This window comes from Hemiscyllium ocellatum, chromosome 21, assembly GCF_020745735.1.
Source record: "Hemiscyllium ocellatum isolate sHemOce1 chromosome 21, sHemOce1.pat.X.cur, whole genome shotgun sequence".
Taxonomy (NCBI): domain Eukaryota; kingdom Metazoa; phylum Chordata; class Chondrichthyes; order Orectolobiformes; family Hemiscylliidae; genus Hemiscyllium; species Hemiscyllium ocellatum.
The window spans coordinates 56,670,599-56,958,956 of NC_083421.1; the positions used below are offsets into that span (position 1 = coordinate 56,670,599).

General features: G+C 46.1%; 2 protein-coding genes across 3 annotated transcripts; both read right to left on the bottom strand.

The window, feature by feature from the left end:
* Positions 1–6,419: 6,419 nt before the first annotated feature.
* Positions 6,420–42,287, bottom strand: LOC132825712 (cilia- and flagella-associated protein 157-like). Its single transcript, XM_060841122.1, has 9 exons — positions 42,047–42,287; positions 32,588–32,859; positions 28,515–28,668; positions 25,688–25,955; positions 24,318–24,448; positions 21,468–21,618; positions 15,747–15,961; positions 13,379–13,580; positions 6,420–6,588 (listed from the first exon to the last, which is right to left on the bottom strand). The coding sequence occupies exons 1-9, from the start codon at positions 42,172–42,174 to the stop codon at positions 6,490–6,492; spliced, it is 1,620 nt and encodes a 539-aa protein (XP_060697105.1). The 5' UTR covers positions 42,175–42,287; the 3' UTR covers positions 6,420–6,489.
* Positions 42,288–47,192: 4,905 nt separating this feature from the next.
* Positions 47,193–163,779, bottom strand: cercam (cerebral endothelial cell adhesion molecule). Of its 2 annotated transcripts, none has more exons than XM_060841525.1 (13): positions 163,455–163,779; positions 159,213–159,323; positions 140,326–140,443; positions 124,615–124,749; positions 122,099–122,303; positions 117,718–117,837; positions 98,891–98,967; positions 96,820–96,926; positions 91,654–91,786; positions 89,575–89,702; positions 86,780–86,983; positions 60,281–60,534; positions 47,193–47,870 (listed from the first exon to the last, which is right to left on the bottom strand). In XM_060841525.1, the coding sequence occupies exons 1-12, from the start codon at positions 163,697–163,699 to the stop codon at positions 60,294–60,296; spliced, it is 1,824 nt and encodes a 607-aa protein (XP_060697508.1). In that variant the 5' UTR covers positions 163,700–163,779; the 3' UTR covers positions 47,193–47,870; positions 60,281–60,293. The 2 variants fall into 2 exon arrangements, with proteins under 2 accessions (XP_060697508.1, XP_060697509.1); XM_060841526.1 differs by lacking the exon at positions 47,193–47,870 and adding an exon at positions 83,094–83,194 and having other exon boundaries at positions 60,396–60,534.
* Positions 163,780–288,358: the final 124,579 nt, after the last annotated feature.

Sequence of the window (288,358 nt, forward strand, 5' to 3'; positions counted from 1 at the left end):
TGCCACCGTGCGGCCCACAATACGCAGGTCTCTGGCGCTGTGAGGCAGTAGTGCTAACCACTGCGCTGCCCCTTGTAGCCTATGCTGTGACTTTTTACAATTTATATCAATGACACAGATGAGGGAATGTAAAGGGGCAAAGGAGAAATACTGCTGTATGAAAAGAGAATGCTGATTGGTTTGCATGTGGACCGCAACTTCCCACCAATCAGCATTCTCTTATCGCATAGAATGGTCCCCTTTCCTCCTGATGGGAGCAAGATGGAAAATTTCCACAAATGTATCTTTTTTTTAGCAATCTTCAAGTTCTGTACTACCAAACTAGTATTTAATCTTACCTATTCCCCAAATTCTTTTCAATGATGCTCACTGCACAAAAAAATTAAACTAAAAAAAATGCTTCACTTATAATTCACCCAGACACTAGCAACAAGCACCTGCAGGTCAAACCCCCTTTGGCCTGGTGCAAGATAAATCGCCTCCTTTCCCTTCGCTTACTACAGCAGACCGCATTTCTGAACTCAGAAGGACAGCACTGTGTCAACGTGTTCTCTTTTACATAGGTATTTTCTGGGTCGGCTATCTTGAATTACACGCAGCCTTCAACTCATGTCTTTCCTGTACAATTGTACCAATGGACAGGAGCACTCATCAATTTAGTTTAATTATGAATCCAGGCTATGGAACTGTAAAGCTATTGCTGCCCACAATAATTATGATGTGGAGGAGCTGGTGTTGGACTGGGGTGGACAAAGTTAAAAATCACACAACAAGGTTTATTTGGAAGCACTAGCTTTCGGAGCACTGCTCCTTTGTCAGGTAGCTGTCTATCTGATGAAGGAGCAGCGCTCTGAAAGCTAGTGCTTCCAAATAAACTTTGTTGGACTATAAACTGGTGTTGTGTGATTTTTAACTTTGTCCACAATAATTAGTCATTTCTTAACCAATAGCCACCTTAGTTGGGTGCCAGTTCAAGCCCAACTTACTTGGAGTTAATTTCAAAAAACCTTCTATTGCGTAATAATCTCCTTGTATCTTTTAAGATTATGCCACATTTGATGAGTGGCATTGGCCCTGCCCCCCACATTTCAAAGCGTGGGATACTCCATCATAAACTGGGACATTACAGCCAAGTCCAACAATGCAAAGTGATGCAAGCACTGCAGCAGTGCACTAATTATTTGATGGATAATTTGGATAGAAGGTTTAGAAGCTGGAATAGTCGGGGGAGATAGTCAGCGACGTATCAAATGAGGAAAGCTGTCAACTGATAGAGAAAGCAGTTGTTTAAAATATTAAACATCATTGAGTCTGGCAGTAAGGAAGAGAAAATAATTTTTTTGGGGTGCCTACGTTCCTAAAGATACCTCCATTTTCTGTGACATTTCAATTTAATTTTCTTATCTGGAAATGGCCAAAACCACCTTCAAAATTTAATCTGCTAAATTAGTTTGTGAATTTACAATAATCTTTCTTTGCCTGCATGTAGTAGAGTAGGTGCTTTCTATATGTTACTACGTTTTGTACATGAATGGAGTTGTTGAAAGACTATTCACCTTGTTATCACTGAGACACAGAGTGCAATGTCTCCCTCCAGTCCCACAACTCCACTGTTCATGATATAAATTTAGTCAATTATCTATGGTTGGCTTAGAAAACAAAACATATTCAATGAAAATGCAAACTAGTTAACACATACAGCTCATAAAAAGAAAGCATAAATAATTATCCCTTTTAAATATTTTAACATACATTCTAAGTAAAGGAAAACAAGAAAACAGATTTCTCTACAGAGATTAAGATTGAAAAAAAGGTTTGATAACTGTTTTTACGACATGGGGTAAACTCTCCTGCTTAATGTAAACCAGCAACACAGAAAGGATTTATCCCATACAGCAATCTGTGAATATTCGAGAGGTCAAGAACTATTTAAGAAATAAGGTTGTTAATTTTTACTTTAAAGTATAACAGAGAATAAATTAACTAATAACTTTTTATAACTCCTTCCTCTAACCTATCTTTTATCTTCCATTCTATAACACTAGTCAGATAAAACACCTGATTAAAATTTACAAAACAAAATGTCTTATCTCAAAACCAGGCAACTTGCAGTTTTCTCTGAATTCCGGTCTTCTTTTCTTCTTCTTGGGGGATTCTGCTTCACAGGTTACTGATCGATAAAGGTACCTTTAAGAGAGCTATTTTCTGGGCAGTCTCTACATGCTGGCTTGGCAGCTCCCCTCCCAACTGCTCAATTTTCCCAGGTTTTATACCCCCAAAGCATCAGATTGTGTCATTGGCAATTCAAAGATGGTCAATATACTAAATTCAAACTGGATTGGAATTTGGTAGTTTTTGGGGTATAATTTAAATTGATTGGCCTAATTTGAGTCTGCTTTGTCATTTCCAGGCAACCAGTTACCCCTAGCTACCCCAGTAGCTGGAGCACATGTTACATTGTATCTTATTGAGAACACTTGGTGCCGTCACTAGTAGTTTTTAACTCTCTTAAAGGTACAATATACCCCACATCTTCATAACACTGTTAGTTCTTAATGGCAAAATAGGATAAGAGTTAGGTGTTCAGATCCTGTCAGTATGGCACTCTGGCACTCACTAGAAGGTCCCTTTTTTGTCTGGAGCACTGAGGACTTAGAAAGGTTTATAACATCACAAGGGGTATAGATTGGGTGAATAGCCAAGATCATTTTCCCATGGTAGGGAAGTTCAAAATGGGTTTAAAATGAGAGGGCAAAGAATTAGAAGGCGTCGAAGGAGCAATTTTCTCATACAGAGGGTGTGTGCATGGAACAAGCGGCAGAGGTGGGTACAATTACAATATTCTGGATGGGTACATGAATAGGAAGGGTTTAGAGGGATATGGGCCCAATGCAGGCAAATGGGACAAGAGCAGCTTAGGATATCTGGTCGGCACAAATGAGTTGGACCAAAGAGTCTGTTTCCGTGCTGTATGACTCATATGACTGCTAGAAAACTAGAGTCATAAACCTAGGGAAGTGACCTCCTGTAAATAAATCTAGCAATGGGCTGAAACTATGTGGTTGCCAATATATGCCATGTTAAAAAATGTTCCAATGTTCAAAGTGACATTTTTAAAAATTGCACAGAACTTGAAATTAAGCATTTTTGTATAAACCCTCAAAATTCAAAGGTAGTAATATGGGAAACCTTCATAATAAATTACAAGGCAACAAAATTGACCCAGATCCTAGTGTAGTCCAATATCCATACATGAATGCTTCTATAAAATAGAGCTACCAGATACATCTCAACATAGAGAAGTGATTGATTGAAAAAAAGCTCTAGATCTATCTAATTTGCCTTCTATCAGCGATAATCACTGACACAACAGAAATGGAATTGACTAACAATGGCAGTTATTTTCTATGAACTAATATAACACGAGAAAACTTCTAGCTATGGAAATGCTTTGAGAAACATAGGTCTAGTGCTATATTAAACAAAATGCTGCCAGATCTACATTTAAAACGCTTTCTGGTTTTATTTGATAGATCTGAAGTTATCTGTTCTCAAATTGCTACAGTTTCTACATCATGTTTAAAACTATTCATGTACTATACTCCAAAATATTACTGCCTGAAATAAATCTGTGTAATTTTCATTTCAATGAATGAACACAAAGTGTCTCCACCATCTTCCATAGGTTTCTCAATGAAATATGCTTTCCACTGATTAATAGACTAGTTAAATTCAAAACTAATCAGGCTGTGTCCTCCTGCTCAGGTTCTAAATGATCTAATCCTATTACCAACATAATAGCAGCCAACGAGAAGATTTATATCTCAGGTTGAGGTTCTGGATGTTGGTTTGCTCACTGAGCTGGAAGGTTCATTTTCAGACATTTCGTCACCATACTAGGTAACATCATCAGTGGGCCTCCAGTGAAGAGCTGGTGTTATGTCCTGCTTTCTATTTATGTGTCTTGGCTTCTTAAGGTGGTTGATGTAATTTCCTGTTCTTTTTCTTACAGGGTGGTAGATGGGGTTGATAAGAATTCCAGTTGGAATGCCATGCTTCTAGGAATTCCCATGTGTATCTCTGTTTAGCATGTCCTAGGATAGATGTGTTGACCCAGTCAAAGTGATGTCCTTCTTCATCTGTACGTAAGGATATTAGTGATAGAGGGTCATGTCTTTTTATGGCTAGTTGATGTTCATGTATCCTGCTGGCTAGTTTTCTGCCTGTTTGCCCAATTTAGTGTTTGTTACAGTTCTTGCAAGGTATTTTGTAAATGACGTTCAATTTGCTTGTTGTCTGTATAGGGTCTTTTAAGTTTGTTAGCTGCTGTTTTAGTGTGTTGGTGGGTTTGTGGGCTACCATGATGTCAAGGGGTCTGAGTAGTCTGGCTGTCATTTTCAAGATGTCTTTGATGTAGGGGAGAGTGGCTAGGGTTTCTGGGCGCATTTTGTCTGCTTGTTTGGGTTTGTTGCTGAGAAATTGGCAGACTGTGTTCATTGGGTACCTGTTCTTATTGAATACTTTGAAAAGGTGATTTTTCCTCTGCTCTTTGTATTCCCTCTGTGCTGCAGTGTGTGTGGAGGCACGTTGAAATAGTGTTCTGTTAAAGAAATATAAGCCGCCATTATGCTACCTTTCTACCCATCTCCTTTCCTTTCAGAACATACCTCATGTTAGTGGGTTTTGAGAAGATTTGTAACTCCGATTGAGGTTCTAGATTTAAGTTTGTTTGCTGAGGTGGAAGCTTTGTTTTCAGACATTTCGTCACCATACCAGGTAAGTATGGTGATGAAACATCTGAAAACAAATCTTCCAGCTCAGCGAGCAAACTTACATCCAAATGCCTAATGTATACAATTGTTCATTAAAGCCAACTTCCCAATTCACTCCTTAAAAATCATGGCTAACCTCTTCTGAATTGATAGCTGGAATATCTTGATTTTATTTATCTTCAGCTTGGAAATCCTGAGTTCAGTTCCAGCAGCACCCTTACCACTATGTATAGAGATTGAAAAAAGAATTGAGTTTAGCTTGCGATTCCTGTACATTCAGTTTTGAGTTGGCAAGTAAACAGTGGATTCCTGAATGTGGAACTGTATGCAGCTGGTAGCAACACATTCAGGATAGGGGTAAAATTAGTGGGAATTAAAAGGACAGATGCTGGTGTTTTCTAAACTGATGATGCAGACCTCTCTGTGCTATCAGCTTACGTCTTTCTGAAACAACTTTGGACATTTCACTATTTTAGAAATGCTGAATAAATTTAGGAGGTTATGACAGGAAGGAATGGCTCCTGACATTAAGTAGGCTGGAGGGAGTGCAGAAAGAACAGATGAAATGGCAAGCTCAGTAAAAGAACTGTATGGAGCCCATGTGGGATCTAAAGAAGCACTCTGCTATCAGCCGGTCCAACCAGGATATTAAAATAAAACACATTCCTCTTTTGACCATGGTCTCTCTTGCTGCTAGGTTAGATTGTACAATGCAAGTCTCCAATTAAAATGGCAGTCAGGGATGAACAATATCAGAGCATGAACTTGTATATTAAAAGAGGCATCCATTGGCTTCCAATAGGTGACTCCCGATTTGGCTCAGAAAAGGTTTAGATTAGATTAGATTAGATTGGATTACTTACAGTGTGGAAACAGGCCCTTCGGCCCAACAAGTCCACACCGACCCGCCGAAGCGCAACCCACCCATACCCCTACATTTACCCTTACCTAACACTATGGGCAATTTAGCATGGCCAATTCACCTGACCCTCACATCTTAGGACTGTGGAAGGAAACCGGAGCACCCGGAGGAAACCCACGCAGACACGGGGAGTCGGGAATTGAACCCGGGTCTCAGGCGCTGTGAGGCAGCAGTGCTAACCACTGTGCCACCGTGCCGCCAATTGGAAATGAGGCGGGATTAATGTATTCTAAATCAATTTCTCATATAGTAACAGAGTGTGGACAGACTTCTACATTAGTCAGTCTCTCAGTCAGAGTGTGAATCTGGACAAAGTGAGTTTTTTTTGAGAGATGTTGGTGTCAGCAGCAAGGTAGCATTGGTTCCCCACCCTTAATTACTCTCAAGATTGGAAATGTTGCCACAGCAGAATCACACCATCACTGAGACATCTTAAACACCCATCTTCCAAGATTCTGCAAGGCAGGGAGGTTTAACTTTGACTTCAAAAGGCACTTCTACAATCTAGCGTAGGGTCGATGATGGGTTGCTTGTAGAAAAGGCAATGTACAATGAAATAAGAGACCCCAAAAGAATGAATGGCTGACTTCTAGCTTACAATTTGAATAAATTCCTTAAAGTCAATCACTGTAACTATTGCCTCAAAGATCACAAGAGTGAACAATTCTTTTAGTTATAAAGTGCAATTTTATTAATTATTTTCAATGATCTAAATCATGGACAAATAACAAATTCAGTAAGATCACTATTTAATAATTGAGTTTAGCTGTAAAAAGTACCGATGATCACAGATGTCTAAGTAGTTTGGTCGCAAACTTGGTCTTGAAGGCAGCACGCCACAGCAATTTTGGGCAGAATCGAGGCCTGCACTCCCTGATCTGCAGGAGCTGGATCCTAGAAATAACAGGGTGGGGGGGTGGGGGGGTGGGGGGTGGGGGGGGGGGGGGGGTCGAGGAGAAGAAATATTATGTTGAAAAATCATGATGAAAAGCAAAGTCCCTCAGTCCAGGACATCACTGTCGCCGAGGCTGAGGACTGAAAATCACCCCAACCCATCCCATCACTATCTGTAACTTCTCAAGCTTAAAGGCTTCTTGGTCAGCTATTAGGGCTAGCTCTCATGGTAGTGAGTGAGATGTCTCATTGTGTTTCTGATTCTGCATGCCACAATGTGGTATTCTTTAATGAGGTGGGATTAATGTATTCTAAATCAATTTCTCATATAGTAACAGAGTGTGGACAGGCTTCTGCATTAGTCAGTCTCTCAGTCAGAGTGTGAATCTGGATAAAGTGAGTTTTGTTTTGAGATGTGGGTGTCAGCAGCAAGGTAGCATTGGTTCCCCACCCTTAATTGCCTGAATTAACTCTAGCAAACCACTCATTCAAGAGTAATTAAGAGTCAACCATGTGGGCTTCACCACTGCGTCTTAAAAGAGGTGTCTAATGAGGAAATGTTGGTGTTAATTTTCTAAAATTCCTTAGATTCAGGAAAGGTTCCATCAGAATAAGAAGTAACAATATAATCCCTCTATTCAAGTAGGGAGGAAGGCAAAAACCAAGAAACTATAGGCCAATTAGCTTGATATTTGTTGTGGCAAAATTGTTAGAATCGATCATTGAAAAGGTTGTGGCTGCCTAATTAGAAAAGCTTGAAGTAACTGATAAGAGCATGTTTTTGCAAAGGAGAATATCATGCTTAACCAATGTATTAGATTTATCTGAAGGAGTAACGTATGCCATGGATCAAGGAGAGCCTGTAGATTTACCATGTTTAACCTTTGATTTGGCACCTTATCAAATCTATTGTGACAAATGAAAGCTCAAGGGTATAAGGAGTAGCATATTAACATGGCTAGATGGCTGGATGGCAGAAACAAAAGTGTGTGCATGAATGGGTCTTTGTCTGACTGGCAGGATGTGACAAGTGCAGTCCAAAAGGTGTCTGTACTTTTTAATGTCAATAACTTAGATGATGGGATTGAAGGCATGGTAGCTAAATTTGCAGATGACACAAAGATAGGTAGAAAGGTTTGTTGTGAAGAAATGAGCTTGCAGAGAATATTGACTGGTTGAACAAATGGGCAAAAATCTGGTAATGAAGTCTAATGTGAGAAAATGTGAGGTCGTTCACTTTGGCAGGAAGCATGAAAAACAGAGTATTACTTGAACAGAGAATGGAAATCCAAGGTGCAGAGCGATGAAGGTATTCTAGCTCTTAAGTTAAAAAATATTAGCATGCAGGGACAGCATGTAATCAAGAAGGTTGACAGGATGGTAGCCTTTATTTTGAGAAGAATTGAACAGTACTTTAAATGTTGTACTTCAGTTATACAGGGCTGTGGTGAAACCACATATCGACTAATGGGTGTAAGCTTTGGTCTCTATGTACTGAAGTATGTAAATGCACCGGAGACAGTTCACAGAATGTTTATTCAGTTGTCCTTGAGAAGAGATTTGACAGGTTGGGCATTTCCACTAGAGTTTAGAAGGGAGAGGGACGATTTGGTTAAAAGATTCAAGATCCTGAATGATCTTGACAAGGTGGATGTGAAAAAGATGTTTCCTCTTGTGGCCAAGTCCAGAACAATAGGAGACTGTATTGAAATTAGGGCTTAGCTTTTTAGGACTGAGATACGAGAATTTTCTTTCCTCCTAGACAGTTGTATGAATCTGGAACCTTGTGCCTCAGAAGTAGTGGAAACTATATTTTAAAAATATTTTAATAAACTGGAGGTGGAGACATTCTTGTTAGACAAGGGAATTGAAAATTATTGGAGGCAGATGATAATATGGAATTCAAAACACAAACATTAGATGATGGAGCTGTCCTAAAGGCTGAATAGCCTGTTCTGGGTTCATATGTTCATGTTACTGTCAGACTCCTATGTGGACCAGACCAGGTATGGACAGCAGATTTCCTTCCCTACTGGGCATTAAATGGGTTTTTACATTAATCACTGGTAGTTGCATGGCACCATTATGGAGATTTGCTTCATATTTCAGATTTAGTATTCATTGCATTTACTCTGGTTGGATTTGATCCAGGCTCTCTCAGACCAATAGTCCAGGCCTCTCAAATACAAGGCGAAAGTGAGGACTGCAGATGCTGGAGATCAGAGCTGAAAATGTGTTGCTGGAAAAGCGCAGCAGGTCAGGCAGCATCCAAGGAGCAGGAGAATCGACATTTCGGGCTTGAGCCCGACGTTTCCTGAAGAAGGGCTCATGCCCGAAACGTCGATTCTCCTGCTCCTTGGATGCTGCCTGACCTGCTGCGCTCTCAAATCCAAGTCCAGTGACAATATCACAACACTACTGCCTATCCTATTAAAGAGACAATGGCTCAACAAGAGAAAGAGAGAGGACAGAAAATTGGCAATGAAGGGAGGATAAAAGACTTGGAGAGAATGAGATGAATCAGGAAGATGTAGTGATTAAATGATGCAAAGTACAGCATTTGGAAGACTAAAGGTTACAATGAACAATTTTTAAAATCAAATCATTGCAACAAATTCCAGGTTATTTTAAGTTCGTACAGAGTTCTAGAAAAGCTTTTAGCTTAATGAATTATGGTGCTGGAGGACGCACCTTTTTCCATTTCAGACTTCCTTTGTCTGAATAAAGCACCAAGGTAAGGTTTAACACAGTCAAATGCAGAGTATAGTTAAATATTGCAGTTTAATTCCAAGCACATTCGACTGCACCAGTATGATATCTTTATATTTCCCATAATAGCCACTCGGCACTGTCACTTACTGAGATTGAGAGGCAGTGTTGTGCTGTAGACCCACATGTTCTTTAGAGCTATACAATGATACAGCACCAAGAAAGAGACCATAAACCTAAATCTGCTATCTAAATATTCTCCTCTCCAACCACGTTCTTCTCTTATAGCATTGTAAATAAATGTTTTTATTTTAAGTATGTATCTAATTCCCTTTAGAGAGTTAGACCATTCTTCCAGATCATGGCATGCAGAGTGTTTCCTCATGCCCCTTTTTTCTCACATGAGACATTTTCAATCTGCATTCTCAGGTTCTGACCTATCCGGCACTGGAAACAGCTTATTTTCTCCATCAAAACTATTTGTGATTTTGAACAGCTCTATCAAATCTCTCTTTATCCTAGCTTGATTCAGGTCACCTACCTGAAATAATAACGCTGTTCCTCTCCACAGATGCTGCCTGACCTGCTAAGTATTTCCAGCATCTTTTTAGCTTTTACTCTTCCTAACCCTCTCCTCTCTAAGGAAAACAACTCAGCTTCTCCAATCACAGTACCTAACTGCCCTTTGTTGTATTTGTAACAAGGTCAGCCACCTGGACTATAGATTATGAGTTCCCTGATTGGATCAAATTAACAGCCACTGTTCAAAATGTCATTTATGGATGTAGGTTTGCTTGCTGAGCTGGAAGCTTTGTTTTCAGATGTTTCGCCATCATACGCGGTAACATCTTCAGTGAGCCTCCAAATGAAGCACTGGTGGTGTAGCCCGCTTTCTACTTATATGTTTGAGTTTCTGTGGGCTGGTGAAGTCATTTCCTGTGGTGCATCATTTTCTATGGTGATGTCATTTCCTGTTATTTTTCTCAGGTAAATGGGATCCAAGTCAATGTGTTTGATGATGGAGTTCCGGCTGGAATGCCATGCTTCTAGGAATTCTGGTGCATGTCACTGTTTGGCCTGTCCTAAGATGGATGTGTTGTCCCAGTCGAAGTGGTGTCCTTCCTCGTCCGTATGTAAGGATACTAGTGAGATGTCATTTATTCCAGATTTTATTTATTTAAATGTTGACAATTGTCAAAGTGAGAATTGAACTTGTACTGCCAGATTTAGTCCAGGTCACTGATTTGCTGGTCCAATAATGTTATTATTACCTTACTATTTCCATAAAAAATTCCACAATTACGCTTATGATGGCAGCATCTTTGCTTGTCTCACAATTTAGTGATTCCTGAAGAAGGGCTCATGCCCGAAACATCGACTCTCCTGCTCCTTGGATGCTGCCTGATCTGCTGCGCTTTTCCAGCAACACATTTTCAGCTCACAATTTAGTGTTTAAACAGAGATCCAGTCATGGATAAGATGATAACAAAGGTCTTTTCCCTAGGGTGGGGGAGTTCAAACTAAGAGAGCTTGTTTTTAAGGTAAGAGGAAAAGGATTTAAAAAGGACTTGAGGGGCAAGTTTTTCACATACAGGGTGGTGTGTATGTGGAATGAACTGCCAAAAGAAGTGCTAGATGCAGGTATGGTTGCAACATTCTATAAATATTTGGACACATACATGAATAGGAAATGTTCAGAGGGATATGGGCCAAACACAAGCAAGTGGGACTAGTTTAGTTTGGGAAACTTGGTTGGCATGGATGAGTTGGACTGAAGGCTCTGTCTCTGTGCTGTATGACTCTAAAAACACGGAGTATCAGGTATACTGACACTCTCTGGATTAGTGGTGCTGGAAGAGCACAGCAGTTCAGGCAGCATCCAAAGTGCAGCGAAATCGACATTTCGGGCAAAAGTCCTTCATCAGGAATCATGGTACCTGACTCTGTATGTGGCAGTACTATAGTCGAGGACTGTTCATTTGTAAATAAAGGATGACTTGGTGACAGGATACCAATCTTTGTAGAATTGTTCCATCCCTCACCCTGGTAGCATTTCAGTAAATCTCTCCTGCACCTTCCCCATTCATCCTTCCTAAAGGATGGTAGCAAGAATTGAATGCAATATTTGGTGAAGGTCTGAAGAGTGTTTTAAACAGGTTTAACGCGATTTCCTTGGTTTTGTTTTCTAATCCTTTTAATTAATAAAGCCAAGAATCCCATTTCCCAAAACAGCCTTAACTTCAATACATTCAAAGTATGGTGAACATGCACCCACAGCTTCTCCTCTCCCTCTAACATTGTCTCATTCATTTCGTATTGCTGCTCCTCATTCTTTCCTCATGCATCATTTCCCTGCTTTGAATTTAATCCATCATTTTAACAGTCTGTGTCCTCCTGAAATCTGTTATTATTCATCTTACCATTTACTACTTTTGGGTTTTGCATTATCTACAAACATTAGTATTACACCCTGTATACCCAAAACTTCCTCCACCACTGGTTTGTTGGTCTATTTCACTCCAGGTCCCACTCTTGGCATCCTGCTTAAAAGTGCTTCACTGAGTTTTCTTTGGCCGACCCCATCTTCTCTTCCCAACTGATGGTGTCCATTCAACAAATACTGTGGCTGGATGTACATCTAGGAGGCAAAATAATTGCCCTGCCAGTCCAGTCATCTCTCTGTCACAATGTCCTGTAAATGCCCATGACCAGTCCCATGTAGCATTTCTTCATTGGGGACATTGTTGCTCCAGTGATGCCCTGAACCTTACATAGGCAGTGCTGGTAAAAGACATCCACTTTGTTATTCCCTTGCATGTCTTGCTTCACAGATTCAATTGGTACTGCAATGGACATCAAGAGTTGTGTTGATGGATTTGAATACCCAGACCATGTGAAAGACTGTTGTGGCCATCAAACACCTCATCACTTCCCCTGTGGATGTTGTTTCCTGGTAAGGGGTAGTGACTGACATCATCAATGTTCTGGATTAGTGGTGCTGGAAGAGCACAGCAGTTCAGGCAGCATCCAAGGAGCAGCGAAATCAACGTTTCGGGCTTTATTCCTGATGAAGGGCTTTTGCCTGAAACGTCGATTTCGCTGCTCCTTGGATGCTGCCTGAACTGCTGTGCTCTTCCAGCACCACTGATCCAGAATCTGGTTTCCAGCATCTGCAGTCATTGTTTTTACATCATCAATGTTCTGTTGCCCATGATAATGGAAGAACCATTATGTCATCCGGTCTTCATTGCCTTGATCCTCTCAAGCTGTTGCATAGACCAACTGTGGCACCACAACCTTCAAGATTGGAGGTCATATCTTGGAGCAATCTGTGAAATTCAGGCCTGTTGCCAGGGGATGCCAAATTCTGGATGCACCACTGCATTCCCCATGCTGAGATCAATGACTGAATATACTCAAATACCAACAACTAGGGAACACTACTATATTCTTTCCTCCAATCAGGAAAGTAACTGTTTACTACTACTCTGTTTACTGTTCCTCAGCAAATTTTGTTTCCATGTTACCACGGTCCTTTAAACAAATGGGCCTCAAGTTTACTAATGTGGCTGTCATCTGGTACTTAATATGTCTTTTGAAAGTCTACACAAACAGAATCTACTGTAGTACCTCATTAACCTTGTGTTATTGTATTGGAAAGCTCAATCAAGTTAATCAATTTTGCCTTTACGAAATCTATGTTGTCAACCATTAATCAGCTCATACTTTTCACAATGTCAATTAATTTTACCCTGGATCACTATCAAGCTTTTGCACCACCCACTGAGCCTGAGGCTGCTGGTTTTATATCGCTCCCCATTCTCAAACAGAGGGGTAGCATGTGTAATCCTTCAATCCTTTGACACCAAGTCTATAATCACAGAGAATTGGAAGACTGTAACTACAAAATCGGCAATTTCATCCTTATTTCCCAAAACATTATTTCATGCTCAGCCCTTGGAGCTGCAAGACACAATTATTCTGCCATTGATACAGGCTGAAACTGAACCTGTACCGCAAATGTGAAAGGTTACTGTCATATGAATCTAGAAAACATGGCACATCTATTTTGGAGATTTACCGTCGGTAAATAAGTCACTTCAGTCGGTGCTGAATTGGCAAATGGTCTGAGCAAACCCAAACGCGTTGTCTTTGACAGCTGGCCCACTTTGTCAGCGACACTGGAAGACATTTGCTTGGGCCTTGGCACGAGACCCAGATCACCTACTTTATAATGCGGCAGAATGCCTGGTCCTTTGATGGCATCAGAAGCTAAAGCATGCCTGTAGAAAGAAGGGGATTGGTGGGTTAAGGGAAAAGGAATTGTTACTGGCAGTGTCATGATCATATATATATAATTTGCTGCCAGCCACAAACAAGATGCCTGACAGAGCTACAAAGCTGTCACTAATATCAGGTCGATACAGGAAACATTTGATAATACACTGAGTCAAAAAAGCCAGAACACCTTGGATTTGATTCCCATTCAGTGCTGAGTTAGCTAATCTAAGCTGGGACAGTACTTTATATAAGACCCTTGGGCTCAGCCCTCTTTGGTAAGTGGGTGAGACAGGATTTCAAATTCTGGGATTCCTTGGCTAACGAACCTCCTAACACAGGAGTAAATTCAACCCAACACATACCTAACACTCAGTTTAAAAAAAAGTGACCAGGCTGATTCAGTGCTTGTTTGTGTGACATGGATTTTAAATGGATAAAATAAGGGGGGGGTGGTGAAATGGCAGTGTTTCACTTGGTCCTATGGGTTTCCTGTCCAGCTATTTAAGTTATATCTCCCCATCACTCACTCGGGTCTAGAATGACTTAAGCAGAGGACAGATCCCTTTATCCATAGAACAGTAACCCAATATATATCATCGACTTCAAGAAGGGAAACAGAAAATTGACAATGATAAACAAACTTTATCAAGTCAAAGACTCCAATGACCAGCAATAATTAACTCAGATAGGTCTTCAACTGCTGAGCTGGAAGGCTAACACAGTGGAGGATGAAGTTCACAGTCAGCAGCCAAACAACAGTGCTTACCTCTGAAGAAACTGGCACACAAAGATGTATCAATCTCTGTAGCAAGAGTCTCTCTTTCCTGATGTCAGTTTGAATCTGGCATCAAGTCAAGGGGATCTCCGGGCATTTATGAGCAGTAATGACATCATCCTGGTTATGCACCTAACCACAACTAAGTATTCTCATCGACACCAAAACAGAAAGATCAAAATTCTTTTTACACAAAATCTTAAATTTTAGAAATATAAATTAAATGATTAGAGTTAATAAATAAGATTAAGATAAAAGTTAACACGCAAACAAATATTTTTTCAAAATAGCTAATTTCTCATCAATATAAAGAAATGGAATATTCAACTAATATACAGTTACTCTTCCAGGGACAATGAGGATATTTAGCAGGAGTTATGAAATTAGCACATCTTTAAGAATCCAGTTATCCTATGAGCTGCAACTTTTTCAAGGTTTTTTTTTACAATGAGACCAAGAAAATAACAGCAGATGTTCTCATCAATTCAGTGATTTCCAGTTGATTGCATTCAGAGGGATCTGTAATAGTGCACTTTATAAGAGTATAGTCACTGAGTGCAACCTCTGGATTTTTGTCTTTAACAGAGTGTGTGTGTGTGTGTCTGTGTGTGTGCGCATTCCATGTTTGCTGCAAGTTTCAAAGGAATAATTCAGAGGAATAATTTTTAATTTTATATGCTTGAATAATAAAATCTCATTGTAAACTGGAAGACTGTACTTGTTCCTTAAATCAGCAATCAGCAATTAAAATATACAAAGTTGATTTTGTTTTTAAATGATTGCACTTGTGTATTCTCTAATATCTCATCTGGCATAGTTACTACCCAAAGTGAAATCAAATGTCTTAATTCCTGTGTTAAACCAGCCGATTAAAACTGAAGTAGGGCTAGACTGCTACAACTACTGTCAGTAACTCTGAGTTCAGAAGCTTTCAAATACTGTAACATCATCCAAAGTTTCAGTTCATAACAAACTGATAATTCTTGCTAAAAACTATGTGAAAAGGCAAGTGAGGCCAGTTTGCTTTTCCAGATCAAGGTAAGACTGCTGAAACTCAGTGTGTATCATGGTCAAACCCAGCATGATCTGGGAGATTCAAGGCAAGAAGGAAAATGAGAAGGAACTACATTTTAAAAATCAAAAACAGAAATTGCTGAAAAGGTTCTGAGGAAGAGTCACTCAACCCAAAACGTTAACTCTGATCTCTCTCCACAGGTGCTGCCAGACCTGCTGAGCTTTTCCAGTTATTTTTACAGCATCCATAGTTCTTTTGGTTAACAGTTTTAAAATGATAATTCAACATGGAAATTACATTTGTTTATAAGAACAAAAATGTGGGCAGCAAATTCTAGCGAGTAAATGCTATCACTCATTTACTCGTCATTTGACATACCTCACTTGAAGACTTGGAGGTTTCTCTTCCAGGGGAGGTAGCTTGTCTTTAATGAACTCCCCCAGTGAAGGCCCAAGTCCAAGTATGGCTGCACTGTTTAGTAAAAGCAGCAATTTCTGCATCATTTGGCTCCGCTGAGCATATAGCAGCAGCTCAGAATCTGTCTTCTCTTGACTGGTCGTGGAGAAGGATTCTTCCGCACATTCTGTTTTGTCCTGCAGAGAAACAATATTAAAGGGTCAGAAAATGCTAAAGAATAAAGCAATTCCCAACGCTAGAAATGTTCTTATGAGAACATCTGTGGTTTCAAAGTCAGAATAGTGGGATAAATGCCCTGACTAGAATATTCGCCAGAAGTACCAAGTAAATCTTTCACCGAGTAACAAAGACATCAGACAACAGTTATCTATGGATCTTTAAATTATTTAAAACATTGAGATTGCAAATAAAATTAACTGACAAAATATATAACAAAGATTCATCATTAAAATACGGTAATTCAGGGTTACCTTCTCGTTGAATGTGTATTCCCTGGAGATAAGTGTCACATGATAGAAATTTGGTGAAATTAATTTAGAATTTTAGACAGTTTGCAAGTTAACGCAATTATGTCAGTGGTCTACTGAAGAAATTAAAGCATTATATATTTGTAATTCGCAGTGTTTTCAGAATGCATACAAATTGCTTCTTCTAAACTAGTATGGATGAACCAGTTGTATCACCATTCTCTGGAGGGATGGGATTAACCTTATGAGTTATCAGAATGATTGTGACAGGAATAGAGACCAGGAAAGAAGGGCAAGGTGCCAGATCACTAGGTTCAGAACAGAAAATCCTATGTGTAAAATGATATAGCAAGTCGTAGCTCACCTAATTGCACCTGAATGTGCAAGAACTTGGCTTTGTGCCCACAGTTATCAACAAGCAGGATAAGCAGTGGAACAAATCAGATTTGGAAAATAATTATGAATCACTCTTATGCCCCGATCAGTTGCAACAATGAGCCTCTCAGCGACTTGGAGCAGGTTCAATCACTAAACCAAGATAAAGGCACATTAGAGATTAGAGTGAAAGAGGAAAAATCTTTCTTTCGGAAAGCCTTTGACAAGGTTCTGCATTGTAGACTAATTAATAAAGTTAGATCACATGGGATTCAGGGAGAGCTTGCCAATTACATAAGAAACATTTGGCTTGATGGTAGTATACAGAGAGTGGAGGGCTGTTTTTTGGACTGAGGCCTGTGACCAGTGGTGGTCCACAGGAATTGGTGCTGGGGTCAACTGTTGTTTGTCAATTATACAATCAATTTATCAATTTGGATGAGAATTTAGGAGACATGGTTAGCAAGATTGGGGATTTCACCGGGTGGTACAGGGAGCAGTGAAGAAGGTAATCTAAGATTACAAAGGAACCTTGATCATTGGCAGATGGAGTTTAACTTGGATAAATGCAAGGTATTGCATTTTGGAAAATGAACAAGGGCAGGACTTATAGTTAGTAGTAGGGCCCTGGGTAGTGTTGTAGAAGAGACAGTCCTAGGGGTGCAGGTACATAATTTTTTGGAAGTTGCTTCACAAATAGACAGCGTGGTTAAGAGGTGTTTAGCATGCTTGCCTTCACTGCTCAGATCATTGAGCATAGGAGTTAGGACGTCATGTTGAGGTTGTACAGGATGTTGGTGAGACCACTTTTATAGTCCTATGCACAGTTCTGGATGCCCTTCTACAGGAAAGATATTATTAAATTGGAGAGGGTTTATAAACATTTACAAGGATGTTGCTGGGATTGAAGCGTTTGAGTTCTGAAGAGAGGCTGGATAGGCTGTTACCTTTTTCATTGGAGTGTAGGAGGCTGAGTGGTGTCCTTATAGAGATTCACAATATCATGAAGGTCACAGACAAGATGAATACAAAAGATTTTTTTCCCTAAGGTGAGGGATTTCAAAACTAGGGGGCATATTTTTAAGGTGAGAGGAGAAAGATTTGAAAAGGACCTAAGGATCAATATTTCAAAAGAGGGTGCCTCATGTGTGGACTGAAAACACATTTGGACAGGTACATGAATAGAAATGGTTTAGCGGGATATAGGCCAAGCAATGGCAGGTGGGACTAGTTTAATTTGGAAAATTTGATTGGCATGGACCAGTTGGACCAAAGGATCTGTTCCGTGCTGTATGAATGTGTGTCTCTACTCCTCTTTGAAAAATATCCAGAGAACAATTTCACCAGGGTGTAAAGGATTAAATGATAAGGACAAGACGCAAGAAGAATGCTTCTTGGGTACAGAAGTTGGCGGGGCGGGGGAATAAAAAAACATTCAATTAAATTCTGGATTTGAAAGAGTAGATCCAGAGAAGGTGTTCATATTTTCGGAGAACCCAGAACCAGAGAGCTGAATCTTAAAAGTTTACGGTTAACATTATTTCTGATTGAACTATCACAGTCAAGAAAACAGGGAAAATGTGAAATAGCTAAGCTTACACATACTGTTTTAAAATGAAAAAGCAAACATAAAGGTGGCATAGTACCTTTTTTATAAACTGTAGAATGTGGGCCTCTGATGAAGCTTATCAGAGAGAATACTCTCAGAAAACCCCTTATAACTCTTCACATAAACAGTCAGAGTGAAGCAAAGAACTGAAAACCAGTCAGGATTGTTTGGGCTAAAACAATATATCAAAAAAAATTTTTTGAAGAAGGTCCTCAACAAACGCACCTCATGATATATCTGCTACTAGCTCAGAAAATAAAGGTATCTGTCTGTTAGCATTTACCTGCCCAGTAATGGTTCCTTGCCACTCAATAAGGAAGACAGCTCGCACAAAAGGAACTCAATAGAGAACTGTAACACCAGTGTGAAGACAACAAACTGGATTCTGCATACAGTGATATGAAATAGCAGAGAAAGCTCATTTCACAAAATTTATCGCTGAATACACCTATTAGGTATCAAGCTTTGTAGCTCAACGGCAATGACCCTACCTCTGGGCCAGGAGGTTCAGATCCCATTTGCTACAGAGGTATGTCAAAACACAACTGAAACACGATATCTACAACTACTAGGGTTTCATTGTCTATGGACAGGAAAAACGTTTTCACCCTCAAAGCATGAGCTTCTTTTAAGTTCCGTCTAAGACACTAAGAATAATGAGAGAAAGTTTATTCTTTGTCATTAAGAAATTCTGGGCACAGCATCCAGGGTTTTATGAATAGTAGAAGAGAGTACAAATTATACTAAACACATATAAAATGTTGCTTCAGCCTCAATTAGATTACTGCATCCAGTTCCAGGCACCACACTAGAAGGAAGAATGTGAAAGCATTACAGAAGGTGTAGATAATTATTATTGGGAATGGTTCAAGGATGAAGAACTTCAGTTACAGAGAACGGAGCGGTTGTGGCTGTTCTCCTTGGACAAGGTGAGGTTGAGAGGAGATGTGTGTAAAATTGAGAGGTCTAGACAGTATAGATAGACAGAAACATCTCATTGGGAGAAGAACCAAGAGCCTTGAAGGTGAATGGCAAAGGTAGCAATGGCAACTTGAGGAAAATCTTTGTGTGGGAAGTGGTTAGGATCTAGAATGCACTGTCTTGCTGTGTGATGCCAAAAGTATTGCACAGAGGCTGGTATCGCATCACCAAGTCACCCTTTATTTATCTTTGCACTGTACATGGGCTGTAACCAGCCTACTCAAAGTTAGTCCCTAGACTGAGGAGACTGTCTGAATGTCCTTTTTATATGTGTCGCCCAGGGCTCCCTGATTGACCCAGGTTAATGACCCCAATCAAGAATCTCATTGTCAATGAGATCCACCTGGCCTTGGTTCCAATAATTACAGATGGAGACAGGCGCAATTAATGCATTCAAAGGGGAATTGGATTATTATCTGTTAAAGGATGAATGTGCAGACTGGCAAAAAGAAAGCAGGGGATAGCACAAGAGAAATGGCTCCTTCAGAGGGTCAAGATAGACACAATGGGCCAAATAGCCCTTTTCTATAATGCAGCTCTTTGGTAATATTGTGCGCAATAACATAGCTTTTTATTTCAGATATGTTTAATTGTATCTAACTTCTGTTCACTGTGGCTTAGTTAATCACATTCCTGGCTCCAAGTTATCAGATTCTGGGTCCAAATTTCACTCCATGACTTGAGCAAGGCTGGCACTGCCAGTGTAGTACTGAGGGAATGCTGTCTTTCAGGTGAGATGTTCAAACTGAGGCCCTACCTGCCCTGAGAGGTAACCGAAGGTGATTTCAAAGCACTACTCTGAATAAGAGCAGGGAAGTTACCCACAAATCCATGGCAAATATTTATCCCTCAATCAACACACTTGTGCATGTTTGAGCTTGGTGCACTCAAAGTAGCTGCCACATTTCCTATAATAACAACAGTAAAATGCTGGAGTTCAAAACTTCTTTGTTGCCTTATAAAGTGCTCTGGTTGAGAAAGACAAGATACACTGAAAGTATCCCTTGGTTTCTGAATTCCTGAGTTGTCATGCTTGGATTTAAACTTGCATCTCTAGACCATCAACTCAAACTGCTGGGTCATTAGTCTAGTGACACAACCATCACGTTACCAACACCTCTTAAGGGTTAATGAATGAAAATCCTGTTAACTTGGATGGACATAGCATGCAGGAAGACAGGAACAAACTAAACATCGACATCTCTTCATCTATCTCCCAAATATTTATTTATTGAGGGCTCCAATGGGACCTTCCAAACAGCTGCAAACCATTTCAGTCAAATAAGAAGCACAGGGCTGGATTCCAGTTGTGCACAATAACAGCTGAAACCTGCTATTAGCTGCATCCTTGTGGAAGATATTAAATTTGCCTGTCTCAGCAAGCAGAAACTGACCTCAGGGTGGGGACACAAAGGAAAATGAGTTTGAAGTGGTGAGGTTCGGGTGAGTAAGTGGTGCATGTTGAGAAGTATTTTACACATATTAATGTAAATTGCATTGTGGGTTGATGCAGTCTTGGGAGTACAAGCATCATGCTGCAGATGTGCTTGTCCTTAACCTTGTAAAAGCCCTTCACAGTTAACAATTCACAGATGGGTGCCATTATAAATTAATTTGGGAAAGATTTTGAGTTGAAGAATTCAAGTTCTAAATCCAACAGGAAGAAAACTGTAATTAATCTTTCCTTTTATTTCTGTAGTCACGTGTCATGCAACCATATGGTTCGTTGAACCCTGGCAGCTGTTTGGTACTGAGTCCAAGTTGGACTGAGAGCAGTGAGCATTGGAAGTCTATTCCTTCATGTTAAATGCAACCACTTTATCCTCAAGGAGCCATGCAAATATTTCAGCAGGGATTGCTGGATAGCACCCAGGAGCAGAAACCTTTCCAACGTTAGGGAAGCAGAGGCCACTTGATGTATCATGACTGAGGCCAACTTCACTCAGGACACCAATCAAATGCAACACTGTCCTGTTTGATTAAATGGTTTCCACTTTAACCTTGACTCTCTGAGGCTGCCAAGATCAGAAGGCTGTAACACGAACAAAACAGATCACAGATACATAAACAGTAGTAGCAATCCATGGTGCAGCTTGTTAGTGTTGGATTGATTCATGCCACTGAATAAGTAATAGAACATTTCAAAGGTTATCAGGAATCTCACAGTGGCACATAATACCTGTCACATTCCCGGCTTCAAAGTGGACCGCAATAATGAATCTGTTCTGTAAACAGAAGTGGCTATCTTACCTGCAGAGTCTCTTTCAGAGCATAGGCAGCTTCAGACAGAACTTTTTCCACTTGTTTCCTATGTTTTTCCTGTTGTTCCATGAGGCTTCTCTGATTGTCCAGTTGAGATTGCTTTGTCTCCAGTTGCTTCTGAACAGAGATCACTTCTTTCCTGAAAATTACATGAGAGGGGTTTAGAACAAGTAACATTGAAACTTTAAAAGAATAGATTTCAATGAACAAGGGCTTAATATTTGGAATTCTCTTGCAACATTCCAAAATCTGAGGAAGATTGAAAGATTATGGTCAGTGCCTCTGCAATTTCCACCCTCACTTCTTTCAATATCCTGTTGCATCTCATTCAGTTCCAGTGCCATATCAACTTTAAAATGAAGGTAAAGGTATTGGATAAACTACCTGTATTTAAACCCTTCAAATAATTGTGTTTCCTCCTCTGTCACTGTGGCCTGGGCAACATCTACCTCATAAATAAATACAGATGTAACTTTTTCATTTAACATCTCGGCTATGCCTCCTACAACTAAGTGTAAATTCTCTTTTGGTCCCTAATCACCCCTAATCCTCCTTTTACTATAGGTGTGCTTATAAAGGATTTTGGGATTTCCTTTTCTGTTAGTTGCCTGTCTTTTCTCATAATTCTTCTTTGCTTCTTGTATTTACTTTATCACCTTCCTTCTGAATCTTCCACATTCAGCTTGGTTCTCAAATGCATTAACTAGCCTGTGTCTGGTCTTCCCCTGAATTAATCTCCTTTGCCAGCCAGGGATCTCAGGATTTGTTTGTCCTGTCTTTCCCTTTTGAGGGACTGTAACTCGACTTGAGACCAAACCATCTTTGTAGCCCAATGCTTTTCTTGCCTTTGTTTCCAATCTATTCAGCCAAGCTCTGTTCTTGCCCCATTGAAGTCTGCTCTCTGCCAGTTGATTATTGTGACTGTGTGTTGATAATGTTAGTTTCTACTGTAATGGTAAACCTTATGACACAATCATCACTTTCCCAAAATATTCCCCATTATTACTTGATCTATTTGGACCATCTCAATCCCACAGACTTTGGTCTACCAGTCTGTTCTTTGTGCACATGTACTGATGTGGGAAATTCTCCTGAATACAATCTAAGAGCACTGGCCCTTACATTAGTAGTATTTCAGCTGATGTACAGGTAATTAAAGTACCCCATTACTATTGCACATTGTGGATTGCTAGCTTGCTGCAGTGGGGATGCCTGAATGTTCTGATGAGCAATGCCATCAGGAGTTCTCAAATCTTGGCAGGGCTATCCACGAATGGTAACATTAGAGGGGAAGAACCAGAAAGTGCAAATTAAAACAAGTCCTCCGTGGTAAATCAAGTGGAAGATATCCATTTGACATCGTGGCTGTAATGGCGGATGAAGGCTGCAGAGCTAGGGAGATCCCCACTTGTCAAAGTTTCTTTGCCACTGGAACTCAATCTACCTTCAGTCAAGGAATATGTGTCGGAAGTACAACAGCATTCCCACGTTAAAAGATTTAATAGCTGTGCAAGGTATCTATCTAGAGGAATTCAACTTGCCCACCCCTCTCCCCCACCCCCACTCCACACATACGTGCACGTACGTGTACACACACACACACACACACACACACACACACACACACACACACACACACACACACACACACCAGCTCCTGGCAAGAGATGACAGGGACAGCATTGAGAGATCTGGAAGTCCCTGGCTTCAGACCAGCATGTAGGCGGTGGAATTTGACTCAGTCATTTCACTCTTGGAATAGGATCAGCAGAGTATCTTGACAGCTTTCTTCATGGCGGAACAGTTTTCTTCAGGATCCGCTCTGCTGACTTTGCACAGGGATGGGGGTTAGAAAAGGTTCTGTCAGCAATCCAGCAGGAAAACTACGTCCAGCAGGCTCATCTACCTGCAGCCTGAAAACCAAAGTCAAACTCAATCTCAGAACCCAGAGTGTACAAACCCTTAGGGGTAATGTTCAGAATGAAGAACTGTTCATGTTGCCTGAGAACTCAGTCACTCCACTGAGCTGGCCACATGGTTAAGATGACTGAGTTCTAATTACCAAAGCAAATCTTCACCCAGCCCGAGGAAGGCACTTGAAGATGAGGAAGACAAAGGTACAGTTTCAAAGACTCTCTGAAGGATTTCCTCAAGAAATGCAACATAGGTGTCAACATATGGGAGACCCTTGTTCATAAGAAACCAGTTTGGAAGAACCTCCTGGATGAAGGGACACAATTGTTTGAAAACACCCGTCAGCAAGAGGGTGTACGGAAAGGGAAGAGGAGAATAGAACATCATCAATTTCAAGGCTACGTACCAATTCCACCTCCTGGAAACACCACCAAACGTGTGGTTGGAAATGGGGTTCTAGGATCAGGCTCAGCAACCACACAATTTCCGAGGTGGACAACCATACTCATTAATGATAACAATATAACTACTCTATGATGTTTACATCTCTCTGTAATTTCTTTGTAGACTTGTTTCTCTAAATCCTTTCCATTAGCTTGTAGTCCATAGACTACACCAAAACATGTATCTGCACTCTTCTTAATCCTTAGCTTCCTGAACCCTCTGAAGTATTATCTTTCCCTGGCACTGCAATGTTCCCTCACCCATGCATTCATCTGTCTTATCTTTCTACTTCACACACTATGTCTGTGGGAACATTCCTTATGCATTAACTTGTTGGGATTAAACCAAATAAGACATGTAAAGAAAAAGGTTAAAATTGCACCAAGGAGTTCCTAGGGTGACACTGCGCTGTCAAAAAGTAAAATGTTTTGATGCTCAGTCAGCAGAACCCATGTAAACACAATATTGCACTGGACATACCTTAAAGATTCATCTTGTTCCTCTAGTTTTTTGATGGACATCTCAAGTTTCGGGATCACCTTCTCTCTCTGCCTACAATTTTCTAATGAGTCCTGCTGCTGTTTGCATTTCTCAGTCAACATTTGGATAACCTGAAATTTAAGCAGCAAGTTACCCCAGTTGTTTGGAGGAAGAGAACTTATTTTAATGGTCAGACCATTAAAATTGAGAAACAGATCTTCCTCAAAATATCCTAGTTACATGCATTCCATAGTGCTGTATTCAACCAAATTTGTACATGGGTAAAATTTCAAAGTCTGCATTTGACACAAAACTTGAAATAGTAGTAAACAGATACACAAACAGTTGTAGATACCTGAAAGATGTGAATAGAAAATTGAAATGGAAGATTAAATTTAGCTCAAAGATTGCAACTGCTGTCTTTAGACTAAATAAAGCTAAGAGGAGTTACATGTGTTCAAAATCATGACAGGTTTTGAGACATTAACCCTTCAGAATACAGTTTCTACTTATTTAATGATAAAAAGCAAGTAGCCATTTATGGAAGCTGTGTACAGGCCTCTAACAGTAACCAAGCAGTGGAGTGGACCATAAAGATCAACGTAATGAGAGCTTGTCATAGATGCAACACGATAATCACGGGAGATTTATCCACATAGTGACTAGAAATCAGTAAAAGTAGCTTAAATGGACTGATGGGCTTTAAACTAATTCTTAAAGGAAGAGGCAAATGAGGTAGTTGCTGCACTGGTTTTGATTTTCTAAAATACCCTTGATTCAGGGACAGTCCTAATAGATTGGAAGGTAACAAGTGTAACTCCTTTATTCAAAAAAGGAGTCAGAAAGCAGGAAACTACAGGCTAGTTAGCTTAATATGTGTCCTAGGGAAAATGTTAGATGAAAGCTCATCGTGGTGGGTGGGAATGCAGTTCAGATTACAATCAAATCAGCCATGACCTTATTGAATGAAAGACCAGGCTCAAGGAGCTAAATGGCCTACATGATCATGTTTGCAGTAATGACAGGGCACAATTAAAATAATGTGCAAAAGAGCCAGAGCTGAGAGGAGAATTTTGTTTTATATTATGAATTATTATAATCTGGAATATACCATCTGAAAGAGTGGGAAGTGGAGAATGATTTTTCAAAAGGGAATGAGACAAGTAGTAGGCAGAAAGACATGCTGGGATCTGGGACCAGCTCTTTCAAAAAGCTGGCACAAGCATGATAGGCCAAATGGCCTTTTCACTACACTTCTTTAAGAACCCCATCCCTTTGACCAAACTTCGGGGTCAAACCATCTTTCACTATGTTGAAGGAGCTGCACGAATGCATGATATTGTCAATGTGAACTAGGAGATATATCAAACCTTAAGGTTGCTGAGATTTTTTCTGGCCAGTTCCTTCTGACTCTCCTCCAAGATGTGAATGGTTCGCCACTGCTTCTTTGCTTCTGATTTCAAATCGTCATTCTCCTTGATTATTTTTATGCTTTTGTCCGATATCTTTCCCAGCTTGTTAGTGATGGATGCATTCTCACGGATTGCCCTTTTTGTTGTCTCTGCCACCTGTTTTTTTGAGATACGACGGAACTCTGCAGCTACAGCATTCACTCGGGAAACCAATTCCTTCTTTAACCTACAGGAATAAGGTAATGGTTTAATAGTTACAGGTTTGGCCCTTACTTGTTGCTGATAAAGTTGTTGTCCCTTCACTGGTTGGCCTAATGAATTCTCGTAGAATCAAGGGTCCTGGGCTAAGGAAAAGAAAAAAAATCAAATAAGTTTTCTGCTTTCTGATCACAGTCCAAGGATGCATGCTACAAAATAGACGTGGATATTAGATGAGGACAGCGTTAGCCATTTTGTTCTTCCCACTTACCACTGTCAAATCATATTTTGAGACTTATCATCAAGGCTCACATAATACAAATGGCCAAGAAATGGTAGTGTTAATCAAACTGTTCCTCACCGAGGGTCAGGATCGTACTGCACTGGTGTTACATGCAGTTATGAGCCAACTAAAGACACATTGGGCCAGATGGAGATGCATGTTCAATCTCTGTTAAGATGTGTGATTTGTCATTTTGATTAAATTATCTCCAAGGTGTGCATCCAAAACCAGCATCAGGCATTTCTCATACACCTACATGGGCTCGATACAATTTTGAAGCACCCTTTCCAAATTGTGCCTCAACTGACCACTGCCTCATGCTGCAATTATTTCTTTTTCAAGTTATAATGGAACAACCAGTGTTCCTTGGAGACTAGGGTGGGTGCAGTGCTGCAAGGGATCAAACTATCTGATCTTTTCATACAGGCTAATAGACCTGCTCTATTTCCACAATACACAGGGTTTTTTTGTTTTCAGTAAAATTTTGCATTTTATGTAGCGTGCTTAACACAACTTCTTTTGAAAACAACCTTCTTATGACAGTGATTTTAAGACACCTGTAGGCAGTGGAGAATCTTGGATATGCATAAATAGTTTATTTTAGATTTGGCTCAAACCAGCCAGTCTCTGTTCAGATACAATATGTCACCCCACCAGCTATTCTTGCAATCTTCTCAACTGGTAATTTACTGTCGATTCATGAGTGATGTAAGTGTGGTATATTGTCTGTGCATCATTGAGATTGGGGACAATGAAAAACATTGTATTGGATTCTCATTCCTAAGCACACTGTACATGGAGTGACAGATGGAATTTAATTTAGTTAAATGTAAGTTGCTCCATTTTGGAAAGGCAATTAAGGTCAGGACTTAAGGGCCTGGGGAGTGTCGCTGAACAAAGAACCTTGGAGTGCAGGTTCATAGTTCACTGAAAGTGGGAGTCTCAGGTGGATAGGATAATGAAGAAGGCATTTAGCATGTTTTCCTTTATTTGTCAGTGCATTGACTTAAGGAGTTAGGAGATCATGTTGCAGCTGTATAGGACATTCGTTAGGCCACTTTTAGAATATTGTGTGCAGTTCTGGCGTTGATCCTATAGGAAGGATGTTGTGAAACTTGAAAGGGTTCAGAAAAGATTTACAAGGATGTTGCCAGGGTTGGAGGGTTTGAGCTATAGGGAGAGGTTGAATAGGCTGAGGCTGTTTTCCCTGGAGCAAAGGCTGAGGGGTGACCTTATAGAGGTACATAAAATCATGAGGGACACGGATAGGGTAAATAGAAAAGGTATTTTCTTTGGGTCGGGGAGTCCAGAACTAGACAGCATAGGTTTAGGGTAAGAAGGGAAAGGTATACAAGAGACCAAAGGTGCAACCTTTTCACGCAGAGGGTGGTACGTGTGTGGAATGAACTGCCAGAGGAAGTAGTGGAGGCTGATACAATTCTAACATTTAAAATGCATCTGGATGGGTATATGAATAGGAAGGGTTTAGAGGGAAATGGGCTAAGTGCTGGCAAATGGGACGAGATTAATTGAGGATCTCTGATCAGCATGGATGAGTTGGACTGAAGGGTCTGTTTCTGTGTTGTACATCTCTATGACTCCATAACAGATGAAGACACAATCTGACGGATATATTTTTTCTGAATTCACTTATAGGACATGGGTGTCGCTGGCATTAGTTGCTCTTGATAAGGTGGTAAAGAACTGCCTTCTTAAATCACTGCAGTCCATGTGCTGGATGGACAAAAGTCAGAGATTTACCGAATCACGTTGAAGGCATGATGGTGATATATTTCCAAGTCTCACAGTTAAGTGACCTGTGAACACGGACTCTCTGTTCTCATAGTTGTGAAGTGATACACTTTGAGATGGAAAGAGGGAAGACAATACAAGATAAGCAATACAATTCTATAGGGGGTTCAAGAACAGACAGATCTTGGGGCATGGGCACGGACTGTTGAATGAAGGAGGCCAGGTTGAGAAAATTGTTAAACAGCATACTTAATAAATGGAGGTGTATGGTACAAAATCAAGTAAATTATGATGGACCTTTACAAACTACAGGTTCAGCTACAACTGAAGTACTATATCCAATTCCAGGCATCTTAAGGCCAGATAGATGGAATTAGCTATTGCACGATTCAACGAGTCAAACGGCCTCCCTGTATACTGTAACCATTCTGAAAGTCAAGTAAAGTGATGATGAAAGTAAACAATTTGTAGGCTGCTAAGGACTGCTAATATCTTTCCAACAGCCCCCTAACAAAACTCAACACCTTTAAGTCAGAAAATAAAAAATCTTACCTATCTTTATCTACCACTGCCTTCCGTTCCAAGTCATAAATAATCTCATTGTGCTCTTCGTCCTGATGCTTTAACTGTTCTTCAAGTGAAGCAAACTTTGCCATCAATTCCTCCTTGTGAACTCGAAACTCTTCAAGTGCATCCAGCTTCCCAGCTGTAAAACAGAAGTGGAAAAGATCGTACAGTATAGGATATTCCAGAAGCTCAGATAGCAGCATTGTGAAGTCTTGCCTTAGCAGACTTGGACATTAACCTGCCATAATTAGTTATTGTTTATCCTTTCAGTATTCTTGTTGAGCATCATGGCTTGCCAGACTTCCTTTTAGAGAGAAAAGTAACAACACTGGTCACTCCTATTTGCTCTTCGACACCAGGATATAATGGAGTCTCCTCCTCTGGCTGGACTCTCTGGCCCAACTCATCCATGTCAACCAGGTTTCCTAAACTGAACTAGTCCCATGCGCCTGTACTTGCCCCTATCCCTCCAAACGTTTCCAGTCTATGTTCCTTACCAAATATCTTTTAAATGCTTTAATTATACTCACTTCTACAACTTCCTCTGGCAGCTTCTTCTAAATACACACCATCCACTGTGTGAAAATGTTGCCCTCAGGTCCCTTTTAAATCTTTCCCTATGGTAGGGGAGTCCAAAACTAGATGGCATAGGTTTAAGGTGAGAGGGGAAAAGACCTTGGCTGTTCACCTTATCTACGCCCCTTGTGATTTTATAAAGTCACCGCATAGCCTCCCACATTCCAGGGAAATAAGTCCCAGCCTCTCCTTATAACTCAAACCCTCTAGTCTCAGCAACATCCTTGTAAATTTCTTTTGCACCGTCTCAGTTCAATAACATCCTTCCTCTTGCAGGACGACCAGAATTGTACACAATACTCCAGGTGTGGCCTTAACAATGCATTTCCTTGTAAAGTATATTTGCACTTTCATTGTAATACAATTATTTACATTGTAACATGTGGACCAGAAGGAATAGGCCATTCAGCCCTTCAAGCCCTCTCTGCCATTCACATGCTAAGTTCCCTGCCTGTAACTGGGTTGATGATAGTAAGCAACAGTATGAAGCTGTTCAGTGAACATTAGTTGTCTACATAACAGCCTCAACTGAGAGTGAGGTGCAAGTGGAAAGGCAGTAGAGTCTCCAACCCACTTAGTTAATATCTCTCAGCACCAACGCTGCCTCAGGAGAAGTGGCAAGGTTCCATCCAGTGCCCCAGGTCAACATAATTTCTTCAGTAGTGTAAAATGTAACAGGTTTAAAGCACAGAGAGAGAGACAGGGAAAGGGAACTGGGGTGCAAAGGAGGAAAAGAAAGGTCAGAATGCAAGGGACATTGAATAAGTAAAGAGTCGGTGATGTAAGTCAAAAGAGGATGATGGTAATGAGGCAACTAATGTAATAAAAGACGAGATGCAGTTGGTAATTACAGAATCATTAAACCAACAGCTGCTGTTGAAAAAGAAATGGAAGCAGTGGTTATAATTAGAAATTGCTGGACTCAGAGTTCATGATTGAAATATAAGATACGGTTCCTTGAGCTTTAGTCAAGCTTTATTAGAACAGCCCAGGAGAGTGAAGACTGAAATGTTAGAGTGGAAAGTGATTGGCACTAAAGCTTGTTATCTATACAGATTGAATGAAGATACTTCGCAAAGCAATCACCAAATTTGTAACTAGATTCCTAGTGGCTAGAGATCGCATTATGAGCAGTGGATACTACATTCTAAGATGAAGGAATAACTAGGCCTATATCCTCTGGATCTGAGAAAAACGAAAGGCGTTCTCATTCAAACATAAATGTTCTAAAGGAGCTTTGTTAGGATTGATGCAAGGAGGATATTTTCCCCTGACTTGGGAGAGTCAGAGGATTTGAATCTCAGAATAAGAGGCTGGCCATTTAGGATTGTGATTGAATGAAGAAATTTCTCTCAAAGGCTGGTCACTCTTTAGAATTCCCTGCCCCACAAGGCTGTGGAGGCTCAATTGTTGAGTATATTCAAGACTGAGATTTCTACATATTAAAAAAAAGGATTGAGCAGGAAAATGGTGTTGAATTAGGAGATCAACCATTCCTTTATTGAATGGCAGGACAGGTTTGAGGGGCTGAAGAGCCTACTCCAGCTCCGATTTTTGTACAGTTTATGTTATGTAAAGTACAATTAAATTGCTGTTTCATATTGAAAGAGTGAATGGATACCTGGACTTTGAAAAAAGATGAGGGAGGTGGTGAAAGGCCAGCTGATGAGGTGGGAAGGGGAGGGGTTGCTAGGTTGAGTGATGAGGTCATTGTTTACGGAGGTCATTTGGAATGCTGAAAGGGAGCAGACAATGTTTTTTTGGTGGTGTCGCACTGAAGGTAGCAGAAATGATGGACTACATGGAGTTGAAGAAAAGGGAAACTTTTTCATGGTTCTGGGAAAAGAGGGAAGGGATAAGAGCAGGTTAAGGAAAAAAGATCCTCAATGATGTTTGTCTTGTCAACCTGGGGACCGTGTGAGTGTCCTTGGTTGAGGAAATAGGAAAAGATACTGGAAATGTTGAGATGGAAGTGACATGGCCCGAATAAATGCAATAGAGATGAAGAAAATGAGAGAATGGAATACAGTCCACTTTCAGTAATAAACACTGCAGAGGGATTATTTATTGGTCAAGTATTGTTCCAAAAACAGAAATAAAATAGTTGAAGGAGGCAAAGAGGATTATATGAAAGTGATTGAAAAATGGAAACTGGAGGCAAAATTGTTGAAATTTTCTAGGTTGGGACATAAGTAAGAAATTACACACATATAGTTACCTTAATAGCTGAAAAAGTGTTGAGGAAGAGAACCAGATTAAAACTGAAACAAAGAACACGCAAATTATCGAACAAAATGATAGGTATAGCTCGGACCCATAAGGGTTCCTGCATCAGCACAGTTTGCATGTCTACTGTCAAATGTGATTCTGTGAGTGGGCAACATTTTCCAAACAATCCAAACGTATGCTAATTGCGACACTAATAATCAGTGTAAGATAATTGGTTAAACTCATAACATGCCTCATTTACACCAAATTGTCATATACATTCCAATATACATTCATATGTTGGAAACCATTCTCTGCAAAGGCAGAGACTGATAGATTCTTGATAAGCAACAACATGAAAGGTTATTAGGGAAGGGGAAGGGAGAATGAGGAACTGAGACTACAATCAGATTGTTAAATGATGGAGCAAGCTCAAGTAGCCTACTCCTGCTCTTAGTTCATAGATTCATAAACAAAGGAATGACATTCAAGTCTTAAACCTTTTTTAAAATATTACTTTTCATCATAAGAACAAGTTTAACCAGGCACAGAAGGTAGTGGATGAGACTGGTTGATGTTGTACTCAAAGCAACAGCAGAAATAGAAGACGAAGCTTTGCAACAATTATGTATATGCAAAGGGGAAGACAATTAGGGCTAGGACATTGTTAAAAAATAGTAGATCATGTTGGATGAGGTGCAGGTCTAGGAGGAAACCTGACAAAGGGAGAAAAAGGAAAACCGAAACAAGAAGAAATCAGTTGTCAGGGCAGAAGCAGGCAGAAAGAATGGATTTAATAAGGCAGTCCTATTAGAGGATTCTGGGAATAAGTTGCAATTGCAACTATAATTATGTCTGAAAAGTTACATAAAAGACATTACTTTTTATGAGGAGAAAGTGAGGACCGCAGATGCTGGAGATCAGAGCTGAAAATGTGTTCCTGGAAAAGCGCAGCAGGTCAGGCAGCATCCAAGGAGCAGGAGAATCGACGTTCGGGCATAAGCCCTTCTTCAGGAATGAGGAGGGTGTGCCAAGCAGGCTAAGATAAAAGGTAGGGAGGAGGGACTTGGGAGAGGGGCGTTGGGAATGCGATAGGTGGAAGGAGGTTAAGGTGAGGGTCATAGGCTGGAGAGGGGGTGGGGGTGGAGAGGTCGGGAAGAAGATTGCAGGTCAAGAAGGCGGTGCCGAGTCCAAGGCTTTTCCAGCAACACATTTTTCATTACTTTTTATTATAAAAGGTAAATAAAATAGATACAATCCCTCAATGTCTGTACCTAAAATCATATTCTCAGATGTGAGCTGATCCTTAGTTTCCTGAAACTCTTGATGTAAGTGTGACAGCTGGATTTCGTAGGCATCCTTCTCATTGTCTTTGGCTTGTTTCAAGGCAATTAACTTGTCGTTTAAATCAGCAATCTCATCAATTTTCTGATTCAGACCCTTCTTTAGGTAGGCAATGACATCATGTAGGTCTTTGCCAAGCTGCTCATGCTTCTCAGCTGCATCACTTTTTGATACTTCCAGTTCATCTAACCTCCGTTGGTACCTTAACAGCATCACAACATTATGCATTAATTAGAATCAACGCAAACATCTGACAATATTTTCTGAAACCCTTACAGGATTTGGTATTATAGAATATTTGAAAGCTGCAATTGTTTTGATGTTCAACTGTGGACTATTAGCAAAGGATTTCATGGCAATTACTTCACAGCTCTTTAGCAAGTAAGTTAGGTGTTACCAGAAGTAATTACCATTAATCTCTCTTTAATCTTTCCTCTTTTCTTTCGAGATTCATACATACACTCAGAGACACTTGGAGTCAGATCCTTTCTTCTACTTTGGCCCAGCAGTCACTGAGTTTAGATAATAAGTGACAGCAGACAATTGGCAGCATTACATCCACATATTCTATTCAAATTTAAGGCGATTTTCCAATCCAAAATTCTCTTTGTCACAAAGACCAGCTACTACCTCATTACATCACCACTTGTAACCTACCTTAGTCTTTCTTCATCTGGAATATTTCACTGCTTTTCAGGCTACTCTTCCATTCCCAAATTTCTTTGATCTTCAGCTGATCCACAACTCTGCTGTCTTCAGTGCTTTCCCACACCAGGTTGTACTCAACCAAATTTAAGTATTATATTGTATAATTAATATATTGCATCAAAGCCTCAAATTTAAAATAGCCAGCCTCATGTTCAAATGCTTCCAATGGCCTCACATATGTATCTGTGTCAGTTACCATGGCATTTCTCTGACTCCCTTTCCTATCAAATGCCCTTCGCCTTCATTCCATAACTGAGGGTCGTGATGCGGAATTCTTCCTCAAACCTCTCCACTTTCTTTTCCTCCTTGATCTCTTCAACCAGGCTTTTTATTATCCTTCTCTGGTTCAACAGCCTTTATCACCCTTATATCTTCTGTGAAACATTTTTCAAAATTAAAGAAATTATAGATATCCAAGCTGTTATGGTTTGTAACAGAACATAATTTTGCTGTTCTCCAGAAGAATAATTGCACTTTTGGTCCAACTACTTACACACATATCTTAACATATTATTTATGCAAAGTAACAATTATTGTAATATTCATTGCTCATAGACAATTTCCTTTTTTTAATTTTACAAATCTTTACAGTTCCTATAATACATATATCATTTTACTATTATTCCATATTCATTGAAGAATAGTTTCTGGGGCACTTTCAGTACATGATAAAACAAACAAAAACTAAAGAACTGCACATGCTGGAAGTCAGAATCAAAAACAGAAATTGCTGGAAAAACTCAGCAGGGCTGGCAGCATCTTGCAGAGAAACCAGAGTTAACATTTCAGGTTTAGTGACCCATCTTTAGAACTGGTTGTAGCTAGAAGGCTGGTAATATGTACTGAAGGAGGAGGGGAGCTGTTTTTCTAGCTTGCACTGAGCTTCACAGGAGCATTGCTGCAAACTCAAGTCAGAGATGTCGGGCCAGGGAACATCAAGCTGTATTGAAGTAGCAAACAACAGGAAGCTCAGATTCATTTTTGTGGACAAAATGTCGGTGTTAGACCAGAAGACCATAAGACATGGGAGGAGAAATTAGGCCATTCTGCCCATTGAGTCTGCTCCCCCACTCAGTCATAGCTGATAAGTTTCTCAACTTCATTCTCCCACTTTCTCCACATAACCTTTGATCCCCTTGATACTTATGAATCTATGTTCTGCAACATGGTCACCCAATCTACATTTTGTCTCCCCAGTGTACAGCAGATCACATTGTGAGCAGTGAATACAGTAGATTAGATTGAATGAAATGCAGGTAAATCTCTGCTTCACCCAGGAGGTGTGTCTGGGGCCTTGGATAGTGAGGAGGAAGGAAATAAATGGACAGGTGTTACACTGTCTGCAATTGTGTGGCAAGGTGTTGTGAGGGTGTGAGAGGTGTTGGGAGTAGAGAAGAAGTGGACCAAGATGTCCCAAAGGGAATAATCTCTGCTGAAGACTGACAAAGTAGGGAGATGAATATTAGATTAGATTACTTACAGTGTGGAAACAGGCCCTTCGGCCCAACAAGCCCACACCGACCCGCCGAAGCGCAACCCACCCATACCGCTACATTTACCCCTACCTAACACTACGGGCAATTTAGCATAGCCAATATGTGTCTGGTAGTGGCCTCCTGCTGGAGATCGTGGAAATGGTGGCTAATGATTCTTTGAATGTGGATGCTGGTGGGGTATTAAGTGAGGACTGGAGGACCCTACCACTGTTGTGGAAGGGAAGAGGGGAGGGCCAAAATGCAGGAGATGAGTTGGACACAGCTGAGGGCCCTGTAAACTACAGTGGCGGGAATTCTCAGTTGAAGAAGAAAATTGTAAGCTGGCATAATCAGAACAGATGCAATGGACAGAGAAACTGGGTGGATGGAATTCGAGTATTTACAGGAAGCAGGGTATGAGGATGTACAGTCAAGATAACTGTGGGAGTTGTTGGGTTTGTGTGGATATTCGTAGCCAGCCTATGCCCAGAAAGCAGAGGCAACGACTTTGTGGTATTATTGCTGAGTTGTTAGTCCAGAAACCCACATAATGTTTTGTGGACCTGGTTTTGAATCCCACCACCGCAAATAGTGGAATTTGAATTCAATTTAAAAACAGATCTGGATTTAAGAGTCTAATGATGACCATGAATTGATTGTTGGAAAAACCCTTCTGATTCACTGATGCCCTTTGGGGAAGGAAACTGCCATCTTTACCTGGTCTGGCCTACATGTGATTATAGACCCACAGCAATGTGGTTGACTCTTAACTGTCACATGGGTAGTAAGTGCTACCGAGCCAGCAATGCCCTCATCCTGTCAATGAATAAGTTTAAAAAATGGAAATAGAGATGTTGAGAAAAGGAATGGAGGAATCGGCAATGGTCCGCATGTAGGTGCGAGCAGGGTGGAAATCGGAAGTAAAATAGATACACCTTTCCAATTCCAGACAAGAGGGAGAGGCGGCACTGATGATGTCATCGACGTAGTGGAGAGAGTGTTGTGGATGGGAGGTTGAGTAGAACTGGAACAAGGAATGTTCCATGTACTTCACAAAAAGAGACAGGAATAATCGGGGCACCTGCGAGTACTCACGGCCACATCTTTGACCCAAAGAAAGTAAAAAGAGTTAAAAGGAGAAGTTGTTCAGAATGAGGGTAAGCTCAGCCAAAAGCATGATAATGAATGGGGACAGTTCAAGCCCTTTGTTACTCCCAAGAGGAAGCAACTGAAGCCCGGGAACTGGAAATTCTGAAATGGACATTCAACTTCAGAAGAATCGGGGTGTAAGTGTGAAAAGAAAATAATTGAGTTGAGGTTGGAAGAGATGAGTTCTGTGGGGCAGGTGCAGGCAGAAACAATAGGCAGGACCCACAACAGTCCTGGTTGTGGGTCTTGGGAACAGGGTAGAAATGGATTGTGGTGGTTTGGGGGCCTGAGAGCTTGGAAACAGTGGAGGGGAGGTGAAGCAGCAATTTACCTGGGAGATAACTCCAGAGAGACTATCCCATCACTAAGTCACCCTATATTTACACATGAACAGTCCTTGACTATAGTATTGCCTCATACAGAATCAAGCACCAAAATGTCAGCATCCCGAAAACGCAAGCTTTTTATGTCAACCAGGGCTCCCAGAACGGAGCAGGTTAACAGTTGCAATCGGGGAATTTGTAGTGTATGAGGTCCAGTTGGCTGACCTTTCTACAATCACAACCTCACTCCTCCCACTGAGTCTGAGGAGATCAGACCTTTTTCTTGGAGAGCCTCCTGAGATATTTTAGCACCAGGTCAGGTTCCTCCGACTTGCTGTCTGACATGGGAGGGGGGGGGGTGTAATGTATAGAAGGTCACCTCTTACACCAGGGATACCTTGGTACTTTCACTCTCTTCTTCTGGTCACAAAGATGTCAAGGCAGCTACTTCTGTCATGTCCATCTCTGATTCAGAGGACTCAACAATATTTGACAGAGAGGGTACACCGACAGGGCTCCAGCAGCATTTCCAAAGGCTGTAAGGGGCTGGGCACCTTTTGTTTCCAGAGTGTTTGCAAATTTATGATTTTTATATGATCCACATGCTTATTTAGGACCGTCATACTTAACCAAACTTTATACATCACTGGTCCTGACCTTCTGTTAACCATCCCTCTTGCCCATATGGGGCCAGTTTCATGATTCTTACACTAAACTTTGTCCCCGTATCAAAGAGTCCCTACCTCTTGAGTCTGGCATTGAGGTTCCTGATAACATTTCACCCTCCTTCCCAGACCTGGGGGTATCAGACTTAACATGGTGCAGAGTCTTCTACCCATTAGCAACTCTAACTATAGTTATCCCTATAGTTGCATGTGGGGTGGTCTTATAATCAAACATGATAGCTTAGTATCTATAGCAAGGCTGGAGGTCATTTCTTCAATCCAGCCTTCCAAGGTTTGGACTGCTCCTTCATAAAATGTAGAAGCTATCAACTTCTGTACAGAATATATTCAGTAGCCTTCTGGGTCAGAGAATTTTGAAGATTCACTGCCCTGTGCATGAAGTAATTCTGGAATGTAAGTTTCCTCGCTGAACTGGAAGGTTGTTTTCAGATGTTTCATCACCATACTAGGCAACATCATCAGCAAGTATCTGCTGAAGTATTGGTGGTATAGACTGTTTTTAATTTTTTTGTGTTTAGGTTTCCTTGGGTTGGTGATGCCATTTCCTGTGGTGATGTCATTTCCTGTCCTTTTTCTCAAGGGGTAGAAAATGGGTTCCAAGTCAATGTGTTTGTTGATAGAATTCCGGTTGGAATGCCATACTTCTAGGACAAACATGTGGCTGAGCAAGAGAGGACAGTCCAAGGATACTTCCAGGAGGGGACAGTAATAGTAACAGTGCAGGAGGGGCATGAGAAATCATTTCAGGCAATTCTCTGACGATGACTAGATAAGAACAGAATCTCTAGCTAGTGTCACCCCCGCCAGCCAGCCAGCCAGATGATGGTGAGAGAGGCATTGGAGGGCAACGGGACAGTCAATCTCATCAATGTGGCAGATGGATCAAAGAGATTTTGTTTACCTCATTCACACAGGATACCATTTGTGACCTCAATAAGAGTTGTTTGGGGAATGAGGTGGGGTGGGGCTGAGGTACCCCAATGTATTCATGCAGGGGAATAAAAAGAGTCACGGATTTAGCAAGTGACAAGGTCTTTCAGGAGGAAAGTCTGGATACCACACCTGAGAAGTAAACACCAATAAAACATGTCAATCACACATTGTGGTCAGACAAAAAAAACCTCAGAATGGAGAACCAACATGATCAATAAGTTCATTTCCAAGTATGACTTTTTTTTGTTCTGGTTTTATCCTTTGGGATGGGGGGGTTGACTGTAGTATTGATCAAAAACAGAAATTGCTGGAGAAACTCAGCAAGTCTGGCAGCAAACATGGAGACATGAGTGTTAATGCTTCAAGACCAGTGATCTTCAGGGAGGTGCCAGACCTGCTGAGTTTCTCCAGTAATTTTTGTTTGTATTTTATATTAGAGTTAGCCATGTTATAAAGTTGAAGGCGTATACTATACTTTTAACAGATAGAGAATACTGTTCTGAACTGAGAGATTACAAGCACCAGTGTATATGACTAGATAGCAGTCCCAGAGTGTGCTGGAAAAGTGAAAATATTAAACATTTGGCTGTGAAAGCGATACCTGAATTTTGGTTGCTGTTTTGACAACAATTCAAATTTAAGCAATCAGTTTAAATCATGCTCCAGGATACTAAAACCCAATTGAGTTAGAATTCATTGTTTGGCCAACATCAAACCAAAGAGATGATCCGATGTTGGGGATATAAAAATGCAGATGTTTTGAAAACCGGAGACAGAGCAACTGCCATCAAAACAGATCCAAGAAATTAGGAAACACACGTGATCAAAGGTACCTTTTCAGATGAAGCATTCTCACAATAAAAAGAAAGAAGACGATGCAGGGAATTCAGCAGTCGGAAAAGTGAAATCACAGAGGACGACAGCGGCTGTGTGGTTTTGAAATTAAGTTAATATAATTTTAATTAGTATCGTATTGGAATAGCATAATTTTATAGAGTTGGAGGCAAGTAATAAGCAGTTAAGAGAAGGAGGCGCTCAGAGTTGTGAATAGCTGTACAGTTAAAAAATAAATTGGCTTTATTTTCTTTAAATAATGGAATTTGGGAGTTCTCTATCACTCATATTTTAACAGATTATGAGGCGGGTTGAGCTGTTCTGGGTATTTGGTTTAATTAACAAAGGGGTTCACCTCTGTTGTAACAATCAGTACTGTTTATGGAAGAGATAGATGATAGTTTGAAGAATAGAGAATTAGAGTTGTAAACTCCATGGCGAGGGGTAAGAAAGAACATTTGACCCAGCATCAGTAGGGAGGAGGGGGTTTAGAATATGAATGGTGAGCAATGGGAGGTGGCACAATGGCTCAGTGGTTAACACTGCTGCCTCACAGCACCAGGGAACTGGATTCGATTCCACCCTTGGGCAAGTGCCTGCGTAGAATGTGAACATTCTCTGTGTGTGTGTGTGGGTTTCCTCCAGGTGTTTTGGTTTCCTCCCACAGTCAAAAGGTGTGCAGACCAGGTGGATTGGCCATATAAATTGCTCTGTAGTGTCCAAGAATGTGCAGGTTAGGGTGGATTAGCCATACTAAGTTGCCCTGTAGTGTCCAGGGATGAGCAGGCTAAGTGGATTGGCCATACTAAATTGCCAATAGTGTTAGGTGCATTAGTCAGGGGTAAACATAGGGAAATGAGTCGAGGTGGGTTACTATTCAGAGGGTCGGTGTAGTCTTGGACTGATAGACCTGTAGGGTGTAGGCTTGCTCGCTGAGCTGTAGGTTTGATATCCAGATTTCATTACCTGGCTAAGTAACATCATCAGTGGCGACCTCCAAGTGAAGCGAAGCTGTTGTCTCCTGCTTTCTATTTATATCTTTCTCCTGGATGGGGTTCCTGGGGTTCGTGGTGATGTCATTTCCTGTTTGTTTTCTGAGGGGTTGATAGATGGCATCTAGATTTATGTGCTTCCTTATGGCACTGTGGTTGGAGTGCCAGGTCTCTAGGAATTCTCTGACATGTCTTTGCTTAGCCTGTCACAGGATAGATGTGTTGTCCCAGTCAAAATGGTGGGTTTTTTTCATCCGTGATTAGGACTATGAAGGAGAGGGGGTCGTGTCTTTTTGTGGCTAGCTGGTGTTCATGTATCCTGGAGGCTAACTTTCTTCCTGTTTGTCCTATGTAGTGTTTGTGGCAGTCCTTGCTTGGAATTTTATAGATGACGCTGGTTTTGTCCATGGGTTGTACTGGGTCTTTTAAGTTCGTTAGTTTTTGTTTGAGAGTATCGGTGGGTTTGTGTGCTATTAGGATTCCGAGGGGTCTCAGTAGTCTGGCTGTCATTTCTGAAACTTCTTTGATATATGGTAAGATGGTTAGGGTTTATGGCTGTGTTTTGTCTGTTTGTCGTGATTTGTTCTTGAAGAATCTGCGCACTGTGTTTTTTGAGTATCCGTTCTTCTTGAATACGTCGTATAGGTGGTTCTCCTCTGTTTCGAAGTTCGTCTGTGCTGCAGTGTGTGGTGGCTCATTGGAATAGTGTTCTGGTACAGCTCCGTTTATGTGTTGGGATGGTTGCTCGTGTAGTTGAGTATTTGGTCAGTGTTTGCCGGTTTTCTGTATATGCAGGTTTGTAATTCTCCCTTGTCCATTCTTTCTACTGTGATGTCCAGAAATGCGAGTTTGTTGTCAGTTTCTTCCTCCTTGGTGAACTTTATGAGGGTGTTGTTGATGATGTTAAATGTCTCTTCTGTCTTGTTTCGTTTTATGATGACAAAGGTGGCATCTACACAGCGAACCCAGATTTTTGGTTTGATGATTGGTAGGGCTATTTGTTCTAGTCTTTGCATTACTTTGATAGACCTGTTTCCACACTGTAGAGAATCTAATCTAATATAATCATACTAAAGTGCTCCATAGTACCCATGGATGTGCAAGTTAGGGTGGATCAACCTTACTAAATTGCCCTGTTGTGCCCGGGGATTTGCAGGTTAGGGTGGATTGGCCATACTAAATTACCCTGTAATGCCCGGGGATTTGCATGTTAGGGTGGACTGGCCATACTAAATTGCCCTGTAGTGACCGGGGGGTTTGCAGGTTAGGGTGGAATGGCCATACTAAATTGCCCTGTAGTGCCCGGGGATTTGCAGGTTAGGGTGGATTGGCCATACTGAATAGTCCCATAGAATCCAGGGATGTGTAGGTGAGATGAGTTAGCCAGGGGAAATACAGGGTTAGAAGGAGGGGTGGGTGCAGACCCGGATGGGTAGAATGGCCTGCTCCCACCCCATAGGGAATTCTGTGAGTGTAGGGAGTAGCCTATTTTTGGTGGTACAGACTGGTTGTGTGACTGCATGAATTGGGACAAAAAGGGGAAAGTGCAGGTTTGGCCAGCCTGTGTGGCGAGAGTGAATGGGGAGGTCGGGTTGTGCATTACTTGCAGACGGTCTGAGTGTAGGACCCACCCGGCTGGATGGTGCTCCAAGGTCCACCACCACCCCACCCACCCCCCCACCCCCACCCATACCCCCACACCCCCACCCACATACCACCACCCATACCCACACCCCTACCATACCCCCACACCCCTACCCATACCCCCACACCACCACCCACCCCCCACACCCCCACCCCTGTACCACCACCCCCACCCACATACCACCACCCATACCCACACCCCCAACCCCACCCATACCCCACCCCCACTCCCCTACACCCCTACCCACATACCACCACCCATCCCACCACCCCACCACCCATACCCCCACTCCCACCCACCCCCTACACCACCCCCCCATCCATACCCCCACCCCACCACCCCCACCCACACCCAACCCCACCCCCCTACACCCCCACCCATACCCCCACACCCACCCATAGCCCCACCCCCACCCATACCCCCACACACACCCCTACCCATAGCCCCACCCCCACCCCCTACACCCCCACCCATACCCCCACACCCACCCATACCCTCACCCCCACCCATACCACCACACACACCCCCACCCACACCCAACCCCACCCGCACCCCCTACACCCCCACCCATACCCTCACCCCCACCCATACCCTCACCCACACCCATAGCCCCACCCCACCGCCCACACTCCCCACCCACTCACTTGGTCACCGTGCTCTCCAGGTCCTTGATCTGGATCATGTACAGCTCCCTCTCGCTGGCGCTGAGCGCCTCCGGCTGCTCATCCGCCAGGTTCCGGAGGCCGCTCTTCTCTTTCTTCTTGGGCGCCATGCCTTCGGCCCCACTGCCGCCGGTGCCGCTCTGCCACGCTCTCGCCGGTTGCCAGGAGACGCCGGCCCATAGCAACCGGATAATCCCGGGGGCGCTTGCGCACGAGGCTCGCCTCCCACTGAGGGGCGGGGCCACAGAACTCTCGCGAGACCGCGTCTATCGCCCAGTGGACACGTGACCGTGAAGGTCCCAGACCATGTGTCACTCATGTCAAAAGGATACATTTCACTGGAACTGCATTCCACGCCAAGAAATTCAACATCAGGGCTTTTAAATAGTCATCTTGTTAAGAAAGGTGTTAAAAGGTTACCTTCCCTGGCCAATTTGGAATTTTTTTCCCCATAAAGAGTGAGGAACTTTATGTTTGACTGACCCTTGCTAGTCCTACACACCTCAATTCATTTGGATTATTGTCCACTTCAGCATTAAGGGCAAAAACAAAAACATTGGAATTAGATTAGATTACTTACAGCATGGAAACAGACCCTTCAGTCCAACAAGTCCACACCGACCCACAACCCACCCATACCCCTACACCCAACACTATGGGTGGCACAGTGGTTAGCACTGCTGCCTCACAGCGCCAGAGACCCGGGTTCAATTCCTGACTCAGGCGACTGACTGTGTGGAGTTTGCATGTTCTCCCCGTGTCTGCGTGGGTTTCCTCCGGGTGCTCCAGTTTCCTCCCACAGTCCAAAGATGTGCGGGTTAGGTGCCATGCTAAATTGCCCGTAGTGTTAGGTAAGGGGTAAATGTAGGGGTATGGGTGGGTTGCGCTTCGGCGGGTCGGTGTGGACTTGTTGGGCCGAAGGGCCTGTTTCCACACTGTAAGTAATTAATCTAATCTAATCTAAACTATGGACAATTTAGCATAGTCAATTCACCTGACCCGCACATCTTTGGAGTGTGGGAGGAAACCAGAGCACCCGGAGGAAACCCACGCAGACGGAGGGAGAATGTGCAAACTCCACACAGACAGTCACCTGAGTCAGGAACTGAACCCAGGTCTCTGGTACTGTGAGTTGGCAGTGCTAACTGCTGTGCCACGGTGCCACCCACCAATTATCCATGATCAACTTTAGGGTTAGGTCAGAATGTGGATTACAGATTAGAAAAATAGAATTCATACAGTGTGGTAGGAGGCCACTCAGCCCATGGAATCCACACCAACCCTCAGAAGAGCATCCCATCCAGACCTTGCCCCCTCCCCCCTCCAATAACCCTGCATTTCCCATGGCTAACCCACCTATCTTTAGACTTTGGGAGGAAATCAGAATACCTAGAGCAAACCCACTCAGATAAGGGGAGAATGTATGAACTCCACGCACAGTTACCCAAGGCTGGAATCAAACCCAGGTCCCTGGTGCTGTGAGGTAGCAGCTCAGCCACCGTGCTGCCCCAAAAAAATTTAAATAAACAGACCAGCCATGATCTTATTAAAGAGGCTTGAGGTGTTGAATGGCCAACTCCTGGTCTGGATTTGAATGTGTTACTGTTACATAGCTGTCAGTACGTCTTTCTGAGAAATCACTATTCCTTTAAATGGGGGAGTACCTGTATTCTTCCAAAGGCATTCAGTACTAATTATCCAGAGGTAATTCATGCAAGTTGGGGTTTACAACTGGCTTCGGTGCCCAAGTTTGATGTCAGGTAGTCTTTGTATATCAAGTGATCTCAGCTTCTAAATATTTCAGTGCTCCTGGGGCCATATTTCAACAGTCATCTTTTGTGGAAAAAAATAGATATCAAGGTCTTTATCTTGGAAATCGAGGACCAAATAAGCAGATATGTGGGATCACCACCAGCTGCAAGTGCCCCTCCAAGCCACCCACCATCCTGACTGTGGTGCTGGAAAGCCTGATGATGCACTTATGCCCAAAATGTCGACTCTCCTGCTCCTCGGATGCTGCCTGACCTGCTGTGCTTTACCAGCACCACACTCTCGACTCTGATCTCCAGCATCTGCAGTCCTCACTTTCTCCTACCATCCTGACTTGGAAATATATTGCCTTTCCTTCACTGTAACTGGGTGAAAACTCTTGAACTCCCTCATTAAAATACCATGATGTAATCCTACACCAAGTGAACTGCAACGATTGAAGAAGGCAGCTCACCACCATCTTCTCAAGGGCAATTAGGATGGGCAATAAATGCTGGCCCACTAAGTGAAGCCCAAATCCCAATTTGTCTAATTTCTTCACTGAATTCAGCACATATTTTAAAATCCAGACTCTTGATGTCAACTTATACTTAATAAATCTCTGCAACCCCAGTACACGATGGTCATTTTTACAGCTTCTGTCATTTCAATAAAAGAGTTATATCCTGTCATTTCAATAAAAGAGTTTCACCAGACTGACTGTATTTTCAGAAGAATTAGTGAGTCTGCATGTTGATGAAACCATACCTGTTTTGCTTAACCTGGTTTTTGGATTTATTGAATCTTAGTTTGAAATGTTAGAAATCACATGCACATACGCTCAAGAGGTGTGTAATAATATCTCTGAACAGTTGATTAAAACCATCTAGAATTTTTATAAGTACAGAGGCTATTTAGTTGATGCACAATTTATCCTCCACACAGCTGTGATTTGTAAATCTCTCTTTAACTATTGACATACTGTTAAGATGTGTTCCAGCAGGTTTTTGATAGATTGCTCTCAGACATCTTGACATTATGAATGGTATTCTATAAATTGTTTCCTTTCTCTTGAGCTTTTGAACACCCAGTTAAACATCTGCTTTAGTTCAATGTTAAATTTCTAACTGGTAATGCACCAGTGATTAATTGTGCTATATAAATGCAAAATGTTGTTTTAGTCCAATACAATAATGGAAATATACTTAACCATCTTTGGAATTCCTCAGGAACTTGACTTCATGATCAGCGAGAATAAAATGCAACTATCTTGAGGATATAGGGAAGGAGTGAAAATGGAGGGGTTGAAAAAAGACACACAGATCTATTGGATTTATGAGACTTTTATAAAACTCAGACCAGCTGAACAGTGAAAAGGTACGGCGAAGAAGATATTACTCCTTAAACCCAGTTTCAAAGAAATGCTCCACATGCATGTCAGACATTTTCACAGGTTCATGGTGAAATTCAGTACACACAGAACTGTAGCTCCAATACAAAACTGAGTGCACCAACATCTCCATAACGGTAGCACCTCTGAACCTCCCGTTAAGCACTGTGAACAGAGTTAGCAGCTGACGATTGTCTATTTATCAACAGATCTCAATGATTCACTGAGACCACATTCCAATGTGTGCTCCTGGTGGTAAGGACTCCACACTAGGAGGAGAAACATTTACTTGATAATCCAGGTTCAAAAAGGCAGAGTTGAGACTGAGAGCACAACACGTGTGTTAGATCTTGATAAGGGAAGCCACTTTGAGACCTTTCTAGTTCATGCAGCCAGAAAAGCACTACAGGCTTCCCGTGCACCTCCCTATCCCCCAGCAATTCCTTCAATGATTCTGGTCACCACTCCATGTGTTTCCCAACTTCCGACAAAAGTGAGCTTCTTGCCATCAGTCCCTAACATATCTAAAATCAATGTTACTTTGGGCTAACATTTCAAATACAACCCATTTTTCTTATTACATACCTTGCACAGATGCCCCTTCCTAAGTGTTTCTGTTGGCTTTGAATTCAACCCTTTACTCCCCAAAATTTAACAGGGGGAGAGATAAGAATGTTGAATTTAAACAAATCACAGAATCCCTACAGTACAGAAAGAATTTGTATGACCCTCTGAACAGCATCCCACCCAAACCCTGCCCAATCCACCTCACCTGCACATCTTTGGATTGTGGGATGAAACCCATGCAGATACAAGGAGAACATGCAAACTCCACACAAACAGTCACCTAAGGCTGGAATCAAACCCAGTTCCCTCACACTGTGAGGCAGCAGTGCTAATCGCTGAGCCACCATGCCCACCCACATATGGTTGGCTTTAGAATGCAAAATGGCTGTGGAAAGTGAAAAATGGGAGTTTGAAAAGCTCTGTTGGAAAGTGGCCAGTAAAATGTTTCTTCTTCTTTCTGTTAATGTAAGCCAGGCATGAGTTCATTATTTTACCGAAATATTGTAACATTATTCTTGAGTTGTTCACTGTCCAGTTCCAGACCAATCAACCAACAGAGATAAATGGCAACAATCTAAAGTTAGTGTGTGTTTGAAATGAGTTCCTCCTTATTATCGAATTTTATTTCCTGCACTGACAGGAAATCTGGGGTAGAGTGGGCATGAACCCTCTGTTACCTTGGCCATGGATTATTGCAGAAGGCAAAATAGCCAAGTGTACATGCAGTGGGTTATTAGTTCATACGAACCCAATCTGCGCAGTTGTGGGAAAATCATACCTGCTCCCTAACAAGACAAGAGGTAACATAGTGGTAACATGTAGCTGGACTTGTATGCCACATGTAATGGTCTGCTCACCAATGGCCTTTAGGGGAATTTAAATTCATAGCTACATCTGGAATAAGTTCTAGTCATTAATAATAACCATAATTTGGGGTCAGAATCCTATAGCTCCCTCCTAACAGCACTGTGGGTGTAGCCTTCCTCCATCATGTGTGTTTAAAAAAAAGGCCATAAATGATAGTGATACCCACATCCCATGAATGATTAAACAAAAGAAATCAGAGAACTGATGGATTGTCATGGTGGTCACCGGTGGCCTTCAGGGAAGGAATTATGGATGGGCAATCAAGGTCACCCAGATAGTGATGCTCACATCCCAAAACTGAACTTTTAAAAAGATTCTCTGAGCTGGATGAACTGGCCTTGATCACACTCAGTGAATTCTGAATGCCTGAAGGAGCTCTGCCTTAAGTTTTTCTCTTCCCTTTACCTGTGGGCCTCTGTCCTAGCTCAGTTTTGCACTGTAACCAACTCAGCTGAGATCAGCCAACACAACAAAGACTGGCTGTCAGACATGGGATCTCCAATGAGTAGGGCCTTACAGGAGATAGCTACACACATCAGGCTGCTGAGAATCATGGAATGTGTGGACACATTTATTCAAAAGGAATGGTCTCCATTACGTTTCAACATCGTTTCCCCTTGTGTTACTCATGAGTTTTCACTTCCACAGCATCACACAGTGCAAAAAACAAGGTCATTCAATCTATGGTGATGTGCTCAAATTTTAGTTTCCCCCTTTCTCTCAGCATCCAGTCTCACCTCATCCACCTCAGCGGTGAATGGCCACCTCAGCAATGCTGCCTGATGGAAATATCCTTCAGGGCAGCTGAAGCTTGGGGTCGAAAGAAAGACCAGCTGGAGATCCTGAAAAAAGGCTCACTCAAGAGTTGTCCTTCATCCTAAACTACGACATTGGGGGTGGGTTAGCAGGTGGATCAGTGGGGGAGATGGCCCTGAAAATTTGGCTTGCGAGACACACATCTTTCTTCCTTTTGTTGGTGAGTTGGGTTCAAGATTCGGCTGCACCTTTCTTCAGAGCTGGGTAACAATTCCACGTTTCACACACATATGTCTGCAAGGGGCTTGAACAACTTTGCTTGTCGTCCGGGTTCATCTCTTCAGCTGTACGGCCTTTGTCTGACGGATGAGCTTCAATTAAAGTTTGCAACATTGCAGCTGAAAAATCTTCATTCAAGCTTCGACAGGTCTGTCCATCCAAATCATCTGCTTCTGCAGAAAGTCAGCTTTCTGAAAACTGAAAAAGTAAAATGAAATTAAAAGTAAATTATTGGAGCTACTGGCTGACAAGTGTTGAGGTCCTGATCAATGTTCTTTCTAATTTTCTTTCTGGTCTCTGAAGTGTGTAACATGGCAGCAATTTCTGGAACTGGAAATCAATGCCATGATTGTCAGGCCAACTCTGATCTTCAAACGAGAAACCTTGGAGCATGTGCAGCTCAGGGGATCATTGGTCCTGATGGACTCCTACATAGGATCTTAAAGGAAGGGGCTATGAGATAATTGATCCATTGGTTTTGATTTTCCAAAACTCCCTTGATTCAGAGACAATCCCATTTGGTTGGAAGATAATGAACATAACTCTATATTATTCAGAAAGGAAGGAAGGCAGGAAGCAGGAATGTGCAGCCAATTTGCTTAACATCTATCATAGGGAAAATGTTAGAAGCTAATTTTAAAGCGTTCAGAAAAGAAGGAAGGCAGGAAGCAGGGAAGTGCAGCCAGATGGAGGATGGGAAAAATTTCTGGCTGTAAGAGCTGCTTTTTTTTTGAGGTATTTTAGGTGTTGGAGGTGATTTCCTCGAATTGCAGGAGCAGCAATTACTGTTTTATATGCTGGTGCATTGTTTTGGAACTTTGGGGAAAAAAAGTCAAAGCCACAGCAGTTTTAGAGAGAGAGAGAGAGAGAGAGAGAGAGAGAGAGAGAGAACCTGCACAGTTACCGCCTTTGCTGTTTGAATTCATGTATTGCTGGACATCGGAGTGCGTCTGGGAAAATTAACAAACAGTGAAATTCACAACTAATCTTGGAGGACCTGTTGGGCAAAGTTCACAGCACAGAATCAGATACGTTCATTGCTGTTTTAAGTCCGTCCAAGAGAAAGGCTGTATTAGTGAGTACAGTGGGTTCTTTCTTGATTATATGTTTTTGGAGATAAGTCTCTTGATTAAACTTAAAATATAAGCCATAGCTATTAATTTAACCTGGGGCAGTGTTTGTAGAGGAATAAAACGGTGTTATTTTCTGGGTCTGTAGATTGTGAAGGAGCAAAAATGGCTTTGCAGTGATATGTACTTCTTGTCAGATGTGGGAGTTCAGAGTTTAAGGGTTACTGCGGGTTATATCTGCCAAAATGCTGTTGGATGCGAATCTTATCAGATTGAGTGGATCGGTTGGAGAGACAGATAGAAGCGATGAGGAATTTGCAACAGCAACAGTATGTGATAGATGACAGTTATAGGAAGGGCGGACAGTCTCAGATTCAGTCACATAGATGGGTTAACTCCAGGAAGAGTAAGAGAGGTAGGCAGCTAGTGCAGGAGTCGTTTGTGGATATTTCAAACAGGTATGCCGTTTGGAAAATGTAGGGGGTGATGGATTCTCAGGGGAACGTAGCATGAACAGCCAAGTTTCCGGTATTGAGACTGGCTCTAATGCAACGAGGGGTACGTCGGCTTCCAAGAGATCAATTGTGTTAGGAGATTCTGTACAGACAGACGTTTCTGTGGCCATCAGAGAAAAAGCAGAATGATGCCAGGATCAAGGAAGTCTCAGAGAGGGTGCAGAATGTTCTCACGGTGGAAAGGGGCCAGCAAGAGGTCATTGTACACATTGGAACCAATGACATAGGAAGGGAAAAGGTTGAGATTCTGAAGGGAGATTACAGAGAGTTAGGCAGAAATTTAAAAAGGAGGTCCTCAAGGGTAGTAATATCTGGGTTACTCCCAGTGCTACGAGCTAGTGAGGGCAGGAATAGGAGGATAGAGCAGATGAATGCATGGCTGAGGAACTGGTGTATGGGAGAAGGATTCACATTTTTGGATCATTGGAATCTCTTTTGGGGTAGAAGTGACCTGTACAAGAAGGACAGATTTCACCTAAATTGGAAGGGGACAAATAAACTGGCAGGAAAATTTGCTATAACTGCTTGGGAGGATTTAAAATAGTAAGGTTAGTGGGTGGGTGGGACCCAGGGAGATAGTGAGGAAAGAGATCAATCTGAGATGGGTACAGCTGAGTCAGGGCAGGCAGGGACAAGGTAGGACTAATAAATTAAACTGCATTTATTTCAATGCAAGGGGCCTAACAGGGAAGGCATGGTTAGGAAGATGGGACTGGGATATCATAGCAATTACAGAAACATGGCTCAGGGATGGGCAGGACTGGCAGCTGAATGTTCCAGGATACAAATGCTACAGGAAGGATAGAAAGGGAGACAAAAGAGGAGGGGAAGTGGCATTTTTGATAAGGGATAGCATTACAGCTGTGCTGAGGGAGGATATTCCCGGCATTACATCCAGGGAAGTTATTTGGGTGGAACTGAGAAATAAGAAAGGGATGATCACCTTATTGGGATTATATTATAGACCCTCTAATAGTCAGAGGGAAATTGAGAAACAAACTTGTAAGGAGATCTCAGCTATCTGTAAGAATAATAGGGTGGTTACAGTAGGGGATTTTAACTTTCCAAACATTGACTGGGACTGCCATAGTGATAAAGGTTTATATGGAGAGGAATTTCTTAAGTGTGTACAAGACAATTTTCTGATTCAGTATGTGGATGTACTTACTAGAGAAGGTGCAAAACTTGGTAAAAACAATGACTGCAGATGCTGGAAACCAGATTCTGGATCAGTGGTGCTGGAAGAGCACAGCAGTTCAGGCAGCATCCAACGAGCAGCGAAATCGACGTTTTGGGAAAAGCCCTTCATCAGGAATTTTGCCCAAAACGTCGATTTCGCTGCTCGTTGGATGCTGCCTGAACTGCTGTGCTCTTCCAGCACCACTGATCCAGAAGATGCAAAACTTGACCTACTCTTGGGAACTAAGGCAGAGCAGGTGACTGAGGTGTTAGTGGGGGAGCACTTTGGGGCCAGCGACCATAATTCTATTCGTTTTAAAATAGTGATGGAAAAGGATAGACCAGATCTAAAAGTTGAAGTTCTAAACTGGAGAAAGGCCAATTGTGACAGTATTAGGCAAGAACTTTCAAAAGCTGTTTGGAGGCAGATGTTCGCAGGTAAAGGGACAGCTGGAAAATGGGAAGCCTTCAGAAATGAGATAACAAGAATCCAGGGAAAGTATATTCCTGTCAGGGTGAAAGGAAAGGCTGGTAGGTATAGGGAATGCTGGATGACTAAAGAAATTGAGGGTTTGGTTAAGAAAAAGAAGGAAACATATGTCAGGTATAGACAGGATAGATCGAGAGAATCCTTAGAATAGTATAAAGAAAGTAGGAGTATACTTAAGAGGGAAATCAGGAGGGCAAAACAGGGACATGAGATAGCTTTGGCAAATAGAATTAAGGAGAATCCAAAGGGTTTTTACAAATATACTAAGGACAAAAGGGCAACCAGGGAGAGAATAGGGCCCCTCAAAGATCAGCAAGACAGCCTTTGTTTGGAGCCACAGAAAATGGGGGAGATACTAAATAAATATTTTGCATCAGTATTTACTGTGCGAAAGGATATGGAAGATATAGACTGTAGGGAATTAGATGGTGACATCCTGCAAAATGTCCAGATTACAGAGGAGGAAGTGCTGGATGTCGTGAAATGGTTAAAGGTGGATAAATCCCCAGGACCTGATCAGGTGTACCCGAGAACAATCTGGAGAAGTGATTGCTGGGCCTCTTGCTGAGATATTTGAATCATCGATAATCACAGGTGAGGTGCTGGAAGACTGAAGGTTGGCAAACGTGGAGCCACTGTTTAAGAAGGGCGGTAAAGACAAGCCAGGGAACTATAGACTGGTGAGCCTGAACTCAGTGGTGGGCAAGTTGTTGGAGGGAAAGACTGATTAGCAAGGTTAGATCTTATTGGAATACAGTGAGAACTAGCCATTTGGATGCAGAACTGGCTCAAAGGTAGAAGACAGAGGGTGGTGGTGGAGGGTTGTTTTTCAGACTGGAGGCCTGTGACCAGTGGAATGCCACAAGGTTTGGTGCTCGGACCTCTACTTTTTGTCATTTACATAAATGATTTGGATGCGAGCATAAGAGGTATAGTTAGTAAGTTTGCAGATGACACCAAAATTGGAGGTGTAGTGGACAGCAAGGAGGGTTACCTCAGATTACAACAGGATCTGGACCAGATGGGCCAATGGGCTGAGAAGTGATAGGTGAAGTTTAATTCAGATAAATGCGAGGTGCTGCATTTTGGGAAAGCAAATCTTAGCAGGATTTATACACTTAATGGTAAGGTCCTCGGGAGTGTTGCTGAACAAAGAGACCTTGGAGTGCAGATTCATAGCTCCTTGAAAGTGGAGTCGCAGGTAGATAGGATAGTGAAGAAGACATTTGGTATGCTTTCCTTTATTGGTCAGAGTATTGAGTACAGGAGTTGGGAGGTCATGTTGCGGCTATACAGGACATTGGTTAGGCCACTGTTGGAATATTGCATGCAATTCTGGTCTCCTTCCTATCGGAAAGATGTTATGAACCTTGAAAGGGTTCAGAAAAGATTTACAAGGATGTTGCCAGGGTTGGAGGATCTGAGCTACAGAGAGAGGCTGAACAGGCTGGGGCTGTTTTCCCTGGAGCGTCGGAAGCTGAGGGGTGACCTTATAGAGATTTACAGAGACCTAAGGGGCAACCTTTTCACACAGAGGGTGGCATGTATATGGAATGAGCTGCCAGAGGAAGTGGTGAAGGCTGGTACAGTTACAACATTTAAGAGGCATTTGAATAGGAAAGGTTTGGAGGGATATGGGCCAGGCACTGGCAGGTGGGACTAGATTGGGTTGGGATATTTGGTTGGCATGGACAGGTTGGACCGAAGGGTCTGTTTCCATGCTGTACATCTCTATGACTCTATCTATTGTAGGGAAAATGTTAGAAGCTAATGTTAAAGGGTTTATAGCAAGGGCATTTGGATAAGTTCAAGTGCCCTTATGAGAAGAGACTGCGTAGACTAGAATTATATTCATTGGAATTCAGAATGAGGGGAGATCATTCCCTCGTGAAAGGGAAATCACATTTGTCCAATCTATTGGAGTTCTTTAAGAAGGCAACATTTGTTGTGGGGAAGAGGGAATTGATGGATGTACTCTAATTAGGTTTCCAGAAGGGATTTGATAAGGTGCTACATCAAAAATTATTGCAGAAAACTAAGGGTTATGGTGTAGGGAATAGCACACTGGCTTAGATAGAAGATTGGCTGGCTATCAGGAAATTGATTGTAGGTATTACCTGGCTGTTTTCAAGTTGGCACAATGTTAACTTGAATGTGCTACAGGGCTCTGCGCTGAATCCTCAATTGTTTACAATCGAGGTAAATAACTTGGATGAAGGGACAGAACGTATAGTTGCCAAATTTGCTGATGACAGTAAGATAGATGGGAAAATAAGTTGCGAAGAAGACATAAGGAAGCTACAAATAGATCTTAACAGGCTAACTGAGGGGACAAATATGTGCCAAAGGGTATATAATGTGAGAAAATGTGAAACTGCCCATTTTGGCAGGAAAAATGAAATAAGAACATAAGAACTAGGAGCAGGAGTAGGCCATTCAGCCCTTCCAGCCTGCTCCCCCATTCAATAAGATCATGGCTGATCTTTTCATGGTTTCAGCTCCACTTACCCGCCGTCTCACTGTATCCTTTAATTCCTTTATTTTTCAAATAAAAACCTCTACCTTAGCTTTAAAAACATCTACTGAAGTAGCAGCATCAACTCCTTCACTGGGCAGGGAATTCCAGAGACTCACAACCCTCTGGGTGAAGAAGTTCCTTCACAATTCAGTCCTAAATCTGCTCCCTCTAATCCTGAGGCTATGCCCTCTTGTCCTAGTCTCACCTGCCAGTGGAAACATCCTCTCCACTTCTCTCATAAAATTACAAAGGGGATAGATAAATGTTTCTATAAGATCTCCCCTCATTGTTCTGAATTCCAACGAATATAATCCCAGTCTACTCAGTCTCTCCTCAGAAGCCAATCCCCTCAACTCCAGAATCAACCTGGTGAACCTCCTCTGCACCCCCTCCAGTGCCAGTACGTCCTTTTTCAAGTAAGGAGAGCAAAACTGCACACAGTACTCCAGGTGTGGCCTCACCAGCATCTTGTACTGCTGTAACATAACCTCTCTGCTGTTAAATTCAATCTCTGTAACAATGAAGGACAACATTCCATTTGCCTTCCTAATTGCCTGTTGTATCTACAGACCAACCCTCTGGGATTCATGCACAAGGACACCGAGGACCTCCTGCATAGCAGCGTGCTGCAATGTTTTACCATTCAAGTAATAATCCTTTTTACTGTTACTCCTACCAAAATGGATGACTTCACATTTATTAACATTGTATTCCATCTGCCAGAACTTTGCTCACTCAATGTGTCCTCTGCACCCTTTGTTCGGTCACTCATCTTACTGTCATCTGCCAAACTTTGACACTATACATTTGGTCCCCAACTCCAAATCATCTATATAAATTGTAAATAATCGCAGTCCTAACACCGATCCCTGAGGCGCACCATGCATCACTGATTGCCAGCCAGAATTGCACTCATTTCTCCCCACTCTTTGCTACCTGTTAATCAACCAATCCTTGATCCATGCTAATTAATACTTTACCCCTAATGCCATGCATTCTTTTGTTATGCAGCATCCTCTTGTGCAACACCTTGTCAAACGCCTTTTGTAAATCTAGGTACACCACATCCACTGGGTCCCTGTTGTCCACCTTGCTCGTAATGTCTTCATAGAATTCCAAAATATTAGTTAAGCATGACCTGCCCTTCATGAACCCATACTGCATCTGTACAATGGGACAATTTCTATCCAGAAGCCTTCCTATTTTTCCTTGATAATAGACTCAAGTATCTTCCCCACTACAGAGATTAAGCTAATTGGCTATAATTCCCTATCTTACGTCTTCCTCTCTTTTTCAACAGTGGTGTCACACTTCCTGTATTCCAATCTGCTGGAACTGTGCCAGAGTCTAGTGAATTTTGGAAAATTACCGCCAGTGCACCTGCTATTTCTCCCACCATCTCTTTTAGTACCCTGGGATGCATTCCATCAGGGCCGGGAGACTTATCTATCCTTAGCTTCATTAGTTTGCCCAACACTAGCTCTTCCATAATAATGATTGTTCCCAGGTCCTCACGTACCTTCGTCTCTTTGTCAATTACTAGTATGTTATTGGTGTCTTTCACTGTGATGACTGATACAAAATACCTGTTTAATTCCTCGGCCATTTCATCATATCCCATAACTAACTGCCCCTTCTCATCCTCTGCAGGACCAATGTTTACCTTAGCCATTCTTTTTCATTTTATCTATTTTATAGAAACTTTTGCTATCTGTCTTTATATCCTGTGCTAGCTTTTCCTCATGTTCTACCTTACTTTTCTTTTAACTCTTTTTGTGGCTTTCTGTTGACCTTTAACAGAAACATATGATATAAAAAGGAAATGATCTAAATGGTGAGAAACTGCAGAGTTTGGGGATGCAGAGACATCTGTTTGTCCTTGTGTATGGAGTTTAACAGGTTGGTATGCAGGTACAGCGAGTAATTAGGAAAAGGTCACCACATATCCCAAAGGGAACTGAAGGCAGAAGTAGCGAGGTTATGCTTAATATATGCAGGTCATAGGTGAGACAGCATCTCCAGCATTAGTCACATATTTAAGGGAGAATATAAATGCATTGGAGGTATTTCATTGAAGGTTTGTTTGACTGATACTTTCATGAGTGGGCTGGGGAGGGGTTTGTTTGGACAAATTAGGCTTGTATTGACTGGAATTTAGGAGAGGTAACTTCATGGAAACATATTAGATCCTCAGGAATATTGACAGGGTGGATTTTGAGACTGTTTTTTATAATGGGAGAATATAGAACTAGGGGTCACTGTTTAAGAATCAGAGGTCACCCATTTAAACCAGAGATCAGACAAACTTTTTAGACGTGATTTCAACATGGGGTTGGAAGGTCATCAGCATTAGGTAGGAATATAGATTTGAGGTTACAATCAGATCAGCCACAAAGGACAGTGCAGGCTTGAAGGGCAAAATGGCCAGCTCCTCATTCACATGTACGTAAATACCCTATCCACTTCACTGTCTCCTTACTCCTGATGTGGAGATGCCGGTGTTGGACTGGGGTGTACAAGGTTAAAAATCACACAACACCAGGTTATAGTCCAGCAGGTTTAATTGGAAGCACTTGTTGGACTATAATCTGGTGTTGTGCGAGTTTTAACTCCTTACTCCTGGGCATCAAAAATCTATTGATCTTAGCTTTAAAAGTATTAATTGAGCTAGTAGCTCCTGCTTTGTTGTCAGATTGTACAGAGCGTCAATTGGCTGGGAATGCAAAGCAGCTGATAGGAATGTGGTGCAGAAGGGTTGTTGATACTACCAAAGTGTGATCTGAAGTGGGAAGGTGTGTCTCAGCATGCCGTATGGAAACTGGATACTGTGTTGTCTACTATACCAGGCACTATGTTATAACACAGAGCCAACTCTGACAAGTAGCTACATCATTTGGATACTGAGGTATTGCATTTTGGTAAAACCACCAAGGGCCATTTACAATTAATGGCAGGACCTTGGGTAGTTTTGCTGAACAGAGACACCTAGGGGTTAAGATACATAATTCTTTGAAATTTGAGTCACAGGTAGACAGGGTGGTTAAGGAGGTGTTTAGCTTTCATTGCTCAGATCGTTGAGAATAGGAGTTGGGACATCATGTTGTTCAGGACATTGGTGAGGCCTGTTCTGGAGTCAGGTGTCCGGATCTGGCCGCCCTGCTCTAGGAAGGATGTTATTAATTGGAGAGGGTTCAGAAAAGATTTACCAGGGTATTGCCAGGAATGGAGACTTCGAATTTTATAAATAGGCCGGGACATTTTTCACTGGAATGTAGGAGGTTGAGGAGTGACCTTATTGAGGTTTATAAAATCATGAAGGGCATAGATACAGTGAATAGCAAAAGTATTTATTAGCATGAATTAGGATTTGCTAATCAACAGGATGCAAGTCCTGAAGAAGGGTTCCACCTGAAACGTTGACTTCTCCACTTCCTGATGCTGCCTGGCTTGCTGTGTTCTTCCAGCCTCCTGCCTGTTTACCAGTTAACAGGATGCAGCAAGTGGACATAGACAAGGGATTTTCAGGCTGGCAGGGTGTGACTAGTACAGCTTCATAAGGATCAGTGCCAAGGCCTGAGTCATTTACAATATCATAAGTGACTTGGATGAAGAGTTAATGGGTAAGTGAGGACCACAGATGTTGGAGATCAGAGCCAAAAAGAGTGGCGCTAGAAAAGCACTGCAGGGCAGGCAGCATTCGAGGAGCAGGAGCGTTAACAATTTGTGCATAAGCCCTTCATCAGGATGAGGGCCTTATCCTCAAATCGTCGACTCTCCTGCTCCTCCGATGCTCCTGTCCTGCTGTGCTTTTCCAGCACCACACTTTCTGACTTGGATGAAGCGACAAGCAACCAGCACTCAAAATTAACATGAGCAGTGGTCACAATCACCGCTGAAAGAAACCAAATGGCCAGGAAAATTAAATCGCTGACAGCTAAGTAGAATGGACAGAACTGGTGAGGCCATCAGCAGAGAAGGCAGGAGAGAACCAACCTGCAATTGAAGCATGTGAACATGGCAGTGAGGAAAGCTGGAGAAAGCTGGGTCACTGAGGCAGGATGTAGTGGGGGAATGGGAACCATGGCTGGTGGGGCCAGGGTTCAGGAAGCAAAGCTGGGTTCTAGGGTGGGGAGTGTGTATGGAGCTGCAAAGGGGAAATCACAGTCTGCGGTGGACAGTGAGCAAATTCAAAGAGGGAGAGAGGCTGTCAAAGGGAGATAGGGATTGCAACGTTGAGAGAGAAAAACAAAGGAACATTCAGCTAACCGAGAACCAGGAACATTAAAGTAATGAATATCTTGCAAATGAATGTGGAATCTCTAGCTTAAGGGGTTCAGAAGATGGCCGCGGTTGTGTGTGTGTGTGTGTGTGTGTGTGTGTGTGTGTGTGTGTGTGTGTGTGTGTGTGTGTGTGTGTGTGTGTGTGTGTGTGTGTGTGTGTAGTGGATAATTAAACATTGGACAGTTTTACTTCAAAATATTTGCATTCATGTTTTAAAACATCTTAAAGTGCCTCTTGTACTGTAAGCACATACAGTGATGATGATAGAGACAAAAATACATTGGTTTATCTGTGAGCTAACCAGTCCACAGGAAGCATGTTTAGGCTGATGGCTTTTTGTGTAAAGACGTGGGTATCACTTAGTTTTAGGGTGGAGCAGACTTAGTCAGCCAAATAATCCACTCCTGCTCTTACTTCTTCCGTTCTGAGACTGCAGGGTTTTTTTGTAGGAGACTGCTAGATGTTAAGATACATGTTGCCAGGGAGTTTAGGATGATGCAAAGAGCTGGGCTCCACGCCCGGAACTTCCTGGCAATCCAGGATGTCAGCTGCCTGCAATGCGTGGTAGGATAAGGCAAGATTGTCAGCCTTCCTGATTACAGCTGGGACCCCCTCATTATGGTTCAAAATAATATAGCTCGGCAATTCACTTTCTGAGAATAGACATAGATCCACCTATTATGGGAATAGATCATTTAATTTGACTTTAGAAATATGGGCATGTTCCATGCTTCCAAAATCATGGTAAACATTTGAGCTCACTCACCATAAAGGAACAAAACACAAACTTTGCCAGGTTGGCAGTGCCAGTGGTAAGAATCTATTGGTCATCGGCCTTCACTCTGTTTTTACAGGTTAGCAGATTTCTGTAGGTTACTGTGACCTGACTGATATCAATTGTCTGGGTTTAACATAGGGACCAAGGTTTTGGTAAAAGGCTGGGCTGTACAAGGACTGTCCCATCCTCTGGAACACTGGTGGAGTGGAATGCTGAGCTGGTCAGCGGGTTAGGGCTGAATGCTGAGTGGAGGAAAGGAAGGGTCCTGGGCACTCTCAAGTGAACAGAGTTTGGGGGAAAATGTTTGATCCTCACGGTCCAAATGGGAGAAGCCGTGGTGAGTAAGATCCACTGGCGACTTTAAATGCCCGCACACTAGACTCCTGTCAGATGGGCAGGATTTACCCCAGTCCCGTTATTTCTGTTACTGAGTCCAATACATGTGAGTAAAAAATGAGGTCTGCAGATGCTGGAGATCACAGCTGCAAATGTGTTGCTGGTCAAAGCACAGCAGGCCAGGCAGCATCTCAGGAATAGAGAATTCGACGTTTCGAGCATAAGCCCTTCATCAGGAATGTGATGACAATACATGTGATCCCTACTTCTGAGGTCAGGGTTGGATTTATTCATGGAACTACATCCATAGAAAACATTGGCATGTATAGGAGACAGGTGAGTGGGAGGGAGGGGGATAAATCCTTGTTTAGCCTCATTCCCTACCATCCCTGCCCCCAAACCCCACCCCCCCTCCCCAACTCCCTTCCCCCCCCCAACCCCTCACCTCTGTAACCTTTGTAATCCTATACCGCTCCAAGATATCTGCTCTCCTTCAATTCTGGACACTCGATTAACTCTAATTTTCCATTGGCATTTGTTCCTGCAGCTGCCTAAACCATGGAATTGTCTCCCTAAATATCTCCTATTCTCTAAATCTCTCTCTATTCTTTTAAAATGATCCTAAGAACCCATGGGTTTTGGTGTCCTGTCCTAGTTCCACATTTTGCCGCTCAGCAGTAAATCTTGATGAGTAATCCCTCCTGTGAAACACCTTGGGATGTTTCTACCTAGTTGAAGATGCTGTATAAATGCAAGTTGATGTTGTTATTCTCCCTCTAATTAAGTGACTGCTCCCTCCTGCACGACCGAAGGAGTCACCAACCACTGTGGAATGAACCACTGTGAAGTAGGGGGACTGTAACCCAATTTGTTTTTGCTCTTTCATGTCAGAATGAGGCTAACTTGGCCCTCCTTCTACAATGGATCAGATTAGTACAGGCTGAGGACCATCTCGAGACTTGTTCCTGATCTGAACAGCATCCACTCCACTTTTGGGCATGATTAGTTTTTTTTTAGATTACTTACAGTGTGGAAACAGGCCCTTCGGCCCAATAAGTCCACACCGACCCGGTCGGGGCGCAACCCACCCATACCCCTACATTTACCCCTTACCTAACACTATGGGCAATTTAGCATGGCCAATTCACTTGACCCGCACATCTTTGGACTGTGGGAGGAAACCGGAGTACCCGGAGGAAACCCACGCAGACACAGGGGAGAATGCAAACTCCACACAGTCAGTCGCCTGAGGCGGGAATTGAACCCAGGTCTCTGGCGCTGTGAGGCAGCAGTGCTAACCACTGTGCCACCGTGCCGCCCAAAGTTCCTGAGCCACCAGGAGAAGGGAATCTATCAGTCAGTGCACGCAATCCAAACAGCCTGCACCCAGACTCTGCAGCTGAGGAGTTCACGATAATCCTTTGCCTGACTCAGCACTGACCTGTTTGTCAGGATTAGAGTTCATCCCTCGAGGAAGAGCCAATGGACTGACGCGAGGCCCCCCTTTGCGAGTCCTTCAGTGTCTTCTGCGAGCCGCTCCAACCTGTCTTCATCGAGTCATCGTCCCAAATGGTGGAGGTTTCGGTGTCACTGAGCCAGTCAGGATCCCCAGTGTAGTGCGTGGGAAACACAAGCAACGGACGGACAGAAAACACCTTCAGGTCTCGCTTGGGGTAGACTTTCTTATATTCCTCACTATGAGAGATAACAAAATACACTGTACGTGAGAGGGGCATCCAGGTATGTGTTATCGAGAATAATACTGCAAGGGTAATGGATCAAGACTCAACAGCAGGATTATTGGATAGATACCCAATCCAAGGACAAGAATAATTGCAGTGCTTTTTCAAATAGGTGGCACAGATATAATGGGCTGAATGGCCTCTTCCTGTTGTGTGATATCCTCCTGTTTCTTCCTTCCCTCTCCTGCGATCAATATTGGAGGGGGAATGGGGAGGTGGTCTCCCACTTCTGAGCTAGGCAGCCTTCCGATTGGTGGAAAATCGGTGCTGCGTAAATGCACACTTGAGAGACCCCAGACTGACTGTGATGGTGTTGGCTCAGGAAGGTTCTCAACTGATCCTGAATCCATCCACACAGCCATGACTTCAGTCAGTGGCCCCTCCACACACAGGCCGAATGCCTGGCAACAAATTAACCATCAGACAGAAAAAAAGCATTGCAGTCTACAATCCAGCAGTCTGAGATAACATTAAAATTTCCATTCCTTGATAATATTATCTCAACACCATAAGGTACTGTACCGATAGCCCAACACTGTAACACTGTCCTATACTATACCAATGGCCCAAGACTGTAACACTGTCCTTTACTGTACCAATGGCCCAACACTGTAACACTGTCCTATACTGTTCCAATGCCCCATCACTGTAACGCTGTCCTATACTGTACCAATGGCCCAACACTGTAACACTGTCCTATACTGTACCAATGGCCCAACGCTGTAACACTGTCCTATACTATACAAATGCCCCAACACTGTAACACTGTCCTATACTGTTCCAATGCCCCAACACTGTAACGCTGTCCTATACTGTACCAATGGCCCAACACTGTAACACTGTCCTATACTATACCAATGGCCCAAGACTGTAACACTGTCCTTTACTGTACCAATGGCCCAACACTGTAACACTGTCCTATACTGTTCCAATGCCCCATCACTGTAACGCTGTCCTATACTGTACCAATGGCCCAACACTGTAACACTGTCCTATACTGTACCAATGGCCCAACGCTGTAACACTGTCCTATACTATACAAATGCCCCAACACTGTAACACTGTCCTATACTGTTCCAATGCCCCAACACTATAACGCTGTCCTATACTGTACCAATGGCCCAACACTGTAACACTGTCCTATACTGTACCAATGGCCCAACGCTGTAACACTGTCCTATACTGTACCAATGCCCCAATGCTGTAACACTGTCCAATACTGTATCCATGCCCCAACACTGTAACACTGTCCTATACTGTTCCAATGCCCCAACACTGTAACGCTGTCCTATACTGTACCAATGGCCCAACACTGTAACACTGTCCTATACTGTACCAATGGCCCAACGCTGTAACACTGTCCTATACAATACCAATACCCCAACACTGTAGCAATGTCCTATACTGTACCAATGGCCCAACACTGTAACACTGTCCTATACTGTACCGAAGGCCCAACACTGTAACACTGTCCTATACTGTACCAATGCCCCAACACTGTAACGCTGTCCTATACTGTACCAATGGCCCAACACTGTAACACTGTCCTATACTGTACCAATGGCCCAACGCTGTAACACTGTCCTATACTGTACCAATGCCCCAATGCTGTAACACTGTCCAATACTGTATCCATGCCCCAACACTGTAACACTGTCCTATACTGTACCAATGGCCCAACGCTGTAACACTGTCCTATACTGTTCCAATGCCCCAACACTGTAACGCTGTCCTATACTGTACCAATGGCCCAACACTGTAACACTGTCCTATACTAAACTGATGCCCAACACTGTCCTATACAATACCAATACCCCAACACTGTAACAATGTCCTATACTGTACCAATGGCCCAACACTGTAACACTGTCGTATACTGTACCGAAGGCCCAACACTGTAACACTGTCCTATACTGTATCCATGCCCCAACACTGTAACACTGTCCTATACTGTACAGATGGCTCAACATTGTAACACTGTCCTATACTGTACAAATGCCCCAACACTATAACACTGTCCTATACTGTACCAATACCCCAACACTGTAACACTGTCCTATACTATACAAATGCCCCAACACTGCAACACTGTCCTATATTGTACCGATGGCCCAACATTGTAACACTGCCCTATGCTATATCAATGCCCCAACACTGTAACACTGTCCTATACTGTACCAATGCCCCAACACTGTAACACTGTCCTATACTGTACCAATGGCCCAACATTGTAACACTGTCCTATACTATACTGATGCCCAACACTGTAACACTGTCCTATACTATACCAATGCCCCAACACTGTAACACTGTCCTATACTGTACCAATGCCCCAACACTGTAACACTGCCCTATGCTATATCAATGCCCCAACACTGTAATACTGTCCTATACTGTACCAATGCCCCAACACTGTAACACTGTCCTATGCTATATCAATGCCCCAACACTGTAACCCTGTCCTATACTGTACCGATGCCCCAACACCGTAACATTGTCCTATTCTGTATCAATGCCCCAAAATTGCGACACTGTCCTATACAATACCAATACCCCAACACTGTAGCAATGTCCTATACTGTACCAATGGCCCAACACTGTAACACTGTCCTATACTGTACCGAAGGCCCAACACTGTAACACTGTCCTATACTGTACCAATGCCCCAACACTGTAACGCTGTCCTATACTGTACCAATGGCCCAACACTGTAACACTGTCCTATACTGTACCAATGGCCCAACGCTGTAACACTGTCCTATACTGTACCAATGCCCCAATGCTGTAACACTGTCCAATACTGTATCCATGCCCCAACACTGTAACACTGTCCTATACTGTACCAATGGCCCAACGCTGTAACACTGTCCTATACTGTTCCAATGCCCCAACACTGTAACGCTGTCCTATACTGTACCAATGGCCCAACACTGTAACACTGTCCTATACTAAACTGATGCCCAACACTGTCCTATACAATACCAATACCCCAACACTGTAACAATGTCCTATACTGTACCAATGGCCCAACACTGTAACACTGTCGTATACTGTACCGAAGGCCCAACACTGTAACACTGTCCTATACTGTATCCATGCCCCAACACTGTAACACTGTCCTATACTGTACAGATGGCTCAACATTGTAACACTGTCCTATACTGTACAAATGCCCCAACACTATAACACTGTCCTATACTGTACCAATACCCCAACACTGTAACACTGTCCTATACTATACAAATGCCCCAACACTGCAACACTGTCCTATATTGTACCGATGGTCCAACATTGTAACACTGCCCTATGCTATATCAATGCCCCAACACTGTAACACTGTCCTATACTGTACCAATGCCCCAACACTGTAACACTGTCCTATACTGTACCAATGGCCCAACATTGTAACACTGTCCTATACTATACTGATGCCCAACACTGTAACACTGTCCTATACTATACCAATGCCCCAACACTGTAACACTGTCCTATACTGTACCAATGCCCCAACACTGTAACACTGCCCTATGCTATATCAATGCCCCAACACTGTAATACTGTCCTATACTGTACCAATGCCCCAACACTGTAACACTGTCCTATGCTATATCAATGCCCCAACACTGTAACCCTGTCCTATACTGTACCGATGCCCCAACACCGTAACATTGTCCTATTCTGTATCAATGCCCCAAAATTGCGACACTGTCCTATACATATACCAATGCCCTAACACTGTAACACTGTCGTATACTGTACCAATGCCCCAACACCGTAACACTGTCCTATACTGTATCAATGCCCCAAAACTGCAACACCGTCCTATAGTATACCAATGCCCCAACACTGTAACACTGTCCTATGCTATACCAATACCCAACACTGTAACACTGTCCTATACTATACCAATACCCCAACACTGTAACACTGTAGAAACTGGACCAATGTCCCAATACTGTACTGTATTAATGTCTCAATTTCTGTACTACACCGCACCAAAGTCCCAACACTACACTGTAGTGTACCAATGTCCCTATTCTGTACTGTACTGTACCAATGCCACACTGTACTGTACCAATGTCCCAATGTACCATCCCGCACCGATGTCCCAACAACGTACTATACTGCACCAATGTCCCAAAGCCATACTGTACAGTACCAATGTCCCAATGTACCATCCTGCATACTGTAGTGTATTAATGTCTCACTGTACCATCCCGCACCAATGTCCCAATGCTATACTATACTGTACCAATGTCCCAATACTGTAAAATACTGCATCAATGTTCCAACACCGTACAATACTGTAGCAATGTTCCACTGTACTATCCTGCACCAATGTCCCAACACTGTACTGTACTCTAGCAATATCCCAACATTGTACCATATTGTCTCAACACGGCACTATACTGTAGCAATGTCCCAACACTGTACTGTACTGTAGCAATGTCCCAATACTGTACCATACTGTATCAACGTACCAACAACGTACTATACTGTACCAATGTCCCACTGTACTATCCCGCACCAATGTCCCAATACTGTACCATACTGTAGCAATGTCCCAACACTGTGCAATACTGTACCAATGTCCCACTGTACTATCCCGCACCAATGTCCCAACACCATACTGTATTGTACCAATGTTCCACTGTACTATCCCGCACCAATTTCCAAACACTGTACTGTACTGTAGCAATGTCCCAACACTGTACCATACTGTATCAATGTCCCACTGTACTATCCCGCACCAATGTCCCAGCACTGCACTATATTGTACCAATGTCCCAACACCATACTGTACTGTACCAATGTCCCAATGTACCATCCCACGTACTGTAGTATACGAATGTCTCACTGTACCATCCCGCACCAATGTCCCAATACTATACTATACTGTAGCAATGTCCCAATACTGTATTATACTGCATCAATGTTCCAACACCGTACTATTCTGTGGCAATGGTACACTGTACTAGCCCGCACCAATGTCCCAACACTGTACTGTACTATAGCAATATCCCAACACTGTACCATATTGTATCAAAGTCTCAACACCGCACTATACTGTAGCAATGTCCCAATACTGTACTGTACTGTACCAATGTCCCAACAGTGTACTATACTGTACCAATGTTCCACTGTACTATCCCGCACCAATTTCCCAACACCGTACTATACTGTACCAATGTCCCACTGTAAAATCCTGCACCAATTTCCCAACACTGTACTATCTGCACCAATTTCCCAACACTGTACTGTCATGGAGCAATATCCCAACACTGTACCATATTGTATCAAAGTCTCAACACCGTACTATACTGTAGCAATGTCCCAATACTGTACTGTACTATACCAACGTCCCAACAGTGTACTATACTGTACCAATGTCCCACTGTACTATCCCTCACCAATTTCCCAACACCATACTATACTGTACCAATGTCCCACTGTACTATCCCACACCAATTTCCCAACACTGTACTGTACTGGAGCAATGTCCCACTGTACTATCCCGCATCAATGTCCTAACACTGTACTGTACTGTAGCAATATCCCAACACTGTACCATACTGTATCAATGGCCCAATGCCGTACTATACTGTAGCAATGTCCCACTGTACTATCCTGTACCAATGTCCCAACACCGTACTATACTGTACCAATGTCCCACTGTACTATCCCGCAACAATTTCCCAACACTGTACTGTACTGTAGTAACGTCCCAACAGTGTACCATATTGTACCAGAGTCTCAACACCGCACTATACTGTAGCAATGTCCCAATACTGTACTATACTGTAGCAATGTCCCAACACTGTACTATACTGTACCAATGTCCCACTGTACTAACCCCCACCAATTTCCCAACACTACTGTATTGTAGCATTGTCCCAACACAGTACCATACTGTATCAATGTCCCAACACCGTACTATACTGCAATGTCCCACTGTACTATCCCACACCAATGTCCAAATACTGTACTATAAGTGTAGCAATGTCCCAACTCTGTACCATACCCTATCATTGTCCCACTGTACTATCCTGCTCCAATGTCCCAACACTGTACTGTGCTGTAGCAATATCCCAAAACTGTACCATATTGTACCAAAGTCGCAACACCATACTATACTGTAGCAATGTCCCAATACTGTACTGTACTGTAACAATGTCCCAACACTGTACCATAAAGTATCAATGTCCCAATGCCATACTATACTGTACCAATGTCCCACTGTACTATCCCGCACCAATTTCCCAACACCGTACTATACTGTACCAATGTCCCAACACTGTACTTTACTGTACCAATGTCCCACTGTACTATCCCGCACCAATTTCCCAACACCGTACTATACTGTACCAATGTCCCAACACTGTACTATACTGTACCAATGTCCCACTGTACTATCCCGCACCAATTTCCCAACACCGTACTATACTGTATCAATGTCCCAACACTGTACTATACTGTACCAATGTCCCACTGTACTATCCCGCACCAATTTCCCAACACCGTACTATACTGTAGCAATGTCCCAACACTGTGCTATACTGTACCAATGTCCCACTGTACTATCCCGCACCAATTTCCCAACACTGTACTGTACTGGAGCAATGTCCCACTGTACTATCCCGCACCAATGTCCTAACACTGTACTGCACTGTAGCAATATCCCAACACTGTACCATACTGTATCAATGACCCAATGCCGTACTATACTGTAGCAATGTTCCACTGTACTATCCCGCACCAATTTCCCAATACTGTACTGCACTGTAGCAATGTCCCAACACTGTACCATACTGCATCAATGACCCAATGCCGTACTATACTGTACGAATGTCCCAGTGTACTATCCCGCACCAATGTCCCAATACTGTACTATACTGTAGCAATGTCCCAACACTGTACCTTACTGCATCAATGTCCCAACACTGTACTATACTGTACCAATGTCCTACTGTACTATCCTGCACCAACTTCCCAACACCGTACTATACTGTACCAATGTCCCAATGCCGTACCATACTGTATCAATGTCCCAACACTGTGCAATACTGTACCAATGTCCCACTATACTATCCCGCACCAATTTCCCAACACTATACTGTACTGCATCAATGTCCCAATGCCGTACTATACTGTACCAATGTCCCACTGTACTATCCCACACCAATGTCCCAATACTGTACTATACTGTAGCAATGTCCCAACACTGTACCTTATTGTATCAATGTCCCAACACTGTACTATACTGTACCAATGTCCCACTATACTATCCCACACCAATTTCCCAACACGATACTGTATTGTAGCAATGTCCCAACACTGTACCATACTGTATCAATGTCCCAACACCGTACTATACTGCACCAATGTCCCACTGTACTATCCTGCACCAATTTCCCAACACTGTACCATAGTGTAGCAATGTCCCAACACTGTACCATAGCGTATCAATGTCCCACTGTACTATCCTGCTCCAATGTCCCAACACTGTACCGTACTGTAGCAATATCACAACACTGTACCATATTGTACCAAAGTTGCAACACCGCACTATACTGTAGCAATGTCCCAATACTGTACTGTACTGTACCAATGTCCCAACACTGTACCATAAAGTATCAATGTCCCAATGCCATACTATGCTGTACCAATGTCCCACTGTACTATCCCGCACCAATTTCCCAACACCGTACTGTACTGTACCAATGTCCCACTGTACTATCCCGCACCAATGTCCCACTGTACTATCCCGCACCAATGTCCCAACACTGTACTGTCCTATAGCAATATCCCAACACCGCACTATACTGTGGCAATGTCCCAACACCGTACTGTACTGTAGCAATATCCGAACACTGCACTGTACTGTAGCAATGTCCCAACACAGTACTATAGTGTAGCAATGTCCCAACACCGCACTGTACTGTAGCAATGTCCCAACACCATATTGTACTGTAGCAATGTCCCAACACCGCACTGTTATGTAGCAATATCCCAACACTGCACTGTACTGTAGCAATGTCCCAACACAGTACTATACTGTAGCAATGTCCCAACATTGTACTGTACTGTAGCAATATCCCAACACCACACTGTACTGTAGCAATGTCCCAACACCACACTGTACTGTAGCAATGTCCCAACACAGTACTACACTGTAGCAATGTCCTAACACCGCACTGTACTGTAGCAATGTCCCAACACCGTACTATACTGTGGCAATGTCCCAACACTGTACTATACTGGAGCAATATCCCAACACCGTATTGTACTGCAGCAATGTCCTAACATAGTACTATATTGTAGCAATGTCCCAACACCACACTGTACTGTAGCAATGTCCTAACACCGTACTATACTGTAGCAATGTCCCAACACCGTACTGTACTGTAGCAATGTCCCAACATCGCACTGTACTGTAACAATGTCCCAACACCATATTGTACTGTAGCAATGTCCCAACACCGCACTGTACTGTAGCAATGTCCCAACACCATATTGTACTGTAGCAATGTCCTAACACCGTACTATACTGTAGCAATGTCCCAACACCACACTGTACTGTAGCAATGTCCCAACACAGTACTATACTGTAGCAATGTCCTAACACCGTACTATACTGTAGCAATGTCCCAACACCGTACTATACTGTAGCAATGTCCCAACACTGTACTATACTGTAGCAATGTCCTAACACCGCACTGTATTGTTGCAATGTCCCAACACCATATTGTACTGTAGCAATGTCCCAACACAGTACTATACTGTAGCAATGTCCTAACACCGTACTATACTGTAGCAATGTCCCAACACCACACTGTACTGTAGCAATGTCCCAACACCACACTGTACTGTAGCAATGTCCCAACACTGCACTGTACTGTAGCAATGTCCCAACACCACACTGTACTGTAGCAATGTCCCAACACAGTACTATACTGTAGCAATGTCCCAACACCGCCCTGTACTGTAGCAATGTCCCAACACCGCACTATACTGTAGCAATGTCCCAACACCACACTGTACTGTAGCAATGTCCCAACACAGTACTATACTGTAGCAATGTCCCAACACAGTACTTCACTGCAGCAATGTCCTAACATAGTACTATACTGTAGCAATGTCCCAACACCACACTGTACTGTAGCAATGTCCCAACACCGTACTGTACTGTAGCAATGTCCCGACACCGCACTATACTGTAGCAATGTCCCAACACCGTACTATACTGTAGCAATGTCCCAACACTGTACTGTAGCAATGTCCCAACACCACACTGTACTTTAGCAATGTCCCAACACCATATTGTACTGTAGCAATGTCCCAACACCGCACTGTTATGTAGCAATGTCCCAACACCACATTGCTACAGTATAGTACAGTGTTGGGACATTGCTACAGTACAGTGCGGTGTTGGGACATTGCTACAGTATAGTGCAGTGTTAGGACATTGCTACAGTACAGTGTGGTGTTGGGACATTGTACTGTAGCAATGTCCCAACACCGCACTGTACTGTAGCAATGTCCCAACACCGCACTGTACTGTAGCAATGTCCTAACACTGCACTATACTGTAACAATGTCCCAACACTGTACTGTACTGTAGCAATGTCCTAACACTGCACTATACTGTAACAATGTCCCAACACTGTACTATACTGTAGCAATGTCCCAACACCACACTATACTGTAGCAATGTCCTAACACCGCACTGTACTGTAGCAATGTCCCAACACCGCACTGTACTGTAGCAATGTCCTAACACCGCACTGTACTGTAGCAATGTCCCAACACCGTACTGTACTGTAGCAATGCCCCAACACCGCACTGTACTGTAGCAATGTCCCAACACAGTACTATACTGTAGCAATGTCCCAACACCGTACTGTAGCAATGTCCCAACACTGTACTGTACTGTAGCAATGCCCCAACACCACACTGTACTGTAGCAATGTCCCAACACAGTACTATACTGTAGCAATGTCCCAACACTGTACTGTAGCAATGTCCCAACACTGTACTGTACTGTAGCAATGTCCCAACACCGCACTGTACTGTAGCAATGTCCCAACACTGTACTGTAGCAATGTCCCAACACCGCACTGTACTGTAGCAATGTCCCAACACTGTACTGTAGCAATGTCCCAACACTGTACTGTACTGTAGCAATGTCCCAACACTGTACTGTAGCAATGTCCCAACACTGTACTGTACTGTAGCAATGCCTTAGTACTGAATATACTGTAGCAATGTCCCAATACTGTATTATACTGCATCAGTGTTCCAACACTGTACTTTACTGTACCAATGTCCCAACACTCTACCACACTGCGTCAATGTTCCAACACCATACTATACTGTACCAATGTCCCAACACTGTACTATACTGTACCAATATCTCAACACTGTACTATGCCACAAGGTCCCAACACTGTACTATACAGTTCCAATATCCCAACACTGTACTATACCAATGTCCCAACACTGTATTATACTGTACCAATGACCCAACACTGTACTGTACTAATATCCCAACACTGTACTGCAATGTCCCAAAACTGCACTGTACTGTACCACACCAATGCCCCAACACTGTACTTTACAGTACCAATGTCCCAACTCCTGAACTGCACTGCACCAATGTCCCAACACTGTACTATACTGTACCAACATCCCAACCCCTGAACTATACTGCACCAACACCTTTACACTGCAACAGTGTCCTGTCCTTATTGACACTCCAATACTGCAATAATGTCCAACTCTGCAACACTGTGCTATACTTTAAAATGCTCCAGCACTGCACCAGAGTTGGATACAGAACCAACCACCCCAACACTGTGACACTATGCTCCATTCTACCAGTCTCCCAATATTGCAAGTAACCCAACACTGTCCTCTACTGTATCACTGCCGCAACACTGTATCACTGCACCAACATTGTGCTGTCCTATTACTACACCAATGCCTCAAACTTCAACAGACTCCCACCAATGCAAGTGGGTTCCAAAGCCGTGACACAGTCTCAACATAGCAACAGTGCAATAGTGAACACAATTTAATATCATTTATTGGTGCAGCTCTGGCATTTCCTGAGGTTGTGAAAGGGAATCTGTAAAACCTTCTTTCCACTTCCCTTGAATGGGCACACCAGCGGAGTTGATCTCCAGGCTGCTCAGTAGTGTTATGAGTTCATTTGTCCACAACAGCGGGTGGTGAATTTACAAAACAGGCCCCGGAGCTGAGCTCAGCAAAGTTAAATTCTCAAGCAATCTTCAACATTTCAGTATTTTGATAATCAACTGATATCACGATTTTAGTTCATGTCCAACAATAACACAAATCCAGAATATTCCAGACCACTATTCCTTTTTTTTGACCAGGTTTCCACACTGTCCCCAGTCTGCAAAATAATAGGATCAAGCAAAAGAGTTAACAGTAAGACATTACATCACTCCACTCATAACAAGAAAACCTTCAACCACGTTAAAGCCAAACTCTCTCCTGTGTAATTTTCACTGGTTCACTTCCAAGTGTTAGTTTGTGTCCCTCAGTAGCAGCTATAATTTATGATCACTTTAAATGGTGACTACCCTGAATCAGCTCTGAGATGGATGACCATTTGATGCTACGTATGTCATTTGCCTGCACTGACTGTGGGGTGGTGTTCAGCTTATTTCAAATACAATATTGTTAAGTCCTGCTCTATAAAAACCAATACAGTTTATCATGAAAAGATACTATGTCACAAACATGAACACAGATGTTTAATCTCTCAATGACTTGTATATATAAATAAAATATCTGGCCTTCAACACCATCTCGCAGTGCATCACAACCGATGTAGGACTTCTGAAATGCTGTCGCTATTGGAACGTCGGACATGTGCAGCCAGCTTGTGTACAGCAAACTCCCATAAACCTCAAAAATGATATGAACAGCATGGTGGGTGTTACAGCAGCGTAAGAAGACTGCCAGCTACCACCTTTTCCACGGTGTTGAGAGACGGGCATTAAATTCTGGCTTAATCAACAACTTCACATCTCATGAACAAATATGCGGATAAGTGGCATTGAAATGCCCATCAGCCATGATTGAATGGTGGAGTAGACTCGATGGGCTGAATGGCCTTACTTCCATTCCTATTTCGTGTGGCCTTATGGTCTTAATATATTGAATAGACACTGTTTTAGGGGTATTGATTCAGCAGTAAATGTTGGCCAGGCTACCAAGAATGGGTGCACCGGTTTTGCTTGACATAGTGCCTTGATTTCTTTCACATCCACACAAACAGGCAAATAGGGTCTTGGCTTCACACCTTATTCAGGAAGGCAGCAGCTCTGACAATGGAGCACTCCCTCAGCATGGCACTGGAACATCAGTACAGATTTTGAGTTTTTTTGCGCTGAAGCTGTGGAAAGAGACAAAGCAGTACTGTCAAGCCCCAATGTGCAGTGCCCACTTTAATCTATTGTGTTTTAAAGCTGTGCAGCTTTCAGGCTGTGAAACACCTGTCTGCATCTCGTGTACTGACTTCATGTCGGTTTGTTGCTATTGGGGGCGTGCAGGATTTTTGCGCCGTTTTGCATTGGCTCAACATTGGCTCCTGTCACCCGATCTGCATCATTCTGAATCGCACTCAAGGAGAGACGTTTGTTTGCACTCAACAAATATCAATTGTTTTCCCCTCTTAAAAAGCTGTGTAACAAACAAACAAGCAGAATATCTGAACCAACAGGAGCAGCTGAGGCCTGAGCTGACACAGAAACTGCTGGGGAAACTCAGCCAAGGAGGCAGCATCTGCGGAGAGTGAAGCAGAATTCATATTTGTCTTTGTTTCAGGCTTGAACTGCTCACTCCTGTGAGCACAACGCCACCAAAGGTTCCACACATCTCAACACCTTCAGCAGAGGTCCATGTTGTGGTGATGGAGGGGTGGGATAGTCAAGCTGCTTCTGCAGTGGTCTCTCTCTCTCTCTCTCACTAGTATCTTACTCACGTGGCCATTCTTCATGGTCTTTCCCTCGATTGCTAGCATTGACAGTCCAGGCCAGATGTGGCATTTATGGGGATGGGGATAATTGGACCAAACTGTCCAATCATCAAAGTCTTTGATAAGAGTTCTCTGCAGTAAAAATGGTTGAGCTGGGAAACATAAACTAGGATACCATAATGTGAAGGTGCCAGTGTTGGACTGGAGTGGACAAAGTTAAAAATCAGGAGAAAGTGAGGACTGCAGATGGTGGCGATCAGAGTCAAGATTAGAGTGGTGCTGGAAAAGCACAGCAGGTCAGGCAGCATCCGAGGAGCAGGAGAATTGACGATTCGGGCAAAAGCCCAAATTTAAAAATCACACAGCACCAGGCTCTCGACCAACAGGAAGCACTTCCAAATAAACCTGTTGGACTACAACCAGGGTTGTGTGATTTTTAACTAGGATACCATTGACTCAAGACTCTTAGGGACTTGACAGGATAGATATGGAGATGTTATTTCCCCTTGTGGGAGAATCTAGGATCAGAGGGCATGACCTTAGAGTAAAGAGTCACCCAATCTGAAACATAATGAGGAGGAATTTCCTCTCGCAGTGAATCAGTGGAATTCCTTACTGCAGAGTCCTGTAGGGACCAGGTCATTAAGAATATTAAAGGCTGAAATAGATTTTTAATCAGTGAGGGAATCAAGGGTAATGGGTAAAGGCAGGAATTAGATTAGATTACTTACGTGTGAAAACAGGCCCTTTGGCCCAACAAGTCCACACCGACCTGCTGAAGCACAACCCATCCATACCCCTAATCTAACACTACGGGCGATTTAGCATGGCCAACTCACCTGACCTGCACATCTTTGGACTGTGGGAGGAAACCGGAGCACCCGGAGGAAACCCACGCAGACACGGGGAGAATGTGCAAACTCCACACAGTCAGTCGCCTGAGTCGGGAATTGAATCCGGGTATCTGACGCTGTGAGGCAGCAGTGCTAACCACTGTGCCACTCATGTGGAATTTAGGGTGATCAGATCAGTGATGATCACAATGAATCATGAAGCAGACTCCATACCCCCACTCCTAAGGCTTAATGGATGGAATTAGAGCAGCAAAAGTTGATACACCTTGACATTACACGAACACACTGGAAAATCAAGAATATTTTAAGGAGGAATATGGACAGGTAATTGATGTTGATGATGTTGGGACATTACATGGGACTAAAGGTGACTTCTTTCATGGGAACAACATGGTACAATGGATCAACAAACACTTTCTGAGCTGGAAGTATCCACGACTCTGGAGAAACGTCAACAGCAAACTACAGCAAAGAACTGACAGTAACTTTTTATAAAGTCAAGGATCCGGTGAGATTGGGTGGAAATTCCATGAGGAGGAAACAAAAGGCTCAGTTATATCCGAACATGGGCATCTTCACAGGATGGAGGATGGGCAGACACCCAAGGATTTTCTTCATGGTGAGTTAGCTACAGCCAGAAGACCAGTCTACTCCAAGAATGCCGGAGGGACCTGAAAACCCCAGGTGCCAGGGAACCACTGACAATACAGGAGCAATGGTGTATCTCCATAGTGATTGGTGAACACCTTAATGATCACAACAATGATAAGTGAACACCGTAAAGATTACCATATTGATCGGTGAACACCGTAATGATCACCATGGTGATTGGTGAACTCCTTAATGATCACCATAACGATAAGTGAACACCGTAATGATCACCATAATGATCGGTGAACACCTTAATGATCACCACAATGATAAGTGAGCACCGTAATGATCACCATAATGATCGGTGAACACAGTGATGATCAATGAACATATTAATGATCACCATAACGATCAGTGGACACACTAATGATAACTATAATGATCAGTAGCTATTGAGGGTTGCCAATAGATGCCAACACCAAAAACATCCACACACAATGATACCTGATAATTACTTCATGAGTGGCAGATCCTGTCCCTCACGGATTGGCGTCTCTGCAGTCATCAGCAAAAATTACAGTTTGTGAAGCTACCCCACACCCAAGACATTGATTTACTGCATGGCCATCATCATGCACTGCAACAGAAGACACTGTCGCCTTTGCCAGACATCTGTGTCGAAAAGTGTGGTGCTGGAAAAGCACAGCCGGGTCAGGCAGCATCCGAGGAGCAGGAGAATCAATGTTTCCAGCAGGAATCCTGATGAAATGCATATGCTCAAAACGTTGACTCTCCTGCTCCTCGGATGCTGCCTGACCTGCTGCGCTTTTCCAACACCACACCTTTTGACTCTGATCTCCAGCGTCTGCAGTCCTCACTTTTTGCCAGAAAACTGTCCAACAGCAGAATTGGACAAGACATCTCGTTAGGGTCAAAAGTGGAATCTTATGCATTCATCCAATATCACAGATTCTTCTTAACTGATTCCTGAGGGTTTGGAAACAGTTCTGGGCCAAACGGAGAAGTTTAAAACACAGATCAAAGGGCAGAAGATCCTGCTCTGGAGAATATCTACTTTGCTGCACACCTTTCAATTGGCATTGCCACAATCCTTCTACTCTGCAAGCTTCAAAGAACATGCTGTCCACTGCTGTCCTGACCACTGCCATCGTGCTGATGGCTTGGACAGAATTTTAAAAGTTGACTTGCTGGGCAGTTGTGTTTTTCAAAGAAAAGCTGTAATTTGAGTTCCCTGCCAAGAAAAACTCAATAAGAGAAAATTCATAAAGTCTGGATGTGACCATTTGTCTGGAGATTGGGCCAAGTCATGCTGGAGAGGTAATTGAGTGGAACTCTCTGATGTAGCCATACTGGGCAGCAGGAAGCTCACCAGCATCAGCCAAAACGAGATGAAAGCTGGCATTTGTGACCACTGTTTGCTTTAGCAGGTGGAATTAAGCAACTAATAAGTTCTTTTTTAATCCTCCTCTGCAAAAAATAAAGTTAAATTGAAGCATTCAAAAGAACGCTGGATGATTATCTGGATAGGCACTTAAAAGGCAGGAGATTGGCATTAGGTAAATAAATTGGTGCAGACACAAAATGGGCCCAATGGCCTCCTTCTGTGCTGTAACAATTCTGGACAGGTGGATGTTGAGGAGATTCTGGATCAGTGGTGCTGGAAGAGCACAGCAGTTCAGGCAGCATCCAAGGAGCAGCGAAATCGACGTTTCAGGCAAAAGCCCTTCATCAGGAATAAGGGCAGAGAGCCTGAAGGGTGGAGAGATAAACTAGAGGAGGGTGGGGGTGGGGAGAAAGCAGCATAGAGTACAATGGGTGAGTGGGGGAGGGGATGAAGGTGATAGGTCAGGGAGGAGAGGGTGGAGTGGATAGGTGGAAAAGGAGATAGGCAGGTAGGACAAGTCCGGACAAGTCATGGGGACAGTGCTGAGCTGGAAGTTTGGAACTAGGGTGAGGTGGGTGAAGGGGAAATGAGGAAACTGTTGAAGTCCACATTGATGCCATGGGGTTGAAGTGTTCCGAGGCGGAAGATGAGGCGTTCTTCCTCCAGGCGTCTGGTGGTGAGGGAGCGGCGGTGAAGGAGGCCCAGGACCTCCATGTCCTCGGCAGAGTGGGATGGGGAGTTGAAATGTTGGGCCACGGGGCGGTGTGGTTGATTGGTGTGGGTGTCCCAGAGATGTTACCTAAAGCGCTCTGCTAGGAGGCGCCCAGTCTCCCCAATGTAGAGGAGACCGCACCGGGAGCAACGGATACAATAAATGATATTAGTGGATGTGCAGGTAAAACTTTGATGGATGTGGAAGGCTCCTTTAGGGCCTTGGATAGAGGTGAGGGAGGAGGTGTGGGCGCAGGTTTTACAGTTCCTGCAGTGGCAGGGGAAAGTGCCAGGATGGGAGGGTGGGTTGGAGGGGGGCGTGGACCTGACCAGGTAGTCACAGAGGGAATGGTCTTGGTGGAAGGTGGAAAGGGGTGGGGAGGGAAATATATCCCTGGTGGTGGGGAAAATGTTTTTGGAGGTGGCAAAAATGTCGGTGGATGACTTGGTTTATGTGAAGGTTTGTAGGGTGGAAGGTGAGCACCAGGGTTGAGGAGAGCAGTAGCATTGTGGCAATGTCACTAGATTAATAATCCCTAGGACCACTGGCTTGCATGTTGGGGATATGGGTTCCAATCGTGCCTGGCCAATACTGGTGACTTTTACAAGAGGCCCTCCTGGCTTGGTGTAAGGTAAGCTAATACTCCAACAGTACAGCAGGCAGGCACGCTGGGCCCATGAACAAGACCATGGGGCTCACGCACATAGCTCTTTGAAAGTTGCATTGCAGATGGTTAAGAAGGCATTTAGCAGGCTTACCTTCATTGCTCAGGCCTTTGAGTACACAAGTCGAAACATCATGCAGAGGTTGTACAGGACATTGGTGAGGCCACGTTTGGAGTACTATTTACAGTTCTGGTTGCCCTGCCAATTATTATTAAATTGGAGAAAAAGTTTCTCAGGATGTTGCCGGGTCTGGAGGGATTGCGTTATAGGGAGAGGCTGGGACTTTTTCACTGGAGCTTAGGAGGGTGAGGGGTGACCTTATCGAGGTTTATAAAATCCTAAGTGGCATGGATAAGGTGAATAGCATTGGACCTTTCCCTAGGGTGAGGGAGTTCAAAAGTATTTGGGATATTTTGAAGGTGAGAGGAGAAAGATTTAGAAGTGATCCAAGGGGGGCAACATTTTGCAAATACAGAGCTGGTTCATGTGCAGAATGAGCCACCAGAGGAACTTATAAATATAGGTTACAACATTTAAAAGACATTTCGACAGGTACATGAATAGTGAAGGTTTAGAGGGATATGGGTCAAACACAGGCAAGTGGCACTAGTTTAGTTTGGGGAACTTGGTTGGCATGGACAAATTAGACTAAAGGGCCTGTTTCCATGTTGTATGACTGCGACTCCAGTGGGGTGCCTGGCATCAGTCAAATTTAGCAGAAGTAATGTCAGATTGACTGGGTACAACTCTGAGGGGATGTTGCCACTCACAACACCCCAATCCAACAGGCAGATTTCTGTCAGCCCCAGCCAACTCAGTGGGCACAATGTTCGATGTAATGATGAAGTGAAATCGATGCCAAGATACAAAACAGAAACAGATTTTGCTGAAGAAACTCAGCAGTTCTTGCAGCATCAGTGGAGAGAGAAAGCAGAGTTAATGTTTCAGGTCCAGTGACCCTTCTTCAGAACTCCCAAGAGATCATCGTGTTTTCAAGGCAGCCATTTTCATGTGAAACTGTGTAGCAGTCAGTGCACCGCCCATGCTCCAGGAATGACAGACATGGAGTAGTCATATAATATCCCCCCCCGGTGCCAACAAGATTTTATGAACATGGATCAAGCCACTCAGCCAATTGTCTGTTTCTGTAGCGCCTTCCCTGAGGACAATACAAGTCTTGCTGGCCAACTGCAGATGTCATAACAGACCAAATTATTTCAAGACTGATCTGTCAACACCCCATGAGATAGATGTTTTGGCAAGTTTGTACAGGTTTTGCTGCTTTCGGACCAGGTGTCGAGGCATAATCAACATACTTACAGAGAGCTATCCTCCATTAGGGGGACTCTGTTGAAGTGGGAATTGCTGTACTTTAAGGGCCCTTCTTCACAGGTGTCAAACTTTGGAGAAAACACATGTGCCTTTTCTCTTCACATTAACAGTACACCCCTCTGAGGTATCTGTACTTCTCTAATTCTAACTTCTGAATAATCATTCAATCATTCATGCTTAGGCCTTTAAAGATGTAGGCTCTGGAATTCGCCCCATAAAGCTCCCTTCTATTTTTCCCTCGCATAAGATACCCCAAAGAGCTTAACGCTTTGATTAAGCTCTTGGCCGACTGCGCTAATATTTCTTCACGTGGCACTGTGTCCAAAATTGTCATCCCACTCAGAGGGAAGAGGTCAGGAGTATTTGGAAATGAATGCATTGGATGGACCGGAGCTCCATTTGGAGGTAGATAAAAATCAATGCGTCATTCACAAGGTTGACTGTTCTTTTCCTCTGGTGGGCTGTAAAACACCTTGGCAAATTTAATTAAAGGCACTACATGAATGCAAGTTGTTGCTGTAGCTGAAAATCCATTATTAATAATGTATTTGAACGTGAGTAGGATTGCTAGCTGTGGCAGCCTTGTGAAAGATCAATGTCTTTGACAAAGTCCTTCTATTTACGTTTGGAATGAACAAATCAAAATGCTATTGTGGAATGGTATGTAGGAAAAAAACACAGCAATGAGATAAAATGACCGGATTGTCTAGATTTTTTTTTAGAATGTGATGGGGATAAACGTTGGCTAAAAATACTGCTCTGTTCTTTCACAGATTCTGCCATCAAATCTTCTGTCCACCTACAATGGCAGACAGGGCCTGAGTTTAATGTTCCATCTGGAAAATAGGCACCTTCAATTGTGCAGCCCTCCCTCAGTACTGCAGCCTGGACTATGTGTTCAGGCCTCTCGAAGCTGACTTGAACCCCACAACCATTTCGTTCAGTACAACACTGCTCCCCCACTGAGGCATGACTAACACCTATATAACAACACTGGACAGCACAGTCTTAGAATAAAGGGGTGCCAATTTAAGACTGAGATAAGGGGGAATTTCTTCTCTTGGAGATTTATAAATCCTAAAGATTTACACAGATAGCTGTGGGGCGGAATCATTGTGTACATTTAAGGCTGAGATTGATAGATTTTTGAGTGATCAGGGAATCAAGGATTACAGGGAAATGGAAGACCGCAGATGGGAGGCATGTTGGATCAGACATGACCTTATTGAATGGCAGAGTTACTGAGGGCCAGACAGCCTACTCCTGTTCCTATTTCTTATAGTCTTAGCACATTCAACTGGGCGACATTTCCTCAGACCCAGGTGTACCTGCTACCTGTTGTAGTTTGTGATCCCAACCACAGCCAAATCAACTTGACCAGGAGGTGACCTCCTTTCCTCAGAATGGAAAGAAGATTATCTCACAAAAGGATTGAGAGATTTTCCTTCCCTGATGAATTCCTGCACTTCAACAACAACGTGTAATTTATTGCTTCAGTTTCTACACTGACATCAGTTTTCCAGACATTCTGACGAATGCTAGCAACAATGACTGTGGTTAGTCCAGATTCCTTTCCTCCTACATCGCTTTCAGGCCTTCTGCATCAGCATGGTGTTTTGAATGCTTTTATCAGATTCTTAAATGCTGACAGGCTTAGGGTACTGGAATAAACAATAGCAGCTGGACCATTCCATTCCTAGTGACCAGTTCAGTGCAAGGCTGGAGCTTGCTGTTTCTCTCATGTCCAGATCAATTGCAAAAATAAAAGCAACATACTGGAAATCCGAAACAAATGCAGAATTCTGGAGAAGTCTGACAGCATCCATGGAGAGAGAAACAAGTTAGTGTTTTCAGTCCAGTGGAATTTTTCCTCAGAACAGAGCTCGCTTCCTGTTTGAACTCTCCACTCTCCATCACTCCTTATGTCTCTCACCAAGGTGCTTACAAATTTATCACATTCTTAAATTCCTGGTCATTGCTGCTCAAATAACTAGACGTATCCATGTGTTGTAACAAAAAAAAATCACTATCTGAAGCAATAATCATGTTGTCCCCTTTCACTTTCTGATCTAAGTGGTTTACAACTGTTTTAAATTGATCTTAGCATGTCAGTGAGGAGAAAGTGAGGACTGCAGATGCTGGAGTATCAGAGCTGAAAATGTGTTGCTGGAAAAGCGCAGCAGGTCAGGCAGCATCCAAGGAGCAGGAGCATAAGCCCTTCATCAGGAATGAGGAGAAGGTGCCAGGCAGGCTAAGATAAAAGGTAGGGAGGAGGGACTTGGGGGAGGGGCGATGGAGATGTGATAGGTGGAAGGAGGTCAAGGTGAGGGTGATAGGCCGGAGTGGGGTGGGGGCGGAGAGGTCAGGGAGAAGATTGCAGGTTAGGAGGGCGGTGCTGAGTTCGAGGGATTCGACTGAGACAAGGTGGGGGGAGGGGAAATGAGGAAACTGGAGAAATCTGAGTTCATCCCTTGTGGTTGGAGGGTTCCCAGGCGGAAGATGAGGCACTCTTCCTCCAACCGTCGTGTTGTTATGGTCTGGCGATGGAGGAGTCCAAAGACCTGCATGTCCTTGGTGGAGTGGGAGGGGGAGATGAAATGTTAGCATGTCAGTATCAATGGCTGAGCCAGCATTTCTTGCCTGTCCCATGTTACCCTTGAGAAGGAGGTGGCGAAGGCCCTTCTTGAAATGCTGATGTTCATGGAGGTTGGTGTTGCTGTTGGGGAGGAAGCCCCAGGATTGTTGAGCCATCTACAGTGAAGGAACGGTGATATGGTTGCAGGTCAGGACGGGTGAATATGCAAGTAGGTGGTGTTCCCCTGCATCTGCTGCCCTTGTCCTTCTAGATGGTAGAGATTGTGGTTTTGGAAGGTGCTGTCTGAGGAGCCTTGGTGAATTTCTGCAGTGCATTTTGTAGGTGGTACGCACTGCTGTTATTGAGTGTCAATGATTGAGAGACTGAATGTTTAAAGTGATACTTTGTCCTTGATAGTGCTAAGTCTGATATTTAGAATCCCTACAGTGCGGAAACAGGCCCTTCAGCCTAGCAAGTCCATACTGACCCTCCAAAGAGTAGCCCACCCACATCTATTTCCCTACTCTACATTTACCCCTGACAAATGCAATTTAGCATGGCCAAGTCACCTAACCTGCTCAAGTTTGGACTGTGGGAGGAAACCCACACAGACATGGGGAGAACATGCAAACTCTGCACAAACACTCACCTGAGGCTCGAATCGAACCTGGGTCCCTGGTGCTATGAGGCAGCAGTGCTAACCACTGAGCTACTGTGCCGCTCATATTGTTGAAACTGCACTCAGCCAGAGATTCCAAGTAATCCTATTTTAAGCATGGTGTGATTCTGTATCAGCATGGTGTTTAGAATGCTTTTATCAGATTCTTTGAATAGTGCTGTGTTCATTTTTGTTGGCATAAGGTTACCCCATATGCTCAATCGCATTTTAAAACGAAGTGTTCCTCCCATGTGTCCCTTCCATCACCCCTCCCTCCTGCACATCACTTCCATCCCTTAAACCCTCACTGCTTCCCACCAGCTTAGTGGTGAGGAGGAATGGAAGTAGTGACCAGGAGGCTGGAGACAGCAAGTAAATTAAAAATATACTATTAGTTAATAGCAGAATTAATGTTAATAAGAATATATAAATTACCATAGTTAGAAGATCTTTGGGGCATTTAGGATCATGGCAGCCAGTAGGTTTTTAATGTAAAAATTCCAAGCCAGAAGCACAGCCCACACTTATTACATGCTTTTCAATGGGATTTAGGTTTAGGTTGTTTCACACGCCACTTTTCAGGAATACATTAGGTATTTAAATGAGGGACAAATGTATTCCATGGTACTCATGATCTGTGGCTTTGAGGATGGGGACAGTTCTGGGGAGTTAGGAGGTGAGTTACTCGCCACATGATTCCCAGCCTCTGACCTGCTCTTGTAGCCACAGTATTTGTATGACTGGTCCAGTTCAGTGTTCGGTCAATGGTTACCCCCAGGTAATGGCTGGTGGAGGATTCAGCGGTGGCAATGCTGTTGAATGTCAAGGGAAGATGGTTAGATTCCGTCTTATTGGGAATGACTGTTGCCTGGTATTTGGGTGGCACAAATGTTACTTGCCACTTAACAGCCCAAGCCTGGATGTGGTCCAGGTCTTGCTGTATGTGGGGAGGGATAGTTTCAGCATTGAGGAGTTGTAAATGGTACACTCATGTGAAAATACCTTGAACATTTAACAGTGCCGCACTACTTTCAGCTCCACAAATACCTAACATCAATGGACCACAATTTTCTTCCACCAGACAGTGTGGCTCTCAGTGATAAGTTTGCAAATTAGTACCAGATTTTACTCTGGTCAGGATGAATCCGAAGGCGCACAGCTCAACGTATTTTTTTTTTGCTTTCAAGTTCACTCTTCTGTTCATCATCAACGCCATCAATTTTCAGCTCCATGATAACAACATCCACTCCACTATCATGGAAACTCTGTTGCATGGCTCTGTCTATTCCAAAAATGGTCTTTCTTAATTGCCTGACGCTCTACGTTCCAGCCTACGCTATGCCTACCATAAGTTGACTGCTTACGAATCATCCAAAGCCCCTGAACAACGTGACCTTCATAACTTCTTTCAAATTGGTCTCCCAACTTATTTCCCCCATCCAGCAGTCACTGTGCCCTTACCCCATCTGGTCTGTCATATTCCCTCTCTTCTTTCACTCTCACAAGAACAGAGCTTTCCACCACCATAATACATTCATTCTCTGTGGGACTCCCTCTTCCTGAACATACCCCAGATTCTGAATAGCTATTTTATTAAACTTTATTTAACTTAATTTTATTAAGTTAAAAATGTCCTTGGGACATTTTCCTCTGTTCAAGGTGTGGCTATGGTCTGGCTGTTGTGCTAGTGGTGATCACACCTGTGCATTTTGTAAACTCAACATCATTTCCTAGCGTTCAACACATTTCATTCCGGCTATAGACAGAGTTTAGATAAGCCTGCTACTCCAGAGAACCTGGGAGTAATAACCAGTGGCTGGCCAAGATAACAGCACTGAGAAGTGAAATTAGTCTCTGCTTAAAGTCCCTTTTAGCAGCTATCTCTAACTTCTGTAACCGTTGTAAGAGGAAGCTGATTGTCTAATAAGGAATCTTTCTCCCACTTCTAGTCTGAGTTCATTGCTTCTTTTCATGTCCCTTAATTTTATTAAGTTAAAAATCACACATCACCAGGTTATAGTCCAACAGGTTTATTTGGAAAGTGCTAACTTTCAGAGCGCTGCTCCTTCCCAACCACCTGATGAAGCTAGTGCTTCCAAATAAACCTGTTGGACCATAGCCTGGTGTTCTGTGATTTTTAACTTTGTACATTCCAGTCCAACACTGGCACCTCCAAATCTTAATTTTAATGACACCACCCAGATCACTGCTTCTCTGAATTCCCTTTACTTGGTCCTTTTGAGCACCAACTTTACATTAGGTGATAAAACTTTCCTTGTTGCTCTCTCTCTCTCCAGATTTACCTTGAACTGAGAAGTTTGCTCAAGGAACCTGTGGCGGGAGCCTGCACATTTTTTTTTTAGATTAGATTAGACTTACAGTGTGGAAACAGGCCCTTCGGCCCAACAAGTCCACACCGTCCCGCCGAAGCGCAACCCACCCATACCCCTACATTTACCCCTTACCTAACACTATGGGCAATTTAGCTTGGCCAATTCACCTGACCCGCACATCTTTGTGACTGTGGGAGGAAACCGGAGTACCCGGAGGAAACCCACGCAGACACGGGGAGAACGTGCAAACTCCACACAGTCAGTCGCCTGAGTCGGGAATCGAACCCGGGTCTACAGGCGCTGTGAGGCAGCAGTGCTAACCACTGTGCCACCGTGCCGCCCATCAAGTGGTTCAATGGCGGGAGGCTGTTGCTGTGCAGTTAGCACATAGCTTCCCTGCTCTTATTGCCAGCTATAGGTATAACGGAAGGATTTTCAGGTTGATAATCAACCTTCCTGACAGCATTAAGAATGCGTGTTCTGTAGCTGTCAAGTCCCAGAGGAGGAGAAAGTGAGGACTGCAGATGCTGGGGATCAGAGCTGAAAATGTGTTGTTGGAAAAGCACAGCACATCAGGCAGCATCCAAAGATGCAGGAGAATCGATGTTTCGAGCATGAGCCCTTCTTCAGGAAGAAGCCCTTCCTGAAGAAGGGCTCATGCCCGAAACGTCAATTCTCCTGCTCTTTGGATGCTGCCTGACCTGCTACACTTTTCCAAGTCCCAGAGGAGGACAAACTCAAGAGTTTTGGACTCAGAGGTGCAGAAACTACCTACTGCCTCACAAGTTCTTCATTGCACCGTTACTTTGTTGAAATCAAGAATCCCCATAGTAACATTATGATTGAGGTTGGAGGGATGCATCAGAACTTTATGGCCCCACTCCTTCACTGATCATTGCAAATTTCAGATGTAACCAAGGTGCTAATACCATGAATTATAACAGTTATGGACTTTAGCCAGTTTAGTGTGACAAATTTATCCAGGTTTCTTTTTTCAGCACTAAAAAAATTACTAGTTTCCTAAAAACTACATTTGAACATGCAAAGATTATAGACAAAAAATGGTTTAGATGCTGCAAAATTAAATATGGCTTATATTCCATTAGAGGAAAGTGAAACCTGCAGATGCCAGAGATCAAAGTCAAAACGTGTGGTGCTGGGAAAGCACACAAGGTCAGGCAATATCTAATGCTGCCTGACCTGCTGTGCTTTTCCAGTGCCACACTTTTCAACTCTTATATTCTTACAGCCCAACATGAGATGAGGCAAACATGGACAATAGATAAATGAGTCAAAAACCCCAAAGAATACTTCAACTAGCAAATGTGATCAAACAGATCCTCAGTTTTCTCAACAGTCTATAACTATCCCCCTCCACCCACCATGACTTCCACCACTGCCTTCACCTCATGCTAGTGACACTGTGGGTCACCAAATCTCACTAAAACTTCACTTGCAATGGTGTGGTCTTGCTGGTCTCTCAAACAGCATGTCATCATGAACAGCCTTAACAAATGCTCAAATACTATTGTTCACATAGCTTCTTGGGACTACTCTTCCCTGGATTCTTGGAAATTGCACTCCAATCCCTTCCCTCAGATGGGAAGCTTCACCAAGCCAGGACTGTCCATGGATTTGATCGCTCAACTCTCATCTGGCTCGGTCGCACAAAGCAAGTATTGCTTGAGGGCTTTCAACTCCCACGCTCTGCTTTATGAACTATGAATCACGCACACCCCAGGACCTTCCTGAATCCTTGCCACACCGAGCAACTGAAATTCCCTCCAAAGTCCCAACTGCACAGAATTCACTCGGTTCAGCAGCGCAACTGACTGGACCAGAGGACTTGCTTTACTGGATTAGTGCTGCACCGATGGCTTGAGAAGTGCTCATTGTCACAACAGGGGTGCGTCCCATTTCACAGTCTGCTTGACAGCCACAGACAGGTTTTTGGACACTTTGACGTGGGATCCTGAACGTCAGTGCATGTTGCACTTGAATGGAACATTTGATGCTGTAAGCCCTTTCTTGAGTTAAAGCAATTTATAACAGAGATGGACTCACTTTGTGTGCTTGTCGTACATGATGGGCAAGAACTCGTCCACAGGAAGTATCTTTTTCAATGGATCAGAGTCGATCAATTTCTTGGCTCCTTGCTGCGAAATGGCATACGCCAGAGTCCAGTATGAGTACTCAGCAACCACTAAATTCGGAACATTAGCTGAAGCCTCCTCTTGTTTGGGATTCACTTGTTTCCGACCAAGGTAGCTGGAAAATGAAAAAAAAACAATTTATTTTCTCCAATGCTTAATACTTGCCCTTCTTTAAAACATTCTGAGGAAACTTTCTCCCCCATACTGAGGTTGCAGTCATAAATACATGGCTGGGGTCATCCAGAGATATGAAGAGTAAGGAAGGCCTGGCTCATACACTGTTATTGAAGTAACAAACCTGAGTTAGTTAGTTGCTGGGTGACTCATGCATGGCCTTAAAAACACTGAACAGCATAACACAAATGCAAACCCAACAGCCCATCAAGTCTATATTGCTTTTTTTTTAAACAATCTAGCTAGTTCCACGTTCCTGTTCTTTCCCTGTATCCTTTTTTCTTTCCATAGTTTTATCAGTTTCCTTATGAAGGCTACTGTTGAATCTATCAGGCACAGTGTTTCGAATCCTAAGCAAACAATGACACCCCTTATGCTAAAAAATTCCATCCCATTTTGCATCTAGTTAATTTGTCAATCTCCTTAAATCTGGACCCTCGGGAATCGATCCTTCAACCATAGGAGAAAGTTTATCTTTATTTATTTTAGCTATTTGTGATTTTAAACACCTCAATCATTTACCTTTTAATTCAAAGGAGAATAATCCCAGTTTCTCCAGTCTATGTAACTATGGAGTGAACTCATGCCTGGACCCATTTTACTAAAATTAGGAGGCGGTGACATCTGCAGATGCTGGAGATCAGAGTCGAGAGTGTGGGGCTGGAAAAGCACAGCAGGTCAGGCAGCATCCGAGGAGCAGGAGAATCAGTGTTTCGGGCCGGAGCCCTTCATCAGGAATTCCTGATGAAGAGCTCTGGCCCGAAACACTGATTTTCCTACTCCTTGGATACTGCCTGACCTGCTGTGCTTTTCCAGCGCCACATTCTCAACCCATTTTAATAAATTTCTTTCCTCTATTCAGCAAAGACTACTTGTCTTTGCAACCACGTGGTGCCTAAACTTTGGCACGATACTCTACCTGGGGTCAAATTCATATAGAACATAACTTCCTGGTTTTTGTACTTTATGGACTGAATTTTACTAGCACCTGGAAGACAGGAAGAGAGATAAGGTACAGGTGGTAGTAGACGTAGGAAGCAGCTGACACAGCTGGGACCCATGTCGTGAGAAACCTGTTGGGGCTAGTGGGAAAGTCAACTCCATTAGCAGCCATTGCTGGAACTCCCTCCCTATCTTTGCCAGTTTTCCTATCATTCCTCCTGTAGTGCTCACCTAAAAACCTCGCTCACCTGTCCTGACATTTGCATGTGTGGGTCAGTGTCAAATCTTCTTTGGTATGCTTTCCTTTATTGATCAGTGCATTGAGTATAGGATTTTAAAGGTCATGTTGTGGACATTGGTTAGGCCACTTTTGGAATTGCATGCAGCTCTGGTCTCCCTCCTATAGTAAGGATGTTGTGAAACTTGAGAGGGTTCAGAAAAGATTTACAAGAATGTTGCCAGGGTTGGAGGGTGTGAGCTATAGGGAGAGGATGAATAGACTGGGGCTGTTTTCCATGGAGCGTCAGAGGCTGAGGGGTGACCTAAGAGATTTATAAAATCATGAGGGGCATGGATAGGATAAATAGATATGGTTTTTTCCCCAGACTGGGGGAGTCCAGAACTAGAGGACATAGGTTTAGGGTGAGAGGGGCAAAGATTTCAAAAGGATCTAAGGGGTAATTTGTTCACACAAAGGGTGGTGTGTGCAAGGAATGAGCTGCCAGAGGAAGTGGTGGAGGCTGGTACAATTGCAGCATTTAAAAGACATCCGGATGGGTATGTGAGTAGGAAGGGTTTGGAGGGATATGGGCCGGGTGCTGGCAGGTGGGACTAGATTAAGTTGGGATATTTGGTCGGCATGGACGGGTTGGATTGAAGGATCTGTTTCCAAGTTGTCCATCTCGATGATTCTATAACACTCCTGACAAGTGTTTTTGGATGTATAAGTGTTCAAAAAATGCAAGTTTTCGTCACCCCCTCTGCTGGTAAGTGACAGGATATTGACAGCAGGGGTGGAACTGGCAAGAAGCCTTGCAGTCACCTACGGTATGCACAAACTGAACTGGACAGTGATGAAAGAAAAAGACAAAAGATTGGACTCCAAAGGATAGTACACTGGGCTCAGAACGTGAACACTGATTCTTTCTTCACAGCTGCTCCCAGACCCACTGAGTTTCCCCTTCTGTTGTATATTTTATATAAAAGGAAGTGGGGGGGGAGGGCAAATACAATGACACACACACGACAGGAACGGATACACTGAGGAAGACATCAATGTACAATGTACAATTCACTCCAAAATCACAGACATTCTGAATGGTTCATTCAGCTAATATGGGTGCAATACCTTATATACCTCATCGCATGCTCTCACCCGTACCTATCCAAAGCTGGATAAGTCCCCAGGAGGGGTAAAACCTTGAAACGTTCCAAGGCAATAAGGAAACTAAATCAGGACAATCCTCTCTGGCTGCTCCCAAATGGTACCCCGGCCTGTCTCCATGAGATTGACATTAGTCCAGGTAATTGGCGCTGATTTAGGTTCCAGAACATTTTTATTAAATGCGGGTATCTCTAATGATTACTTACATCAGGTCCCAATTCAATCCGACATTTTCTATATCTCTCAGCAGTCTCACCAGCTTCCTCTTGAAGTAAGCCTCAAACCTCACATCATCTTCAAACACCACGGCCTTGCTCAGGTTTCGATCCACAACCTGTGATCAAAGTGTAATAACATTGGCCTTGAAGGACTTGCAGTGGAGATCCATCATGATGGCGCCATATCAAAGAGGGTCAAATCATAAGAACAGGTAGCAGCCTCCAGTCTTGTATGCCCTTGTTATAGAGGTTTGAAGGATTCTCTGCTGGAGCTGCTTGGGAAGTCATGCAGAATTACTGGGGTAAACTACTTCCTGTTGAACAGGAAATTCATGGGGATATGATCTTCAAATTGAAGACCTGGACCAAACAGAAGAGGAACCATTTTTCACACAAAAATGAAGCAGAAATCTAGAATTCTCTCCATCAAAAAGCTGAAGTGCTTGGAGCTTATAAGACTGAGGTGGATATATTTTCATTGGATAAGGAGATTAAGTTTTATCAAACAAAGGCAGATAAAGGAATTGAAGTGTGAATCAGCAAGGATCTAATTAATTGACAAAAACTAGGTCTGAGAAGCCTGTTTCTTAGGAACCAGAAGATCTCAGGGTCATTTGTAGACTTGAATCAGTTTGTCTCAACATTAGTACAATTTAATCAAATGCTTCTGGGTTTGAGATGGGAATGATCTGTCGAGATTTCCCCTCCTGACCTTGAATCTGCGGTCATTAGTGATCCAAGTGTTCATGGGGCATGTCAGAATTGTAAGGGAAGGCAAGATCCAACTCAAGACATAATTTGGGGATAGTTTTGACACACAACAGAGACCAGAATAATACAAGTCAAGGCCTAGCATGGGAATGGAAACCACATCTCATGGATTGGGAACAACTAACTCAGCAGAGACTGAGGGTTGGCGATGACCTACTCAGTTGAGGGCCACGCTGCACTGCCCCAGAGCCAACACTAACACTTGTTAATAGCGATCCTGAAGAACCTGGCATAAGTTGGCAAAAAGTGAAGGACTCCTTGATGGACTCAGTGGGATTCTGGCAACAAACCAAGTAAAATGTCACACAAAGCCAGAGTAGGCCATGCTCAATCTCTGGCCACTGCCAAGCTGGCTAACTTCAGCCTTGGGAAGTGGTGCGGCCAATACAATTGGATTCAAGGCCTCAAACCTTCAGAACAATGGAAAGGTCAAAGGAGAGAAGTTGTCCCTGGCTACTGCACTTCGTCAAAGGGATGGAGCCAGTCTTTAATGATCTCCACTCACTAAAACACACTGCTCAGGCACATATACGACAAAGTTATTTTATTATCCACCGCCAAATCCTTGCCACACGGAGCCTGGAGGAAGAATGCCTTATCTTCCGCCTTGGGACCATCCGACCACATGTCGTCAACATTGAACTCACCAGTTTCCTCATCTCCCCCCCCTCAACCTTATCCCAGATCCAACCCTCTAACTCGGCACCGCCCTTTTGAACTGTCCCACCTGTCCATCTTCCTTCCCACCTATCTGCTCCACTCTCCGCTCCAACCTATCACCATCAACCCCCACCTGCATCTATCCATCCTTTCCAGCTACCATTCTCCCAACCACATCCGCCCCCCATCTATTTATCACCCCCACCCACTCCACATTCCTGATTAAGGGCTTATGCCCGAAACGTTGATTCTCCTGCTTCTCAGACCCGCTGTGCTTTTCCAGCACCACACTTTTCGGAAGTTATTTTATTGAAATAGAAAAGGGATACCAGCACCAAGACAACTGCCTAACACATGACTCAGCACTTCCAGGCCAGAAGACACCCATACATGGTCAAATCTCCACACATTATAATGTCTGTCAAAGCCGCCAATAAATATACATGGCATTATAACTTTGAGATGTAAATAACCATGACCAATAGAACATTCCAGAGATAATACATTGCCCGATTTAATGAAGTTAACTCTTTCATGTCTCTAACTTTAGGTCATAAGACTCCAGACTGTAAACTCAGAACAAAAACACAACAATTTAAAGAAAAAAATAAAGAGAATGACAGCAAAGGCACTTACCTCTTTCCAGATGGAATAGTGGCTAAGAAAACATCCAACTTCCCCCTTGGTTAAAGTCCTGCCAGAGAATGGGTCATAATATCCTGGTAACATGTTAATTCCCATTGATTTAATGGTGCTGCTGTTCAGAGCACTGAGGAGAGCAAATCAAGAACGTCAGCAAAATAGTTTATCTGCCCTCTAATAAATGAAGTATGCACAACCCCACAGAGAGTAATGGTTTAGAGGTGACTCTATCAACTTTTAGCCAGACAGAAGTTAAGGGATTTAAACCCTATCCAGCCAGTAGCTCTGACTACACTTTCTAAGCCAACACTACGTTGGTAATTTATTGCTGAAACTGCTCCCTTTTGGATGTAATGCTAAGCTGATGGGCTGCAATGCTAAGCTGACTCTATCTGTCTGATTAAAGATCCCCGTTACCCTATAAAGAAAGTTCTCACAACGCTCTGGCCAAAACACAACCGTCAACCCCACACCAGATTAATCAATCATTCATCTCACTAACATTTATGGGCTTCTTGCTGTGTGCAACATTAAGTGCCCCCGTGAAACATTACCAGCAATAACTCAAAAACAAAATTGAAGATACTTGGGAGCTCCCTGAGATCACACAGGAGGCTATGTAAATGCAAGCCTTTATTTTCCCGGTTGGACTGCCATGCTTATTCCCTGGTCTGCGCTATGTTCATCCACCTGTCCTGGTACAGAGAAAGAGGCACTGCAGCTAGCTTTATACAACTTGCGCCACCATAGCCGGGGCCTGGTGTGTACAGGAGCCAAGCTGAGTGTGAACTGGAGCCAGGGTCAGATGAGAACGGGAGCTGGGGCACGGTGTGTACTGGAGTCGGGGCATGGTGTGCACTAGAATCGGGGCCGAGTATGGACTGGAGCCGGGGCCCGTTGTGGACTGGAGGCCGAGACACAGTATGGACTAGAGGCTGGGCCCGGTGTGGACTGGAGTCAGGGCCCGGTGCAGATTGGAATTGGGGCACAGTGTGGACTAGAGGCCGGGTCCGGTGCAGACGAGAGGCCGGGTCCGGTGCAGACGAGAGGCTGGGCCCAGTGCGGACTGGAGGCCGGAGCATGGTGTGGACTGGAGGCTGGGCCCACTGTGGACTGTAGGCCGGGCCTGATGCAGACTGGAGGCTGGGCCCAGTGTGGACTAGAGGCCGGACCCGGTGTGGACTGGAGGCTGGGCCCAGTGTGGACTAGAGGCCGGACCCGGTGTGGACTGGAGGCAGGGCCTGATGTGGACTGGAGGCGGGCCCAGTGTGGACTGGAGGCGGGTACAATGTGGACTCGAGGCGGGGCCTGATGTGGACTGGAGGCAGGCCCAGTGTCGACTGGAGGCAGGACCTGATGCAGACTAGAGCGAGGGCCCGGTGTGGACTGGAGGCAGGCTGAGTGCAGATTAGAGGCTGGGCCTGGTGTAGGATGGAGGCTAGGTGCCAACATGGTCTGAGTTGGAAGACCACTGTTCTGGACTTTTATTTCTCCATTTTCTAAGATCTTGTAACTAAAGCAGCTGTACCTATGTACCTTTGTACCTAAGAGGGCACTGTAAGTGGTGACATATAAACTTTTCACTGTACTCACTGAGAGACAATAAAGCTACTTTGTTTATTCATTCATCTCACACTTACATATATAGTATAGTGTGGGTACTGCATTCACTTCAATGACTGCCACAATATATGGATGACTGACTAGCTGTCTGCTCATTAACAGACTAAGCACTGACTCAATGTACTAAGAGTAAGATGGAAACTTCTTAGATGACAGCATTTCATTGTCATAATTGTACCCATCTATCTTAAAGATATAGTGTGTTTCTGAGATCTGTGTAATAAACCAACTGCAGGCAGTCTACAGTTACTGTCTCAGCTTGCAACAGGAGATTTGTCACTTTGCTGAGCTGTAAACTGTTTGGAGAGGGGAGCATACAAACATAAGAAATCGAATACACCATTTGGCCCCTTTGAGCCTGCTCCACCATTCAGAGCAATCCTGGCTGAACTTCCACCTCAACTGCACCTTCCTGGCTCTCTCTGTATCCCTCAATTTGCTGAGGGACCAAACATTGCTCCATGACAGCCTTTCATCTATTCAATGACGACCGAAACTAAAAGCCAAAGTGGAATAACAGAGAGAAACGTTTTAGATGAGAAGTGTACCCTCGATGGTCAAAGGGGCCTCGGACCATGTTAATTGGAAAAGACAGTCTGTGCTTTTTACTCACTGATGAAGCTCAATGAACAGCAGAGCTCAGAAAGACAGGAGTCTCTCCTTGTAAGTGACCCTGGAACTTACTCTTTCTTTAAACTTACAATTGGGGATGGGCAATCAATGTTGGTCCTATTTCTGATGAAGGACTTTTGCCTGGAACGTTGATTTTCCTGCTCCTCAGATGCTGCCTGACCTGCTGTGCTTTTCCAGCACCACTCTCATCTTGAATCAATGTTGGCCCGACCAGTGACCCATCCCGTGGACGCGTAAAACAAAACCTTCAGCATTACAGCTGAGCTCAATGGTCCCTGGGCTAGAAATTTGGTAATAATCAGTGAAGAGTTATGTTTCCAATTATCCAGCAGTGATTGAGAATTGCATGTGTGTTCCTGCATCCAGTGAGGACAGAATCTGGCAAGGTTGTGATGCTCCCCACAGTGGAAAAGCTGGCCAAGAAGCAATCACTTCTGTGCCTGGCATTTTTATCAACATTACCCCTGCATTCAGTCTGTGTCTCCTGCTAAGGCGGTGGGAGAATTGGCAGAACAAAACAAATCAAATCAAACTTCATTGCTTCATTATGTTAACTGAAATTTACTCTCTGCACAACACATTCATTATCCATTATCTGTCTTTATTAATATCAAATAAATGAAACAAACATATTACTTGTTGAGGCACAGAAAATTCAGCAGGCTTCTTTTAAATCCCCAACTGGCTCATTTTTCATTTGGCAACTTGTTAAAAGTTGCAGTCACATTTTCCCAATTAGCTGCAGATTTCATTCATTACCATCCTCAGCATGGGCACAGTGGGATCACAGATACATTCAGCCCACGCCAAACCCTTGGTTTTATATTTTATCAGGGCACTTGATTAAAGATCAAGTAGATTAAAAGGGTTAGTGCTGGGCAGGGTGTAGAGGACATCAAGCGAGAGATTCAGCAGAGATTCAAGGGGTGAAATAAAACCATAGAATGATGGAGAAACTCAGCAGGTCTGGCAACATCTGTGAGGAGAGAAACAGCTTCCAGTACAATAGGATTCCTCTTAGAAATGTCTTCACCCAGAGAGTTGGGAGCTGGTGGAATCCCCTGCCAAGGAAAGCAACTGAGGCCAAAACATTGCTTGTTTTCAAGAAGACGTTAAGATGGAATTCTTAAGGCTAAAGGGATGAAAGGGTATGAGGAGGAAGCAGGCACAGGGGACTGAGTTGGTAGATCAGCACACAATCATATTGAATGGTGGAGCAGTTCAAACAGCCCAATGGCCTGATCCTGCTTCTATAGTCTATGTTTAACTCTGTAGGGAAAAGAGTTAGTTTTACTTCAACTTCTAACCAGAAGAGGCATTTCTTCTCGATAGTCTGCTTATTTTCTTGTGCCCTTCATCTATGCCTGGAAGAGGTTTCGAAAATCCAAAGTGCCCTTGCCCTAAGCCTATACCCAACTGTGTAGCCAAAGCAGAAACTATCCTTGAAGTTTTTACTCTCTTAGAGGGCGGGGAGGGGGTCCAATGGCTAGAGTGTGCATCAGACTAGGACCTGCATCACGGGAATCAATTCCCATCCCAGCTGAGGGAGACCCCGGGTCTGAATCTACACACTAACAGGGATCACAGCACTTCACCAAGGGTCTAGCTTCAAGGAGGTGAGTCTCCAGGCTACTGGACCTAAATAATGACTCAACAGAGATCCAAAAATCAAACCTTGCTCCATCAGGGCTTGCATAAATCAATCAGACATGAAGGAACTCGCATCCATACCTCGGGCTCAGGTTGAACTCTATGCGGGTGAGGGATTTAAAATTAGGCGCATTATATCCTGTAGACAGTGAGTTACATTTGTGCATTTACACTGTTGAAATGTGGGAAAACGCAGCTCACAGGAAGATCTCCAGTAAGATAAATGAGTAGCTATAGTGATATGAATGAGGGCCAAGTGGATGTCATTGATTAAGAGGTCCTTGATTGCACAATCAAGGAGGCCTGGCTGACAGGAGATTCAGAGAATCCCCTCACTCTAGGGACTGGCTCTGTGCACATGTAAGTAAAGGGTGACTTGGTGACGGGATTCCAGCCTCTGTGCAGTTATTTCAGTAGAAGATCTTTATTTTCTGATTGTTGTAAGTTTGGAGGAAACTTTAGACGGGGCACTGAAAACTCTCTGCTAGTCAGTGAGTAACACTCCATGATTTAAATCTTCCTCCGAATCCCCACAGCAGGCAGATTGCGGCCTTGGAATATGACCCTTCTCTCTATTCTCAGTGGGTAACATTGGCAAGGCCGGAGTGTCTTGCCCGTCTTGAGTTGCCTTTGAACTGACTGGCTCTCTAGCCCATTTCAGAGGGTAGTGAGGAGTCAGCCACATTGTTGTGGGTCTGGAGTCATGTGTAGGCCAGACCAGGTGAGGATGGCTGATTTCCTTCCCTCAAGGACACTCATGGACCAGATGGTTTTGTATGACGATCAATATATGGTCACCATTAGACTGGCTTTAAACTCCAGATCTTACTGAATTCAAAATGTCACCAAATACCAATATTGGGATTTGAGTCTATGCCCACAGACAATGAAGCTGGGCTCTAGATTACTTGGAGAAAGTGAGGACTGCAGATGCTGGAGAGCAGAGCTGAAAATGTGTTGCTGGAAAAGCGCAGCAGGTCAGGCAGCATCCAAAGAGCAGGAGAATCCACGTTTCGGGCATGAGCCCTTCTTCTGGAAGGGCTTCTTCCTGAAGAAGGGCTCAAGCCCGAAATATCGATTCTCCTGCTCTTTGGATGCTGCCTGACCTGCTGCGCTTTTCCAGCAACACATTTTCAGCTCTAGATTACTAGCCACTGACATTCCATCACCTCCTCCATGTAACCCACTTGTACACTGTCTATTGATTTGATGAGTTGATAATCAATACTCATGTCCCCAATAGAGCCAACTGACCTCCCATCCACAGCATCCACTACTTTGCAGTCAATCTCCTGCTCATACAATGCCTGAAGCATTCTCTTCCGTTTTTCTGGCCGTCGTTTGAGGTTTATGAGGAAAACCTGCAAATAATAGGAAACAAAAAAAAAATGTGAGCTTTCTTCATGCCTTGCACGGGCTAAAACCTTACAAAGCTACAGCCCCACGTGGCCCACCTTTTACAGATAGGTTTCCACAAAAGAAAATTCAGATTTTCTAAATGTCTTACCTCCAAATGGAGCAGCAGGAGGCAGCTGCAACAAGGAACAATTTCAAACTTTAATCAGAAATAGATGGCAAGAAGGGTGAAACCAAAAGGCCAAGAGAAAGAAAGAGGAGAAACAGAGCCAGAGATTGTCTGGATTATATTTTCTGGTTACTGTCCAATAATTGTATTTCTCTGAGGTATTAGTATAATGTTAATGATTATTTCAGCAGATAATGAATCCATTGGTCCAGGGAGAAATGATTTATGGGCAGTAAGACCTTAAGACCATAAGAAATAAGACCAGGAGGAGGCCATTCTGCCCCTTGAACCTGCTCCACCATTCTAAAGGTTAACCTGAACTTGAAAAGAACACCCTCATAGCAGCACCCTCCATGTCTGAAGGTTGTCCACAATGCCATGTAATCACAGAGTGGGCAAGAAGGAGAGGCTTCATCCAAGAACTAACATGGCCAGTGCAAGAACTGAACATACACTATTGGCACCAAAAAGCACGACGTCCTAATCATTGCAGCTAACTGGTTCGATGTTCATGGGAACACAGACGCTACAGCAAGGAAATGGAACATGTAACATAATCAGTCAATGTTGGTCAACCAGTCAACATTGCCAGTGCATGGGAAACATCCATGGTTGCACTCACATGTTGTCTACATGCCCCAAAAATGCTTCACCAACAGGGAGACTGACATGATTAGATTTCCTACAGTATGGAAACAGGCCCTTCGGCCCAACAAGTCCACACTGACCCTCTGAAGAGTAACCCACCTAGACTCATTCCCCTACCCTATATATACCGCTGACTAATGAGCCTAACACTACCGGCAATTTAGCATGGCCAATTCACCTAACCTGCACATCTTTGGATTGTGGGAGGAAACCGGGGCACCCGGAGGAAACCCACGCAGACACAGGGAGAATGTGCAAACTCCACACATTCCTGATGAAGGGCTTTTGCCTGAAACGTCGATTTTCCTGCTCCTCGGGATGCTGCCTGAACTGCTGTGCTTTTCCAGCGCCACTCTAATCCAGAATCTGGTTTCCAGCATCTGCAGTCCTTGTTTTTAACCACACAGACAGTCGCCCGAGGCTGGAATCGAACCCAGGTCCCCGGTGCTGAGAGGCAGCAGTGCTAACCACTGAGCCACATGGAATGAATAATCAAGGAAATGGCAAAAAGCACACCCAAAGGGGGTTTCCAAGAAGACTTTTTGAGAGTGGGCTGGTGGGGAGGTGGCATTGAGAGAGAGTGGTTAAGAAAGAGATTCTTCATGAATACAGCAACAGCAGGATTAGAGCTTGGGAGCAGGGAAGAAGTGAGGAAGATGAACTCAGTGTAAGCACAAGGGAGTCGAGAGTTGGAAAAGGAGCTGATGCCTGTGCAGGTGTCTGTTGTAGTAGTACTGTCAACCAAAACAACTTCCTCCCTTCTTCCCTGCTCTCAAGCCCGAATCCTGCTGTTGCTGTATTCATGAAGAATCTCTTTCTTCACCACTGTCTCTCAATGCCAGAGAGCCCTGGGAATGAGGCCAAACCATTCCAATCCCACCAACCCAAGAGGGAAACACCAGGGGGAGGAACAGTAGGCAGGATAAGCAGGTAAGTAAAATAAAAGCAAAATACTGTGGATGCTAAACATCTAAGCCAAAAATGCTTCAGAACAACCGACGAAGAGTCACATTAGACTTGAAATGTTAACTCCATTTCCCTCCTCAGATCCTACCAGACCTGCTGAGTTTCCCCAGTACTTTCTGTTTGTTTAAGTGTGCTGCATCTAATTCCAAACATGGAGAGGCCCCGTCATATCTGAATGGTACTTACTTCATCAAATATCATTTTATCCGGATACTTGGGTGGGAGAAAGGTGAATCGCGATGGGTACATTGGAGGTCCATCAACTGCAAGAGGAAAGAAAAGACCTGGCTGATATCACAGCAATGTTACCAAGTTAAAATGCCTTTGCAAAGTGGGTGAATAAACTGGGTTCAGATAAACCCGGTCATATGTTTGGAATATTGATTTTTTAAACATTATTTTCTCAATGATCAGAGGTAAGTGAAGAATACTTGGGTGCACTGGGATTAATTTTAACAGTTCCCAATGGACAGGAAACAGGGATCCGTGTGAGTCAATGGGAAGTTTAAAGTACAGGAATTAATGTTAAAAAGAGGTACAAAGTCAAACTTTTTTGTCCTATTTTCATCGGGATTGGGCTGCATCAAACTAAACTTAGAAAGGGAACAACAATTTATATAGCATGAAAAGGAGACTGATTGATTGGACTCTGGTTGACATTGGAAATACAGCAGGGGCTGTTAACCATCAATCTTAGCTGATTGATTCAGATAAGACACCAGGTTACAGTCCAACAGGTTTGTTTGAAATCACAAGCTTTTGGAGCACTGCCCCTTCATCAGGTGAAGTGCTGACAAAGGGGCAGCGCTCCATAAGCTGGTGATTTCAGATAAACCTGTTTGACTATAACCTGGCATCATGAGACTTCTGACTTTGTTCATCCCAGTCCACCTCCATGTAAAAACTCAGATCACGCAGGTAGACTCTCTGATTGGTCAGGGCATTGTCAAAGATAATGCAGCTGGGATTGGCTGCATTTGCAAAGGTGCAAAGTAGGAAAAACACCTCTTACCTACAAAGAACAGGGCCCCGTGTGAATAGTTATGTACTCTTTGCTGAAGATTTACTTCAACTTTCCATAAGTACAAAATATACCATTATATAATCTATCAGATGGATACTGTATATCCAATCTCTACTAGTTGCATTACATAATCTGCATTAATTGCTATAGAACATGGTCAAGTGTATAAATTGATGCATTATAATTCTCATTTAAAAATGCACACAATGCTTATATTTACTAATATCTATTGAGTGTTTTTTACAATACTCTTTGAATAAGATCATATTACTTAAAATTCAACAATATATTGTGAACATCGGAAATTGTTCTCTTACATTGTGTATAAGGAGATAAATTGTACATTATTTAGTAATTTAATGGAATTATTCTCTTATATTCTATATAAGGAGATAATTAGTACATTATTTAGTAATTTGATGGAATTATTAAAGTCAAATTCCCATCTGCTGGTCCAAAGGAGAGAGATGTTAGACTTTAAATGTTAACTCTGTTTCTCTACTCTACTCTGCCAGAACTGCCGAGTTTCTCCAGTATTCTCTCTGTTTTATTTCAGGTCTCCAGCATCTGCAGTACTTGGCTTTTTACCTGTCTGCAGATTGTTCTAGCTCTCTGTTATTTTCTGTACATGTGAAGTGGGTGCATATTGTTTCTAGATTAGTCATCCATGTGCCACTCAGCACCCCAAAGAAACTGATCAACATCTAAACTTGCTCTGGTAGATTGTCTTCCACAGATCTCCATTGAAGAGTTTGTGATTCCTTCCCAAAAGCACGTAGCTTGTGAAGGGCTCAGCTATTGACACTGGACGAGATTTATGCCAGGATCTAGTTTCTCAGTTGCTATGCAGTTCAATGGGCCTAACTGATCCCACAAAGCCTGACTGTAAGGCAAGAAGAGCCCTCACCTCATCTGACATTCATACGAAGAGCATTGAGACATTTTGCTCTGATTGAGGTGGCTTACGAACACAACTTAAGAACATAAGGAACGGGAACGGAAGGCCATCCGCTCCATCGAGCCTGCTCCACCATTCAATAAAATCCATCCGTGGACTCAGCTCCACTTACTCACCCACTCACCATAACCCTTAATTCCTTTATTGTTCTAAAATCGGTCTTTGCCTTAAAAACATTCAATGAGGGAGCCTCAACTGCTTCACTGGGCAGGGAATTGCACGGAATCACAACCTTTGGGTGAAGAAGTTCCTCCTCAAATCAGTCCTAAATCTGCTCCCCGTTATTTGGAGGCTATGCCCTTGAGTTCTAGTTTCATCTGTCAGTAGAAAGAACTCCTTTGTTTTTATCTTATCTATGCCCTTCATAATTTTACATGTTTCTATAAGATTCACAACCCCAATCCACATTCTTCGAAATTCCAATGAACATAATCCCAGTCTACTCAGTCTCCCCTCAACTCTGGAATCAAGCTAGTGAATCTCCTCTGCACCCCCTGCAGTGCCAGTGCACCCTTTCTCAAGTAAGGTGACTAAAACTGCACACAGTACTTCAGGTGTGACCTCTCCAACTGCAACATAACCTCCTTGTTTTTAAACTCCGTCCCTCTAGCAATGGAGGACAATATTCCATTTGCCTTCTTAGTTAGCTATTGCACGTGCAACCAACTTTTTCTGATTCATGCAGAAGTTCATCCAGTTCCCTGTGCACATCAGTTTCCTGTAATCTTTCACCATTCATATAATATTCCATTTTGCTGTTATTCCTGCCTCACATTTACCAACATTGTACTCCATCTGCCAAACCCTTGCTCATTCACTTAATCCATCAACCTCCCTCTACAGACTTTCAGTGTCCTCTGCACACTTTGCTCTACCAGTCATCCTAGTGTCATCTGCAAACTTTGACACAATACACTTGGTCTCCGATTCTATGTAAATTGTAAACAGAAGCGGCAAGGACAGACCACTATAAATGCCGGAAGAAACATCAAAGAAGCGCTTCGCAGGAGGTTCCACAGCACTGATGATGTCTCCTAGCCAGGGGACGAAACGTTTGCAACAAAAACTTCCAGCTCGGCGAACAGAACCACTACAACAAGCACCCGAGCTACAAATCTTCGCACAAACTTTGAGTTGTGGTCCCAACAAATTGCTACTGTGGCTCATATCAGTGAAGATTATAGTGTAATGGTTCTGTGACTCAGCCATCCATCCAGACGGTCAGACTAATGGTCTGCAGGTATGAGTTGAAATCCCATCTTATCAGCTGGAAAGCCAACATTTGAATAATTACTAAATCTAAAATGTTAGTCTCATGAATACAAATCATGAAACAACTGGACTGTTGTGGCATCACATCTGCTTTGCTGACCACCTGCAGGGAGGGAGAAGTCTTCTGGTCTAGACAATGCACAGCCTCATGACTGACTTTTAGCTGCCCTTTGAAATGGCCCAAACAGCCATACAGTCATGTCAGACCACGAATCCATATAGACAATAGCAACTCAAGAAGATCCAACACCACCTTCTCGGTGGACACTGGGGCTGGCCAATAAATACTGACCCAGCCAACAATGCCTACATCCCAAGAACATTCAATCAACTTCTCACTTTGTGCTTTCTCTAAGCTTACTGACAAGGTCTCTTTCACAGAATTATACAGCACGGAAACAGACCCTTCGGTCCAATTCATCCACGCCGACCTGACCTAGCCCCATTTGACAGCATTTGGCCCACATCCCTCGAAATCCTTCCTATTCATACACCCATCCCATGTCTTTTAAATGTTGCAATTGTACCAGTCTCCACCACTTCCTCTGGCAACTCATTCCATACATGCACCACCCTCCACAATTATAACACAACCATTAATTTGTTAATCAACAAATGTGTTGAAAAAATAATTGACCAGTGACACTGCAATTTTCAGATTACTCTTTGCCTGGTTTTTATAAGAAGTCTTCACACAACCTGATATATTTTTAAGTGTACAATCTATAATATGTTGTACATTGTTGACTGGTTTGCTGCACCTTTCATCAGAAAGCATTTAGCTTATTGACAACATTTGTGGCCAATATTAATCATCCTAGCTTCGGCCCCTCAAGACGGACATTTAACTCAGACAAGTCGAGATTTTAATTTGACAGTCCTAATTCAGGATTTCCTCTAGGTGCCTGTATATATATGGATATAGTCACTTGTATCAACACAGAGGCCCCTGGGTCAACTCCCACAGAACCAGCTGGAGAGAAAAGCCAGCAACCCTGAATGATGTGCCTTTAAGGTGGCATACCAGGAGGTGAGGTTGGCACAGATCTGGTTCAGCTTTGCTGAAGAAATTGGTGAGTTGCTCAATAGAGAAACGAAAAAGGACAAATGATGAGATACAAGTTCTCTTTGAGAGGAGGTGGGCTGTCAGGAACACATCGCTGTATTTAGAGGCTGGGATGATCATGAACTTTTCCGTGTGTGTGTGTGTGTGTGTGTATGTGTGTGTGTGTGTGTGTGTGTGTGTGTGTGTGTGTGTTTCTTTTCCCTCGGCATATTTCGGGACAGTGAGCTTCAGCATTGTCTTCACCATATTCTCCCAGACTCCAATCCTCTTTAGGGTGGCACGGTGGCTCAGTGGTTAGCACTGCTGCCTCACAGCGCCAGGGACCCAGGTTCAATTCCAGCCTTGGGCAACTGTCTGTGTGGAGTTTGCACATTCTCCCCAAGTCTGCATTGGTTCCCTCTGGGTGCTCCAGTTTCCTCCCACAGTCCAAGATGTGCAGGTTAGGTGAATTGGCCACGCTAAATTGCCCAAAGTACTGGATGCATTAGTCAGAGGATAATGGGTCTGGGTTACTCTTCAGAGGGTTGGTCTGGACTTGTTGGGCCGAAGGGCCTGTTTCCACACTGTAGGTAATCTAATCTCTCCTTATTACCTGTCCTATAACAGTTACTTGCTGACAGCCACATTCACGTACTTAGAGACATACAAACTGCAGATACTGGAATCCAAAGTAGACAAAACAGGAGGCTGGAAGAACACAGCAAGCCAGGCAGCATCAGGAGGTGGAGAAGTCAATGTTTTTGGATATAACCTTTCTTCAGGACTGGATGTGGGGGTATGGGAATCTACAGATAAAGAGGAGTGGAGAGTGTGGTGAGATAGTGAGAGGTGAGCACAGGTAGTGGTATGAACTGGTTAGATTCACAGCCGCCTCACTAAGTCAAAGTCACTGAGACCATAAGACCATAAGAAATAGGAACAGAAGGAGATCGTTCGGCCCCTCAACCCTACACCACTATTTAATAGGATCATGGTGGATCCGACTTTCCTCCCAGCCACTTTCCCCGTAACCATTGATTCCCCGACTGATCAAGAATCTGTACATCTCAGCCTTAAACATACACAAGGACTCTACCCCCACAGCTCTCTGCAGCAAAGAGTTCCAAAGGCTCACAACTCTCTGAGATGAAATTCCTCCTTATCTCAGCCTTAAATTAGCACTCCTTAATTCTGAGATTATTGCACAAGATATCAAAGGAGGAAACCATCAAGAGATCCACCCAATCTCTTGTGTAACCACTGAAGTGTAATCAGGAAGCTTACCAATCCACATGAAATGCTAAAATCACAAAAGTATCTTGTCAGAAGTGGTTACTGCAAGAATCGTTTTTGCCTGGTCTGAAGAGAGTCATTCTGGATTCGAAAGGTGAACATTCTTTCCCTGTCCACAGATGCTGCCAGACCTGAGTTCCTCCAGCACGCTCTGCATTTATTTCAGATACACACTACCTCACTTTTCTTTAGTTTGGAGTTGGTTTTCTTACAGAGAGAGAGAGAGAGAGAGAGATATGTCTTTGCCCAAGAAACACAAACCCAACAAAACAGCGTATTACTGACAGGTTACAGTGCAGTGCAGAGGGAGACTATCCATTCAGCTTTGTTCCTCTTCCACCTAAATATCTCGCTTCTTCCTCTGAAGGTGCTGACTCAAGCTCAGGTCTGTCACTCCTCTGCTACCTCGCACCTTGCTGTTTTGAGAAGGTGCTTAGAAACCACGCCGCAGTGAGGGGAAGGTTATGACTGAATTGGGTCGATGTAACATCTCATTCTCCAACAGGCGTACTGAACATTAGGTGAATATATGCTGGATGCTCCACCTCCCAGCGCACACTCCCTTTCCTCCTCCAGACACACCAGGTCTCCTTCCAGCAGCCTGTGGGTGACAGAAACTCATTCGGGTTTTGAATGAGTGAAGCTGGGGACAGAGCCAGCTAAGCATGTGACCCTCTCATCCTCTTATCTCATTCACCTGCTCAAAAGTAACAGCAGCATCATTCCAATGCATTAAGAATTAGATTCCTTACATTGTCGAAACAGGCCCTTCGGCCCAAAAAGTCCACACCGACCCTCCAAAGACTATCTCACCCAGACCCATTCCCCCACATTTACCCCTGACTCATGCACCTCACCTATACATCCTTGAACACTTTGGACAATTTAGCATAGCTTTGTCTATTTACCCTATCCATGCCCCTCATTATTTTGTAAACCTCTATAAAGTCACCCCTCAGCCTCCGATACTCCAGGGTAAACAGCCCCAGCCTGTTCAGCCTCTCCCTACAGCTCAAATCCTCCAACCCTGTCAACATCCTTGTAAATCTTTTCTGAACCCTTTCAAGTTTCACAACATCTTTCCGATAGGAAGGAATCCATAATCGCATGCAATATTCCAACAGTAGCCTAATCAATGTCCTGTACAGCCGCAACATGACCTCCCAACTCCTGTACTCAACACTCTGACCAATAAAGGAAAGCATACCAAATGCCTTCTTCACTATCCTATCTCCCTGTGACTCCACTTTCAAGGAGCTATAAATCTGCACTCCAAGGTCTCTTTATTCAGCAACACTCCCTAGGACCTTACCATTACGTGTATAAGTCCTGCTAAGATTTGCTTTTCCAAAATGCAACACCTCACATTTATCTAAATTTCTTGATCAAATGGTCACTTCTCAGCCCATTGGCTCATCTAATCAAGATCCTGTTGTAATCTGAGTTAAGCTTCTTCGCTGTCCACTACACCTCCAATTTTGGTGTCATCTGCAAACTTACTAACTGTACTTCTTATGCTCACATCCAAAACATTTATATAAATGATGAAAAGTAGTGAACCCAGCACTGATCCTTGTGGCACTCCACTGGTCACAGGCCTCCAGTCTGAAAAACAACCCTCCACCACCACCCTCTGTCTTCTACCTTTGAGCCAGTTCTGTATCCAAATGGCTAGTTCTCCCTGTATTCCATGAGATCTAACCTTGCTAATCAGTCTCCCATGGGGAACCTTGTCAAACGCCTTACTGAAGTCCATATAGATCACATCTACTGCTCTGCCCTCATCAATCTTCTTTGTTACTCCTTCAAAAAATGTAATCAAGTTTGTGAGACATGATTTCCCACACACAAAGCCATGTTGACTATCCCGAATCAGTCCTTGCCTTTCCAAATACATGTATATTCTCTCCCTCAGATTCCCTCCAACAACTTGCCTACCACTGACGTCAGGCTCACTAGTCTATAGTTCCCTGGCTTGTCTTTACCGCCCTTCTTAAACAGTGGCACCACGTTTGTCAACCTCCAGTCTTCTGACACATCACCTGTGACTATCGATGATACAAATATCTCAGCAAGAGGCCCAGCAATCACTTCTCTAGCTTCCCACAAAATTCTAAGGTACACCTGATCAGGTCCTGGGGATTTATCTAGTTTTATGCATTTCAAGACATCCAGCACTTCCTCCTCTGTAATGTGGACATTTTTCAAGATGTCACCATCTATTTCCCTACATTCTATATCTTCCATGTTCTTCTCTACAGTACTGAAAATGTGTTGCTGGTTAAAGCGCAGCAGGTCAGGCAGCATCCAAAGAACAGGAAATTCGACGTTTCGGGCAAAAGCCCTTCATCAGGAATGGCTTCCTGATGAAGGGCTTTTGCCCGAAACGTCGAATTTCCTGTTCCTTGGATGCTGCCTGACCTGCTGCGCTTTAACCAGCAACACATTTTCAGCTCTGATCTCCAGCATCTGCAGACCTCACTTTTTACTCTTCTCTACAGTAAACATTGATACTAAATACTTGTTTACTATGTCCCCCATCTTCTGCAGGTCCACACAAAGGCCGCCTTGCTGATCTTTGAGGGGCCCTATTCTCTCCCTAGTTACCCTTTTGTCCTTAACATATTCATAAAAACCCTTTGGATTCTCCTTAACTCTATTTGCCAAAGCTATCTCATGTTCCCTTTTTGCCCTCTTGATTTCCCTCTTAAGTATACTCCCACTGCCTTTATACTCTTCTAAGGATTCACTCGATCTATCCTGTTTGTACCTGACATATGCTTCCTTCTTTTTCTTAACTAAACCCTCAATTTCTTTAGTCATCCAGCATTCCCTATACCTACTAGCCTTCCCTTTCACCCTGACAGGAATATACTTTCTCTGGACTCTCATATATCTTATTTCTGAAGGCTTCCCATTTTCCAGCCGTCCCTTTAGCTGTGAACATCTGCCTCCTCCCCTCCCCAATCAGCTTTTGAAAGTTCTTACCTAATACCGTCAACATTAGTCTTTCTCCAATTTAGAACTTCAACTTTTAGATCTAGTCTGTTCTGTTCCATCACTATTTTAAAATGAATAGAATTATGGTTGCTGGCCCCAAAGTGTTCCCCCACTGACACCTCAGTCACCTGCCCTGCCTTATTTCCCAAGAGTAGGTCAACTTTTGCACTTTCTCTAGTAGGTACATCCACATACTGAATCAGAAAATTATCTAGTACACACTTAACAAATTCTTATCCATCTGAACTCTTAACACTATGGCAGTCCGTCTATGTTTGGAAAGTTAAAATCCCCTACCATAACTACCCTATTATTCTTACAGATAGCTGAGATCTCCTTACAAATCTGTTCCTCAATTTCCCTCTAACTATTGGGAGATCTATAATACAATCCCAATCAGGTGATCATCCCTTTCTTGTTTCTCAGTTCCACCCAGATAACTTCCCTGGATGTATTTCCAGGAATATCCTCCCTCAGCACAGCTGTAATTCTATCCCTTATCAAAAATGCCACTCGCCCTCCTCTCTTGCCTCCCTTTCTATCCTTCCTGTAGCATTTGTATCCTGGAACATTCAGCTGCCAATTCTGCCCATCCCTGAGCCATGTTTCTATAATTGCTATGATATCCCAGTCCCATGTTCCTAGCCATGCCCTGAGTTCAGCTGCCTTCCCTGTTAGGCTCCTTGCATTGAAATAAATGCAGTTTATTAGTCCTACCTTGTCCCTGCCTGCCCTGACTGTTTGACTCACTTCTTTTCTTAAATGTACTCACTTCTTTCCTCACTATCTCCCTGGGTCCCCCACCCTCCACCTTACTAGTTTAAATCCTCCTGAGCAGCTCTTGCAAATCTCCCTGCCAGTCTATTAGTCCCCTTCCAATTTAGGTGCAATCTGTCCTTCTTGTACAGGTCACTTCTACCCCAGAAGAGATTCCAATGATCCAGAAATGTGAATCCTTCTCCCCTAGACCAGCTCCCCAGCCATGCATTCACCTGCCCTATCCTCCTATTCCTGCCCTCACTAGCTCCTAGCACTGGGAGTAATACAGATATTACTACTCTCGAGGATCTCCTTTATAAATTCCTGCCTGTAACTCTCTGTAATCTCCCTTCAGAATCTCAGCCTTTTCCCTTCCTATGTCGCTGGTTCCAATGAGTACAATGACCTTCTGCTGGTCCCTCTCCCCTTTGAGACCATTCTGCACTCTCTCTGAGATGTCCTTGATCCTGGCACCAGGGGGGCAACAAACCATTCTGGTTTTGCACTCCTGGCCACAGAAACATCCGTCTAGAGTGCCCTGACAAAATTGATCTTTTGGAACCCCACGTACTCCTCATTGCACTAGAGCCAGTCTCAATACCAGAAACTTGGCTGTTGGTGCGACATTCCCCCAAGAATCCAATACCCCCCACGTTTTACAAAACAGCATACTTGTTTGAAATGGGGATAGCCACAGAAGACTCCTGCACTACCTACCTACCTCTCTTACCTTTCCTGGAGTTAACCCATATATGTTACTGTATCTGCAACTTTCCTCTCTTCCTATAAGTGCCATCCATTACACCCCCTTGCTCTTGTAAATTCCTCATTGTCCTTAACTGTCTCTCCAATCAATCCATTCGATCTAATAGCACTCGCAACCAATGGCATTTATTGCAGAAGTAATCCTCAGTAACAGGTAAACTTTCCCTAAACTCCCACATCTGACAAGAAGAGCATATCACTCTACTAAAGGACATTTTTGCTCCTTCCAATCTGCACACCCAGAAATTAGCACTGTCTTATTCCCCAACAAAACACTGCTCCAGGCTAACATAATACATATGGCTTATATTTTTAAGTTTAATCAAGAGACATATCTCAATAAAACACAAAGAACCCACCCTGCTCACTACTGCAGACTTTCTGCAAGACCATGTTTAAAATATTCACGTATCTGTTTCTGTGCTGTGACCTCTCCCAAACAGGTCCTTTAAGGTTAGTTGTGAATGACTCTTGCTTGTTAAAATTGTAAATTTAATTTGTGTTCCTGACTAATTATTGGTGATTGTATTAAATGTAATTAAATATTGAAAGGATATCTCAAACTACACTGTACCCTCACTCAAACTACTCACAAAACCACACTGTACCCTGGCTCAAACTATCTCAAACCACACTATACCTTGGCTCAAACTACACTCAAACCACACTGCACCCAACTACAGTGTTGGAATCAACCTGAGCTCCGAATCTTGTCAAAACACACTAACAGGTATGGGCACAATACTCTAAATCTGGCCTGGAAATGGAAAACTAGTGCCATCCGACAGAGTGCCACCCATGAACAGCTGTACTTCCTGCACGGATGCCTAAGAAAACAGGTACTCCTTAAATGTCTTAAGTACAAACCTCCCACTTGCCAAAAGAATAGCACAGCAAAACAGCTGCCGAATGCTTCGAGAAAGGATGAATGATGCCCATAACAGACTCTCTAAATGCAACCAGAAAATATTTTGCCAAAAATCTTTACTTACTAATGCAACAGACCATGAATGGACAGCCACAATACAACAAGCCATAGATATTAGACAGCTAACAAACACAGAAATTGAAAAAACTAGACTAGCCAAGATAATTATACAAACCGTACACAAAATAACAACACTGACAACACAGAAGCATGGATAAAAATCTTATCTGACTGACCTTCAACAGACACTGAAAAAGCCGTCATCGTAAGAGGATTAAATTACAACTTCCAGGATGCAGATAAGAAAGATTTCTTAGCAGCATTAGAAACATCACTGAAAGACAACCAACTCACAGAAGGAACCCAGCCAATTATCAGACAGGTTGTCGCACCAACATTAAGCAGGAAAAACGAAGGAAACACACTCAATACACCAGAAAGGAAAGCACTAAAAAGACAACAACATTGTTATCCTATCTGCAGACAAAGAATGCTTGACAGTCATTTTAAATCAAAGAGACTGTACTGAGAAAGCAAATGCACTACTTACAGATACCAACAAGTGGTATATCATCAATTGGCGATAGACCTGACCCCATAACTCGAGAACCAAATCACAGCCCTACTCAAAAAACTTCAGAAATCTGGAGAAATAAATAAGACCGACTTCCAAAAAATGAAACCAGATGGATCCAACACACCACACTTCTACGGATTACCCAAAATTCACAAACCAGGAGCCTCCCTCAGACCCATAGACTCACTACCTGGAACACCAACTTACAGATTAGCCAAGGATCTACACCAAAGACTAAAACACTTAGTAGAAGACTCACCCTACTCCATCCAAGAATTCCTGAAGACCATCAAAGACACCAAGGTAGAAGAGGATGAAATAATGGTCTCCTTTGATGTAACAGCCCTGTTCACATCAATCAACATCAACTTGGCCAAGGAAACACTGACTACACTATTATAAGACCCAAAGACACATATACCAAACGCCACTAACTTCATCAACAAGGACAGTATCATCCAGCTAGTGGACCTAATCCTTACCACCCACTTCACCTTCAACAACAAAACCTACAGATAAACCAATGGAACACCATGGGATCTCCGATATCAGGGTTCTTAGTAGAGGCAGTAATGCAGAGACTCGAACAAACAGCTCTGCCAACCATCCAACCCAAACTTTGGATCCACTATGTGGATGAAACCTTTGTTATCACCAAATGAAACAAATTAGAGGACACCATCAAGACCATCAATAATACCCTTACTGGCATAAAATTCACTAAAGAGGAGGAAAACAACAACAAACTGCCATTCCTAGATGTCACAGTAGAGCGAACAGCCAATGGGGAACTTCAAACCAGCGTCTACAGAAAAACAACACAAACGGGCCAAACACTGAACGACAGAAGCAATCATCCCAACACCCACAAAGGAAGCTGGATCAAAACATTATTTCAACGAGCCACCACACAGTGCAGCACAGAGGAACTACGCAGAGCAGAGGAAAATCACCTATACTATGTATTCAAAAAGAATGGGTACCCAATGAATACAGTCCACTGATTTCTGAGCAACAAACCCAAACAGGCAGACAAAACATGTCCAGAAACCCGAGCCACTCTCCCCTTCATCAAAGAAATCTCGGAAATGACTGCCAGATGATTCAGATTATTACTTTGGCTTGAAAAAGGGGAACTGAACTTACAGCTCAGTTCTAAGCGTTGCAAACCAAGGTAAGATACCTGATTCATGACAAACCACTCAGGTTTACATCTTGTGACCAATGGGCTTTAAAGCCACTGGCAGGAAAACAATGGAGAAGCAAACATTTTGTCCATTAATAGGACATCACAACTGAGCAGAAAATCAGTGGCAACTTCCCACAGGATGGCACTTGGGAGAAATATATCAACAAAATGACCTTAACCGGTGACGGTGAAATACAGAACATCTCCAAGAAAGCAGGCATTGGCCAGTTCTTCCTTCATAAGACCACAAGGGATAGGAGCAGAAGGAGGACATTCAGCCCATTGAGTCTGCACCACCAATGAGATGGTGATCCGATAATCCTCAACTCCATTTTCCTGGCTGTTCTCCAGAACCCTGGATTCCTATACTGATCAAACAGCTGTCTACCTCAGCCTTGAACATCCTTAATGACTGGGCTTCTATAGTAAACAGTTCCACACATTCATTCCCCTCTGAGAGAAGGAATTCCTCCTCATTATTGTAAATTACAGAAACAACGTTTGTTCAGATCGATAAATACTGAAAGCAGCTTCTACAAAACTCAAGAGAATTCTAGACAACTGATATTTACACATGGTAATATTTAAGAGTGCTCGACCCTGCAATTTTTTATTTAATTCTGAAGAAATTCTTGAGTGTCATTCAATGCAGCTGGTCTCCAATTGCACATAATCACTGAGATAATAAAGTTTCCATGGCTTTTGTTTTGTTTATATTTGCTTCTGTCCACAATCCAAATGGTGATGGTGCCTTGTTAAATTGGTATTTGTCAACGTGGCTGTTTCCACAAGGTTAATTCACTGCTTGAAGACTGCGGGTCTCCAAGGGCAATAGTGAAGAGACATGAGGGGTTTGGTCACTCAAACTCCAGAAAGGAACTGAGAGGAAACGATGAAGACCATTTCAGAATGGCCATCGCCATTGGCCCCTTTCGGTCTTCCTCTCCTGGCCATGACTTCCCTGCAGCAACTTGCTAACTGGAGCTTGTCCATCAACAGGCTTTGGACAAATTGACCTGAGCAAAAAGTCACCAAGACCTTGCAAGAAAAGTGTTCCCCTCATCAGCACCAATTTTCACCTTCACCCCTCACTTTCCATTCACTCCCCTGTCTTCCTGCTGCTGCTCCTTGTTAACCTATTAATAGCTGAAGTTTTAACCTGTGCTTTGTCAGCTTTGCCTCAACTGGTGACCCTGAGAAGGTTTCAGGCTCAGGGACCACTTCTGGGATCCAAACATAAACTGAAGACCAGGGGGAGTGCATCACCGAGGGGAGTGCAACACTGGGGGAGAGCAGCACTGGGGGGAGAGCAGCACTGGGGGGAGTGTAGCACCGGGGGGAGTGTAGCACCGGGGGGAGTGCAGCACCGGGGGGAGTGCAGCATTAGGGGGAGTGTAGAGTTTAACACTGGGGGGAGTGCAGCACCAGGGGAGTGTAGCACCAGGGGGATGGTAGCACCAGGGGGATGGCAGCACCAGGGGGAGTGTAGCACCGGGGGAGTGCAGCACCGGGGGAGTGTAGCACCGGGGGGAGTGTAGCACTAGGGAAGTGTAGCACCAGGGGGAGCGCAGCACCAGGGGGACTGTAGTACCGGGGGGAGTGTAGCACTAGGGAAGTGTAGCACCGGGGGGAGTGTAGCACCAGGGGAGTGCAGCACCGGGGGAGTGTAGCACTGGGGGAGTGCAGCACTGGGGGGAGTGTAGCACTGGGGGGAGTGTAGCACTGGGGGGAGTGTAGCACCAGGGGAGTGCAGCACCGGGGGGTGCGGCACCCGGGGGAGTGTAGCACCGGGGGGAGTGCGGCACCGGGGGGAGTGTAGCACCGGGGGAGTGTAGCACCGGGGGAGTGCAGCATTAGGGGGAGTGTAGAGTCTAACACTGGGGGGAGTGCAGCACCAGGGGGGTGTGTAGCACCAGGGGAGTGTAGCACCAGGGGGAGCGCAGCACCGGGGGAGTGTAGCACCGGGGGAGTGTAGCACCGGGGGAGTGTAGCACCGGGGGTGTGCAGCACTGGAGGGAGTGTAGCACCGGGGGGGGTGTACGACCGGGGGAGTGTAGCACCGGGGGAGTGTAGCACCGGGGGAGTGCAGCACCAGGGGAGTGTAGCACCAGGGGGAGTGTAGCACCGGGGGAGTGCAGCACCGGGGGAGTGTAGCACCGGGGGAGTGCAGCACCGGGGGAAAGTTTAGTGTTGGGGGGGGAGGTGTGCAGCACTGGAGGGAGTGTAGCACCGGGGGGTGAGAGCAGCACTGGGGGGGAGTGTGGGGGGGGCGGGTTTGCAGCACACGGGGTGGGGGGGGTAGTGCAGGACCGAGGGGAGTGTAGAGTGTAGCACTAGGGGGAGTGCAGCACTGGTGGATCGCCACACTCTGGAAGTGCAGCACCAGGGGGAGTGTAGCACTGGGGGGAGAGTGCAGCACTGGGGGATAGGCACACTGGGGGATAGCCACACTGGGGGATAGCTACACTGGGGAAGGGCAGCACTGAGGGAGTGCTGCACTGGGGGATAGCCACACTGGGGAAGTACAGCACTGGGGGAGTGTAGCACTGGAGGACAGCTACACTGGGGGAATGTAGCACCGGGGGCAGCGCAGCATTGGGGGGGGGGGGACATTGGGAGTCCAGCACTGGGGGGAGTGCAGCACTGGAGGGACTGCAACCTGGGGAGAGTGTAGCACAGGGGAGTGCAGCACTGGGGGAGAGTTTAGTATTGGGGGGAGTGCAGCACTGGGGGGAGAGAGCAGCACTGGGGGGAAGTGCAGCACCGGAGTTGGGGGGGAGTGCAGGAAAGCTACACTAGGCGAGTGCAGCACCGGGGGGAGTACAGTACTGGGGGATAGCTACACTTGGGGATAGCTACACTGGGGAAGGGCAGCACTGGGGGAGTGTAGCACTGTGGGAGTGCAGCACTGGGGGATAGCCACACTGGGGGAGTGTAGCACTGGGGGAGTGCAGCACAGGGGAATAGCTACACTGGGGAAGGGCAGCACTGAGGGATAGCCACACTGGGGAAGGGCAGCACTGAGGGAGTGCAGCACTGGGGGGAGTGTAGCACTGGGGGATAGCCACACTGGGGGAGTGCAGCACTGAGACATATCTACACTAGGGGAATGCAGCGCTGGGGGAGTCCAGCACTGGGGGATAGCCACACTGCCGGAGTGCAGCACTGAGACACATCTACACTAGGGGAATGCAGCGCTGGGGGAGTGCAGCACTGGGGGATAGCTATACCGGGGGATAGCTACACCGGGGGTTAGCTACACTGGGGGAGTGCAGAACTAGGGGAGTGCATCATTGAGACATATCTACACTAGGGGAATGCAGCGCTGGGGGAGTGCAGCACTGGGGGATAGCCACACTGCGGGAGTGCAGCACTGGGGGAGTGCAGCACTGGGGGATAGCTACATGAAGGGAGGGCAGCACTGGGGGACTACAGCACTGGGGGATAGCTACACTGGGGGAGTGCAGCACTGGGGGAGTACAGCACTGGGGGGGATAGCTACACTAAGGGAGTGCAGCACTCTGGGATAGCCACACTGGGGGAGTGCAGCACTGGCGGAGTGCAGCACCGGAGGGAGTGCAGCACCGGACAGAGTGCAGCACTGGGGGATAGCTACACGGGACGTTTGCAGCACTGGGGGGAGGGCAGCACTGGAGGATAGCTACATGAAGGGAGTGAAGCACTGGGGGACTACAGCACTGGGGGATAGCTACACTGGGAGAGTGCAGCACTGGGGGATAGTTACACTGGGAGAGTGCAGCACTGGGGGATAGCTACACTGGACGTGTGCAGCACTGAGGGGAGGGCAGCACTGGGGGGAGGGCAGCACCAGGAGGGAGTGCAGCACCAGGGGACAGCTAGATTGGGCGAGTGCAGCACCGGGGGGAGGGCAGCATTGGGGGATAGCTACACTGAGCGAGAGCTGGATTTCGGGGAGTGCAATATAGAGTCATGGAGATTTACAACACAGAAGCAGTCCCTACGATCCAACTCCTCCCTGCTGACCAGATATGCTTCCCTAATCTAGTCCCATTTGTTAGCATTTGGCCCATATTCCTCTGAACCCTTCCTATTCATATACCCATCCAGGTGCCTTTTAAATGCTGTAATTGTACCAGCCTCCACCACTTCCTCTGGCAGCTCATTCCATACACGCACCACCCTCTGTGTGAAGAAGTTGCCTTTTGGTCCCCTTTACATCTGTCTCCTCTCACCTTAACCCTATGCCTCTAGTTGTGGACTCCGCTACTCTGGGGAAAAGACCTTGTCTATTTGCCCTATCCATGCCCCTCATGATGTTATAAACTTCTATAAGGTCACCCTTCAGCCTCTGATGCTCCAGGGAAAATAGCCCCAGTCTATATTCAGCCTCTCCCTTTGACTCAAACCCACCAAGCCTGGCAGCATCCTTGTAAATCTTTTCTGAACTCTTTCAAGTTTCACATCGTGCCTAGAGCAGGGAACTGAGGGAAAGCAGCACCGAGGGAGTGCAGTTCTATTGCAAGTACTATCTTTTGGAATGGACATGGGACCAAAGCACTGTATGTCCTCTCAAGCATCCACAGAAGATCCCTTTCCACTCCGGGCCAGATGTTTCCTTCAACCAACAATTAGGGGCGGCACGGTGGCACAGTGGTTAGCACTGCTGCCTCACAGCGCCAGGGACCTGGGTTCAATTCCCGCCTCAGGCGACTGACTGTGTGGAGTTTGCACGTTCTCCCCGTGTCTGCGTGGGTTTCCTCCGGGTGCTCCGGTTTCCTCCCACAGTCCAAAGATGTGCGGGTCAGGTGAATTGGCCATGCTAAATTGCCCGTAGTGTTAGGTAAGGGGTAAATGTAGGGGTATGGGTGGGCTTCGCTTCGGCGGGTCGGTGTGGACTTGTTGGGCCGAAGGGCCTGTTTCCACACTGTAAGTCTAATCTAATCTAATCTAATCTAATTACCTGGTCATTCTCAGATTGCTGTGTGGGGGAAGTTGCAGTTTGCACAGCTTATCTATGTGTTCGCGAGTTTCGAGAAGATCTATACAGACGAGCAAAACTAATGTCATTTACAAAATACCTTGCAAGGACTGTAACAAACACTACATTGGACAAACAGGCAGAGAGCTGGCCACCAGGATACATGAACATCAACTAGCCACAAAACGACATGAACCCTCTCTCACCAATACCCTCACATACAGATAAGGAAGGACACCACTTCGACTGGGACAACACATCCTTCCCAGGACAAGCCAAACAGAGGCATACACGAAAAATTCCTAGAAGCATGGCATTCCAACCGGAACTCTATCAACAAACACGTCGACTTGGACCCTATTTACCACCCTGCTGAGAAAAAGGACTGGGAATGACATCATCGCAGGAAATGACATCACCAACCCAAAGAAACCCAAACATATAAATAGAAAGCAGGAAACATCAGCAGTGTTTTGTCCGGAGGCTCACTGAAGATGTTACCCAGATTGGTGACGAAACGTCTGAAAATGAACCTTCCAGCTCAGCGAGCAAACCTACATCCATTTCGCTGTGTGTTCTACAGCAAAACAGTGACCACATTTCAGCTAGTATTTCATAAATTGTGAAGCATGATCTGCACTCTGTGAACTCGATCGCTTGGCAAAATTTTAATTCTACATTTGACAGACCAATTGGTGAATGCCGGGAAATAACAATTCCTAGTGTTCAGACTTCCACATCGTTCAAGAGAGTATTCTGCATCTGAATATCTGCACATACAGAGCCCTTTCAAATGAAAATTGCACTTTCGGATTAACTGATAAGGCAGTGAGGGTTTTAAACATACAAACCTTTTTTGAAATGTTGTAATGGTTTTATTTGGACTTGTTTATGATCTTCCCCCTATTTTCGGAGTATAAGAAAGTATCAAATGAGAAAAGACCAGTCTACCATACTTACTGAAACCCTTCCAACCTCTCATTGAGGAGACTAACCGCAGGTAAAACTTGGCAGTAAAGTGCTCATATCTCCCCTACTTCTGCAGGAAAATGAGAGTAACCTAGTGCTCTTGACTACATTAACGCCCAGACTAGTGACAGGGCAACATCCCACACCAGGATACGAAGCCTTAATGCTGTTAGCTGTGTGGATGCACGGATCTTGTATCTTTCTCTTCCCTACTGTAACTGTCCCACTCTGACTGACTGGTCAGAAAATACTGCGCACTCAAGGCTGGGCTTACTCATGGCATCCAACATAATGTGCACGAAGTTCAGGTGGTCATCTTCCAAAGTGCTTTCGGGCTTGGCGGGAACGTTGATGAATCCGTATCTCTCTTTGTTGCACACGTACATCTGAACCTCTGAGGAAACAAAACAGCGACAAGTGAGGCGATCAACACTTGACCGGGCCTCTCAAACAACTCCGTCTTGCTGCCTGATCCCATAGCCTCTTATAGATTGCAGCCCACTCCTGCATCAGTCTGCGGTCTCTCATTAAACCAATTCCCATCCTTAATATTCCCCTTGGCTCAGCAGCTGACTGTTCAACTATCTGTGCCGTCGGTGGGATTAAAAATTAGATTAGATTACTTACAGTGTGGAAACAGGCCCTTCGGCCCAACAAGTCCACACCGACCCGCCGAAGCGCAACCCACCTATACCCTACATATACCCCTTACCTAACACTACGGGCAATTTAGCATGGCCAATTCACCTGACCCGCACATCTTTGGACTGTGGGAGGAAACCGGAGCACCCGGAGGAAACCCACGCAGACACGGGGAGAACATGCAAACTCCACACAGTCACTTGAGTCGGGAATTGAACCCAGGTCGCTGGCGCTGTGAGGCAGCAGTGCTAACCACTGTGCCAACATGCCACCCAAATCAACTGAATAAAATACAATAAAAATAAAATACAAATATTTTGATGTTGTTTTTGTGCGGGATGTGGGCATTGTTGATCCAATCCTAGTTCACAGAATCACAGAAGCATTAGGCCAGAGCACCATTTGCACCATCTCTCCAAATAGGTTGGCACGTGCCACCTGGAAGTGTGGTGGAGACAAGTTCAGTTGATTCACTGAAGAGGGCACTGGGCGATTATTTGGGCAAATATCACATGAAAGGGTACGGGGCATAAAGCAGGGGACTGGCACTAGGTACTGAGGCTCATTTGAAGAGCCAGTGATGGCACAACGGGCCGAATGCCTTCTGTCTGCGCTGTGAGACATCTGCCACTCTGCGGGCTGGATGGGCTGAACGGCCTGCCCCTACATTCCCAGAGAGTGGAGCCACAGGATCCCAGAACCACACGTCGCATTTATATAGCGAAGTGTTATCTGAAAAGGCTTGACACCGAGTCGGGGATGGTAGAACATGTGACCAAAGTGTTAAAAGGAGCACAAGAAGGCGATTAAAGGTTGGAATGCACTGATCTGATTCCATGGGAACCTTCAAAGGGAAATTAGCCATGTCCTGGAAGGGGACTACTTTAACACATTTTGATAAGGAAGCCCTGGAGTGAGGACTAAATTGAACAACTCTATCGAACAGGCAATGCAAGCAGAATGGGCCAACGACCTCTTTCTGCACTGTAAGATACTTTGAGAAGGAATGAGAGAGAGATAGAAAGAGAGAGAGAGATGGAAAGGTGAAGGAAGGAAGCTAAGAGTGTCAGGTCAACCATCACCCCTGAGTAAACAGCCACCAATGAGTGAAGTGAAGAGGGTATTTATGGAGATGTGACGGGTTTAAGGAGTAGGTTTTATTGGGATGTAGAATATTGGACGGGGAGCATCTGAATGGGGTATAGTGGTGGGAAAGAGCAAACTGGGCACAGGGGTAAGCAGGAGAATCAAAGGTCAGTGTAATTGTGTTTACATAGACCTTGGGCATCAGTGAGTGTGTCCATTTGTTGTCTGTCCCAGGTCACCCCAGGAGAAGGTGGTGGTGAGCAGCCTATGTGCTGTAGCTATTTTTAATTACAAAATTATAATTTATTACTGGAAAATCATTATTTACATTCACAGCTACTAAAGCAGTCTTTGCATAGCAAGAAAACCAATAATTGACATTTTTTACTGTTGCATAAACCAAAGGCATTTCTTACTCACGCAGGACGTTACTTACATACACTGAGGCAATGAGAGGGTCTGATAACGGAATGGCCCCTCATTATACTTTAATGGAAAGACTTTAGACAGTGGTCTTTCCTGTGTGCTGGACATAGACCAACACAATGTCAACAGCTACAGAGTGAATGGGGATACACTTAAGGGAAAGCAGTTCAGAAACGCAAACAGAAATTGCTGGAGAAACTTAGCAGGTCTGACAGCATCAGCAAAGACAGAAAGCAGAGTTAACGTTTCTTTACCAGCAACTCAAGGAAGCATTCTGAAGAAGGGCTACTGAACCTGATACATTAACTCTGTTTTCTCTCTCTACAGATGCTGCCAGACCTGCTGAGTTTTCATAGACTCCCTACAGTGGGGAAACAAACATCTGGCCCAACAGGTCCACACCGATCCTCTGAAGAGTATTCTACCCAGATCCGTTCCCTTACTCTATTACTGTACTCCTAACTAATACACCAAACCTTACATATCCCTGAACACTCTGGGCAATTTAGCATGGCCAATTCACCCTAACCTGCAAAGCTTTGGATTGTGGGAGGAAACCGGAGCACCCGGAGGAAACCCACACAGACACGGGGAGAATGTGCAAACTACACACTCACCCGAGGCTAGAATTGGACTTGGGTCCCTGGTGCTGTGGGGTATCATGACCCTTTTACAAGAAACTGAAAAGAAAATCCTTCAATTACCCTTGGATTTTCAAGTCTCTTGATTTTAGTGTAGAAACCTGCTTGCTTGCTGTGAAAGGTGTTTGCCAGGTCAGAGTCAGAAACAACAACAACAATTTCGCGAGTGCTGTCCATTTATAGAATTACTTGAGTTGGAGTGGAGAATGTGTATATATATCTACACTTGGGATTGAGGTGTTGCAGATAAAGTCCAACTTGATATCATTATTCACTCTAGCTAATTAAAGGCACACACCCCAGTTTGTGTGTCATTAGGTTGTAAAGGGAATTTTTCTTTCCTCCCTTTGACACAGTGAAGCAATGAGGTGGCATGGTGGCTCAGTGGTTAGCACTGTTGCCTCACAGCGCCAGGGACCCAGGTTTGATTCCACCCTCGGGAGACTGTGTGGAGTTTGCACATTCTCCCCGTGTCTGCGTGGGTTTCCTCCCACAGGCCAGGTGAATTGGCCATGCTAAATTGTCTATAGTGTTAGGTGCATTAGTCAGAGGGAAGTAGGTCTGGGTGGGTTACCCTTTGGAGGGTCAGTGTGGACTTGTTGGGCCAAAGGGCCTTTTTCCACACTGTAGGGAATCTAATCTAATCATGTTTTATAACATGTACATTTCTGTCACCCTCAGTGTTTGGGCCATTACATATTTCGTGATTACCCTGAATGTCGTTTCAAGCTTCACTTTTGGTCTTTTATATAAAACATGAATCAACTAAGCAGTGCTTTTTGTATTTTCAAACTGTGAAATGTATGTGCGTATGTCTCTCTTTACTTCTGCCCATCCCTCCCTACTAGCATTAGTATGTTCCCACATTGACCACTGCACAGTGTAATGTAACCCCCATTAAGTCAGCTTCCAGAAAGCCTAAACGTGAAGGATACATTCCAATCCTAACCTTTACACACTTGAACACAATTTGGAGGAACTAGCAGCAACATTACAACTGAGTAGGTTCTAAGAAACTGTGAGATAATGATTTATTCAGCTTCTGAGACCAGTTAATATATCCCTTCAATGTAATTTAGGAAGGGAGTGTTGGATCACTGGACATTTGCTGATAGGTGGACTGTGTAAACAGTTTTAAGTAGTAATTTTCCAGCAATTAAATTCTGCTTCTCGCTCCACAAATGCTACCAGACCCGCAGAGTTTCTCCAGCAATTTAATTCTGCTTTCTCTCTCTGCAGGTGCTACCAGACCCGCAGAGTTTCTCCAGCAATTTAATTCTGCTTTCTCTCTCTATATATGCTACCAGACCTGCTGAGTTTCTCCAGCAATTTAATTCTGCTTTCTCTTTCTATAGATGTTGCCAGACCTGCTGAGTTTCTCCAGCAATTTAATTCTGCTTTCTCTCTCTATATATGCTACCAGACCTGCTAAGTTTCTCCAGCAATTTAATTCTGCTTTCTCTTTCTATAGATGCTGCCAGACCTGCTGAGTTTCTCCAGCAATTTAATTCTGCTTTCTCTCTCTGCAGGTGCTACCAGACCCGCAGAGTTTCTCCAGCAATTTAATTCTGCTTTCTCTCTCTATAGATGCTACCAGACCTGCTGAGTTTCTCCAGCAATTTAATTCTGCTTTCTCTCTATAGATGCTAGCAGACCCGCAAGGTTTCTCCAGCAATTTAATTCTGCTTTCTCCCACTCTGCAGATGCTGCCAGACCTGCTGAGTTTTTCTCATGCAAGTTCTGTTTTTGTTCCTGATAGTTCTGAAGTTTTCTGTTTTAGTTCAGAAGTTAAAATGACTTGGGCGGGTGGGCGGGGGGTGGGGGTGGTTGTCCGTTCCGAGCACACACGACGCTGTCTACCTGCGGCACGACACGAGAAAGCAAACACAATGATGTCATCGAAGGACCAGGAGAACTCTGGGTGTGGCGGGTAAAACGCCAGGTCCCGTGAAGCCTCCTTCCGCAGGTCCACCAGCACGGTCGAGTGCACCATTGGAACCGGGAAGCAGCCCAACCGCTGCCGATGTCTCGTGGGGAAATACTCGGTCGTCCTGCGGTAATAACCCTCGAGCGAAACAGAAACAAAAAACAGAAAGTCAGCGCAAGGCTGCAGTCCCGGGGAGACCGTTAACATCAACCGCCATCATCAACCGCCATCTTGGGATTTGTCAAAATGGAGGCGGGAGGGATGAGGACGAGGATGGGGTCTTATAGGGGATATGGAGAGGGGAGGTTAGGGAGGGACGGAGGAAGGGAGAGGGCAGAGGAATGGTGGAGGAGGCATGAGTGGAGGAGGGGTTGGGGCAAGAGGGTGGGGGGAGAGATCTGAAGGGAGGAGGGTTGGAGGGGCTGACGGGGTGAGGGCTGAGGGGTGGGTGAGGGGAGGAGGGGGGTGAAGGGGTGGGAGTTGAGGGGTGGGTGAGGGGAAGGGTGGGTGAAGGGTTCGGGGCTGAGGGGTGGGTGAGGGGAGGAGGGGGTGAAGCAGTGGGGGCTGAGGGGTGGGTGAGAGGAGGAGGGGGTGAAGGGGTGGGAGCTGAGGGGTGGGTGAGAGGTGGAGGGGGTGAAGGGTTCGAGGCTGAGGGGTGGGTGAAGGGAGGAGGGGCTAAAGGGGTGGGAGCTGAGGTGTGGGTGAGGGGAGGAGGGGGTGAAGGGGTGGGGGCTGAGGGGTGGGGGAGAGGTCTGAAGGTAGGAGGGTTGGAGGGGTGGGGTGAGAGGGTGAGGGGAAGAGGGGGTGAAGGGGTGGGGGTTGAGGGTTGGGAGTGAGAGGATGGGGGGAAGAGGTGGTGAAGGCTGAGGGCTATGGGGAGGAGGGGTAGGCGAATGATGGGGAGTGAGGGGGAAGAGGCATAGGAAGGAGTGAAGGAGAAGAGGGGTAGGATGGGGTTGAGGGAGAGGAGGGATGAGAGAGTGATTGAAAGGAGGGGGGTAGAGAGGGAGAGATGGTGGAGGAGGAGGTAGGGATAGAGAGTAGGGATGAAGGGAAGGAAATAAGGGAGGAAAGGTGGAGTAGAGGAGAGGGGGAGCAAAGAGCAAGGAGAATGGGTGTTTAGGGAGGGATGGGGAGGGAATGTGACGAGGTAGCAGAAGGGTGGAAAATGTAGGGACGTGGAGGGAGGCTGGGGAAGGAAAGGTTGGAATGGAAGGGGAAATGGGGAGGGAGATGAAGGATGAGAGAGGGCTGCAAAGGGAGATGGGAGTAAAGGGTGGGGAGGATGATGGGGAGTGAAGAGAAACGACATGACAGTTTTAAGTTCCATTTTTTGTTTTTGGTACATCATGTCCTCCAAATGACAGCAGAACCTCGGTAAAGCACTCCAATGCCTCAAAGTCCTTAGAGTTCCAGATTGTTCCATGGATGGAGGGGGGATGTGGATGGCCTATTGTTAACAGAAAGTGCTAGGTTGCCTGTCCATTACCTCAGCCTGGGGACAAAGTGCTGAAGAATCACAGGGTCAATAAAAAAAATTAAAGACAATTCTGCTTCCTGAAGAACAAGAGTGGAAGCTGGAAACAACAAGGCCTAGATTTAGGAGTGGGATAGAATCAGCACGTGGCCCTGGAGCGGGGCATGCTCTCCGGGCCTGAACTACCCGGGCTTGAGTGCTCCCCAACCCCCCAGCTCCTCCGTAGCATCCCTTGAAGGGGCAGCAAAATTAGCCCCTGGCCAAGGTTCACTGGAGAAGCCGGGGAGTGACCAGGAGGGCAGGGGGAACGTGACGAATACGGCCCACCAACATACAATGCATCCTGGACCAATATTCTCACCGGTCCCCCTACACAAGGTGGTGACACAATTTAAGTTTGACTTTTTCCCATCTCTCTCTCAAGTTCTTCGCTGCTTTGTCAGGCTGACCGGACGTGCAGCAGGGAATTGAAATGACCAAAGGAGATCACATACATGTGATGGCCTCTGCCTTTACACACGCAACGTATGTTCTGGCACCTACGAAGAACTCCTTGCCAAAAGGATGGACAACGCACTTCCAGTGCAGAACATTCCCTTGCATGACCCGTATTATTCTAGGCCCTTGGCCTACTTCATGCCGAGAAAAGGAAGACACAGCATTCCAATTTCAAGCACAGTCCCTCAGGTGCTGAGTCTCAGACCCGCTGTGCCGTTTTCCAGGGGGCTTTCGTAAGACCCCCTGCTACAGTTACAGAAAATCATCGGATGAATTTCAACACCATTCCCTGCAACCCCCATCTCCCCCCACCCCGACCCTGCCAACCCCCAACCCCACCCCCCCAACCACCCCTCATCCCCTGCCATTGAAACCATAGCTCCTGTGCCACCCAGACACAACAAACCATGGCACCCAAGTTGGGATAACATTTCCCTGTCACTGGGAAGGATCTGTGAACAGAACCCCGTTTACCTGAGGAGTGATCCCACACCAGAAATTCGAGTACGCAGTCTGAGACGCCAACAGTGGAGCTATGACAGTTTTATTCTCCGCCATCAAATTTTTCAGCGTCTGGTCATTTGTGAGAATGTTATCCGTGTCTATGTACTGGAAGCAAAGTTAAAAAAAAAACAGAATTCAGGTTCCAAAGATGGAGGCAAGCAAATGAAAGCAGATAATGCTGAAAGTGTTCAGTAGCATCTGTGACGAGAGAAACACAGCTGTAGGCCTGAGGAAGGCAATGACCTAGTGATATCATCATTAGATTGTTAATTCAGAGAGCCAGCTAATGTTCTGGGGCTCTGGGTTCAAATCCTACCATGGCAGATGGTGGAATTAAGAAGCTACTGATGACTGTGAAACCATTACCCACCGCAAAATCCACACCAACTCACTAATGTCCCTCAGGGAAGGGAATCTGCCATCCTCACCTGGTCTGGCCTACGTGTGACTCCAGACCCACAGCAATGCGGTTGACTCTTGCCTGCCCTCTGAAATGGAGATAGTGAGGACGAGAGAGTCAGAGTGGAGCTGGGGAAAGTACAGCAAGTCAGGCAGCAGCAGAGGAATTGACGTTTCAGGTCGGAACCTTTCATCAGGATTCTGAAATGGCCTGGCCAGCCAATAGATTAAAGGGGAGGTAGAGATGGGCAATAAATCCCAGCCAGCCAATGACACGTGTCCCACCAGTGAATAATTTTAAAATAATATCAAAAATGGGTTTTGGGGTTCTAATTTTGGAGTGCGGAGACCACCCATTTCCTTAATGTGTTCACTTCCCAGGGAGTGGTCTCCGGAGCTGCAGGATCAACCACAGCCAGCACTGATGCCAGACCATGATTCATTGGGAGCAATGGGCACTGCCAAGGCAGGCATGTAGGGGAACAAGAGGGCTCCTCAATATTGAGCTATCCTCAGCTGCCTGCCCTGAGGTCACGGGGTCAAAATACCATGGCGACGTGCATCACTAATCATGTGAAGAGGGTGACATCTCAGGCCCCATAAGCTGACTAGCCTCAAGCTTGTTTAACTGGTCATTTTTCTGCAGGCAATTGAGGACGGCTCCACACTGATCCCAATGTCCCCCCTTGACGTTATTTGCAGGAGGCCACATCAATGGAGCTGGCAGCCTCTCCAGTGTTGGTACAATGTCTGTGCACGGGCAAACAAACGACCCCTTAAACTGGTCCTTCTTCACACTGAGCATCTGTCTCCAAGAAGCAGATGACTGACTTCTACCCAGCCTGCTCCCGAGCAAGACTGAGACTCCCTTAAGTGAGAATGTCTCGGGGGGCTGTCCCCTAATTCCCCAGCCACTACCACACCCCACCCAAAAACAATACCCTCCAACTCCATCCCCTCAGCACCAGGGAATTTGAGCTCAGTGTTTCAGGTCATCTCGAGTCAGATGTTGCAATGGGTTGAAGCACTGGAGTGTCCGGAGAATGGAAGGGTTTTACAAATTGAGCTCCACATGTCAAATATTTTAAACTCTCAGGAAGAATGGACTTGCATTTGCATAGCGAATGTCGCATTTCTATGACAATGTCCTCCCTTTCTATTCCTCATCTTCTCAACTGCCATTTTTCACGTGTGTAATAATTACACATACATACTTTGTATATAAACACTGCTTATCGAAATACTGAGGTTACAAAAGCAGATCAGAGTCTAGGAATCCTGCAGTAACTCATCTCCTGCCTCTTCAAAGCCAGCCCACTATCTACAAGGCCCGAATAAAGAGTGTGATGGAATACTCCCTACTTGCCTGGATGGGTGCAGCCCCAACAACACTCAAGAAGCTTGACACCATCCAGGGACAAAGCAGCCCCCGGTTAATTGGCACCACATCCAAAAGCATCCACTCCGTCCACCTCTGATGCTCAGTAGCATCCAATAGATGCACTGGAATAACAAGCAAGGATTCTCCAACAGGAGGTTCAAAATCCGTGGCTTCTTCCAACTGGAGCCACATGGATAGCAGATAAATGGCAACACCACTTCCAAGATCCCCTCCAAATCCTCACCATCCTGACTTGGAAATATATCGCTGTTTCGTTCAGTGTGACTGGCTCAAAATCCTGAACTCCCTCCCGAACAGCTTTGTGGGTAACCCTACAACACAACGACTATATCAGTTCAAGAAGGCAGAGTGTCTCTGCCTTGTCCAGGGTAATTAGGGATGGACAGTAAATGCTGCTCTCGTCAGCAATGCACATATGCCTTGAATGACTGCTGAAAATGTGTTGCTGGTTAAAGCACAGCAGGTTAGGCAGCATCCAAGGAACAGGAAATTCGACGTTTCGGGCCAGAGCCTTTGAATGACTCCAAAGAATAAAGAACTAAGTACTGAAAGTTTGATTCCATTCTCTTATGTAACTCCATTATAATGAGGTTGATGTCAGTGAGGAGGAAGTCTGGTTTGTGCAGCCACAGTGGTGGGAAAAACAAGAAAACATCTGTGAGAAACTCAGTCTAGGAGTTGAAGGAGAGGCAGGAGGCAGGGCACCAGATGAAGTGTTCTCAGGAGGCCTATTAAGATTTAATTAAAGCCGGACTTCAATGCAGTCATACAAATGAAGTCATAGGTGGCAAAAGTCTTGTTCACCAGTGAACAGGCATCCAACAGGAAATACTTAAAGGCTGTTGATTGCACCACTGGAGGATTCAAGAATGTGTGGTGCAGGAGGAAGACCAGCTCCTGGTGAGCAAACTGACGAGAGAGGAGAATGGTACAGTCTGTGTCACAGAATGCCCTCTACTCTGAAATGGAGCCGGGCTGAGCAGCCAAGGACGAATAACAACTTCTATTTATATCGTGCATGCATCACATTGAGAAACATCTGGAGGTGAACAGAAGAGGCAAAGGGAGAAGGGAAGAAAAGAGAACTGCTTAAAAGTCAAGTTGAACATAACGTCAGGTTGGCATGTGGTAGGGGTATCCAAGGCAAATATCCCAAGAATGGTTGAGGCCAGTTCCCGGCAGAAACAAGCAATTCAGCTTGGCCATAGAATCACTGAATCCCTACAGTGCACCAAGAGGCCATTAGGCCCATTGAATGTCCAACGACCCTTCAAAGAGCTTCCCATCCAGACCTAGCCCACCCATGCTATCCCTGTCACCCTGCATTTCCCAAGGTTAACCCACCTAACATGCACATCTCTGGACACTACGGGGCAATTTTGCACGACCAATCCACCTAACTTGCAGATCATTGGACTGTGGGAGGAAACCGGAGCACCCAGAGGAAACCCACGCAGACACGGGGAGAATGTGCAAACTCCACACAGTAAGTCGCCTGAGGCTGGAATTGAACCCGGGACCCTGATGCTGTGAGGCAGCAGTTCTAACCGTGTGTGTTCTACCAAGTAAGAATCAGAATGGCAGAGAGAATGTGATTAGCTTCTGGCCACCCTTTGAGAATTGGCTCAAAGTGTGCCACAGCTCTGATGAATGCACACAACTTTTATTGCGTTGATAAGAGACACCAAAAACTCATAAGGGATTTCAGCTCAAGCATTCCGAGAATCAAGGTTTAAATCATAGTCAGAGTTCATTTTGGCTGCAGATCCTAATCTCATTTCCAGTGCATTATATGAATGATGGTGATCTGATTTAAGTGGTTTTCCAATTGCTCCTTCGATGTTTATTAGAACTGGTTTATTTTAATGAGTGAGCATTTAAATTGCTTCCTCACTCATTGGGACTGACTCAGACAAACAGCTAATAAATGAGGGGCAAAGAGTAACTTTCTGGTGCCAATGACAAGTGCTTGGAGTGGCTGCAGGGTAATTTAATTTTGAAAACCAACAGGTTTCACGTGGCTCTAATACCAGAGGCAAGGCTATTCTGCAAATGCATTATTCAGTGACCAAGATAGATTTATATCTGAACTGCCTCTCCATTTTAGAGCACAACACTACTGTATAAGAATGCTTTTTTTTGGATACTAAAGGATTAAAGTAGTAAAGTGAAGATAAGGCAGAGAAATAGCTTTGAGATAGAATGGTGAATGGGCTGTTTGGTCTTCTCTGTATTGCTCCCATTTCCTATATTCCAAGGTCAGTCTGAGAGGATTTGGTAAATCCCAGGTTTCTACATGAAATAATGAAAGTTCTTTCCTTTTGTACAATTCCTTGAAGTTTGGCACTTAAAATGTTCATCAGCTAGTGCCTGCCTTCTGGTGTTGCTGAAAAGTAAAATACAGCACTTCCTGGGAAATCTGAAACAGAGAGAATGCTGGAAAAACTCAGCAGGTCCGACAGTGTCTGTGAGGAGAGAAGCAGAGTTAAACTTTCAAGTCCAATATGACTATCTTTCAGAATCTGAAGAAGAATCATACCAGAATTGAAATAAAAAACTCACTTTCTCTCTCCACAGGTGTTGCCAGACCTGCTGAGTTTCTTTAGCATTCTCTTTGCTTGTTATGGTGTTGATGACGGGCTGCTTTTGTGCTGTGTATCACATTACTGGTGCCACAGATCTACAGTGAACGAAGAAAGTCAATTATCTAATTAACATGACTTAGCAGTCAGCTTCATACCCACTGGACCCTCGGCAACACCCCAGATAGTGAACGTGGCCATCTTAGTGTCAAAAAACAAACAAGTAACGAATATTCAAACTGAACTCAAGTACATCTCCAAAAGTAATTGCTGCTACTTAACCTTCATTACATACTTGCACTGTACCTTCCCTCCTGCTTTGATCAGCAACGTATTATTTTACCCAATATATTCGCCAGAGTTTGTTGTGAAAGGCCTTCAGGACCCTGGGAGAAAGTGAGGACTGCAGATGCTGAAGATCAGAGCTGAAAATGTGTTGCTGGAAAAGCGCAGCAGGTCAGGCAGCATCCAAGGAGCAGGAGCATCGACGTTTCGAGCATGAGCCCTTCTTCAGGAATTGCTGATTCCTGAAGAAGGGCTCATGCCCGAAATGTCGATGCTCCTGCTCCTTGGATGCTGCCTGACCTGCTGCGCTTTTCCAGCAACACATTTTCATCAGGACCCTGGAGCAACTTGGTGATGATGTCACGGCGCTGCCCATCACTGAGTATAAACTGAACAGAGTGAAAGAAGTTTGCAATAATCTAGTCCCAATCTCGGCACCAGACCAGACCATAAGAAATAGGAAAAGGAGGGGGATGTTCAGTTCTGCTTCACCATTCATTTGCATCATGATTGATCCAATACTCATGCCCACGTTCCTGCTCTTTGTCCATGATTTTTGATTCCTCTACTGATCAAGAAGCTATCTGTCTGTCTCAGCCTTAAATATACACAAGGACATGGCCCCAGGGCTCTCTGTCGCCAAGAGATCCAAAGACTCACCCTCTGAGAGAAGAAATTCCTCTTCATCTCAGCCTTAAATTGGCGCCCCTTTTCTCTGAGACTGTGCCCTCTGGTCCTAGACCAGGGCCAGACCTGGGGGGGATATCACCCTCTCAGCATTTACCCTGTAAATCAGCATGGCCAGTGACTCCAAGCAACCAATCTGGTGTGTTATAGGGGAGTAAAATCCCATTTAACTGGCGAGCTGTCGATAGGCAGGACATGCCAGACTCCTGGTCCTTCCTTCCTGTCCACCTTTTAAAGATCCCAGATGTCTCAATGAGATCAGCTCTTAATCTCCTAAACTGGGGTCTAAATCTAGGTAGCCTTTGCTTATAAATCACCCCTCCATACAAATAAACACAACAGCATGGATATGAAGGGGTGGAGATAAAAGATAAGTTTTTATATAATGTCATTAAAAATTAGAGCCTGATATATCTAAGGTTACCATGTAACTGCATCCAATATTAATGTGTAATAAATGGTGTTAATTTGAAGTCCGAGCCTGATGACAGTTCTTGGCTTTGATGTCTCCTTGACCAGTCTGTCACAAACCCAAACTCATAATGCCGCATCAAACCACATAGATAAAAGGGAGTACAGTCCTCCCAAAGGTCTAACACTGTTTCAAAGAGTGTCAACAGCATTGGAAACCTGAACCCTAAATGGTACCTGGCTCCAGCCTCCGAGAGATGGGGTGTACAAGCTGCAAAGCACTGGGGTCCATGATGTTGGGGGCCGGGGGGTGGTTCCTGAGGTTCACTGACCAGAACGCCAGCAATCCTTGGCTGTGGAGCCTGTAAATCAGCATGGCCAGTGACTCCAAGCAACCAATTAGGTGTGTTGTAGGGAATCCCATCTGACTGGCAAGCTGTCGATCGGTAGGACATGCCAGATTCCTGGTCCCTCCTTTCTTGTTGACTTCATGGAAGGTTCTGCTGGGCATGGTGATAGAACCGTGGTGGGATTGCTTTACTCAACAAGTACCACCAGATCGGGGATGGAGTGAAGAAGCAAAGAAGGAGGGTCTCTTCTCTACCTTTCACCTGTGCAACACTCAACTGAGATATATTTAACTCAAAGCAAAGGGAAGAGCTATGTACTTCAGAGAAAAAGGAGAGAAGGGTATGTTGATGAGATTAGGGACGTCCTCAAAAAGTGGTGGAGGTAAGAATCTTTAAATGTTTTTAAGACTGAGGGAGATAAGTTCTCAAGTAGCAAGGGTTGAAAGGTTATCAGAGGTAATCAGATAGGCCATGATCATGTCAAACAAGGGGCTGAGTGGCTTACTCCTCCTAATTCATATATTTGTATAAGGACCAGCATGCACCGGGCGCTAAATGGCCTGTTTCTGTGCTGCATATACATTGCAATATCTGGATATTTGATGGAATAATTTAGATCAGGTATTGCATGTACTAAACATTTCGCTCGTGATTAATATTTGAAGGTGGAGGTGCTGCAAGGAAATGATCTATTCCCTAACTCCTCAAGATTTGGAGAGGCCAGTGTTGGACTGGGGTGCGTACAATCTTATTGTCCACAACCACCTGATGAAGGAGCAGCGCTCCGAAAGCTAGTGCTTCCAAATAGACCTGTTGGCCTATAACCTGGTGTTGTTGATGTCTAACTCCTCAAGTAATGGAAATAAAAGTCTACTTGGACCTGAGCAACAAAGTTCAGCAAAGGGACCCAACGTGAGGCAGAAAAGCAGTCTCATTGGAACTACAGTCTCAAGGTCTCATACATTTGTAAACGTGCAGATGAGGTGGACTGGCCATGCTCAATTGTCCCATTGTGTTCAGGGATGTGCAAGCTCGGTGGGTTAACTATGGTAAACATGGGCTTACAGGGATGGGGTGGGATGCTCTACAGAGGGTTGGTGCAGATTCGATGGGCCAAATGGCTTCTTTCTGCACTGCGCGGAGTCTGTGGCTTGTCGTCACTTGCATTGTACTGACTGATGTGGTGTACTGTGTGCTCAGGAGTTGTTTGATTTTTTCAGCCTGAAAGTCCTTGGATTCTTGACGGCTTCTCATAGCCAAAACACAAGAGGATTGTGGAACTTGGCTCTTGCTTGCATCTAAATATACTCGACATGGCAAAATTGAAACTGGAGCAGTCCAACATCTGTCAGAAGCCAATAATGTAGATGTGTAGATGTTTCTCAATTGGGAAAATGTAAACCAATTTCTGGGGCTCATGGGCAGGAGTGATTTGGAATCGATTAATTTCTTGCCAAGCAAACCTTAGCCCTTCATTGCTCTTGATGCTCATTGATAGCAACAAATGTTAACCTTGATTTTTGTGGTCTGCATGTTAGTAATCTGTTCAAAATTACACTGAGTGGAAAATCAATGCTTGTTGTTACTGGCACATGGAGATTGTGTTGTAGTTTAAGGTGGAACAGTAACAGCAGCAGTGTGTTTGTTGTTTGAGAGAGGTTGTAGGATATTTAGACACTACATCATTTTTATGACTAACTATGTCTGTTTCTTGATGCATTCATGGGATTTAAGTGTTCCAATTTATTGTCCATCCTTAATTGCCCTTGGGTAGGTGGTGGTACGTCATCTTCCAGAACCATGCATGCCATCTAGTGAAGGGTCAACCACAGTGCAGTCAGGGAGGGTGGGAGGGTTCCATGATTTGACTCAGTAACTGTAAGGAATGGTGATTTAGTCCCAGGTCAGTAAGGTGAGAGGATTAGAGAGGTGAGGGAAATTTGCAGGTTGTGGTGGTGTCGATAATGCATAATGCACTGACGTTTTAGCCTACATTATCCAATAAGATTTGAGAATGGAGCTTGAACATGTTCTGTTATGTCCCACATCACTACACCTTTAATTATATCATGATGTATCAGAAGATGTAACCTTGAAGAAATGAAGTGCGTGGAAAACCATGTCTCACAAACTTGATTGAGTTTTTTTGAAGTAGTAACAAAGAAGATTGATGAGGGCAGAGCGGTGGATGTGATCGATATGGACTTCAGTAAGACGTTCGACAAGGTTCCCCATGGGAGACTGGTTAGCAAGGTTAGATCTCATGGAATACAGGGAGAACTAGCCATTTGGATACAGAACTGGCTCAAAGGTAGAAGACAGAGGGTGGTGGTGGAGGATTGCTTTTCAGACTGGAGACCTGTGACCAGTGGAGTGCCACAAGGATCAGTGCTGGGTCCTCTACTTTTTGTCATTTACATAAATGATTTGGATGCGAGCATAAGAGGTGCACTTAGTAAGTTTGCAGATGACACCAAAATTGGAGGTGTAGTGGACAGTGAAGAGGGTTACCTCAGATTACAACAGGATCTTGACCAGATAGGCCAATGGGCTGAGAAGTGGCAGTTGGAGTTTAATTCAGATAAATGTGAGGTGCTGCATTTTTGGAAAGCAAATCTTAGCAGGACTTATACACTTAATGGTAAGGTCCTAGAGAGTGTTGCTGAACAAAGAGACCTTGGAGTGCAGGTTCATAGCTCCTTGAAAGTAGAGTTGCAGGTAGATAGGATAGTGAAGAAGGTGTTTGGTATGCTTTCCTTTATTGGTCAGAGGATTGAGTACAGGAGTTAGGAGGTCATGTTGCAACTGTACAGGACATTGGTTAGGCCACTGTTGGAATATTGCATGCAATTCTGGTCTCTTTCCTATTGGAAAGATGTTGTGAAACTTGAAAGGGTTCAGAAAAGATTTACAAGGATGTTGCCAGGGTTGGAGGATTTGAGCTATAGGGAGAGTTTGAATAGGGTGGGGCTGTTTTCCCTGGAGCGTCGGAGGCTGAGGAGTGACCTTATAGAGGTTTACAAAATTATGAGGGTCATGGATAGGATAAATAGGCAAGGTCTTTTCCCTGGGGTTGGGGAGTCCAGAACTAGAGGGCATAGGTTTAGGGTGAGAGAGGAAAGATATAAAAGAGACCTAAGGGGCAACGTTTTCACCAGAGGGTGGTACGTGTATTGAATGAGCTGCCAGAGGAATTAGTAGAGGCTGGTACAATTGCAATATTTCAGAGTCATTTGGATGGGTATTTGAATAGGAAGAGTTTGGAGGGATTTGGACCGGGTGCTAGCAGGTGGGACGAGATTGGGTTGGGATATCTGGTAGGCATGGACGGGTTGGACCGAAGGGTCTGTTTCCATGCTGTACGTCTCTATGACTCTAAGAGCTCATACTCCATCTTACCTCAGATCACAAGCAGCATGACACAGTATAAGAAGCATGCACCTCTGTTGTAAGCTAATCGCTTAATATTAGCCCAGACACTTGTGTGCCTGAGGAATGTAATGTCTGAACATAAGAGAACATTGCAATAAATGTTTGTTGGATTCTTCAATATCACAATATCCACGCCCAGTTTTCTATGATATGGGAGATTACATAAACATTGCTGCATTGAGGCCACTACTTCAAGGGACAGAATGGCAGAAATCAAAATCTGTAAGTTTGCAGATAAAATGAAAATTGGTGATCCGGTAAATTGTGGTAAACTTTCCTTCCCTTTTATATTCCAGCTCTCTACGAATAAGAGCTAATGTTACAGTAGCTTTTTAGGTTCATTTTTCTTACATAAGTACTCCATTTCAGCAAGCTGTACCTATCGATCCCCTGAACTACACATATAAAAACCAATTCATTCCTTTTTGATTCATAAAGGAAGGCCTAAAGCTTGAACACAAGCAAAATGCTGTGGATGCCGGAGATAAGAATTAAAATTGCTGGAGGAGGTCAGGCATCATCTGTTGAGAGAGAAACCTTTAACACTTCATGCCCAGTATGATTCTTCCTTGGAAGTGAAGGGGGAGGTGGAAAGGACGCAGGTTTTAAATTGTCAGGAAAGACAGGCAGGAGCCAGATGAACAGAGGGGGAAGGTTGGGGGGAGAGCGGGATTCGAGAGCTTCATGTCACAAAACAAAAACAAAAGGGAATAGTAATCTTTAATGTAGAGGACCCGGATCCCTGGCAGCAGTGCTAACCACTGTCGTAATCTTTACAGAGAAGAGAGCAAGAAACTCATTCTCTTTGTTACATTGCCCTATTAAGGACCTCTTTTAATTTGGTTTGATTTAGTTTCACTTGGTTAATTGAAATAGTATGCACAGTCTTCTGGGGTAGAGAATTCCAAACATTCACAACACTCTGATTTTTTTTGTTCTCATCTCAGCCAGGAATGTGCTAGAAAACTCTTCATTTACCTAAATGAGTGCAGCTCCAGTATGACACAAGAAGCTTGACACTATCCAGGACAAGGCAGCCTGTTTCATTGACATCCCACCCATCAGCTTCAGTGGGGTGGGGGTCAGTAGTTTGCACTGCTGCCTCACAATGCGAGGGACCTGAGTTCAATTCCAGCCTTGGCTGTCTCTGTGGAGTTTGCACATTTTCCTTCTTTCTGTGTGTGACAGTCTCTTACAAGCAGAGGCCTGGAATGTTCATGAACTCACAGGCTTTTGTTGCAGCCTTGAGGAGCCCACGAGCTGTGACGATATGGGATGCATAAGGCCATTGCTACTGGTTTTAAATCTATTTTCTTATCAACTTGTTCAGAGATGTTATGACACGTAACAGGTGGGACTTGAATCTGGGTCTCTCAGTCCAGGAGTAGGGACACTACCACTGCACCACAAGAGGGCTCCATATTATTTACTTGAGGGGCCTACTTACATTTTGTTTGCACTTTAGCTCCAGTCTCCTGACCTTTGGGTAGCCAGGCAGATCAGTGGATCTCCCCAAGAGCCTGGCCAATGGGGGTGGTGGGACTGCATTAACGAGTCCATGCAGCAGGCTGTGGAGGGGGCTCATCATTCCCCACTGCCCACCTCTCTTTCACGGTTACCTCTGTCCTGAGGTGTCCTTACAGACAGAGCGAGCAGCGTTCGCTAACAGACCTCAGGCTTTCTACAACCAGTGGGCATCACACAGGCAGGAATGTAGCATCTCCTTTAGCATGTTTTTGTCCAAGTTATTATGTTTCCTTTGAGATTTAATACTTAGTGGTTGTATCATTTTAAGGGGCTGCTTTATTTGATTAACTAGTTGTCCAGTTGAACCAAAGTTGTGGTGCTGGTTTTTACAGTGAATGAGAATTATTGGCAGTGTCGATCTGATGGGTTTCAGGGCCATTCCCGCTCAGTACTGTTCCAAGTGCAGTGCAGTAAGAAGTAACACAGCATGAAAAAATTGATGCAAAGAAAATGCTTTTTAATCCGGGGATTATAGTAGCTAAATTTTCATTAATCAAATAAATTTAGTCCAACTACTCCACGTTCTCAAACTAAACCAGACCCACTTGTTCGTATTTGGCCCACATCACTTCAAACTTTTCCTATCCATGTACTTAGAATCATAGAATCCCTAAACTGTGGGAGCAGGCCATTCAGCCCATGCCAACCCTTTGAAGAATATCCCACCCAGATCCACCCCATCCCATGGCCAATCCACCTAATCGGCACATCTTTGGGCAGTGGGAGGATACCCATACAGATGTGGGGAGAATATGCAAACTCCACACAGTCGCTCAAGGGTGGAATTGAACCCAGGTCCCTGGCGCTATGGGTAGCAATACTAACCACTGAGCCACCCTAATCCAAAGCCTCTAGCCAAAAGTATTTTAAGTGTTGTAACTGTATCTGCATCCACCACTTCCTCTGGCAGTTCAATCCACACACCAACCATTCTCTGTATAAAGAAGTTGCCCCTCAATTTTAAAATGTTTCTCCTCCCACCTTAAAAATATGTCCTCTAGTTTTGAAGTCCCCCACCTTAGGGAAAAGACCTTGCTATTCACCTTATCCATGCCTCTCAGGATTTTATAGTCTTCTATAAGGTCACCCCTCAACCTCCTACACCACGGTGAAAAAAGTCCAGGCCTCTCTAGCTTATTTTTATAACTCAAACCCTCCATTCCCGGCAATATAATAATATTCTTCCTATGACAGGGAGACCAAAACTGTACACAGTATTCCAGAAGAGGCCTCACCAATGTCCTGTACAACCTCAACATGACTTCTCAACTCCTATACTCAAAGGTCTGAGCAATGAAGGCAAGCGTGCTAAACACCTTCTTAACCACCCTGTCTATGTATGTCACAAGTTTCAAATAATTACTTACCTGAACCCCTAGGTCCCTATGTTTTACAACATTATCCAGGGCCTCACCATTAACTATATAAGTCATGTCCTTGTTTATTTTACCAAACTGCAATATCTCACATTTGTCCAAATTAAATTCCAAATCTGCCCCTTTGCCACATTTAAAAGGCATTATATGAATCGGAAAGGTTTAGAGGGATCTGGGTTAAATGCTGGCAATTGGAACTAGATTGGGTTGGGATATCTGGTCGGCATGGACAGGTTGGACCGAAGGGTCTGTTTCCGTGCTGTACATCTTCAGCCCATTGACCCAACTGATCAAGATCTCTTTGTAATCTTAGATAACCTTCTTCACTGTCCACTGTACTACCAATCTTGGTGACATCCACAAACTTACTAACCTCACCTCTTATGTACTCACCCAAATAATTTACATAAACGACAAACAACAGTGGGCTCAGCACCAGTCGCTGTGGAACATCACTGGTCATGGGCCTCCAGTCCAAAACTGGAGTGGCAAATGGAAGGCAATTTAGATAAATGTGAGGTGTTGCAGTTTGGAAAGGCAAAGCAAGGCAGAACTTACACACTTCATGGTAAGATGCTGGGGAGTATTGCCAAACAAAGAGACCTTGGAGGGCAGGTTCATAGCTCCTTGAAAATGGAGTTGCAAGTAGATAGGATAGTGAAGAAGGCATTTGGTATACTTTCCTTTATTGGTCAGAGTATTGAGCACAGGAGTTGGGAGATCATGTTGTGGTTGTACAGGACATTGGTTAGACCACTTTTGGAATACTGCATTCAATTCCGGCCTCCCTACTGTACGAAAGATGCTGTTAAGCTAGACAGGGTTCAGAATGGACTTAGGTAAAAACAATGACTGCAGATACTGGAAACCAGATTCTGGATTAGAGTGGTGCTGGAAAAGCACAGCAGTTCAGGCAGTATCCGAGGAGCAGGGAAATCGATATTTTAGGCAAAAGCCCTTCATTGGGAATACAGACAGAGTGTCTGAAGGGTGGAGAGATAAATGAGAGGAGGGTGAGGGGTGGGGAGAAAGTAGCATAGAGTACAATAGGTGAGTGAGGGTGGGGATGAAGGGGATAGGTCAGGGGGGAGGGGGGAATGGATAGATGGAATAACAAAGGTGGATTTACAAAGATGCTGCTCAGAGTTGGAAGCTTTTAGCTATACGGGAGGCTGAATAGGCTGGGGCTGTTTTGACTTGAGCATTGGAAGCTAAGGGATGACTTTATAGAGGTCTACAAAATCATAAGGGGCATGGATAGGCTCAGGTATTTTCCCAGGGTTGGGGATTCCAAAACTAGAGGGTATAGGTTTTACATGAGAAGGGAAAGATTTAAAAGGGATTTAAGTGGCAACGTTTCCACATAGAGGGTGGTGCGTGTATGGAATGATCTGGTGCAGCTGGTACAATTGCAACATTTAAAAGGCATCTATATGAATAGGAAGGGTTTAGAGGGATCTGGGTTAAATGCTGGCAATTGGAACTAGATTGGGTTGGGATATCTGGTCGGCATGGACAGGTTGGACCGAAGGGTCTGTTTCCGTGCTGTACATCTCTGTGACTCTATGACTTGGGATTTTTAAAAAATAGAAACACTACATGCGTTTAACACCCTATCACCCTTTAATTTGGTTCAGTGGTGTATTTAAGTAATTCCAAAAGAATACAACAAACATCTGAGCAGGTTATTGTGGCACAGAGGTAGTGTCCCTACCTCTGCGCTCAAAGTTCAAGTCCCACCTGCTATGGAGGTGTGTTGGTTAAAGATAAAGGAAGAGAATTTGCTGGGACACTGTTTGATGGGAAGGCAGCTCAAATACTTTGTGCTGCATTCTGCAGGTTATGAAAGTTAGCATCTAGTTCCATACATCGTCAACTGATTTGGGATGGATATAACCCTGGGGTGCTGCTGGGATAAAGGGTTCACCTGAAGGTGTGTCCACCTATTTTAATGGTTTCAAGGGTACAGAGCCTTTCCAAGCATCTGCTCAACATTCCTCCCTTAATCAACATGAAAAACATGCAAAGGAAAATTCTGAAGAAGTCATGTCAGATTCGAACCATTAACTCTGTTTCTCTCTACACAAATGCTGAGTTTTTCGATCAATTTCCTTTTTTATTATGAATGAACCGGCCAAGATTACTTAAACAACAGCTGTCATGTTCCCTCACAGATTGGGAGTGTTAGCCTTTCAAAGCGCAATTCATCAATTGTAGCACAGCATGAAATTTCTATACCACCAGCTCCTTCATAAAGGTTACATCTTTTCACTCTAACATTAAACACCGAGATGGGAGATGTTCATGGAATATAGGAGGGAGTGAGGACTGCAGATGCTGGAGATCAGAGCCGAGAGTGTGGTGCTAGAAAAGCACAGCAGGTCTGGCAGCATTCGGGGAGCAGGAGAGTCGACGTTTCGGGCATGCGCCCTTCATAGGATTCCTAATGAAGGGCTTATGCCTGAAACATCGAATCTCCTGGTCCTTGGATGCTGCCTGACCTGCTGTGCTTTTTCAGCACCACATTCTGAACTATGGAATATAGGAACTTGGGAGCAATAAACCATTCAGCCCCTTTATCCAGCTCCTAGATTGTGGTTGACCATCTACCTCAACACTTTTCTCCCACACTGACCCTTAATGTCATTAACAATAGAAATTTATTGACCTCTAGCTTGAACATACTCAATATCTGAACCTTACATGCCTCCAGGATTAGAAAATTTCAGAGATTCATGACTCTCTGCATGGAAACATTCCTTTTCGAATCACTCCAAAATGGCCTACCTCTTATTCTGAGACAGTGTCTTCTGTGTCCCTCCCAAAAGGGGAGGGGGGGTCTTCCTTGCTCCATCAACCTTGCCTAACCTTTTAAGAATTTCGTAAGTTCCAATGAGGTGCCGCGCATGGGACAATGAAGTCATTGGAAAATTAATTTGTTCTTAGTGAGTTTTGAGAAGATTTGTAGTTCAGGTTGAGGTTCTGGATGTAGGGTTGCTCACTGAGCTGGAAGGTTCATTTCCAGACGTTTCGTCACCCTACTAGGAAACATCTTCAGTGGGCCTGGAGGTTTTGCCTGGAGGCCCATTTGAAAATATTACCTAGTAGGGTGATGAAACGTCTGGAAATGAACCTTCCAGCTCAGCGAGCAAGCCTACATCCAGATTCATTTGTTCCTTTGAGAGAGACCCTTTATCCTTTGTCAAGAAAGGATTGTCAGTTCCACTCACCAAGATGTAATCGGCCCACTGCTTCCTTGCTGATTTCAGGGCAGCTTGCTTCAGCTTCATTACGTATTCAAATCTGGTGTGGGTCCAGTGTTTGGGACCCAACTCATTTGGATAGGATCTGCAGGGCAGAAAAGGAAATGTTAAATACAAGAAACAACAATTGGGGTTTAACAACATGCTCACACTCAGTTAATAAAACAGTGGGACACATACAAAGGTTGAACATGTCTTGTCTCCTGAATGACCCTTTGCTCTCTTTCCCAAATAAGAGCTTCCAATGTAACAGAATTAGGCCATTCAGCCCATTGAGTCTTTCTGTCCTCCAATGAGTGACAGGAGTGTATACCATCTGCAAGATGCACTGCAGCAACATACCATAGCTCCTTTAACAGAACCTTCCAAATCATTGACCCTTACCCTCCAGAGGTTCAAGGGCTGATACAGCGGAATATGACTAACTTGCTCGTTCCCCTCCCAGCCACATACCATCCTGACTTGGAAATATATCACTGGAACTGAATGAACATCCTGGATCAACTCACCAACAACTTCACAAGGGATTGACAATAAATTCTGGTCTGCCCAGCGATGTCTATGTCCCGTGAACAAATGTACACATTAACCAAAATCTAAGCCATATCTGGCCCTACTTTTTGGTAGATGTGGAAATTAAATGCTCTTCATCAAAGTGAACTCATCTAAAACTCTGTCACCAATACACCAAACTTCTGTTCACCTATCACAGTGTAGATCAGCATGGAGAACCTGACCCAGTGTTGCATCTCTCGATAATTCTTATCCTGGTTTTCAAATCCCACCCTGACCTCATCCACAAACTCCCCCCCTTCACATCTCTGCAGAGGTAATGAGTGTAGAGCAGAAGACATGCAGCCTTTCAAATCCACTCTGCCATTCTTTAAGATCTTAGCTGCCCTGTTTCAAATTTCACATTCTCACCTTCCCCACCCCCCACCGATGACTTTTGATTCTCCAGATTAAAAAAGAATCTACCTACCTCCCCCTTTAAAATATTCAATGATCCTGTCCCCACCACTTTGTGAGGCAGAGTTGCAAAGTTGCACAACACTCAGAAAAGAATTCTCCTCATTTCAGTCCTAAAAAGCTGACCCTTATTGTAATACAGTACCCCGTTGTTCTGGACTCTGTCACACATTCACCTTCTCAAGATCATTCAGAATCTGATACATTCAATCAAATCATCCTTCCCCTTCTAAACTCGAGAGGAAACAAGATCAGCCTGTCCAAGTATTCCTCATTTCAGGTGTCAATCTAATAAACTGCCTCCAATATATTTACATCCCTCCTTAGATAAAGGGAACAAAATTGCACACATTATTTGAGATGTGTTTTTAACAATGCCCTTTATAACTGAAGCATAACATTCTTACTTTTATGTTCAATTCTTGTCAAATTAAAAGGTAACTGACTGTGTGGAGTTTGCACATTCTCCCCGTGTCTGTGTGGGTTTCCTCCGGGTGCTCCAGTTTCCTCTCACAGTCCTAAGATGTGCAGGCCAGGTGAATTGGCCATGCTAAATTGCCCATAGTGTTAGGTAAGGGGTAAATATAGGGGGTATGGGTGGGTTGCGCTTCGGCGGGTCGGTGTGAACTTGTTGGGCCGAAGGGCCTGTTTCCACACTGTAAGTAATCTAATCTAATCTAATCTGGGTGGGAGGCTCTTCAGAGGGTTGGTGTGGACTCAATGGACTGAATGGCCTGCTTCCAGACTGTTGGGTCTCTATGATTAAATTTAGTCACTCAACCATTGAGACACCTACATCCTTCAACACCTCAGATTTCTGCAGTTGTTCTCTGTTTAAGAAATACCATTTTTTTCCTGACAAAGTGAACAACTTCACATTTTCCCATGTTATACTCCATCTGCCATGCATTCAATGTATCTACTCCATCTCCAAGCTATTTATGCCCTCAACACATTCTTCCGATCTATCTTCGTGTTGTCTGCAAACTTAGCTATCATGCCTTCACTTAGTGTCACAGCATGGAAACAGGCCATTCGGCCCAACTCATTCATGTTGACCAGGTTTCCTAAACTGAACTAGCCCCATTTGCCTGCATTTGGCCCAAATTCCTCTAAACTTTTCTTATTCATGTATCTGTCCAAATGTTTTCTAAATGTTGTAATTGTACTGTCTTTACGCAGAGTTGTGAATGCAGGGATTGAATTGCCAGCAGTGATGGTGGAAGCAGAGTCATTAGGGACATTTAAGCGACTGCTGGACATGCACATGGATTGAAGGGTGCGTAGGTTAAGTTATTTTATTTTACATGAAGATTAATCCTCGGCACAACATTGTATGCCAAAGGGCCTGTTCTGTGCTGTACTTTTCTATGTACCAGTCTCCATCACTTCCTCCGGCAGCTCATTCCACACACACACCACCCTCTGTGTGAAAAAGTTGCTCTTCCCTCATTTAAAACAGAGATGAGGAGGAATTTATTTTCTCAGAGGGTAGTGAAGGTGTGGAATTCATTACAACAGAGCACCACAGAGGCTGTGTCATTTGAAGTCTATTCAAGTCAGAGATGGACAGATTTTTAATCAGTCAGGGGAGTTAAGGGCTATGGAGTAAAGCCAGGAAAGTAGAGTTGAGGATTATCAGGTCAGCCATGATCTCAATGAATGGGTACAGAAGACTCAATGGGCAGAATGGCCAACCTTTGCTCCCACGTCTTATGGTCTTTTTTAACCCAGGCTGACATTTCAGTTCAGTACTGAGAGGGGGCAAACAGAAAGAGAAGGGAAAGTAAAACGACAAAGTGGGTGAAATGAGGAACTTGGAGGGGAATAGGAGAGAGGAGAACAAAGAGACATGCTTTCAGTATCCTGTCTGTCTCCTCGGCTCCATCTCTATCCAACTGTCTACAGTGATTATGTCCCTGGCTTCAGTTTCTCACTCCCCAGCCAGTCTTGGTTAGTATGGCTGCAGAGATTGCCAGGAATCAGTGCTGCGGCCTTCCGCTGATCAGGGGAAGGGAGTTGAAGGAGTCAGGGCTCCGAGGTGTCATTTGAAAGGGACACTAGTGCCGGCAATGGCACCATGTTGCAAATCCAGTTCTCCCGCTGTATGTGAGAGGGCAGTGGGTGAACGGAATCGGGTGCTGGAATAATGCTGGCATCCTTACCGAGACAGCAGGGACACAAGGGTGGTGCAAACCATAATCACAGCAAGGGAGGGGGAGGGAGGGAGATGGAGAGAGAATGAATAGAGGTAGGAAAAGGTGTAGGGGATGAAGAGGTGTAAGGGAAATGGGGAAAGAGGATTCACAATCAAGAGAGCGACTAAAAAGAGAGGCGAAGGATAGTGAGGGAAAAAAGGATGAGAGAGGAGCTCACTTAGAATGCAAAGGTACACAGGCTGTGGGCCAAGTGCTGGAGAAATTTGGGAATAGAATAGTTTAGTGGCTGCAGATTGGTGCATACATGGGCTACATGGTTTCCCTCTGTACAACACATCTCTCTCTACCAAGCAATGCCTATGATCCTCAGTGGGCGGGGTTATAAGAAAGCGAGAAAGGGACAACAAATGAGAGACAGATGTCGAGAAAACCAACAAAACATCTGCAGAGAACAGAAAGAGAATGAGAAATACAGATGCAGAGGCAAAATGAGGGGGTGGGGGAGAGACACTGCGGTACCAGCCAACTTTGGATGTTTTTTAATTCCCTCTGCTCTTTTGAACTGTTAGCTGTCTGATGTCTTTGTTTAGCTCAACAAAAGTAAACATTAATGTTTAGAACATATTTTCCAGGGCCCTGTGGCTAATGTATAATTAGAAGACAAATTAAAACAGTCCCAACACCAATTTCCCCACTGCCTCACGCTCCCGCCCCCACCCTCTCCAATTGACTGGGATTTCATCAGCCCCATATCTCCAGGGCACTGCCATTCAGATCCAGGGATTAGGCAGAGCCGCTGAATACCAATAAACGATGGAAGGTGGAACAGTTCTACAGCTGTTCCCAATAATACTGCCCATGGCAATCGTGAAGAGTCCACACTTGGATGCACTAGGCAATTATAAACACTGTCAAAACTCACTTCCAGTGTCTCATTTCAAACACTGCAGATGTGGGAAGTAATCAAAAATTGGTGGAATAAGTCCAAACTTGGGAATCTTGGAAGCAAACATGATGATTATGAGCAGGAGAATGAAAGTAAATCATATCGGCTTCATGAGCTGCCCTTTGAAGTCACAGGCACACAGCCTGGAAACAGAACCTTCGGTCCAACTAGCCCACACTCCCCAATTAAACTAGTCCCACCTGCCAGCATATGGTCTGTATTCCTCCAAACCTTTCTTATCCATGAACTTATCCAAATGTCTTTTAAACCCTGTAATTGTACCTGCACCCATCACTGCCTCTGGCAGTGCACCCATCACTCCACTTACCAACCACTCTGTGTAAAAAATGCTGCCCCTTGAATCCTTTTTAAATCTTTCTCCCCTCACCTTCCACATTTTGAACTCCCCCAGTCTAAGGAAAAGACCTTTGTTATTCACTTATCTGCAGTCCTTGTGATTTTATAAATTTCTAAGGTGATCGCCCCTCAACCCCCTACACTCCACTGAAGAAAAGGTCCCAGCCTATCCTGATAACTTAAACCCTCCATTCCAAGCAACATCCTGGGAAATCTCTTCTGAACCCTCTCCAGTTTAATAAAATCCTTCCTATGGCAGGGAGGCCAGGACTGCACACAATATTCCAGAAAAGGCCTCACCAACGTCCTGTACAACCTCAACAGGACATCCCAACTCCGATACTCAATGGTCTCAGCAAGAAGGCAAACATGCTAAACTCCTTCTTAACCACCCTGCCTACCTGTGACATAACATTTAAGGTATCATGCCTATTCAATTGAACGCAAGGTTCTGTAATGCAGGCTGGTGAGGGCATTCTCTCTCTGTCTCACTCACACACACCAGGTGCCAGGGTCAAAAAAAAGGTACTCCGTGTGGCACAATTCACATAGTGCCACACTTGCTCATGGGATACAGTTCTGTGTCACACTGAATATCATGGTGGAACATGCCACTACAAGACCTGCCTAGCTCTTTTCCACCTATCCACTCCACCCTCTCCTCACTGACCTATCACCTTCATCCCCTCCCCCACTCACCCATTGTACTCTATGCTACTTTCTCCCCACCCCCACCCCCCTCTAGCTTATCTCTCCACGCTTCAGGCTCTCTGCCTTTATTCCTGATGAAGGGCTTTTGCCCGAAACGTCGATTTCGCTGCTCGTTGGATGCTGCCTGAACTGCTGTGCTCTTCCAGCACCACTAATCCAGAATCTGGTTTCCAGCATCTGCAGTCATTGTTTTTGCCCACTACAATTAGCATTCAACTGCAGAAAGCCATTCCAGTCAATACTTAGCCATACAGAAGAATGTGCTCACAAATGGGTCACTGCAGAAATGGAAAGCAAGTGGACCTGTGAGAGGGAAAGGATAACGGGTGAATACGGGAATCTGTGTGGGATATGATGTGAGCAACAGAGTGTTAACTGGGTCAAACCTCAGTTAGTGAAACTTGACAGGTCTCCAAACAGAATATGGGAGCTGAAGGTAAGGAAAGGATTGATAAGTTTTCCCTGATGCAGGAGATGTTGTAATGCTCGATATGGTCAGTGTCGGGTGTACGGACTGATATGGTCAGTGTCAGGTGTAGGGACTGATACGGTCAGTGTCGAGTGTACGGACTGATATGGTCAGTGTCAGGTGTAGGGACCGACACAGTCAGCGTCAGATGTAGGGACCGACACGGTCAGTGTCGAGTGTACGGACTGATAAGGTCAGTGTCAGGTGTAGGGACCGATACGGTCAGTGTCAGGTGCAGGGACCGATACGGTCAGTGTCAGGTGTAGGGACTGATACGGTCAGTGTCAGGTGTGTAGGGACTGATACGGTCAGTGTAAGGTGTAGGGACTGATACGGTCAGTGTCAGGTGTAGGGACCGATACGGTCAGTGTCAGGTGTAGGGACTGATACGGTCAGTGTCAGGTGTAGGGACCGATACGGTCAGTGTCAGGTGTGTAGGGACTGATACGGTCAGTGTCAGGTATAGGGACCGATACGGTCAGTGTCAGGTGAAGGGACTGCTATGGTCAGTGTCACGTGTGTAGGGACCGATACGGTCAGTGTCAGGTGTAGGGCTCGATACGGTCAGTGTCAGGTGTAGGGACCGATACGGTCAGTGTCAGGTGTAGGGACCGACATGGTCAGTGTCAGGTGTAGGGCTCGATACGGTCAGTGTCAGGTGTAGGGACCGATACGGTCAGTGTCAGGTGTAGGGCTCGATACGGTCAGTGTCAGGTGTAGGGACCGATACGGTCAGTGTCAGGTGTAGGGCTCGATACGGTCAGTGTCAGGTGTAGGGACCGACATGGTTAGTGTCAGGTGTAGGGCTCGATACGGTCAGTGTCAGGTGTAGGGACCGATACGGTCTTTGTCAGGTGTAGGGACCGATATGGTCAGTGTCAGGTGTAGGGACCGATACGGTCAGTGTCAGGTGTAGGGACCGGTATAGGGACCGATATGGTCAGTGTCAGGTGTAGGGACCGATACGGTCAGTGTCAGGTGTAGGGACCGGTATAGGGACCGATATGGTCAGTGTGTCAGGTGTAGGGACCGGTACGGTCAGTGTCAGGTGTAGGGCTCGATATGGTCAGTGTCAGGTGTAGGGACCGATATAGGGACCGATATGGTCAGTGTCAGGTGTAGAGACCGATACGGTCAGTGTCAGGTGTAGGGACCGATACGGTCTTTGTCAGGTGTAGGGACCGATATGGTCAGTGTCAGGTGTAGGGACCGATACGGTCAGTGTCAGGTGTAGGGACCGGTATAGGGACCGATATGGTCAGTGTCAGGTGTAGGGACCAATACGGTCAGTGTCAGGTGTAGGGCTCGATACGGTCAGTGTCAGGCGTGTAGGGACCGATACGGTCAGTGTCAGGTGTAGGGACCGATACGGTCTTTGTCAGGTGTAGGGACCGATATGGTCAGTGTCAGGTGTAGGGACCGATACGGTCAGTGTCAGGTGTAGGGACCGGTATAGGGACCGATATGGTCAGTGTCAGGTGTAGGGACCGATACGGTCAGTGTCAGGTGTAGGGACCGGTATAGGGACCGATATGGTCAGTGTGTCAGGTGTAGGGACCGGTACGGTCAGTGTCAGGTGTAGGGCTCGATATGGTCAGTGTCAGGTGTAGGGACCGATATAGGGACCGATATGGTCAGTGTCAGGTGTAGAGACCGATATGGTCAGTGTCAGGTGTAGGGACCGATATGGTCAGTGTCAGGTGTAGGGACCGATACGGTCAGTGTCAGGTGTAGGGGCCGATATGGTCAGTGTCAGGTGTAGGGACCGATATAGGGACCGATATGGTCAGTGTCAGGTATAGGGACCGATATAGGGACCGATATGGTCAGTGTCAGGTGTAGAGACCGATACGGTCAGTGTCAGGTGTAGGGACCGATACGGTCAGTCTCAGGCGTAGGGACCGATACGGTCAGTCTCAGGTGTAGGGACCGAGACGGTCAGTGTCAGGTGTAGGGACCGATACGGTCAGTGTCAGGCGTAGGGACCGATACGGTCAGTCTCAGGTGTAGGGACCGAGACGTTCAGTGTCAGGTGTAGGGACCGATACGGTCAGTGTCAGGTGTAGGGACCGATACGGTCAGTCTCAGGTGTAGGGACCGAGACGGTCAGTGTCAGGTGTAGGGACTGATACGGTCAGTGTCAGGTGTAGGGACCGACACGGTCAGTGTCAGGTGTAGGGACTGACACGGTCAGTGTGAAGGTGGCTGCTGCTTTCCGTCCTGTTTTAGTGGAAACTTGCTCATTAACATACTGGGTCAGAGTTCAAGAAAACACCCAATTATTTTTCACTGTAAAAATAAACTAAATCCGGGAGAGAACGGCTCTGCATGTGGGTACATTTTTACTGTTCTCTGTAAACAACAGGGGTACATTTCCTTTATTGTCAAGCCTCCTAAACATTTTACATCTGTGCTGTGTGAGCATTGTGTCTGCTACAACAGAAGGTGAATACTTTCATTAGAAGTCGATGTAATATCTATAGGGCACTATTCGAAATACCTGTTAGAAAGAAACTGTTTCTAGGCTTTAAGTTAAACAATGAGATTCCCAGAGCAGACCTTAGTACAATCCCCCAATATCAACTTATCCCATCCCTCTTAAAGTGCCTGACCATTGCCTATCACCCAACAATACTCACTACCCTAATCCAGGCTGAACTGACCCTAATCCAATGCAATCAGAACCCCACCCAACCCTAATACCACCCTACCCTAATTCAATCCAAGTCAAACTATGCGCCAGGTTATCCCAACTAAACCAGTTTCCAAACCAGCCCAACCCAATCCTGAGTTGACCCTACTCAACCCAACCCCATTCCTGATTTGAAGATGCCGGTGTTGGACTGGGGTGGACAAAGTTAAAAATCACACAACACCAGGTTATAGTCCAACAGGTTTAATTGGCAGCACTAGCTTTCGGAGCACTGCTCTTTCATCAGGTGGTTGTGGAGGGCTCAATTGTAAGGCACAGAATTTATAGCAAAAGTTTACAGTGTGATGTAACTGAAATTATACATTGAATTATACATACAACCCTGGCACAACAGCTGGTGCAAGACGTGTCAGAGTGTGGACATAGATACCACTATTACGCATGGGGACACCTCCCACCTTGTACGTGGCAGGTACTCATGTGACTCAGCCAACGTTGTCCATCTTATACGTTGCAGGCAAGGATGCCCGGAGGCATGGTACATTGGGGAAACCGAGCAAAGGCTACGACAACGGAATAATGGGCACCGCACAATAATCAACAGACAGGGGTGTTCCCTCCCAGTTGGGGAACACTTCAGTGGTCCAGAACATTCAACCTCGGACCTTTGGGTGACTTACCTCCAAGGTGGACTTCGGGACAGGCAGCAGCAAAAAGTGGCTGAGCAGAGGCTGATAGCTAAGTTCGATACCCATAGGGAGGGCCTCAACTGGGACCTTGGGTTCATGTCACATTACAGGTGACCACCATTGCACTACACACACATACAAATACTCCTACACACACACACGCGCGCGCATGCACTTCTATACACACACACATACACCCAGACATGCACACAGACACTCACACAAACTCCCAAGACACGCACACTCCCACACCCACACATGCACCCTCTCACAGACTTAGACCACTTTGCATCGCACACACAAATATACACTCTCTCTCACACTCACAACCCCCCACCCCAGACACACACACACACACAAACCCACATGCACACATACACATATATGTTTGTGGGGTGAATTTGTACTTGCGGAGTTACACTGAACTTTACTCAAAAACTGCATGAATCCATGTCAGACTCTGTTAACTCACTTTTTAGATTAGAATCAGTCTAATCATTATGGCACAGACAGGGAACACAGGGGGCTAATACCTTCAACATCTCAACATCTTATCTGTGCTGACACCATTTATTACAGTTAACCGGAGAATTTAACTTTTAAAACATGTTTTGTGATGTACATATGAAAGAAGTGAAACTATCATGGTCACTCTAACAGATGAGAGACTTAACAAACAATCAAGGTGTTTTTCAATGTATAATTTCAGTTACATCACACTGTAAACTTTTGCTGTAAATACTGTCTTACAATTGTGTACTCCACAACCACCTGATGAATGAGCGGTGCTTTGAAAGCTCATGCTTCCAATTAAACCTGTTGGACTATAGCCCCACTCCAACCTTACTCAATCCTAATCCAGCCCTACACAACACAAACTTATCTATCCCAATTCTACCACATTACAACTATACCCAAACCCAACTCAATTCAATCTAACATAATCTAAACCATCCCACTTAACCTAATTCCATTCCAACTCAACCCACACAACTCTACCCCGATCCAATCCAACTCTGACCCTTCCCAACTAAATTCAATTCAACCCAAACTGACCCAACTCAACTCCACCCTCCCTTACAGTGATATGGTCCCATTTAAACCACTTGAAAGATCAGTATTGCTCTTGGTAACTAGCTTAGTTACTTGAGTGTGCGGTACTGACACACAGAAGCACAATAAATAATGCAATTTGAGAATTTCTTCACTAAACTGCACTGACTTCTGCAGACTTTATTACATAACAAATTAAGAAAAACAATTAGACACTATGGTATCAATGGTTTCCAACAATGACAGTTCTGAAAAGTACCACCACTCATATTAAAATCAACACAATCAGTTAAATACAGTGTAAAATTACACATCATTTTCAAAGAAAAATTGATAGTTGAAAAAAGACAACAGAAAGGACTAGTCATGAACTATTCCCACAACACTCACTGGGAACAATGACATTCCTCATACAGCCAGTTAGTTGATATGTTGTAGGGCCAGGTAAGTGAGTTGATTGGAGATTATGTTGGGGAGCTAGGAAGACAGAGATTACACAACACAGCTAAGATGGTTGGAAACAATGTCTGAATGGGCACCAGGGAATGTACAGAAATATTTAAGCAGCCATTCTGAGAATTTGTGACTTTAATTCCAACAGTCCTATCTGAAAATACACAAGAGGATTCAGAACAATTGTATTAGAGCAAGCAGGAGAGTCTGCAGCAGAAGGAACATGAGATTCCAAAAATGTAGCCCCTTGGCCTGAGGTTACACCAGGACCATTACTGAGCATGTGTGAAGTTACACAAGTACGGTCATTGCACAAGTGTGAAATTCTACAGAGTTAATTAGTGAGCAAATGTGAAAATACACAAGGGCAGTTAGAGAGCAAGTGTGAGGTTACACAAATGTTAGCCACATAAGGATAGTAAGTGAGCAGATATGAGATTACACATGAGCAATAAGCAAACAGGTTTACAGAGGAGTAACTAAGCTGCCAAGTGTTAAGTTACACAGGGGAAACTGGTGAATTAATTAGTGTGAAGTTTCACTGGGAATTGGCATCAATTGTGAAATTTCTCAGAAATGAGTACATGCTACAAATGGAACTTTGGACATTCCTTAACACAAGAGAAGCTTTTGCACATATCCTGGTGTAGTGCATAAATAGACCAGACAACCCAAGCTATCAATGGCAATCCTTATCTTCCACATGCACAGTGAACTTAATCTCACTTGTCCTTTTTTTTAAGGTTAGATTTCCTACAGTGTGGGGACAGGCCCTTTGGCCCAACCCTCCAAAGAGTCACCCACCCAGACCCAATTCCTCAGCACTACAGGCAATTTAGCATGGCCAATTCATCTGACCTGCACATCTTTGGACTGTGGGAGGAAACCCATACAGACACGGGGAGAATGTGCACAGTCAGTCGCCCGAGGCTGGAATCAAACCTGGGACCCTGGTGCTGTGAGGCAGCAGTGCTAACTACTGTGTTGTTGCTGTTCCTACACATTTTTATTCACCTTTTCTTCAACTATCCATCAACCCAACTTCTCCATCTTGAAAAGATCTCTCTCAATCACTGACTCTGTCAGTGCATCCACATCCTTGTGTACAAATGTTTTGCCTGTACTTGGTCCCAAATCTCTGAGATCGTTGAGAAATGTGTCTAGAATGATAAAAAGTGGGAAACACTTTGATAAAGTGCCTGTGTAATATCTATAGGGCACAGAAATATGCAGTCTGCTTCTGTTCAGACATTACAGAACACATGGAAAACATTAACATCCTGTCTGTTTTCAGGCTTTAACAACATCCCAATATTTGTGAGCCGTCTCCTGCACAAAGTAACCGGGAATGGGAATGGGAATGATCCTCAGACCATAGTGAGTTCATCAATCAATGTCGGGACACAAGAACCAAGTCCACCAGGGTTCCTGCTCCAAACTTTAGGATAGTTAAACCTTGGTGGAAAGTATGGACATCTCAATGTTCTGTGAGGATTGCACTCAGTCCGTGATGTCCCCCCACAGCTGACTAACCCTATCACCAATCACTATTGAGGCCCAGTGTATTCACATAGTTGGAACATAAGGATATACTAAGGCACCCAGGGGCTTGGGAAAGTTGGGGGAGGAGTGAGTTCATTAATCAGATTATTCTGTGTATTGCTGAAAATGTGTTGCTGGTTAAAGCACAGCAGGTTAGGCAGCATCCAAGGAACAGGAAATTCGACGTTTCGGACCAGAGTCCTTCATCAGGAATCTATTCTGTGTATTGACTTGTTAACATAACTTTTCTCTATTTTTTATTCATGCATGCGATGTGGTTATCCCCTACTGGGTCTGCATTTATTCCCCATCCCTAATTGCCCAGATGGGAGTTAATTCAAGTCAACCAGAGCACTGTGGATCAGGAGTCACATAGAGGCCAGACCCAGGCAAGGATTGAAAGGCTTCCTTCCCTAAAAGGCATTAGTAAATAAACAAAATCCACTCCATGAATAAAATTGCATTTTATAATATATTGTCCTTTGAATTACTGATATTAATATGTTGGTGGTGGTTACAGTTCACTCAGGAAACCAGAATTGTCATGGTAACACTCTTACAGGCATGTAGCTGTCCTGAACAACATATATTGATGATGGAGACTTCAAGGTTCCTTGCATCATGTCACTGATTAACAATCTCTCCTGATCTTATTGCCTACATTGATATGTGTTGGAAGGGTTTACAGGTTGATAATTAACCTGCTTAGTCATGCTATTGGTGCATCTTCCTTGGCCATCAAGTCCTGGGGTGGGAATTGAGCTTAGAATTTCTGGCTTAGATAGAATTCCTCCTCAGTGTGGAAGCAGGCCATTCGGCCCATACCAACACTCCAAAGAGCATCACTCTCAACCCCATCTTCCTACCCTGTAACCCTGCATTTCCCATAGCTAACACACTTAGCCTGCACATCCATGGCCACCACGGGCAATTTAGCATGGCCAATCCACCCTAACTTGCACATCTTTGGACTGTGGAAGGAAACCGGAGCATCCGGAGAGAACCCACACAGACACAGGGAGAACGTGCAAACTCCACACAGACAGTTGCCCAAGGATGGAATTGAACTTGGGTCCCCGATGCTGTGAGGCAGCAGCGCTAACCACTGAGCCACCGTGCCAACCCGACAACCACTGAGCTATTGTGTTGCCAGTAAGTGTTGACACTTATCCAATGCACCACAGGACCTCCCATCCAGTGTTATAAATGACCTCATGCATAGTTGTGGTCGTGGTGTGGCAGAAATGGATGAGTCATTCAGAGACACAGGCCATTACACTGGTGTCATGGTCATCCAATTATAGGAAGGATGTTATTAAGCGGGAGAGGGTTCAGAAGAGATTTACCAGGATGTTGCCAGGTATGGAAGGCTGGATAGGCCAGGAGTTTTACCGCTGAAGCGTAGGGAGTTGAGAGGTGAGTTTATGTAAAATAATGAGAGGTATAGATGGAGATAGTGGCAGGTGTCCTTTCCCTAGGATTGAGGATTTCAAGACAAGGGTGGGGGGAAGGGGGGGCAATCATTTTTAAGGTGGGAAGAGAGAGATTTAAAAAACAGGCATAAGGGGCAAATTTGTTTTCCACAGAGGGTGGTTTGAGTGTGGAATGAACTTCCTGAGGATTTGTGAATGCAGGTATAGTTACAACATTTAAAAGACATTTGGATAAGTACATGAATAGGAAAGGTTTGGAGGGGTATGGGCCAGGAGCACACAGGTGGGAATAGTTTAGTTTGGAATTACGGTCGGCATGGACTGGTTGGGCTGAAGGGTCTGTTTCCGTGCTGTATGACTCGATGTCCTTGAAGCCTACCACAGCAACAGTTGGAACTTGGATCAATGACTAAATCAGAGATATAAAGCTAGTCCCATGAACATATTGTTTTTTTAAAAAAAATCTGGTTCCCGGCTCCCCTTTACACCCAGAGTTGCTTCTTAACCGTCCCCTACAATATGGCACAGGTAGCAGAACCTAATCTTCCCAGTGACAGCCACATCCCAAAAATAAATAAACTAAGTCAGCATTTACAAAAAAGTACAGCTCCAGGCAAATGATGAGGATGAGGTAGCAGGGGGAAGCTACAGGTAAAGAGAATAATTCCCCCTGTCTACAGTCAACTCTTCTACTAGAGAAGGAAAGCAACATAAGGGAAAGTTGTAAAAGTGAGTAACTTAATCAAAGATAACCATGATACAACCATTTGACTGCGTTTCTGATGTGAATTTAAAACAGGCCATTATGTCAGGTATATAAACTTTGTAAACTGAACACTGTAAAACAAACATTTGCGTATGGGGAATTACAGTCTGCACATAGCCACTAAATTTCAGCAGGAGGTAGACTGCCTTCATTAATGGGCTGCTTGTAACTAGACACTAATCAGATCAAGTTGACTTGGCAATATGCCTCGTGTGGTACAAATGACAATGATTACTCCCTACACATTCTCCTATTATAGGTCTTTAAAATGTGATATTGCACACTGCTTCTGAGAGCTTTATTTCCATAGATGCATTCCTATTCACAGACTTTCACCGGGTGGGGGTCAGGGTGATCTCACCACAAGTGCAATCTTGCACATCCCTCCCAAGCCCCAGTGTACTGCAGCCAACTGACATACTCCTATCACGTAATGCATCAGAGCCTAGGCTCAAACAATGGGCACTTCGACCGTACTATGTCATCCTTCACTGTCACTGTTCACAACATACATAAAAGATATAAATGTCCAGCTATTAGGGATCCTGCAGCAACTAGAAAGCCTGACGTGGCAGAATCTTCAGCCACTTTCTGATCTTTAACTCTCACTTGGCTAAAGTAAAGCTACAACTCTGTTGTGGTGTCAGCTGTGGCTCAGTGGGTAATGCTCTCACTCTGAGTCAGAAGGTTATGAATTCCAGTCCCCCTCCAGAGATTTCAGTCTTAATTAAGGCTGGGCCAATAAAGTATGGAGCTAGAAAAATGCACAGCAGGTCAAGCAGCACCAGAGGAGCGGGGGAGTCGGCGTTTCAGGTTGGGACCTTTCATCACCATGCTGAGGGAGTGCGACACTTTCAGACCAGATGCTCAGCTGAGGCTCTGCCTTCACCCTCAGGTGGACGTGAAAGATCCCAGGCATTATTTGGAGGAAGAGCTGGGGAGATCTCCCATAGAGTCGCAGGCAAAATGTATCCCTGAACTAACACCATGAAAGACGATGATCTGCTCCCAATCCCGTTACTGATTTGAAACTCAGTTTCTGTTGTAATGCAACATAGTGCTCGTGAAAATAGTTTCCCTGGTTTTTGAATTAGAGTTATAGAGATGTATCAGCACGGAAACAGACCCTTCGGTCAAACCTGTCCATGCCGAACAGATGTCCCATCCCAATCTAGTCCCACCTGCCAGCACGTGGCCCATTTCCCTCTAAACCCTTCCTATTCATATACCCATCCAGATGCATTTTAAATGTTGCAATTGTACCAGCCTCCACCACACCCTCTGGCAGCTCATTCCATACACGTACCACCCTCTGCATGAAAAATTGCCCCTTAGGTCTCTTTTATACCTTTCCCCTCTCACTCTAAACCTATGCCCTCTAGTTCTGGACTCACCCACCCCAGGGAAAAGACTTTGTCCATTTATCCTATCCATGCCCCTCATGATTTTATGAATCTCTATAAGGTCACCCCTCAGCCTCCAACGCTCCAGGGAAAACAGCCCCAGCCTATTCAACCTCTTCCTATAGCTCAAATCCTCCAACTCTGGCAACATCCTTGTAAATCTTTTCTGAACCCTTTCAAGTTTACAGTATCCTTCCGATGGGGAGGAGACCAGAATTGCAGGCAATATTCCAAAAGTGTCTTGTACAGCCTCAACATGAAGTCCTGACTCCGAAACTCAATTCTCTGACCAATAAAGGAAAGCATACCAAACACCTCCTTCACTATCCTATCTACCTGCAACTCTACTTTCAAGGAGCTATGAACCTGCACTCCAAGGTCTCTTTGTTCAGCAACACTCCCCAGGATCTTACCATTAAGTGTATAAGTCCTGCTAAGATTTGCTTTCCTAAAATGCAGCACCTCGCATTTATCTGGATTAAACTCCATCTGCCACTCCTCAGCCCACTGGTCGATTGAGAATCGGTATTGTCTATTCTACACTAAAGCAACCTGCATTTATATCGCGCCTTTAATGTGCTTAAATTTCTGAAAACACCACACAGAAGCATTATCAATGAAATTCTGACAGAGGCATATCAGGTCAGTTAACCAAAAGCTTTACTAAAGAGGTAGATGTGAAGGAGCATTTTAAGAGAGGGGTGGAGAGGCTGGTTAGAAAGGATTTCAGCACCTAGGGCTCAGTCATCTGAATGGCCACTTCCGCTGGAGTGATCAAAACTGGGCATGACTGAGAGATGGAAAGACACCCTTGTCCCAAGTAAAACCAATGGGGAAATTGACACACTGAGAAAAGCATTTGCCTCCAGAATGATAGTGTGCTTGCGGTGGATTGAAGCCTTGCAGTGGAATACATTTCATTTACATTTGATTGCACAGGTTCAGACAGAAGGAAACGGAGAATGAATCCAACGTAATACACCTCAGACTTTCCCGCCACTTGAAATATTTGTGCTTGTTTCACCAAAGACAGACCAATTTCCTCCGACCGTCCAGACTGTCGCGACAGGTGGAACCTGAACCCACAGGTGACAGGAGCAATCAAAGAGGACATAATTCCTTCGCAGAACGACAGATAAATCTCACAAGCCAGCCCAAGCTACTCATTCCCATGGAGGTTCATTTAGCATCAGATGGTTTTCATTAAGAATTCAACATTTTACCACAGACCTGCACAAAAGGAACACCAGAGAACTGCCAGCAAAATTAATGCAGTTTCCAGATGTGCAAGCTTTCTAACAGTCCCTCTGATTCAGCGTTCAACGTTTGTTTAATGAAAGCCGTCAATCATTGAGATTGTAAGATCCAGGCTTCAGCTATATTTCAGGACAAGTCAAATCCTCAACCGTAACAATGACCTGTCTAACCTATTCCCTCAGTACTAATCTGAAAATGTGTTGCTGGTTAAAGCGCAGCAGGTCAGGCAGCATCCAAGGAACAGGAAATTCGACGTTTCGGGCAAAAGCCCTTCATCAGGAATCACAGTACAAATCAGACACAATCCAGGTGGATTACGGTACCATCACTAAATCCTTCAGGAACATGCAACAGTGGTCCTTATGAGCTTCATTTATCCTTCTTCTCCACTTCGAAACCGAAACACTCTGGAGCCCAGGGGTCATATCTCGACTGTGTCTGGAGCAGGCAGGCAGGAAGAAACATTTTTTGCTTCCTTCTGCTTTTACAGGATTTGGAGATCACTGGCAAGGCCAGCGTCAGTGTCCCATCCCTAACTGCCCTCGAACTGACAGCTTGCTGAAACATTTCATAGAAAGTCACAGACAGGACCCTAAATGTAGCGGGATAGTGAACAGGCTTGGTTTTTATCACCACTACCGAGAGCAGCTCTACCAGATTTATTTCTGAAGAAGGGCTTATGCCGGAAACGTCGAATCTCCTGTTCCTTGGATGCTGCCTGACCTGCTGCGCTTTTCCAGCAACCAGATTTATTCACTGGATTTTAAACTCCACCAGCTGACATACTGGGGATTCGAACCCATGCCCCTCAACAGTAGGTGTGGGGATCTGTAATTCAGTGACATTACCCTGGACGGCACAGTGGCTCAGTGGTTATTACTGCTGCCTGACAGCACCATGGACTGGGTTCGATTCCACCCTTGGATGACTGACTGTGTGGAGTTTGCACATTCGCCCCGTGCCTGAGTGGATTTCCTCCCACAGTCCAAAGATGTGCTGGTTCGGTGGATGAGCCATGCTAAATCGTCTATGATGAGGCAAAAGTGAGGGCTGCAGATCACAGTAGTGCTGGAAAAGCACAGCAGGTCAGGCAGCATCCGAGGAGCCCATCCTGATGAAAGGCTTTTGCCCGAAACGTCAATTTTGCTGCTTGTTAGATGCTGCCTGATCTGCTGTGCTTTTCCAGCACCACTCTGAGCTAGAAATTGTCTATGATGTCCAAGCTCGTGCAGGTTAGGTAGACTAGTTGTGGGAAATATAGGGATAGGGCAGGGGGCTCGGTCTGGGTGGGATGTTCTTTGCTGTGGACTTGGTGGGCCAAATAGCCTGCCTCCACATTGTAGGGATTCTATGATTCCCCTATAGCACGATCACCCCCATGAACATACCCATAAAGACTGAAGGATAAAAGTATCCATTCGTTGGCTTCCTAGGGCCTTTGTAGGCTGGCAACTAGCAATCAGAAGGTGAGTTACTTGCAGCAGGACTCTGAACCTCTGAGCTGCTCTGGTCACCTCAGCTTTTACATGGCTAGTCCCTACATTACAACAGGAAATATATTTCAAAACCTGGCTATGAGGCATTGTGGAACATCCCAAAGGTGCACAGGATGCAGTATTAATGCAAGTCCTTTAATCCATTGTGGGCTTTGGAAAAGGACAAATTGTAGATATTGCAAAAAGAAGAATAAACATTTATACAAGAATTTGTGCTGTAACTAACAGCAATGGCTGCAGCAGAGACAGCAATGTGTGAAAGTCACTGATTGCTACTGCTAACTAAAATAGACAATCAGAAATTCATTCAGCCTTTAAATTATGACACAATTTACCGTAAGTACTGTCTTCAATCAATTATACTATAATTTACAGTGATATCAATGAGCACTTCAACAGGGTCCTCTTAGGAGTCCTGAGCCAATTGCACTTTAACTGCTCGCTGGGATAACTCATTCCTTTCAGGGAGCTGTGTGGAGAGGAGGTGTAGATACTCACACTGGCTCATCCAAAGGGCGCCACTCTACGTAATGGTAAAACCTCTGCACACTGGTGAGCCACTCTCGCAGGATAGCGGTCGTGTTGTCTATATTGTGATCCGTTGCTGCCCTGAACAAACAAACATGAAACCTGAGTGCAGAAATGTACATCACTGTGTATCTCACAAACTGCTAGCAACCATAGCTAACTGCAGAATGTCTGCTGTATTGCCCTTTTAATTACCACCACCTGACTGGGGAAGGGTAAGTCACAACAGAGACCTAAATATTTGATCAAGTATCCTTTAAGGCAGGAATCTTTCCAATTTTAACCTATCTAGTCCAAAGATGACTCCAGGTCCAGCACGGATATTTTCAATCAACCCTTTCAGAGATGTACCTGACACTAATCCAAGGGTAAGTGGGACTTGCATTGACAGTGTGGTGCTGGAAAAGCACAGCAGACCAGGCAGCAGGAGGATTGACGTTTGAGGTATAAGGTCTTCATCAGGATTCCTGATGAGTGGCTTATGCCTGTAACGTCAATCCTCCTGCTCCTCGGATGCTGCGCTTTTTCAGCACCACGCTCTCGACTCTGATCTCCAGTCCTCACTTTCCCACAGGCGGGTCTTGAACCCAGGACTCTGCAATCAGAAGTAGGGACACTACCACTGCACCACAAGAGCCCTGTGGCTCCATGTCAGTGTGGCTGACTCAAAGCAGTTGAAGGCCCACACCCTCCAAGATATTGTCATTCCGTGGAGGACTGATGTGGACTCGATGGGCCAAATGGCCTGCTTCCACATTGTAGGGATTCTACAGTTTTATTACCAGCCTCTTGCACACCCTCAATTTTAACTGCTCGCCCACAGGTGGCGCTGTCTTAATCTCATTTTAGATTAGATTCCCTACAGCGTGGAAACAGGCCCTTCGGCCCAACCAGTCCACACTGACCCTCTGAAGAGTAACTCACCCAGACCCAGTTCTCTCTGAATGATGCACCTAACACTATGCGCAATTTAGCATGGCCAGTTCACCTGACCTGCACATCTTTGGACTGTGGGAGGAAACCGGAGCACCCGCAGGAAACCCACACAGATACGGGGAGAATGTGCAAACTCCACACAGACAGTGGCCCGAGGCTGGAATTGAACCTGGGACCCTGGTGCTGTGAGGCAGCGGTGCTAACGGCTAAGCCACCGTGCCATCCCCCATCTTCGGGAATTCCCCCTGTCAGGCTCTTCCACTCTCTCCTCTCATTTAAAACCTTCTACTAACATCACCTAGTGTCCCCTGTACCAGAGGAGTCACGTTTAGGTTTATTGTCACATGTACTTAAGTACAGGAGTACAGTGAAAAGTTTGCAATGTTGCTCCACATGGAGTTGCTGGGAGTCTGGGTGGGATGCTCTTTTTGGGGGGGGGGGGGGGGCAGTGTGGACTCGAAGGGCCGAGTGGCCTGCTTTTACATTGTCGGGATTCTATGATTCTAAATGCTGGTCCAGCCAGTGACACCCAAGCCCCACGAACAAATTAAAACAAAATGTTTAATTATTGTTCCTATGAAGGGCTATGGAGATGTTTTACTATGTCAAAGGCACTATATAAATGCAGGTTGTTGATGCGACGTACCTAGCCACACAGTCAAATTAAGTGTATTGAAATGAAACGGGGCAACCCATCAACCCAACATCACCTTTTCTTGGGTAAGCAGGGGCTGATCAATCAGATGGAGTTGGTAGGGTAGTGGAAATTAGCAATCACTGGTTCAAATCCTACCTGGTGGAATTAAATTCAATTGATTAAAACACGGTCTGGGTTTGAAAAACTAGTATTGGTCATAGTGATCATAAAACTAGTGTCACCTTGACCTGCTCGAGCCTCCACGTGACTTCAGACACACAGCAATGCAGCTGCCTGTGAAATGTCTGAGCAAGGCATTAAGTTCAAGGACACACACACATACATATATACACATACACACACACACACACACACACACACATATACACACATACACATACACACACACACACATATACACACACACACATATACACACACAAACATACAAAAGGACAATGAGGAGTGGACACATCCCAAAACTTAACTCTTACAAACTGGATGCAAGAGAATATTAGTTTGTCGGGGTGGAACGTTGTATTTCCAGTCTATGAGTTATTTAGCTCAAATGTGAAAACTACATCAACTTACACCATTGTTAAAATAAAATGTTTTTTTTCTAAAATGAGTGTCTCTGCACAAACACAGAAGATCATCCTGTAATAGTTAGCTCCCAAGTAAAACTGGCATTTAAATCACTCGACAGCCACAATCCGGACTGTGTAAGGTATCTCCTGTCCATCAGAAACTTACACTTGGCTGCTGCTTCTATGCTGCAAACAGAAACACTTTACTGAGACTCCAAGTTTAGGGAAATGTATATTATTCAAAACTGTGGCTCCATCTCGTGCCAAATGCTGTACAGTCCCAAAACTCTGGAGTGTTCTTGTTACAACTTTCACGTGTAGAGTCAGAATGAGCTCCACCTGCACCTCTCTCGCCAATGATTTGGTTCACACCACATTCCACTCTGAGTTGGCAGCTTTTGGTCTTGGGGAGGGGGGGCGGGAAACAGGGTGATGTCCCACTGCCTGCACTATGTGGTCACTGGACAATGACCTGGTGCAAAGGCTCTGACTGATCTCTGCCCCTCCCTAACTCAGGCTCACTGAGGGTTAACCCCCACTCCCACTCACCTCCCGGCCAGAACCTCGCTCATTTGAGACTGGATCAGTCAGAAATATACTCATTAGAGTTTAGAAGGGATAAGGGATCTCTAGAAACTTACAAAATTCTAACAAGGTAAACGCACAGAGGAGGTTCACGATGACTGGGGACTTCAGAACCAGGGGTCACATTCTAATGATAAGTGAGAGCGAGGCATGGAGAAATTCCTTCACCCAGACACTGGAGAACCTGTGGAATTGTCTGCCACAGAAAGCAGTCTAGGAAGGAAGGATGTATGTAGTTGATTAAATTCTCCCACGGGATATGGGCGTTGCTGGCCCTTTATTTCCAGTTCCTAAAGGGCCTCTTCAATGCAAAGGGGAGGAAGCAGGAAACAGGGTTGGGGATGATCAGCCATGAATGGAGATACAGTTTTGAAGGGCCGAATGGTTTCCTCCAGCTGCTATAGTCTACGTACACACATGGGCTGAGGTCAGGAGTCAGACAATAGAATCATGGAATCCCAGTGAGAGCAAGGGGATGATACACATTCGCACACATATATACACACACACATATACATACACACACACACACACATACACACACACATACACATACATATACACATTTGTGGACAGCACGGTGGCATAGTGGTTAGCACTGTTGCCTCACAGCGCCAGAGACCCGGGTTCAATTCCCACCTCAGGTGACTCTCTGTGTGGTGTCTGCACATTCTCCCCCTGTCTGCGTGGGTTTCCTCCGGGTGCTCTGGTTTCCTCCCACAATCACAAAAAAAATGTGCAGGTTAGGTGAATTGGCCACGCTACATTGCCCGTAGTGTTAGCTGAAGGGGTAAATATAGGGGAATGGGCATGGGTGGATTGTGCTTTGGCAGGTCGATGTGGACTTTTCGGGCCGAAGGGCCTGTTTCCACACTGTAAGTAATCTAAAAAAAAACATACACATACAGAGGATCTTTGGTTCTAAAAGTGTTATACCATTCCTTCACTAACAATCCTGAGTGGAGTTAAGGTGGAGCTGAACTGAGGGGAGCAATCATTCCGGGATAACAGGCAAAAAGAACAGAGTTTGCAACAGGGAAGTGGATCTAACTATTTTCCAGACTCAAAATAACTTTGTTCGAATCCCTACAGTGTGGCCATTTGGCCCATTGAGTTAACACTGACCCTCCAAAGAGCATCCCACCCAGAATCAACCCCGCCCGCCCTAGCCAACCCTGCATTGCCCATGGCCAACCCAGCAAAAGCTGCACATCCCTGTACACCGTGAGCAATTTTAACACTGCAGAAAGAGGCCATTCGGCCCTGCAGTCAGCAACCCACCCAGATCCACCACAATCCCGCATTCTCCCATGGGCGATCCCACATCTTTGGGCTGTGGGAGGAAGCCGACAGCACCCGGACAGTCTCCCCATCCCCGAGACTGGGATCGAACCCGGGTCCCGGGCAGCAGCGCCCACCACAGAGTGCCCCCCACCCCCCCAGCCGGGTTGAGGAAGGTTCCTTTACCAGATGGAGATCCTGTGCTTGGGGTAGTCCAGCCGCTCGATGGCCCCCAGGTAGTAAGGCAGGGTGTGAGCCGTGTTCCGGGCGATGATCGCGATCAGCACGGTGGGGCTCTGCAGCGGCGACTCGCCGGGCTGCCGCTCCTCGGAAAAGTAGGCGCTAGCTGAAGGCAGCCGCCCCAGGCTGAGGCAGAGAGACAGCAGCGTGCACACAGCCCCGGCCATCGCCTTCAACAACAACGGCAGCATGGTGCAGGAGGCGGTGTTGCAGTCAGTCACACAACACTGGGCTGATTACCCCCACCCCAGGCAGCACCAGAGGCGCGTCAGCAACTCGGTCTGGGGAGGGTCTCGGAGAATAGGATCCAGACACAGACACAGAGAGAGAGAGAGGGAGGGAGAAAAAGTTTTTGAAAAGTTTCCAAGGCGTTCCTGCACTGGCGGAGTTGGCACCCACTAGAACATGAGAAAACTCTTTTTTAAAAACATGACTGGAGGCTAAAATGCGTTGGGGGGGGGGGGAGGTGGTGAGGAAAATTATTGTCCATGGAAACAAATTTTGCAGACAGGGTGGGTGGATTTTATGATTTGTGTTTCAAAATGCAATCTGTTTTGTGTCAAAGTTGAAGGCCGGACTGTTCAACATTATTTTAAAAAATCAGAAACCGATATCATCTGTTCCAGGGAGATAATTAACACCCTCCCCCGGGGGGTTTATTGGATTAGATTCCCGACAGTGTGGAAACAGGCCCTTCGGCCCATCCAGTCTGCACTGATCCTCCGAAGAGTAACCCACCCAATCCTATATCCCTCTGACTAACGTACCTAACACTATGGGCAATTTAGCATGGTCCATTCACCTGACCTGCACATCTTTGTGACTGGGGGGTGGGGGGAGGAAACCCACATAGATTAAGGGGCGAATGAATGTGCACAAGCAGTTGCCCCAAGACTGGAATCGAACCTGGGACCCTGGTGTTGTGAAGCAGCAGTACTAAGCATTGGACCACTGTGCCACCCTGTTTAATGAGGCGAAACAGGGTTACAAGTGACCCTCTGTTGCTAGGTTGGGGGAGAGTGGGGTAAATTCCAGCAATTGAGGGTTTAACTGAGCTTGGCTGCGATGGCCTCCGCAGGCGAATAGCCGGCCTCGAGGGAGCAGTGGTACTGACAGATCTGATTGTCCCTGGCCCTCCAGGAGACATGGAACCTGCATTTTGAAGCGCAGGTTATGAGTTTCACTTTTGTTTGCCTCGTAACTCCTATCATACGTTTCAATTTGAAATACTGGGGGCTGGCCCAGTGAGGGACAAGGGGATGCTGAGCTGAGTAATGACTGGGCTAGATGGGTAAAGGGTACCCAGTCCCACTGCAATACCTGAACAAGTGACTCCAAAGTGTGAGACATGGATCACAATGTGGCAGAGCCTCTGGCTATGGGTGCCTCCCCCACTCATTTCTTTCATCCTACTTCTGCCAATCAATCTGTCCAGTGATGTTGTTAAACAGCTCTTGGGTTCCTATCTTCCTGGTGGTGGAAATTGAATAAAGATTTGTGCACTTTGTGTCTCTCACTGCGTCTCACACCTGCGCACACTATGGGTGCTGGGGGAAAAAATTAGCATTACCGCAGTTAGGCGGTAGTGTGGGGGTTAATAATAATAATAAAAAAGAGGAGTGCTCCCTCCCCTTAGAAAAAAAAATGGAGATCAGTTTGATTTAATCCCTGCCCTCCCTCCCAAAAAAAACACCTCTTGCGACTTGAACCCAGGCTAGGGGTAGGGACACTACCACTGCACCACATGAGGGCCTCTCATTTCCTTTGCATATAAACTTTCACTGAGTCACCAGTGAAACAATTAACAACTGCTGTTGACCAGGCGCAGTGCAGTAACAAAAACGGGTAGTGAAGGCGAGGAGGGAGCTACATTGAACTAAAGTCTGGGGTGGGGGGGAAGCGGGAGACAGTAATTCTCTCTTGTCATTCTCAGAATACCCACGCATCATCCAGGCGGATACTTGAATTCAGGACTGAGGGAACATCACAGTATCGAGGGCGTTGCCTCTTAAGTGTCCTCTCTCAAGAGTGTACGCTGAAGATCTTGTGGTATATTCCTGACCAATACTTTCCCTTCAACCAGTCTGTAAACTGGCGGCCGCTGAACTAGTTGGACTGAAAGGTCTGTTTCCGTGCTGTACATCTCTATGACTCTATGGCTGCAGTTTCTACCTTACAACAGAATGCACAGTAAAGGACTTCTCTGTCTGTAAAGTGTCTCGGTGCAGCCTGAGATTTGTGAAGGGAGCTCTCCCAGTGCAGGGAGAGTGGGTGACAGGGACAAGTATCTGACAGGGATGGGGCTGGGGGAACACCCTGCAGCAGAGAAACGATGGGGTCGGTCGCAGGAATCTGTCAGAGATGCAGAACATGAAGAAGGCGTAGTGCTGGTCTGGAATAAGTATTCCTGAGGAATTCAGCAGCAGGGAGAGGAGTGGGGGTGGGAAAGTAAGACTCAGCAGCTGCCAAACATGAGTTCAGCTGAAAGGCTTGCTTTAATATAAATGACGTGAGCTGTTTCTTATTCTTCAACGTCCCAGCAACATGTGGTGTCCAGACAAGCGAGCCAGAAAATTAACAAGGGGCTGGACGCAGGCTGGAAGCAGTCATTGGCCAAGGAGCTGAACTCAGGATCCAATTTAATCCATGTGGAACCTCAGGGGGGTGGGGCGCTGGGCACCAGAGAGGGAGAGAGAAAAGCCAACATGTGGAACGTGGGAATGATCTCCTTTTTCAAACCTGAGGGTTTCATTTAAAGGCAAATTAAGTCCGGCTTTTAAAAATCACTCTAATCGATTCCAGGCAGATGGAAGCTTTTGGCGGGGAGTGGGGTTGGGGGGCAGGGGGAATGGACCAGGTAAATTAAAGAGATGGGGCCTCACTGACAATGTTATTTCAACTGCTCTCCCCACCCATCCCAACCTTCCCATTCATTTCATCCAAAATTAAATGCTTACATTGCACTAGCTACACATCACACCTCCATGGTTTTAACATTAGAGTTAGAATCCCTACAGTGTGGAAACAGGCCCTTCAGTCCAACAATTTCCCTTCCCACGTGGTTAAAGATGCCCTCCAACGCACCTCATCCACATCCCGCCCCTCCACCCTGGAGCCCAATCCCTCCAACCGTAACAAGGACAGAACGCCCCTGGTGCTCACCTTCCACCCGACCAACCTTCACATAAACCATATCATCCGAAGACATTTCCGTCACCTCCAAACAGACCGCAGCACCAGGGATATATTTCCCTCCCCACCCCTTTCCGCCTTCCGCAAAGACCGTTCCCTCCGTGACTACCTGGGCAGGTCCACGCCTCCCCCAACAACCCACCCTCCCATCCTGGCACCTTCTCCTGCAATCACAGGAATTGCAAAACCTGCTCCCACACCTCCTCCCTCACCTCCATCCAAGGCCCCAAAGGAGCCTTCCACATCCATCAAAGTTTTACCTGCACATCCACCAATATCATTTATTGTATCCGTTGCTCCCGAAGCGGTCTCCTCCATATTGGGGAGACTGGATGCCTCCTAGCAGAGCGCTTAGGGAACATCTCCGGGACACCCGCACCAATCAACCACACCGCCCTGTGGCCCAACATTTCAATTCCCCCTCCCACTCTGCCGAGGACATGCAGGCCCTGGGCCCCCTTCACCGCCACTCCCTCACCACCAGACACCTGAAGGAAGAACACCTCATCTTCCGCCTTGGAACACTTCAACCCCAGGGCATCAATATGGACTTCACCAGTTTCCTCAATTCCCCTCACCCCAGTTCCAAACTTCCAGCTCAGCACTGTCCTCAAGACCTGTCCTACCTGCCTATCTTCCTTTCCACCCATCCGGACCACCCTCCCCTCTGACCTATCACCTCAATCCCCACCCCCGTTCACCTATTGTACTCTTTGCTGCCTTCTCGCCAGCCTCAACCCCCTCCCATTTATCTCTCGACCCTGGAGGCTCCCTGCCTTCAGTTCTGATGAAAGACTTTTGTCCAAAACATCAATTTTCCTGCTCCTCGGATGCTGCCTGACCGCCTGTGCTTTTCCAGCATCACTCTAATCTAGACTCTGATTTCCAACATCTGCAGTCCTCACTTTTGCCTTCAGTCCAACAAGTCCACACTGACCCTCCAAAGAGTAACCCACCCAGACTTATTCCTCTACCCTATATTTACCCCTGACTAACCTACACATCCCTGAACACTAAGGGCAATTTAGCATGGCCAATTCATCTAACCTGCACAACTTTGGACTGTGGGAGGAAACCAGGGCACCCGGAAGGAACCCACACAGACACAGGGAGAATGTGCAAACTCCACACAGACAGTTACCCGAGGCTGGAACTGAACCCAGCTCCCTAGCACTGTGAGACAGCAGTGCTAACTACTGGGCCACCATGCTGCCCAAGGATTAGAATTTAAGTTATGATGTGATAAGCGGAATCCCTACAGTGTGGAAACAGGCCATTCAGCCCATCGAGTCCTCTGAAGAGCATCCCACCCAGACACACTCCTCTACCCATCCTTGTAACCTTGCATTTTCCCATGGCTAACCCACCTAGCTTGCAAATGTTGGGACACTGAGCAATTTAGCACGGCCAATCCAGCTAACCTGCACATCTTTGGACTGTGGGAGGCAACTGGGGCACTCAAACTTCAACAGACAGTCGCATGAGGCTGGAATTGAAGCCAGGTCCCTGGTGCTGTGAGGCAGCAGTGCTAATCACTGAGCCACCGTGCTGGAACAGTACCTCTTCCTTATACCTGGGGTATGGTTAAGGGAAGGAGAAAGGTAATGGGAACACAATTACTTCCAGGAGAGGGGTGAGGGCAGATGATTACACATTTTCAGCTGCGTTTACCATTCAGTAGAAACTGAGGCACCCTTCCCCCCTTCCATGTGCAGACAGCCCCACACAACACCAGAGGCTTGGGTTGATAAATGGAAATTATTTTTAAAATTTTGTGCTGTTGCAAGTACCAGCTGATGCTGATCTTCAATCAGAGAGAATCTCTCCTTGACATTCAAAAGCTTTACCGGCCTAGTACGCCCCATGGTTAACATCCAAAGGGATTGCCATGGAACAGAAACTGAACTGGTTCAGCCATATAAATAAGAGCAGGTCAGAGGCCGCATTCTACAATGTAACTCACTTCCAGTGACCACCAGCTACAATGGAGGGACAATGGCATATTGGTATGGTCACTGGACTCATAATCAGCAGATCCAGGGAATACTCTGAAGACTCAGGTTTTATCTCACCATGGCAGAATCCAAAATCTGGAATTAAAAATCTAACGCTAACCACGGAATTATTGATGGAAAGACCCATCTGGCCCACTCATGTCCTTTTAGGGAAGGAAATCTCTCTGTGACTCCAGACCCAAAGCAAAATGAATGACAGTTTACCCTCTGAAATGACCCTCGTTGGATTAAAAACTGTTAACAAGCCTTGAGACAGGAATTAAAAGGGACAGATCCCTTGACATTACTGATACACTGAAAATGACCACCTCCCCTCCCTTAGCCAGGAACAGGGGTCATTTACACCATACATACTCTTTAGAAACGACTCAACTCTGTATCATTTGATATTGAATGATTTATTGTCACTGGAATTTTACAGTGAATAATATAGTAAGATACATTGAAAAGCTTCAACTGTCCCCACAATCCAGTGCCATTTTGAATAGTTTGAGAATAAAAAGATAGAACAGAGAGAGAGAACAGTTGAAGAGTAAAAAGACATAACAGAAAGAGAATAGTTTAAAAATAAAAGAATACAGATGGAGTAGAGTCCATTTTCCTTCTGCTGCCTCTGCTATCATCCAGCTCACCAACCATACCTGCGCTGTCCCACCCCGCCACCGCGCCCCCCACCCCGCCTCGCCAATGCCTGAGTTGCCATCCTTCATCGGTGGGCCCACCTTGGACATTACGCTACCAATGCCAACTCCCATTCTAGATCTAACTCACCCCACAACCAGGAGTTAAATGTGTAGAATGCACCTGATATTGGAAATATCTCACTGTTCCCTCAGAGTCACTGGGTCAAAATCCTGGAACTTCATTGTTAACAACACCAATTGGACTATTGGGACCCAACTGGTGGTCATAGATAGAGTCATAGAGATGTCCAGCACGGAAACAGACTGTTCGGTCCAACCCGTCCATGCCGACCAGATATCCCAACCCAATCTAGTCCCACCTGCCAGCACCCGGCCTATATCCTTCCAAACCCTTCCTATTCATATACCCATCCAAATGCCTCTTAAATGTTGCCATTGTACCAGCCTCCACCACATCCTCTGGCAGCTCATTCCATACACGCACCTGTCCCTGCGTGAAAAGTTTCCCCTTAGGTCTCTTTTATATATTTCCCCTCTCACCCTAAACCTATGCCCTCTAGTTCTGGACTCCCCCACCCCAGGGAAAAGACCTTGCCTATTTACCCTATCCATGTCCCTCATAATTTTGTAAACCTCTATAAGGTCACCCCTCAGCTTCCGATACTCCGGGGAAAACAGCCCCAGCCTGTTCAGCCTCTCCCTATAGCTCAAATCCTCCAACCCTGGCAACATCCTTGTAAATCTTTTCTGAACCCTTTCAAGTTTCACAACATCTTTCCGATAGGAAGGAGACCAGAATTGCACGCAATATTCCAACAATGGCCCAACCAATGTCCTGTACAGCCGCAACATGACCTTCCAACTCCTGTACTCAGTGCTCTGACCAATAAAGGAAAGCATACCAAACGCCTTCTTCACTATCCTATCTACCTGTGACTCCACTTTCAAGGAGCTATGAACCTGCACTCCAAGGTCTCTTTGTTCAGCAACACTCCCTAGGACCTTACCATTAAGTGTATAAGTCCTGCTAAGATTTGCTTACCCAAAATGCAGCACCTCACATTTATCTGAATTAAACTCCATCTGCCACTTCTCAGCCCATTGGCCCATCTGGTCCACATCCTGTTGTAATAGGAGGTAACCCTCTTCGCTGTCCACTATACCTCCAATTTTGGTGTCATCTGCAAACTTACTAACTGTACTTCTTATGCTCACATCCACATCATTTATATAAATGACAAAAAGTAGAGGACCCAGCACTGATCCTTGTGGCACTCCACTGGTCACAGGCCTCCAGTCTGAAAAACAATCCTCCACCACCACCCTCTGTCTTCTACCTTTGAGCCTGTTTTGTATCCAAATGGCTAGTACTCCCTGTATTCCATGAGATCTAACCTTGCTAATCAGTCTCCCATGGGGAACCTTGTCAAATGCCTTACTGAAGTCCATATAGATCACATCTACCGCTCTGCCCTCATCAATCTTCTTTGTTACTTCTTCAAAAAACTCAATCAAGTTTGTGAGACATGATTTCCCATGCACAAAGCCATGTTGACTGCCCCTAATCAGTCCTTGCCTTTCCAAATACATGTACATCCTATCCCTCAGGATTCCCTGCAACAACTTGCCCACCACCGAGGTCAGGCTCACCGGTCTATAGTTCCCTGGCTTGTCTTTACCGCCCTTCTTAAACAGTGGCAGCACATTTGCCAACCTCCAGTCTTCCGGCACCTCACCTGTGACTATCGATGATATAAATATCTCAGCAAGAGGCCCAGCAATCACTTCTTTAGCTTCCCACAGAGTTCTCGGGTACACCTGATCAGGTCCTGTGGATTTATCCACCTTCACCCATTTCAAGACATCCAGCACTTCCTCCTCTGTAATCTGGACATTTTGCAAGATGTCACCATCTATTTCCCTACAGTCTATCTCTTCCATATCCTTTTTCACAGTAAATACTGATGCAAAATATTCATTTTGTATCTCCTCCATTTTCTGTGGTTCCACACAAAGGCCGCCTTGCTGATCTTTGAGGGACCCTATACTCTCCCTAGTTACCCTTTTGCTCTTAATATATTTGTAAAAACCCTTTGGATTCTCCTTAATTCTATTTGCCAAAGCTATCTCATGTTTCAGTTTTGCCCTCCTGATTTCCCTCTTATGTATACTCCTACTGCCTTTATATACTCCTTTAAGTATACTCCTACTTTCTTTATACTCTTTTAAGGATTCACTCGATCTATCCTGTTTGTACCTGACTTATGCTTCCTTCTTTTTCTTAACCAAACCCTCAATTTCTTTAGTCATCCAGCTTTCCCTACACCCACCAGCCTTCCCTTTCACCCTGACAGGAATATACTTTCTGTGGATTCTTGTTATCTCATTTCTGAAGACTTCCCATTTTCCAGCCATCCCTTTACCTGCGAACATCTGCCTCCAATCAGCTTTCAAAAGTTCTTGCCTAATACCATCAAAATTAGCCTTTCTCCAATTTAGAACTTCATCTTTTAGATCTGGTCTATCCTTTTCCATCACTATTTTAAAACGAATAGAATTATGGTTGCTGGCCCCAAAGTGTCCCCCCACTGACACCTCAGTCACCTGCTCTGCCTTATTTCCCAAGAGTAGGTCAAGTTTTGCACCTTCTTTAGTAGGTACATCCACATACTGAATCAGAAAATTGTCTTGTATACACTTAACAAATTCCTCTCCATCAGGCGACTGACTGTGTGGAGTTTGCACATTCTCCCCGTGTCTGCGAGGGTTTCCTTCGGGTGCTCCGGTTTCCTCCCACAGATGTGCTGGTCAGGTGAATTGGCCATGCTAAATTGCCCGTAGTGTTAGATCAGGGGTAAATGTAGGGGTATGGGTGGGTTGTGCTTCGGCGGGTCGGTGTGGACTTGTTGGGCTGAAGGGCCTGTTTCCACATTGTAAGTCATCTAATCTAATCTAATCTAAACCCTTAACACTATGGCAGTCCCAGTCAATATTTGGAAAGTTAAAACCCCCTACCATAACCACCCTATTATTCTTACAGTATACTGAGACCTCCTTACAAGTTTGGTTCTCAATTTCCCTCTGACTATTAGGGGTACATTAAGTGAGAGCTATTAGCGTTATTGATCGATGGGAGTTGCTTCAAATGCTGCCTGACTGGCTGTGCTTTTCCAGCATCACATTTTTTGGCTGAGACTGCATTGCTGCCTCAGTCCAGTAGCCATGCAACTCCTGTGGAGATCATCTTACCTTTCCTTCGTGACTTGCTCTGTCTCATCAGCTCTATCCCACATAAATACCATGCCTAGCTGCACATATGTTTGATGTGTTGTTTACAGACTTGCTGCTTACCTACCTGCTGGGTCCCCAAAGTGTGAAAGCAGGCCATTTGGCCCATCAGGTCCTCACCCATCCTCCGAGAGCATCCCACCCAGACCTGCACCCCTTCCCTCACCCCTACCCCACCCCTGTAACCCTGATTTCCCATGGCTAACCCACCCTAACCTGCACACCCCTGGACACTTCGGAACAATTTAGCATGGCCAATCCATCTAACCTGCACATCTTTGGACTGTGAGAGGAAACCGTTGCAAGCCCACACAGGCACAAGGAGAATGTACAAACTCTATACAGACAGTCACCCGAGGGTGGAATCAAACCCGGGTCCCTGGGAGCAAATTACTGCAGAGTCCGGAATCTGTACTGAAAACAAAAAATGCTGGAAATCACTGCAGGTCAGGAACCGTCCATGGAGAGAGAGAGAGAGAGAGAGCAAGCTAACCTTTCAAGTCTAAATGACTCATCATCAGATCCCCAAGCACAGGTGTGCCTCTGGTGAAAATTACTGCTATTGACTAGGCATGCATGCAGGAGAATCCTCAATGATGTGAAATTTGTTCATTCGGCCTCTTGTCTGGTTGCAGGGCATGGTCTCTCTCCATCTACACAACATCCCTCACGTACCACAACTCAAAACATTCACATTTCAGTCAGACTACACTTGTTGTGTAGCTTTGGCCAAATTGTAACTTGCCATGTCCTGTTTCTAAACCAGCTGCCAGAGATTATTCACTTATCTCGGCCACAGAGAAGTTGCAGACCAGATAGAAAAGGCAAAACCACCCCCCTGTTTCTTTATCAGGAAGGTCAGATCACAGCAGCAGCAGTGCTATATCATCCCAGGTTATTGTCACAGATACTTCCCCATCATTCTTAATCTTTCATCTAGAAAACTTCAAATGTGCTCCACTTTCTTCAAATGCTGTTTAAAAAGAGCCTTCAACCACGAGAAGCAAATGTCACACTCCGTCACACACTTCAATAATTTCCAAATTGTTTGATTTATGCTTCCATACATCATTCCTGCACTTGTCGCTGTTCCAAGTGCAGTACAGTCAGAACTAAAGCAATGTTAAGAAATTGACACAAAATTCTTTTATGAGCAGGGGATTATAGATGCTAAGTTCTTACGGATCTAATAAATATAGGAAATCCTGGTGATCAGTTCAGTGTATCACACTGCCCTTTGGAAAAGCCCCAGGAAAGCCCTGTACTCCAGCACCAAAGCAGTTTTCACTGACCCTTTATTCAGAGGATTACGGTTGTTGAATTTTAATTAGCTCGATTAACTCAGGAGGTCATGATGAATCATTTTGGTGTATCACATCAGAAAACGCCAATAGAGTTCCACAAAAAAACACGCACACACAAACCAATGCACACTCACACATGCACACACATTTTCTCACACACCCGCACACATACCCATACAGACACGCACATAAACCAGCTACACACACGCACGCATATATAAACACAGAGGCACATACACACACACACATAGACACAAACACACACGCACAGACTCACACATGTACACAGTCGGTTTATAGTTGCAATGCAGGTAAATGCAGCAGTAAAAAATGAGGTCTGCAGATGCTGGAGATCACAGCTGCAAATGTGTTGCTGGTCAAAGCACAGCAGGTTAGGCAGCATCTCAGGAATAGAGAATTCGACGTTTCGAGCATAAGCCCTTCATCAGGAATAAGAGAGAGAGAGCCAAGCAGGCTGAGATAAAAGGTAGGGAGGAGGGACTAGGGGGAGGGGCGATGGAGGTGGGATAGGTGGAAGGAGGTCAAGGTGAGGGTGATAGGCCGGAGTGGGGTGGGGGCGGAGAGGTCAGGAAGAGGATTGCAGGTTAGGAGGGCGGTGCTGAGTTGAGGGAACCGACTGAGACAAGGTGGGGGGAGGGGAAATGAGGAAGCTGGAGAAATCTGAATTCATACCTTGTGGTTGGAGGGTTCCCAGGCGGAAGATGAGGCGCTCCTCCTCCAGCCGTCGTGTAGTTGTGTTCTGCCGGTGGAGGAGTCCAAGGACCTGCATGTCCTCGGTGGAGTGGGAGGGGGAGTTAAAGTGTTGAGCCACGGGGTGATTGGGTTGGTTGGTTCGGGCGGCCCAGAGGTGTTCTCTGAAGCGTTCCACAAGTAAGCGGCCTGTCTCACCAATATAGAGGAGGCCACATCGGGTGCAGCGGATGCAATAGATGATGTGCACCAATATAGAGGAGGCCTACCATTCTCTGCATAGCAAGATCCCACAATCAGCAGCAATATCAATAAACCCTGGTTGCCTGAGTTAGTCATCTGTTGGCACTTTATTCAGAGGTAGCCTAGAAGTCCAGGTGATATCGTTAGGCACACTAACACTCCTTATCCTGGAACAGCATAGCTGCTGGCCCTTTGGAGGGTAGGAGAGCGACCTGCCTTGCAGTCCCATGAATGACATGGAGGCCAGACTGGGTAAGGATGGCAGATTTCCTTCCCTAAAAGGACATTAGTGAATCAGATGGATTTTTAAACAACAATTAATGCATGTTGCATGGTCACCATAACCGAGACGAACTTTCCAAAGATAGTAATTGAATTTAACTTTCGTCAGCAGTAAGATTTGAACCTGTGTCAATTAGCCTGGGCCTCTGAATTTATTTTTATTCATTCATGGGATGAGGGCATCTCTGGCTAGGCCAGTATTTATTGTCCATCCCTAATTGCCCAGGGAGTGGTTAAGAGTCAACCACATTGCTGTGGGTCTGGATTCACATCTAGGCCAGACCTGGTAAAAATGGCGGATTTCTTTCCCCAAAGGATATTATTAGATTAATCGCTCGGTAAAAATGGAATTACTGTCTTCTGCAGACATGGCTAGGAGCCCAAAACTGTTTTGTTTCGAAATATTGGAACTCACTTTATTTCCTATCCTTCACATCCCCTCCTCCCATTCATCTCCAATAGTTGTTCCCTGGTTGGCCCTTTCGAAAGTGACATTTAGTAGATATTTGGTGTCCAGACTGGTACTGCCAGCCTTTGAAGCACACAATCCATCCTGAAAGCCACTTCCAATCCTCCTTTAGCTCAGATGCTAGGAGAGCTATAAAAATTAAAATTAGGGTTATTGTCATGTGTACTCAGGGGTACAGTGAAAAGTGAACAAAGTCACTATTCCTGGAGCCATCTTAGGTAAAAGGTACCTAGATTCAAAATAGAAAAACAAAGAAATAAACCAACAACAGATTATTGCCTCATTGCTGTTTATGGGTACTTGCTGTGTTGCACTTCCTACATTATAACCAGGACTACTCTTCAAACGGACTTCATTGGCAACAGAGCTTTTGGAACATCCTGAGGTCCAAGTACAAATTCCTGGGCAATGTAGCCACAAACATTTCATTTTCCATGAATCATTCCAAGGTTTTTAAAATTGGTTTCCCTTTGCCCAGTGGTGTGAGTGTGGATTCAGTTTCTCCGAGGTTAGAGCAGCTCATCACATAGGAACAGCAGCATCAAATATTCTTACAATTCTGGTGCAATGGGCCATCCTCATAGATCAGTTTGTAAAGACAGTGCAAAACTGAACCATATGGGCCCAAAAGGGTCTCAGGCCTGATCTCTGATCTTTGCCACACCAGCAAGGCTGAATCTCAGTAGTCACAGGAGTTTTACCATTTACCATTCACTCCAAAAGAAAGAAAAAATAATGATCAGGATTCCTGTTGTGATGATACTACAGCTTTAAGAGGTGTATTTAATTCTGGATTTTGTTTGAAGAGAGCTTTTCAAGGCAGAGTTATGGAGCTGTCCATTTGAATCCAATAAAGTAAACAGCTTATGAATTTTTTTAAAGTTGGAACAATAGAAGCAGACTGAATGGGTGGGATCAAGCTCCTACAGAGCCAGGGTTTTTTAGTCTGAGTTTCTCAGTAGCAGCTGGGGTCTTGAAGCTGGATGTGGAAGCTGTTTTTCCATTCTCTGTTACAGCTAAAATCTGGGATTCTCTTTCTGCAGCTGGAATTGTATGTGAGATCATCTATTTTACTGAATTTGCCATTGCCAAGGGTGTGTTAATGAGTCATTACTATATTGGAACATTTAGGAGTTAAACAGTTCTGGTCACCGCATTATAAGAAGGATGTGGAAGCTTTGGAAATGGTGCAGAGGAGATTTACTAGGATGTTGCCTGGTATGGAGGGAAGGTCTTACGAGGAAAGGCTGAGGGACTTGAAGCTGTTTTCGTTGGAGAGAAGAAGGTTAAGAGGTGACTTAATAGAGACATATAAGATAATCAGCGGTTTAGATGGGGTGGACAGGGAGAGCCTTTTTCCAAGTATGGTGACGGCGAGCACGAGGGGGCATAGCTTTAAATTGAGGGGTGATAGATACAGGAGAGATGTCAGAGGTAGTTTCTTTACTCAGAGTAGTAAGGGTATGGAATGCTTTGCCTGCAACGGTAGTAGATTCACCAACTTTAAGTACATTTAAGTTGTCATTGGACAAGCATATGGATGTACATGGAATAGTGTAGGTTAGATGGGCTTCAGATTGGGATGACAGGTCAGCAGAACATCAAGGGCCGAAGGGCCTGTACTGCGCTGTAATGTTCTACGTTCTATGTTCTATTATTCTGTTAAATTTTCCAAGAGAGTTAAGTTATTCCGATTTCTTCTTACTTTTGTTGTATTTTAACTAAAGTGTGCGAGTAAAGTGCGTTTTGCTTCAAGTTTGATAATTTGACCAATCAAATTGCATCCAGAACACAACACCTGGCTCTTGCCTTCAAAATAAGAAAAAAAATTGGATTCGGGGCTCTCCTCTTAATATATTTTGTGGGAGTTTGATCTGGACCATAACACTACTTCGAATTGCGAACCAATGTGCCTGGAGGAAACTTTCCTTTTATAGCCAAATGGCAGCTGGGTGACAGGATACACAGTACTCTGGTCAGGCAGCTGATTAACTGGCTCAATGATGAGGAATGGAGTGAGACACCAGAAGGCAAGTAGTTAATTAGGGAGACAGGATGCCTCCTTGCGGATCATTTCAGAGAACATCTCTGGGACACCCGCACCCACCAACCCCACCGCCCCATGGCTGACCACTTCAACTCCCCCTTCCACTCCACCAAGGACAAGCAGGTCCTGGGCCTCCTCCATCACCAAACACTTACCACCCGACACCTGAAGGAAGAACGCCTCATTGTCCACCTTGGGACCCTGCAACCACACGGGATAAATGTGGATTTCTCATTTCCCCACCCCCCACATTATCCCAGTCCCAAGCCTCCAACCCGACACCGCCCTCTGGACCTGTCCATCACTCCCCTCTGACCTATCACCTTCTCCCCCACCTTCACCCACCTATCGCTTTCCCAGCTACCTACCCCCAGCCCCACCCCCTCCCATTTATCTCTCAGCCCTAGCCCACAAGCCTCATTCCTGATGAAGGGCTTATGCCTGAAACGTCAATTCTCCTGCTCCTCAAATGCTGCCTGACCTATTGCGCTTTCCCAGCAACGCACTCCCGACTTAGTTAGGGGTGTCAAGAGAGGAGTACAGAAAACAGGAATAAACAAATGAAGAGGGCACTTAACTTTGCATATGTAACTACATGACTACAAAGCTGAAGAGACATATTTTTATTAAGATCTTCCACCAGACTAAAGAGGCTTCAGGCCAGACCACATCCAACAAGCTGCTCTGAAGATTCTGCTTACGTTTTGAGAGCTTCGATAAATTCGAGAATAGCAGCTGAGACAGTCCAAAGAATTCTAAATAAAGCCGTGCACAGCATTATTTTTTCTCCCGTTATTAATGTCTCCTTTTAAATTAAAAAATCCCAGGATCTGAACCTAAATCCTTATTAAAGCGAATCAGTTGGGCGGCACAGTGGTACAGTGGTCAGCACTGCTGCCTCACAGCGCCTGAGACTTGGGTTCAATTCCCGACTCAGGCGTGTGGAGTTTGCACGTTCTCCCCATGTCTGCGTGGGTTTCCTCCCACAGTCCAAAGATGTGCGGGTCAGGTGAATTGGCCATGGTAAATTGCCCGTAGTGTTAGGTAAGGGGTAAATGTAGGGGTATGGGTGGGTGGCGGGTCGGTGTGGACTTGTTGGGCCGAAGGGCCTGTTTCCACGCTGTAAGTAATCTAATCTAATCAGTTCTTATCTGGGTCAGACCTGTTCGTGAATGGAGTTTCATCGAAACTCATCTATTAGGAAATGGCCAATTGGGGTATAAACATTATTTCTGCCTCACTTCAGGAGTGGAGCCAATGAACTCACCAGTAACCAGTGACAATGTTTCCGTTTTATGCAAAATGTAGTTCTGGCTCTAATGCTGACCTATCCCTGCCAAGGATGAATCCAGTCCTGGGGGTTTGCCTCCCTCTGCTGTATAAAGTCAGAAACGACACTTTCTAGTTCGCAGTCTCCGTCTTCAAGTGGACAGGCAGGAGGCTGGAAGAACCCAGCAAGCCAGGCAGCATCAGGAGGTGGAGCAGTCAATGTTCTGTCTTACAAATCCTGCCTCTGCAGTAATGGCCAACCAGGGTGTGTCCTTGCAGGGATAACATTTTTATTCCGTACCTGGCAAGCAAATACTTTCCGAGTTTCCCAGTAGCTGAGTTTGGCGAATATTGCAGGAACTTCGTAGGGAATGATAGGAACTGCACCAAGATGTCAATAGAAGGGTGGATTTTCTGTAAATTCACTGGGCAGGAGGAAATGTCCTTTTTTGACATTGAGACCAGGACAGTCCGAGAATGTGATTATCTCTGGCTGGGCCCAGCATTTATTGCCCGTCCCTAGTTGCCCCTTGAGAAGGTGGGGGTGAACTGCCTCCTTGAACCGCTGCGTCCATCTGCTGTCCACAATGCTCTTCGGGAGGGAATTCTAGGATTTTCATCCAGTGACAAGTGAAGGAATGGGAATAAGTTTGCGGGTCAGGATAGTGAGAGGCTCAGAGGGGAACTTGTCGGGAGTGGTATTCCCATGTATCTGCTGCCTTTGTCCTTCCAGATGGACATTATCGTGGGTTTGGAAAGTGTTGCCTAAAGATCCTCGGTAAATTTCTGCGGTGCATCTTGTAGATGGTACACACTGCTGCTACTGAGCATTGGTGGTAAAGGGAGTGGATGCTTGTGGATGTGGTGTCTATCAAGTGGGCTGATTTGTCCTGGATGGTGTTAAGCTTCTTGAGTGTTGTTGGAGCTGTCCCCATCCAGGCAAGTGGGGAGTATTCCATCACACTCCTGACTTGTGCCTAGGAGATGGTGGACAGGCTTGGGGAGTCAGGAGGTGAGTTACTCGCTGCAGTAACCCTAGCCGCTGACCTGCTCTTATAGCCACAGTATTTACAGAGTCCAGCTGAGAATCTGCTCAATGGTAACCCCCAGGATGTTGATAGTGCAGGATTCAGTGATTGTAACGCATTGAATGTCACGAGGCATTGGTTAGATTGTCTCTTATTGGTGATGGTCATAGCCTGGCATTGTGTGGTGTGAATGTTACTTGTCACTAGTCAAGCCAAGCCTTGATATTGACCAGATCTTGTTGCATTTGAACATGGACTGCTTCAATATTTGAAAGGTCATGAATGGTGCTGAACATTATGCAATCATCAGTCAACATCTCCACCTCTGACCTTATGATGGAGGGAAGGGCACTGTTGAAGCAACTGAAGATGGTTGGGCCGAGGACACTACCCTGAGGGACTCCTTCAGAGATGTCCTGGAGCTGAGATAAATGACCACCAACAACCACGACCATTTCCCTCTGTGCCAGGTATGACTATAGCCAGCAGACAGATTGCCCTATGATAACCATGGATTCCAGTTTAGCTAGGGCTTCTTGATGCCACACTCAGTCAAATGTGGCCTTAAGTGTATTTGAGATAGAGATAGATAGGTTTCTGATTGGTAACAGGATCCAGGGTTACGGGAAGAATGTAGGAGAATGGGATTGAGAAACATATCAGCCATGATCAAATGCCTGAGCAAATTGGATGGGCCAAATGGCCTAATTCTGCTCCTATCTCTTATGGTTTTGACATCAAGGGCTGTCACTCTCACCTTATCTCAATGTCTAGAGCAAAATGTTCCATTTTCCAACCTGGTGTTGAACAGCGAGAATGAGGGTTTTGCTAATGAGTGGTGAAATGTCTGTTTACATACATAATCATGCCTTAACACCTCATTCTTATCTAATTTCACTCCATTAATATGCAGTTCCCCATTCTCCCATCGCTGGATAGAAACTAGATGATGACAATTCCCGGCACATCCGAGAGTGCCGAGTAACTCCTGCTCCTTGCTCGATCCTCTACATTTTTGACACCAGGCACCAACGTCTCAGGGTACACTCCAAAGGCAGTGACTGGGCACACACCATGTGCAAGGAGCTGGTCACTGATATGTACCAGCCACACCATATCACCATGCCTTATCTCCCATTCACTTACAGCAGGCTTCTGCACCTCAATGCTGCAATTTGGAGGGCACTGGCACTTTTCATTGGAACGCTGCTTCCAGGACACTTTCCACACAGGGATGGGCACCCGGGTTTGGACCAGACATGGATCTGTTGGCTCTTCCCTTACTCTGTGGGTGCTCACTCACTTTGTGCTTGGCTTGCAAACACATGGAATCCCTGTGTCAATGTGCCAGCCACGTAACACTGAACACAATGTCCTGTTGTCCATTAAATAGCCACAAAGTCTAAGGGGCGAAAAAACTGCAGATGCTGGAATCCAAAGCAGAGAGGCGGGAGGCTGGAAGAACACAGCAAGCCAGGTAGCATCAGGACGTGGGCAAGTCAGCATTTTGGGTATAACCCTTCTTCAGTTACACCCGAAATGTCGAGTTCTCCACCTCCTGATTCTGCCTGGCTTGCTGTGTTCTTCCAGCCTCCTGCCTGTCCACAAAGTCCAAGGGGAGCAGTTGCTCAGTCAGGTTAAAGGAGACCCCCTTCCAGGCAGTAAGTCAAGGGCAGCTTCCTATCTCAGTCCAGGGGCCAGGGCACAGTCAGTCGGCTCTTTGCAGGGCCCAGGGTCGGGGGTATGTGCCTCTACAGTCTGGGGAATAGGCCATAGTCAGCTCTGTGAGGTCAGTACAAGCCATTTACAAGATCGCTGATGACACCACCATAGTCGGTCGAATCTCAGATGACAGTGAAACAGACTAGAGACGGGAGGTGGAAGACTGGAAATGGTGGACTGGGAACAACCTAGCTCTCAATGCTGGCAAAACCAAAGATACCGTTATTGACTTTTGGCAGGATGTTACTCATTACCCTCTCCCCCCTCCCTTCCCCCCACCCCCTACACATTAACAGCACAGAGGTGGGATGAGTGGAGAGTGTCAAGCTCCTGGGAGTGGTCATCCACAACAAGCTTTCTTGGATTCTTCATGTGAACGCACTGGTTACAAAGGCCCAACAATGTCTCTTCTTCCTCAGGCAGCTGAGGAAATTTGCCATGACGGCGAATACCCATGCCAACTTTTATAGGTGTGTCATCGAGAGCGTTCTGTCTGGATGTATCACTACCTGGTATGGCAACTGTACCATTCAAGATCGGAGACGGTTACAGAGAGTGGTGAACTCGGCCCAGACAATCACAAAGGACAAGCTCCCATCTATAGAATCCATCTACCAGGCCCACTGTCAAGGAAAGGCCACCAACATTCTCAAAGATCAATCCCACCCAGGCAATGTTTTTCTACAACCTCTACCATCGGGGAGAAGGTACAGAAGCCTGAACACACGCACCAGCCGGTTTTGAAACAGTTTCTACCCTACTGCTGTTAGAATACTGAATGGACTCACAAACTCTTGATATTTGCCTGTACCTGTGTTTTTGTTTTTGCCGCTGTTTACCTGTTATTTACTTATCTAAGCTACTTAACTCTGTGATCTGCCTGTATTGCTCGCAAGACGAAGCTTTTCACTGTGCCTCGTTATACGTGACAATAAATTCAATTCAATTCAATTCAGCGTGTCTCAGCAAAGTCGGTCCGGGCTCTAGCCGAGTACCACACGGGACTGTCCATCAAATGTGGAGAAGGGGCTGGGACACAGTCAGCCTTGGAGGGTCATCCACACAAAGCGAAGTGGGGTTTAGGGGTGGGAACTGTTACGAGGGGCCCACTGTGTGCTGCAGAATAGGAGCCACTGGTGAAGTCAGTATGGTGGATTGGAGGCAGCATGCTGGCATATAGAGTGGGCAAGAATTGTGAAGGGGGCAATCAAATATGCAATGGAACATGGGAGGGAAGGAGGTAATATTGGAGGGGGGTGGTGGTGGTGTCGACAACAGTCAGGAACACTTTGATAGGGGTGACAGTCAGTTATTCCGTCAGGCTTGTTGACTGGATAGGCCTAACACTGGGCTGGGGGTGATGATAGGTTCAATACATGGGCTGGCTTAGGACCAGAGGGCAGTTCAAAATTGAGGGGATTGATGGAGAATGTTACTAAGAAGGGATTTGTAGGAACGTTTGGGGGTTGACCAAGGGTAAGAGTCTGAGGCTGATTCTCACTGTGAGAGGATTGTCTGCTGTTCCCTTCCATTGTGCTGGAAATAACAAAGGTGTAAAAGAAATGGGAAAAATCTGACAAGGAGACAAAAGCAGCTGCAGGAATACAGTGAGAACTAGCCATTTGGATACAGAACTGGCTCAAAGGTAGAAGACAGAGGGTGGTGGTGGAGGGTTGTTTTTCAGACTGGAGGCCTGTGACCAGTGGAGTGCCAAAAGGATCGTTGCTGGGCCCTCTACTTTTTGTCATTTATATAAATGATTTGGATGTGAACATAAGAGGTACAGTTAGTAAGTTTGCAGATGACACCAAAATTGGGGGTGTAGTGACAGCGAAGAGGGTTACCACAGATTACAACAGGATCTGGACCAGATGGGCCAATGGGCTGAGAAGTAGCAGATGGAGTTTAATTCAGATAAATGCGAGGTACTGCGGTTTGGGAAAGCAAATCTTAGCAGGATTTATACACTTAATGGTAAGGTCCTAGGGAGTGCTGCTGAACAAAGAGACCTTGGAGTGCAGGTTCATAGCTCCTTGAAATCGCAGGTAGATAGGATAGTGAAGAAGGCGTTTGGTATGCTTTATTGGTCAGAGTATTGATTACAGGAATTGGGAGGTCATGTTGTGGCTGTACAGGACATTGGTTAGGCCACTGTTGGAATATTATGTGCAATTCTGGTCTCCTTCCTATTGGAAAGATGTTGTGAAACTTGAAAGGGTTTAGAAAAGATTTATAAGGATGTTGCCAGGGTTGGAGGATTTGAGCTATAAGGAGAGGCTGAACAGGCTGGGGCTGTTTGCCCTGGAGCATCGGAGGCTGAGGGGTGACCTTATAGAGGTTTATAAATTTATGAGGGGCATGGATAGGATAAATAGGCAAAGTCTTTTCCCTGGGGTGAGGGAGTCCAGAACTATAGATGGTACGTGTATGGAATGAGCTGCCAGAGGATGTGGTGGAGGCTCGTACAATTTAAGAGGCATTTGGATGGGTCTATGAATAGGAAGGGTTTGGAAGGATATGGGCCGGGTGCTGGCAGGTGGGACTAGATTGGGTTGGGATATCTGGTCGGCATGGACGGGTTGGACCGAAGGGTCTGTTTCCGTGCTGGACATCTCTATGACTCTAATTGGGAATTAGACCGGTTAAATGCCTTGACCTGGAACATAATGGAGTGGGACGGCCTGGAGGTGTAGACATTTGGGCATCAGTTGCAAAAAGGACATTCCATGGTGATCCTTTAGACTAGATTCTGTACAGTGTGGTAACAGGCCCTTCGGCCCAACAAGTCCACACTGACTGTCTGAAGAGTAACCCACCCAGACCCATTCACCTCTGACTAATGCACCTAACACCATGGGCAATTTAGCAAGGCCAATTCACCTGACCTACACATCTTTGGACTGTGGGAGGAAACCAGAGCTCCCAGAGGAAACCCACACAGACACGGGGAGAATACCCAAACACCACACAGTTACCCGAGGCTGGAATTGTACCTGGGACGCTGGCGCTGTAAGGCAGTAATGCTAACCACTGAGTCATCGTGCCGCCCCTAAAATTAAAATAGATTTTAAAATCTATTTGTGGGATGTGGGCATCTCTGGCTGGGCCCAGCATTTATTACTCATCCCGTCCCTAGTTGCTCCTTGAGAAGGTGGGGGGTGAGCTGCCTTCTTGAACCACTGCAGTCCACCTGTTGTGGGTTGACCCACAATGCCCTTAGGGAGGGAATTCCAGGATTTTGATGTGGCAAATAGCTGAACAGGATCAAGTGAAGAACATGCACATGATGAGGTCTCAGAACATGTGACCGGCCCCTGCTTTAGGATAAAGACATTGCTTTCATTAGGAACGATGGTGTGAGGAGGTCATGGTATTATTGCTGAACTATGACCTCAGGAGACTCAGGTAATGTTCTGGGGAACTGGGTTCGAATCCCTGCTTTGGCTGATGGTGGAGTTTGAATTCAATAAAAATCTGGAATTACAGTCTAATGATCCCCATGAAACTGGTGCCAATTTTCAGGATAACCCATCAGGTTCACTAATGTCCTTTAGGGAAGGAAATTTCTCCTTAGCTAATCTGGTCTCCTCGACCCATAGCAACATGGTTGATGTTTAACTGGCCTCAGGGCAATTAGGGATGGGAAAGAAATGAAGCCCAAATCCCGTGAACGATTTAAAAAAAAGGTATCATTACAGGGATGTAGGTATCACTCTCCCAGAGCATACAAGGATAAGGGATGATTTCATGGAAAGATGGAGAATCCCTTAAGGGGTTAAATGCTGGGAATCAGACTCAGGAAAAGCTGATGACCATTTGGGATTGGGAGAAGCCGAATTTTCTTCCCTCAGAGGCTCACGAGCCTTTGGGATAAAGTTAAAGCCACCCAGAGGACCCCTGTCTCATTCGAGAGAGGTGACTGGTGGCGGTTTAACCCGAGGGCGAGGGGAAAGGTTGAGGAGAAGAGTTCTTCCTGCTAACCTCAGACAGTGCGGGAATTGAACCCACGCTATTGGAGTCACTCTGGAATGCAAACCAGCTGTCTGCACTGACCAACTGCCCCCCACTCCTCCAAATTTGGAACCTTCAACCTAAGGGAGCTAGCGTGAATGCTCAGTTACTGAGTACGATCAGTTCAGAGGCTGGTAGACATTCGGATACTGAAATGATGAGGAGGTAAGAGGATCATGACCAGAGAAGCCTACATGGCTGTCAGATGGATCACTTTAACCGGGTCAGGTATTCACTTGAGAAGCACAGAGTGTCATGTCTCCTTGTGTACACCGGAATGCGGACAGTACATGTTTACATCTGCACGTGTACCTTTACGCACATACAAAGTATACAAATTAAAACAAAAACAGGGCACATTGTAAATCAAACCACGTTACATGCTGTGGGAATCCAGCCATTGGTTTCACCAGGACAGACTGTTTTAGGAGATGGTATCAGAGCAATAGTGGATGGGTAAGTCCAGAAGGGTGTCTCTGCAGACATGGACTCACAAATCCCACTGCAGCCAAGGATGAAAATTAAATTCAATCAGTAAACGTGGAAATCCAACGTCTATACCAGGGACAGTGCCCATGCGTGCTATCACTGACTTGCTAACCTTGGTGACCCCTTTAGTTCACTGAACCATCGTTCTGCTGTATGTGGGACTTTCATTGGGACATGTACTTAATCCAACTCCAGCATACCCTTTTCAACATAACTGCAGTGATACCATTGATTTAAGAGGCTCTGTAACAGGGAGGGGGTTAAATTAATCAGTTTTCACTTCAGATCAATATCAGCAGCGCCTGTGGTGTGGATGTTCAATAAAAGGTCAGGATATGAAAGAGACAAGGAAACCTTGCATTTTTAAAAAATTCATTTGTCCATGGAATATGAGCATCTCTGGCTGGGCCCAGCATTTATTGCCCGTCCCTAGTTGCCCCTTGAGAAGGTGGGGGTGAGCTGCCTTCTTGAACCACTACAGTCCATCTGCTGGGGGTTGACCCACAACATTATTAGGGAGGGAATTTCTGACTCAGCAACAGGGAAGCAACAATGATATATTTCCAAGTCAGGATGGTAAGTGGCTGGGAGGGGAACTTGCAGGGAACAGTGTTCCCATGTATCTGCTGCCCTTGACCTTCTCGAAGGAAGTGGTCATGGGTTTGGAAGGGTGATGAATTATACAGTGCCTTTCATATTCATCAAACATTCCAAAAGCGATGAAATATGCTGGAAGTCTTGTGATGTCGGAAATACTGACACCAATTTGTATAGAGAGGGTCCGGCAAATACCAAAGCCGTTTTGACAAAGTAATCTGTTGCTTGAAGCATGAACATTGGTCAGAAACCCTGCATGTCTCAAAACCAACACTGTGCCCATTGTCGAGGGTAGGCAGGAACTGGGGTCATACTCTAAAGATAAGACCTTGAAGAGTGCAGCACAGGAAAGCCAGTCCAAATTGAAGCCCTTAGGATTTCAACCCACAGCCTTGAGACTCAGCCTGTGTGTGATCACAGATGCCGCACGTAGACCGTCTGGTAAATTTCTTCAATGTTTTTTATTTCCTTACACAGGATGTGGGTGTCGCGAACAATCTGAATGTTTACTGTCCATCCATAATTACCCATGCACTGATGCGTTTTTGCTAAAACCCTTGGAGAGAGACAACCAAATCACTGTGTGTCTGGAGTCACATGCCTGGCGACTAAAGGGCATGACTGAACCAACAGTGTTTAGAGTCAAAGGGGTGAACAGCAAGGAAACAGGCCTTTCAGTCCAACACATCCATGCTGACCAGATGGTCATGGAGTCAGATGCATTAGGGACATTTAAGCGACTCTTGGATAGCCACATGGACGTGTAGGTTAGTTTGATTTTAGAGTAGGATAAAAGGTTGGCACAACATTGAGGGCCAAAGGGCCTGTATTGTGTTGTACTGTTCAATACACTATTTAAAAAACTAGTCTCATTTGCCAGAATTTGGCCCATATCCTTTCAGCCCTTCCTATTCATAATCCCATCCAAATGTCTTTTAAGTGTAGTGCAGGTTTTATTGAATCTAAATTTCGCCACCAGGGGGAGATTTGAACCCATGTGCCCCAGCCCCATGATATTGCCACTGTGTCACCAAGGCAAGAGATTTGAGGTTGTGCAAAGTTTGTGGACCCATCCCTCAAGATGTGGATAGATCAGATTCAGATGAGGAAGCTGGAGTATCTAGAAGGGTCACAGAGATCCTGTGCGAGCCCTGAGCAGTTTGTTTACAATATCTTTACAGGCTTGTCAGCTCTTTTGCCCAGCGTGGAGATTATTCCAGTGGTTAGCATCACCCACGGCGGGTGGATAGATCACAAATTGTGCCCCAGTCTCTTTAATCTTGAGTTTTCATTCAAACCTATCATTGCGCACACATTCTAACACAAATCAGGCAGTGTTTGCAAATGTAATTCGAAATAAACTGCTTTAAAATGTGCACCATGATTTATTTAAGAATGATAGTTTGGTGGGGCTCAGAAACCTTTCTGCAGGTTTGATTTTCAGATTTTTCTTGCACTGGAATAGGATAATCTCTCTCTCTCTCACACACACACACACACACAGACTCTCTCTCTCTCTCTCTCCATTTAGAGCTGAACATGATAAAAAAGCATTTTAACCAGAGTCTGGTTCATCACTTTTAATGTATGATTGACAATAACTTTTATACTTAGGCATAGACGTCAACACTTCAGTCAGCACTTCAATCAATTAATTAAAGCAGCCACACATTCAGGAGTGTTTCAAATGCTCCTATCTTGCACACAAACAGTCAATTATTTTTTTAAAGCTGTTTTTATGTCTGTTGGTGGTGTGTTACAGTGTACTCAGGATGTCTGAGTCTCTCTAGCAATGTGGAATTCTAAATAAGTACTGCAGTCAGAGCAGCAGTGTATCACTCACTCTGTGCATAGGAAAACATTCCATTTATTTGGGCGAAAGAGTTGGACTCCCACTGGTGAATCACAGGCTCAGCTGGTGTTCCTTTCTGTTTGAAACTAGAGATCTCTCAACTTTAAGAGACTTGACATTGAGTCAACTGCCACCAGTGCCCACTAGGTGGCAGAACGGTTTCATGTTAGAGATTTCCCTTGGAGCAAACCCCAATTTTGTATTCCTTGGAGCAGTCCCTAATCTCTCGTATTCCTCCTTCCCAGGCAGCGGAGGAGTGTTCCACTACATCCATATCTCAAACACCTCAGCTCAGTGACCAGCCTGCTGGTTTGAGCCAAACCAATAAGTATTTTCAGTCAGTTCTTACACTGAAAAGGACCATTTCTCTTGCTCTCTCTTCCTACCCCTTTCCCCTGTGAGTACCAGACACATTCCCAGTTAGATTATTGTTTAACATGTGTGTCGACCTGAGATGTCAGCTGAGTACAGGACAGTTCAGGACTGTGATATTTCTCATCAGGATATAGCTTCAGCTCACAGTTTTGAACCATCCGTGAAGATATGACACTTCAAGAGGTAGCAACTACCTCTGGGAAGTTATTAGATTAGATTCCCTACAGTGTGGAAACAGGCCCTTCGGCCCAACAAGTCTACACCAACTCTCGGAAGAGTGACCCACCCAGACCGATTCCCCTATCCTATATTTATCCCTGACTAATGCATCTAACACTACAGGGCAGTTTAACAAGGCCAATCCATCCGACCCGCATATCTTTGGACTGTGGGAGGAAACCAGAGCACCCGGAGGAAACCCATACAGATACGGGGAGAATGTGCAAACTCCACACAGACAGTGGCTTGAGGCTGGAATCGAACCCGGGTCCCTGGAACTGTGAGGCTGCAGTGTTAATGAAGGAAAAACGCATATCTTCAGGCAGGAGGAAGATTGGACGGGGATGGGAGGTAACTTGGACAGAGACCAGGGATGAACATCGAGGACTCATTATGTTATTTAGTGGGGTGGGAAGGGTCTATGAAAGTGACATACTTACATGACAGGTGGTAATTGTGTGAATTTTAACATTCCCCAGTGGAACATGGGTATCACTGGCTGTGCAGCATTGATTACACATCTCTAGCTGCTTTTGACCTGAATGACTCGCTCAGCCTTTTCAGAGATGCACTTGAGAGTTACCCATTTGCCAGCACTTGGCCCATATCCCTCTAAACCCTTCCTATTCATATACCCATCCAGATATGTTTTAAATGCTGTCATTGTACCAGCCTCTACCACTTCCTCTGGCAGCTCATTCAATACCCGTACCACCCTCTGCGTGAAAACGTTGCCCTTTGGTCTCTTTTAAATTTTTCCCCTCTCACCTTAAACCTATGTCCCCTAGTTCTGGACTCCCACACCCCAGGAAAAAGACTTTGTCTATTTATCCTATCCACGCCCCTCATAATTTTAAAAACCTCTATAAAGTCATCTCTCAGCTCCAGGGAAAACAGCCCCAGCCTGTTCAGCCTCTCCCCGTGGCTCAGATCCTTCAACCCTGGCAACAGCCTTGTAAATCTTTTCTGAACCCTTTCAAGTTTATCAACAACCCTCCTGTGGGAAGGAGACCAGAACTGCACACAATATTCCAACAGTGGCCTAACCAATATCCTGCACAGCCGCAACATGACCTCCCAACTCCTGTACTCAATACTCAAGGGGGAAGACTCAGACAGTATTCACTGCTGCCTGTGAGATCTTTCATATCCCAGTGGACCCCCACTGGGCGGGAATTCATTAACTCCGCCTCCAACTGTATTTTTATTTAAACTTTAAAGTTTGCTTTGAACTTTTTATTTTGTTATAAAGACCTTTTTAACAAGAGGTCTCATGTAATCAGCTTAAGTTAAATTTGATTTTCACAAGAGCATTAAGAGACAATTCCCCAATATATCATTTTAATGAAATTTCCTAAGTTTCTGTGAAAATTTTGATTCGTGGTGCAGTGCCTCTTTAAGGAGCTGTCAACTAGTTAATTAGATAATTTGGTTGTTATGTTTTTGTAATGACTAATTAAAATCATGTGAAGAGTCAATTATTGACACAGTCGGTGGGGGAGTTATGAGTCATACAGTTGTGCATAGAACATAGAATGTTACAGCACAGTTCAGGCCCTTCGGCCCTTGATGTTGTGCTGATCTGTGAAACCAATCTAAAGCCCATCTAATCTACGCTATTCCATTTTCATCTATATGTTTATCCAATGACTATTTAAATGCCCTTAAAGTTGGCGAGTCTACTACTGTTGCAGGCAGTGTGTTCCACGCCCCTCCTACTCTTTGAGTAAAGAAACTATCTCTGCCATCTGCCATCTATCATCCCTCAATTTAAAGCTATGTCCCCTCATGCTAAACACCACCATCTGAGGAAAAAGGCTCTCACTGTCTACTCTATCTAATCTTCTGATTATCTTGTATGTTTCAATTAAGTCACCTCTCAACCTTAGAATCATAGAGATGTACAGCACGGAAACAGACCGTTCGGTCCAACCCGTCCATGCCGACCAGATATCCCAACCCAATCTAGTCCCACCTGCCAGCGCCCGGCCCATATTCCTCCAAACCCTTCCTATTCATATACCCATCCAAATGACTCTTAAATGTTGCAATTTTACCAGCCTCCATCATTTCCTCTGGCAGCTCATTCCAAACACATACCACCCTTGGTGTGAAAAGTTGCCCCGTAGGTCTCTTTTACATCATTCCCCTCTCGCCCTAAACCTATACCCTTTAGTTCTGGACTCCCGACCCCAGGGAAAAGACTTTGTCTATTTATCCTATCCATGCCCCTCATAATTTTGTAAACCTCTATCAGATCAACTCTCAGCCTCTGACGTTCCAGGGAAAACAGCCCCAGCCTGTTCAGCCTCTCCCTATAGCTCAAATCCTCCAACCCTGACAACATTCTTGTAAATCTTTTCTAAACCCTTTCAAGTTTCACAACATCTTTCCGATAGGAAGGTGACCAGAATTGCACGCAATATTCCAAAAGTGGCCTAACCAATGTCCTGTACAGCCGCAACGTGACCTCCCAACTCCTGTACTCAATACTCTGACCAATAAAGGAAAACATACCAAACGCCTTCTTCACTATCCTATCTACCTGTGACTCCACTTTCAAGGAGCAATGAACCTGCACTCCAAGGTCTCTTTGTTCAGCAACACTCCCTAGGACCTTACCATTAAGTGTATAAGTCCTGCTAAGATTTGCTTTCCCAAAATGCAGCACCTCGCATTTATCCGAATTAAACTCCTTCTTCTCTCTAACAAAATAGCCTCAAGTCCCTCAGCCTTTCCCTATAAGACCTTCCCTCCTTGCCAGGCAACATCTTGGTAAATCTCCTCTGCACTCTTTCCAAGGCTTCCACATCTTTCCTGTAATGCGGTGACAGAATTGTACGCAATATTCCAAGTGCGGCCGCACCAGAGTTTTGTACAGCTGCAGTATGACCTCATGGCTCTGAAGCTCAATTCCTCTATCAATAAAAGCTAACACACCGTTGCCTTCTTAACGACCCTATCAACTTGGGTGGCAACTTTCAGGGATCTCGGCACCCATTTGCCGAGAGGTGCGAGGGAGGAGAGAAGGACTTCTGGGGAGTTTTTAAGTGGATGAGCTCTAAACCCAAGACCCTACACCATAGGGGCCTCCCTCCCACCCACTTCCTCTAACCTTACTAAGAGTCTGTAAAGTCGGTTTTTCTTCTCTTCCTTTGTTTAGTCCTGTGTGGGCTTTCAGAGTAGTGGGATATGGATGTTGGGGCAGTTGCATGTTCCTCCTGCAGAATGGGGCAGACGAGAGACACTTCACGTGTCTCTGCCGACTACATCTGCAGGAAGTGCACCCAACTCCAGCTCCTCGAAAACCGAGTTAGGGAACTGGAGCTGGAGCTGGATGAACTACGGATCACTCAGGAAGCTGAGGGGGAAATTGAGAGGATGTACAGGGAGGTGGTCACTCCCCAGACACAGGGTAAGGACGACTGGGTAACTGTCAGGGGGAGGAAAGGGAACCGATGGTCAGAGCAGGGACCCACTGTGGCTGTTCCCCTCAGCAATAAGTATACCATTTTGGATACTGCTGGTGGGGACAGCCTACCAGGGGAAAGCCGTAGTTGTCAGGTCTCTGGCACTGAACCTGGTACTGTGCTCAGAAGGGAAGGGGGGGGGAAAGTAGAAAAGCGCTAGTGGTAGGGGACTCAATAGTTAGATGGATTGACAGGAGATTTTGTGGTCAGGAACGGGTCTCCCAGAAGGTATGTTGCCTCCCCTGGTGCCAGGGTCCGGGATGTCACTGATAGGGTTTACAGGATTCTGAAGGGGGAGGGTGAGCAGCTAGAAATCATGGTACATATTGACACCAATGTTATAGCCAGGAAAGGGATTGAGGATCTGAAAAGTGAGAGTTAGGTTGGAAGCTGAAGAGCAGGACCAGTAGAGTAGTGATCTCAGGTTTGCTATCGGTGCCGCGAGATAGTGAGATGATGAACAGTCAGTGAGTGCAGCTTAACACGTGGCTGTGAGGCTGGTGCAGGAGAGAGGGCTTCAGATACCTAGACCACTGGGATACCTTCTGGGGAAGGTGGGACCTGTACATGAAGGACGGGTTGCACCTGAACTGGAGGGGAGATTTGCTCATGTGATTCAGGAGGGTTTAAACTAGTTTGGCAGGGAGGTGAGAATCGGAGCCACAGGCCTGAGACGGTCTCAGCTGCAGACAGGACAGCGACAGGATAGATTGAATCTATCAGGAAGGTTTCTCACGCGATGAAACATAGGGACCGGTTAAAGAGTGCCTGCTTTAATGCAAGGAGAGTCTGGAATAAGAGTGACGAATTTAGAGCATGGATCTGTACTTGGGGCTACAATGTTGTGGCCAAACGGAGACGTGGGTTTCACAGGGGCAGGAATGGTTGCTTGATGTTCTTGGGTTTAGAACATTTACAAAGAACAAGAAGGGTGGAAAAAGAGGAGGGGGTGTAGCATTACTAATCAGAGAGTGCATCACAGCTACCGAAACGAAGGTTGTTGAGGAAGGTTTGTCTACTGAGTCAGTATGGGTGGAAGTTAGGAACAGCAAGGGAACAGCCACCACATTGGGAGTTTTCTACAGACCACCTAATAGCAGTAGAGAGATTGAAGATCTCATAGGTGGGCAGATTCTGGAAAAATGCAAAAGTAGCAGGGTTGTTGTTATGGGTGATTTCTACTTGCCCAATATCGACTGGAACCTCCTAAGTGCAGATGGTTTGGATGGAGCCATTTTTGTCAGGTGTGTTCAGGAGGGTTTTCTTACTCAGTATGTAGACAGACTGACGAGGGGAGAGGCCATTTTGATTTGGTGCTCAGCAATGAGCCAAAACAGGTCAGATCTCGCAGTGGGAAAACATTTTGGTGACAGTGACCACAACTGCCTCACATTTAGCATAGCCTGGAGAGGGAAAGGAGCAGTTACTGAGGGAAGATATTTAATTGGGGAAAAGGAAATTATGATGCTATCAGACAAGAATTGAGAAGTACAGACTGGGAGCAATTGTTCCACAAATAGGGCACAGCAGACATGTGGAGACTATTTAAGGAGCAGTTGTCGCGAGTGATGCACAAATTTGTTCCTCTGAGACAGGTAAGAAGGGGTAAGATTAAGGAACTTTGGATGATGAGAACAGAGGAACTTCTCGTCAAAAGGAAGAAGGCAGTTTAAGTAAGATGGAGGAAGCAAGGATCTAGCACAGCTTTAGAGGACTGCAGGCTTGCTAGAAAGGAGCTCAGAAATGGACTGAGGAGAGCCAGGAGGGGACAGGAAAAAGGCTTGGCAAGAAGGTTTAGGGAGAACCCAAAGGCATTTTACTTATATGTGAGGAATAAGAGAATGATCAGGGAGAAGGTAGGGCCAATCAGGGATAGCGGAGGGAACTTGTGGGGGTAGTCTGAGCAGATAGGGGAAACCCTAAATGAGTTTTTTGCTTCAGTTTTCACCAAGGAAAGGGACCTTGTTGTAAATTAAAACTTAGAGGAGTTGAGATACAGTCTTGACCAGATCAAGATTGATGAAGTTGATGTGTTAGAAATTTTGGAAAACATTAAGATTGATAGGTCCCCAAGGCCAGACCAGATTTATCCTAGGCTGCTCTGGGAAGCGAGAAAGGAGGTTGCTAAGCTGCTGGTGAGGATATTTGCCTCCTCACTCTCCATGGGAGTTGTACCGGAGGATTGGAAGGAGGCGAATGTTGTTCCTCTTTTGAAGAAGGGTAATAGTGAAATCCCTGGCAATTACAGACCAGTCAGTCTTACGTCTGTGGTCAGCAAAGTTGTGGAAAGAATTCTGAGGGATAGGATTTATGAATATTTGGAAAAGCATAGTGTGATTAAAGGCAGTCAGCATGGCTTTGTGAGGGGCAGGTCATGCCTCACAAACCTTATTGAGTTCTTTGAGGAGGTGTCAAGACAGGTCAAGCAGTGGATGTGGTGTATATGGACTTCAGCAAGACACTTGATAGGGTTCCCCATGGTAGGCTCATCCATAAAGTCAGGAAGTATGGGATTCAGGGAGATTTGGCTATCTGGATTCAGAATTGGCTGGCTGACAGAAGGCAGACAGTGGTTGTAGATGGAAAGTGTTCTGCCTGGAGGACAGTGTTGAGTGAGATCCTGCAGGGCTCTCTTTGATTAGATTACTTACAGTGTGGAAACAGGCCCTTCGGCCCAACAAGTCCACACCGACCCGCCACCCACCCATACATATACCCCTTACCTAACACTACAGGCAATTTAGCAAGGCCAATTCACCTGACCCGCACATTTTTGGATTGTGGGAGGAAACCGGAGCACCCGGAGGAAACCCACGCAGACACGGGGAGAACGTGCAAACTCCACACAGTCTGTCGCCTGAGTCGGGAATTGAACCCGGGTCTCAGGCGCTGTGAGGCAGCAGTGCTAACCACTGTGCCACCGTGCCGCCCTGTTCTTGGGCCTCGGCTCTTTGTAGTTTTTATAAATGACTTGGATGAGGAGGTTGAGGGGTGGTTTAGTAAATTTGCAGATGACACAAAGGTTGGAGGTGTCATTGATAGTATAGAGGGCTACTGCAGGCTGCAGCGTGACATAGACAGGATGCAGAGCTGGGCTGAGAAATGGCAGATGGAGTTCCACCTGGATAAATGCAAAGTGATGTATTTTGGAAGGTCAAACTCGAAAGCTGAATATAGGATTAAAGACAGGATTCTTGGCAGTGTAGAGGAACAGAGGGATCTGGGTGTGCAAGTACATAGATCCCTCAAAGTTGCCACCCAAGTGGACAGGGTTGTTAAGAAAGCATATGGTGTTTTGGCTTTCATCAACAGGGGGATCAAGTTTAAGAGCCGTGAGGTTTTGCTGCAGCTCTGCAAGTCCCTGGTGAGACCACACTTGGAATATTGTGTCCAGTTCTGGTCGCCCTACTATAGGAAAGATACAGAGGCTTTGGAGCGGGTGCAAAGAAGGTTTACCAGGATGCTGCCTGGACTGGAGGGCTTGCCTTATGAAGAAAGGTTGAATAAGCTTGGACTTTTCTCTCTGGAGAGAAGGAAGAAGAGAGGAGACCTGATCGAGGTGTACAAAATAGCGAGAGGAATAGATAGAGTCAATAGCCAGAGACTTTTCCCCAGGGCAGGATTGACTGGTATGAGAAGTCATAGTTTGAAGGTATTAGGAGGAAGGTATAAAGGAGACATCAGACGTAGGTTCTTTACGCAGAGAGTTGTGAATGCATGGAATGCGTTGCCAGTTGTGGTGGTGGAAGCAGAGTCATTGGGGACATTTAAGCAACTGCTGGATATGCACATGGATAGCAGTGAGTTGAGGGGTGTGTAGGTTAAGTTATTGTATTTTACATTAGGATCGTGGATGCGTTGGTGATTATTTTCCAGAGTTTGATAGATTCGGGATCAGTTTCTGCGGATTGGAAGGTGGCTAATGTTATACCACTTTTTAAGAAAGGTGGGAGAGAGAAAGCAGAAAATTATAGACCAGTTAGTCTGACCTCCGTGATGGGAAAGATGCTGGAGTCTATTATAAAGGATGAAATTAAGACACATCTGGATAGTAGTAACAGGGTAGATCAGAGTCAGCATGGATTTATGAAGGGGAAATCATGCTTGACTAATCTTCTTGAACTTTTTGAGGATGGGTGGCACAGTGGTTAGCACTGCTGCTTCACAGCGCCTGAGACCCGGGTTCAATTCCCGACTCAGGTGACTGACTGTGTGGAGTTTGCACGTTCTCCCCGTGTCTGTGTGGGTTTCCTCTGGGTGCTCCGGTTTCCTCCCACAGTCCAAAGATGTGCGGGTCAGGTGAATTGGCCTTGCTAAATTGTCTGTAGTGTTAGGTAAGGGGTAAATGTAGGGGTATGGGTGGGTTGTTGGGCTGAAGGGCCTGTTTCCACACTGTAAGTAATCTAATCTAAAAAAAAACTCTGAAGATGGACGAGGGAGATCCAGTAGAAGTAGTGTACTTGGACTTTCAGATGGCTTTTGATAAAGTCCCACACAGGAGGTTAGTGAGCGAAATTAGGGCGCATGGTATTGGGGGCAAAATACTAACTTGGATTGAAAGTTGATTGGCTGACAGGAAACAAAGAGTAGTGATAAATGGCTTAATTTCGGAATGGCAGGCAGTGACCAGTGGGGTACCGCAGGGATCAGCAGCTTTTTACAATATATATTAATGATATAGAAGATGGTATTAGCAATAACATTAGCAAATTTGCTGATGATACTAAGCTGGGTGGCAGGGTGAAATGTGAGGAGGATGTTAGGAGATTACAGGGTAATTTGGACAGGTTAGGTGAGTGGTCCGATGCATGGCAGATGCAGTTTAATGTGGATAAATGTATGGTTATCCACTTTGGTGGCAAGAACAGGAAGGCAGATTACTACCTAAATGGAATCAATTTAGGTAAAGGGGCAGTACAAAGAGATCTGGGTGTTCTTGTACACCAGTCAATGAAGGCAAGCATGCAGGTACAGCAGGTAGTGAAGAAGGCTATTAGCATGCTGGCCTTCATAACAAAAGGGATTGAGAATAGAAGCAAAGAGGAGCTTCTGCAGCTGTACAGGGCCCTGGTGAGACCACACCTGGAGTACTGTGTGCAGTTCTGGTCTCCAAATTTAAGGAAAAACATTCTGGCTATTGAGGGAGTGCAGCTTAGGTTCACGAGGTCAATTCCTGGAATGGAGGGATTACCTTACACTGAAAGACTGAAGCGATTGGGCTTGTATACCCTTGAGTTTAGAAGACTGAGAGGGGGTCTGATTGTGACATATAAGATTATTGAAGGATTGGACACTCTGGAGGCAGGAAACATGTTTCCTCTGATGGGTGAGTGCTGAACCAGAGGACACAGCTTAAAAATATGGAGTAGACCATTTAGGACAGAGATGAGGAGAAACTTCTTCACCCAGAGAGTGGTGGCTGTGTGGAATGCTCTGCCCCAGAGGGCAGTGGAGGCCCAGTCTCTGGATTCAATTAAGAAAGAGTTGGATAGAGCTCTCAACGATAGTGGAATCAAGGGTAATGGAGATAAGGCAGGAACAGGATACTGATTAAGGATGATCAGCCATGATCATATTGAATGGTGGTGCAGGCTCGAAGGGCAGAATGGCCTACTCCTGCACCTATTGTCTATTGTCTATTGATTAAGTCTCGGCACAACATCGTGGGCCTAAGGGCCTGTTCTGTGCTATACTTTTCTATGTTCTATGTACCTGGACACTGAGATCTCTCTGCTCATCTACACTACCAAGAACCTTACCATTAGCCCAGTACTCTTTATTCCTGTTGCTCCTTCCAAAGTGAATCACCTCACACTTTTCTGCAATAAACTCCATTTGCCACCTCCCAGCCCAGCTCTACAGCTTATCTATGTCCCTCTGTAACCTGCAACATCCTTCATCACGATCCACAACTCCACCAACCTTAGTGCCATCCACAATGTTTCATTTTATGAATAAATCTAAACCTAGTGGGTGATGATAGCATTGAAAACCAGCTATTGTGAAGTATTTCTGTGATAGCTATGTCTGAGGATGGTCATTCTGGCCGATCGAAGCTTATTTTCCAAGAAAGTCCCACCTCAGCTTCCAACTGTCCTTTAATTTAGGAGTAGACACACTTTACTTCCGCATTGAGTGTAAAAGTGTATTGTGGATCTTCACAGTAAATACAAACTCTAAATCCATGCTCCTAAGAAAATCCAAATTACTCGAAGTGCTGATACCATTTCTTCCCATCAGTATTCCAACCTCCTCTCACTAATAGTCAGGCTGTGACAGTCCCTCTCTAAACCTGGGAATGATGTGGAGGTGCCAGAGTTGGACTGGGGTGGACTAGGTCAGAAGTCACATGACACCAGGTTATAGTCCAACAGATTTATTTGGAAGCACTAGCTTTCAGAGTGCTGCTCCTTCATCGGGTAGCTGTTGAGCAGGATTATAAGACACTGAATTTATAGCAAAAGATTACAGTGTCATGCAACTGAAATGATATATTGAACAGCAATTTAGGATTGTTCAATATATCATTGCAGTTGCATGACACTGTAATCTTTTGTGATAAATTCTGTGCGTTATGGTCCTGCTCCACAGTTACCTGATGAAGGAGCAGCACTCTGAAAGCTAGTGCTTCCAAATAAACCTGTTGGACTATAACCTGGTGTTGTGAGATTTTTAACTTTGTCCACCCCAGTCCAACACCAGCTCCTCCACGTTACAGCTGAATAGCAAGTGAAGGGATGACCTATGATCTGATTAATTGAAGCAGAGAGATAATTACAACAAATTAAAAGTAAGGTGGTGCTGGAGCCAAACCAAATGACTGGAATACAATGATAGGTATACGAGTCACATGCTGAGGGTCGAACCAAACTAATAAGATTAGATTACTTACAGTGTGGAAACAGGCCCTTCAGCCCAGCAAGTCCACACTAACCCACTACCTACCCAGACCCATTCCCCTACATTTACCCCTTCACCTAACACTATGGGCAATTTAACATGGACAGTTCACCTAACCTGCACATTTTTTGGACTGTGGGAGGAAACCTGTGCAGACACTGAGAGAATGTGCAAACTCCACACAGAGAGTCACCTGAGGCTGGAATTGATCCTGGGTCTCTGGCACTATGAGGCAGCAGTGCTAACCACTGTGCCACCATACCATCCATTAATAAATAATCCAAAACTTTCCAAACTAATTAAGTTAGACAGATCACAATAAGCTATCGAGGTAATGTGTTAAAATAGGACAGTAAGGAAGATTTTACAGTTACAGAACAGTGTGATGTGGTCACATGTAGCACATGATGAACCCAAGATCACGCTGAGGCCATCTTCATGAGTATGGAACTTGGATATCAGTTTCTACATTGTTCCATATCTTGAAGGCCGCCTTGGAGGACGCTTACCCGAAGATCAGAAACTAAATGTCCTTAACCACTGAAGTGTTCCCCGACTGGGAGGGAACACCCCTGTCTGGTGATTGTTGTGCAGTGTCCATTCATCCATTGTCAAGGTGTCTGCTCGGTCCCGCCAATGTACCATGTCTAGGGCGTGTGAGCTTATTCTAGCCGTGTGGTTTGCCTCCAGCACCACCTTGCTTGAAATGTTTTGTAATGATCTCTCTGCCTCAATTAATCAGATTGTAGGTCACCCCCTTCACTTACTATTCGGCTGTTGTCGCTTTACTCGCACTAGAGTCAAGATTAGAGTGGTGCTGGAAAAGCACAGCAGGTCTGGCAGCATCCGAGGAGCAGGAAAATTGACAATTCGGGCAGGAGCCCTTCATCAGGAATCAATCAGGGCTCCTGCCTGAAACGTTCATTTTCCTGCTCCTCAGATGCTGCCTGACCTGCTGTGCTTTTCCAGCACCACTCTAATCTTGACTCTAATCTCCAGCATCTGCAGTCCTCACTTTCACCTACTTTATTTACTCTGTCTGACACCTTTGATCACCTGAAGAAACTTATTATTTGACAATATTTGTATGATCTTTTGATCTCTCTGCCCCTCGATCTCTGCCTATAAATTCAGTCCCTGTGTGTTATTCTTCCCTTCACCTGATGAAGGTGCTACACTCCGAAAGCTTGTAATTTCAAATAAATCTGTTGGACTATAACCTGGTGTTGTGTGACTTCTGACCTAAGTCCGGAGTGCGTGGCCTGAAAGGGAAGCACATACAGATTCAATTGTAACCTTCGAACATGTTACATACGTCGGGAATTCCCTCCCTAATGGCATTGTGGGTCTATCCACAGCATGTGGACTGCAGCGGTTCAAGAAGGCAGCTCATCCCCTCATTATCAAGGGACAGGCAATAAATGCTGGCCCAGCCAGCATTGCCCACATCCCACAAAACAAATAAATAAAAACAAACTTGAAAAGCTGAGAAAAAGGCACGTTTTGTCAAAGCCTCTCATCCTGCATTAATCAGGACATTTCCAGAGGTGCTATATCAAGGCAAATATACTGGGTGAGAAGATGGTACTGATTGGTCGGTAAGTGGACTGTGCTTGGTGAAGACATTACTGTGGAGAATGCACCCGTTGAAATGATGACTGACAGTAAACTGCCGAGATTTGTTTAAAGTTAAACCAGGTGCGTTGACTTTGATAGATCAAGACATTGCCCTGAGGAATGACCCAGAGAACATGTGAACATGTTCTTTCTGTATTTAGAGGTATAGATTGCCTCCAGTATGTTCAAGGTTGGCACAAAAAGGTGCAAGATCAGGCAGGAGAGTGGGACTAATTGGATAGCTCGTTCAAAGATTAGGCACAGCATAGTCATTATGGGCTGCGTAGGATCCTTCTCTTCAGTGCGATTGACCCTATGATAGCCCCTCAGCTTGTCTAACTCCATCTCCACGTATGACCTCCTTTCCACAAATCCAGTGGTTTGATGAAGCTTTGAGTTTCTCTCTGCTTTACTGTGTTGTCCATTTTTACTATTTGCCCGTAAAACAACTTTGTGCTAATTCTCTGCAGATTCACACCCACTCCAGGACGTGAATAGAGAAGTCGAGTTGATGCTTCAGTGCAGTACTGAGAGTGCTGCAGGTGGCACTTTCAGGGACTGTCTTCTGAACACATTGTTAAACCCAAGCTCCATCTTCTTATTTCGGTGGAGTTAGAGTCATTGAGATGTACTGCATGGACACAGACCCTTTGGGCCAACCAGAATATCCTAAATTAATCCAGTCCTGTTTGCCAGCACTTGGCCCATATCTCTCTAAACTCATCTCTCTATTCATATACACACCCAGATGCCCTTTAAGTGTTGTAATTGTACCAGCCTCCACCACTTCCTCTGGTAGCTCATTCCATACATGCACCACCCTCTGTCTGACAAAGTTGCCCCTTCGGTCCCTTTTAATTTTTTTCCCCTCTCACCCTGAACTGATGGCCTCTAGTTCTGGACTCCCCGTGGCACAACTTTGAAAAAGAGCATGGGATTACTTCAAATTGTCCTGCTCAATATTTATCTCACTATCAACTTCACAGGAACGGTGCACTGCAGTAAGTCTTTATTACATTGCTGTTTCTGAGGGTTTGTTATGGGCAAATTGGCTGCTGCATTTCCTGGATTACAATCGTGACTTCAAGAAACATATAATAGCTGCAAAAGCACTTCCTAGGCACTTAGTGTGAATGAAAAACGCTCTCCAAATGCAAGTCTTTAATTTATTTTTTCTTACACTGAAAGCACTATGGTAGTGCGGGTTGGTTAGCTCAGTTGGCTGGACTACTGCTTTGCAATGTGGGGTAACCCCACTGGTTGGGTTCAATTCTCATCACTGGCTGAGGAAGGATTCTCACCAAGCATCTCTCCATATTGTCAGAGCAGCCCAATACTATGGCAGCCTTACCTTTTTTTTTAGTTAATGCAGATTGCTGTTCCTGTACTATTCATCAAAATCAATAGCTAATTTCAAATCCCTCTATGGCCTTTCCTTCCCTATCTCTGGAACCGTCTATAACGCGATAATTGTCCATGATATCTGCGTCCCTTCAATCTAGCCTCTTGCCTATCTACAATTTCAATTACTCCACCACTTACAGCTGTACATTCAGCTTTCTGGACCCTGGGAGCTGGAATACCCAGCTTGAATCTCGCCTCCATTCTCTCCTTTAAGACACTCCTTAGAAACTATATTTTTGACCAAGCTATCACTCATCTGCCTTAATATCTCCTCATGCAGGTCAGTGCCATATTTTGTTTTATACTGCTCCTTGGAATATTTTATTACCTGTTAAGTGTTACACCAGTGCTGATTATTGTGAAATGGAGTCTCGTGAGACCGTTGGTACATCGCAGGTGAGGATTGCGAGTTGCACTCTCCAGTCAAGAGTGAGCTTGACCAACACATCCTCACACGGAGGGATTTAACTTCACTTAGAATTTACCTCTTAATATTTTGATAGTGTGGATGGCTTCCGCAGAACATCTGGTTAGAGATAAAGATCTTTTTCTGTCTGCATAACCTTCTCTGGCCCTACAGTTCTCTAGAGTGTGTGTGGTCCTTAAACTCTATATGTGTGAATGACCATAAATCACCACATTACAATTTCTAATAGTTCCTTTAATTATTTCAGGAATTTCACTGCCAGAAACCAAGACAGATATGGTGTATGTCTGTGTGTGTCTGTCTATGTGTATTTGTCTGTGTGTTTATGTTTCTGTATGTGTCAGTGTCTGTGTTTTCATGTTTCTGTGCGCGTATCTACGTGTATGTGTGTGTCTGTGTGTGTTCATATCCATGTTTGTATCTTGTGTATATGTGTGTCTGTGCATGTGTTCACATCTGTGTGTGTGTCTCTATGTGTGTGTCTCTGTGTATCAACGTGTATGTTTGTGTGCATCTGTGTCTCTGTGTGTTCATGCCTGTCTGTGTGTTTCTATGTGTCTGTGTATGTCTAGCTATGTGTGTGTGTGTGTCAGTGTCTGTATGTTTATGTTTCTGTGTGTGTATCTATGTGTATGTGTGTGTTCATGCCCATGTGTGTATCTATGTGTATGTGTGTGCCTGTGTGTGTATCTATGTGTGTGTCTCTGTGTATCTGTTTGTCTGTGCGTATCTATGCGTATGCGTCTATGTGTGTGTCTGTGTATGATCACGTCTGTGTTTGTATATCTATGTGTATGTGTGTGTCTGTATGTATATGTGAGCGCGTGTGCTGTGTATCTTCATGTCTGTCTGTGTATCTATGCGTATATGTCTGGGTGTATGTGTGTGTATTTGCAAACAGGTGTCAATATGAATATCTGTTTGTGCGTCTGTCAATATGTGCCAGTATGAATATGTATATGTATCTATGGATGTGTATATGAGTGTGCCTTTGTGAATGTACAAAGTGCTTAAGTGCGATACTGTGTCACAACTGCTGATCAGGAGCAGTGCACAAACCCAGCAGCAGTAGCAGCAGTGAAAATGAAGAGCCCCATCTCGATAAATCATGAGGCAGGGACAGACAACATCAACCAGTAACATCTCAAAACTGAAATGACCTACTCAGCACTGTTATATGCACCATTTAAATATTGTCCAGGAACAATCACCAAACAGAGATTATCTTTGCTGCATATATTCATCAAATCCTGTTGTGCACTTGCTCCTGCGGCAATATAACACAGAGGGTAGTAGATTTTTATAAAAATTGGAGAAAATCTCAAATATTAACTCAAAAGGAGCAATTCATTGTTATAAATACACAGAATGAACAGTTCAGAAAACGTGGGTTCTATCAAATTGTTGTGCCTTACAATTGTTGAGAAAGGACGTTCATTGGTAAGTTCCCTGCGTTCGATTAGGTTAGCTCTTACCTTGTCAATGTGATGTTTGAGTTGATCAGGTGGAGTATACAGGGTGAAATACATTCCTGTGATTGATGCACTAATCAAGAGACTTTGTGAAGCTGAAACTGCAATGCTACCTGAATAAAACTGGGTTCACTGTTCCAGGTGTGTTTCTGAATGACACCAGGGATAGCTGTTCCAGGAGTGTTCTCAATTAACACCGGGATCACTGATCCAGGTGTGTTTCTGAATGACGCCGGGATCACTATTCCAGGTGTGTTTCTGAATGACGCCGGGATCACTGCTCCAGGTGGGTTTCTGAATGACACCGGGATCACTGCTCCAGATGTCTTTCTGAATGACACCGGGATTACTGTTTCAGGTGTGTTTCTGAATGACACCAGGATCACTGCTCCAGGTGTGTTTCTGAATGACACCAGGATCCCTGTTCCAGGTGTGTTTCTGATTGACACCGGGATCACTGTTCCAGGTGTGTTTCTGAATGACACCGGGATCACTGCTCCAGGTGTGTTTCTGAATAAAACCGGGATCACTGCTCCAGATGTGTTTCTGAATGACACCGGGATCACTGTTCTAGGTGTGTTTCTGAATAACACTGGGATCACTGTTCCAGGTCTGTTCCTGAATAAAACCGGGATCACTGCTCCAGGTGTGTTTCTGAATGACACCGGGATCACTGATCCAGGTGTGTTTCTGAATGACACCGGGATCAGTGTTCCAGGTCTGTTTCTGAATAAAACCGGGATCACTGCTCCAGGTCGATTTCTGAATGACGCCGGGATCCCTGTTCCTGGTGTGTTACCGAGTGACAACTGGATCACTGTTCCCGGTGTGTTTCTGAATGACACCAGGATTCCTGTTCCAGGTGTGTTTCTGAATGACACCGGGATCACTGTTCCAGGTGTGTTTCTGAATGACAGCGAGATCCCTGTTCCAGGTGTGTTTCTGAATGACATCAGGATCCCTGTTCCAGGTGTGTTTCTGAATGACGCCGGGATCCCTGTTCCTGGTGTGTTACCGAGTGACAACTGGATCACTGTTCCAGGTGTGTTTCTGAATGACACCGGGATTCCTGTTCCAGGTGTGTTTCTGAATGACACCGGGATCACTGTTCCAGGAGTGTTTCTGAATGACACCGGGATCCCTGTTCCGGGTGTGTTACTGAATGACATCAGGATCCCTGTTCCAGGTGTGTTTCTGAATGACACCGGGATCCCTGTTCCAGGTGTGTTTCTGAATGACACCGGGAACAGTGCTCCAGGTCTGTTTCTGAATAAAACCGGGATCACTGCTCCAGGTCCATTTCTGAATGATGCCGGGATCCCTGTTCCTGGTGTGTTACTGAGTGACAACTGGATCACTGTTCCCGGTGTGTTTCTGAATGACACCAGGATTCCTGTTCCAGGTGTGTTTCTGAATGACACCGGGATCAGGGTTCCAGGTGTGTTTCTGAATGACACCGGGATCACTGTTCCTGGTGTTTTTCTGAATGACACCGGGATCAGAGTTCCAGGTGTGTTTCTGAATGACCCCGGGATCAGTGTTCCAGGTGTGTTTCTGAATAACGGCGGGATCACTGTTCCAGGCGTTTTTCTGAAGGACACTGGGATCCCTGTTCAAGGTGTGTTTCTGAATTACACCTGGATCACTGTTCCAGGTGTGTTTCTGAATGTCACCTGGATCACTGTCCCAGGTGTGTTTCGGAATGACACCGGGATCCCTTTTCCAGAAGTGTTTCTGAATAACACCAGGATCAGTGTTCCAGGTGTGTTTCTGAATGACACCGGGATCCCTGTTCCAGGTGTGTTTCTGAATAAAACCGCGATCACTGTTCCAGGTGTGTTTCTGAATGACACCGGGATCACTGTTCCTGGTGTTTTTCTGAATGACACCGGGATCAGAGTTCCAGGTGTGTTTCTGAATGACCCCGGGATCAGTGTTCCAGGTGTGTTTCTGAATAACGGCGGGATCACTGTTCCAGGCGTTTTTCTGAAGGACACTGGGATCCCTGTTCAAGGTGTGTTTCTGAATTACACCTGGATCACTGTTCCAGGTGTGTTTCTGAATGTCACCTGGATCACTGTCCCAGGTGTGTTTCGGAATGACACCGGGATCCCTTTTCCAGAAGTGTTTCTGAATAACACCAGGATCAGTGTTCCAGGTGTGTTTCTGAATGACACCGGGATCCCTGTTCCAGGTGTGTTTCTGAATAAAACCGCGATCACTGTTCCAGGAGTGTTTCTGAATGACACCGGGATCCCTGTTCCAGGTGTGCTTCTGAATGACACCGGGATCAATGCTCCAGGTGCGTTTCTGAATGACACTGGGATCACTGTTCCAGGTTTGTGTCTGAATGACACCAGGATCACTTTTCCAGGTGTGTTTCTGAATGAAACCGGATAACTGTTCCAGGTGTGTTTCTGAATAACAGCGGGATCACTGCTCCAGGTGTGTTTCTGAATGACACCGGGATCACTGTTCCTGGTGTTTTTCTGAATGACACTGGGATCAGAGTTCCAGGTGTGTTTCTGAATGACACCGGGATCAGTGTTCCAGGTGTGTTTCTGAATAACAGCGGGATCACTGTTCCAGGCGTTTTTCTGAATGACACTGGGATCTCTGTTCAAGGTGTGTTTCTGAATGACACTGGGATCACTGTTCCATATGTGTTTCTGAATGACACCGGGATCACTGATCCAGGCGTGTTTCTGAATGACACTGGGATCACTGCTCCAGGTGTGTTTCTGAATGACACTGGGATCACTGTTCGAGGTATGTTTCTGAATGACACGGGGATCACTGTTCCAAGTGTGATTCGGAATGACACCGGGATCAGTGTTCCAGGTGTGTTTCTGAATGACACCGGGATCACTGTTCCAGGAGTGTTTCTGAATGACACCGGGATCCCTGTTCCGGGTGTGTTACTGAATGACATCAGGATCCCTGTTCCAGGTGTGTTTCTGAATGACACCGGGATCCCTGTTCCAGGTGTGTTTCTGAATAACACCGGGATCACTGCTCCAGGAGTGTTTCTGAATGACACCGGGATCCCTGTTCCAGGTGTGTTTCTGAATGACGCCGGGATCCCTGTTCCTGGTGTGTTACCGAGTGACAACTGGATCACTGTTCCAGGTGTGTTTCTGAATGACACCGGGATTCCTGTTCCAGGTGTGTTTCTGAATGACACCGGGATCACTGTTCCAGGTGTGTTTCTGAATGACACCGGGTTCCCTGTTCCGGATGTGTTACTGAATGACATCAGGATCCCTGTTCCAGGTGTGTTTCTGAATGACACCGGGATCCCTGTTCCAGGTGTGTTTCTGAATAACACCTGGATCACTGCTCCAGGAGTGTTTCTGAATGTCACCGGGATCCCTGTTCCAGGGGTGTTTCTGAATGACACCGGGATCACTGTTACAGGTGTGTTTCTGAAGGACATCAGGATCACTGTTCCAGGTGTGTTTCTGAATGACACCGGGATCACTGTTCCAGGTGTGGGTCTGAATGACACCGAGATCACTGCTCCAAGTGTGTTTCTGAATGACAGCGGGATCACTGTTCCAGGTGTGTTTCTGAATGACACCAGGATCCCTGTTCCAGGTGTGTTTCTGAATGACACCGGGATCACTGTTCCAGGTGTGTTTCTGATGACACCGGGATCACTGCTCCAGGTGTGTTTCTGAATAACACTGGGATCACTGTTCCAGGTTTGTGTCTGAATGACACCAGGATCACTTTTCCAGGTGTGTTTCTGAATGAAACCGGATAACTGTTCCAGGTGTGTTTCTGAATAACAGCGGGATCACTGTTCCTGGTGTTTTTCTGAATGACACCGGGATCAGAGTTCCAGGTGTTTTTCTGAATGACACCGGGATCAGGGTTCCAGGTGTGTTTTGAATGACACCGGGATCACTGTTCCAGGTGTTTTTCTGAATGACACTGGGATCCCTGTTCAAGGTGTGTTTCTGAATGACACGGGGATCACTGTTCCTGGTGTTTTTCTGAATGACACCGAGATCACTGCTCCAAGTGTGTTTCTGAATGACACTGGGATCACTGCTCCAGGTGTGTTTCTGAATGACACCAGGATCCCTGTTCCAGGTGTGTTTCTGAATGACACCGGGATCACTGTTCCAGGTGTGTTTCTGAATGACACCGGGATCACTGTTCCAGGTGTGTTTCTGATGACACCGGGATCACTGCTCCAGGCGTGTTTCTGAATAACACTGGGATCACTGTTCCAGGTTTGTGTCTGAATGACACCAGGATCCCTGTTCCAGGTGTGTTTCTGAATGAAACCGGATAACTGTCCCAGGTGTGTTTCTGAATAACAGCGGGATCACTGTTCCTGGTGTTTTTCTGAATGACACCGGGATCAGAGTTCCAGGTGTGTTTCTGAATGACACCGGGATCAGGGTTCCAGGTGTGTTTCTGAATGACACCGGGATCACTGTTCCAGGTGTTTTTCTGAATGACACCGGGATCAGAGTTCCAGGTGTGTTTCTGAATGACACCGGGATCACTGTTCCTGGTGTTTTTCTGAATGACACCGGGATCAGAGTTCCAGGTGTGTTTCTGAATAACGGCGGGATCACTGTTCCAGGCGTTTTTCTGAAGGACACTGGGATCCCTATTCAAGGTGTGTTTCAGAATGACACCGGGATCACTGTTCCAGGTCTGTTTCTGAACGAGACTGGGATCACTGTTCCAGGTGTGTTTCTGAATGACACCGGGATCACTGTTCCAGGTGTGTTTCTTAATGACACTGGGATCACTGCTCCAGGTGTGTTTCTGAATGACACGGGGATCAATGTTTCAAGTGTGATTCGGAATGACGCTGGGATCACTGTCCCAGGTCTGTTTCTGAATTACACCTGGATCACTGTTCCAGGTGTGTTTCTGAATGTCACCTGGATCACTGTCCCAGGTGTGTTTCGGAATGACACCGGGATCCCTTTTCCAGAAGTGTTTCTGAATAACACCAGGATCAGTGTTCCAGGTGTGTTTCTGAATGACACCGGGATCCCTGTTCCAGGTGTGCTTCTGAATGACACCGGGATCAATGCTCCAGGTGTGTTTCTGAATGACACTGGGATCACTGTTCCAGGTTTGTGTCTGAATGACACCAGGATAACTTTTCCAGGTGTGTTTCTGAATGAAACCGGATAACTGTTCCAGGTGTGTTTCTGAATAACAGCGGGATCACTGCTCCAGGTGTGTTTCTGAATGACACCGGGATCAGAGTTCCAGGTGTTTTTCTGAATGACACTGGGATCAGAGTTCCAGGTGTGTTTCTGAATGACACCGGGATCAGTGTTCCAGGTGTGTTTCTGAATAACAGCGGGATCACTGATCCAGGCGTGTTTCTGAATGACACTGGGATCACTGCTCCAGGTGTGTTTCTGAATGACACTGGGGTCACTGTTCGAGGTATGTTTGTGAATGACACGGGGATCACTGTTCCAAGTGTGATTCTGAATGACACCGGGATCAGTGTTCAAGGTGTGTTTCTGAATGAAACCGGGATCACTGTTCCAGGAGTGTTTCTGAATGACACTGGGATCACTGTCCCTGGTGTGTTTCTGAATGACACCGGGATCACTGTTCCAGGTGTGTTTCTGAATGACACCGGGATCACTGTTCCAGGTGTGTTTCTGAATGAGTCCTGTATCCCTGTTCCAGGTGTGTTTCTGAATGACACCGGGATCACTGTTCCAGGTGTGTTTCTGAATGAGTCCAGGATCCCTGTTCCAGTTGTGTTTCTGAATGACGCCGGGATCCCTGTTCCTGGTGTGTTACCGAGTGACAACTGGATCACTGTTCCAGGTGTGTTTCTGAATGACACCGGGATTCCTGTTCCAGGTGTGTTTCTGAATGACACCGGGATCACTGTTCCAGGTGTGTTTCTGAATGACACCGGGTTCCCTGTTCCGGATGTGTTACTGAATGACATCAGGATCCCTGTTCCAGGTGTGTTTCTGAATGACACCGGGATCCCTGTTCCAGGTGTGTTTCTGAATAACACCTGGATCACTGCTCCAGGAGTGTTTCTGAATGACACCGGGATCCCTGTTCCAGGGGTGTTTCTGAATGACACCGGGATCACTGTTACAGGTGTGTTTCTGAAGGACATCAGGATCACTGTTCCAGGTGTGTTTCTGAATGACACCGGGATCACTGTTCCAGGTGTGTTTCTGAATGACACCGGGATCACTGTTACAGGTGTGTTTCTGAAGGACATCAGGATCACTGTTCCAGGTGTGTTTCTGAATGACACCGGGATCACTGTTCCAGGTGTGGGTCTGAATGACACCGAGATCACTGCTCCAAGTGTGTTTCTGAATGACACCAGGATCACTGTTCCAGGTGTGTTTCTGAATGACACCAGGATCCCTGTTCCAGGTGTGTTTCTGAATGACACCGGGATCACTGTTCCAGGTGTGTTTCTGATGACACCGGGATCACTGCTCCAGGCATGTTTCTGAATAACACTGGGATCACTGTTCCAGGTTTGTGTCTGAATGACACCAGGATCACTTTTCCAGGTGTGTTTCTGAATGAAACCGGATAACTGTTCCAGGTGTGTTTCTGAATAACAGCGGGATCACTGTTCCTGGTGTTTTTCTGAATGACACCGGGATCAGAGTTCCAGGTGTTTTTCTGAATGACACCGGGATCAGGGTTCCAGGTGTGTTTTGAATGACACCGGGATCACTGTTCCAGGTGTTTTTCTGAATGACACTGGGATCCCTGTTCAAGGTGTGTTTCTGAATGACACGGGGATCACTGTTCCTGGTGTTTTTCTGAATGACACCGAGATCACTGCTCCAAGTGTGTTTCTGAATGACACTGGGATCACTGCTCCAGGTGTGTTTCTGAATGACACCAGGATCCCTGTTCCAGGTGTGTTTCTGAATGACACCGGGATCACTGTTCCAGGTGTGTTTCTGAATGACACCGGGATCACTGTTCCAGGTGTGTTTCTGATGACACCGGGATCACTGCTCCAGGCGTGTTTCTGAATAACACTGGGATCACTGTTCCAGGTTTGTGTCTGAATGACACCAGGATCCCTTTTCCAGGTGTGTTTCTGAATGAAACCGGATAACTGTCCCAGGTGTGTTTCTGAATAACAGCGGGATCACTGTTCCTGGTGTTTTTCTGAATGACACCGGGATCAGAGTTCCAGGTGTGTTTCTGAATGACACCGGGATCAGGGTTCCAGGTGTGTTTCTGAATGACACCGGGATCACTGTTCCAGGTGTTTTTCTGAATGACACCGGGATCAGAGTTCCAGGTGTGTTTCTGAATGACACCGGGATCACTGTTCCTGGTGTTTTTCTGAATGACACCGGGATCAGAGTTCCAGGTGTGTTTCTGAATAACGGCGGGATCACTGTTCCAGGCGTTTTTCTAAAGGACACTGGGATCCCTGTTCAAGGTGTGTTTCAGAATGACACCGGGATCACTGTTCCAGGTCTGTTTCTGAACGAGACTGGGATCACTGTTCCAGGCGTTTTTCTAAAGGACACTGGGATCCCTGTTCAAGGTGTGTTTCAGAATGACACCGGGATCACTGTTCCAGGTCTGTTTCTGAACGAGACTGGGATCACTGTTCCAGGTGTGTTTCTGAATGACACCGGGATCACTGTTCCAGGTGTGTTTCTTAATGACACTGGGATCACTGCTCCAGGTGTGTTTCTGAATGACACGGGGATCAATGTTTCAAGTGTGATTCGGAATGACGCTGGGATCACTGTCCCAGGTCTGTTTCTGAATTACACCTGGATCACTGTTCCAGGTGTGTTTCTGAATGTCACCTGGATCACTGTCCCAGGTGTGTTTCGGAATGACACCGGGATCCCTTTTCCAGAAGTGTTTCTGAATAACACCAGGATCAGTGTTCCAGGTGTGTTTCTGAATGACACCGGGATCCCTGTTCCAGGTGTGCTTCTGAATGACACCGGGATCAATGCTCCAGGTGTGTTTCTGAATGACACTGGGATCACTGTTCCAGGTTTGTGTCTGAATGACACCAGGATCACTTTTCCAGGTGTGTTTCTGAATGAAACCGGATAACTGTTCCAGGTGTGTTTCTGAAAAGCAGCGGGATCACTGCTCCAGGTGTGTTTCTGAATGACACCGGGATCAGAGTTCCAGGTGTTTTTCTGAATGACACTGGGATCAGAGTTCCAGGTGTGTTTCTGAATGACACCGGGATCAGTGTTCCAGGTGTGTTTCTGAATAACAGCGGGATCACTGATCCAGGCGTGTTTCTGAATGACACTGGGATCACTGCTCCAGGTGTGTTTCTGAATGACACTGGGGTCACTGTTCGAGGTATGTTTCTGAATGACACGGGGATCACTGTTCCAAGTGTGATTCTGAATGACACCGGGATCAGTGTTCAAGGTGTGTTTCTGAATGAAACCGGGATCACTGTTCCAGGAGTGTTTCTGAATGACACCGGGATCACTGTCCCTGGTGTGTTTCTGAATGACACCGGGATCACTGTTCCAGGTGTGTTTCTGAATGACACCGGGATCACTGTTCCAGGTGTGTTTCTGAATGACACCGGGATCACTGTTCCAGGTGTGTTTCTGAATGAGTCCTGTATCCCTGTTCCAGGTGTGTTTCTGAATGACACCGGGATCACTGTTCCAGGTGTGTTTCTGAATGAGTCCAGGATCCCTGTTCCAGGTGTGTTTCTGAATGACACCAGGATCCCTGTTCCAGATGTGTTTCTGAATGACACCGGGATCACTGTTCCAGGTGTGGTTCTGAATGACACTGGGATCACTGTTCCAGGTCTGTTCCTGAATAAAACCGGGATCACTGCTCCAGGTGTGTTTCTGAATGACACCGGGATCACTGTTCCAGGTGTGTTTCTGAATGACACTGGGATCACCGTTCCAGGTCTGTTGCTGAATAAAACCGGGATCACCGTTCCAGGTGTGTTTCTGAATAAAACCGGGATCAGTGTTCCAGGTGTGTTTCTGAATAAAACCGGGATCACTGCTCCAGATGTGTTTCTGAATGACACCGGGATCACTGTTCCAGGTGTGTTTCTGAATGACACTGGGATCACTGTTCCAGGTCTGTTCCTTAATAAAACCGGGATCACTGCTCCAGGTGTGTGTCTGAATGACACCGAGATCACTGCTCCAAGTGTGTTTCTGAATGACACCAGGATCACTGTTCCAGGTGTGTTTCTGAATGACACCAGGATCCCTGTTCCAGGTTTGTGTCTGAATGACACCAGGATCACTTTTCCAGGTGTGTTTCTGAATGAAACCGGATAACTGTTCCAGGCGTGTTTCTGAATAACAGCGGGATCACTGTTCCTGGTGTTTTTCTGAATGACACCGGGATCAGAGTTCCAGGTGTGTTTCTGAATGACACCGGGATCAGTGTTCCAGGTGTGTTTCTGAATAACACCGGGATCACTGTTCCTGGTGTTTTTCTGAATGACACCGGGATCAGAGTTCCAGGTGTGTTTCTGAATGACACCGGGATCACTGTTCCTGGTGTTTTTCTGAATGACACCGGGATCAGAGTTCCAGGTGTGTTTCTGAATGACCCCGGGATCAGTGTTCCAGGTGTGTTTCTGAATAACGGCGGGATCACTGTTCCAGGTGTGTTTCTGAATGAGACTGGGATCACTGTTCCAGGTGTGTTTCTGAATGACACCGGGATCACTGTTCCAGGTGTGTTTCTTAATGACACTGGGATCACTGCTCCAGGTGTGTTTCTGAATGACACGGGGATCAATGTTTCAAGTGTGATTCGGAATGACGCTGGGATCACTGTCCCAGGTCTGTTTCTGAATTACACCTGGATCACTGTTCCAGGTGTGTTTCTGAATGTCACCTGGATCACTGTCCCAGGTGTGTTTCGGAATGACACCGGGATCCCTTTTCCAGAAGTGTTTCTGAATAACACCAGGATCAGTGTTCCAGGTGTGTTTCTGAATGACACCGGGATCACTGTTCCAGGTGTGTTTCTGAATAAAACCGCCATCACTGTTCCAGGAGTGTTTCTGAATGACACCGGGATCCCTGTTCCAGGTGTGCTTCTGAATGACACCGGGATCAATGCTCCAGGTGTGTTTCTGAATGACACTGGGATCACTGTTCCAGGTTTGTGTCTGAATGACACCAGGATCACTTTTCCAGGTGTGTTTCTGAATGAAACCGGATAACTGTTCCAGGTGTGTTTCTGAATAACAGCGGGATCACTGCTCCAGGTGTGTTTCTGAATGACACCGGGATCACTGTTCCTGGTGTTTTTCTGAATGACACTGGGATCAGAGTTCCAGGTGTGTTTCTGAATGACACCGGGATCAGTGTTCCAGGTGTGTTTCTGAATAACAGCGGGATCACTGTTCCAGACGTTTTTCTGAATGACACTGGGATCTCTGTTCAAGGTGTGTTTCTGAATGACACTGGGATCACTGTTCCATGTGTGTTTCTGAATGACACCGGGATCACTGATCCAGGCGTGTTTCTGAATGACACTGGGATCACTGCTCCAGGTGTGTTTCTGAATGACACTGGGATCACTGTTCGAGGTATGTTTCTGAATGACACGGGGATCACTGTTCCAAGTGTGATTCGGAATGACACCGGGATCAGTGTTCCAGGTGTGTTTCTGAATGAAACCGGGATCACTGTTCCAGGAGTGTTTCTGAATGACACCGGGATCACTGTTCCAGGTGTGTTTCTGAATGACACCGGGATCACTGTTCCAGGTGTGTTTCTGAATGAGTCCTGGATCCCTGTTCCAGGTGTGTTTCTGAATGACACCAGGATCCCTGTTCCAGGAGTGTTTCTGAATGACACCGGGATCACTGTCCCTGGTGTGTTTCTGAATGACACCGGGATCACTGTTCCAGGTGTGTTTCTGAATGACACCGGGATCCCTGTTCCAGGTGTGTTTCTGAATGACGCCGGGATCCCTGTTCCTGGTGTGTTACCGAGTGACAACTGGATCACTGTTCCAGGTGTGTTTCTGAATGACACCGGGATTCCTGTTCCAGGTGTGTTTCTGAATGACACCGGGATCACTGTTCCAGGAGTGTTTCTGAATGACACCGGGATCACTGTTCCGGGTGTGTTACTGAATGACATCAGGATCCCTGTTCCAGGTGTGTTTCTGAATGACACCGGGATCCCTGTTCCAGGTGTGTTTCTGAATAACACCGGGATCACTGCTCCAGGAGTGTTTCTGAATGACACCGGGATCCCTGTTCCAGGTGTGTTTCTGAATGACGCCGGGATCCCTGTTCCTGGTGTGTTACCGAGTGACAACTGGATCACTGTTCCAGGTGTGTTTCTGAATGACACCGGGATTCCTGTTCCAGGTGTGTTTCTGAATGACACCGGGATCACTGTTCCAGGTGTGTTTCTGAATGACACCGGGTTCCCTGTTCCGGATGTGTTACTGAATGACATCAGGATCCCTGTTCCAGGTGTGTTTCTGAATGACACCGGGATCCCTGTTCCAGGTGTGTTTCTGAATAACACCGGGATCACTGCTCCAGGAGTGTTTCTGAATGACACCGGGATCCCTGTTCCAGGGGTGTTTCTGAATGACACCGGGATCACTGTTACAGGTGTGTTTCTGAAGGACATCAGGATCCCTGTTCCAGGTGTGTTTCTGAATGACACCGGGATCACTGTTCCAGGTGTGTGTCTGAATGACACCGAGATCACTGCTCCAAGTGTGTTTCTGAATGACACCAGGATCACTGTTCCAGGTGTGTTTCTGAATGACACCAGGATCCCTGTTCCAGGTGTGTTTCTGAATGACACCGGGATCACTGTTCCAGGTGTGTTTCTGAATGACACCGGGATCACTGTTCCAGGTGTGTTTCTGATGACACCGGGATCACTGTTCCTGGTGTTTTTCTGAATGACACCGGGATCAGAGTTCCAGGTGTGTTTCTGAATAACGGCGGGATCACTGTTCCTGGCGTTTTTCTGAAGGACACTGGGATCCCTGTTCAAGGTGTGTTTCTGAATGACACCGGGATCACTGTTCCAGGTCTGTTTCTGAACGAGACTGGGATCACTGTTCCAGGTGTGTTTCTGAATGACACCGGGATCACTGTTCCAGGTGTGTTTCTTAATGACACTGGGATCACTGCTCCAGGTGTGTTTCTGAATGACACGGGGATCAATGTTTCAAGTGTGATTCGGAATGACGCTGGGATCACTGTCCCAGGTCTGTTTCTGAATTACACCTGGATCACTGTTCCAGGTGTGTTTCTGAATGTCACCTGGATCACTGTCCCAGGTGTGTTTCGGAATGACACCGGGATCCCTTTTCCAGAAATGCTTCTGAATAACACCAGGATCAGTGTTCCAGGTGTGTTTCTGAATGACACCGGGATCCCTGTTCCAGGTGTGTTTCTGAATAAAACCGCGATCACTGTTCCAGGAGTGTTTCTGAATGACACCGGGATCACTGTTCCAGGTGTGCTTCTGAATGACACCGGGATCAATGCTCCAGGTATGTTTCTGAATGACACTGGGATCACTGTTCCAGGTTTGTGTCTGAATGACACCAGGATCACTTTTCCAGGTGTGTTTCTGAATGAAACCGGATAACTGTTCCAGGTGTGTTTCTGAATAACAGCGGGATCACTGCTCCAGGTGTGTTTCTGAATGACACCGGGATCAGAGTTCCAGGTGTTTTTCTGAATGACACTGGGATCAGAGTTCCAGGTGTGTTTCTGAATGACACCGGGATCAGTGTTCCAGGTGTGTTTCTGAATAACAGCGGGATCACTGTTCCAGGCGTTTTTCTGAATGACACTGGGATCACTGTTCCATGTGTGTTTCTGAATGACACCGGGATCACTGATCCAGGCGCGTTTCTGAATGACACTGGGATCACTGCTCCAGGTGTGTTTCTGAATGACACTGGGGTCACTGTTCGAGGTATGTTTCTGAATGACACGGGGATCACTGTTCCAAGTGTGATTCGGAATGACACCGGGATCAGTGTTCCAGGTGTGTTTCTGAATGAAACCGGGATCACTGTTCCAGGAGTGTTTCTGAATGACACCGGGATCACTGTCCCTGGTGTGTTTCTGAATGACACCGGGATCACTGTTCCAGGTGTGTTTCTGAATGACACCGGGATCACTGTTCCAGGTGTGTTTCTGAATGACACGGGGATCACTGTTCCAGGTGTGTTTCTGAATGAGTCCTGTATCCCTGTTCCAGGTGTGTTTCTGAATGACACCAGGATCCCTGTTCCAGGTGTGTTTCTGAATGACACCGGGATCACTGTTCCAGGTGTGTTTCTGAATGAGTCCAGGATCCCTGTTCCAGGTGTGTTTCTGAATGACACCAGGATCCCTGTTCCAGATGTGTTTCTGAATGACACCGGGATCACTGTTCCAGGTGTGGTTCTGAATGACACTGGGATCACTGTTCCAGGTCTGTTCCTGAATAAAACCGGGATCCCTGTTCCAGGTGTGTTTCGGAATGACACCGGGATCCCTTTTCCAGAAGTGTTTCTGAATAACACCAGGATCAGTGTTCCAGGTGTGTTTCTGAATGTCACCTGGATCACTGTCCCAGGTGTGTTTCTGAATGACACCTGGATCACTGTCCCAGGTGTGTTTCGGAATGACACCTGGATCACTGTTCCAGGAGTGTTTCTGAATGACACCGGGATCCCTGTTCCAGGTGTGCTTCTGAATGACACCGGGATCAATGCTCCAGGTGTGTTTCTGAATGACACTGGGATCACTGTTCCAGGTTTGTGTCTGAATGACACCAGGATCACTTTTCCAGGTGTGTTTCTGAATAACAGCGGGATCACTGCTCCAGGTGTGTTTCTGAATGACACCGGGATCACTGTTCCTGGTGTTTTTCTGAATGACACTGGGATCAGAGTTCCAGGTGTGTTTCTGAATGACACCGGGATCAGTGTTCCAGGTGTGTTTCTGAATAACAGCGGGATCACTGTTCCAGGCGTTTTTCTGAATGACACTGGGATCACTGTTCCATGTGTGTTTCTGAATGACACCGGGATCACTGATCCAGGTGTGTTTCTGAATGACACTGGGATCCCTGTTCGAGGTATGTTTCGGAATGACACCGGGATCAGTGTTCCAGGTGTGTTTATTAATGAAACCGGGATCACTGGTCCAGGAGTGTTTCTGAATGAAACCGGGATCACTGTTCCATGTATGTTTCTGAATGACACCGAGATCACTGTTCGAGGTGTGTTTCTGAATGACACCAGGATCCCTGTTCCAGGTGTGTTTCTGAATGACACCAGGATCCCTGTTCCAGGTGTGTTTCTGAATGAGACCGGGATCCCTGTTCCAGGTGTGTTTCGGAATGACACCGGGATCCCTTTTCCAGAAGTGTTTCTGAATAACACCAGGATCAGTGTTCCAGGTGTGTTTCTGAATGACACTGGGGTCACTGTTCGAGGTATGTTTCTGAATGACACGGGGATCACTGTTCCAAGTGTGATTCGGAATGACACCGGGATCAGTGTTCCAGGTGTGTTTCTGAATGAAACCGGGATCACTGTTCCAGGAGTGTTTCTGAATGACACCGGGATCACTGTCCCTGGTGTGTTTCTGAATGACACCGGGATCACTGTTCCAGGTGTGTTTCTGAATTACACCGGGATCACTGTTCCAGGTGTGTTTCTGAATGACACGGGGATCACTGTTCCAGGTGTGTTTCTGAATGAGTCCTGTATCCCTGTTCCAGGTGTGTTTCTGAATGACACCAGGATCCCTGTTCCAGGTGTGTTTCTGAATGACACCGGGATCACTGTTCCAGGTGTGTTTCTGAATGAGTCCAGGATCCCTGTTCCAGGTGTGTTTCTGAATGACACCAGGATCCCTGTTCCAGATGTGTTTCTGAATGACACCGGGATCACTGTTCCAGGTGTGGTTCTGAATGACACTGGGATCACTGTTCCAGGTCTGTTCCTGAATAAAACCGGGATCCCTGTTCCAGGTGTGTTTCGGAATGACACCGGGATCCCTTTTCCAGAAGTGTTTCTGAATAACACCAGGATCAGTGTTCCAGGTGTGTTTCTGAATGACACCGGGATCACTGTTCCAGGTGTGTTTCTGAATAAAACCGCGATCACTGTTCCAGGAGTGTTTCTGAATGTCACCTGGATCACTGTCCCAGGTGTGTTTCTGAATGACACCTGGATCACTGTCCCAGGTGTGTTTCTGAATGACACCTGGATCACTGTTCCAGGAGTGTTTCTGAATGACACCGGGATCCCTGTTCCAGGTGTGCTTCTGAATGACACCGGGATCAATGCTCCAGGTGTGTTTCTGAATGACACTGGGATCACTGTTCCAGGTTTGTGTCTGAATGACACCAGGATCACTTTTCCAGGTGTGTTTCTGAATAACAGCGGGATCACTGCTCCAGGTGTGTTTCTGAATGACACCGGGATCACTGTTCCTGGTGTTTTTCTGAATGACACTGGGATCAGAGTTCCAGGTGTGTTTCTGAATGACACCGGGATCAGTGTTCCAGGTGTGTTTCTGAATAACAGCGGGATCACTGTTCCAGGCGTTTTTCTGAATGACACTGGGATCTCTGTTCAAGGTGTGTTTCTGAATGACACTGGGATCACTGTTCCATGTGTGTTTCTGAATGACACCGGGATCACTGATCCAGGCGTGTTTCTGAATGACACTGGGATCACTGCTCCAGGTGTGTTTCTGAATGACACTGGGATCACTGTTCGAGGTATGTTTCTGAATGACACGGGGATCACTGTTCCAAGTGTGATTCGGAATGACACCGGGATCAGTGTTCCAGGTGTGTTTCTGAATGAAACCGGGATCACTGTTCCAGGAGTGTTTCTGAATGACACCGGGATCACTGTCCCTGGTGTGTTTCTGAATGACACCGGGATCACTGTTCCAGGTGTGTTTCTGAATGACACCGGGATCACTGTTCCAGGTGTGTTTCTGAATGAGTCCTGGATCCCTGTTCCAGGTGTGTTTCTGAATGACACCAGGATCCCTGTTCCAGGAGTGTTTCTGAATGACACCGGGATCACTGTCCCTAGTGTGTTTCTGAATGACACCGGGATCACTGTTCCAGGTGTGTTTCTGAATGACACCGGGATCCCTGTTCCAGGTGTGTTTCTGAATGACGCCGGGATCCCTGTTCCTGGTGTGTTACCGAGTGACAACTGGATCACTGTTCCAGGTGTGTTTCTGAATGACACCGGGATTCCTGTTCCAGGTGTGTTTCTGAATGACACCGGGATCACTGTTCCAGGAGTGTTTCTGAATGACACCGGGATCCCTGTTCCGGGTGTGTTACTGAATGACATCAGGATCCCTGTTCCAGGTGTGTTTCTGAATGACACCGGGATCCCTGTTCCAGGTGTGTTTCTGAATAACACCGGGATCACTGCTCCAGGAGTGTTTCTGAATGACACCGGGATCCCTGTTCCAGGTGTGTTTCTGAATGACGCCGGGATCCCTGTTCCTGGTGTGTTACCGAGTGACAACTGGATCACTGTTCCAGGTGTGTTTCTGAATGACACCGGGATTCCTGTTCCAGGTGTGTTTCTGAATGCCACCTGGATCACTGTCCCAGGTGTGTTTCTGAATGACACCGGGTTCCCTGTTCCGGATGTGTTACTGAATGACATCAGGATCCCTGTTCCAGGTGTGTTTCTGAATGACACCGGGATCCCTGTTCCAGGTGTGTTTCTGAATAACACCGGGATCACTGCTCCAGGAGTGTTTCTGAATGACACCGGGATCCCTGTTCCAGGGGTGTTTCTGAATGACACCGGGATCACTGTTACAGGTGTGTTTCTGAAGGACATCAGGATCCCTGTTCCAGGTGTGTTTCTGAATGACACCGGGATCACTGTTCCAGGTGTGTGTCTGAATGACACCGAGATCACTGCTCCAAGTGTGTTTCTGAATGACACCAGGATCACTGTTCCAGGTGTGTTTCTGAATGACACCAGGATCCCTGTTCCAGGTGTGTTTCTGAATGACACCGGGATCACTGTTCCAGGTGTGTTTCTGAATGACACCGGGATCACTGTTCCAGGTGTGTTTCTGATGACACCGGGATCACTGTTCCTGGTGTTTTTCTGAATGACACCGGGATCAGAGTTCCAGGTGTGTTTCTGAATAACGGCGGGATCACTGTTCCAGGCGTTTTTCTGAAGGACACTGGGATCCCTGTTCAAGGTGTGTTTCTGAATGACACCGGGATCACTGTTCCAGGTCTGTTTCTGAACGAGACTGGGATCACTGTTCCAGGTGTGTTTCTGAATGACACCGGGATCACTGTTCCAGGTGTGTTTCTTAATGACACTGGGATCACTGCTCCAGGTGTGTTTCTGAATGACACGGGGATCAATGTTTCAAGTGTGATTCGGAATGACGCTGGGATCACTGTCCCAGGTCTGTTTCTGAATTACACCTGGATCACTGTTCCAGGTGTGTTTCTGAATGTCACCTGGATCACTGTCCCAGGTGTGTTTCGGAATGACACCGGGATCCCTTTTCCAGAAATGCTTCTGAATAACACCAGGATCAGTGTTCCAGGTGTGTTTCTGAATGACACCGGGATCCCTGTTCCAGGTGTGTTTCTGAATAAAACCGCGATCACTGTTCCAGGAGTGTTTCTGAATGACACCGGGATCACTGTTCCAGGTGTGCTTCTGAATGACACCGGGATCAATGCTCCAGGTATGTTTCTGAATGACACTGGGATCACTGTTCCAGGTTTGTGTCTGAATGACACCAGGATCACTTTTCCAGGTGTGTTTCTGAATGAAACCGGATAACTGTTCCAGGTGTGTTTCTGAATAACAGCGGGATCACTGCTCCAGGTGTGTTTCTGAATGACACCGGGATCAGAGTTCCAGGTGTTTTTCTGAATGACACTGGGATCAGAGTTCCAGGTGTGTTTCTGAATGACACCGGGATCAGTGTTCCAGGTGTGTTTCTGAATTACAGCGGGATCACTGTTCCAGGCGTTTTTCTGAATGACACTGGGATCACTGTTCCATGTGTGTTTCTGAATGACACCGGGATCACTGATCCAGGCGTGTTTCTGAATGACACTGGGATCACTGCTCCAGGTGTGTTTCTGAATGACACTGGGGTCACTGTTCGAGGTATGTTTCTGAATGACACGGGGATCACTGTTCCAAGTGTGATTCGGAATGACACCGGGATCAGTGTTCAAGGAGTGTTTCTGAATGACACCGGGATCACTGTCCCTGGTGTGTTTCTGAATGACACCGGGATCACTGTTCCAGGTGTGTTTCTGAATGACACCGGGATCACTGTTCCAGGTGTGTTTCTGAATGACACGGGGATCACTGTTCCAGGTGTGTTTCTGAATGAGTCCTGTATCCCTGTTCCAGGTGTGTTTCTGAATGACACCAGGATCCCTGTTCCAGGTGTGTTTCTGAATGACACCGGGATCACTGTTCCAGGTGTGTTTCTGAATGAGTCCAGGATCCCTGTTCCAGGTGTGTTTCTGAATGACACCAGGATCCCTGTTCCAGATGTGTTTCTGAATGACACCGGGATCACTGTTCCAGGTGTGGTTCTGAATGACACTGGGATCACTGTTCCAGGTCTGTTCCTGAATAAAACCGGGATCACTGCTCCAGGTGTGTTTCTGAATGACACCGGGATCACTGTTCCAGGTGTGTTTCTGAATGACACTGGGATCACTGTTCCAGGTCTGTTGCTGAATAAAACCGGGATCACTGCTCCAGGTGTGTTTCTGAATGACACCGGGATCAGTGTTCCAGGTGTGTTTCTGAATAAAACCGGGGTCACTGCTCCAGATGTGTTTCTGAATGACACCGGGATCACTGTTCCAGGTGTGTTTCTGAATGACACTGGGATCACTGTTCCAGGTCTGTTCCTGCATAAAACCGGGATCACTGCTCCAGGTGTGTTTCGGAATGACACCAGGATCCCTGTTCCAGGTGTGTTTCTGAATGACACCGGGATGACTGTTCCAGGTGTGTTTCTGAATAAAACTGGGATCACTGCTCCAGATGTGTTTCTGAATGACACCGGGATCACTGTTCCAGGTGTGTTTCTGAATGACACCGGGATCAGTGCTCCAGGTCTGTTTCTGAATAAAACCGGGTTCACTGCTCCAGGTCCGTTTCTGAATGACGCCGGGATCCCTTTTCCTGGTGTGTTACCGAGTGACAACTGGATCACTGTTCCCGGTGTGTTTCTGAATGACACCGGGATTCCTGTTCCAGGTGTGTTTCTGAATGACACCGGGATCACTGTTCCAGGAGTGTTTATGAATGACACCGAGATCCCTGTTCCGGGTGTGTTTCTGAATGACATCAGGATCCCTGTTCCAGGTGTGTTTCTGAATGACGCCGGGATCCCTGTTCCTGGTGTGTTACCGAGTGACAACTGGATCACTGTTCCAGGTGTGTTTCTGAATAACACCGGGATCACTGCTCCAGGTGTGTTTCTGAATGACACTGGGATCCCTGTTCCAGGAGTGTTTCTGAATGACACCGGGATCACTGTTACAGGTGTGTTTCTGAATGACATCAGGATCCCTGTTCCAGGTGTGTTTCTGAATGACACGGGATCACTGTTCCAGGTGTGTGTCTGAATGACACCGGGATCACTGTTCCAGGTGTGTTTCTGAATGACATCGGGATCCCTGTTCCAAGTGTGTTTCTGATGACACCGGGATCACTGCTTCACGCGTGTTTCTGAATAACACTGGGATCACTGTTCCAGGTTTGTGTCTGAATGACACCAGGATCAGTGTTCCAGGTGTGTTTCTGAATGACACCGGGATCCCTGTTCCTGGAGTGTTTATGAATGACACCGAGATCCCTGTTCCGGGTGTGTTTCTGAATGACATCAGGATCCCTGTTCCAGGTGTGTTTCTGAATGACGCCGGGATCCCTGTTCCTGGTGTGTTACCGAGTGACAACTGGATCACTGTTCCAGGTGTGTTTCTGAATAACACCGGGATCACTGCTCCAGGTGTGTTTCTGAATGACACTGGGATCCCTGTTCCAGGAGTGTTTCTGAATGACACCGGGATCACTGTTCCAGGTGTGTTTCTGAATGACATCAGGATCCCTGTTCCAGGTGTGTTTCTGAATGACACCGGGATCACTGTTCCAGGTGTGTTTCTGAATGACATCGGGATCACTGTTCCAAGTGTGTTTCTGATGACACCGGGATCACTGCTTCACGCGTGTTTCTGAATAACACTGGGACCACTGTTCCAGGTTTGTGTCTGAATGACACCAGGATCACTGTTCCAGGTGTGTTTCTGAATGACACCGGGATCCCTGTTCCTGGTGTTTTTCTGAATGACACTGGGATCAGAGTTCCAGGTGTGTTTCTGAATGACACCGGGATCACTGTTCCAGGTGTTTTTCTGAATGACACCGGGATCACTGTTCCAGGTGTGTTTCTGAATGACACCGGGATCAGTGTTCCAGGTGTGTTTCTGAATGACACCGGGATCAGAGTTCCAGGTGTGTTTCTGAATGACACCGGGATCAGTGTTCCAGGTGTGTTTCTGAATAACAGCGGGATCACTGTTCCAGGCGTTTTTCTGAATGACACTGGGATCCCTGTTCAAGGTGTGTTTCGGAATGACGCTGGGATCACTGTTCCAGGCGTGTTTCTGAATGACACTGGGATCACTGCTCCAGGTGTTTTTCTGAATGACACGGGGATCACTGTTCCAAGTGTGATTCTGAATGACACCGGGATCACTGTCCCAGGTCTGTTTCTGAATTACACCTGGATCACTGTTCCTGGTGTGATTCGAAATGACACCAGGAGCACTGTTGCAGGTGTGTTTCTGAATGCCACCTGGATCACTGTCCCAGGTGTGTTTCGGAATGACACCGGGATCCCTTTTCCAGAAGTGTTTCTGAATAACACCGGGATCAGTGTTCCAGGTGTGTTTCTGAATGACACCGGGATCCCTGTTCCAGGTGTGTTTCTGAATAAAACCGGGATCACTGCTCCAGGTGTGTTTCTGAATGACACCGGGATTCCAGTTCCAGGAGTGTTTCTGAATGACACCGGGATCACTGTTCCAGGAGTGTTTCTGAATGACACCGGGATCCCTGTTCCAGGTGTGTTTCTGAATAACACCGGGATCACTGCTCCAGGTGTGTTTCTGAATGACACCGGGATCACTGTTCCAGGAGTGTTTCTGAATGACACCGGGATCAATGCTCCAGGTGTGTTTCTGAATAACAGCGGGATCCCTGTCCAGGTGTGTTTCTGAATGAAACCGGGATCACTGTTCCTGGTGTTTTTCTGAATGACACCAGGATCAGAGTTCCAGGTGTGTTTCTGAATGACACCGGGATCAGTGTTCCAGGCGTTTTTCTGAATGACACTGGGATCCCTGTGCAAGGTGTGTTTCTGAATGACACTGGGATCACTGTTCCAAGTGTGATTCGGAATGACACCGGGATCACTGTCCCAGGTCTGTTTCTGAATTACACCTGGATCACTGTTCCAAGTGTGATTCGAAATGAAACCGGGATCAGTGTTCCAGGTCTGTTTCTGAATGAAACAGGGATCATTGTTCCAGGAGTGTTTCTGAATGACACCGGGATCACTGTCCCTGGTGTGTTTCTGAATGACACCGGGATCACTGTTTCAGGTGTGTTTCTGAATGACACTGGGATCACTGTTCCAGGTGTGTTTCTGAATGAGTCCAGGATCCCTGTTCCAGGTGTGTTTCTGAATGACACCAGGATCCCTGTTCCAGGTGTGTTTCTGAATGAGTCCGGGATCACTGTTCCAGGTGTGTTTCTGAATGAAACCGGGATCACTGTTCCAGGTGTGTTTCTGAATGACACCGGGATCACTGATACAGGCGTGTTTCGGAATGACACCAGGATCACTGTTCCAGGTGTGTTTCTGAATGACACTGGGATCACTGTTCCAGGTATGTTTCGGAATGACACCGGGATCCCTGTTCCAGGTGCGTTTCTGAATGACACTGGGATCACTGTTCCAGGAGTGTTTCTGAATGACACCGGGATCATTGTCCCAAGTTTGATTCTGAATGACACCGGGATCAGTGTTCCAGGAGTGTCTCTGAATGACACTGAGATCAATGTTCCAGGTTTGTTTCTGAATGACACCGGGATCAGTGTTCCAGGTGTGTTTCTGAATGACACCGGGATCCCTGTTCGAGTTATGTTTCTGAATGACACCGGGATCAGTGTTCCAGGAGTGTTTCTGAATGAAACCGGGATCACTGTTCCAGGAGAGTTTCTGAATGAAACCGGGATCACTGTCCCTGGTGTGTTTCTGAATGACACCGGGATCCCTGTTCGAGGTATGTTTCGGAATGACACCGGGATCAGTGTTCCAGGTGTGTTTCTGAATGAAACCGGGATCACTGTTCCAGGATAGTTTCTGAATGCAACCGGGATCACTGTCCCTGGTGTGTTTCTGAATGACACCGGGATCCCTGTTCGAGGTATGTTTCGGAATAACACCGGGATCAGTGTTCCAGGTGTGTTTCTGAATGAAACCGGGATCACTGTTCCAGGAGTGTTTCTGAATGAAACTGGGATCACTGTCCCTGATGTGTTTCTGAATGACTCCGGGATCACTGTTCCAGGTGTGTTTCTGAATGACACCAGGATCCCTGTTCCAGGTGTGTTTCTGAATGACACCAGGATCCCTGTTCCAGGTGTGTTTCTGAATGAGTCCGGGATCACTGTTCCAGGTGTGTTTCTGAATGACACCAGGATCCCTGTTCCAGGTATGTTTCTGAATGACACCGGGATCACTGTTACAGGCGTGTTTCTGAATGAAACCGGATAACTGTTCCAGGTGTGTTTCTGAATGACACCGGGATCAGAGTTCTAGGTGTGTTTCTGAATGACACCGGGGATCAGGGTTCCAGGTGTGTTTCTGAATGACACCGGGATCACTGTTCCAGGTGTTTTTCTGAATGACACCGGGATCAGAGTTCCAGGTGTGTTTCTGAATGACACCGGGATCACTGTTCCAGGTGTTTTTCTGAATGACACCGGGATCAGAGTTCCAGGTGTGTTTCTGAATGACACCGGGATCAGTGTTCCAGGTGTGTTTCTGAATAACAGCGGGATCACTGTTCCAGGCATTTTTCTGAATGATACTGGGATCCCTGTTCAAGGTGTGTTTCGAAATGACGCTGGGATCACTGTTCCAGGCGTGTTTCTGAATGACACTGGGATCACGGCTCCAGGTGTGTTTTTGAATGACACGGGGATCACTGTTCCAAGTGTGATTCGGAATGACACCAGGATCACTGTCCCAGGTCTGTTTCTGAATTACACCTGGATCACTGTTTCTGGTGTGTTTCTGAATGACACCAGGATCACTGTTCCAGGTGTGTTGCTGAATGTCACCTGGATCACTGTCCCAGGTGTGTTTCGGAATGACACTGGGATCCCTTTTCCAGAAGTGTTTCTGAATAACACCGGGATCAATGTTCCAGCTGTGTTTCTGAATGACACCGGGATCCCTGTTCCAGGTGTGTTTCTGAATAAAACCGGGATCACTACTCCAGGTGTGTTTCTGAATGACACCGGGATTCCAGTTCCAGGAGTGTTTCTGAATGACATCGGGATCACTGTTCCAGGAGTGTTTCTGAATGACACCGGGATCACTGCTCCAGGTGTATTTCTGAATGACATCGGGATCCCTGTCCCAGGAGTGTTTCTGAATGACACTGGGATCACTGTTCCAGGAGTGTTTCTGAATGACACCGGGATCACTGTCCCTGGTGTGTTTCTGAATGACACCAGGATCACTGTTTCAGGTGTGTTTCTGAATGACACGGGGATCACTGTTCGAGATGTGTTTCTGAATGACACTGGGATCACTGTTCCAGGTGTGTTTCTGAATGAGTCCAGGATCCCTGTTCCAGGTGTGTTTCTGAATGACACCAGGATCCCTGTTCCAGGTGTGTTTCTGAATGCGTCCGGGATCACTGTTCCAGGTGTGTTTCTGAATGAAACCGGGATCACTGTTCCAGGTGTGTTTCTGAATGACACCGGGATCACTGATACAGGCATGTTTCGGAATGACACCAGGATCACTGTTCCAGGTGTGTTTCTGAATGACACTGGGATCACTGTTCCAGGTATGTTTCGTAATGACACCGGGATCATTGTCCCAAGTTTGATTCTGAATGACACCGGGATCAGTGTTCCAGGTGTGTCTCTGAATGACACTGAGATCAATGTTCCAGGTTTGTTTCTGAATGACACCGGGATCAGTGTTCCAGGTGTGTTTCTGATTGACACCGGGATCCCTGTTCGAGTTATGTTTCGGAATGACACCGGGATCAGTGTTCCAGGAGTGTTTCTGAATGAAACCGGGATCACTGTTCCAGGAGAGTTTCTGAATGAAACCGGGATCACTGTCCCTGGTGTGTTTCTGAATGACACCGGGATCCCTGTTCGAGGTATGTTTCTGAATGACACCGGGATCAGTGTTCCAGGTGTGTTTCTGAATGAAACCGGGATCACTGTTCCAGGATAGTTTCTGAATGCATCCGGGATCACTGTCCCTGGTGTGTTTCTGAATGACACCGGGATCCCTGTTCGAGGTATGTTTCGGAATAACACCGGGATCAGTGTTCCAGGTGTGTTTCTGAATGAAACTGGGATCACTGTTCCAGGAGTGTTTCTGAATGAAACTGGGATCACTGTCCCTGGTGTGTTTCTGAATGACACCGGGATCACTGTTCCAGGTGTGTTTCTGAATGACACCAGGATCCCTGTTCCAGGTGTGTTTCTGAATGACACCAGGATCCCTGTTCCAGGTGTGTTTCTGAATGAGTCCGGGATCACTGTTCCAGGTGTGTTTCTGAATGACACCGGGATCACGGTTCCAGGTGTGTTTCTGAATGACACCAGGATCCCTGTTCCAGGTATGTTTCTGAATGACACCGGGATCACTGTTCCAGGTGTGTTTCTGAATGACACCGGGATCACAGCTCCAGGTGTGTTTCTGATGACGCCGGGATCACTGCTCCAGGTGTGTTTCTGAATGACACTGGGATCACTGTTCCAGGTTTGTGTCTGAATGACACCAGGATCACTTTTCCAGGTGTGTTTCTGAATGAAACCGGATAACTGTTCCAGGTGTGTTTCTGAATGACACCGGGATCAGAGTTCTAGGTGTGTTTCTGAATGACACCGGGATCAGGGTTCCAGGTGTGTTTCTGAATGACACCGGGATCACTGTCCCTGGTGTTTTTTCTGAATGACACCGGGATCCCTGTTCCAGGTGTGTTTCTGAATGACACCGGGATCACTGTTCCAGGTGTTTTTCTGAATGACACCGGGATCAGAGTTCCAGGTGTGTTTCTGAATGACACCGGGATCAGTGTTCCTGGTGTGTTTCTGAATAACAGTGGGATCACTGTTCCAGGCATTTTTCTGAATGACACTGGGATCCCTGTTCAAGGTGTGTTTCGAAATGACGCTGGGATCACTGTTCCAGGCGTGTTTCTGAATGACACTGGGATCACGGCTCCAGGTGTGTTTTTGAATGACACGGGGATCACTGTTCCAAGTGTGATTCGGAATGACACCGGGATCACTGTCCCAGGTCTGTTTCTGAATTACACCTGCATCACTGTTTCAGGTGTGTTTCTGAATGACACCGGGATCACTGTTCCAGGTGTGTTGCTGAATGTCACCTGGATCACTGTCCCAGGTGTGTTTCGGAATGACACTGGGATCCCTTTTCCAGAAGTGTTTCTGAATAACACCGGGATCAGTGTTCCAGCTGTGTTTCTGAATGACACCGGGATCCCTGTTCCTGGTGTGTTTCTGAATAAAACCGGGATCACTGCTCCAGGTGTGTTTCTGAATGACACCGGGATTCCAGTTCCAGGAGTGTTTCTGAATGACACCGGGATCACTGTTCCAGGAGTGTTTCTGAATGACACCGGGATCCCTGTTCCAGGTGTGTTTCTGAATAACACCGGGATCACTGCTCCAGGTGTGTTTCTGAATGACACCGGGATCACTGTTCCAGGAGTGTTTCTGAATGACACCGGGATCAATGCTCCAGGTGTGTTTCTGAATGACACTGGAATCACTGTTCCAGGTTTGTGTCTGAATGACACCAGGATCACATTTCCAGGTGTGTTTCTGAATGACACCGGGATCACTGCTCCAGGTGTGTTTCTGAATAACAGCGGGATCCCTGTTCCAGGTGTGTTTCTGAATGACACCGGGATCACTGTTCCTGGTGTTTTTCTGAATGACACCAGGATCAGAGTTCCAGGTGTGTTTCTGAATGACACCGGGATCAGTGTTCCAGGTGTGTTTCTGAATAACAGCGGGATCACTGTTCCAGGTGTGTTTCTGAATGACACTGGGATCACTGTTCCAAGTGTGATTCGGAATGACACCGGGATCACTGTCCCAGGTCTGTTTCTGAATTACACCTGGATCACTGTTCCAAGTGTGATTCGAAATGAAACCGGGATCAGTGTTCCAGGTCTGTTTCTGAATGAAACAGGGATCATTGTTCCAGGAGTGTTTCTGAATGACACCGGGATCACTGTCCCTGGTGTGTTTCTGAATGACACCGGGATCACTGTTTCAGGTGTGTTTCTGAATGACACTGGGATCACTGTTCCAGGTGTGTTTCTGAATGAGTCCAGGATCCCTGTTCCAGGTGTGTTTCTGAATGACACCAGGATCCCTGTTCCAGGTGTGTTTCTGAATGAGTCCGGGATCACTGTTCCAGGTGTGTTTCTGAATGAAACCGGGATCACTGTTCCAGGTGTGTTTCTGAATGACACCGGGATCACTGATACAGGCGTGTTTCGGAATGACACCAGGATCACTGTTCCAGGTGTGTTTCTGAATGACACTGGGATCACTGTTCCAGGTATGTTTCGGAATGACACCGGGATCCCTGTTCCAGGTGCGTTTCTGAATGACACTGGGATCACTGTTCCAGGAGTGTTTCTGAATGACACCGGGATCATTGTCCCAAGTTTGATTCTGAATGACACCGGGATCAGTGTTCCAGGAGTGTCTCTGAATGACACTGAGATCAATGTTCCAGGTTTGTTTCTGAATTACACGGGATCACTGCACCAGGTATGTTTCTGAATGACACCGGGATCACTGCTCTAGGTATGTTTCTGAATGACACCAGGATCACTGTCCCAGGTGTTTTTCTGAATACCACCGAGATCACTGTCCCAGCTGTGTTTCTGAATACCACCGAGATCACTGCTCAAGGTGTGTTTCGGAATGACACCGGGATCACTCTTCCAGGTGAGTTTCTGAATGAAACAGTGATCACTGCTCCAGGTGTATTTCTGAATGACACCAGGATCACTGTTCCAGGTGTGTTTCTGAATGACACCGTGATCACGGTTCCAGGTGTGTTTCTGAATGAGACCGGGATCACTGTTCCAGGTGTGTTTCTGAATAAAACCGGGATCACTGTTCCAAGTGTGTTTCTGAATAAAACCGGGATCACTGTTCCAGGTGTGTTTCTGAATGACACCGGGATCACTGTTCCAGGAGTGTTTCTGAATGACACCGGGATCACTGTTCCAGGTGTGTTTCTGAATGACACCGGGATCACTGTTCCAGGTGTGTTTCTGAATGAGACCGGGATCACTGTTCCAGGTATGTTTCGGAATGACACCGGGATCAGTGTTCCAGGTGCGTTTCTGAATGACACCGGGACCACAGTTCCAGGAGTTTTTCTGAATGACACCGGGATCATTGTCCCAAGTGTGATTCTGAATGACACCGGGATCACTGTTCCAGGTGTCTTTCTGAATGACACTGAGATCACTGTTCCAGGTGTGTTTCTGAATGACACCGGGATCACTGCTCAAGGTGTATTTCTGAATGACACCAGGATCCCTGTTCCAGGTGTGTTTCTGAATGACACTGGGATCACTGTTCCAGGTGTGTTTCTGAATGACACCGGGATCACTGCTCCAGTTGTGTTTCTGAACGACACCGGGAGCACTGCTCCAGGCGTGTTTCTAAATAGCAATGAGATCACTGTTCCAGGTTTGTGTCTGAATGACACCAGGATCCCTGTTCCAGGGGTGTTTCTGAATTATACCAGGATCACTGTCCCAGGTGTGTTTCTGAATGAAATCAGGCTCACTGTTGGAGGTGTGTTTCTGAATGTCACCTGGATCACTGTCCCAGGTGTGTTTCGGAATGACACCGGGATCCCTTTTCCAGAAGTGTTTCTGAATAATACCGGGATCACTGCTCCAGGTGTGTTTCTGAATGACACCGGGATCACTGTCCCAGGTGTGTTTCTGAATGACACCGGGATCACTGTTCCAGGTGTGTTTCTGAATGAGTCCAGGATCCCTGTTCCAGGTGTGTTTCTGAATGACACCAGGATCACTGTTCCAGGTGTGTTTCTGAATGAGCCCGGGATCACAGTTCCAGGTGTGTTTCTGAATGACACCGGGATCACTGTTGCAGGTGTGTTTCTGAATGAGACCGGGATCACTGATACAGGCGTGTTTCAGAATGACACCAGGATCCCTGTTCCAGGTGTGTTTCTGAATGAGACCGGGATCACTGATCCAGGTACGTTTCGGAATGACACCGGGATCACTGTTCCAGGTGCATTTCTGAATGACACCGGGATCACTGTTCCAGGAGTGTTTCTGAATGACACCGGGATCATTGTCCCAAGAGTGAATCTGAATGACACAGGATCCCTGTTCCAGGTGTGTTTCTGAATGACACCGGGATCACTGTTCCAGGTGTGTTTCTGAATGAGACCGGGATTACTGTTCCAGGTACGTTTCGGAATGACACCGGGATCACTGTTCCAGGTGCGTTTCTGAATGACACCAGGATCACTGTTCCAGCAGTGTTTCTGAATGACACCGGGATCATTGTCCCAAGTGTGATTCTGAATGACACCGGGATCCCTGTTCCAGGTGTGTTTCTGAATGACACCGGGATCCCTGTTCCAGGTGTGTTTCTGAATGACACTGAGATCAATGTTGCAGGTGTGTTTCTGAATGACACCGGGATCACTGCTCCAGGAGTGCTTCTGAATGACACCAGGACCAATGCTCCAGGTATGTTTCTGAATGACACCGGGATCACTGCTCCAGATACGTTTCTGAATGACACCGGGATCACAGTTCCAGGTGTGTTTCTGAATGACACCTGAATCATTGTTCCAGGTGTGTTTCTGAATGACACGGGATCACTGCACCAGGTATGTTTCTGAATGACACCGGGATCACTGCTCTAGGTATGTTTCTGAATGACACCAGGATCACTGCCCCAGGTGTTTTTCTGAATACCACCGAGATCACTGTCCCAGCTGTGTTTCTGAATACCACCGAGATCACTGCTCAAGGTGTGTTTCGGAATGACACCGGGATCACTCTTCCAGGTGAGTTTCTGAATGACACAGTGATCACTGCTCCAGGTGTATTTCTGAATGACACCAGGATCACTGTTCCAGGTGTGTTTCTGAATGACACCGTGATCACGGTTCCAGGTGTGTTTCTGAATGAGACCGGGATCACTGTTCCAGGTGTGTTTCTGAATAAAACCGGGATCACTGTTCCAGGTGTGTTTCTGAATGACACCGGGATCACTGTTCCAGGAGTGTTTCTGAATGACACCGGGATCACTGTTCCAGGTGTGTTTCTGAATGACACCGGGATCACTGTTCCAGGTGTGTTTCTGAATGTGTCCAGGATCGCTGTTCCAGGTGTGTTTCTGAATGACACCAGGATCCCTGTTCCAGGTGTGTTTCTGAATGAGTCCGTATCACTGTTCCAGGTGTGTTTCTGAATGAGCCGGGATCACTGTTACAGGTGTGTTTCTGAATGACACCGGGATCACTGTTACAGGTGTGTTTCTGAATGACACCAGGATCCCTGTTCAAGGTGTGTTTCTGAATGAGACCGGGATCACTGTTCCAGGTATGTTTCGGAATGACACCGGGATCAGTGTTCCAGGTGCGTTTCTGAATGACACCGGGATCACTGTTCCAGGAGTTTTTCTGAATGACACCGGGATCATTGTCCCAAGTGTGATTCTGAATGACACCGGGATCACTGTTCCAGGTGTCTTTCTGAATGACACTGAGATCACTGTTCCAGGTGTGTTTCTGAATGACACCGGGATCACTGCTCAAGGTGTATTTCTGAATGACACCAGGATCCCTGTTCCAGGTGTGTTTCTGAATGACACTGGGATCACTGTTCCAGGTGTGTTTCTGAATGACACCGGGATCACTGTTCCAGGTGTGTTTCTGAATGACACCGGGATCACTGCTCCAGTTGTGTTTCTGAATGACACCGGGAGCACTGCTCCAGGCGTGTTTCTAAATAGCAATGGGATCACTGTTCCAGGTTTGTGTCTGAATGACACCAGGATCCCTGTTCCAGGGGTGTTTCTGAATTATACCAGGATCACTGTCCCAGGTGTGTTTCTGAATGAAATCAGGCTCACTGTTGGAGGTGTGTTTCTGAATGTCACCTGGATCACTGTCCCAGGTGTGTTTCGGAATGACACCGGGATCCCTTTTCCAGAAGTGTTTCTGAATAATACCGGGATCACTGCTCCAGGTGTGTTTCTGAATGACACCGGGATCACTGTCCCAGGTGTGTTTCTGAATGACACCGGGATCACTGTTCCAGGTGTGTTTCTGAATGAGTCCAGGATCCCTGTTCCAGGTGTGTTTCTGAATGACACCAGGATCACTGTTCCAGGTGTGTTTCTGAATGAGCCCGGGATCACTGTTCCAGGTGTGTTTCTGAATGACACCGGGAGCACTGTTCCAGGTGTGTTTCTGAATGAGTCCAGGATCCCTGTTCCAGGTGTGTTTCTGAATGACACCAGGATCCCTGTTCCAGGTGTGTTTCTGAATGAGCCCGGGATCACTGTTCCAGGTGTGTTTCTGAATGACACCGGGAGCACTGTTCCAGGTGTGTTTCTGAATGAGTCCAGGATCCCTGTTCCAGGTGTGTTTCTGAATGACACCAGGGTCACTGTTCCAGGTGTGTTTCTGAATGATTCCGGGATCACAGTTCCAGGTGTGTTTCTGAATGACACCGGGATCACTGTTCCAGGTGTGTTTCTGAATGAGACCGGGATCACTGATACAGGCGTGTTTCAGAATGACACCAGGATCCCTGTTCCAGGTGTGTTTCTGAATGAGACCGGGATCACTGATCCAGGTACGTTTCGGAATGACACCGGGATCACTGTTCCAGGTGCATTTCTGAATGACACCGGGATCACTGTTCCAGGAGTGTTTCTGAATGACACCGGGATCATTGTCCCAAGAGTGATTCTGAATGACACCGGGATTCCTGTTCCAGGTGTGTTTCTGAATGACACCGGGATCACTGTTCCAGGTGCATTTCTGAATGAGACCGGGATTACTGTTCCAGGTACGTTTCGGAATGACACCGGGATCACTGTTCCAGGTGCGTTTCTGAATGACACCGGGATCACTGTTCCAGCAGTGTTTCTGAATGACACCGGGATCATTGTCCCAAGTGTGATTCTGAATGACACCGGGATCCCTGTTCCAGGTGTGTTTCTGAATGACACCGGGATCCCTGTTCCAGGTGTGTTTCTGAATGACACTGAGATCAATGTTGCAGGTGTGTTTCTGAATGACACCGTAATCACGGTTCCAGGTGGGTTTCTCAATGACACCGGGATCACTGCTCCAGGAGTGCTTCTGAATGACACCAGGACCAATGCTCCAGGTACGTTTCTGAATGACACCGGGATCACTGCTCCAGATACGTTTCTGAATGACACCGGGATCACAGTTCCAGGTGTGTTTCTGAATGACACCTGAATCATTGTTCCAGGTGTGTTTCTGAATGACACCGGGATCACTGCTCCAGGTATGTTTCTGAATGACACCAGGATCACTGTCCCAGGTGTTTTTCTGAATACCACCGAGATCACTGTCCCAGCTGTGTTTCTGAATACCACCGAGATCACTGCTCAAGGTGTGTTTCGGAATGACACCGGGATCACTCTTCCAGGTGAGTTTCTGAATGACACAGTGATCACTGCTCCAGGTGTATTTCTGAATGACACCGTGATCACGGTTCCAGGTGTGTTTCTGAATGAGACCAGGATCACTGTTCCAGGTGTGTTTCTGAATAAAACCGGGATCACTGTTCCAGGTGTGTTTCTGAATAAAACCGGGATCACTGTTCCAGGTGTGTTTCTGAATGACACCGGGATCACTGATCCAGGAGTGCTTCTGAATGACACCGGGATCACTGCTCCAGGTACGTTTCTGAATGACACCGGGATCACTGCTCCAGGTACGTTTCTGAATGACACCAGGACCAATGCTCCAGGTACGTTTCTGAATGACACCGGGATCACTGCTCCAGATACGTTTCTGAATGACACCGGGATCACAGTTCCAGGTGTGTTTCTGAATGACACCTGAATCATTGTTCCAGGTGTGTTTCTGAATGACACGGGATCACTGCACCAGGTATGTTTCTGAATGACACCAGGATCACTGTCCCAGGTGTTTTTCTGAATACCACCGAGATCACTGTCCCAGCTGTGTTTCTGAATACCACCGAGATCACTGCTCAAGGTGTGTTTCGGAATGACACCGGGATCACTCTTCCAGGTGAGTTTCTGAATGACACAGTGATCACTGCTCCAGGTGTATTTCTGAATGACACCGTGATCACGGTTCCAGGTGTGTTTCTGAATGAGACCGGGATCACTGTTCCAGGTGTGTTTCTGAATAAAACCGGGATCACTGTTCCAGGTGTGTTTCTGAATGACACCGGGATCACTGTTCCAGGAGTGTTTCTGAATGACACCGGGATCACTGTTCCAGGTGTGTTTCTGAATGAAACCGGGATCACTGTTCCAGCAGTGTTTCTGAATGAGTCCAGGATCGCTGTTCCAGGTATGTTTCTGAATGTCACCAGGATCCCTGTTCCAGGTGTGTTTCTGAATGAGCCGGGATCACTGTTACAGGTGTGTTTCTGAATGACACCGGGATCACTGTTACAGGTGTGTTTCTGAATGACACCAGGATCCCAGTTCAAGGTGTGTTTCTGAATGAGACCGGGATCACTGTTCCAGGTATGTTTCGGAATGACACCGGGATCAGTGTTCCAGGTGCGTTTCTGAATGACACCGGGATCACAGTTCCAGTTGTGTTTCTGAATGACACCTGAATCATTGTTCCAGGTGTGTTTCTGAATGACACGGGATCACTGCACCAGGTATGTTTCTGAATGACACCAAGATCACTGTCCCAGGTGTTTTTCTGAATACCACCGAGATCACTGCTCAAGGTGTGTTTCGGAATGACACCGGGATCACTCTTCCAGGTGAGTTTCTGAATGACACAGTGATCACTGCTCCAGGTGTATTTCTGAATGACACCAGGATCACTGTTCCAGGTGTGTTTCTGAATGACACCGTGATCACGGTTCCAGGTGTGTTTCTGAATGAGACCGGGATCACTGTTCCAGGTGTGTTTCTGAATAAATCCGGGATCACTGTTCCAAGTGTGTTTCTGAATAAAACCGGGATCACTGTTCCAGGTGTGTTTCTGAATGACACCGGGATCACTGTTCCAGGAGTGTTTCTGAATGACACCGGGATCACTGTTCCAGGTGTGTTTCTGAATGACACCGGGATCACTGTTCCAGGTGTGTTTCTGAATGAGTCCAGGATCGCTGTTCCAGGTGTGTTTCTGAATGACACCAGGATCCCTGTTCCAGGTGTGTTTCTGAATGAGTCCGTATCACTGTTCCAGGTGTGTTTCTGAATGAGACCGGGATTACTGTTCCAGGTACGTTTCGGAATGACACCGGGATCACTGTTCCAGGTGCGTTTCTGAATGACACCAGGATCACTGTTCCAGCAGTGTTTCTGAATGAGTCCAGGATCGCTGTTCCAGGTGTGTTTCTGAATGACACCAGGATCCCTGTTCCAGGTGTGTTTCTGAATGAGTCCGTATCACTGTTCCAGGTGTGTTTCTGAATGAGACCGGGATTACTGTTCCAGGTACGTTTCGGAATGACACCGGGATCACTGTTCCAGGTGCGTTTCTGAATGACACCAGGATCACTGTTCCAGCAGTGTTTCTGAATGACACCGGGATCATTGTCCCAAGTGTGATTCTGAATGACACCGGGATCCCTGTTCCAGGTGTGTTTCTGAATGACACTGAGATCAATGTTGCAGGTGTGTTTCTGAATGACACCGGGATCCCTGTTCCAGGTGTGTTTCTGAATGACACTGAGATCAATGTTGCAGGTGTGTTTCTGAATGACACCGGGATCACTGCTCCAGGTGGGTTTCTCAATGACACCGGGATCACTGCTCCAGGAGTGCTTCTGAATGACACCAGGACCAATGCTCCAGGTACGTTTCTGAATGACACCGGGATCACTGCTCCAGATACGTTTCTGAATGACACCGGGATCATTGTTCCAGGTGTGTTTCTGAATGACACGGGATCACTGCACCAGGTATGTTTCTGAATGACACCGGGATCACTGCTCTAGGTATGTTTCTGAATGACACCAGGATCACTGTCCCAGGTGTTTTTCTGAATACCACCGAGATCACTGTCCCAGCTGTGTTTCTGAATACCACCGAGATCACTGCTCAAGGTGTGTTTCGGAATGACACCGGGATCACTCTTCCAGGTGAGTTTCTGAATGACACAGTGATCACTGCTCCAGGTGTATTTCTGAATGACACCAGGATCACTGTTCCAGGTGTGTTTCTGAATGACACCGTGATCACGGTTCCAGGTGTGTTTCTGAATTAGACCGGGATCACTGTTCCAGGTGTGTTTCTGAATAAAACCGGGATCACTGTTCCAAGTGTGTTTCTGAATAAAACCGGGATCACTGTTCCAGGTGTGTTTCTGAATGACACCGGGATCACTGTTCCAGGAGTGTTTCTGAATGACACCGGGATCACTGTTCCAGGTGTGTTTCTGAATGACACCGGGATCACTGTTCCAGGTGTGTTTCTGAATGAGTCCAGGATCGCTGTTCCAGGTGTGTTTCTGAATGACACCAGGATCCCTGTTCCAGGTGTGTTTCTGAATGAGTCCGTATCACTGTTCCAGGTGTGTTTCTGAATGAGCCGGGATCACTGTTACAGGTGTGTTTCTGAATGACACCGGGATCACTGTTACAGGTGTGTTTCTGAATGACACCAGGATCCCTGTTCAAGGTGTGTTTCTGAATGAGACCGGGATCACTGTTCCAGGTATGTTTCGGAATGACACCGGGATCAGTGTTCCAGGTGCGTTTCTGAATGACACCGGGATCACTGTTCCAGGAGTTTTTCTGAATGACACCGGGATCATTGTCCCAAGTGTGATTCTGAATGACACCGGGATCACTGTTCCAGGTGTCTTTCTGAATGACACTGAGATCACTGTTCCAGGTGTGTTTCTGAATGACACCGGGATCACTGCTCAAGGTGTATTTCTGAATGACACCAGGATCCCTGTTCCAGGTGTGTTTCTGAATGACACTGGGATCACTGTTCCAGGTGTGTTTCTGAATGACACCGGGATCACTGTTCCAGGTGTGTTTCTGAATGACACCGGGATCACTGCTCCAGTTGTGTTTCTGAATGACACCGGGAGCACTGCTCCAGGCGTGTTTCTAAATAGCAATGGGATCACTGTTCCAGGTTTGTGTCTGAATGACACCAGGATCCCTGTTCCAGGGGTGTTTCTGAATTATACCAGGATCACTGTCCCAGGTGTGTTTCTGAATGAAATCAGGCTCACTGTTGGAGGTGTGTTTCTGAATGTCACCTGGATCACTGTCCCAGGTGTGTTTCGGAATGACACCGGGATCCCTTTTCCAGAAGTGTTTCTGAATAATACCGGGATCACTGCTCCAGGTGTGTTTCTGAATGACACCGGGATCACTGTCCCAGGTGTGTTTCTGAATGACACCGGGATCACTGTTCCAGGTGTGTTTCTGAATGAGTCCAGGATCCCTGTTCCAGGTGTGTTTCTGAATGACACCAGGATCACTGTTCCAGGTGTGTTTCTGAATGAGCCCGGGATCACTGTTCCAGGTGTGTTTCTGAATGACACCGGGAGCACTGTTCCAGGTGTGTTTCTGAATGAGTCCAGGATCCCTGTTCCAGGTGTGTTTCTGAATGACACCAGGATCACTGTTCCAGGTGTGTTTCTGAATGAGCCCGGGATCACTGTTCCAGGTGTGTTTCTGAATGACACCGGGATCACTGTTCCAGGTGTGTTTCTGAATGAGTCCAGGATCCCTGTTCCAGGTGTGTTTCTGAATGACACCAGGATCACTGTTCCAGGTGTGTTTCTGAATGAGCCCGGGATCACTGTTCCAGGTGTGTTTCTGAATGACACCGGGAGCACTGTTCCAGGTGTGTTTCTGAATGAGTCCAGGATCCCTGTTCCAGGTGTGTTTCTGAATGACACCAGGGTCACTGTTCCAGGTGTGTTTCTGAATGATTCCGGGATCACAGTTCCAGGTGTGTTTCTGAATGACACCGGGATCACTGTTCCAGGTGTGTTTCTGAATGAGACCGGGATCACTGATACAGGCGTGTTTCAGAATGACACCAGGATCTCTGTTCCAGGTGTGTTTCTGAATGAGACCGGGATCACTGATCCAGGTACGTTTCGGAATGACACCGGGATCACTGTTCCAGGTGCATTTCTGAATGACACCGGGATCACTGTTCCAGGAGTGTTTCTGAATGACACCGGGATCATTGTCCCAAGAGTGATTCTGAATGACACCGGGATTCCTGTTCCAGGTGTGTTTCTGAATGACACCGGGATCACTGTTCCAGGTGTGTTTCTGAATGAGACCGGGATTACTGTTCCAGGTACGTTTCGGAATGACACCGGGATCACTGTTCCAGGTGCGTTTCTGAATGACACCGGGATCACTGTTCCAGCAGTGTTTCTGAATGACACCGGGATCATTGTCCCAAGTGTGATTCTGAATGACACCGGGATCCCTGTTCCAGGTGTGTTTCTGAATGACACCGGGATCCCTGTTCCAGGTGTGTTTCTGAATGACACTGAGATCAATGTTGCAGGTGTGTTTCTGAATGACACCGTAATCACGGTTCCAGGTGGGTTTCTCAATGACACCGGGATCACTGCTCCAGGAGTGCTTCTGAATGACACCAGGACCAATGCTCCAGGTACGTTTCTGAATGACACCGGGATCACTGCTCCAGATACGTTTCTGAATGACACCGGGATCACAGTTCCAGGTGTGTTTCTGAATGACACCTGAATCATTGTTCCAGGTGTGTTTCTGAATGACACGGGATCACTGCACCAGGTATGTTTCTGAATGACACCAGGATCACTGTCCCAGGTGTTTTTCTGAATACCACCGAGATCACTGTCCCAGCTGTGTTTCTGAATACCACCGAGATCACTGCTCAAGGTGTGTTTCGGAATGACACCGGGATCACTCTTCCAGGTGAGTTTCTGAATGACACAGTGATCACTGCTCCAGGTGTATTTCTGAATAACACCGTGATCACGGTTCCAGGTGTGTTTCTGAATGAGACCGGGATCACTGTTCCAGGTGTGTTTCTGAATAAAACCGGGATCACTGTTCCAGGTGTGTTTCTGAATGACACCGGGATCACTGTTCCAGGAGTGTTTCTGAATGACACCGGGATCACTGTTCCAGGTGTGTTTCTGAATGAAACCGGGATCACTGTTCCAGCAGTGTTTCTGAATGAGTCCAGGATCGCTGTTCCAGGTATGTTTCTGAATGTCACCAGGATCCCTGTTCAAGGTGTGTTTCTGAATGAGTCCGTATCACTGTTCCAGGTGTGTTTCTGAATGAGCCGGGATCACTGTTACAGGTGTGTTTCTGAATGACACCGGGATCACTGTTACAGGTGTGTTTCTGAATGACACCAGGATCCCAGTTCAAGGTGTGTTTCTGAATGAGACCGGGATCACTGTTCCAGGTATGTTTCGGAATGACACCGGGATCAGTGTTCCAGGTGCGTTTCTGAATGACACCGGGATCACAGTTCCAGTTGTGTTTCTGAATGACACCTGAATCATTGTTCCAGGTGTGTTTCTGAATGACACGGGATCACTGCACCAGGTATGTTTCTGAATGACACCAAGATCACTGTCCCAGGTGTTTTTCTGAATACCACCGAGATCACTGCTCAAGGTGTGTTTCGGAATGACACCGGGATCACTCTTCCAGGTGAGTTTCTGAATGACACAGTGATCACTGCTCCAGGTGTATTTCTGAATGACACCAGGATCACTGTTCCAGGTGTGTTTCTGAATGACACCGTGATCACGGTTCCAGGTGTGTTTCTGAATGAGACCGGGATCACTGTTCCAGGTGTGTTTCTGAATAAAACCGGGATCACTGTTCCAAGTGTGTTTCTGAATAAAACCGGGATCACTGTTCCAGGTGTGTTTCTGAATGACACCGGGATCACTGTTCCAGGAGTGTTTCTGAATGACACCGGGATCACTGTTCCAGGTGTGTTTCTGAATGACACCGGGATCACTGTTCCAGGTGTGTTTCTGAATGAGTCCAGGATCGCTGTTCCAGGTGTGTTTCTGAATAACACCAGGATCCCTGTTCAAGGTGTGTTTCTGAATGAGACCGGGATCACTGTTCCAGGTATGTTTCGGAATGACACCGGGATCAGTGTTCCAGGTGCGTTTCTGAATGACACCGGGATCACTGTTCCAGGAGTTTTTCTGAATGACACCGGGATCATTGTCCCAAGTGTGATTCTGAATGACACCGGGATCACTGTTCCAGGTGTCTTTCTGAATGACACTGAGATCACTGTTCCAGGTGTGTTTCTGAATGACACCGGGATCACTGTTCCAGGTGTATTTCTGAATGACACCAGGATCCCTGTTCCAGGTGTGTTTCTGAATGACACTGGGATCACTGTTCCAGGTGTGTTTCTGAATGACACCGGGATCACTGCTCCAGTTGTGTTTCTGAATGACACCGGGAGCACTGCTCCAGGCGTGTTTCTAAATAGCAATGGGATCACTGTTCCAGGTTTGTGTCTGAATGACACCAGGATCCCTGTTCCAGGGGTGTTTCTGAATTATACCAGGATCACTGTCCCAGGTGTGTTTCTGAATGAAATCAGGCTCACTGTTGGAGGTGTGTTTCTGAATGTCACCTGGATCATTGTTCCAGGTGTGTTTCTGAATGACACCGGGATCATTGTCCCAAGTGTGATTCTGAATGACACCGGGATCCCTGTTCCAGGTGTGTTTCTGAATGACACCGGGATCCCTGTTCCAGGTGTGTTTCTGAATGACACTGAGATCAATGTTGCAGGTGTGTTTCTGAATGACACCGTAATCACGGTTCCAGGTGGGTTTCTCAATGACACCGGGATCACTGCTCCAGGAGTGCTTCTGAATGACACCAGGACCAATGCTCCAGGTACGTTTCTGAATGACACCGGGATCACTGCTCCAGATACGTTTCTGAATGACACCGGGATCACAGTTCCAGGTGTGTTTCTGAATGACACCTGAATCATTGTTCCAGGTGTGTTTCTGAATGACACCGGGATCACTGCTCCAGGTATGTTTCTGAATGACACCAGGATCACTGTCCCAGGTGTTTTTCTGAATACCACCGAGATCACTGTCCCAGCTGTATTTCTGAATACCACCGAGATCACTGCTCAAGGTGTGTTTCGGAATGACACCGGGATCACTCTTCCAGGTGAGTTTCTGAATGACACAGTGATCACTGCTCCAGGTGTATTTCTGAATGACACCGTGATCACGGTTCCAGGTGTGTTTCTGAATGAGACCAGGATCACTGTTCCAGGTGTGTTTCTGAATAAAACCGGGATCACTGTTCCAGGTGTGTTTCTGAATAAAACCGGGATCACTGTTCCAGGTGTGTTTCTGAATGACACCGGGATCACTGATCCAGGAGTGCTTCTGAATGACACCGGGATCACTGCTCCAGGTACGTTTCTGAATGACACCGGGATCACTGCTCCAGGTACGTTTCTGAATGACACCAGGACCAATGCTCCAGGTACGTTTCTGAATGACACCGGGATCACTGCTCCAGATACGTTTCTGAATGACACCGGGATCACAGTTCCAGGTGTGTTTCTGAATGACACCTGAATCATTGTTCCAGGTGTGTTTCTGAATGACACGGGATCACTGCACCAGGTATGTTTCTGAATGACACCAGGATCACTGTCCCAGGTGTTTTTCTGAATACCACCGAGATCACTGTCCCAGCTGTGTTTCTGAATACCACCGAGATCACTGCTCAAGGTGTGTTTCGGAATGACACCGGGATCACTCTTCCAGGTGAGTTTCTGAATGACACAGTGATCACTGCTCCAGGTGTATTTCTGAATGACACCGTGATCACGGTTCCAGGTGTGTTTCTGAATGAGACCGGGATCACTGTTCCAGGTGTGTTTCTGAATAAAACCGGGATCACTGTTCCAGGTGTGTTTCTGAATGACACCGGGATCACTGTTCCAGGAGTGTTTCTGAATGACACCGGGATCACTGTTCCAGGTGTGTTTCTGAATGAAACCGGGATCACTGTTCCAGCAGTGTTTCTGAATGAGTCCAGGATCGCTGTTCCAGGTATGTTTCTGAATGTCACCAGGATCCCTGTTCCAGGTGTGTTTCTGAATGAGCCGGGATCACTGTTACAGGTGTGTTTCTGAATGACACCGGGATCACTGTTACAGGTGTGTTTCTGAATGACACCAGGATCCCAGTTCAAGGTGTGTTTCTGAATGAGACCGGGATCACTGTTCCAGGTATGTTTCGGAATGACACCGGGATCAGTGTTCCAGGTGTGTTTCTGAATGACACCGGGATCACAGTTCCAGTTGTGTTTCTGAATGACACCTGAATCATTGTTCCAGGTGTGTTTCTGAATGACACGGGATCACTGCACCAGGTATGTTTCTGAATGACACCAAGATCACTGTCCCAGGTGTTTTTCTGAATACCACCGAGATCACTGCTCAAGGTGTGTTTCGGAATGACACCGGGATCACTCTTCCAGGTGAGTTTCTGAATGACACAGTGATCACTGCTCCAGGTGTATTTCTGAATGACACCAGGATCACTGTTCCAGGTGTGTTTCTGAATGACACCGTGATCACGGTTCCAGGTGTGTTTCTGAATGAGACCGGGATCACTGTTCCAGGTGTGTTTCTGAATAAAACCGGGATCACTGTTCCAAGTGTGTTTCTGAATAAAACCGGGATCACTGTTCCAGGTGTGTTTCTGAATGACACCGGGATCACTGTTCCAGGAGTGTTTCTGAATGACACCGGGATCACTGTTCCAGGTGTGTTTCTGAATGACACCGGGATCACTGTTCCAGGTGTGTTTCTGAATGAGTCCAGGATCGCTGTTCCAGGTGTGTTTCTGAATGACACCAGGATCCCTGTTCCAGGTGTGTTTCTGAATGAGTCCGTATCACTGTTCCAGGTGTGTTTCTGAATGAGACCGGGATTACTGTTCCAGGTACGTTTCGGAATGACACCGGGATCACTGTTCCAGGTGCGTTTCTGAATGACACCAGGATCACTGTTCCAGCAGTGTTTCTGAATGAGTCCAGGATCGCTGTTCCAGGTGTGTTTCTGAATGACACCAGGATCCCTGTTCCAGGTGTGTTTCTGAATGAGTCCGTATCACTGTTCCAGGTGTGTTTCTGAATGAGACCGGGATTACTGTTCCAGGTACGTTTCGGAATGACACCGGGATCACTGTTCCAAGTGCGTTTCTGAATGACACCAGGATCACTGTTCCAGCAGTGTTTCTGAATGACACCGGGATCATTGTCCCAAGTGTGATTCTGAATGACACCGGGATCCCTGTTCCAGGTGTGTTTCTGAATGACACTGAGATCAATGTTGCAGGTGTGTTTCTGAATGACACCGGGATCCCTGTTCCAGGTGTGTTTCTGAATGACACTGAGATCAATGTTGCAGGTGTGTTTCTGAATGACACCGGGATCACTGCTCCAGGTGGGTTTCTCAATGACACCGGGATCACTGCTCCAGGAGTGCTTCTGAATGACACCAGGACCAATGCTCCAGGTACGTTTCTGAATGACACCGGGATCACTGCTCCAGATACGTTTCTGAATGACACCGGGATCATTGTTCCAGGTGTGTTTCTGAATGACACGGGATCACTGCACCAGGTATGTTTCTGAATGACACCGGGATCACTGCTCTAGGTATGTTTCTGAATGACACCAGGATCACTGTCCCAGGTGTTTTTCTGAATACCACCGAGATCACTGTCCCAGCTGTGTTTCTGAATACCACCGAGATCACTGCTCAAGGTGTGTTTCGGAATGACACCGGGATCACTCTTCCAGGTGAGTTTCTGAATGACACAGTGATCACTGCTCCAGGTGTATTTCTGAATGACACCAGGATCACTGTTCCAGGTGTGTTTCTGAATGACACCGTGATCACGGTTCCAGGTGTGTTTCTGAATGAGACCGGGATCACTGTTCCAGGTGTGTTTCTGAATAAAACCGGGATCACTGTTCCAAGTGTGTTTCTGAATAAAACCGGGATCACTGTTCCAGGTGTGTTTCTGAATGACACCGGGATCACTGTTCCAGGAGTGTTTCTGAATGACACCGGGATCACTGTTCCAGGTGTGTTTCTGAATGACACCGGGATCACTGTTCCAGGTGTGTTTCTGAATGAGTCCAGGATCGCTGTTCCAGGTGTGTTTCTGAATGACACCAGGATCCCTGTTCCAGGTGTGTTTCTGAATGAGTCCGTATCACTGTTCCAGGTGTGTTTCTGAATGAGCCGGGATCACTGTTACAGGTGTGTTTCTGAATGACACCGGGATCACTGTTACAGGTGTGTTTCTGAATGACACCAGGATCCCTGTTCAAGGTGTGTTTCTGAATGAGACCGGGATCACTGTTCCAGGTATGTTTCGGAATGACACCGGGATCAGTGTTCCAGGTGCGTTTCTGAATGACACCGGGATCACTGTTCCAGGAGTTTTTCTGAATGACACCGGGATCATTGTCCCAAGTGTGATTCTGAATGACACCGGGATCACTGTTCCAGGTGTCTTTCTGAATGACACTGAGATCACTGTTCCAGGTGTGTTTCTGAATGACACCGGGATCACTGCTCAAGGTGTATTTCTGAATGACACCAGGATCCCTGTTCCAGGTGTGTTTCTGAATGACACTGGGATCACTGTTCCAGGTGTGTTTCTGAATGACACCGGGATCACTGTTCCAGGTGTGTTTCTGAATGACACCGGGATCACTGCTCCAGTTGTGTTTCTGAATGACACCGGGAGCACTGCTCCAGGCGTGTTTCTAAATAGCAATGGGATCACTGTTCCAGGTTTGTGTCTGAATGACACCAGGATCCCTGTTCCAGGGGTGTTTCTGAATTATACCAGGATCACTGTCCCAGGTGTGTTTCTGAATGAAATCAGGCTCACTGTTGGAGGTGTGTTTCTGAATGTCACCTGGATCACTGTCCCAGGTGTGTTTCGGAATGACACCGGGATCCCTTTTCCAGAAGTGTTTCTGAATAATACCGGGATCACTGCTCCAGGTGTGTTTCTGAATGACACCGGGATCACTGTCCCAGGTGTGTTTCTGAATGACACCGGGATCACTGTTCCAGGTGTGTTTCTGAATGAGTCCAGGATCCCTGTTCCAGGTGTGTTTCTGAATGACACCAGGATCACTGTTCCAGGTGTGTTTCTGAATGAGCCGGGATCACTGTTCCAGGTGTGTTTCTGAATGACACCGGGAGCACTGTTCCAGGTGTGTTTCTGAATGAGTCCAGGATCCCTGTTCCAGGTGTGTTTCTGAATGACACCAGGATCACTGTTCCAGGTGTGTTTCTGAATGAGCCCGGGATCACTGTTCCAGGTGTGTTTCTGAATGACACCGGGATCACTGTTCCAGGTGTGTTTCTGAATGAGTCCAGGATCCCTGTTCCAGGTGTATTTCTGAATGACACCAGGATCACTGTTCCAGGTGTGTTTCTGAATGAGCCCGGGATCACTGTTCCAGGTGTGTTTCTGAATGACACCGGGAGCACTGTTCCAGGTGTGTTTCTGAATGAGTCCAGGATCCCTGTTCCAGGTGTGTTTCTGAATGACACCAGGGTCACTGTTCCAGGTGTGTTTCTGAATGATTCCGGGATCACAGTTCCAGGTGTGTTTCTGAATGACACCGGGATCACTGTTCCAGGTGTGTTTCTGAATGAGACCGGGATCACTGATACAGGCGTGTTTCAGAATGACACCAGGATCTCTGTTCCAGGTGTGTTTCTGAATGAGATCGGGATCACTGATCCAGGTACGTTTCGGAATGACACCGGGATCACTGTTCCAGGTGCATTTCTGAATGACACCGGGATCACTGTTCCAGGAGTGTTTCTGAATGACACCGGGATCATTGTCCCAAGAGTGATTCTGAATGACACCGGGATTCCTGTTCCAGGTGTGTTTCTGAATGACACCGGGATCACTGTTCCAGGTGTGTTTCTGAATGAGACCGGGATTACTGTTCCAGGTACGTTTCGGAATGACACCGGGATCACTGTTCCAGGTGCGTTTCTGAATGACACCGGGATCACTGTTCCAGCAGTGTTTCTGAATGACACCGGGATCATTGTCCCAAGTGTGATTCTGAATGACACCGGGATCCCTGTTCCAGGTGTGTTTCTGAATGACACCGGGATCCCTGTTCCAGGTGTGTTTCTGAATGACACTGAGATCAATGTTGCAGGTGTGTTTCTGAATGACACCGTAATCACGGTTCCAGGTGGGTTTCTCAATGACACCGGGATCACTGCTCCAGGAGTGCTTCTGAATGACACCAGGACCAATGCTCCAGGTACGTTTCTGAATGACACCGGGATCACTGCTCCAGATACGTTTCTGAATGACACCGGGATCACAGTTCCAGGTGTGTTTCTGAATGACACCTGAATCATTGTTCCAGGTGTGTTTCTGAATGACACGGGATCACTGCACCAGGTATGTTTCTGAATGACACCAGGATCACTGTCCCAGGTGTTTTTCTGAATACCACCGAGATCACTGTCCCAGCTGTGTTTCTGAATACCACCGAGATCACTGCTCAAGGTGTGTTTCGGAATGACACCGGGATCACTCTTCCAGGTGAGTTTCTGAATGACACAGTGATCACTGCTCCAGGTGTATTTCTGAATAACACCGTGATCACGGTTCCAGGTGTGTTTCTGAATGAGACCGGGATCACTGTTCCAGGTGTGTTTCTGAATAAAACCGGGATCACTGTTCCAGGTGTGTTTCTGAATGACACCGGGATCACTGTTCCAGGAGTGTTTCTGAATGACACCGGGATCACTGTTCCAGGTGTGTTTCTGAATGAAACCGGGATCACTGTTCCAGCAGTGTTTCTGAATGAGTCCAGGATCGCTGTTCCAGGTATGTTTCTGAATGTCACCAGGATCCCTGTTCAAGGTGTGTTTCTGAATGAGTCCGTATCACTGTTCCAGGTGTGTTTCTGAATGAGCCGGGATCACTGTTACAGGTGTGTTTCTGAATGACACCGGGATCACTGTTACAGGTGTGTTTCTGAATGACACCAGGATCCCAGTTCAAGGTGTGTTTCTGAATGAGACCGGGATCACTGTTCCAGGTATGTTTCGGAATGACACCGGGATCAGTGTTCCAGGTGCGTTTCTGAATGACACCGGGATCACAGTTCCAGTTGTGTTTCTGAATGACACCTGAATCATTGTTCCAGGTGTGTTTCTGAATGACACGGGATCACTGCACCAGGTATGTTTCTGAATGACACCAAGATCACTGTCCCAGGTGTTTTTCTGAATACCACCGAGATCACTGCTCAAGGTGTGTTTCGGAATGACACCGGGATCACTCTTCCAGGTGAGTTTCTGAATGACACAGTGATCACTGCTCCAGGTGTATTTCTGAATGACACCAGGATCACTGTTCCAGGTGTGTTTCTGAATGACACCGTGATCACGGTTCCAGGTGTGTTTCTGAATGAGACCGGGATCACTGTTCCAGGTGTGTTTCTGAATAAAACCGGGATCACTGTTCCAAGTGTGTTTCTGAATAAAACCGGGATCACTGTTCCAGGTGTGTTTCTGAATGACACCGGGATCACTGTTCCAGGAGTGTTTCTGAATGACACCGGGATCACTGTTCCAGGTGTGTTTCTGAATGACACCGGGATCACTGTTCCAGGTGTGTTTCTGAATGAGTCCAGGATCGCTGTTCCAGGTGTGTTTCTGAATAACACCAGGATCCCTGTTCAAGGTGTGTTTCTGAATGAGACCGGGATCACTGTTCCAGGTATGTTTCGGAATGACACCGGGATCAGTGTTCCAGGTGCGTTTCTGAATGACACCGGGATCACTGTTCCAGGAGTTTTTCTGAATGACACCGGGATCATTGTCCCAAGTGTGATTCTGAATGACACCGGGATCACTGTTCCAGGTGTCTTTCTGAATGACACTGAGATCACTGTTCCAGGTGTGTTTCTGAATGACACCGGGATCACTGTTCCAGGTGTATTTCTGAATGACACCAGGATCCCTGTTCCAGGTGTGTTTCTGAATGACACTGGGATCACTGTTCCAGGTGTGTTTCTGAATGACACCGGGATCACTGCTCCAGTTGTGTTTCTGAATGACACCGGGAGCACTGCTCCAGGCGTGTTTCTAAATAGCAATGGGATCACTGTTCCAGGTTTGTGTCTGAATGACACCAGGATCCCTGTTCCAGGGGTGTTTCTGAATTATACCAGGATCACTGTCCCAGGTGTGTTTCTGAATGAAATCAGGCTCACTGTTGGAGGTGTGTTTCTGAATGTCACCTGGATCACTGTCCCAGGTGTGTTTCAGAATGACACCGGGATCCCTTTTCCAGAAGTGTTTCTGAATAATACCGGGATCACTGCTCCAGGTGTGTTTCTGAATGACACCGGGATCACTGTCCCAGGTGTGTTTCTGAATGACACCGGGATCACTGTTCCAGGTGTGTTTCTGAATGAGTCCAGGATCCCTGTTCCAGGTGTGTTTCTGAATGACACCAGGATCACTGTTCCAGGTGTGTTTCTGAATGAGCCCGGGATCACTGTTCCAGGTGTGTTTCTGAATGACACCGGGAGCACTGTTCCAGGTGTGTTTCTGAATGAGTCCAGGATCCCTGTTCCAGGTGTGTTTCTGAATGACACCAGGGTCACTGTTCCAGGTGTGTTTCTGAATGATTCCGGGATCACAGTTCCAGGTGTGTTTCTGAATGACACCGGGATCACTGTTCCAGGTGTGTTTCTGAATGAGACCGGGATCACTGATACAGGCGTGTTTCAGAATGACACCAGGATCCCTGTTCCAGGTGTGTTTCTGAATGAGACCGGGATCACTGATCCAGGTATGTTTCGGAATGACACCGGGATCACTGTTCCAGGTGCATTTCTGAATTACACCGGGATCACTGTTCCAGGAGTGTTTCTGAATGACACCGGGATCATTGTCCCAAGAGTGATTCTGAATGACACCGGGATCCCTGTTCCAGGTGTGTTTCTGAATGACACCGGGATCACTGTTCCAGATGTGTTTCTGAATGAGACCGGGATTACTGTTCCAGGTACGTTTCGGAATGACACCGGGATCACTGTTCCAGGTGGGTTTCTGAATGACACCGGGATCACTGTTCCAGCAGTGTTTCTGAATGACACCGGGATCATTGTCCCAAGTGTGATTCTGAATGACACCGGGATCCCTGTTCCAGGTGTGTTTCTGAATGACACTGAGATCAATGTTGCAGGTGTGTTTCTGAATGACACCGTAATCACGGTTCCAGGTGGGTTTCTCAATGACACCGGGATCACTGCTCCAGGAGTGCTTCTGAATGACACCAGGACCAATGCTCCAGGTACGTTTCTGAATGACACCGGGATCACTGCTCCAGATACATTTCTGAATGACACCGGGATCACAGTTCCAGGTGTGTTTCTGAATGACACCTGAATCATTGTTCCAGGTGTGTTTCTGAATGACACGGGTTCACTGCACCAGGTATGTTTCTGAATGACACCAGGATCACTGTCCCAGGTGTTTTTCTGAATACCACCGAGATCACTGTCCCAGCTGTGTTTCTGAATACCACCGAGATCACTGCTCAAGGTGTGTTTCGGAATGACACCGGGATCACTCTTCCAGGTGAGTTTCTGAATGACACAGTGATCACTGCTCCAGGTGTATTTCTGAATGACACCAGGATCACTGTTCCAGGTGTGTTTCTGAATGACACCGTGATCACGGTTCCAGGTGTGTTTCTGAATGAGACCGGGGTCACTGTTCCAGGTGTGTTTCTGAATAAAACCGGGATCACTGTTCCAGGTGTGTTTCTGAATAAAACCGGGATCACTGTTCCAGGTGTGTTTCTGAATGACACCGGGATCACTGTTCCAGGTGTGTTTCTGAATGAGACCGGGATTACTGTTCCAGGTACGTTTCGGAATGACACCGGGATCACTGTTCCAGGTGCGTTTCTGAATGACACCGGGATCACTGTTCCAGCAGTTTTTCTGAATGACACCGGGATCATTGTCCCAAGTGTGATTCTGAATGACACCGGGATCCCTGTTCCAGGTGTGTTTCTGAATGACACTGAGATCAATGTTGCAGGTGTGTTTCTGAATGACACCGTAATCACGGTTCCAGGTGGGTTTCTCAATGACACCGGGATCACTGCTCCAGGAGTGCTTCTGAATGACACCAGGACCAATGCTCCAGGTACGTTTCTGAATGACACCGGGATCACTGCTCCAGATACATTTCTGAATGACACCGGGATCACAGTTCCAGGTGTGTTTCTGAATGACACCTGAATCATTGTTCCAGGTGTGTTTCTGAATGACACGGGTTCACTGCACCAGGTATGTTTCTGAATGACACCAGGATCACTGTCCCAGGTGTTTTTCTGAATACCACCGAGATCACTGTCCCAGCTGTGTTTCTGAATACCACCGAGATCACTGCTCAAGGTGTGTTTCGGAATGACACCGGGATCACTCTTCCAGGTGAGTTTCTGAATGACACAGTGATCACTGCTGGACATCCAGTCCCTGTACACCTCCATCCCCCATCACGAAGGACTCAAAGCCCTCCGCTTCTTCCTTTCCCGCCGCACTAACCAGTACCCTTCCACTGACACCCTCCTTCGACTGACTGAACTGGTCCTCACCCTGAATAACTTCTCTTTTCAATCCTCCCACTTCCTCCAAACTAAAGGAGTTGCCATGGGCACCCGCATGGGCCCCAGCTATGCCTGCCTCTTCGTAGGATATGTGGAACAGTCCATCTTCCGCAACTACACTGGCACCACCCCCCACCTTTTCCTCCGCTACATCGATGACTGTATCGGCGCTGCCTCGTGCTCCCACGAGGAGGTTGAACAGTTCATCAACTTTACTAACACCTTCCATCCCGACCTGAAATTCACCTGGACTGTCTCAGACTCCTCCCTCCCCTTCCTAGACCTTTCCATTTCTATCTCGGGCGACCGACTCAACACAGACATCTATTATAAACCGACTGACTCCCACAGCTACCTGGACTACACCTCCTCCCACCCTGCCCCCTGTAAAAACGCCATCCCATATTCCCAATTCCTTCGTCTCCGCCGCATCTGCTCCCAGGAGGACCAATTCCAACACCGCACAACCCAGATGGCCTCCTTCTTCAAGGACCGCAGATTCCCCCCAGACGTGATCGACGATGCCCTCCACCGCATCTCCTCCACTTCCCGCTCCTCCGCCCTTGAGCCCCGCTCCTCCAACCGCCACCAAGACAGAACCCCACTGGTTCTCACCTACCACCCCACCAACCTGCGCATACAACGTATTATCCGCCGCCATTTCCGCCACCTCCAAACGGACCCCACCACCAAGGATATATTTCCCTCCCCTCCCCTATCAGCGTTCCGCAAGGACCACTCCCTTCGTGACTCCCTTGTCAGATCCACACCCCCCACCAACCCAACCTCCACCCCCGGCACCTTCCCCTGCAACCGCAGGAAATGTAAAACTTGCGCCCACACCTCCACACTCACTTCCCTCCAAGGCCCCAAGGGATCCTTCCATATCCGCCACAAGTTCACCTGTACCTCCACACACATCATCTATTGCATCCGCTGCACCCGATGTGGCCTCCTCTATATTGGTGAGACAGGCCGCTTACTTGCGGAACGCTTCAGAGAACACCTCTGGGCCGCCCGAACCAACCAACCCAATCACCCCGTGGCTCAACACTTTAACTCCCCCTCCCACTCCACCGAGGACATGCAGGTCCTTGGACTCCTCCACCGGCAGAACACAACTACACGACGGCTGGAGGAGGAGCGCCTCATCTTCCGCCTGGGAACCCTCCAACCACAAGGTATGAATTCAGATTTCTCCAGCTTCCTCATTTCCCCTCCCCCCACCTTGTCTCAGTCGGTTCCCTCAACTCAGCACCGCCCTCCTAACCTGCAATCCTCTTCCTGACCTCTCCGCCCCCACCCCACTCCGGCCTATCACCCTCACCTTGACCTCCTTCCACCTATCCCACCTCCATCGCCCCTCCCCCTAGTCCCTCCTCCCTACCTTTTATCTTAGCCGGCTTGGCTCTCTCTCTCTTATTCCTGATGAAGGGCTTATGCTCGAAACGTCGAATTCTCTATTCCTGAGATGCTGCCTAACCTGCTGTGCTTTGACCAGCAACACATTTGCAGCTGTGATCTCCAGCATCTGCAGACCTCATTTTTTACTCGTATTTCTGAATGACACCAGGATCACTGTTCCAGGTGTGTTTCTGAATGACACCGTGATCACGGTTCCAGGTGTGTTTCTGAATGAGACCGGGGTCACTGTTCCAGGTGTGTTTCTGAATAAAACCGGGATCACTGTTCCAGGTGTGTTTCTGAATAAAACCGGGATCACTGTTCCAGGTGTGTTTCTGAATGACACCGGGATCACTGTTCCAGGTGTGTTTCTGAATGAGACCGGGATTACTGTTCCAGGTACGTTTCGGAATGACACCGGGATCACTGTTCCAGGTGCGTTTCTGAATGACACCGGGATCACTGTTCCAGCAGTTTTTCTGAATGACACCGGGATCATTGTCCCAAGTGTGATTCTGAATGACACCGGGATCCCTGTTCCAGGTGTGTTTCTGAATGACACCGGGATCACTGTTCCAGGTGTGTTTCCGAATGACACCGGGATCCCTGTTCCAGGTGTGTTTCTGAATAAAACCGGGATCACTGTTCCAGGTGTGTTTCTCAATGACACTGAGATCAATGTTTCAGGTTTGTTTCTGAATGACACCGGAATCACTGTTCCAGGAACGTTTCTGAATGACACCAGGATCCCTGTTCCAGGAGTGTTACCGAATGACACAGAGATCACTGTTCCAGGTGTTTTTCTGAATAAAACTGGGATCACTGTTCCAGGTGTGCTTCGGAATGACACCGGGATCACTGTTCCAGGTGTGTTTCTGAGTGACACCGGGATCACTGTTCCAGGTGTGTTTCTGAATGACACCGGGATCACTGTTCCAGGAGTGTTTCTGAATGACACCGGGATCATTGTCCCAAGTGTGATTCTGAATGACACCGGGATCATTGTCCCAAGTGTGATTCTGAATGACACCGGAATCACTGCTCCAGGTCGGTTTCTCAATGACACCGGGATCACTGCTCCAGGTACGTTTCTGAATGACACCTGGATCACTGCTCCAAATATGTTTCTGAATGACACCGGGATCACTGTTCCAGCTGTGTTTCAGTATGACACCGGGATTCCTGTTCCAGGTGTGTTTCTGAATGACACGGGATCAATGTTCCAGGTATCTTTCTGAATGACACCAGGATCACTGTCCCAGGTGTGTTTCTGAATGACACTGGGATCACTGCTCAAGGTGTGTTTCGGAATGACACTGGGATCACTGTTCCAGTTGTGTTTCAGAATGACACCGGGATCACAGCTCCAGGTGTGTTTCTGAATGACACCTGAATCACTGTTCCAGGTGTGTTTCTGAATGACACCGGGATCACTGCTCCAGGTATGTTTCTGAATGACACCAGGATCACTGTCCCAGGTGTGTTTCTGAAAACCACTAGATATCACTGTCCCAGCTGTGTTTCTGAATACCACCGAGATCACTGCTCAAGGTGTGTTTTGGAATGACACCGGGATCACTCTTCCAGGTGAGTTTCTGAATGACACAGGGATCACTGCTCAAGTTGTGTTTCTGCATGACACCGGGATCACTGTTCCAGGTGTGTTTCTGAATAAAACCGGGATCACTGTTCCAGGTGTGCTTCGGAATGAGACCGGGATCACTGTTCCAGGTGTGTTTCTGAATGACACCGGGATCCCTGTTCCAGGTGTGTTTCTGAATAAAACCGGGATCACTGTTCCAGGTGTGCTTCGGAATGAGACCGGGATCACTGTTCCAGGTGTGTTTCTGAATGACACCGGGATCCCTGTTCCAGGTGTGTTTCTGAATGACACCGTGATCACCGTTCCAGGTGTGTTTCTGAATGAGCCCGGGATCACTGTTCCAGGTGTGTTTCTGAATAAAACCGGGATCACTGTTCCAGGTGTGTTTCTGAATGACACTGAGATCACTGTTCCAGGAGTGTTTCTGAATGACACCAGGATCCCTGTTCCAGGGGTGTTTCTGAATAAAACCGGGATCACTGTTCCAGGAGTGTTTCTGAATGACACCGGGATCATTGTCCCAAGTGTGATTCTGAATGACACCGGGATCCCTGTACCAGGTGTGTTTCTGAATGACACCGGGATCACTTCTCCAGGAACGTTTCTGAATGACACCGGGATCACTGTTCCAGTTGTGTTTCTGAATGACGCCGGGATCACAGCTCCAGGTGTGTTTTTCAATGACACCAGGGTCACTCTCCGAGGTGTGTTACTGATTAACACCGGGATCGTTGTCCCAAGTGTGATTCTGAATGTCAGCTGGATCCCTGTTCCAGTTGTGTTTCAGAATGACACCAGGATCACTGTTCCAGGTGTGTTTCTGAATGACACCGGGATCACTGCTCCAGGTGTGTTTCTGAATGACACCGGGATCACTGCTCCAGGTGTATTTCTGAATGACACCAGGATCACTGTTCCAGGTGTGTTTCTGAATGAGCCCGGGATCACTGTTCCAGGTGTGTTTCTGAATGACACCGGGAGCACTGTTCCAGGTGTGTTTCTGAATGAGTCCAGGATCCCTGTTCCAGGTGTGTTTCTGAATGACATCAGGATCACTGTTCCAGGTGTGTTTCTGAATGAGTCCGGGATCACTGTTCCAGGTGTGTTTCTGAATGACACCGGGATCACTGTTCCAGGTGTGTTTCTGAATGAGACCGGGATCACTGATACAGGCGTGTTTCTGAATGACACCAGGATCCCTGTTCCAGGTGTGTTTCTGAATGAGCCCGGGATCACTGTTCCAGTTACGTTTCGGAATGACACCGGGATCACTGTTCCAGGTGCGTTTCTGAATGTCACCGGGATCACTGTTCCAGGAGTGATTCTGAATGACACCGGGATCCCTGTTCCAGGTGTGTTTCTGAATGACACCGGGATCCCTGTTCCAGGAGTGTTTCTGAATGACACCGGGATCATTGTCCCAAGTGTGATTCTGAATGACACCGGGATCCCTGTACCAGGTGGGTATCTGAATGACACGGGGATCACTGTTCGAGATGTGTTTCTGAATGACACCGGGACCCTGTTCCAAGTGTGTCTCTGAATGACACTGAGATCAATGTTCCAGGTTTGTTTCTGAATGACACCGGAATCACTGTTCCAGGTGTGTTTCTGAATGACACCGGGATCCCTGTTCGTGGTATGTTTCGGAATGACACCGGGATCAGTGTTTCAGGTGTGTTTATTAATGAAACCGGGATCACTGTTCCAGGAGTGTTTCTGAATGAAACCGGGATCACTGTTCCAGGTATGTTTCTGAATGACACCGGGATCACTGTTCGAGGTGTGTTTCTGAATGACACCAGGATCCCTGTTCCAGGTGTGTTTCTGAATGACACCAGGATCCCTGTTCCAGGAGTGTTACCGAATGACACAGAGATCCCTGTTCCAGGTGTTTTTCTGAATGAGACCGGGATCACTGTCCCAGGTGTGTTTCTGAGTGACACCGGGATCACTGTTCCAGGAGTGTTTCTGAATGACACCGGGATCATTGTCCCAAGTGTGATTCTGAATGACACCGGAATCACTGCTCCAGGTCGGTTTCTCAATGACACCGGGATCACTGCTCCAGGTACGTTTCTGAATGACACCTGGATCACTGCTCCAAATATGTTTCTGAATGACACCGGGATCACTGTTCCAGCTGTGTTTCAGTATGATACCGGGATTCCTGTTCCAGGTGTGTTTCTGAATGACACGGGATCAATGTTCCAGGTGTCTTTCTGAATGACACCAGGATCACTGTCCCAGGTGTGTTTCTGAATGACACTGGGATCACTGCTCAAGGTGTGTTTCGGAATGACACTGGGATCACTGTTCCAGTTGTGTTTCAGAATGACACCGGGATCACAGCTCCAGGTGTGTTTCTGAATGACACCTGAATCACTGTTCCAGGTGTGTTTCTGAATGACACCGGGATCACTGCTCCAGGTATGTTTCTGAATGACACCAGGATCACTGTCCCAGGTGTGTTTCTGAATACCACTAGATATCACTGTCCCAGCTGTGTTTCTGAATACCACCGAGATCACTGCTCAAGGTGTGTTTTGGAATGACACCGGGATCACTCTTCCAGGTGAGTTTCTGAATGACACAGGGATCACTGCTCCAGTTGTGTTTCTGCATGACACCGGGATCACTGTTCCAGGTGTGTTTCTGAATAAAACCGGGATCACTGTTCCAGGTGTGCTTCGGAATGAGACCGGGATCACTGTTCCAGGTGTGTTTCTGAATGACACCGGGATCCCTGTTCCAGGTGTGTTTCTGAATAAAACCGGGATCACTGTTCCAGGTGTGCTTCGGAATGAGACCGGGATCACTGTTCCAGGTGTGTTTCTGAATGACACCGGGATCCCTGTTCCAGGTGTGTTTCTGAATGACACCGTGATCACAGTTCCAGGTGTGTTTCTGAATGAGCCCGGGATCACTGTTCCAGGTGTGTTTCTGAATAAAACCGGGATCACTGTTCCAGGTGTGTTTCGGAATGAGACCGGGATCACTGTTCCAGGTGTGTTTCTGAATGACACCGGGATCCCTGTTCCAGGTGTGTTTCTGAATGACACTGAGATCACTGTTCCAGGAGTGTTTCTGAATGACACCAGGATCCCTGTTCCAGGGGTGTTTCTGAATAAAACCGGGATCACTGTTCCAGGAGTGTTTCTGAATGACACCGGGATCATTGTCCCAAGTGTGATTCTGAATGACACCGGGATCCCTGTACCAGGTGTGTTTCTGAATGACACGGGGATCACTGTTCGAGATGTGTTTCTGAATGACACCGGGACCCTGTTCCAAGTGTGTCTCTGAATGACACTGAGATCAATGTTCCAGGTTTGTTTCTGAATGACACCGGAATCACTGTTCCAGGTGTGTTTCTGAATGACACCGGGATCCCTGTTCGAGGTATGTTTCGGAATGACACCGGGATCAGTGTTCCAGGTGTGTTTCTGAATGAAACCGGGATCACTGTTCCTGGAGTGTTTCTGAATGAAACCGGGATCACTATCCCTGATGTGTTTCTGAATGACACCGGGATCCCTGTTCGAGGTATGTTTCGGAATGACACCGGGATCAGTGTTTCAGGTGTGTTTATTAATGAAACCGGGATCACTGTTCCAGGAGTGTTTCTGAATGAAACCGGGATCACTGTTCCAGGTATGTTTCTGAATGACACCGGGATCACTGTTCGAGGTGTGTTTCTGAATGACACCAGGATCCCTGTTCCAGGTGTATTTCTGAATGACACCAGGATCCCTGTTCCAGGAGTGTTACCGAATGACACAGAGATCCCTGTTCCAGGTGTGTTTCTGAATGAGACCGGGATCACTGTCCCAGGTGTGTTTCTGAATGACACCGGGATCACTGTTCCAGGAGTGTTTCTGAATGACACCGGGATCATTGTCCCAAGTGTAATTCTGAATGACACCGGAATCACTGCTCCAGGTCGGTTTCTCAATGACACCGGGATCACTGGTCCAGGAGTGTTTCTGAATGACACCGGGATCACTGCTCCAGGTACGTTTCTGAATGACACCAGGATCACTGCTCCAAATATGTTTCTGAATGACACCGGGATCACTGTTCCAGCTGTGTTTCAATATGACACCGGGATTCCTGTTCCAGGTGTGTTTCTGAATGACACCGGGATCAATGTTCCAGGTGTCTTTCTGAATGACACCAGGATCACTGTCCCAGGTGTGTTCCTGAATGACACCGGGATCACTGCTCAAGGTGTGTTTCGGAATGACACCGGGATCACTGTTCGAGGTGTGTTTCTGAATGACACCAGGATCCCTGTTCCAGGTGTGTTTCTGAATGACACCGGGATCACTGTTCCAGGTGTGTTTCTGAATAAAACCGGGATCACTGTTCCAGGTGTGCTTCGGAATGAGACCGGGATCACTGTTCCAGGTGTGTTTCTGAATGACACCGGGATCCCTGTTCCAGGTGTGTTTCTGAATAAAACCGGGATCACTGTTCCAGGTGTGCTTCGGAATGAGACCGGGATCACTGTTCCAGGTGTGTTTCTGAATGACACCGGGATCCCTGTTCCAGGTGTGTTTCTGAATGACACCGTGATCACCGTTCCAGGTGTGTTTCTGAATGAGCCCGGGATCACTGTTCCAGGTGTGTTTCTGAATAAAACCGGGATCACTGTTCCAGGTGTGTTTCTGAATGACACTGAGATCACTGTTCCAGGAGTGTTTCTGAATGACACCAGGATCCCTGTTCCAGGGGTGTTTCTGAATAAAACCGGGATCACTGTTCCAGGAGTGTTTCTGAATGACACCGGGATCATTGTCCCAAGTGTGATTCTGAATGACACCGGGATCCCTGTACCAGGTGTGTTTCTGAATGACACCGGGATCACTTCTCCAGGAACGTTTCTGAATGACACCGGGATCACTGTTCCAGTTGTGTTTCTGAATGACGCCGGGATCACAGCTCCAGGTGTGTTTTTCAATGACACCAGGGTCACTCTCCGAGGTGTGTTACTGATTGACACCGGGATCGTTGTCCCAAGTGTGATTCTGAATGTCAGCTGGATCCCTGTTCCAGTTGTGTTTCAGAATGACACCAGGATCACTGTTCCAGGTGTGTTTCTGAATGACACCGGGATCACTGCTCCAGGTGTGTTTCTGAATGACACCGGGATCACTGCTCCAGGTGTATTTCTGAATGACACCAGGATCACTGTTCCAGGTGTGTTTCTGAATGAGCCCGGGATCACTGTTCCAGGTGTGTTTCTGAATGACACCGGGAGCACTGTTCCAGGTGTGTTTCTGAATGAGTCCAGGATCCCTGTTCCAGGTGTGTTTCTGAATGACATCAGGATCACTGTTCCAGGTGTGTTTCTGAATGAGTCCGGGATCACTGTTCCAGGTGTGTTTCTGAATGACACCGGGATCACTGTTCCAGGTGTGTTTCTGAATGAGACCGGGATCACTGATACAGGCGTGTTTCTGAATGACACCAGGATCCCTGTTCCAGGTGTGTTTCTGAATGAGCCCGGGATCACTGTTCCAGTTACGTTTCGGAATGACACCGGGATCACTGTTCCAGGTGCGTTTCTGAATGTCACCGGGATCACTGTTCCAGGAGTGATTCTGAATGACACCGGGATCCCTGTTCCAGGTGTGTTTCTGAATGACACCGGGATCCCTGTTCCAGGAGTGTTTCTGAATGACACCGGGATCATTGTCCCAAGTGTGATTCTGAATGACACCGGGATCCCTGTACCAGGTGGGTATCTGAATGACACGGGGATCACTGTTCGAGATGTGTTTCTGAATGACACCGGGACCCTGTTCCAAGTGTGTCTCTGAATGACACTGAGATCAATGTTCCAGGTTTGTTTCTGAATGACACCGGAATCACTGTTCCAGGTGTGTTTCTGAATGACACCGGGATCCCTGTTCGTGGTATGTTTCGGAATGACACCGGGATCAGTGTTTCAGGTGTGTTTATTAATGAAACCGGGATCACTGTTCCAGGAGTGTTTCTGAATGAAACCGGGATCACTGTTCCAGGTATGTTTCTGAATGACACCGGGATCACTGTTCGAGGTGTGTTTCTGAATGACACCAGGATCCCTGTTCCAGGTGTGTTTCTGAATGACACCAGGATCCCTGTTCCAGGAGTGTTACCGAATGACACAGAGATCCCTGTTCCAGGTGTTTTTCTGAATGAGACCGGGATCACTGTCCCAGGTGTGTTTCTGAGTGACACCGGGATCACTGTTCCAGGAGTGTTTCTGAATGACACCGGGATCATTGTCCCAAGTGTGATTCTGAATGACACCGGAATCACTGCTCCAGGTCGGTTTCTCAATGACACCGGGATCACTGCTCCAGGTACGTTTCTGAATGACACCTGGATCACTGCTCCAAATATGTTTCTGAATGACACCGGGATCACTGTTCCAGCTGTGTTTCAGTATGATACCGGGATTCCTGTTCCAGGTGTGTTTCTGAATGACACGGGATCAATGTTCCAGGTGTCTTTCTGAATGACACCAGGATCACTGTCCCAGGTGTGTTTCTGAATGACACTGGGATCACTGCTCAAGGTGTGTTTCGGAATGACACTGGGATCACTGTTCCAGTTGTGTTTCAGAATGACACCGGGATCACAGCTCCAGGTGTGTTTCTGAATGACACCTGAATCACTGTTCCAGGTGTGTTTCTGAATGACACCGGGATCACTGCTCCAGGTATGTTTCTGAATGACACCAGGATCACTGTCCCAGGTGTGTTTCTGAATACCACTAGATATCACTGTCCCAGCTGTGTTTCTGAATACCACCGAGATCACTGCTCAAGGTGTGTTTTGGAATGACACCGGGATCACTCTTCCAGGTGAGTTTCTGAATGACACAGGGATCACTGCTCCAGTTGTGTTTCTGCATGACACCGGGATCACTGTTCCAGGTGTGTTTCTGAATAAAACCGGGATCACTGTTCCAGGTGTGCTTCGGAATGAGACCGGGATCACTGTTCCAGGTGTGTTTCTGAATGACACCGGGATCCCTGTTCCAGGTGTGTTTCTGAATAAAACCGGGATCACTGTTCCAGGTGTGCTTCGGAATGAGACCGGGATCACTGTTCCAGGTGTGTTTCTGAATGACACCGGGATCCCTGTTCCAGGTGTGTTTCTGAATGACACCGTGATCACAGTTCCAGGTGTGTTTCTGAATGAGCCCGGGATCACTGTTCCAGGTGTGTTTCTGAATAAAACCGGGATCACTGTTCCAGGTGTGTTTCGGAATGAGACCGGGATCACTGTTCCAGGTGTGTTTCTGAATGACACCGGGATCCCTGTTCCAGGTGTGTTTCTGAATGACACTGAGATCACTGTTCCAGGAGTGTTTCTGAATGACACCAGGATCCCTGTTCCAGGGGTGTTTCTGAATAAAACCGGGATCACTGTTCCAGGAGTGTTTCTGAATGACACCGGGATCATTGTCCCAAGTGTGATTCTGAATGACACCGGGATCCCTGTACCAGGTGTGTTTCTGAATGACACGGGGATCACTGTTCGAGATGTGTTTCTGAATGACACCGGGACCCTGTTCCAAGTGTGTCTCTGAATGACACTGAGATCAATGTTCCAGGTTTGTTTCTGAATGACACCGGAATCACTGTTCCAGGTGTGTTTCTGAATGACACCGGGATCCCTGTTCGAGGTATGTTTCGGAATGACACCGGGATCAGTGTTCCAGGTGTGTTTCTGAATGAAACCGGGATCACTGTTCCTGGAGTGTTTCTGAATGAAACCGGGATCACTATCCCTGATGTGTTTCTGAATGACACCGGGATCCCTGTTCGAGGTATGTTTCGGAATGACACCGGGATCAGTGTTTCAGGTGTGTTTATTAATGAAACCGGGATCACTGTTCCAGGAGTGTTTCTGAATGAAACCGGGATCACTGTTCCAGGTATGTTTCTGAATGACACCGGGATCACTGTTCGAGGTGTGTTTCTGAATGACACCAGGATCCCTGTTCCAGGTGTATTTCTGAATGACACCAGGATCCCTGTTCCAGGAGTGTTACCGAATGACACAGAGATCCCTGTTCCAGGTGTGTTTCTGAATGAGACCGGGATCACTGTCCCAGGTGTGTTTCTGAATGACACCGGGATCACTGTTCCAGGAGTGTTTCTGAATGACACCGGGATCATTGTCCCAAGTGTAATTCTGAATGACACCGGAATCACTGCTCCAGGTCGGTTTCTCAATGACACCGGGATCACTGCTCCAGGAGTGTTTCTGAATGACACCGGGATCACTGCTCCAGGTACGTTTCTGAATGACACCAGGATCACTGCTCCAAATATGTTTCTGAATGACACCGGGATCACTGTTCCAGCTGTGTTTCAATATGACACCGGGATTCCTGTTCCAGGTGTGTTTCTGAATGACACCGGGATCAATGTTCCAGGTGTCTTTCTGAATGACACCAGGATCACTGTCCCAGGTGTGTTCCTGAATGACACCGGGATCACTGCTCAAGGTGTGTTTCGGAATGACACCGGGATCACTGTTCCAGTTGTGTTTCAGAATGACACCGGGATCACAGCTCCAGGTGTGTTTCTGAATGACACCTGAATCACTGTTCCAGGTGTGTTTCTGAATGACACCGGGATCACTGCTCCAGGTATGTTTCTGAATGACACCAGGATCACTGTCCCAGGTGTGTTTCTGAATACCACTAGATATCACTGTCCCAGCTGTGTTTCTGAATACCACCGAGATCACTGCTCAAGGTGTGTTTCGGAATGACACCGGGATCACTCTTCCAGGTGAGTTTCCGAATGACACAGGGATCACTGCTCCAGGTGTATTTCTGCATGACACCGGGACCACTGTTCCAGGTGTGTTTCTGAATGAGACAGGGATCACTGTTCGAGGTGTGTTTCTGAATAAAACTGGGATCACTGTTCCAGGTGTGTTTCGGAATGAGACCGGGATCACTGTTCCAGGTGTGTTTCTGAATGACACCGGGATCCCTGTTCCAGGTGTGTTTCTGAATGACACTGAGATCACTGTTCCAGGAGTGTTTCTGAATGACACCAGGATCCCTGTTCCAGGGGTGTTTCTGAATAAAACCGGGATCACTGTTCCAGGTGCGTTTCTGAATGACACCAGGATCCCTGTTCCAGGTGTGTTTCTGAATGAGCCCGGGATCACTGTTCCAGTTACGTTTCGGAATGACACCGGGATCACTGTTCCAGGTGCGTTTCTGAATGTCACCGGGATCACTGTTCCAGGAGTGATTCTGAATGACACCGGGATCCCTGTTCCAGGTGTGTTTCTGAATGACACCGGGATCCCTGTTCCAGGAGTGTTTCTGAATGACACCGGGATCATTGTCCCAAGTGTGATTCTGAATGACACCGGGATCCCTGTACCAGGTGGGTATCTGAATGACACTGAGATCAATGTTCCAGGTTTGTTTCTGAATGACACCGGAATCACTGTTCCAGGTGTGTTTCTGAATGACACCGGGATCCCTGTTCGTGGTATGTTTCGGAATGACACCGGGATCAGTGTTTCAGGTGTGTTTATTAATGAAACCGGGATCACTGTTCCAGGAGTGTTTCTGAATGAAACCGGGATCACTGTTCCAGGTATGTTTCTGAATGACACCGGGATCACTGTTCGAGGTGTGTTTCTGAATGACACCAGGATCCCTGTTCCAGGTGTGTTTCTGAATGACACCAGGATCCCTGTTCCAGGAGTGTTACCGAATGAGACCGGGATCACTGTCCCAGGTGTGTTTCTGAGTGACACCGGGATCACTGTTCCAGGTGTGTTTCTGAATGACACCGGGATCACTGTTCCAGGAGTGTTTCTGAATGACACCGGGATCATTGTCCCAAGTGTGATTCTGAATGACACCGGAATCACTGCTCCAGGTGGGTTTCTCAATGACACCGGGATCACTGCTCCAGGTACGTTTCTGAATGACACCTGGATCACTGCTCCAAATATGTTTCTGAATGACACCGGGATCACTGTTCCAGCTGTGTTTCAGTATGACACCGGGATTCCTGTTCCAGGTGTGTTTCTGAATGACACGGGATCAATGTTCCAGGTGTCTTTCTGAATGACACCAGGATCACTGTCCCAGGTGTGTTTCTGAATGACACTGGGATCACTGCTCAAGGTGTGTTTCGGAATGACACTGGGATCACTGTTCCAGTTGTGTTTCAGAATGACACCGGGATCACAGCTCCAGGTGTGTTTCTGAATGACACCTGAATCACTGTTCCAGGTGTGTTTCTGAATGACACCGGGATCACTGCTCCAGGTATGTTTCTGAATGACACCAGGATCACTGTCCCAGGTGTGTTTCTGAATACCACTAGATATCACTGTCCCAGCTGTGTTTCTGAATACCACCGAGATCACTGCTCAAGGTGTGTTTTGGAATGACACCGGGATCACTCTTCCAGGTGAGTTTCTGAATGACACAGGGATCACTGCTCCAGTTGTGTTTCTGCATGACACCGGGATCACTGTTCCAGGTGTGTTTCTGAATAAAACCGGGATCACTGTTCCAGGTGTGCTTCGGAATGAGACCGGGATCACTGTTCCAGGTGTGTTTCTGAATAAAACCGGGATCACTGTTCCAGGTGTGCTTCGGAATGAGACCGGGATCACTGTTCCAGGTGTGTTTCTGAATGACACCGGGATCCCTGTTCCAGGTGTGTTTCTGAATAAAACCGGGATCACTGTTCCAGGTGTGCTTCGGAATGAGACCGGGATCACTGTTCCAGGTGTGTTTCTGAATGACACCGGGATCCCTGTTCCAGGTGTGTTTCTGAATGACACCGTGATCACCGTTCCAGGTGTGTTTCTGAATGAGCCCGGGATCACTGTTCCAGGTGTGTTTCTGAATAAAACCGGGATCACTGTTCCAGGTGTGTTTCTGAATGACACTGAGATCACTGTTCCAGGAGTGTTTCTGAATGACACCAGGATCCCTGTTCCAGGGGTGTTTCTGAATAAAACCGGGATCACTGTTCCAGGAGTGTTTCTGAATGACACCGGGATCATTGTCCCAAGTGTGATTCTGAATGACACCGGGATCCCTGTACCAGGTGTGTTTCTGAATGACACCGGGATCACTTCTCCAGGAACGTTTCTGAATGACACCGGGATCACTGTTCCAGTTGTGTTTCTGAATGACGCCGGGATCACAGCTCCAGGTGTGTTTTTCAATGACACCAGGGTCACTCTCCGAGGTGTGTTACTGATTAACACCGGGATCGTTGTCCCAAGTGTGATTCTGAATGTCAGCTGGATCCCTGTTCCAGTTGTGTTTCAGAATGACACCAGGATCACTGTTCCAGGTGTGTTTCTGAATGACACCGGGATCACTGCTCCAGGTGTGTTTCTGAATGACACCGGGATCACTGCTCCAGGTGTATTTCTGAATGACACCAGGATCACTGTTCCAGGTGTGTTTCTGAATGAGCCCGGGATCACTGTTCCAGGTGTGTTTCTGAATGACACCGGGAGCACTGTTCCAGGTGTGTTTCTGAATGAGTCCAGGATCCCTGTTCCAGGTGTGTTTCTGAATGACATCAGGATCACTGTTCCAGGTGTGTTTCTGAATGAGTCCGGGATCACTGTTCCAGGTGTGTTTCTGAATGACACCGGGATCACTGTTCCAGGTGTGTTTCTGAATGAGACCGGGATCACTGATACAGGCGTGTTTCTGAATGACACCAGGATCCCTGTTCCAGGTGTGTTTCTGAATGAGCCCGGGATCACTGTTCCAGTTACGTTTCGGAATGACACCGGGATCACTGTTCCAGGTGCGTTTCTGAATGTCACCGGGATCACTGTTCCAGGAGTGATTCTGAATGACACCGGGATCCCTGTTCCAGGTGTGTTTCTGAATGACACCGGGATCCCTGTTCCAGGAGTGTTTCTGAATGACACCGGATCATTGTCCCAAGTGTGATTCTGAATGACACCGGGATCCCTGTACCAGGTGGGTATCTGAATGACACGGGGATCACTGTTCGAGATGTGTTTCTGAATGACACCGGGACCCTGTTCCAAGTGTGTCTCTGAATGACACTGAGATCAATGTTCCAGGTTTGTTTCTGAATGACACCGGAATCACTGTTCCAGGTGTGTTTCTGAATGACACCGGGATCCCTGTTCGTGGTATGTTTCGGAATGACACCGGGATCAGTGTTTCAGGTGTGTTTATTAATGAAACCGGGATCACTGTTCCAGGAGTGTTTCTGAATGAAACCGGGATCACTGTTCCAGGTATGTTTCTGAATGACACCGGGATCACTGTTCGAGGTGTGTTTCTGAATGACACCAGGATCCCTGTTCCAGGTGTGTTTCTGAATGACACCAGGATCCCTGTTCCAGGAGTGTTACCGAATGACACAGAGATCCCTGTTCCAGGTGTTTTTCTGAATGAGACCGGGATCACTGTCCCAGGTGTGTTTCTGAGTGACACCGGGATCACTGTTCCAGGAGTGTTTCTGAATGACACCGGGATCATTGTCCCAAGTGTGATTCTGAATGACACCGGAATCACTGCTCCAGGTCGGTTTCTCAATGACACCGGGATCACTGCTCCAGGTACGTTTCTGAATGACACCTGGATCACTGCTCCAAATATGTTTCTGAATGACACCGGGATCACTGTTCCAGCTGTGTTTCAGTATGATACCGGGATTCCTGTTCCAGGTGTGTTTCTGAATGACACGGGATCAATGTTCCAGGTGTCTTTCTGAATGACACCAGGATCACTGTCCCAGGTGTGTTTCTGAATGACACTGGGATCACTGCTCAAGGTGTGTTTCGGAATGACACTGGGATCACTGTTCCAGTTGTGTTTCAGAATGACACCGGGATCACAGCTCCAGGTGTGTTTCTGAATGACACCTGAATCACTGTTCCAGGTGTGTTTCTGAATGACACCGGGATCACTGCTCCAGGTATGTTTCTGAATGACACCAGGATCACTGTCCCAGGTGTGTTTCTGAATACCACTAGATATCACTGTCCCAGCTGTGTTTCTGAATACCACCGAGATCACTGCTCAAGGTGTGTTTTGGAATGACACCGGGATCACTCTTCCAGGTGAGTTTCTGAATGACACAGGGATCACTGCTCCAGTTGTGTTTCTGCATGACACCGGGATCACTGTTCCAGGTGTGTTTCTGAATAAAACCGGGATCACTGTTCCAGGTGTGCTTCGGAATGAGACCGGGATCACTGTTCCAGGTGTGTTTCTGAATGACACCGGGATCCCTGTTCCAGGTGTGTTTCTGAATAAAACCGGGATCACTGTTCCAGGTGTGCTTCGGAATGAGACCGGGATCACTGTTCCAGGTGTGTTTCTGAATGACACCGGGATCCCTGTTCCAGGTGTGTTTCTGAATGACACCGTGATCACAGTTCCAGGTGTGTTTCTGAATGAGCCCGGGATCACTGTTCCAGGTGTGTTTCTGAATAAAACCGGGATCACTGTTCCAGGTGTGTTTCGGAATGAGACCGGGATCACTGTTCCAGGTGTGTTTCTGAATGACACCGGGATCCCTGTTCCAGGTGTGTTTCTGAATGACACTGAGATCACTGTTCCAGGAGTGTTTCTGAATGACACCAGGATCCCTGTTCCAGGGGTGTTTCTGAATAAAACCGGGATCACTGTTCCAGGAGTGTTTCTGAATGACACCGGGATCATTGTCCCAAGTGTGATTCTGAATGACACCGGGATCCCTGTACCAGGTGTGTTTCTGAATGACACGGGGATCACTGTTCGAGATGTGTTTCTGAATGACACCGGGACCCTGTTCCAAGTGTGTCTCTGAATGACACTGAGATCAATGTTCCAGGTTTGTTTCTGAATGACACCGGAATCACTGTTCCAGGTGTGTTTCTGAATGACACCGGGATCCCTGTTCGAGGTATGTTTCGGAATGACACCGGGATCAGTGTTCCAGGTGTGTTTCTGAATGAAACCGGGATCACTGTTCCTGGAGTGTTTCTGAATGAAACCGGGATCACTATCCCTGATGTGTTTCTGAATGACACCGGGATCCCTGTTCGAGGTATGTTTCGGAATGACACCGGGATCAGTGTTTCAGGTGTGTTTATTAATGAAACCGGGATCACTGTTCCAGGAGTGTTTCTGAATGAAACCGGGATCACTGTTCCAGGTATGTTTCTGAATGACACCGGGATCACTGTTCGAGGTGTGTTTCTGAATGACACCAGGATCCCTGTTCCAGGTGTATTTCTGAATGACACCAGGATCCCTGTTCCAGGAGTGTTACCGAATGACACAGAGATCCCTGTTCCAGGTGTGTTTCTGAATGAGACCGGGATCACTGTCCCAGGTGTGTTTCTGAATGACACCGGGATCACTGTTCCAGGAGTGTTTCTGAATGACACCGGGATCATTGTCCCAAGTGTAATTCTGAATGACACCGGAATCACTGCTCCAGGTCGGTTTCTCAATGACACCGGGATCACTGCTCCAGGAGTGTTTCTGAATGACACCGGGATCACTGCTCCAGGTACGTTTCTGAATGACACCAGGATCACTGCTCCAAATATGTTTCTGAATGACACCGGGATCACTGTTCCAGCTGTGTTTCAATATGACACCGGGATTCCTGTTCCAGGTGTGTTTCTGAATGACACCGGGATCAATGTTCCAGGTGTCTTTCTGAATGACACCAGGATCACTGTCCCAGGTGTGTTCCTGAATGACACCGGGATCACTGCTCAAGGTGTGTTTCGGAATGACACCGGGATCACTGTTCGAGGTGTGTTTCTGAATGACACCAGGATCCCTGTTCCAGGTGTGTTTCTGAATGACACCGGGATCACTGTTCCAGGTGTGTTTCTGAATAAAACCGGGATCACTGTTCCAGGTGTGCTTCGGAATGAGACCGGGATCACTGTTCCAGGTGTGTTTCTGAATGACACCGGGATCCTGTTCCAGGTGTGTTTCTGAATAAAACCGGGATCACTGTTCCAGGTGTGCTTCGGAATGAGACCGGGATCACTGTTCCAGGTGTGTTTCTGAATGACACCGGGATCCCTGTTCCAGGTGTGTTTCTGAATGACACCGTGATCACCGTTCCAGGTGTGTTTCTGAATGAGCCCGGGATCACTGTTCCAGGTGTGTTTCTGAATAAAACCGGGATCACTGTTCCAGGTGTGTTTCTGAATGACACTGAGATCACTGTTCCAGGAGTGTTTCTGAATGACACCAGGATCCCTGTTCCAGGGGTGTTTCTGAATAAAACCGGGATCACTGTTCCAGGAGTGTTTCTGAATGACACCGGGATCATTGTCCCAAGTGTGATTCTGAATGACACCGGGATCCCTGTACCAGGTGTGTTTCTGAATGACACCGGGATCACTTCTCCAGGAACGTTTCTGAATGACACCGGGATCACTGTTCCAGTTGTGTTTCTGAATGACGCCGGGATCACAGCTCCAGGTGTGTTTTTCAATGACACCAGGGTCACTCTCCGAGGTGTGTTACTGATTGACACCGGGATCGTTGTCCCAAGTGTGATTCTGAATGTCAGCTGGATCCCTGTTCCAGTTGTGTTTCAGAATGACACCAGGATCACTGTTCCAGGTGTGTTTCTGAATGACACCGGGATCACTGCTCCAGGTGTGTTTCTGAATGACACCGGGATCACTGCTCCAGGTGTATTTCTGAATGACACCAGGATCACTGTTCCAGGTGTGTTTCTGAATGACCCGGGATCACTGTTCCAGGTGTGTTTCTGAATGACACCGGGATCACTGTTCCAGGTGTGTTTCTGAATGAGTCCAGGATCCCTGTTCCAGGTGTGTTTCTGAATGACACCAGGATCACTGTTCCAGGTGTGTTTCTGAATGAGTCCGGGATCACTGTTCCAGGTGTGTTTCTGAATGACACCGGATCACTGTTCCAGGTGTGTTTCTGAATGAGACCGGGATCACTGATACAGGCGTGTTTCTGAATGACACCAGGATCCCTGTTCCAGGTGTGTTTCTGAATGAGCCCGGGATCACTGTTCCAGTTACGTTTCGGAATGACACCGGGATCACTGTTCCAGGTGCGTTTCTGAATGTCACCGGGATCACTGTTCCAGGAGTGATTCTGAATGACACCGGGATCCCTGTTCCAGGTGTGTTTCTGAATGACACCGGGATCCCTGTTCCAGGAGTGTTTCTGAATGACACCGGGATCATTGTCCCAAGTGTGATTCTGAATGACACCGGGATCCCTGTACCAGGTGGGTATCTGAATGACACGGGGATCACTGTTCGAGATGTGTTTCTGAATGACACCGGGACCCTGTTCCAAGTGTGTCTCTGAATGACACTGAGATCAATGTTCCAGGTTTGTTTCTGAATGACACCGGAATCACTGTTCCAGGTGTGTTTCTGAATGACACCGGGATCCCTGTTCGTGGTATGTTTCGGAATGACACCGGGATCAGTGTTTCAGGTGTGTTTATTAATGAAACCGGGATCACTGTTCCAGGAGTGTTTCTGAATGAAACCGGGATCACTGTTCCAGGTATGTTTCTGAATGACACCGGGATCACTGTTCGAGGTGTGTTTCTGAATGACACCAGGATCCCTGTTCCAGGTGTGTTTCTGAATGACACCAGGATCCCTGTTCCAGGAGTGTTACCGAATGACACAGAGATCCCTGTTCCAGGTGTTTTTCTGAATGAGACCGGGATCACTGTCCCAGGTGTGTTTCTGAGTGACACCGGGATCACTGTTCCAGGAGTGTTTCTGAATGACACCGGGATCATTGTCCCAAGTGTGATTCTGAATGACACCGGAATCACTGCTCCAGGTCGGTTTCTGAATGACACCGGGATCACTGCTCCAGGTACGTTTCTGAATGACACCTGGATCACTGCTCCAAATATGTTTCTGAATGACACCGGGATCACTGTTCCAGCTGTGTTTCAGTATGACACCGGGATTCCTGTTCCAGGTGTGTTCTGAATGACACGGGATCAATGTTCCAGGTGTCTTTCTGAATGACACCAGGATCACTGTCCCAGGTGTGTTTCTGAATGACACTGGGATCACTGCTCAAGGTGTGTTTCGGAATGACACTGGGATCACTGTTCCAGTTGTGTTTCAGAATGACACCGGGATCACAGCTCCAGGTGTGTTTCTGAATGACACCTGAATCACTGTTCCAGGTGTGTTTCTGAATGACACCGGGATCACTGCTCCAGGTATGTTTCTGAATGACACCAGGATCACTGTCCCAGGTGTGTTTCTGAATACCACTAGATATCACTGTCCCAGCTGTGTTTCTGAATACCACCGAGATCACTGCTCAAGGTGTGTTTTGGAATGACACCGGGATCACTCTTCCAGGTGAGTTTCTGAATGACACAGGATCACTGCTCCAGTTGTGTTTCTGCATGACACCGGGATCACTGTTCCAGGTGTGTTTCTGAATAAAACCGGGATCACTGTTCCAGGTGTGCTTCGGAATGAGACCGGGATCACTGTTCCAGGTGTGTTTCTGAATGACACCGGGATCCCTGTTCCAGGTGTGTTTCTGAATAAAACCGGGATCACTGTTCCAGGTGTGCTTCGGAAAGAGACCGGGATCACTGTTCCAGGTGTGTTTCTGAATGACACCGGGATCCCTGTTCCAGGTGTGTTTCTGAATGACACCGTGATCACAGTTCCAGGTGTGTTTCTGAATGAGCCCGGGATCACTGTTCCAGGTGTGTTTCTGAATAAAACCGGGATCACTGTTCCAGGTGTGTTTCGGAATGAGACCGGGATCACTGTTCCAGGTGTGTTTCTGAATGACACCGGGATCCCTGTTCCAGGTGTGTTTCTGAATGACACTGAGATCACTGTTCCAGGAGTGTTTCTGAATGACACCAGGATCCCTGTTCCAGGGGTGTTTCTGAATAAAACCGGGATCACTGTTCCAGGAGTGTTTCTGAATGACACCGGATCATTGTCCCAAGTGTGATTCTGAATGACACCGGGATCCCTGTACCAGGTGTGTTTCTGAATGACACGGGGATCACTGTTCGAGATGTGTTTCTGAATGACACCGGGACCCTGTTCCAAGTGTGTCTCTGAATGACACTGAGATCAATGTTCCAGGTTTGTTTCTGAATGACACCGGAATCACTGTTCCAGGTGTGTTTCTGAATGACACCGGGATCCCTGTTCGAGGTATGTTTCGGAATGACACCGGGATCAGTGTTCCAGGTGTGTTTCTGAATGAAACCGGGATCACTGTTCCTGGAGTGTTTCTGAATGAAACCGGGATCACTATCCCTGATGTGTTTCTGAATGACACCGGGATCCCTGTTCGAGGTATGTTTCGGAATGACACCGGGATCAGTGTTTCAGGTGTGTTTATTAATGAAACCGGGATCACTGTTCCAGGAGTGTTTCTGAATGAAACCGGGATCACTGTTCCAGGTATGTTTCTGAATGACACCGGGATCACTGTTCGAGGTGTGTTTCTGAATGACACCAGGATCCCTGTTCCAGGTGTATTTCTGAATGACACCAGGATCCCTGTTCCAGGAGTGTTACCGAATGACACAGAGATCCCTGTTCCAGGTGTGTTTCTGAATGAGACCGGGATCACTGTCCCAGGTGTGTTTCTGAATGACACCGGGATCACTGTTCCAGGAGTGTTTCTGAATGACACCGGGATCATTGTCCCAAGTGTAATTCTGAATGACACCGGAATCACTGCTCCAGGTCGGTTTCTCAATGACACCGGGATCACTGCTCCAGGAGTGTTTCTGAATGACACCGGGATCACTGCTCCAGGTACGTTTCTGAATGACACCAGGATCACTGCTCCAAATATGTTTCTGAATGACACCGGGATCACTGTTCCAGCTGTGTTTCAATATGACACCGGGATTCCTGTTCCAGGTGTGTTTCTGAATGACACCGGGATCAATGTTCCAGGTGTCTTTCTGAATGACACCAGGATCACTGTCCCAGGTGTGTTCCTGAATGACACCGGGATCACTGCTCAAGGTGTGTTTCGGAATGACACCGGGATCACTGTTCCAGTTGTGTTTCAGAATGACACCGGGATCACAGCTCCAGGTGTGTTTCTGAATGACACCTGAATCACTGTTCCAGGTGTGTTTCTGAATGACACGGGATCACTGCTCCAGGTATGTTTCTGAATGACACCAGGATCACTGTCCCAGGTGTGTTTCTGAATACCACTAGATATCACTGTCCCAGTGTGTTTCTGAATACCACCGAGATCACTGCTCAAGGTGTGTTTCGGAATGACACCGGGATCACTCTTCCAGGTGAGTTTCCGAATGACACAGGGATCACTGCTCCAGGTGTATTTCTGCATGACACCGGGACCACTGTTCCAGGTGTGTTTCTGAATGAGACAGGGATCACTGTTCGAGGTGTGTTTCTGAATAAAACTGGGATCACTGTTCCAGGTGTGTTTCGGAATGAGACCGGGATCACTGTTCCAGGTGTGTTTCTGAATGACACCGGGATCCCTGTTCCAGGTGTGTTTCTGAATGACACTGAGATCACTGTTCCAGGAGTGTTTCTGAATGACACCAGGATCCCTGTTCCAGGGGTGTTTCTGAATAAAACCGGGATCACTGTTCCAGGTGCGTTTCTGAATGACACCAGGATCCCTGTTCCAGGTGTGTTTCTGAATGAGCCCGGGATCACTGTTCCAGTTACGTTTCGGAATGACACCGGGATCACTGTTCCAGGTGCGTTTCTGAATGTCACCGGGATCACTGTTCCAGGAGTGATTCTGAATGACACCGGGATCCCTGTTCCAGGTGTGTTTCTGAATGACACCGGGATCCCTGTTCCAGGAGTGTTTCTGAATGACACCGGGATCATTGTCCCAAGTGTGATTCTGAATGACACCGGGATCCCTGTACCAGGTGGGTATCTGAATGACACTGAGATCAATGTTCCAGGTTTGTTTCTGAATGACACCGGAATCACTGTTCCAGGTGTGTTTCTGAATGACACCGGGATCCCTGTTCGTGGTATGTTTCGGAATGACACCGGGATCAGTGTTTCAGGTGTGTTTATTAATGAAACCGGGATCACTGTTCCAGGAGTGTTTCTGAATGAAACCGGGATCACTGTTCCAGGTATGTTTCTGAATGACACCGGGATCACTGTTCGAGGTGTGTTTCTGAATGACACCAGGATCCCTGTTCCAGGTGTGTTTCTGAATGACACCAGGATCCCTGTTCCAGGAGTGTTTCTGAATGAGACCGGGATCACTGTCCCAGGTGTGTTTCTGAGTGACACCGGGATCACTGTTCCAGGTGTGTTTCTGAATGACACCGGGATCACTGTTCCAGGAGTGTTTCTGAATGACACCGGGATCATTGTCCCAAGTGTGATTCTGAATGACACCGGAATCACTGCTCCAGGTGGGTTTCTCAATGACACCGGGATCACTGCTCCAGGTACGTTTCTGAATGACACCTGGATCACTGCTCCAAATATGTTTCTGAATGACACCGGGATCACTGTTCCAGCTGTGTTTCAGTATGACACCGGGATTCCTGTTCCAGGTGTGTTTCTGAATGACACGGGATCAATGTTCCAGGTGTCTTTCTGAATGACACCAGGATCACTGTCCCAGGTGTGTTTCTGAATGACACTGGGATCACTGCTCAAGGTGTGTTTCGGAATGACACTGGGATCACTGTTCCAGTTGTGTTTCAGAATGACACCGGGATCACAGCTCCAGGTGTGTTTCTGAATGACACCTGAATCACTGTTCCAGGTGTGTTTCTGAATGACACCGGGATCACTGCTCCAGGTATGTTTCTGAATGACACCAGGATCACTGTCCCAGGTGTGTTTCTGAATACCACTAGATATCACTGTCCCAGCTGTGTTTCTGAATACCACCGAGATCACTGCTCAAGGTGTGTTTTGGAATGACACCGGGATCACTCTTCCAGGTGAGTTTCTGAATGACACAGGGATCACTGCTCCAGTTGTGTTTCTGCATGACACCGGGATCACTGTTCCAGGTGTGTTTCTGAATAAAACCGGGATCACTGTTCCAGGTGTGCTTCGGAATGAGACCGGGATCACTGTTCCAGGTGTGTTTCTGAATGACACCGGGATCCCTGTTCCAGGTGTGTTTCTGAATAAAACCGGGATCACTGTTCCAGGTGTGCTTCGGAATGAGACCGGGATCACTGTTCCAGGTGTGTTTCTGAATGACACCGGGATCCCTGTTTCCAGGTGTGTTTCTGAATGACACCGTGATCACAGTTCCAGGTGTGTTTCTGAATGACCCGGGATCACTGTTCCAGGTGTGTTTCTGAATAAAACCGGGATCACTGTTCCAGGTGTGTTTCGGAATGAGACCGGGATCACTGTTCCAGGTGTGTTTCTGAATGACACCGGGATCCCTGTTCCAGGTGTGTTTCTGAATGACACTGAGATCACTGTTCCAGGAGTGTTTCTGAATGACACCAGGATCCCTGTTCCAGGGGTGTTTCTGAATAAAACCGGGATCACTGTTCCAGGAGTGTTTCTGAATGACACCGGATCATTGTCCCAAGTGTGATTCTGAATGACACCGGGATCCCTGTACCAGGTGTGTTTCTGAATGACACGGGGATCACTGTTCGAGATGTGTTTCTGAATGACACCGGGACCCTGTTCCAAGTGTGTCTCTGAATGACACTGAGATCAATGTTCCAGGTTTGTTTCTGAATGACACCGGAATCACTGTTCCAGGTGTGTTTCTGAATGACACCGGGATCCCTGTTCGAGGTATGTTTCGGAATGACACCGGGATCAGTGTTCCAGGTGTGTTTCTGAATGAAACCGGGATCACTGTTCCTGGAGTGTTTCTGAATGAAACCGGGATCACTATCCCTGATGTGTTTCTGAATGACACCGGGATCCCTGTTCGAGGTATGTTTCGGAATGACACCGGGATCAGTGTTTCAGGTGTGTTTATTAATGAAACCGGGATCACTGTTCCAGGAGTGTTTCTGAATGAAACCGGGATCACTGTTCCAGGTATGTTTCTGAATGACACCGGGATCACTGTTCGAGGTGTGTTTCTGAATGACACCAGGATCCCTGTTCCAGGTGTATTTCTGAATGACACCAGGATCCCTGTTCCAGGAGTGTTACCGAATGACACAGAGATCCCTGTTCCAGGTGTGTTTCTGAATGAGACCGGGATCACTGTCCCAGGTGTGTTTCTGAATGACACCGGGATCACTGTTCCAGGAGTGTTTCTGAATGACACCGGGATCATTGTCCCAAGTGTAATTCTGAATGACACCGGAATCACTGCTCCAGGTCGGTTTCTCAATGACACCGGGATCACTGCTCCAGGTACGTTTCTGAATGACACCAGGATCACTGCTCCAAATATGTTTCTGAATGACACCGGGATCACTGTTCCAGCTGTGTTTCAATATGACACCGGGATTCCTGTTCCAGGTGTCTTTCTGAATGACACCAGGATCACTGTCCCAGGTGTGTTCCTGAATGACACCGGGATCACTGCTCAAGGTGTGTTTCGGAATGACACCGGGATCACTGTTCCAGTTGTGTTTCAGAATGACACCGGGATCACAGCTCCAGGTGTGTTTCTGAATGACACCTGAATCACTGTTCCAGGTGTGTTTCTGAATGACACCGGGATCACTGCTCCAGGTATGTTTCTGAATGACACCAGGATCACTGTCCCAGGTGTGTTTCTGAATACCACTAGATATCACTGTCCCAGCTGTGTTTCTGAATACCACCGAGATCACTGCTCAAGGTGTGTTTCGGAATGACACCGGGATCACTCTTCCAGGTGAGTTTCTGAATGACACAGGGATCACTGCTCCAGTTGTGTTTCTGCATGACACCGGGACCACTGTTCCAGGTGTGTTTCTGAATGAGACAGGGATCACTGTTCGAGGTGTGTTTCTGAATAAAACTGGGATCACTGTTCCAGGTGTGCTTCGGAATGAGACCGGGATCACTGTTCCAGGTGTGTTTCTGAATGACACCGGGATCCCTGTTCCAGGTGTGTTTCTGAATGACACCGTGATCACAGTTCCAGGTGTGTTTCTGAATGAGACCGGGATCACTGTTCCAGGTGTGTTTCTGAATAAAACCGGGATCACTGTTCCAGGTGTGTTTCGGAATGAGACCGGGATCACTGTTCCAGGTGTGTTTCTGAATGACACCGGGATCCCTGTTCCAGGTGTGTTTCTGAATGACACTGAGATCACTGTTCCAGGAGTGTTTCTGAATGACACCAGGATCCCTGTTCCAGGGGTGTTTCTGAATAAAACCGGGATCACTGTTCCAGGTGTGTTTCTGAATGACACCAGGATCCCTGTTCCAGGTGTGTTTCTGAATGAGCCCGGGATCACTGTTCCAGTTACGTTTCGGAATGACACCGGGATCACTGTTCCAGGTGCGTTTCTGAATGTCACCGGGATCACTGTTCCAGGAGTGATTCTGAATGACACCGGGATCCCTGTTCCAGGTGTGTTTCTGAATGACACCGGGATCCCTGTTCCAGGTGTGTTTCTGAATGACACCGGGATCATTGTCCCAAGTGTGATTCTGAATGACACCGGGATCCCTGTACCAGGTGGGTATCTGAATGACACGGGGATCACTGTTCGAGATGTGTTTCTGAATGACACCGGGACCCTGTTCCAAGTGTGTCTCTGAATGACACTGAGATCAATGTTCCAGGTTTGTTTCTGAATGACACCGGAATCACTGTTCCAGGTGTGTTTCTGAATGACACCGGGATCCCTGTTCGTGGTATGTTTCGGAATGACACCGGGATCAGTGTTTCAGGTGTGTTTATTAATGAAACCGGGATCACTGTTCCAGGAGTGTTTCTGAATGAAACCGGGATCACTGTTCCAGGTATGTTTCTGAATGACACCGGGATCACTGTTCGAGGTGTGTTTCTGAATGACACCAGGATCCCTGTTCCAGGTGTGTTTCTGAATGACACCAGGATCCCTGTTCCAGGTGTTTTTCTGAATGAGACCGGGATCACTGTCCCAGGTGTGTTTCTGAGTGACACCGGGATCACTGTTCCAGGAGTGTTTCTGAATGACACCGGGATCATGTCCCAAGTGTGATTCTGAATGACACCGGAATCACTGCTCCAGGTCGGTTTCTCAATGACACCGGGATCACTGCTCCAGGTACGTTTCTGAATGACACCTGGATCACTGTTCCAGGTGGGTTTCTCAATGACACCGGGATCACTGCTCCAGGAGAGTTTCTGAATGACACTGGGATCACTGCTCCAGGTACGTTTCTGAATGACACCTGGATCACTGCTCCAAATATGTTTCTGAATGACACCGGGATCACTGTTCCAGCTGTGTTTCAGTATGACACCGGGATTCCTGTTCCAGGTGTGTTTCTGAATGACACGGGATCAATGTTCCAGGTGTCTTTCTGAATGACACCAGGATCACTGTCCCAGGTGTGTTTCTGAATGACACTGGGATCACTGCTCAAGGTGTGTTTCGGAATGACACTGGGATCACTGTTCCAGTTGTGTTTCAGAATGACACCGGGATCACAGCTCCAGGTGTGTTTCTGAATGACACCTGAATCACTGTTCCAGGTGTGTTTCTGAATGACACGGGATCACTGCTCCAGGTATGTTTCTGAATGACACCAGGATCACTGTCCCAGGTGTGTTTCTGAATACCACTAGATATCACTGTCCCAGCTGTGTTTCTGAATACCACCGAGATCACTGCTCAAGGTGTGTTTTGGAATGACACCGGGATCACTCTTCCAGGTGAGTTTCTGAATGACACAGGGATCACTGCTCCAGTTGTGTTTCTGCATGACACCGGGATCACTGTTCCAGGTGTGTTTCTGAATAAAACCGGGATCACTGTTCCAGGTGTGCTTCGGAATGAGACCGGGATCACTGTTCCAGGTGTGTTTCTGAATGACACCGGGATCCCTGTTCCAGGTGTGTTTCTGAATAAAACCGGGATCACTGTTCCAGGTGTGCTTCGGAATGAGACCGGGATCACTGTTCCAGGTGTGTTTCTGAATGACACCGGGATCCCTGTTCCAGGTGTGTTTCTGAATGACACCGTGATCACAGTTCCAGGTGTGTTTCTGAATGAGCCCGGGATCACTGTTCCAGGTGTGTTTCTGAATAAAACCGGGATCACTGTTCCAGGTGTGTTTCGGAATGAGACCGGGATCACTGTTCCAGGTGTGTTTCTGAATGACACCGGGATCCCTGTTCCAGGTGTGTTTCTGAATGACACTGAGATCACTGTTCCAGGAGTGTTTCTGAATGACACCAGGATCCCTGTTCCAGGGGTGTTTCTGAATAAAACCGGGATCACTGTTCCAGGAGTGTTTCTGAATGACACCGGGATCATTGTCCCAAGTGTGATTCTGAATGACACCGGGATCCCTGTACCAGGTGTGTTTCTGAATGACACGGGGATCACTGTTCGAGATGTGTTTCTGAATGACACCGGGACCCTGTTCCAAGTGTGTCTCTGAATGACACTGAGATCAATGTTCCAGGTTTGTTTCTGAATGACACCGGAATCACTGTTCCAGGTGTGTTTCTGAATGACACCGGGATCCCTGTTCGAGGTATGTTTCGGAATGACACCGGGATCAGTGTTCCAGGTGTGTTTCTGAATGAAACCGGGATCACTGTTCCTGGAGTGTTTCTGAATGAAACCGGGATCACTATCCCTGATGTGTTTCTGAATGACACCGGGATCCCTGTTCGAGGTATGTTTCGGAATGACACCGGGATCAGTGTTTCAGGTGTGTTTATTAATGAAACCGGGATCACTGTTCCAGGAGTGTTTCTGAATGAAACCGGGATCACTGTTCCAGGTATGTTTCTGAATGACACCGGGATCACTGTTCGAGGTGTGTTTCTGAATGACACCAGGATCCCTGTTCCAGGTGTATTTCTGAATGACACCAGGATCCCTGTTCCAGGAGTGTTACCGAATGACACAGAGATCCCTGTTCCAGGTGTGTTTCTGAATGAGACCGGGATCACTGTCCCAGGTGTGTTTCTGAATGACACCGGGATCACTGTTCCAGGAGTGTTTCTGAATGACACCGGGATCATTGTCCCAAGTGTAATTCTGAATGACACCGGAATCACTGCTCCAGGTCGGTTTCTCAATGACACCGGGATCACTGCTCCAGGAGTGTTTCTGAATGACACCGGGATCACTGCTCCAGGTACGTTTCTGAATGACACCAGGATCACTGCTCCAAATATGTTTCTGAATGACACCGGGATCACTGTTCCAGCTGTGTTTCAATATGACACCGGGATTCCTGTTCCAGGTGTGTTTCTGAATGACACCGGGATCAATGTTCCAGGTGTCTTTCTGAATGACACCAGGATCACTGTCCCAGGTGTGTTCCTGAATGACACCGGGATCACTGCTCAAGGTGTGTTTCGGAATGACACCGGGATCACTGTTCCAGTTGTGTTTCAGAATGACACCGGGATCACAGCTCCAGGTGTGTTTCTGAATGACACCTGAATCACTGTTCCAGGTGTGTTTCTGAATGACACCGGGATCACTGCTCCAGGTATGTTTCTGAATGACACCAGGATCACTGTCCCAGGTGTGTTTCTGAATACCACTAGATATCACTGTCCAAGCTGTGTTTCTGAATACCACCGAGATCACTGCTCAAGGTGTGTTTCGGAATGACACCGGGATCACTCTTCCAGGTGAGTTCCTGAATGACACAGGGATCACTGCTCCAGTTGTGTTTCTGCATGACACCGGGACCACTGTTCCAGGTGTGTTTCTGAATGAGACAGGGATCACTGTTCGAGGTGTGTTTCTGAATAAAACTGGGATCACTGTTCCAGGTGTGCTTCGGAATGAGACCGGGATCACTGTTCCAGGTGTGTTTCTGAATGACACCGGGATCCCTGTTCCAGGTGTGTTTCTGAATGACACCGTGATCACAGTTCCAGGTGTGTTTCTGAATGAGACCGGGATCACTGTTCCAGGTGTGTTTCTGAATAAAACCGGGATCACTGTTCCAGGTGTGTTTCGGAATGAGACCGGGATCACTGTTCCAGGTGTGTTTCTGAATGACACCGGATCCCTGTTCCAGGTGTGTTTCTGAATGACACTGAGATCACTGTTCCAGGAGTGTTTCTGAATGACACCAGGATCCCTGTTCCAGGGGTGTTTCTGAATAAAACCGGGATCACTGTTCCAGGTGCGTTTCTGAATGACACCAGGATCACTGTTCCAGGAGAGTTTCTGAATGACACCGGGATCAATGTTCCAGGTGTGTTTCTGAATGACACCGGGATCACTGTTCCAGGTGTGTTTCTGAATGAGACCGGGATCACTGTTGCAGGTGTGTTTCTGAATGACACCGGGATCACTGTTACAGGTGTGTTTCTGAATGACACCGGGATCACTGTTCCAGGTATGTTTCGGAACGACACCGGGATGACTGTTCCAGGTGCGTTTCTGAATGACACCGGGATCACTGTTCCAGGAGTGTTTCTGAATGACAACGGGATCATTGTCCCAAGTGTGATTCTGAATGACACCGGGATCCCTGTTCCAGGTGTGTTTCTGAATGACACTGAGATCAATGTTCCAGGTGTGTTTCTGAATGACTCTGGAATCACTGCTCCAGGATGGTTTTCTCAATGACACCGGGATCACTGCGCCAGGAGTGTTTCTGAATGACACCGGGATCACTGTTCCAGTTGTGTTTCAGTTTGACACCGGGATCCCTGTTCCAGGTGTGTTTCTGAATGACACCTGAATCACTGTTCCAGGTGTGTTTCTGAATGACACGGGATCAATGTTCCAGGTATCTTTCTGAATGACACCAGGATCACTCTCCCAGGTGTGTTTCGGAATGACACAGGGATCACTGCTCCACGTGTATTTCTGAATAACACCGTGAACACTGCTCCAGGTGTGTTTCTGAATGACACCAGGATCCCTGTTCCAGATGTGTGTCTGAATGACACCAGGATCACTGTTCCAGGTGCATTTCTGAATGACACCGGGATCACTGTTCCAGGTGTGTTTCTAAATGACACCGGGATCCCTGCTCCAGGTACATTTCTGAATGACACCGGGATCACTGTTCCAGTTGTGTTTCAGTTTGACACCGGAATCCCTGTTCCAGGTGTGTTTCTGAATGACACCTGAATCACTGTTCCAGGTGTGTTTCTGAAAGACACGGGATCAATGTTCCAGGTGTCTTTCTGAATGACACCAGGATCACTGTTCCAGGTGCATTTCTGAATGACACCGGGATCACTGTTCCAGGTGTGTTTCTGAATTATACCGGGATCACTGTTCCAGGAGTGTTTCTGAATGACACCGGGATCATTGTCCCAAGTGTGATTCTGAATGACACCGGGATCCCTGTTCCAGGTGTGTTTCTGAATGACACTGAGATCAATGTTCCAGGTGTGTTTCTGAATGACACCGGAATCACTGTTCCAGGTGGGTTTCTCAATGACACCGGGATCACTGCTCCAGGAACGTTTCTGAATGACACCGGGATCCCTGTTCCAGGTGTGTTTCTGAATGACACCGGGATCACTGTTCCAGGTGTGTTTCTGAATGAGTCCAGGATCCCTTTTCCAGGTGTGTTTCTGAATGACACCAGGATCACTGTTCCAGGTGTGTTTCTGAATGAGCCCGGGATCACTGTTCCAGGTGTGATTCTGAATGACACCGGGATCACTGCTCCAGGTGTATTTCTGAATGACACCAGGATCACTGTTCCAGGTGTGTTTCTGAATGATACTGGGTCACTGTTCCAGGTGTGTGTCTGAATGACACCAGGATCCCTGTTCGGAGTGTGTTTCGTAATGATTCCGGGATCACTGTTCCAGGTGTGTTTCGGAATGACACCGGGATCACTGTTCCAGGAGTGTTACCGAATGACACAGACATCCCTGTTCCAGGTGTGTTTCTGAATAAAACCGGGATCACTGTTCCAGGTGTGTTTCTGAATGACACCGGGATCACTGCTCCAGGTGTGTTTCTGAATGACACCAGGATCACTGTTCCAGGTGTGTTTCTGAATGATACCGGAATCACTGCTCCAGGTGTGTTTCTGAATGACACCGGGATCACTGCTCCAGGTGTGTTTCTGAATGAGTCCAGGATCCCTGTTCCAGGTATGTTTCTGAATGACACCAGGATCCCTGTTCCAGGTGTGTTTCTGAATGAGTCCGGGATCACTGTTCCAGGTGTGTTACTGAATGACACCGGGATCACTGTTCCAGGTGTGTTTCTGAATGACACCGGGATCACTGTTACAGGTGTTTTTCTGAATGACACCAGGATCCCTGTTCCAGGTGTGTTTCTGAATGACACCGGGATCACTGTTCCAGGTGTGTTTCTGAATGACACCGGGATCAATGCTCCAGGTTTGTGTCTGAATGACACCAGGATCCCTTTTCCAGGTGTGTTTCTGAATGAAACCGGATAATGGTTCCAGGTGTGTTTCTGAATAACAGCGGGATCACTGTTCCAGGCGTTTTTCTGAATGACACCGGGATCAGTGTTCCAGGTGTGTTTCTGAATGACACCGGGATCAGTGTTCCAGGTGACTTTCTGAATGAGTCCGGGATCACTGTTCCAGGCGTTTTCTGAATGACACTGGGATCCCTGTTCAAGGTGCGTTTCGGAATGACGCTGGGATCACTGTTCCATGTGTGTTTCTGAATGACACCGGGATCACTGTTCCAGGTGTGTTTCTGAATGACACCGGGATCAGTGTTCCAGGTGACTTTCTGAATGAGTCCGGGATCACTGTTCCAGGCGTTTTTCTGAATGACACTGGGATCCCTGTTCATGGTGCGTTTCGGAATGACGCTGGGATCACTGTTCCATGTGTGTTTCTGAATGACACCGGGATCACTGTTCCAGGTGTGTTTCTGAATGACACCGGGATCACTGTCCTGGTTCGTTTCTGAATGACACGGGGATCACTGCTCCAAGTGTGATTCGGAATGCCACCAGGATCACTGTCCCAGGTGTGTTTCTGAATGACACCGGGATCACTGTTCCAGGTGTGTTTCTGAATGACACCGGGATCACTGTTCCAGGTGTGTTTCTGAATGGGTCCAGGATCCCTGTTCCAGGTGTGTTTCTGAATGACACCAGGATCACTGTTCCAGGTGTGTTTCTGAATGAGTCCGGGATCACAGTTCCAGGTGTGTTTCTGAATGACACCGGGATCCCTGCTCCAGGTGTGTTTCTGAATGACACCGGATCACTGTTCCAGGTGTGTTTCTGAATGACACTGAGATCAATGTTCCAGGTGTGTTTCTGAATGAAACCGGGATCACTGTTCCAGGAGTGTTTCTGAATGACACCGGGATCATTGTCCCAAGTGTGATTCTGAATGAAACCGGGATCACTGTTCCAGGTGTGTTTCTGAATGACACCGGGATCACTGTTCCAGGTCTGTTTCGGAATGACACCAGGATCCCTGTTCCAGGTGTGTTTCTGAATGAGACCGGGATCACTGTTCCAGGTACGTTTCGGAATGACACCGGGATCACTGTTCCAGGTGCGTTTCTGAATGACACCGGGATCACTGTTCCAGGAGTGATTCTGAATGACACCGGGATCCCTGTTCCAGGTGTGTTTCTGAATGACACCGGGATCACTGTTCCAGGTTTGTTTCTGAATGACACCGGAATCACTGTTCCAGGTGTGTTTCTGAATGACACCGGGATCTGTGTTCCAGGTGTGTTTCTGAATGAAACCGGGATCACTGTTCCAGGAGTGTTTCTGAATGAAACCGGGATCACTGTCCCTGGTGTGTTTCTGAATGACACCGGGATCCCTGTTCGAGGGATGTTTCGGAATGACACCGGGATCAGTGTTCCAGGTGTGTTTATTAATGAAACCGGGATCACAGGTCCAGGAGTTTTTCTGAATGAAACCGGGATCACTGTTCCAGGTATGTTTCTGAATGACACCGGGATCACTGTTCGAGGTGTGTTTCTGAATGACACCAGGATCCCTGTTCCAGGTGTGTTTCTGAATGACACCAGGATCCCTGTTCCAGGAGTGTTACCGAATGACACAGAGATCCCTGTTCCAGGTGTGTTTCTGAATGAGACCGGGGTCACTGTCCCAGGTGTGTTTCAGAATGACAGCGGGATCACTGTTCCAGGTGTGTTTCTGAATGACACCGGGATCCCTGTTCAGGTGTGTTTCTGAATGAGACTGGGATCACAGTTCCAGGTATGTTTCTGAATGACACCGGGATCACTGTTCCAGGTGCGTTTCTGAATGACACGGGATCACTGTTCCAGGAGTGTTACCGAATGACACTGGGATCCCTGTTCCAGGAGTGTTTCT

Coding starts and splice junctions, on each gene's coding strand:
- cercam (XM_060841525.1), bottom strand. CDS start 163,699: ATGCTGCCGTTGTTGTTGAAGGCGATGGCCGGGGCTGTGTGCACGCTG. Junction 140,444..159,212: donor CGCCCTTTGGATGAGCCAGT/GTGAGTATCTAC, acceptor TCTGCCCTGCAG/ATCCTATCCAAATGAGTTGG. Junction 89,703..91,653: donor ACTATTCCATCTGGAAAGAG/GTAAGTGCCTTT, acceptor CTTTGATCACAG/GTTGTGGATCGAAACCTGAG.
- LOC132825712 (XM_060841122.1), bottom strand. CDS start 42,174: ATGGCGCCCAAGAAGAAAGAGAAGAGCGGCCTCCGGAACCTGGCGGAT. Junction 24,449..25,687: donor AAAATCTCAGCAACCTTAAG/GTTTGATATATC, acceptor CTTAAATTTCAG/GTTATCCAAATGTTGACTGA. Junction 21,619..24,317: donor GAACAAGATGAATCTTTAAG/GTATGTCCAGTG, acceptor TGTAATTTTCAG/GAAAGAAGTGATCTCTGTTC.